We start from the raw sequence: 249,784 nt of genomic DNA on the forward strand, positions 1-249,784 counted from the left end.
TGTGTGTGTGTATCTGTGGATGTGTATATGGGTACAATGTTATTGTGTTGTGTGATTATTGTGCATGTACCCAACAAAAGTTACATAATTGTTAACTTTAATGTCTGTGTTTGCCAATATAAACTGGTGCCATGTCACATGAAATGCACTGTATCCAGTGTACATACGCTGTAATCAGTAGGTATACCATAGCATTAGAAAACATAATATGTTTTAATGGCATATTGAAGTATTACTTCAACATGTCATTATTACTTTATCATGCCATTAACTCAGACTCAGACATTAACTCTTTTTTGTTGACAAGTGTGCGAAATGAACCTCCAGACTTGGTCCACGTCAAAGTCCAAGACCGAGAACAGTTGAGTCGAAATGGTACCATGACAAAGTGAAGTCTCTGTCTGTTTCTTGGTTTCTTAGTTTCTTAGTTTTTTTTCATTTGGCCTGATTCAAACTATTAAAATAACCCAGATCATTCAGGGCAATCCTTCGGAGCTAAACATTTGATAGAAGGTATATAATGAGTGGTATAATCATTGCTGTAATGGCATATGACTATAAATTGAAATTTCAACACAAATCCTGGTCATCCTCTAAGTCAAGGTGAGCACATGTCTGTTCTCAGGTTGTTTACACCCCTAGAGATAACAGCTCATGACAACTTAACGATTGGTTGCATTGGTTTATGTTATATTTCACAGACTGGACTAGAGCATAAAAATGTTGTTGTCAGTGTTTGGGACCAACCATACTTAGTATAAGCACATAGTGAAGAATCTGTCAAAGAATTAAAACAGCAAAAACTCATGAGTGCTCTGATGATAACTAGAGGGTTCAAAATGTCTCCGTTTACACAATGCAATTAATATTCTTTATTGTAATTGCCAATTGCTACTCCTTTTTGATGCAATATTGTAAAACACAAAAATATCAAAAGTAAAAGATACTCATTATGCAGAATATATGTATGTGTATATATATACTGTATATCATTTTGTTTTAAATGCTCATCATAGGCTTTTAAAAATCTTAATCTTTTTATGAAAACCAATTAGTAACTAGCTGTCAAATAATGGAATAAAAGGTGCAATGTAGCATACCATTGAACAACTAAAGTAAACCCTCAGAACTGTAGTGTGTGATAGAGGTCTCCATTCACCAAAAAAAAGAAGTCATGCATAGACATGCAGCCATATTCACAAATTAGTTAAATCCAGAAATTGGTTACTTTCCACCACAGGCATTCTGTAATTAGAGGAAATAGACTACTCCTTTCTGGCCTTTTTGCTATCGCAGGTGTGCCCAGAAAGCAGTAATGTTACCATTTGATTCTCACAAAAATCTGAGATATTTGAGAGTTGTGAGTTCTGCCTGGGGAACCATAATGTGTTTATCATCCTCTACTGTTTTGTTTGATTTACATTCTGTTACCTTCAAGGGAAAAGATACGGGGATGAGCAGGAAAAACTAGGCCACCAAAAAAAAATTGACTCAGTGCTTAGTCAAGACCTGCGATTGTAATATGTGAGACAAGACCAGAGTTAGTTTTGATTCAGACCCAAGGTCTTGATGAGAAACATGAAAAATATAATAGCCAGAGCGAAATGTTTAAACCATGCCCACCTGCTTTTATGGGAAATGATTTGTTTTTACAACAAGTTCAGAAAACCCATCTACCAAACAAGTCAAAATATTGCAAAACTATGTGAAACTATGAGAGTTTCACTGAGACCCTCAAGGGATTACTATTGGTCCCAGAGCTTTCAGCCACAGGTTTACAGAGCAAATATGTGTCAATTGGGACCAAACCAATAAAAACAGCTGTTTGGGAAAAAGCTAATTCCAAAAGAAAATGAAACATGTAGCTTTAGGTCCTTCCACAATTCCTGAACATGGTATGAGAAGCAGAAAACGTTGTAATTCACCAGGATGGCCAACTGTAGTAAACAACTCTGTGAAGTAAATACACACCAAGTCAAGATGTCACAAGTTCTCAATGAAACACTGTCAATAACAGCACTGAAGCACCAGTGAGCACGAGACAACATCAGTACTGTGACCGTTGGATTATGGTTAAATAGGATGATGGTAAAATACTCTCACACTGAAATAGATATAGAGGATAGCTGTGAATGTGTATTCTACAGCTACACTGTGGAGCTTTACTTATCGCTCTGTGGATCGGTATCCGATGTATGAACGCCGATCCATTTCTGGTTCTTTATTTATTGTTATAACATATTTCTGTTACACAAGTGTGGAGCGGCAAGAACAAATATATAGGAGCCACCAATTTTGCAAACTGAAATTAAATAGATTATGTTAATTAGGTGATGCTGCTGCCTGAAACATACATTTAGCATTTATCTGTGATGGAGATGAAGAGAGGCTTGTCCAGACTTTGAACAGGTTCTGACTGTAACTCCGCTTTCAAGGGATATTGTGCAAAAACAATACATGAAACCGTCAAAGGAAAGCTGTGATGGAGTTCATGTTGTTATTAAAGAAAAAGCTATAGTTCATTACAACCTGGATTTAGTTTTTGGCATAACAATGTAGCCCACTCACCAAAGTAATTGCTGAGATCTTGAAACATGGCGACATCGCTGACAATAGGTCCAACATGGCAATGAAGTAGGATTGGGCATCAAGAACCGGTTGCAACTTGAAATCATTTCAGAAATTACGATTCCAAAGGAATGTTTTTTTTCGAACGGAAAATTTGGTTTTGAATCTTATTTTCAGTTACAAATTTATGTGCAATTTTTGGCTTCCGTAGCGGCCACCGTACTTCCAGGCACCTGTTGTGTTGCAGCTATGGAGCACAGTATGTAAAGTGTGGCTTTATTTTACATTGAAAAAGCCCAGTAAAACTGTAAATCACACTAGTGTTGTTTTCGTCAACAAAAATTATGACTAAATATCATTGACATTAGCTTTAGACTTTAGCTTTAAACGTTAGCCACTGTAGCTGAAAATGACTGAGAGAAACGTGTGTGACTAGCGTGTGTGAATATTTGTTTGTGAGAGAGTGTAAAGTGGGTTAACATGTGTGTGTGTGTGTGTGTGTGTGTGTGTGTGTGTGTGTGTTTGTTTGTGTGAGAGAGTGTAAAGTGGGTTCTTAGTTCCTACCTGACTGACTCCATGTGTACTAAGCATCCCTTGGCCAAATAATGTAGCTAGTTTTGTCATTCACATAGCAATCACACTGACAACTGAATTTGGCATCAACAACGTGACTTTGAATACCTTATTCTAGACCAATACATACATTTAAACAAATGGTATTGGCATTAACATGCCTCCCGAGACTACTGTAGACTTTTTTTTTTCTTTTACAGACAATCAGGTCACTCACTCAAAGGTTGATTTACTATGGTAAAAATCATAGCAAGGATTTATGCTACCTAATATTTACAACAGTTAGATTTTCCAGAGGCTGCATCTGTCCTGACATTGTATCTTTGTGTGCTAGATTCCAGAAATAGCACCAGTGAAGCAAGTCCCACCCAAGAAGATGGACAAGCCAACTAGTGGTCAGGATTTTTTGGGTGAGGCTATTTGCACCCCTGGTACAATTAGCAGTGTATGCTATTCGTACCCTGGTGCAATTAGAAATAAATGCTATTCGTACCCCGCCGGTGCACACAGCAATGTGTTCTATTAATACCTTATCTGGTACAAATATCAATGTATGCTATTTGCATCCCTGTGCATTTACAGTACCTTGGCATATATTTGCACACAGTTATCCATACTACTCATGTATTACACCTTTTTGGAATATTATCGCCCTGACATTCTTACCCTAACCATAACCAATCCCACTTCTCTTGCCTAAACCTAACCAACCCCACCAGAGCAAGCATATTCATGAGTCTTCCCCTACCACCCTGCAAAAAATATTTTGCGTTCCCCACTAACACAGAACGTTTAGGGAACGTTTAGGGAACGTTGGGGAACATTAGTTTTTGGTTTTCTAAAGGTTAGTTTGAACCAAACCAAAAACTAATTTGCAGGCCCTGACTTGCGCAATTGCATGCAAATTATCTAATCCAAAATGAAAAAAACAAGATCGCCTCACTGGGGAATAACCTATGGTACTAACTAACAAACTAACGGTTGTATGCTTTCACTGAAGACAGAAAGCACAACTGTAGTATCCATTTTCCGCTAGAAATTCAATTGTTATAAACTTTAGAGACAAAACTTTCCTAATATGCCAGTTTCTGCAGTCATGGAAGATGAACTTCCGCCATGATTTCGGTGCACGCAAGCAACGTTTTTGTTGTTGTTATGTCACAGCATGTGAATAGCTCAGCTGTGTGGCCGAGGCTATTCGTACCAGGGGTGCAAATAGACACTCCGGGATTTTTTTGCCACAAGGTGGTACAACTTAAATGTATATATTTTTTCTGGCATTATCATGTGATGCTATTTTATTTATTATTTAATTTATTGTTTTTATTTAAATTTGTGTGTGTACTTCTAACATGTTTGGTTGGTAAAATAAATATGTTGTAAATTCAAATCAGAGCATCTTCCGTGTCTGGAATGGATGTATTCTTGAGTCTATAAGGTAACAATAATATAATAAGATAACCTTGTTTGAAATGGGTTTGGCTAAACATTTTTGGTTTTGTCTATACTACTAGGTACGTATACTATATTGACTGGGTTAAATAGAATTGCAAAAAGACTAAAATACAATTTTCATTGACTAAAACTAGACTAAATGTCATCAGTTTTAGTTGACTAAAACTAGACAAAAATGACTAAAATGCTCAGACTTTTATTGACTGAAACTTGACTAGACTAAAAAGAGTATGAACATGACTAAAACTAATAAAAACTAAAATGACAGCTTGACACTAAAAGTAAAATTAAAACAGGCCGCCAAAAACAACACTAAATCACACTTGAATCAAAATGGTCCTGTTTCAACTCCACCCCACAAAGAATCGTAATCGTAAAAGAAGAATCGGAATTGTAATCAGAATTGTTCAAATCAAAATGATGCCCAACCTTAATGAGCAGTCAGATAATCATGCAGGTTGTAAACAGGCCGGTAGTTTGCCATATTGGCTAAAAGAAAATTGGTAAATGCACACCAATTAACCTGTCAAACATATTTTTTTCTAATTGTTTAAACAGTATCAACATCTTTTCATGTTGGCCCTTTATCCTCAGCTTGAACTATGCAGCACTTTTGTTTAAAAAGAACATTACTAATCAGGTTGTGACTTGTGTCTGCAGGATACAGATCAGGATTGACAGCAGAGAGAATCTGCACATGCTAGATCAATTGATTATGCAACATCACATTTTTCTGCAAATATAACTGTCAAAGTGTGTCTGAATAGACCATACCATCAATTCATTTGTTACTCCTATAGAATGTCACAGAGTGACGTAACGCTGACACTATTTGTGCCTCCCACGAAAGTACAACAATAAGTTAATTATACACATGTCACTCCTAACCCACTCACATGTTGTGTTTTGAATGTTTGCTGTCATCACATATAATATAATTGCTCACAATAAGTTCAGAAAAGTATGGACCAAAATTGACAGTGAGTCACAATGATGATGAGAAGACTGGGACATATTTACAACAGAACAGGGAGGTCTGACCAGAACCTGCTGAGCGTAACAAACAACAGATCAATCTATGAGCAACTTTATCACACGCTTGAGTGCTTTTGCAGAAATTTGCATTGTGTGTGTATGTATATGTGAGAGATCAAGATTTCAACAAGTCCTCCAAATTAAACAATAACATTATTCATTTTGTCGTATAGACTGACACATGTGATCATTTTCCGATCTGACGCCCCCACAGACAGGATGACAGTGTTTGTTTGTGCCTTCCAAAAGAAATACAAATCACTATTGATCACTATTGGGAAAATACAGTTGTTTGATCATCTTGAGTCAATTAGGTTGTAGGGAGACCTCACCCCAAAATCAAAAATCACATATTTTTCCTCCTACCTGAAGTGCTACTTATCAGTCTAGATTATGTTGGTGTAAGTTGCCCAGTGTTGGAGATATCGTCTATAGAGATACAGTATATGCCTTTTCTCGAATATAATGGAACTAGATGGCACTCGGCTTGTGGTGCTCAAAGCGCTAAAAAAATAAATTTGAAACACTCTTTCCAGAAATTATGACCTGGTTACTCATAATAATCCACAAGCCTGGTTGAGGGAACTATTTTTCGTTTTACCACACTACACCCACCGGCCGTCTCAACGCGCAGAAGGAAGCTTACTCATGGACGAGAGGCTCGTGCTTATTAGTAAGTTGAATAGATCGATACTACTAGCTCACCTGAGTTATAGCTAACGCTACAGCTCAGTCGAGGAGGACGCCATTAACCTTTAAATCTCACGCTGACTCAAGCACGAGCCTCTCCTCCATGAGTACGCTTCCTTCTGTGGGGTAATACGGTTGGAGGGTGTATTTTGGTAGAAAGAAAATAGTTACTACATGAAACTGCTCACAGCCAGGTCTGTGGATTATTTTAACAACTTAAGTAAGCAGGTCATGATTTCTGGAAAAAGACATTGCATCGTTGAGTTTTTCAACTCATATTTCAACAATATTTTGGTGCTTTGAGCACAAGAAGCCATGTGCCATCTAGTTTAATTATATTGAGAGAAGGCAGACATCTCTGTCGCCATGGTTACAGGTATAAACACTTGGTTATGGTTCGGGAACGAACACGCTATGGTTAAAGGAAGCTAACAATGAGTTTAAGGGTTACAATACAAAGGTTTACATTTCTATTTTTTTGGCTTTGTCACCTGAAAGTAAAAATGTTGTTTTGAGGGATTTCCTGAAACAACAGATACAGTCTTTTTTTCTTGCACACTTAAAAATGATGGGTTAAAAATAACCCAACTTGGGTTGTTTTATAACCCAACCGCTGGATCACTATTGCACCGGACCAACAGTAGTTAATTTGACCCAGCAAGATGGGTTGCTGATTTTTAACCCAACAGATGAGTTAAATATTCTACCCAAATGCTGGGTCAAATTAATTACAATTCTGGGTTGATTCAACTACATATTTGTTATATAGTGTACCCAAATGCTGGGCAAAATTTATTATAATTTTGGGTTGATTCAACTACATATTTGTTATATAGTGTACCCAAATGCTGGGTCAAATTAATTACAATTCTGGGTTGATTCAACTACATATTTGTTATATAGTGTACCCGAATGCTGGGCAAAATTAACCTATATGCCAGATTAATTCTAACACATTACAGTACAATTTAAGAAAATAAATTGCAATAAAACTGTTAAACTACAAACCTAGAACAGAATACATGCTAGATGTATGCATATATTATTTAATAAACACTTAAACAATACAAAAACAAAACAACATAATGGAATCTTTGAAAAAAAATTATTATATCAACAATATAGTGGAACTGGTGCAGTTCATATCACTCAGGTAGGAAAAAATTCAGAGCAAAACAACAATTACGAATGAACTGGCTGAACATTCAACAGGTCTATAGTGAACAAATTCAAATTCCTATTAAAAAGCTGCTATTAAGAGCCATTAGCTCTACTTGCAAGCAAGTATTCTACTTTGAATAAACTTTACCATTTTAGACTCCCCTCCTGGCATTTCACGTGACCAAGTTTCAAACAACTTTGATGCAGCATCCCCATGCAGGACATGCCTGTGCAATCTATAAAATGGAAAACACATTTTTAAAACCAATTCAATGTGGCACACTAATAAAACATTATAAACAATGCATCCTTATATGTAAGATCATATTTCCCTATAACTACCATGCCTTTGGTCATTAGGTGAGGGAACTCTTCGAGGATCTGATCGATGGTCCAATTGTTGTCCCTAATCCACTTGGCCCTGTAGACTGCTGTGTTCGGCATGTAGGTCTCTATCTGGCTGAGGGGCTGAGAATTATTTCTCAACCATTCTTTAAGCTGTGACCCATGTTCGTCTGATATGGTACAGTCTGTAAAAAAGAACAAGAAAGTTGTCATTCACTGAAATATGCATGTTTTGCTTCATCAAATCATTTTTCAGTTTAATAATTACCTGGTATGAGAGCCCTTGCTAGAGCGCCATCATCTGGTGTTTGTGGTGGTGTCTGTGCCGTGCTCTGCGACCTGCTGGTTGATCTCAGCCGCTTCCTGACGTTCCGCAGCCTTTCCTCCAGGAATCCAGTGGCGGCTCTATTCATCTATTGAGTCACTTTGACATATTACGTGGAAGCTATTGAAAAAAAGAGGAAATTATATTTCATAAGAATTCATGTCTGAAAAGGGCTTTAGTAGCAATGCAGACTTGATATGCTGTGGATGGGAAAACATATTTCTTACCTTTTAAATCTTTCGACAAGGTCTGGCACTCTGTCATAGTGTTAATGACAAAGCTATCCGTTGATCTGAAACAAACACAAAAAGAGCTTAAGCAAAGATACAATTGCTGTTGTATTAACTATTCAGATATCACCATGTAAAAGCAATGCAGACTAATAGCAGAATGTAATCCAATGTGAAGATAACAGCCATTTTATTTAGCATCACAATCCTCCCTCTCTACCAATTCATATGACAAATTGCATGCATGTAAATTGTTTTTACCTTTTTACAAGAATATTTGTGGCTGCTCAAAGCATAGCCTTCAGGGCACAAGTGTCAGTATAACAGTACAGCAGTGGTTCCCAAACTTTTTATTATATATTTCTTAACCCTTAACTCAAGTGGCCCTTGTCGTTTGCCAGGCCGCCATTTTAAATAAGCATTTGTTCTTATCTATTGTGGGTCACCACATTACTTAAATAAATGCACATAAATGCATTTAGTCAGACATATCAGGTTATCTCACTGTTTTAACATACTTTAATCAGTCATACACTGTTATGCCTTCACATTTCACATTAAAAGCTTCAAGGAAAAACAAGCGCGTTCATTTACAGCCAGTTAAAATAATATAGCTAGCAAAGCAACTAACTGACAGCCAGTTGGCTAGTAAACTATCTAGTATATCTATATAGTTTGTTAACTGCCGAATTACCTGGCTAGCTTGAAACTAGCTGGCAAATTAGCCTGGTGAACTCAATAAACATGACCATATGCCCATGGGCATTATGAATTTGTTTCATTAATTCATTAATATAATTCAGACCAAACGGATAAGCTGTAGGCTATACATGCTTCCATGATAACGGCTAAATGGCTAACGTTAGCTAGCTACGTTGTTAGCCTAACTAACCAACTAGCCTCACAATATAAAGATAGTACTTTAATAGGTAACGCAACACAGACAATGTGAATTAGACATGTAGCTAGTGTACACAAACCTTTTATTATGTATTTGCCTCGTTGGATGACCAGACTGGTTCTCTGCTGTGACAAGCGCTCGGTGTGTGGACTCTGGTGATGATCTGATGACGTTCGAAGCACAAACAACCCAAGTGCTGGGTCAACCGATGTATGTTGGGTTGATGGATTTTGACTCAACACATGAGTTGCACAAAATAACCCAACTTCCATATAAATAACCCATAATGGGTAAAACATTTCATAACCCAGCGGTTGGGTAGATGAAATAACCCAGCATTTTTTAGGGTGTGGGAAGTCTCTGAGATATAAGAGTAGACTTATTTTGAGGCAACGTTGTTTGGGCTGGCAGTGTCTTCGTGTAGAGCATCCCTCGTTAATAGTGATTCATAAATGGAAAAAGACGGCAATTACTTCATCTGGTTTTGACCTGTTCAAACATTGGAGCCCACATTAACTAACATTAAGAGCTTAGAAATAAAAACAAAGGCATCTGTATTGTACAAGTTCATCATTTATTTGGAGAAAGAAAAATAATTATCATTAAGCTTATAAATAACAAATGGAGCATGGCAAACACACAGGATCTAAAATTCTTCATTTGTCAAGTCCTTTTGAGAATTTAGCACTGATGATATCTCAAACTCAATAGGTTCAGCCCAGAAAATACCTCCAGCACTGTTCACACTGGACTGTGGGTGGATGTCTTGCAGAAAATGGACAGAAAAGAGCAAAAAAGTCCCTTTTTCTTTCAAGTATTCTTTTCTGCTCTCTCCTCCTTGTCGAGCTCTAGCCAGAGGGGGAAAGTGGCTAGTGCACACAGGAGGGCTATAATGTGGTTTCAGTGTCTGGGCCCCTGTGGTATGGTATAGGTGGAAAACCTCTCAGACTGTGTTGGCACATCACTACTCCAATTATCAACAGCAGGAGTGCCCTTTCATTTCTATTACATCTTTCTTCCGTTCTTCTTGCATCCTTTTTCTGCTATGCCTGCGCTCTCATCTCTGCCCCGGACTCCTTCACCCTCAACATTTTTTTTTTTTCTAATCTTCTGCCTCAACAATCATACTTTCTTTCTGCATTACTTTACTCGGCCCGGCCAGGATTCGGCCAGGAAACACCACTATAAATGGACGCATATTGGACTCTGGAGATGATAAGACAGGAGAGGATGTGATGATTCAACTCATCTGTCGCAGAGTATCACTAAAGCACTGCAATCCACAGGAGAACTATACTACCACATTCAAGTTGGGAGTCTCTAATCAGAAGACCAGTCGTATTGATTTCCTTCTTCCTACTTTCACATCACAGGTCTCTTCCTCTTCTATTCCCTTCCCTTTTTATTGATTAATCTATTTGTTTCTTTCGTCTTTCATTCCAGTTACTTTTTATCTGATCCAACAACCATCTTCAAGTTTTTCTCATTTCTCTTTGCCCTTCATCTGTGCTGCAACTTTCTATCTTATATGTATTTAATTTAACATTTTATAACATGTCTGTAAATTGATTAGTGGAAGATAGTAAAGTAATGGCTGATCCTGAATCACCATTGTTAGATTATTACCTAAATCATAGATAGTTGTAGACACTATTCATCTATTACATTTACCTTATATTAAAGATTCCATCATATGAAGTGTGGAATTTCAAGACACTTGCATTGACGATTTCATACGTAGGCGAGTAAGATTTTGCACTGATATGAGTGGGACATTTTTTCCTGGGTGGCAAGGTAATGCACTGTTTGGCAAGTATACAAATCAGGTATCTAGTTCACATTTTCTGCTTCACCAAATCAGATAGAATGATCACCAGTCATATTTGTTGGAAATACTTGCAGATTCTAGTGAGTGATTTATTAAAGCATCCCTTGGTGTGACGAGAGCCACCATCCCTAGAATTACCTCGTGATACCTGAGACATTTGCTTCTATAACCACAATTTCAATGAACACAGCCAAGCTCCTTGGGTGGATTGTGAGGTCCTTAGAGGATGAACTTTACACTTCATGTTTTTGATAAAGTCATCAAGACGGAGTAATGCTATAATGATTAAAAAAGCTCATATGAGAATATGATGTCATCGAACAAATAGTTTGACACTTTGCTCATTTGCTTTTTTGCAGAGAGTTTAATGAGAAGATCAATACCACTCTCATGTCTGGACAGTACAGAGCTAGAGCCAGGCGTGGTTAGCTTAGCTTAGCATAAAGACTGGAAGCAGGGGGAAACAGCTAGCCCGAGTCTATCTATTCAAAAATACAATTAACTTGTATCTTGTTGGTCTAATTTGTGCACAGAGAGATATAGATTTTGAATAGTAATGGTTCAGCCTTTTTTAATAAGGGCATAATTCCATAATTAGTGAATACAACTTTGTGAACACATCAAAGTCGTGCGAAGTAAACATTGGTAGAAAGAAAATGACAAATGAATGAAAAAATATTTCTGGAGGATACATAGTTTACTACTTTCTCCTTTCTTGTATAAACATTTCATCACTTTCAAGTGTAGTTTGGTACATGACAAAACTACAAATTATTTAACGTTCAGAAAACATGCTGGGAATTCCAATTCACAGTCTTCACTGTGATTCAACATATGTTGGTGTAACCGGACAAGTGAGGGGTGTCAGCTAAATTGTATTACAGGTAAAAATGTCGATGCCACCTTGGGACTTTCACCCAAGGAATATCCAAAGCTTGGGATTCAAACCCAACTCCCTACTTTTAACTACTCATTAGTTTTTATACAGTGGTTCCCTCGAACACAGGCAAGTCCACAATTAAAACTTAAAAGACGTACATTCAAAAAACAATAAATAAAAATAAATAAAATAAAAAATATATATATATATATATATATATATATATATATATATATATACATATTGAATTCAAATAATCAGTAAAAATATGTATATTTTCCCAATAGTGATCAATAGTGATTTGTATCACTATCGGGATTAATAAAGTTTTTTCAATTCAATTCAATTCAATTCAATATATACATACGTGATCGCGGTTCTCTGTTCCTCTTTTAAAATTAATGCGCTGTCGATAGCTTCTATACCAGACACGATGGCAGCCATCTTTGTTGTAACAAATTCAACACAAGCACTCTTTGGTGACGTGGTTGATTACATTACTATTGATCATCTGTCCACCATCGTATAAAGCCCGTCCTGACAATTTGATTGGTCCGAACAGCTCTGGTTTGAGCCTAGTTGCTCCACAATGGATCAAGTCCAGACCGGACTTCCCAACCTCAAATGTTGGTGGGGTTAAATTTGGCTGGCATCCAGGCTAGTAATACAAGGGACCTCAGTCTGGAATACATTTTACGAGTTTAAATTACATATTTAAACAAAACAAACAACGTCATCACAACCTGACCGGAGTATGCTACATTGCCTACCTCACAGGGATAAACAGGAAATGGTGCAGAGTAAACTTATGGGGTTTACTCATTGACATATATAAAATGGACCAACAGATCCCATTGCTCTGGACAAAGACCAGTGAAGCCTATTAGAAGCACTTTTCCGGTGATAGCTGAGCGTTGTAAGTCTTCTGGTAGCTGTGCCAAGAGAAATCTCAATAATTCCCAATCTTGCAGAGACAGACATAGGTATGTAAGGAGATAACATAGGCACAGGCTAATTATTGCTAACTAAAATGCTAGTTAACATTAGTAATTAAACTTAAACAGCTAATGTGAGTCAACACTGTCTGCAAGCTTCTCCTGTAATGTACGGTAATTTCTCTACTGTGCGACAGTAATTTGCATGGTTATGACACAATCGTTAGCCTATTATTACAAAAACGTTTTCTACGGAGCCATAACGTGAGGTACAAGGTAATGGAGCCTTTTATACATTGTGATGTTTCTTTAGAAATAAACAATGGACAAATAGAGTCTTTAAACGCTTCAGATGTAAAGTTATTTGCTGTCAAAGTAACGCCAAAAAGAATGGCAGTCAATGGAATGCTAACAGGAGGTGATGGCTTGTTAGCATCAAAATGGTGCAATAGGAGCTACACGTTCCGAGGAGAAGCTTACCCCCTTGGGTTTACTACCGGTCTTTATTACAGAGGGACTGATCTGGAGACTCACAACATTGGTTTGTTGTAAGGGAACAGGTGACCGAGTTAGCTTGACAAGGTGGAATTTACCTGCTGGTTACATTTGCAATACAAATATGTCCAAGTGTGTCTGCTCCAGTGCTCCAGTCCCAGTCATAATCCAACAAAACACACTTTGTCCTCTGCCCTAAAGGAAACAATATCAAGTGCTCGAGTTGGTATTGTTAAACAAACACAATTCATAATTTTACCAATGACTGCATGCTCTGAGCAGTGAGTGATAAAATAATAAACTCCTTAAAGCTGCGGAACTAAAAGACATGATTCATCATTTTGTTGATCCTGCTATATTTCTCTTTACTTGCCCGCTGGAGAGACTTTGTCTTCCCATTATAATTAGCATCAAGGCTCCCTCTGTCTAGAAGCCAGCCAGCAAGGGCACTCAGGGATGTTTGAGTCAATATCTCTTCTCTGCACTTTTTAATACAGAAGTGTAGACTGACTGACAAGTCATTTCAACAAGGCTTGGTTCCCAGATCCCTGCACACAGTGGAGTCTCTTTTGGAGGTAACTGACACAAAGCAGCTGCTTCAACTTACCTTCAACACATTTTCAAGGACTGACAGAAACTTTCAAAACCTGAAGAGTAAAAAAACATGCACCCATTGACAGCTAATATAGTTTAAAATAGCTGTAAATGGATGTAGATGTGGAATATTATAGATTGCAATTTTGTACAAATTGTAAAAAAATAAAACAAATCTTTGGGAACTCTGACAGGTGGAACTTGACTGTCTTGCCATTCAATTTAAGCTATGAGTAAAATAGTTTGAAAATGCTGAACAAAGAAATAAAATATATGATGACTGAACAAAAAAAAACTTTCCAGACAGCTTCAGCTGATGCTTGACCAAAGGTAAAAATGTATTCTGCACTGTTCTTTGTTTCATACACAAAATGAGTGTACAATAGCACATAACTAAAAAATAATATTGCAAAGGTCTGTGAATTGCAGCGGTACAACCGTATCTCCTACAAAAATACTTTATGTAGCCTTGTTTTGCCATATACCTTTGGAGGAATTAGAATAATGTAATTCCTGCCTGGATTATGTTCAGTAACAATGTTTTATCCAGTAGGTGCAACATTCCGATACAGAATAGAAGGAGGAATTTTGAGACAGGATTAGCTTGTAGCTCAAAGCACAGCCTCACAGAGCTGCTGGCACAGCTGTGTAGTCTTTTCTTCTTAATTTTGTATTTAATTCAATCTAAAGGTTTCCTTGTTGTTACATTACTATATTTATTTAGCTAACGTGTTTGTTTGTAAGTGACTTACAATCAGGGCATTCAACAATGTAAATATGACCCAAAAATCGTAAAGAATCATGCAAGTACATCAACTTCATCATATAATAAAGTGCTACATTCCTCCTAAATTGACAAAACTGCTGCAAAACATATTTGCTATTGCAAATTTAGAAACTTAGGTTGTTCAGCAAGTACAGTGTAAAACTGTAACTATAGTAACCAGATATAATGGAGACAGTATCTATCGTATCTAAATGGTCATTTCAAAAATAAAGACATCTTAGCGTCTGGTCCATCAATAGTGAGATAATCTTTAACTTATGCAATTTTGTGTGTTTTTTTGTTTCCTGTATGGAATCAGTAAGGAAAACCGTTATCACTACTGAAATACAGGTAAGATACAAAAACAAGACCTACGATCATATTTATCATAACACCTGAAGCAGAATCCATCCTTTATCATCAACAGAACTTTCACAGATTTAAAAAGCGTGTCTGTGATGTCACAGTAGCCAAGCAAAAATGGCTCCACCCCAGTGATATGAAATTCTCAACCAGTACCCAAGCCCTGTTTCTCCGCCGCCTCTACAAAGATGAGGGTTCAGATAATCACTCAAAAAGTTAGAAGCGAAATGTTCAAAGTGATTGAAACTGAACACTTTGCCCTTTAGGAGACGAATGAGCCCAAATCACACGGGAAAAAGTAGCTCACGTTTTTTTTCAGAATTATTTTGTAGAAGCGTTGCCATTAATGTTGCCACACCCTGCATATTTCAGCTATCCATGCATGCAGTCTGTGCACTCCTGATGCTGTGATGGGACTCCTCATGCAGCTATGGTCTTCTTTGTTTTTGTCCATCCTGCCACTATAATGTATCTGAGAGTATAATAAAAATAAATAACACAAACATGCGACTTCACAGAGTTGTAGTTGTTCAAAGGTAGCCCCAGGTGGAGCAGCCCTCCCCTCCGAAGGTTACAGAACAACAAGATTAAAGAAGCATCAGTTTGCAGCCTTAAATGTTTGGCATCTCTGCGGAGAAAATGAGGGAGTGACCGGGAGAGAAAACGGGAGCATTTGTGAGGGATAGTTGAAGAGGAGGAACAATGGAGTGAAACGTGAGAGAGATATTGGGAGAGTTTGGTGAGACATTTAGGAGGAGACGACAGTGTGATGATGGGTGAAGAGGCAAGTGATGGATGAGACAGTGAGAGAGAGGGGGAAGCAAAAAGGACGGGGGAGAGCAATTGTGCTGTTCTTGACACCTCCACAGAAAACACCTTGGCAAGCTGTCAATCAGACAGACTCGCTTGATTGATTTTCTCCACTTTTCAATCAGCATTTCACTTTACGTCCCTCTCTTCCTGCCGAATGCCAACGTTCTGCTTCTGTTACGTCCTTTATGCTGCACGCTAGTGCCAAATGGTGACTGTCGCGTCAGTTGTCCTGAAGCAGCAACATAAATTAGGTTAGAAATGAGAAATATGGTCTTGTTAATGTCACCTCTGAAAAACTAATCAGGGCAAATTTACTGTTTTAACATGGGGGTATGTTCAATCTGGGAAATACTGTAATGGGACATTCGAACTCCCCTGCAGCAGCTTAATAGCAGGAGGGTCTTCAGAGCATTTGGTGATAACTATATTCAGAATTATTACACCGCTTGGCTCAATACTTGATTCTGATAAGTCAATCACGGCATTCTGCGGTCTGCTATTTCTGTATAACAGACCCTTGCTAAGTATAACAGCCTAATGCCATGGACGGAGTTCTGATCATAGACACTGGCGAACCATTTTTAAATGCACCCTCAGGGTGGAGGAAACAGGGATCACTCGCAGCACTATTGGCAACAGTGCAAACAGAGTATTAGTTAGCTTCATCTCAACAGGGCGACCTGGATTCCTCCATAAAGCGGTGCTCATCAGCGGTAAAGGTTGACCATTCCGACTGGGACGCAGGCGTTATCAGCGGGTAACCTCTGTATGAGTAGCCATGTGATAAACGAGATAACGTAGAGCGAGTCGATCATTATCGCGAATTGAACCCTTTCAGACTGATTCAAGACATCATCACCCTGTTGGGGTTCTTATTTGCAGTAATGGCTCACTCTTCATTATCCCTTACATAAGATATAAAATGACTCAGGAAAAATTCCAAGGAACAATTAAGGAACAAATTAGGAACTGCCGGATAATTAATGTACCACTAATATATAGTTGCTAAATGTGAACGCTTGTGTTTGGTATCATTACCTTTCCAACAGCTAAACAGGTGAATCTAGATTAAAAAAAATGTACCCTGGTCCGTACTATATTTACTTAATGCTGTGTGTATGCTTTTAGCTCTGTTTTGGTCTCGACAGACTTCTGAGGGAAATATCTGATTCTTTAGCAGTTTAATGCTTAGCTATGTTCGACAGCTAGTTGCTAAATTTGTCTGTTAGGCGTTTGGTACTGGTAGTGGCTTTATCCGAGGTTGTTTGGATCAACACAAGATCAGAGTCGTGAACCAAAACATTAAAGTTACAGTCAGTAAAATCAAACTGAAAGACGCAAACCTCTGAGACGTAGAGTTGAGGGGAACTGCAGAATCAAGCTACTTTTTACTTAGGTGGTTACATAAATAATCACTATGATCTACTATCATCATCAAAATAGTGATTTATTTATATATAATAAGTAATTAACATGTAGTATTAGTTCTGTGCCACTTGGCCTAACCAGACTTCACTTGTTCAGAAAGTGGTCAATATATAAAGTCATACATAATTAAGAATCATTACATATTGTGTCATTTACAAAGTATCTTGAAGTTTGATCTCAATTAACCTGCTGCACTGCATCAAGAGTGCAAATACAACCAAACTAGCCCCATAATACCAGAAAATCATTTTTGCATAATATATCTGTCACAATATCATGCACAAAATATACTGCTGAGCAACACCACGGCATGTATTGCTATGACAAAATGACAGTCACCTCCTTTTGATAGCTTATAGAACAAGCAGATTGTACAGTAAGTGCACCTGCTTCGCCTCTGCAAATAAACATACAGGAGAGCAAACTTATAAATCAGAGTGCACAAAAACAATTTGCAGAGCAACCTTTACGTTTCTATCTAAAAGGTTAACAAGCAGGCAATAAAGCCTGGGGCAAAGCCGCTAGGCTCATTTGGAGAGCAACGAAAGCATGCGGTGTGTTGCAGTGACACACCTGCTATACTGTATATCTAAAAAAAGCTCTGCAAAACTTCACCGTCTTCTTCAGTCTATGTCTCAGACTGGGGATTTTCTAAGGAACAATAGTCTTTAATCTTTAAATGTGTCATTTCATTTGAATTTATGCAGATGAATTGCAGCAGTGGGACTCAACGCCCCTGTCAGTGTCCACTTTACATTTGAGCATGCTGACTCAGATGGTGTGCAGATCTCTGGAGATAAAAAAAAAAAAAAAAAAAAGTGACCGTGGACACTGGAGGTGTGTCTGAAAGACAGAGCCTATTGATTCCATGTGGATGGATGAATAGATCAAACGCTTTTGCTTTTCCTCATCTATTCCCCCAGCATCCGTGAAGGGCAAGGCCAATCAAAAAGTCACCGATTGTTTTGGTTTTCCAGTGAAATAGTGGGGCAAGTGGACGCAGGTTTTATATTAATCAGAGAGACAAATGGGAGAGGGCATGTGGGAGGCGTCTTGGGAGAGAAATTCTGCCGTTATAAAGAGCGAGTGGAAGTAAAAGCAGGCTAAGAAATAAGAAACAAAGAGGAGCAAATATGAAATAACTGTAAAGCACATGACATGGCGCAGTTTTTAATGTAAAGGACAACCCCCCACATGAATATCAGCTTGCACTGCTTGAAAAAAAAAAGAAGAGTGATGGATAGAGAAAACTGAGAAAATGCATGCGTGCATTGAAAAAAAGGAAACAGAAAACAGAGAAGGTGCGAGCAGAGAATGCGGGAAATTACTCGAGAGAGATGTGAAATTTGCCCCTCCACCAGCCGCAACAACATAATAAGGTGATAAAATCCGACAGCTTTGCTTGTTACTTTAGCTATGACATCTATCATTCAGCATGCATCTTCACAGCTTAGCGACGTGTCAATCACGCTATCCTTCTCACATCCCACCAGTTCCAAGACTGTCCAGAAAGTGAAATCAATTATCTTACCAGCCCTTTTCTTTCCCCCGAGCTCTTGACCCTGTTTTTTTATTTTTATTTTTTTTAACATTTACCATGAATATGAATTTGATGTAGATTACATTCCTGATTACAGAAATGGCGTCTTCCTTTTGCAATGTGAATAGTAGGTAGATGTAATCGGCGCCCGGTGGATAAGGGGTCCTTATTTAGTTTGTGAGTGAAGATAGCAACAGGGAAATGAAAAACCCTGTCTCATTTCCTGTCTGCTACAGCCGCTATGAGGTTTCAAAGCTTGAGGTTTCATGTTACTCTGGTGATACATATCGCTCAGCCCTTAGACTTCAACCGTAAACCAAACATAAAATTGCTTTTTTCAATTTCTCTATAGGCCACAGTGAAGGCCTGTGCTAAAGAGGGCTGGTGAAGGGGGCCCATTATGCAAGGAGCATTGCATTTCACAATTTCCTTTTGTCCTTAGCGTGGTGGCCAGGCCTGGAAGTCTCATACACCAGGGTCACACTGATAGCCATGACTCCAGGCCTAATTAGTCCAGAGGAAATATAGTAGCATTTATTGCATTTTATATCCTGTCTGCAACAGATACAGGCTTCATAAATATTGTAAGTTCCAGATAGCCAGACGGTTATTAAAAATGAAAGGAATGGTTGACCTCCAAACACACCATACATTTCCTCTTGTTGTGCCTTGCACTGCGCCTGCATGTGGCCTCCCAGAGAAGAGAGGGATGAGTGTACCTAGAGGAGCTTCAGCATCATGTCAAGGATCCTTCGCTTGACATGATGCTGAGTGGCTTGCAATGACTTTGCCTCCTTCTTCACAGACAAAATTCAGAAAATTAGACAAACAGTCAGTGCTTCCATATCAAGTACAGGATATGTGTTGTCACAATGTGCACGCAAAACAAATTCCAACATGACACAATTTCATACGATCAACCTTAAAAACCTGGAGGACATTATACAACATCTGAAAACCTCCTCCTGTTGCCTTGATATTCTACCAACGGGTGTTTTCAAAAATGTTTAGAATTGTTTGGCTTCTGATCTTCTACAGATTGTAAACACATCTCTGCTCTCAGGTATCTTCCCACAGGCCCTGAAAACTGCAGTCATCAAGCCACTCCTAAAAAAGAACAATCTAGACACGACACTAATGAGCAACTACAGGCCAATATCAAACCTTCCATTTTTAAGTAAAATCATAGAAAAAGTGGTTTTTCAACAACTCAACCTTTTCTTATCGCTAAACAACAGTTTTGATGCCTTCCAGTCAGGTTTTTGACCACACCACAGCACTGAGATGGCTCTTGTTAAAGTCTTTAATGACATCCACTTAAACACAGACAGTGGCAAAATTTCAATCTTAGTATTACTTGATCTCAGTGCAGCATTTGATACGGTAGACCATGACATATTGCTTGACCGATTGGAAAACTGGGTTGGTCTTTCTGGCTCAGTACTAAAGTGGTTTGAATCCTATTTAAAGAATAGGGACTACTTTGTGTCTATAGATAATTATACATCTGAGCATACAAATATGACGTGCGGAGTTCCCCAAGGCTCAATTCTGGGGCCTCTTCTGTTCAACATCTACATGCTTCCACTGGCTCAGATTATGGAAAACAACAAAATAAGTTACCATAGTTATGCGGATGACACACAAATTTACATAACCTTATCGCCAGGGAACTATAGCCCAATACAACAATTAATTATGTGCATTGAACAGATTAATGATTGGATGTGCCAGAACTTTCTTAAATTAAATGAAGAAAAAACGGAGGTGGTCGTTTTTGGAGCAAAAGAGGAACAATTGAAAGTCAGCGCTCAGCTTCAAACGACAATGTTAAAAACAACAAACAAAGCAAAAAATCTTGGTGTAGTCATGGACTCAGACCTAAATTTTAAAAGCCACATTAACATAATTAAAAAATCAGCCTATTATCACCTTAAAAATATATCAAGGTTTAAAGGGCTTATGTCTCAGCAGGATCTGGAAAAACTTGTCCATGCTTTTATCTTCAGTAGACTTGACTACTGTAACGGTGTCTTTACATGTCTCCCTAAAAAATCAATCAGACAGCTGCAGCTGATTCAGAACGCTGCTGCTCGAGTCCTCACTAAAACCAAGAAATTGGATCACATCACTCCAGTACTGAAGTCTCTACACTGGCTTCCAGTGCCTCAAAGAATTGATTTCAAAATACTTTTACTGGTTTATAAATCATTAAACGGTTTAGGGCCAAAATACATTTCTGATCTGCTACTACATTATGACCCATCCAGACCTCTCAGGTCGTCTGGGACAGGTCTACTTGTTGTCCCCAGAGTCAGAACTAAACAGGGGGAAGCAGCGTTCAGTTTTTATGCTCCACATATCTGGAACAAACTCCCAGAAACCTGTAGGTCCGCTGCAACTCTCAGTTTTTTTAAATCTAAGCTAAAGACCTATCTTTTTGATGTTGCTTTTCTTTAAATAATCTATTTTATTAACTTTAATTTCTTATACTGCACTGTAACTTTTATTCTTATACTGCACTATCAATTTTATTCTTGTCTTTTAATGTTTTGAATTTGTTTATTATTGTTTTTTAATTGTTTTCTAACTGCTCTTTAATGTTTTATGTAAAGCACTTTGAATTGCCCTGTTGCTGAAATGTGCTATACAAATAAAGTTGCCTTGCCTTGCCTTGCCTTGCTTCTTTCATTTTGCTCCAACAGAACTAAAGCTTGTTTTTACAGTAACCTCAGCCCAGCTGGTGCGCGTGTATGTATGAAATCGCCTTAACTATTTATACCCGCTGGTGGTCACGACACTAGTTGCAGTCTTTTCCTAAACAGCGGTAGCTCTAATGAGCAAAGACTACCGACATTGCTCTTTCTACGGATTAGAAGAAGAAAAAGGTTAACAATGGCAGAACTGGCAGCAGCATTGCCGTCATTGCTTTGATTTGATTCGATGACCTACTTCGTTGAATCAAGCCTTTCATTCACCATAAAAGAGCTCATCTTAACCCAGTAAGTTTACCATAGAGACTTGCAGTCACTCTGAGATTCCTGGCATCCGGTTGTCGGCAAACTTGTTCAGGCCTCCTGTTTCGGCTTTGATCGCACGGCATAAATCCAGCAGGATATTATGTAATTTTGACGTCACGATTGCCTGCGCCAGTCGTACAATCAGAACAACCAGATTGCGGAGAGCTGTTGAACCGAAGTACTCACCTACCCAAGAACATTTAAAAAAAAAGAAGTTGGTATAATGGGCTCAAAGAAGATTTCATACTGCTAAGCATTGGCTGCCTACCAGGCGCCAAGTCTTTCTGTAGGAGATTGAGAACGAGAGGGAGGTGGATCAGGCGAGCGACAACGGTTCAGAAACTGTTTCAGTAGAACTGCTAGCTGAAACATCGAATTCTGCTGCCCAAAACAACGAAAATCCTTGGCCAATAGTATCATCATGCAATGCCAGATGTGCCAAAGGTGACTGAACTGGCAGCATTCAATAACTCCACATCTAATCTGCGGAAGCATGTTTTGTTAAGTATTTGTGCATTTGTACTTCAAACAAAGTTTTCATGGCTAATAGCAAATTGCCAATTAGCAAAACAACATGTTTCGTGGCATTGCAAATTTTTGTCTAGCACTAGCAACCCGAAGGACAACGTATGTAGGACACTGTGGCTAAATTAATTCACATACATCTAATTAGCTCATACGGGCTACTTAGGTGTGTAGAAGCTAGCTGCTAGTCTGGGCTGTGAACTAGTCTCGGTTGAACAAATAGGCTATGCCCCACCAAAATTGCACATCAAATCACATCACATGTACCAGCAGTGTGAATGGTAAAGTGGTAATTTCACTTGTACTTGAGTAATATTTCATCAAAGTATTTTACTTGAGTACAATATGTTAGTACTTCTTCCACCTCTGTTTAGGTCTACCACTGTACTAAGTACAATACCCAATAGCATGACTGTAGACTCTTAAGCCTCTTTCCTTCTGGACAAAAACCCACTAACATCTGTCTTTTGTCTATAGTTGGAAAGGTATTCGGCATTCATTTCCAAACAAATGATTCTGCTGTAATCATTTGTGACATTGAACGTGACACACCAGAAAAAACTAACAGAAAGGCATACTCATCTACAGGCAATGAAAAAGGAGTCTGTTGCCTATAAATGCATATAGTAATTGGGTGGGAAAAGGGTATAGGCCTAGGTCTTGTTTTACCCACTTGTTTTTGTCTTGTTTTGCAGATAGTGGTTGTAGATTTGCCTCCCATCACTGATATCAAGTGTACTGTCCTGAAAAATACAGTCATGCATGGCTGCACAAGGTCAAGAAAAGGTTGTGTTATATGTCAGTGCAACAACTGCTGTCTAATCTCCGTTGATCCACGTTAATGACCAAACCTTATGCTTATGCAAAGGTCAAGTTCATTACAGTTAATGCAAACTGCAAAAGAAAAAATCAAAAAGTTCATATCTCATTAAAATCCTACCATATAAATCATCTGGCAATAGCAACAAAAAAAAACATTTTGGTTTTTTTTTACCACCTGAAATGTGCTGAATAAATAACTACAGCCTGAACTTGAAATACCCTCCCTCTGTTGCTTTTCTGCCATCTCCCTACTGTCCCTGTCCTCGTCAGGATTTAAGCAGGTAAAGTAGAGATGTGGAGCAGTACAACCAAATTGAGTTTCCGGCAGCATACATGGAAGTGTACAGCGGCAGTCTGTTTGTCCCCTTAAATCCCACTGATCCGCCACAAAATCTAGCCTCGAACACAGAGGGCTCTGTCTGGGGCCCAAGGCAAGCCCTGACAGGTGGTTCCGTCCTGAGTATTGGCAAGGTGACTGTCTGCCACAAAGGGACAGTGAGGGTATCTACTAAAAATATTTCTCTACAGATCCACACATTTCTCTTTCTCTCTCTGTGTATTCATAGGATGACATGATGCATTATTATCATACATTTTCGTAACAGCGTCATTGAGTTCCAACATAAATTAGAGCTGCCTGCTCCAAAATATGTAAATGTGTTTTGAGGGAGAGCTAGTGGAGAGTATATCAAATGGCACAAACCTTCTATGTTCACATACATATCAACAAGAGTTAAATGACGTATCCGTGAATCACAGCCACCACAGTCCATTTATTTAAAGCTTTTGAGTGACATGACAGGCCAGAAAGGTCCATTATGACAATAATGCAAAGCTCACTTACACCAGCAGGGCTTCTCCTCTATCTTTAAAGCTATGAAATGTACTTACAATTGCAGCTTTTTAGACTAATTGCTTGGTTGTCTTCCTCTATTTGTCTAATAAGTGGAAGCAAAGTCGAAGTTCCGCCTTATCAGGCTTTCATACACTGAGTGTAGAGCTCCCTGCACACTGAGAGTGTGTATGCTCACACATGTATAGGGAGCGTATATGTGTGTGTCCAGGCCATGTGCCTGAATGTGTGCGGGTGTTCAGTGTTGCAGAAATTTGGTGGTCTGTGTGCAGTCGCCACCATAACTCATTAGTGCAGTGGGACCATTGGATGAGGCTCAGTGCCTCAGATGTGGTAACAGTGACACCCACAGGAGGAGAAATATACCTTCCTGCCAGAGGGAAACAAATTCCAACTACCTCCACTGATTATACCCTGGGTGCAAGCAGTCCATGGAGACATATTGGGCAAGGGTAAAACAACAAAATATTAATGGCACCAATTTTTTATCCCTATCTTAAATAGGCCAGGAGAAAACTTTCTCAGCAAGAGTATTACAAATGGCATGCTTTGACTGTGCACTCCACAGTTCTGTGTACTGTACCTTACAGTACACAGAACTGTGTGTCTCTCTCTGCACAAAGCAAATATGTTCTTTCATTTGGCATCAGGGTATCTCTAGAAGAGAAAATTGCCACAGGATGATTCTTGTGATATCTGTCATCGTTTTACATTATCTTGGGAACTATAAAAATGATCATCATCCATAAAATATTTTGGCTTACAGGGGACAAGTGGGACTGCAGTATATTGGAAGTGTGTTTGCTAACGTAAGCTGGAGCTCAAGGCTGTAAACATGGTAAGCCAGACCCTGAGCTCTGTCTCTGGCCCAAAGTAGGAAAATAAATGTTCCTCTAAAATTGTGGTTTCTGTGTGCTCTACACTCATGAAATATAAGTTGTTTAATCATTTTAATGTACACAACAGACCTAATTAAATGAGACATGCAACTAATTTAATTATTATTATTTTTGTACTTGAGTTATTTTATTCCCTATAGAAGGCAGCAGATCAGTTCTGGAGCCAGAAATATATTTATATTATACACATGTAAGCTTATAATCAATCAGGTTTATCTAAAGTGGGGGAAAGTTAACCTGACTCCGCCAGATGGATTGCTTCGCATTTGCTCGGCATATCCATCTGGAAACTTTCCGTTGGAGAACTTTTGGGAGATACTGGTTAGCTGATTGGATAAACCATCTGTCCATTACCACCTATGTTGGTGATAGACGGGCCAAATCAACCAATCAGATCAAACTCTTGCCAAAGGGTTGTCGGGAGAGGAGCAAAAACATCTTTTCCTCCGAGAAAAGCCTCCAGTGCCATTTTTTGCTCTTCTTTCAATGAAGGAATACTTTCTAATTCGGATAAAACTTGCGCGATAGCTACGCTCATCTCATCCGTGGAAGCTGCTATGTTGATTAGACTAACAGTCGCTTCTCGTTGCGTCACACCTAAACCCGCCTCAAAACCAACGCTGATTGGTCGGTCGCTTGGCGAACGGCTCCAAATTTTGTCTATCTCAAGATGCCAGACTGATCTGCGAGTAGAAAACTGGAGCTTGCGAGATCAGGACGGTCTCACGAGGCTAGGGGAAAGTAGCGGTACATACTCAAATGGTATACTTTAGGTACAATTCTTAGGTAGTTGTACGACATAAGTATTCATCTTTTATGCTACTTTATAAGTCATTACATTTCAGTGGGAAATAATTTCCTTTTTACACCATCATGTTTATTTGATGATTTAACATTAAGATTTTGAAAAACTATAAGCATATGAAACGGGATGCATTGCTTGACACTGGAATACTAGAATATTAATAATAACCCTAACCTCAAACAGGTACACTGTTAAAATGCCTATTGCACAATACATCAGTAACAATATAATAATGTAACATTAAGTTTGAGTACTTGTGATATTTTAGGCACATTTAGCTGAAGATATGTGTGTATTTTTACCTAAGTAAAATTCTGAGTGCAAGAATTCTGTAATGGACTCATTACAGTTGTCATTTTCATTGTGGTATTGCTATTTTTGCTTAAGTTAAAGGGCTGAATTTTCATCATCCCGGATGCACCATTCAGTATTTGTACTTGTTTGTTTGTGTTATTTTGTGTTATTACATACATCAACAAAGGATCTGGGATAGCATTAGGCACATAACAGTAGAGAGAAGATGAAGTAAAGTGAATCATCTGTCACTCTGGTTTCCATCTGCCCATGAAATAGACAAATTATTCTGTCTTGCGTCCAGGCCTGAAATCCCACCTGACAGGTAACTTACAGTCACCTCTTCTGTCCTCAGTCTACATGTTTAGGTTCTGTATGTCATCAGAAACATCACTTTCTTACCTATTACCATGTTCCTCATCTATTACCCATCTGGCTAAGTGAAAAAAAAGATATTATGTTGTCAATTTCCTGTGAATGCCAAATGTTGCCTGTACAATTTCAGCTGCGTACTCTCCAGCTGCTGTCTGCTTGGCAGTACATCGAGCTTAATATAACTGGCTAAATGGCCGTGTTGCTTGTTGGATCAGGGTGGAAAATATAGTATTGTGATAGTCCAAGGCCTAGTGTTTCTCAGTGGTAGGAAATGTAGAAAAACATCCCAGCAATTTCAGCCCATCATGGAAACGGTGCTAATTATAACCAAACCCTGCTACTGCATTGCCAGAAAATGAAAAACTGAAAAGACATTTGATTATTTTTCATTTTATTATATGTTTTTGGCATTCAACACAGTTTCACAGTTCAAAATATTGTTTGTGTGAGTATGGGTCAATCATTATCTTGACAGTGGTCCAGAGGGACCAATATACATAATTAAAATATTAAGTAAGTTTGGTTCTGAACAGTAAAGGAACAAAGAGTGTTAAACTATGAGCAGCTGTGCCAGATGGAGGCCTTATGTCTGTCTTCTGTTTGATTTGCTCTCTCTCAGCCTTATCACCTGGGTGTTACTGTTGGTGCCCCACTAACAGTGCACCTGCAAACAGCAGAGAGGGCAGACAGGGGCTGGGGGTGCCCCTTTTATCTCAATCCTCATCGCTCCTGTCGGGGTAGCACCAACTGAAAGCTGTGGTCATGGCCCTTACTTCTCTACCACCACAGGCAGCGGCACCACCTGGGGGGAGAATGAGCCTGTGCTTTAGGACCCCTACAGCACTAAAGCCTATTTATCTATGTGAGTCACTTTCTCACCTATATAAACAAAAACAGTTGTAAGCTAATGCACGTCAGAGCAACACTGGGAGAATATCTTAATATTAGTATAATAATAGTATATTAAATAGACAATCAGTGGCATAGTCTTCAATAAAATGGGCTGCTTTCATTAGTAGCATGAATTTATAATGTCAGATACACAGATGACCTTCAGCAAGTGTCTTTGTGCAATTCAGATGTAAGTCATACAGGGATATTATACTCAATCATAATACAAAATGTTGCCAAAGAAACGCGTCAATGAGGTGTGATTTTCTAACTGCTTTGAAGGTTTAACATAACCCTGAAAAGGTCTTGTCCTTTTGGTCTTGCTCCACAGTGCCATCCACCAATTAAATGTGAGGTGACAGGAGCAGATATTAAATATGCATCACTTCAGACTGAGTACGCAAATGTGAACACATTCTTCTTAATATTTTAAAGCAAAGTAAACCAACCATTTTCTGGATTGTGAACTCTTGCCGAATCCTGTCACGCAAGCTTAGTTTTTCTTTTTAGCACAAACACTCCATTTATTTTTCCTTCCTCTCCACTCAACAACACAAATACATACTGTATACAGGCAAGCACACTTCCAGGCCCATAAGACAACAGCATCAGAGAGTGAGACGTGAAACTGATGACACATAACAGAGAGCTTTTGCAACCTATAGCCATCTAAGGGAACAAAACTAAATAAGGCTAATAAGAGTGGTAAAAGTCACTGCAGGGTCATTATTATTAAAGAGGCACTAACACACAGATCTAATCTACATTGCATTAGCTAACACATACAATGTGACATCACCTCCCAGGTTTACAGCCTTTGTAAGCCATTTGTTTCTCCAGAAAAGCACAGAGACACAGACTGTAGCGACATGAAATTGATTACAGTGCTGCATTTTCACCCAGTGGGCTACAAAAACCGAAAAGCTGACAATTGTGCCCTGCTAACACCTTCCCCCCAGACCAAACACAAAACACACACACACACATGCATACATTTTAATTGTTACTTTATTAAAGACCTTTTCCCTAGATGTCTAATGAATTTATAGTCCCCACCCAGATTCACTGACCTAAAATCAATTAATTTAGCATACATCCATAAAATTTAGCAATAAATGGTTGTTCACAAAATGTTTGCATATCTCACATGGAAGGGTAGTGCCATTTATTTTATTCAAAACAGTCATGCATCTATCTGTCTGTCCTGCGGCACTGTCCTGCCTCAAGGGACATAAACATCTTCTTTTTTTTCCCTCTTTTTTTTTTTTACTTCTCTTTCCTAAATTCCAAATTTCTGTTTCACATAAACGTAGATCACTGTGAGGTACCTACTTACTCATTCTTACTTGTTTTCCAGAAAGTGGCAAAGCGAAATGTATCTAGTTTTCACAAAATATATGGTTTGAGACTTTCTAATCTCATGATTTCAACATAAGCTTTTGTGACTGCCAGGTTTCATTATTGCCATCAGTTGTGCTGTGACATTTTGTCTCTGTCCTCGGCCTCTGGCAGTGAGGGTCACTTACAGCTGCGTCAGGTGAGTCGGTGCATCATCATCCTCACCTCCCTGGTAGGACACCCCCAACTACAACATAATAGAATGACAAAGAAAGGACAAGTCATCCTGTTTTCTTCTTCTCTTGCCTGTCAGGACACATGAAAGCATTATGTGTGCACAGAAATGTAAATGTTTTCACCTTAAATCACTCCAGGTACATCGGCATAGTAACAAATACCGCCAGAAGACACTTAATTGCATTTAGACAGGCACATGGTGAAATGTGGAAAGACAAAACCATTAAGTCCTTTTCCAGCTTTTCCCATCCTTGTGTTGGATGCTCCACTGGCTCGGCCTGATTTGGAATGACAGCTTCTCTTACCTGCATGCCAAATTCGTTGTTTTCCTTAAGATTAAAATAAGTACAGCATTATACTGCAAATGATTATCTTATTGGTTTTGTTTTGTGAGATCATCAAACGCAATTCAGGAGTGTGACAATCAAATTAGTGGAAATGAGGGCTGACTCGCTGTTCAATTAAAATCAGGCTCCAGTTGCTTCTGAAAGGGTTGCTTGTCAGTGTAATTGAATTGTATCACCAGGAAATCATGCATGGAAATGATAATTTCACAAAGTAATTATTGTACCTTCTTAAATTCTCAACCAGTGCCGGTGGACATTGCAAGCAGTACATTTTATAACCTTTAGGAATGGAAAGTGGCTGAGAGTGCCCGGAGAGCCTGCCAAACACAGCACTTTTGTTTGACACAATCTGTCTCTCAGCTCCACCCACAGCCCAAGCAAACAGATCTGTCTCACTAAGAGACAGCAGGCTTCAGCCAGTACGGCTGCTCTGAGAGAGAATTCCATCCAAATGAAAGGCCTTATTAGTTGTGTCAAATACAGATATTCACCGTGGCAAAGTGCACAGAATACAGATGCAGTAGCAATACAGGAGAATACAGCAGGCCATATCAACAGCTCAAGGAAAATGGCCCCAGACAATAACTTCAGGGATGGCGTGATGGCAGGCATATGAAAGGCATCACAGATGACGTCTAATCTGTATTAAAAGACCTGGGCTGGCTGTAATCACCTCTCTGTCACTGTGCTAATGGAATACAAAGGCAGATAACAGACAGAAGAGAGCAAAGGGGGGTAAAAAACAGCGCAATGCACAAAAAGCACCCAAAAAAAGACATGTCCACAAAAAAAAAAAAAAACTGATAATAGCAGGCAGACAAAAACATCACAGCAATTGCAAAGGCCAAGGCGGAGCAGGCTGAAAGGAGAGCAGAAGACAGGTATATGATTATGTTCTCCCCTGTGTTCATAATAGGGAATTTCAATCAATTTGAAGGAGCCAACACTATTAAATATTGACACTCTCCGCCTTCTGCCTCCCTGCTAACCCTTCCTCCTCCTGGTTTGGCAATCACAGACATGATGTTGGTCATAATTAAACAGCCAGCCCCCCTTTCTTGTTAGACTACTTTGTGCCATTAATTAGGCTGCTAAGATTTCCCTACCCGACGCTGCTGCTGAAAGATCACCACTAGCTCACAAGCTAACGCTACAACATTATGTGACCTTAACATTAGTGAACCTTCATTCAAAAAGCTTAATCAACACCCTGTTTGAAAATTCTTGTTGTTTCAATCTGAAAAAGGTGCCTACAGGACTAAAAGGGTCCTTGTGAGAACATTTCCTTTTTAATGGGCCATCAGGAGTGGAGGTCCCCCATTTTAAGTGGCACTTGAGCGGCTTAACACCTTGCCATGATACAAATAATATATTAAACATAACCAGTTCTACTAATGAGGTCATTAAAAAATCTAATTAGCAAGTACACAACACAGTATAGACTGCAGATATTATATTATCGTATATGTTTGATGGCAGGTGTAAAACACCACTTTGCCATTAGTTGTGATCAGTAACAGACATGTGGGCAGGACGTGTTGGACATTTTCAACTTTCATAATTTTAGGAATGTTCCAATCTGTAGTGTGTATTTGCTCTCTTGAAGAAGGTATTGCCTAGAAATCTAAAGAAACTATTTTTCCAAAGCACTTGTGTTGTGTGTGTAGAGGGGATCAATCGATTGACCACCAGTTAGGTTTCAGCAGCTGAGCTGTTTGGAGAGAGAGTTGAACAACAAAGTACAGTTCTCTCATCAGCACTGCTCACCTGTGAATGACAACAAGCAGCTGAAATATGGTTGCTTTGCAAGGTGGCCTGCCTTAGTGATTTGTGACAGACTGAGGATCTCACTGAAAGGGGGGGGGGGGGACCAGAGAATGCTTTCTGGCAGTTCATCTCCCTGCTACAACATGGAGATCCCCAGAAAGCATTGGGGGACATTAGCAGGGAAAAGGACATTTGGGCTGCTGTGCTTAGATTGATGGATAGATATATGCAACGGTGGATTGTGTCATGGTATCCTCAGAGTATATGTGCCTTTTCACCTTGAAGTATGAAGTGTATTGTTACTTTTCCTTGTCACTCCTCTTGATGAACTGTCTTCCTTAAAAATGGCTTCCATGCTGCTGCATCCACAGAGCCGAAGCAAACACAGAGAGAAGCAGAGACGAGCACAGACACATACACTACAATAACTAATTCTGATGCCAAACTCAGCCAGACTAGACAATCAGCTCCTGACATGTTCTAGTACAGTTATCTGCACTACATGTTTGGCACCCACAACCACAGATGGGGAGGTGGGAAATTGAGGGGGGAGGAATTGATAGGAATTAACAGTGTCAGGGGGGAGGGAAAAGTGTCTAACTGTGACATGTTGCAGTATCATGGGGTGTCCCTCATTTAGCGCTGGTTGTCGTCCAACATGTCACACTAAATGGAATATCCTTGTTCTGGAAGCTAATTTTAGTTTCCTACATGTCATCCATGTAACAACACATCCATGCTTGTCAGCAGTATAGCCTAGATCCTAAGAAATCTACAAACAGATTCATAACTTGAATGTATATTTATTTATTTGTTGTTTCAATGTCAAAACATTGCTAAAGTTTTGGCTTTAAAAATGTCTGTGTCTTAAGGAATTGTCCAGGTGTAATTGCTCTTTATAAGTTATGGAAACAAACCTCCTAAAACTTGGCATGAGTCTCCCCGAATAATCCCTGACAGGCTGACAAATGCTGAGCACTCATTGATCGTGTGGTAGAGGCAATTACAGGCTGCTTCAGTGTCAAAGAGTGCAGCCGTTTTCCAGAACGCCTCCTTTCACTCTGATTTTTACGCTTATAGCAGCATATTTATAATTACACATGCTAATCAAGGTGGGAGTTCACAGTAAGCCATTCCATTATGTCAGCATCTCTGAGTGGCAACAGAGTCAATAGCCAAATCACTTCTGCACCATTTGGCAGAGATTACGGAGACAACCCCCACCACTCCACAATCCTTACCTGCCACTCCGCTGTGTCACGTAGTCAACATCAAATCAAACACGTTGATTGAGCAGGTCTCGATTACGCAAAAGAGCTATGCAACATGCATGTTGATTATGCATAAAAATGGTAACACAGACTATTTAAAAGGAAATGGCTTCCTTAATCACACATATAATACGCATTTAATATTATCTATACCCTACTAAATTAAAAGTTGACACATAAATGCCTTTTGAAAGCACACTGAGGAAATGTTCTGATACTTTAATGGATTATGAAATATTTAACTTTTATTGAGTTTTCCTTTCTTTGAATTTACAAACTGTTAAAACTCAGTGAATGTAATTTACTGTCGGAGCCTCGATTAAAAGAACCATTCTCCGTGAAATAGCATTGTGACCGTCTCAAAGCCTCATATCAATACAGCATGGCAAAATTCTACCTCTCTAATTCCAGCATAATCGGAAAGAAATGAGGATAAATGGATTGTAATAAAGATCCATACGCACAATTAAACAACCTTATTTTCAAATAACAAGAACGTCATTAATATGCTTTAGCCCACACTGATATTAGCTCTGTCAGGTTTACAAACGACTGTGGAGACATTGGCGCTCCTGTTTGTATATTACAGGTGAAGGTTGCTGACCTTTTATTAATTTATATGAATTGTACTATATATTTATTGCTATATTTTGTTAATATTGTCTATTTATTTTACTGTAGGACCTTCCATTGTGTCCTGAATAAAGTCATCATTATGCTATCCTCAAAGACTACCTCGCTTAATCTGCCAATCTCATTTATGACAAAACAGAGAAAAAGGTTTTGAGTGCAAACATTAAAAAGTAAATTCCTCAAAGGTGAGTTAAAAGCTGACATCAATAACTGTTTGGTTCCTGAAGACAAACTCTGTTATTGACAAAACTATACCAAGAATAAGGTTGTGTTCGATTCACTATTTTAACCATCTCCCTTGCAGTCTGCCATTAGACATTAGACATTAGCATTTTGGGACGTTTGAGCATGTCCAGTAAACTTATGTCACATACTTAGATATTCTTCCTAATCTCATATAAATGCTAGCATTTCTCACTTACACAAAATCCACCTACTATGCAGTTGGAACCCCCTACATACTCAATTTTTCGTCATACTTAGTACACATATGAATGGTATGTTAGTTAGCGATTTTGACCAGAGCGTGTCTTCAATCACACTAGCAGCTCTGTTAGGCTGTACACAGGCACAGCTGTGCTTTGAGCTAAATTCTAACATCAGCATGCTGACCAACCAACGCTTGCAATGACAATGATGACACGCTGAGGTTTAGCAGGTACAATATGTAAATGTACTTAATTATTATAAGTAAAAGTAAAAGTAACAAAAACTTTTATTATAAACTTTATTGTGGCTTTGTTATAGTAAAGAATGATATTCATGGTTTACACACCTTCTTAAAGATCAAATTCAAAGTCTGACATCAACAAAGAAAAAACTGAAAAAGATTTTTTTTTTTTTAAGGAAGAATCTTTCACTCCAACGTGTGAAAACATTTCTTGCAAATACAGCCACAGGTATGTAAAATTATCTTCATCACAACGCCATTCACAGAGTTCATCACTGTTGTTGGGGTGGTCATCATCTGTTAAAAGCCTGCAGCTATCAATTATTACGCTTCTTCTTCTTCTTCTTTAGTTTTGCACTATGGTTTTGGAGCATGGCAACAAACATGCGTTATGTCACCAACTGGAACGGAGCTTGCATTAACTTGATTTTATTTATAGTATCAAATCATAACAAGAGTTATCTCGAGACACTTTACTAGACCACACTCTAGAATTTACAAAGCCCCAACAATTCCAGTAATTCCCCCAAGAGCAAGCATTATCAGTGGCTATTGCGACAGTGGCGAGGAAAAACTCCCTTTTAGGAAGAAACCTTGGCAGACCCAGACTCTTGGTAGGCGGTGTCTGACGGGGCCGGTTGGGGGTGTGATGAACAGTGGCAATAATACTCATAATAAAGATAATGGAACAGTGACTACAATGGTAGTCGTAGTAGTTCATGTCATAGCAGGGCACAGCAGGGCGTTACGGGATGTAGCGTGGCACAGCAGACGCAGCAGGATGCAGCCGGACACTGCAGGGCATCGCAGAGCGTAGCAGGGTGTAGCAGGACCACAGCGACAGCTGCACCCAGGACCCAGATGTTGGTTCCACCCTAATCCGAGGCAATATTCTGGGCGAAAAAGAAACATAAGGACTCTGGGGAGTAAACTCCTCAGAGCTAGGTTAGTAACAAGCATTTCTGGGACAAGGATGCACACACAAGGAAACAAATGAAAAGAGAGAGGAGAGAGCAGCTTAGTGTGTCATAGGAAGGAAGGAACTTCCCCGGCAGTCTAGAATTATAACAACATAACGGAGAGAGGTAGGTTAAGGAGAGGTGCCTGGTCGGGCTAGAACTCTCCGCAACTGGATCGGGCTGTACTGGCCTGCCTCCCTCTACTCGTATTATATTATTGATTATATGATAGATGGATCTGGTGACTATGGAGAGAAGCAGAGAAAAGCAGGGGTGCTGTGTCTGCAGCTCTACACCCTGCCCCGCCGCTCTAGGCGTACGCTGCACCACCTCACTCCTTAACTATAAGCTTTATCAAAGAGGAGGGTTTTCAGTTTATTCTTAAATGTGGTGACAGTTTCTGCCCTCCGAACCCAGACTGGGAGCTGGTTCCACAGGAGAGGAACCTGGTAGCTGAAGGCTCTGGCTCCCATTCTACTTTTAGAGACTCTAGGAACCACAAGTAGCTCTGAATTCTGGGAGCGCAGTGCTCTAGTGGGACAATAAGGTACTAAGAGCTCTTCTAGATATGATGGTGCCATCATTTAGAGCTTTGTAGGTCAGGAGAAGGATTTTAAATTCAATCCTGGATTTTACAGGAAGCCAATGCAGAGAAGCTAATACAGGAGAAATATGATCTCTTTTCTTAGTTCTTGTCAGAACACGCGCTGCAGCATTTTGGATCAGATGGAGAGTCTTAAGGGATTTATTTGATCAACCTCATAGTAAGGAATTACAGTAATCCAGCATGGAAGTAACTAATGCATGGACTAGTTTTTCAGCATCGTTCTGCGACAGGATGCTCCTAATTTTGGCAATGTTACGAAGATGGAAAAAGGCTGTTCTTGAGGTTTGTTTTAGGTGGGCGTTAAAGGATATATCCTGATCAAAAACAACTCCTAGATTGCTGACCTAAGTAGTGTTGGCAACCAGGGCAATACCATCCAGGGTAACTATATCTTTAGATAATGAAATTCGGAGGTGCTTGGGGCCCAGCACAATAACTTCAATTCTGTTTAAAGTACAGATACGTGAAAATTCTACTTAAGTACAGTAACAAAGTATTTGTACTTTGTTACATTACAACACTGTCAAGGTTAGCATGCAAACATTAGCATCACAACATCCAGCTGGTGTTGATAGGACTGTCATCAGCTTTGCATTGGTCTGTTTACTTCTGATTAAAATGTCGGCCTAAAGGTGGCGCTAGATGAAATGTTGATTTATTCTGTGGGGACCATGAAACAAAATGTATGGCAATGCATCCATTTGTAGTTGTATCTCTGGAGAATGTAGGTCCAATATTATTATGGCATCAAAGTCGATGAGAGTGGTGGGACTGCGGTGACGCTGAAATGCTCCGTAGAGCTGAGGGTAACTGCAAAGTCAGGTGATAATTGCCTGTGCGTCTGTCACTATCAGGGACACTTTCCACATTACCCCTAATAATTTGATCCATTGCAAATATGAAAACATTGATTTGTGCAGCTTTGAAATAATACACTGTAACTATAAAATAGGCCAGTTTTCAAATAGAAAAGCTTCATGCATTTAATGTTAGACTGCCCCTATTCCCAAACATTTGACAAAGAAAGAAAAAAAAAAAAAAAACTGTTACCACATATTTTCAATGCATCTAATCAATTATGTTGAAATGATTTACCTAATAAACAGCAACTATATTAAACCCTGTAAATAATAACAGGAAAATAATATAACAGGAATCAATCAGGACCTCCAGCCCCTCCAGCGCTGTAGCATTCATTCCCACAGCTGCCATCAGTCAAACCAGGAGCACCATCATTCATTACACTAAGATAATAAGACACTCAGTAAATGAGAGCAGTGTGAGAGGAATATCTTTCATCATTACTCTTATCGCACAGTGTACAATGTCTAGCAGCCTATAAAATGTAATCATTGTGATCAAGTGGTGTTATTGACTGTAGTTGTAACATCCATTGTCCGATGTGTTTGGACAGTCGAGAGCCTCTCATGCTTAACAGTTTTTTATGTTAAGGGATCTTGTGCTCACTCAACTGCCTTTTTAATCTTAAAAAATAATCAACAGCGTGATTAATTGCAAACCAAATATGGGATCCTATCTGGGAACATCAGTTTCACTGTGCAGTTCACTGATGTATGGTATTGATTGCAACAGGGAGCCCTCTAATCAGAATCATGGTAAAATCAATAGCTGGCATTGCCTGAGGTCCTGTTCATGCTTCAGTGTACATATCTGAAGTAAACTCCCCTGCGCTGAAACAGTCAGGCCATTTGCTTAAAGAAAATCGAGACTCGCTGCAATAGGGAGGACTGCGGAGATAAACTGGAGGAGACAGACACATATAAAGGAGGAAAGCACTGGGACAGGTAAAGGAGAGGAGGGGTTATTCAACGAGGGGATTCAGTTTGATTGACTTTTATGCAGGTTTTTATATTCAAAGCTTTAATCCATCAGGCTTACAGGGTGCAGCGGGGAATCAACAAGCCACTGACCCTGACCTGATCCACAGGTGAGATCCAGCCGGCGAGCTGTCCTGCTGTTGTCACATCTCGCTCCCTCTGCGCTCTGACCGCTCTTTTCCTCCACTGTCTCTTGATCCCTCCATCTCCCTCGGGAGCCGGTTAAGTTGCAGGGCCGCCGTCGTGTGTCTACTCACCGCATTCCCCGTTTTTGAGAAGGGAGCGGTAGGGTGAGGACAGATCTAAGCTTATCAGCTTAAAACATAGCATTAGGTTGCCTGCTCAACATGTAACAGTCACAACCCATGAACTGTGACACCGTCCTGAAGACAGCTACAGTAAATGAAGCCGACCATAGAAGAGCTCCAAAGAGCCGCAGAAAGGCTCCATGGTTTCCACCAGCATCTGGTCTGGTGCCAGGGTATCCGAGGCAGTGACTGCATCCCTGGCATTCTGCCACAACACGGCAGCCAAACATTGCTGCTTACCTACAGAGAGATAGGACAACAGAGGAGAAAACACATTAAGTGGAGCAGGGAATCCAAGAACAATAGGAACGAGATGAAAGAAGAGGGATTTGAAGCAGAAGAACATTGAGCATGGAAGGGACGCTGTGTATTCAACAACCCTGTTTCTTACAAAATTTCCTTATTGTTTTGCCAAATGTGTTTTTGAGGAAACATATACTACACGGATTGCGTTAATTGGCGGCACTTTTTTCCAATTCAGGAAGTCAGACAGAAGTTATAGAATGAGAACAGTATGTGTGCTTACAATGCACGTTCAAGAGCTCGTATAGGGCACGGGACTTTAATGTAAGAGCTTGGGATTTGTGTACTGTGTCCCACACACTAGCTTTAGGCTACTAAAACACTTAAGTCAGGCTTATATATAAAAAAAAATCAATATGTCCCGTGTCATGCTTCGAGTCAGCCCTGACTTTTCTTTTTCAAAATGTAAACCTGCATAAATTGATTTATTGGATTTGGGGGCAGCACAATAACCTGCATACACAATACTAAGACAGTGTCACCTTATAACGGTGTTATAGATATAACATGTAAGCAAGCAGTTGCTTATTAACACATTCAGCAAACACAGAGCAAAATTACAATGAATTGGAGTCGTGTTTCTGGTCACCTGATGAATATTCACTCTTCTTTTAACTCTGTTTTGGTCATTTTTTTTTAACTGCTAAATGCTTCACCAGCTAGTCACGAAACTGTGTCTGTCTGTTGTTTGGTGGTGCAGGGCAGTTGGCGCACGTTTGCTTTATCAGAACCTTTTCATTGGAAACAGCTGCCTGCTGTGCCTGGAAACATGAGAGAGAACTAAAACATTAAAGTTGCAACAGGCCATGAAACCAGAACAACAAGCTGAAAGATGCCAAAATGCTCCATGGAGCTCAGGGAGCTGTAGAGTCCATTGCTAATACAGTAGCATTGTAAACATTTAGGAGACAGGGTTGATATTCATATGAGTGTTGCAGAGTGAAAACAATGATTCTGAATGTAAAAACTGAACTGTGAGCTAACAGGTCACCTCTCACCATATGATAACCACCATGCAGCAGCAAAAATCAACCAGAGCGAGGTGGAAGTGCAACACCAGCACTCAGTACCAATCACCACAAGGGGAGCAATTACCGTAACATTAAATAGAGATAAACACCACTGCACAATGATCGTCAGAACATCAGAGCTGTCACCGCGCCATCCGTCAAAACCAGGCTTCAGGGTAGCAACAGTCAGGTAGTGATACATTACAAGGGACAGAAACAGGTGCTACCATAGATTCTAATTACTTTGTTCTATCAATTATGTATAAATCCTTGCATGGCCTGGGGTTTGCCACACACTGCTGTGCCTCCTACTCACTCTCTGCACCATCCCAGCTGTGGCTACATAGCAGGCAGTACTTTTCAACTGCGCTTTGTGCCCATGCCTTGAGGTGACTAGAGAGGTTTATTTTTCCAAGGCCGAATTCATAAGGATGGAACAGTTCTAAAAAAAAATAAAATAAAAAAAAAAACAGAAAAATAAAAATCCATTCTGCATATCCCGCTGACATCTGAATTCATGTGTTATATCCTCTCTAGTAAATTCTTTTTCTCTTCCACACAGCTCTGTAAGCATCACTTTAGACACACAGGTGCTCTGCTGTTTTGTGTTTTCATGCTGTAACGGTCTTCCAGGCACTTGTGGTTTCTGCCTTTGTTTTGCACACTCCTCAAGTTTTCTCTCAGCCGCTCAGTGCACAAAAACATTATGCTAATAAGTGGGTAGACATCTGCTTCCAGCTCAGTTTTTTCTCTCAGTGTTTAGGCATGTGTTTGTCACTCACATAGGGGATCTGCTTTTACCTACAGTAGGTCGAATCTTTAAAGCGGAGGCATACACAGAGGAATTTCAGACTTAACCAGCTGCTAGAATGTATTCATCACTGTTGAAGAATGATGTTTCTTTTACCCTCCCCTCACGAAACAGCATCATAGTATGATAATGCATTAGGTTCAGTGTACTGTGTGAAAAAATTACTCACACTCCCTGCGTACAGCATGTCATTCAGTGTTGAAGGAGTGTGTTTATGTATAAGGTCTCTAACTAATAGCCATATTTGTTAAAATGTGTATTGGGCTTTTTTTCTGCAAGCTATAAGATCAGTCTGACAGTGTTTAAAAGATCAGATAATTTTTGATGCCAAAAAGAATAAGCATAAGGAAAAAGGAAGATGCTTAATCTGAAGGCAAAGCACAAGGAAAATAAATGGAAAGGAAACATGTATCCAAAAACAAAGATTTTAATTAACGCTACAGTAGCAAAGCTCAAAATGTGAAGGCTGTATATAAAACAAGCACTATGTTTAAAAGGACACATTCTCATGAAGCAGTGCTTCAATAAATACTTCTGTTTTCCCATTTGAAATGGTTGCCCTTGACTTATTTTTCTCATAATGCTACATAGCATATTTATCATAGTTAACAAAAAAAAGAAGTGATTATGTCATGTAGTCAGCTTCAGAATGATTGTGTGAATTAACAGCCCTAGCCTTGGTGAATAAACTAGGAAAATAATTCCAATCCTTTACACAAAGTTAATTATCTGAGAATCACAGCTATTAGAAAATGGTTTGGCCACAGGTCATAAATTATGAGATTTAAAGGAATTTCAAATGCTCAATTCCCAAAATAATGTTGGAAGCATATCAGTAAACTAAATGCAATTAAAATGCTTTTTGCATCTGCATCAGTTAATAAAATAAGCAAGACAAAATATGAATAAGGGTATTTTCCCCAAACATTGCAATTATAGAGTATTTTCTTCCAGAAATAACTATAACAACTATAACAATTTAAAGTTTGTCTGATAGACTTAATTTCACAGAGAACACATACACACACACACACACACACACACACACACACACACACACACACACACACACACACACACACACACACACACACACACACACACACAGTGGTTTTCTATCCATCTGTATTGTCTGCTTCCAACCTCTTGACAAAAGATTCACATCAGAGGTGTGTCTTGTTACGGCAATAAAAAGAAGTAACAGTACAATGTTGGACTACTTCAAAACATTTTGTCATCATGCATTTCCTCCACAATGTAGGTCACGTTTCCAGCATGATTTGTTTATGAACATCAGTTCCAATCATTTATTTAGGTACTGTATCACATAATTGAAGCCAGGTTTGGATGTGTGTAACACAATTTATTCATTTATTGTAAAAATGCAATTTCTTAAAATGTGAGAGCAAAGCAGCATGTCCTATTTTCTTTTGGATTTGACATTTAAACGTTTTAAAGTACTGGAGAGAAAGATAACCTACACTATATTTTTCTTAAGGAATTATAGCGGTTAGGTTTGTTCAAACAGACAAGAGCCTGTTGTACCTTCTCTGGTATAACTGATATCCAGTGATACCTTTGAAGTGATACACTAAATGCGTTCAGGCAGCACACCTGCCAGCGAGCAGCAGTCACAGACTGTTAACCTCAAGATCTGGAAGTGTTTGTGAGTCAACGAAGCTTCACAAACTCCTCTCTCTCTCTCGCCGTCTGCCTTTGTCAAAGTTTGGCTACATAAAGAGCCTTTTAGGTTTATCTTCAGACTCACGCTAAAGTGAGCTCGACATCCTGGCCCTGGCCATAAGGTAAGCAAACTAAAAAAATATGATTCTAAAAAAGTTCTCAGGCTTTTTAAATCAATATCATGCTACTGTTACTCTTGTACAGTGACACTGTCTGTCTTGAAGTCCACAGCAGTATTAATATTGCTGTTAACGCTACTAAAATGATTGTTATACAAGTCATTTGAAGTAATGATGGATAAATAACTTATCTTAACTCTAAAATGTAATTCATTATTAAGAGATAGTATGTCATTCATTAAAATGGAAAATAAATTCAGCAATTTTGTTTTTATTTATCTTCATTTAAAAGGTAGAATCCACATTAATCCAATAATTTTGTAATAGCACTGACACCAGAAAATGTGTAGTAATGAGTACTGTGACATTCCCAGAACGTGATAGACAGTGTTTGTTTGTGTCTCATGCTGCATTAAAGTACACCCTGTGAGGTTCTGATTCAAAGATCGAAAGTTTAAATATGAGGTTTTGTGTGTGGTTGAAAATAATAAACTGAACCCATGAAGAGGTAATCTTTCCTTACTTATGGACATACGACTGTTGCTGATGTTTGACTTTAAGACAGCAGTGTATTTCAGTCAGTTCACAGATGTAAAACTCCATTCTAGCCTCTGTAACTCTGTGTCAGTAAGGCCTAGAATCACCCTGACACTTGTAACACAAACTTGAGAGTGGTACCTTTCCAATGATATAAGGCACAAAGTATCAAAGTATATGGGATCTGTACCACTTTTAATTTGGGTATGCCGTTTAGACCAAAAAGCATAGTCATTTTATAACAGGTTAAGACTCAGTCATGTTTTGCTACTTTGTGTTGCCAAACAACAGCAACAGCAGCATCATACAGCACACAGCATATAGTAACAGAAGCAGTATGTTAACCTCAGCATTGGTAGTGTTGGTAGGTGTGTCACAGTTGTTGTGCTCTCCATCCCCAAAATGTCACATCCTGGCCAAATGAGTCTTAGAAAAGTCTAGTTTAAAATCTACATTTTTAATTGTAACTCTTTTTTTTAAATATTACAATAATAATAAGTAGTAGTATTAGTCGTGGTAGTCTTTTTATTAGTTTTTGTTATTTTTACTGTTACTGTTATGTTTACTGTTCCTTTATTTATTATATTATATCATTATGTATTCCATCTTTCAGCAATTTAAAAAGAGAGTGTCTTGCAGAGAGGGTGAATGACTGTATGCCCCTGTTTATACATGTTTGGGGTCTGCATTATGTGGATTATGATTCTCCAGGTGTTACTGTATAAACAGGAAGCAAAAACACTGCATCCCTGAATGAAAACAATCAACAGCTGACTGACATATTTTTGTGTTTCTGTGTTTGTGTGCTGTTTTGACGCAGACAGCTGCCGGAAAATGACCCTGCAACCATTAACTGCAGTGAACTGTGCAGGCCTCATACAGCCCGGCTTCTCTCTGCTGCAGCTCGATGGGGAAGTTCTCCTGTTTGGCCAGAAAGGTTGGCCAAAGCGCTCATGTCCTACGGGAGTGTTTGGTGTTCGCATTAAAAGTGGTGAGATGAAGTTGAGGGCCATCTCTTTCTCCAATGACTCATGCTACCTTCCTCCATTACGTTGCCCAGCTGTTTGCCGCCTCGACCCCTATGATGGGCTTCCGGAGAGTTATCTCATCCACGGTGGCCGCACCCCAAATAACGAGATCTCATCGAGCCTGTACCTGTTGACCATGGATAGCCGTGGCTGCAATCGTAAACTGACCCTGTGCTGCAAAGAGAAAGAACTAGTGGGAGAAGTGCCAGGGGCCAGATACGGCCACACCATGAGCATAGTTCAAAGCCATGGGAAGACAGCTTGTGTATTGTTTGGTGGTAGATCCTACATGCCTGCGGGAGAGCGGACCACGGAGAGCTGGAATAGCGTGGTCGACTGTCCCCCCCAGGTGTTCCTGTTTGACTTGGAGTTTGGTTGCTCCTCTGCTCACACTTTACCTGAGCTCAGCGACGGACAGTCTTTCCATTTGGCCTTTGCCAGAGAGGACTGTGTCTACTTCCTCGGGGGTCACTCGCTCACCTCTGACTCCCGCCTCCCTCGACTCTTCCGCCTCCGTGTGGAGCTTCTGCAGGGCAGCCCCTTGCTTTCCTGTGAGACTCTTGAAACTGGCATATCCATCTCTAGTGCCATAATCAGCCGTACAGGTCCTACCCCGAGATATATCATCTTAGGTGGGTATCAGTCAAACTCTCAGAAGAGGATGGAGTGCAGCACTGTGATTCTGAATGAGAAAGGGATCCACTTTGAGCCCTTAGAAGCACCTAAGTGGATCCCAGATATCATCCATAGTCGCACTTGGTTTGGCGGCAGTGCCGGGGAGGGAAGCATCCTACTTGCTGTACCTACTGAGGGGAGGCCGTCCCAAGCAGATATGCATTACTTCTATCAGGTGAGCTTCCAGGCAGAGGGAGACGCCAAAGAGAAGGAAGTAACCCAGGGCTGCAGCCAGGAGTCGACAGAATTCGACGACTCCACTCCTCTCGAAGACTCTGAGGAGCTCTACTTTGGTCGTGAGCCGCATGAGCTGGAGGACAGTAGTGATGGAGAAGGGGGTAATTACAATGAGGAGGATGAGGAGGACGAATCACAAACAGGCTACTGGATCAAATGCTGCCTGGGCTGTCAGGTGGACCCCAACACGTGGGAGCCATACTACTCCACTGAGCTCCACCGGCCAGCCATGATCTTCTGTTCCAGAGGGGAAGAGGGACACTGGGTCCATGCCCAGTGCATGGAGCTGTCTGAGACCCTGCTGCTCAGGCTCTCTCAGGGCAGCAAAAGGTACTTCTGCCACGACCACGGAGGCCTGCCCTACCAGGAGATGACCCCACCTCGACAGGTCATGTCCCCGAAGCGTATCCCCATGAAAGTTAAGGACAGGAAAACTCCTCCGACAATCAAGATGTCCCCTGCCAAAAAAAGCTTTTTTAGGAGGCTTTTCGACTGAATCCGGTTTATGAGGCGTGTCGATCACTGTTAAGAATGATGTGTGTATTCAGCATGTTTCTTGTTTATATTCAGTCAAACATTTTGTGAAGAAAATAAACAATAGAATTGCAACCTTTCCATTTTGATTGTACCTTGTCATGGAATATTTTAGCAAGTCTGTCTGCAATGTTTCTAGTTTGTGTTTTGCCAGCTGTATAACAGTTTATTGTAATTTTGTATTCATCTTTATTTCTTAACACTTCCTTCCATGGCCAGATGGAGCTGAATGCTTGCTGCATTTCTTTTTACCATTCAAATGATGACTACTGAATGAAAAATACCCAATATGCTGATCTGTTCTAAATTAAAACAACAATAAACAACATTCTGTCCTCATATTTCTAATGTGTTTTTTAAAACTTTTTATGTGACAGAAAATCTTGATAGATCAATGTTTCTAGTTTTTAAGTTTGCAGTAGTATTCCATCATGGACCAAAGTGAAAATAATGGGATTAAATTAACACTTCCTAACATTGGCTCCCAAAGCCAAATCTATTATATTTTTGTATTATAATTAATAAATAAATAATAATAAAATACCGTATGTACAAATCTGTAGTCAGTTACATCAGTAATTAATTAAAAGGCAACCTGAATGAAAAACCTGAACCTAAAGGTCTTTATAGCTCCATATCATTTTAAAGAGCTTTCACAATCTCAATGTTTTAGCATATCTCCATGCAGTGTTTCTAGTGTGTGTTTTCATTCGCTGTATGACAGGTCATTGTTATTTTGTATTTTTTTTACGCAGTGAAAATTACGAGTGCTTTCTTTCAGGATCAAACTCTGAATTCTTTAATATTAAAACAATTTTTTATTTTTGTTAAATAAGAAACAACCAGAAGATCAAGTCAGATTATGTCTTTATTTATTCTTTGGAGGAAACAAGGTAAAAAAAGTACAAACTGAGGTAACTCGTCAAAAAGATGGTAAGTTGTTGAAATAAATCACCACTGAAAGTCTTCAGCAACCCCAATAAACAGTTTACCAGATATTTAGTGTAATATGGAAACAGAAAATGAGGAAATCCATGGTAAAAAACAAAACAAAAGTGGAATTCTGTGAGTCATCCATCATCCATTACTTTAGAAATGCAATTCATTATGGCAACAAAACAAATAAGAGACTAGTTTCACTCTAAGACATGATGGTATTGTAGGAAAGACAACTATGGAATGAAATGTGAATATTTCACAGCTGTCACTTGGTTAAACCTATGACAGTAAAATAAAATCAAACTTTCAATCAAACAGGAAAACAAAATTGCCTGTCACAATTCAAAATGGTGAGGGCACAAATAAAGATAATATAATCAATCAATCAAACAAATAAAGTTGCCAACAAATCAGTTTCTAGCTCCCGCTCATCCCTCTCTTCTGTCAACCCGTGGCAATGAAGAAATATCAGCAGAAAAAGACATTAGGCTTCGTAATGGACCATACTGTATTTTTATGATATCAACAAAAAGGTCAGTATATGCTTTATTTTATGTGAAGAATTCGAATTTGAATCATCTATCCTCCTGTGCAAAAACTAAAAGAGACAAAAATTGGTTCAAAGTGACCTGGCATCCATTCTGCCCCTCAGGGATCCCACGATAAAACACTAAAGTAATCTTTTTCAGAGGGCACTCATGAAACAAAAAACATTTGGGTCTCTGTGATTGCATTTTGTTTCAGCTCAAATGATATATTAATACAGTGGCCACAAATGTGGTCTTTTTAACACAATTTCACTCCATGACTTACAGCACTTTCATCTGTTTCCATAAATATCTTCTCTACATAAATTCATAAATGTGTCATATCCTTGCAATACAATAAACTGCGCCATATTTCACAGACGGTGAAGATAAAAAAAGAACTTTCCTGCAAAGAGCAGGAGAAAAAGAAGCCTGTGTGTCACTTCTATGTTCCTCTGTGTCCCCATCTTTGCACTGTGGTAAATAACAGCTAACAAAGCAAAGTAAATATATATGTATTACAAGGCAGCACAAACACAAGTAAAAATGTGGTGTGAGAATAAAATTATTGTCCATCAACTTTTAGAATTTAGTCTGTTTGAGGGCAAGAAATTGGTTATTTAATGGGAAATGTATTTTGTAAAAATACAACAATAAAAGATGATGGTTTAAATTTGCAAAGATACTTCAATTGCAACAAAATATAAAACAAAAATGTAGAAAATCTTGGCTTTAAGTCCATAAGCTGCATTCCCCATTATTTTAAATATCAATGAATGAATATAGAAAGTACATCTGTAAACAAGTCCATATTTCTGATGGAGGCAATTCAAATGTTATACAACTATCTTGAAAGCAGTGAAATGTTACTTAAGGTTCACATTGCTGTAAAATAAAAAATCAAAAGTCATCAATTTCCAGAGACATTTCCTCATAATCCTGGCTCTGGACTGGGTCAATGGTAGCTTGCAGAGCTTTGGCAGAGTCCTTGTGAGCTTGCATAAACTTCTGCAAGAGCTTGGAAGTGTAGAGCCAGTGATGTTTCAACACATCCTCTAGCTCAAAGGCCTTTGACTGACGAGCGTTCATCTTCCGGAAACGCCTGAACAGTTTGTTTGCTGACTCGTTCCCTTCGCTGGCCCAAGCTCCTATGGAGCCATCTCTCTCTATGATTTCAGGCACGTGGGCCAGGGTCTTGTGCAGGTAATTGGTTATCTTTCCATCGTACCTATATTTAAATGTAGAGGAGAGAATGTCAGCAAAGCGCTGGGAGTTAAAGCTGTAGCGGCACAGCTGGTCGGGGCACTCCTTGGCAGGGCAGGAGGCGCGCCACACAGGCTTCATCTGGAGGTAGATCCTTATAAGCTCCCTCAGGGCCTCCCTCCTCTCCTCTGAAGGCACCAGCTCACACACCACCTCCACAGCCTCTTGGGTCATTAGCCTCCGGGCATAGTTCCCATTCATCCTCATCACCGGTCTCAGCTTCAACTTCTTCCTCAGCTGTTTATCCAGGGCCGCCCTCCAGCTGCGCCGTTCCTCCCGACTGGGGTTGACCTTTTTGTACACCTCTCCGATCTCATCCTGGAAGATTTTGTAGAACTCAGTGGCATTGCCGATGTCGCAGTGCAATGCGTCCAGCGTTAAATGGGTCTCCATGAAGGGCTTGGCAGAGACCCCCTTGACTCTGTCTCGCAGCTCATCTACAGACTCAGAAAAGGGGTTGGTTCTCCATATTTCGTACCGATCTAGGTTCTCTTCATGACTGCGGGTGACGGAATGTAGCACCATGTTTTGAGAGGCCTCTGCCCGAGTGGAGTCACAAAGAGTGCACACGTAGGTGGACCCTGAGGCCTCGAGGCCCTCCATCTCACGCACCATCTTCTCATCATATCCCGTGCCTCTGAAGTGAAAGCGAAAGGAGCGAGGTAGTCCACCCATGGATACGATGAGCCTGCTCTCTTTCATTGCATTACGCTCTGCAACTATAGGCCCCAGGACGGCTGTGAGCGTCTCATGGTCTGACTCATCCACAAACATCAGGCAAAGGGGCTTACAGGACAGTTCTGAGTTTGGCTTTGGCTCAGTGAAGATGGTAACCTCTTTCTCCTCCTCGTCTGCCAGGACGGAGATAGACATAATAGTGAAAGAAAAACGTACAGCCTTCTCAGGAACAGCTGGTCCTCCACCGTGCTTCTCGCTGACATCGCCCATGCCATCACAGGATTCCTTGATCATGACACTGAAGCCTGAGGTGCAAGCGCTGTCTTCCATCCCACTCTCGCTCAGCCCCTCCATGATGTCCTCCTCCAGATCTTTTAATGCTGACACCAGTGCCACATCATAGCGAAACCGCCGAGTGATGGTGTCAGCTGGGAAGTCATCCACCGAGGAAGCCCATCCAGAGACTCCATTAATAATGCCAACACTGCAAGATGTAGACACATTCTTGAGAGCGGGCTGCCATTCAAACTCGTGAAAGCCAGGGAGAAGCTCCTTCTCTGCAGCTCGCAGGGAGTGCAGGGGCTGAAAGATCTGGCGGCCACTGGTGGCTTTGACAGTCCGGTACATCTTGTGATACTGGCTGCAGCTCAGGAAAGTGTTGACCCGAATGGCCAGGCACACAGCAGGATGCAACCCAAAGCCTCTGCCTGCAGAGAGAGAGAGAAAAAGAAAAGAGAGAAAGTTTCAGAGAGAGACAGAAGGAGACAAAGTATAAAAAAGAAGAAAAAAAAAGAAGGGGAGAGGAAAGGATTTAGACATGGAAAGAATTACTTAACACCAAACTGGAAGCCCATTTCTAGTGCTTGAAAAGAACTGCAGTATCCAACATTTCCTCATTTGATATCCCGCATTTAGAGTCATTTATACTATGAGACAGTGAAAATTGCAAATTTACCACCCAAATGTGAATGTATCATTGTCAAAAGCCCACAAGCCCATGATTACAGAATCCAATATTTCCTAATTTCCAAATGTTATAAGGGGACAGAGGGTGAGTCAGTGAAGCTGGCAAAAGTGATGTATTGGCTGCAGATGAAAACAGACACCAGCTGGCTTCTATTCCCCAGAGAGGAGGATGGTGCTGTCTGTGTAATTTGCAGATACAAGAGCTGCTGATGTTGTTTTGATTCTAACAGCCCCTTCACAAGAGCTGTTATTGTGCATTAAAGGGAGTGTGAGACTGAGAGACTGACGGACAAGCAGGCAGGGAATGTGTGTGGGAGAGAATCAGGGAGGGTTTGAGCGTGCAACAGCGGTGGTTCAATAAACAGAGATGGACAAAAATGAAATGCTTTTCAATCAAAATCAGAGAAAACTTCTCCCTCGTCAATAGTGAACTTTTCAATTCATTGCTATTTATGAGATGACTGTATTCACTCAGAGACAGGCAGAAATATTAATGAGCCAACACTATCATAATTGTCATTTGTTTGTGTCCCTTTGTCTTGGCTACGGAGGGTTATACGTTGATTAAACAAAAAAACATTTGAATAGCTTATTACCTTGCATCATGGCCTCTAGCTCATCTGCTTGCCGGTGTTCATTCGCAGACCTCAGTGCAAGCAGAAACAGAGCCTGACACACAGACTTCAGGTCGCCACCTTCCTCTTTGTCTGCAAACGCCCTCACCTGGTTCTTCATTTCCCTCAGCCGATGCTTCTGGGCACGACGGGTAAGCGACAGCAGGTGCTGACGGGGTCTTCCCCCTTTATTGGCTTGCAGGGAGTTGTCGATTTCTGATGACTGCTGCTTTGGGTCCCGTCCATCCAGCTCATGGCCCAGACAATGAGCTTTGAACGAGTCTAACCTTACTTGCTTGCCGCAGCCGCTCCTAGGGCAGAGCAGAGGTAGGGAATGTAGGGCTGATAAGAAGGTTTTGGTGGGTGGGCTGAGATCATCAGGGGCGCAGGACAAGTTGCAGGCCGGGCAGTGAGGTCCCAGAACGTGGTTATATTTTAAAATACAGCTGCGGCAGAAGAGGTGTCCACAGGGGGACTGGACTGGATCAGAGAGCAGGTGGTCACACACCAGGCAGGTGAAAGAAAAGAGGAAGTCCACAGGGAGCTTCTCAGAGATCAGCTTGGTATTCACATGGTCTTTCTGGCAGTGGGTGATGTTCCTCACCCATTGCTCTCTCTGGATGCTGGTTTTCCTACACGCCCGGAGCACAGGAGCATGATGATGGTCTCCGAACGGTCTCAGAGCCCTCCTCTCACCCACGGCAATGCTGTCGCTGTAGTCCCACCTGGTCCTTTTTGCCAGGCTCTGGGCTTTGGGAATGGCTTTTCGCCTCTTCCTTCCAGTCCGCTGGAATGAAGGTTTCCTGGGGGAGCAAAGATGGCAGGGGGAAGAGTGGGGTTTCCATTCCGGGACTTTGGTTCTGGAGAAGCTGCAGACTCCGCCGCCGCGTATGGCAACCACCCAGCAGCGATGGCAGAAGAGAAGAGGTTGGACAGACTCTATGTCTTCTGTCACATCCACTTTGAAGACTTTGAGGATGACCTCTGGCCAGCTTGTAAACTTGCAGCCCATTTTACGCAGGGCAGCTCTGCTGATCTCATCCAGATCCCCGTTAACGTCGTGCACCGGTCCTTTGACTTTTCTCAGGGTCATTCCACAGAGACGGCACAAGCACCTTCATAGAGGAAAACAATGTTGTCAAATTATTTTAAAGAATTGCATATTATATAGGGAAGTTAACATAGTATAGTGACATGTTATCACCTGAGTTGGTTCATGTGGGTGTCCATCTCCTGTAGCTTCATATCTACCCTCCAGCCAGGGCCCTCCACATTTTCCTTGCTTTTTCCCCCGAGGCACAATTTCATAACACTCCCTGGACTCACAGCATTATCTAACTCTATATTTGGAGCTGCATGATGTGAGATCTCTAACAAAGCTCCTTTCTCAGGCTGTGTTTCACTGGGCAGAGGGGCCTTCTCCATGGACTTCACCCGAAACAGTTTAAACTTCCACTGAGAGTACTCAGAGTGGGGATGGTGGAGCTCAGCCGGCATGGAGGATCTGGGGCCATCTGTCTCCTGGCTCTCCTCCGCCATTATGCGACTTAGGAGAGGAGAGGAGAGGAGAGGAGAGGACAGGACAGGAGAGGAGAGGAGAGGAGACAAGAGGTTAGTTTGATGCATCACAAAAGTGAGAAAATAATTTCAGCTGTCCGTGAGATACATGGCTGTGGATAGGGGAAGGATAGGAGAAAAGATTTGAAGGTTCAAACGCTTAGATATCCCCAGTGCCTTCTCAAGGTTGAGCCCATGACACAATCTAAAAGCTTTACTTGATTCCTGTTGAATTAATGCACCAAGTTCCCTGAAATCCCACTGAACAGAGAGTAGTGAGCCCCATCCCAGAGAGCTGTATTATAACACAAGTGGCATTTTGATCTTGTGTAAAATGCATGAGACAAGCATTGGGGGATCGATACAGCACAAAAATCTTCAATTCTCTCATCTCCAATCCCATCGTTCAGGGACCCATTGTGGATTTTTTTCCTTTGAAACAGCGAGTTTGCTAAATGGGCAACCTCTGCAATGCTGTCAATCATTTATATTAGTCATTTTCTTGGCTGGAGAGAGAATTGGAGCCCCGGGAGCCTCTGACTGGCATTTTAAATGCTTGGGGAAAAAATCTAAAATACAGGAAGCTTACTATTATTAATATTGCATATTGACCAAACAGGAGAGAAAAGAAAACAAGAAACCATCATATTGAATAAAGATCATAAAGAATTATTCCAAACACAACATTGTTACATCGAAGAGTCGTATTTCAACAGGCAAGTGCTCTTGATACCATAGCACAGGTAAGATCAGTGATACTGCTGCATTGACACACCATATTTCATTTCCTCCCCTATTATCTAGGTTCCATTACAAGTTCTGACAATAAATCAGTCAAACAAGCTTACCATTGCACAACTATGGTGCACACACTCTGGTCTCTTTCGTCTATCCATCTTTCGGTCTTCTCGCTACCGTTTTCTCCCTGGGAGGCTCAAATCTGGCAGTACTCCTTCATTTCCTAGCTCTGTGTGCACTTGACATGCTGAACTCTCCTTTGAGACAAACAGCTGAGCCTGTATGCATGTGTGTCAGCTGGGCTCTTACCTTGTTTTTCAGTCTCAGCTGGCGTCAGCTCCCCTGGGGGTCCTCTTCGCATGGGAGCACAAGGGAAGCCCTGGAGCCAGGCCCTATACACACTACGTATACTGTGTATGCAAGAGTCTGTCAGAGCTTGGAGCATCTGTGACCAGGAGTTGTGGCTCCATACAGTGGGATTGCTCCTGTCTGTCTCATCATGTCTTGTATTTATACCCTTCCTTTGGTGGGATCCCAACAGTCAACTCCTGACACCTGATGCAGGCAGCTGATTTTTGGAGAAAAAAAAAACATACAAAAAAAACAAGGTCGACCCCCAAAGCACAGTTGCAAACATGTACAGTATATGTACAGAATCCAACAGCCTACCTCAAACAAGCATTTTTTTTTTTTACCACAATACATTGATCCTCAGCTGGAAACACTTCTATGTCACCTTTATCTCCCTCACATGAATCTGCTGGCTTACCTCAGCCAGGTGGCCTCTCTCTGACAGAAAGATAGATACTGTTAAACTTGTGAAAAAGGCTACCAGTGCAGAGACACAACAGAATAAATGCATTTCCTAGTCCCACTGACAAATAAAAAGTCTGAAGTCTTTTATAACGAAAGAATTTTAATAGTGACATTTCAAATTTAGAATCGGATCGATGAATAAAGGATCTGGTTACAAGTCAGTGCATTGCAACTTGTTAAAGCTGGAGAGAATCTTTGTTGATTTGTTTGTGTGTGTGACTGTCAGAAGTGTTGAGGTGTTCAATGCAAAGGTCACCAATGGGCCCATATTTTTTTAGGGCGATATCTTGTTATGGTACTGTAATTGTCTTTCATCTTCTTCTTACATTGTGATCGTTCAAAAAGGGTCTTATTTATTCCAAGGCAGATGCATTGTGTTGTGTGTATTGTTAGACTTGTCATTTTATCCACCCCGTGTGTTTTTTATCTGCAATTCTTCCCTCTACTGTATATATTGTGAGCACATTTCATTAATTTCTCCAAATGCCGTCTCTCTGTCGCTTTTCAGAATTATTTTTAATCAGACATCATTGTTTGATGTAATGTCTCAGTAGGTATGGGGAGTATTTGCCCAAGATCATTCTTGTTTGTAATTATCCAGGGGATTAATCTGGTGTATTCGCCACAGGAGCCTGCTGCTGTTGCGTTGAATTTGCCAGCCAAGTCATTAGATACACAGTCAGTGGGAACCAAACAACAGTTGGGTCTCTCCCACTCTTGTCTAACAGGGGAGCAAGATGAATACTGGCAGGCTTATATTTGGTGCATATGGTCAAATGTAGTCTTTGGAAGGTCTGGCTAGTCTATACAACATTTGGGTATCAGAGAAAAACGTGCTCTGGTTTATTGGCATTTCTTTAAACCAATCACAATCGTCTTGGGTGGCACTAAGCGCTGGACGGAGCAATGGTGCCTCTGCAATATAGCCTCGGGAAGGTTCAAAGTCAACGTTCAACGGTTGTTATAGTCGTGCAACAGAAAACTCAGACTGGACAGATAGTCTAGCTAGCTGTCTGGATTTACCCTGCAGAGATCTGAGGAGCAGTTAACCACAGTCCTCAGAAATCGACCGGAGTTTAGAATGCCAACACGAAGACAGCAAATATATGAGGGACATCTGGCCGAAAATGAGGCACATCCGGCGGAACATCCAGCGGAACATCCGGCGGAACATCCAGCGGTACCGGAACAATCCCGTAAATGAAACGTCATCGATATAGACTAAGTCAAGTGTGACCTTAGACAGGAATGGTAGTTTTTTGGTTTGTTGGTTTCTTTATGACAAGTATAGTTGATCATAACAAGAAACGCTGAAGCGCTAATACACAGCAAAGTTAGTGGGTTGGGGGGTGCGGTTTTTCTAGGCCTACCAAAATCCATCAGACACAGCTGGGAGATTTGAAGTACACAATGCTTGATACATTACATATCCAAGAACAAGCAAATGATGGATTGTAGCAAGATGTTCCAAGCCTATTTATAGCTGATATTTAGATTTATGGTAGCCAAGTAGCCACGCGTTTCCAAGGTAAACGACATACCTAGCTGCAGATGTCTGCCTGACAAACAAGCGGTGACCCCCTGAGAACCTCATCTCTCTGCGCCCGCTAATTGACTTGTTATTGATCAACTCAAAGACAGTCTGATTTATGGGGAAGAGGACTTGTGGAGACAGCCACCTGGCATGGAGCGGAGTGTTATGAATGTGAGGAGCAAATCCTGGGGGACTAGAGGCTGCAGTTTAGGAGGACATACAGGAGTTTGCAATGCACCAGTGAACTGACACCTTGCACTATGGAGGTTTTTTTTTTTCTAATGTGATGAATCCAAACAACAGCAGTGAGCAGCAATGTTTGTGTGTGTGTGTGTGTGTGTGTGTGTGTGTGTGTGTGTGTGTGTGTGTGTGTGTGTGTGTGTGTGTGTGTGTGTGTGTGTGTGTGTGTGTGTGTGCGCATTGGCAGGGATGAGAAGGAATATGGCAGGGGCAGAACATGTGTTAGGGGGAAGGGGGGGTTGGGAGGGGCTTTGTGTCTGTTTTTGTGAGTCCATGCTGGTGTGTTGGTGACACCCAGGAGCTAGACCAAATAAATTTAAAGTCATCCTACATATCCATCCTCGAGAAACTTCAGAATCATTACTTTTGGGTATGTGTGTGTAGAACAAAGAGACAGGCAGAGAAAGGGAACAAGAGGGAAGGCATAAGAGGGGGAAAAACAGAGAAGGGATGTATAGTAGTGATCTTGTGTAAAGGAGTTGCACAGGATAACAGGCTTAGCTCAGAGCGGAGAAGACAAAAGAGCTTACGGCTGATTGCAGGCTGTGACAAGGAAAGGGGCAAAGGATCAAGCCTTCCAGGCAGAACTATGTAAGCCAACGGTCTCAAACAGACCCCCTGGCAGTTCAAGTCACCTGGCAGCTTAAAGAAAAGTGTCAATAGCAGAGATGGACATTGAATGAATTCCACAGAAGCATTGGTATCTTCCTCACAGGGAATAAAATGTCAGCATTCTCCACATTTGAATAGGCCAGACTGAAATTGCAGCATGATATTTCTAAATGTCATAAAGAATGTAGGCATCTTTGTGATTGTATTCAGGGTAAAGAGGGCATTTCAATCTCATATTTCCGCTGAGTGTTATGCAATATACTGAGCATTCGGTATGCAAATCTGTAATTGCATTTTCATAGCATGTTCAACAACTTCTTCAGCCATTTCTTAGTGAGCCGCCTCCCACTGTCCACCTCTTCCATCCCTCATCCGGAGACATGATTTGGCAGATTAATGCTCAAAGAGGCAGACTTCAATGCAGAGCTATTCGTCAAGCTACCTGCCAGAACGAACCCCTTACCCCACTACTCAAATCCCCCCTAATTCATCTCCCCCTGTCTCTCCCTCTCAAAGTCTTGTTTCCCTCGTCTCGCCCCTCTCCTCTCACCCTCACCTCAGCTTTTGTTAATAATCAATTATGTGATTATTCCAATAAGATGATTAATTACTGGCTCTCCCTCCCCCTGTACCACAGGTTAGCGTGCCTATAATCACACAGTGACAGCCAGGGGACAGCTGAGTTGAGTGATGCTGTCTTGAGGCCTTGCGTGACCCTGTATGACTCGGCTGCGTTTGTTGTCGGCTCATCCTGACGGAGCTTTAATAGAGAGTAGAGACGCGCCACAACATCACATCTTCTACAAATAAGATCCCCCACAAGCCCCCGACAGCCTGACACCACAATATCTTCCATGTCCAGCTATCCAAATATTCATTTTATTGGAAGGTCTAGTCTTGGGACCCTGAGGGGCCGCTGAGTTATTTTGGTTTTGGACAGGTTCCATTCATCTCCTCTGTTCTGGTGAGTTAGACAATGTGCAGAACATCTTAAGCTCCAGCAACTGTGAACCTTTAAAAAAAAAAAGAAAAAAGAAAAATCCTGTTACCATAGCAAGCTAGGTCACATAGAGGTCAATACACATGCAGAGATTGCAGTGAATAAATAGTGTGATTGTGCTTGAGTTTACAGTATGGCCCTCTGAAAAGCGAGACTTGAGCAGTACAGATGGATGTTGATCCACTCGCAGTAAACCAAATGAAATTAAACCCTAAGCGGGATTCAGGAACACAAGAGTAGAGTGGGGAATCAAGACCAGTGTCTTTAATCAAAATAACAATGCTCTTTAATTCTGTGTTAATTAAATGTAGATTTCCCAAATTGAGGAGCAGTCCCTTTGATGCCAGGGGACCTCTAGTCAAATAAACATCCACTCACTGGATTTGTCTGGTGTTTAACCATGTTTTAGTCCTTTTTTTCCTAAACTGGCTGGTGCTAGTTTACACAGAAGGTGTGTCAGCTGAGGGATAGTAGCTTGCAAACAACTCCTCAGGATTTCAAACATTGTGCATCCACAAAGGGAGGGGTTCTTGGCAAGTTGTTAAAACACCTTAATAAGTGGCCTACAACCGTACAGTTCTCACATGAAATGAGACTAATAGTGAATTCTCTGCACTAAATTTCGCACCATTTGTCTCTTGATTGGTTATTCTCCCACTTCCACTTCCCCACTCCCTCCCTCAGTCCTCCTCTATCAATGTAATGAGCAAATCATGGCCACTAGGGAGAGATGTAGGGAGAAAAATTGGTCCCATTATGTGTCAAGGAGTGTGAAAAGAGTAGCGGTGTGTCTGTCAACTCTAACCCCCAACTGTCTGTGGTCGTAACTTCCCACCAAACACAATGAGCTCTTTGCCCGCACGTAGATCTGCTTATTATTTCCCTGTCTTTTAACTACAAAGTCCATTATTGGAAATGCCAGGACAGCCGTGCCCTTTTCTGCACTAGCTCTGCCACAGCTCAGACAAGGTTACAATGGACACAGTAACACACAGTGATTCAAGGCTGATTTAGAGTGACTGGTCTTAAAGCCGACTTATACAGTACAGCAATTATAGGAGATGAAGGAGGAGGAGCTGTGAAGGATGCTGTGGCTAGGTGGGGGCTTTGGGGAGGCAGGTTGTTGTCATTTGGCAGCCAGTCCAGTTGGAGAGAGAAATTACAAATGGAGCCAGAGCCTGGGTGGTGGAGCATTTATCAGCCAGTCCTCGCAATAATTCACACGATCCAGCGGGGAGCCATTATTTTACCACCCCGCTCTCTCACGGCAACCTGCTGGTGGCGAGGATGATGATAGCTACAGGCTTTATGAGCACATGAGCAGACATATACAGTTATTGTTTGAGAACAATAGTTTGGAAAGTCCCATCTCTTTTCAGTATTCACAATCATATGTAGTCCGTGGATTGGACTGTGCTGAGAAATAATCAAGCAGTTGAGCCTAACTCAGGGGCATATGGCGTTTGTTCAATGCAGCAGAACAACAGAGATGCCTCAGGAAGGGACTGACAAACACGTGGTCCCTGTAGTTGGAGGGGAGAGTAACTGGCACGGAATACATAAAGATCACAAATAAATACACCATCCACCTGCTCGGCGAGTGCTTTGGGACCGGGTAGATCCGAAGGCATTGATACAGTTTTGCATTTGCTGGTCTGCCTGTAAAAGCAAGTATAACAGTCTCTGCATAAACAAATACATTCCTGCCTGAATAGGGAATAGGCACGGGAGGCCTGTGATGGCCTTCTCATAATAACAATGATAAAAATGCTATTATTCTATTCATACTCCCCTCACTCTTTACCAACTTTCCCTTTCGGCTCCCATGGGAGACACATCATTCTAATATACCCAAGTTTTCATCCCTTCCCATCCCTTTCTGTGAAAGACCTGCAGGAGAGACAGAGACAGGGGGAGAGAGAGAGAGAGAGAGAGAGAGAGAGAGAGAGAGAGAGAGAGAGAGAGAGAGGGACTGTTTATCCTGTCAGATGATCTAACGTGTGTGGAATAGAGTTGAGCTTTAGAGGAAGCTGTCTACACAATGACAGTTGGCATCAGTGAGTGAGTGAATGATGGCGCATCTGAAATCACTCCCTCGTTGACTCATTGACTTTGTTCTATAGTGAAATACTAAATTGAGATTGTAGACACTTTTTTGACTTATCTATTAAGGGAAAACATTGCATTATGCAGTATATTTAGCAACAAGACTCTACAGCCACACCAGCGGCTCTGTAAGGTAGCACTTAAGTATAGCTGATGTTTAGCATTATTTATCACAATCTTAGTTTTGTGTGTTATCATACTAACATTTGCTAATTAGCACTAAAAACAAAGTACAGCTGAGGCTAGTTAGTTATTAGTTTTGCAGGTATTTAGTCACTAAACTAAATTCTGCAAATGATGGTGGTGCTGAAAAGGCACCAGATATTAAGCAAAGATATTAGTTTATTTAGACATACATGTCTGGATCAAATTTCACAGCAATCCATTAAATAGTGGGATGGAACCATGGATGTCTTTGTTCAAAATGTGATACCAATCTAACCAGTATATCGAGATATTTCACAGGAGTGAACTTTGACCTAATGACGTTATTGATGAAAAGTCAGGGGATGTGCGGAGCATGAATGTCGGTACAAATTTTCCTGGCAATCCTTTTAGTAGTTGTTGAGATAATTCAGTCCGAACCAAAGTGGTGGACCGACCAGCTGACAGGCGAACATTTCCAAAGAGCCACATCGTTAGCGTGCCTAAAAAGTAGTGTACATGCTATGAGAAAAAGCCTATATAATGCATACGTATTTGTCTACTCATTTTAACAGGTGTCCTCATCACCCATGCCAAACTCTTTTACCAAGGTGGCTGCAACGATGTCTTCATGTCTGTCTTTAATACTCTTTTTTTTATTCCCTCAGCCTGCTCTCGCTTCACTTCCTCGTGCCATTCACTGTCATTGTGGAAAGGTGTATGTGACTCCACTAGTAGAGCAGAGCCCATTATTGTAAATAGGCCAATAAGTAACATCACACGTGTCCCCAAAGCAAGCACACTCTATATGCAAAGCAGAGGTACACTGCTAAAGAAACTGGCGCCAAGTGATTATATTTGTAATTTAATTTCCTTGGTCACACAGAGATAAGAGAAGGGAGCGGCTACAGTTGGCCGGGGATGAATAGAGTGACGAGAATGGGACTACGGCTTCATTGTCTGGACTGAGATGTCCGAGACGACACCACTTACGAACAACGGTACCGGCGGCGGGCAGATATGGTATATACACAGGGATTCGAACTCAAAGACACGAAAACAATGTTAGTAACAGAGACAGCAGAGAGAGTTCCACTATACAAGAACACATGCACTCTCAAATCAAATAAATGAATGTAGGTGCAGGATAATCAAGAAACTCTTTTCCCCCCCGAAGCAAGCTCTGCCTCTCCTCTTTCTGTCTGTCTTCGTCGCACTCAGTTTTGCTGAACAAATGTAATCAGCAGCGTGGTCTGGGTGGGATGTCGGTCACAAAGAGCAACAGCTCATTGCTGATTCTACAGGCAAAATGAACCGGGTCCCTGCAAGAGAGACGACTGAAGGACACAAGGTGTACTCTCCCGACAGCCTCTCTATGTCTCCCTCCTTCTGTCTGCTTTTTCTGAGATTGTAGAACTGCAGATATCAAATTTCCTGACTTTTCCATTTTCAAAGAGTGTCCACTTATACTGATGACAATGCAGTGGAGGCCACAATACTGCAGTGGTCAAACTCTGATTTTGACTACATCAGAACATTCAGGGCTGGAGCTGATGGTGAGCGAAAGGTACAAAGTTATACTCAAAATCTCACAGCACAAAAACAGAATTCCGGGTCAGCGCAAAACTGCTTTGTGACATCTCTCTCCCTTTGTTCTCTTCTCCTCTCATCTTTATGTCTACTTCTCCCCTGCTGTCTATTCTTTCAGCGTATTTCCTCAGCGTCTTGACTTTGAACCCAACAGCATTAACCTGTCAGGAAAGTTACAAATGTTTTGACTGAATTATGTAAACCATGGAGAGATAAAACTGCAAAAAGCATGCAGTTCTCGCTTTATTTCATAATTCATCATGCTCCCAGATCGAGCCAAATAAAACTTGACTTATTAGGTAGTCCGGCGCATTCTGGCTCAAAATCCTCTGAAATAAGCTTGAGAATATTAATCACACTTTGTCTACCTCGCAACTAACAATCAAACACACACACACACACACACACACATACGTGCACAGGTTTTTTGTGTGATTTCATTACTCATCATATGGGAACAGTGTCTCCCACATTCCAAGGGAGGCAACGCAATCAGTGTTACACCAGCACCACCAAAAGGTGAAGCTGAAAACAACAGCTTGCTTTCTTTACCTCTAAAATACAAACTTACAGCACTGGAAAGAAGATGCTTCGCCCAGGCAGCCAGCAGGTTTATTTATTTATCTCAAAGAACACAACCACAAACACACAGGAGCAAAGAGAAACACACAGTTTATACTAGGGGGATGGGGTAGTGGCGGTGCAGCATAATTAGTAGGACACGGCTGTATAATTGGTCTCTAATTGATATGAAGAGCAGTGGTTTATCCCAGGTTGTGTTGTACACATTCTGCCGGCCCCAGGTAGGAAACGCTGGCGGCCTGCTCAATCTTCTGATTGATGTCTTTGTAGCAAATGCCCTTCAACAATCAGTAGCCACAATCTCTCTGTGTCTATCAGGCCACCTGTCTATCTGTGCGTAACATCTTCTACCATTCATCTGTCATTTCATCCTTTGTGCCTAAACGCCGCACTATCTCTTTCTTTCTATCTCCGCATTGATTCGGGCCTGTCGTTCTCTGAAGGCATTCTCAACCTTTGGTCTGTTATTCTCGGGAAGGTGAAAGAGCAGCGTTTGCGGTGGTGGAAGGTGAATAGTGGTGGGTTTGTTTATGAGACACCAGCAGCCATAAAAGACATGTGCATTCAATGGCCCAGACAGCACTCAACAGGGGGGAAATAAAGACAACTTTAGATGAAAAGGAAATCAAAAGTACTTTTATTTACGAAAGAAAGGGGCGTGCTCTCTCGATTTAGCAAACGAGGGTTGAATTGTTTGGTGGACACAATGAATTGAATGGATTTGAAGTTAGGATGGGGAAGCTCTTTAGAACAGTTCTGTCCATGGATCGCGTGCTGATGCAAGACGACCTTCAAGGACATTTACCTCATTTACACAGCAATTAAGAACTAGCCTGTTGGTAAATTGAAAAAGAGACAAAAATCCTCTGTGGATTTAATAACAAACTCATTACCAGGGCCCAACAGGGCGGAACTGCCTTTTAATTAGAGCAACACCTGATTAACGCCCAATTAACAGAGCCAGAGACACTTAATTCTCCCCCACTTTGGCAGGTTGAGAACATAAACATAGGCAGTCCAGCATGGGAGTGCTTCCTCTCCCCCTGGGAATGTGTGAGAGAAAAGTAAATAACGACTTTGGATGCAGTCTGTTGTCGGGTGGTCCAAATGATCCGCAGAGCTAGGAACTGTATGCTGGGAAATGCATGACGTTAAGTGTTTCAACAAACGAGACAGATGTATAGGACTGGCTGGCAAAAACTCTGCTTCGCTCCACATGCAGCTCCTGGTGGGCTGATGTACAGTAGGACAACCGTCCAAGCAGTTAACCCTCATGTTCAGCCATATGTTCCTCCCACTCTCAGATCATACTTTAAAACAGACACATAATAAACTTTTTTTTTTATAATTATTTTTATTATTTCCATCAATAAGTAATACATATACCAGCATACTGTGCATTTCCATACTCCAATCAGAGTACAACTCCTAGTAGTGACAGTATTCCTCTACTCCACAGGATCTTAAACTACACTCAAGCATGCTCACTCATACTTTTACATACACACCTCCCCAACCATACACTCTCCATGCTTCCACTCATCCACATACACCATTCATTCCCACTCATCCACATATATCTTTCACATTTTTGACACACAAACCCAAACACACACCAACCACACCTAATCAACTTTTTAAACCTTTTATTTAGGTTTGTGGAAAGGTGTGGACATCACATCAAAGCATATTCAAACTAAGCCTTGTTGAACATACTATTTATCATACCATATGACAACTAATTAGTAATAAAAATAAGGGACCATTGAAATAGGGTATGACCACAGATGCGTGTGCTGTGTATTACTCATCATCAGCAAACAGGAAACATTTCGTAGGAAAACAACAAAGAAACACAATGTTTACTTGACATAATTTAAATATAACCTATTTTGCTGTTGTTGGTTGAGGACTGTCGAAAGTGTCAGATGACAAGATGGCGCTATTTTAACTTTCGGCAACTACAGTACATCGCAGGTCCTACTGAAACTTTCAGTTAAAGTTACTAGTTGAATGTTGTAGTGAGTGTCTTGTTTACATGAATTCAACTGAAAACCCTCCACAACGGGACCTGGACATAGACTAATGAAATTCACAACTTTTCAAACACCAGTCTACACATGCACTTTGTCAGAGAACTCTCATCTTACATTTGGTGCCCAGTTTCCCAGCCAGTATTGTCGGTCTTTAGTGTGTTTTTATTTCATTTCAGAGCCTTTAGTCCCACTGACTTCCAGGACTCAGACTTTTAATTCCTCTGGCAAACACTTTACTCCCAGCGCAGTTAATCAATATTCAGTCTGGTTGTATAGATCTATAAAGCAACTAGAAATTGCTAGTTTCTCATTCAGTCTGTGTGCTTTAATGTGCAACTTACACATTCAAATCCATTTCCTCTGTCATGTCCCTATTTCTGAAATCCACTTAAGGCTCTTGGGAGCCATGTTGCTTTTCTTGTTACCAGGGTAATTAGTATCGCTGAAAGAGCGTTTAGCGGCCATAACTTGAGATGAAATTCGCCACGCCTCCACAGACGTCTCTAAGTCTGGCAGGATGTCAGGCACGACAGCTCGCTCAGCTAGAAAGACTATCATCTCCACCACCAACAGCAGGACCCAACCTAAAGCCCCTAGCCAATAGGAGGAGCCGAGGCTGGAGAAGTCTTGACGGATTTCTTCCCGGTGCTGATGGGTGAAAAGAGACCAGCTGAGGAGGAAGAAAAAACCTGTAGATAGAAGAAGAACAAAAAAAACCGGGTCGAAATAAGTATCATTGCGAGGAAAAGAAAAAAAGTCATTAAGTTCAATTATTACGTGCCTGGAGCTTTAGAAAAGAGTTTGTATGATAATGAACTGCAATTCCAAGGAAAAAAAAAAAAAAAAAAAAAAAAAAAAAAAAAAGTCTCTTTAAAAACCGCTGCCGTGCAGGGTATGTAAATGACTAGTACATAAAAGAATTTATGGAAGTGTGGGATTTGACATGAACTACACAAACCAAAAGGCTATTTGGAGGTTAATTAGAAATGGGGCCATTTTTACCACTTTACTTGGATGAAAAACAAAAACAACACCAGTCTAATTATTAATAAAGTGAAACACATAAACATGCTGTGTGGTTTACGTAAGTGTTGTGAGCAGTGCAGTGGGGTTACCTGTAGAGGCCATAGTGAGCAGCAGCAGTGTGGATGGGTAGAGGGCCTGTCCTGCCATGAGGAGAGAGCGAGTGTTTGAGTAGGAGCGCACCGTCCGAGGCGTCCAGCAGAGGGCAAACACCAGACTCAAAGCACCAGTGCTCACAGCCATGAGGAAGGAAACAACTCCAAAGACTCTCTCTGCTTCCAGGGCTGAAAGACACAACAGCATGCACACAGTTCAAAGTGGGAAAGGTAAACTAGTCTGATTGATATTAACTTTAATTTGCCAGAGTTACTTTCTACTTTCTACTAGGGCTGAGCGATTTGAGGAAAAAAAATCAAATTGGGATTTTTCTGCAAACTTTTTTTGCAAACTTTTACAAATACACTACCAGTCAAAAGTTTGGGGTCACTAAGAAATGTCCATTCCAGTCCATTACAGACAGAATACCAGCTGAGATCAGTTACATTGTTTTTTTAACCAGGGCAGCAGTTTTCAGATTACTTTATGTGCTTACATAATTGCAAAAGGGTTCTCCAATGTTTCCTCAGTCAGCCTTTTAAAATGATATCAGATTAGTAAACAGAATGTGCCTTCGGAACATTGGTTGCTGATAATGGGCAATGTAGATATTGCATTAAAGCTCAGCCACCCACTCAGATTAGCTGGTATTATGTCTGTAATCGAGTGTTTGAACAATTCGGCATCGTACTTACGAAAACATAACAAAAAGATATTCATTCCCATCCAAAGAACATTACAACCTTACTTAAAAAAAAAAAAACTCAAGAAGAAAGGCACTTCATACATAAAGAGAAAAAAATAAGTTAAAAAAGAAATCTGTACAAAATACAGAAAATACAATACAAAGAAAAGGTGAAATGGAATGTAGGCTATGTAATCACATTTCCTTGAAAAAAACCTTGCAGTACATCAGCTATATAAATTATTTTCTTATTATTAATAATTTGGATAGACTCAAAAAAAAATTCGAAATTCAATTCTGAAGTGAGTAAAAGCTGGGCGAGATTTAGAAAATTTCGCTTTATGGATATGAAATTTCCCTTGTAGACCTGAAGGCAACATGATGAAGTGAAACATGTTGAGGCAATGACACATTCCCTGAAATGATAATGATCACATGTCCCTGCCTACAACTGAAACCAAAAACGTAAAATCAAGAGTTCATGGACTTTTAGGTAATTTTCCTGTATATTGAGCTCCCACTACATTATATTTATTCTGAAAATGACACGTTGGAATACAACAAACTGACATATGGTGGGATATTTTTAATATCAAAAAAAAAAAAAATCTTAATCATTTATTAAAAAAATATATATTTCCTTAGTTTTTTATTTTTTATAATCACTATAATTAAATCTGTTATTAAATAAGGTTTTTATAATTTGACAATCGCTTCAAATGAAAACTTGCAGCGGTCTTTAGCCTTTTTGGGAAGTGGATTAGCTGGCAGCATACCTGTGCCTACACATAGTGAGGTGTGTAGTGAACAAACTGACAGGGGACCTCATTTCTTTGACAAAAATAAATAAATCAGTCAGCTACAACAAGATGTAGCTGACAAAGACCAGCTGACCAAGATTTCAGCTCATTTGCCTCCAGCCAAATGTGAAAACTTCAGCAGACGCAAAGAATGCATTCCTCTGGTACAGGAGCGAGCTCAAACTTGTTTACTACTGCTACTGCTACTGCTCCTCCTGATGTTGAGCCCCTCTAGAGATTCAGTGGTGGGATATTTTAGCAAAATCAGTACCTTATTAACACAGCACAGCAAACACAAGTTTATGCCTCATTCAATATGAATGCAATACACGTTATTTCACGTTATACTGTACGACAGTCCCACCTTTTTTTAACCTTGAACCTTAATGAATGAACCTTAAAATGTAAGTCATGTAAATGCGGCTTGTTGCTCACCGTTGAAGACGATGCCACCTGTAGGATTTGTCTGGTCACTTTTAGTGTTGTTCCACTCTGTCCAGAGTCCCCTCTCCTTCAGCCAGAATGGTGTACAGATTGCATAGCACACACACAGGCAACCCGCCAATCCCACACAGGACTGAGAAAACCTGAAGCGACTTACAGAGTCCTCCAGCTCCAGAAACTTCATATTTACACACCACTGAGAGAGAGAGAGAGAGAGAGAGAGAGAGAGAGAGAAAACAGAAGGCAGAGAAAATAGAAGACAGGAAGAAAAATTATGTGTAATTAGTGTATTAAAGTTGAGCAACAGTAGGAAAATCTCTTAGAACTAACCTTGCCATTTAGTTCAACGTGTTATTGTAATTAAAGTACTGTCTTACCTTTGTTGTAGAAAAATAAAAGGTGTCAGGAACAAAGGTGTGAAATTAGTGTGTGTACAGGTAAAACAAAGTGTATACTACAGAAACGACTTATGGTTACTGCTGTACTAACACTACTGTACAAACGCTGCTTGTACTGCTCAGGACCACAAGCCCTCACTCGCAAGTCAAACCCTTGTTACTCCACCCCCACCCGCTGCAATGGAAACTCCCCCAGTCCCCCAAGCTAAATTTCCCTGTGAATTCTCCACTGTGACCCACCAACTCTCACTGTAGAGAAAGTGAAAGCACCAACAATGGCCATTCAGTATTTGAGGAAGCAGAAGTGTATGTAGCTAACATAAAGCCGCAAGGAAATAAAGAATAAGTGGACATTAAATCTAGAATCCCCTTAATATTTGAGATATACTCTGTAACAGAAATAAACCACACAGACGTGTTTATGTCAAAAGCAGAAACGTGTGGGGGGGTGTCAACGGGCGATTATGCATGACTACACATTTGAGGAAAACCCACTCTCGTTTTCTAACAGCAGGGGCACGTGATGTGGTTGATGGCGTCTTGAAACTCTCCTCTTCGTCATACCACCCCCTTCGCCTTCCACTGTAGCAACGGAACAGCCCCACAGCCCACCCAAAAGGAAAGGTTAAAAAAATAAAATGCCTTTAGAGTGTGTTTTGTACAAAATAATATAGTAGATCTCTTCAAATAAAAACCTAAACATTTGAAAGTCAAGATATTTATCACTGGCCCGTTCAGATCTCACTCTAAATGACAGATTATAGTCAAATAAAGAATAAATGAATTCCTTTATTCACAGATCATTAACTTTACAGAAAGTGCAATACATTCTGATACAATAAAGTGCATATGAGCAAATAATAAAGATGTACAATTCAGATTAGAATATTCAAGAGAAGAATAGAACGTGACTTTTGGTTGATTATATTTGGCATTCACTTAGAGTTGCAGTAAATAAACATACATATTTTCAGTCTGGATAACAAAAAAAATAAAAATAAAACAAGGCCATCTCCCTTAGCAGATTGAAAATAAGGCCTAGAGATGCAGAAAGAAAAGTGCTCCTGTCCTTCCATCATGGCCTTGCCTGCTCTACTTTTCTTCTTCTCTCCTCTTTAGCCTTCTCACAGCAAATATTTCCTGGTTACTCAAAAATAGGCATCAGATTTGACCTTGTGTCAGGTGTTTGTGTCAAGCTTTAACCGTAAACACAGGGACTAAGAAGGATGCTGAAGTACTTCCTCTTGACAGCTACAATGTGGGCCCCTTTATCCTAAGCTTACTTTCTGGCTCTTTGCAGCAGGGCCTTGAATACATCAAGAATCTGTGGGTCCTCCCCAGCAGACAGCTCTGGAGTGTTTTTCTCCAGCCAATCGGAGGAGTGGATCTGGTTCCTTAGCGTGCCAATCAGAGAATCCAGACTGTCGGGCTTCGATGCATGGCGGTCCAGCAACACTAAGTCCCCAGTGTCCAGCGGGCCTGTGTCAGGAACAGGGCAATCCTTCTCCATCATCTGGTCGGATGACTTACTCTCGGGTGATGACGTTGAATTGACAAGCGAAGCATTGTCTGAATTGTCACTGTCCTCTTTCTCTGATTTTTCGCTCTCATCGCTGGCTTCTTTGATAGAGTGCGAATCGGGGCTTCCTTCAATTTCTTTCAAGGCCTCCCTAATCCGCTTTAGGCCTGAAATAACACAAAACATGAACAGAATAAGTCAGTAACTAGTATCCAATCATTACTTAGCTTAAGACACAAAGCAAGAGATAAACTGGAAGAAAATAAAACCACTGACTGAACAAATGAAATAATAAATATGATCTAATCAATGTGTAGTTTAAGGCAGAAAATGGGAATTAGAGGGGGAAAAAACATAACTCACTATTTAATAACTTGAAGAATAGATATGAACTTGTCAATATATATAAAATAAGACAGGGAGTAGCTGAACAATTGAGTGGGCATATTAGACTAGAGACTGACCGAGCTGAAGGTGGTGCTGTTGGTCTGCGAAGACAATGCGGAACCAGCCGGGCGTGGAGCAGCAGAAGGCCTGACCGCAGCTCACCACCACCTTGTGTCTGAGGAAACCCTTCCACAGAGACAACTCCTCCTCAAACGACGGCTCTCGGAGAAACTACCAAAACGCAGAGACGGAAGTGACACATTAAGCCCACAGGGACACAATCTTTTCCAGACATAGCCACGTGTGGTTATTTTGCATTTGAAATTAGTGAGAGAGGGAAACGGAAATATTAGCCCCAAACGTCTTAGCGTGACTTTGATCTTGGTACCTTTCGGAGGTCCGCCCAGACGTACAGCGCAGCATGTCTGTCCAGGAAGGGGATGCCCATACTCTGCAGCTCTCCTGTCAGGTAACTGTGAGCAGCTTTCAGTCTGCGCCTGTTCTCAGGCAAAAATTCCTTGCTGATCCACTCTGGAACACGAGAGTGCAAAGTGACAATAGGTAAATCAGTCCTTCCAGAAAACTGCAGAGTTTTTTTGTGATTGTTACGGGCAAAAATCTTTGATTATGCGGCAGGTTTTCTTAAAAAATGCGATGGAATATGCGGGATATTTATGCAATGAAATTGCGGGAACTTGCAAAGACTTTGATGAGGTTTGATGAAAAAGAGAAGAAAAAAAACCGATTCCCCCAACACCCTGCTTTTTGATGAGGTTCACGTCGCGTAATTACGTCACTTCATAACGTTCCCATGGCAACAAGGGAAAATGACTGCTCTTGTGTGAAGTAAACGCAACATTTTTCAACTTTCTGCTAAGATATATGTGACTTTTTTGCAACAAAAATGCGGGGATTATGAAATCATATTTTGCGCGGAAATCGACAACTTATACGCCGAAAGTGCGACGTATTTGAAAAAAAATGCAGCCCCTGCATAAATATGCAGACTTTGGCTGATTATGCATTGAATTATGCGATCGCATAATCGCGTTTTTCTGGAGGGACTGGTAAATGAAATGTTACAAGTCATATCCGAGAAATTGCTACAAAGCAAAAATGTTTGAATTGCTGAAAAGCTTACATCCAAAATCATTTGAATTTATGCATTTAATCTTGACTGGTCTTTTACCAAAAGGGGTTTGATTGTGAGGATTGTTCTCTCAATGCATTGTGTTCGCAAAAGCACATGTGAAGCTTGGATCCGTACCTCTGTCCTGAAGCATTTGTGCTACCTGGTGCTGGCTGTTTCCAGAGACGCCGTGGAATGCGCCCAGCTGGGCCAACGCCTCCACAAGGTCTCTGTTCTCGGTATACAGAGTGCCTATTCTGATTCCTGCCATTGCAAAGTCCTGGAAACGACAAGAGGAAGTAAATGAAGAAGAACGGTGAAAGCAAACGCCCACTTAGGAATAGCTGAGATTTCACGGTTCTGTGAGCAGTGATGTAAAAAGTCTCCGGTCTTCACACTATCATACAGCGCAGCACAGTACGTACCTTGCTCATCCCCCACATTACATGCGTCCTCTGTGGGTCAGGCAAACTGAAAATAAGAGCACATCGTTAGCAGCTAAGATGCTGCCTTCAGCCTCAGTTGTTATGATTAAAGGTCCAAATCTAAGGTCTAAAATCAAGCAGAGGCTGGGTTCATGCAGTACCTGTCTATACCGAGGACACTGTTAAAGGCGACAGATTCATTAAAGACCGTCAGCATGTACACTTCATCAACGATACAGTGGAGCTCATTTCTAAAGCAGGAAATCGTGGAGAGAAAGAGAACATAAATATATACAGTGTAGCATTAATAAAACATGGTTTTATATTGTCAATGGTTGTTAATGACAAAGGAAATGCAACATAAATATAAATTGGTCCCTTCAACGCCCTACGTCAGTGTAAAAGCACTGTGGTTTATGGTTACAACACCTCTGTGGAGGGAGTTACTCTGGCAGGATCATTTAGAAAACAATAGGTGATGCAGGAGACTCCTTGGCACATGGCTGCACTTGACAATATGCTAATGGTTAAGAGAGGTGATAAAACTTAATCAAGAGCGCTTGATATTCCACACACGGGACAGAGCTCTCGGGCCGTAAAATAAGAGAGATCACACTAGGAACTGTATGCAGTGCTTTGGCAATGTGCTTAAAGGAGCCACAGGACTGCTGGGAGGATTACAGTGTTAGGCCACAGCGTGAGATAATAGTGGGGCAAACATACCTTTTGGCAAACTCCAAGAAGGCAATCATCTCATCCGCCGTGTAGATCTCAGCCAGGGGGTTGTGGGGGTTCATCAGTATAACCGCTCGGATGATCAAACCCTAAAAAGAGATGGCCAGTTTCTAAATAACTAAACATGTGTCTTCACAGTCTTTAGAAATAAAGCTGAAAAACAAATCACTGAGAAAAAGAGAGCATCCAAGACGTTTATCTAAACTAAGAACATTATCCAAGCACTTTTGGAGTGGTTCTGTCTTTCTTACAATATTCATTAAGATCAAGTGCTTAAGAATAAATGCATTCATGAAGTACCTCTTGTTTAGCCCTTTTCAGACCTTCTTCTAGTTTGCCTTCAGTAAGGTGGAAGGGCCGACTGTCTTTGCCATCAGCCTTAAAATAAAAACACGAAACAACAACATCCAAATTGGGCAACTGACAATGCTGCGTGAGATCACATGATGCATTTAAAAAGGTGAATGCATTGTCTATATATATATATATATATATATATATATATATATATATATATATATATATATATATATATATATATATATATATATATATATATTGAATGTTTACAATCAGCAAGGCACAACAAGTACGTATAGAATTACAGTTTTAAACACAAGCACATAAGCTCTTCAAGTCAACCAGGCTCTGTATTCCTACCTCACAGTCCAGAGGAACATGGAAGAGTTTTACATCACTATACAATTGTAGATCCTCAGTGATAACGCCGTAGAAAGGAGTCGGAATGAGAATGGCATCTACAACGTGAAAAACACAACGACCACGTGAAATTGACACAAACAGCAAGCTAACCCATATAAGCTACTATTTAGGTTTTACTACTTTTGCGGTATCTTATGGCTGGTCAGTGCCATGTCTTTCAGTTTTTTTTAAAGATGATTTTTTTGGGGCTTTTCCATTTATTCGATAGTGACAGTGGCTAGACAGGAAATGGGGAGAGAAAGAGAGGGGATGACATGCAGCGAACCCGGGCCACTGCAAAGGACTCGGCCTACATACTCTTACATGCTCTTACTGGGTGAGCTAAAGGCCGACCCGTCTGAATTTCTTTAGGAAGGGTTTTACAACAGCTGTTGTTGAAGGGATCTGGGAAGATGCCTGTTTGAAGACATGGATTTATAATCTTTAGGACATGACTTGAAACACTGTCAAACACCCGCTTAAGAAATGCTGTAGGTACAGGGTCGTTGGGGAGGGGACTTGCAAAGCTCAATTCATGTAATACAGGTAACTTTTCCCACGGTTACATCTTTTTGTAACAGGATTTTGCTGAAGTTGTTCCGTTTCTGAAGAACAATGCAAGTTCTTCACAATTTGATGCAGAGAAGGTGGGGGCAGTGTTGAGTAGCTGGTCAATAGTGGTAGAATAATATTCTAGAATTTCCAGCACTCTCCTTAATAATATTGTATAAGTAATCCTTCCTTGCCAGATGTATTGCATTGTTATAAGCAGTTGATGCTCAGAAATAGGTAAGTCAGATACGGAGACATTGTCCATGTTTAACCCTGTTGTTATTACTAAGTCTTGAATGTTTACCAGGCTGATAGGTGCCTTTATTACATGTTGGGTAAGTCCAAAGCTGTCCAGTAAATTCACACGCTCCATAGCTTTGGAGGCGTTCTTTTTATTGATAAGAATACTCAGGTCTGCGGTCAGGATTGATCGATCATATCTTGTGAATATTGAGATCAGCTCTGAGGAAAGACCAACATGGGCTGCTTTTCAGGCTTTTCTGGCAAAGCACTTATTGAGCTAAATAAATATATTACATTACCTAAAATGAGGCCTTGCTTGTAGTAGCACTAAAGAAGCAATTTATGCAGCTGCCCAGATCAAATAAATAAAAAACGTGTAACGTTTAAACAATTATGCTACAATTTCCCCATTCTGTTATATTTTATTCGATGATCATTTTTAATACAAAACAGGCAGGAAAAAAAGAAATTCCTGTTGTTACTGTGCGCATGTTTGTATTCATACACTAGAGATATGGCTGTATTGTGTGTGTGTGTGTGTGTGTGTGTGTGTGTGTGTGTGTGTGTGTGTGTGTGTGTGTGTGTGTGTGTGTGTGTGTGTGTGTGTGTGTGTGTGTGTGTGTGTGTGTGTGTGTGTGTGTGTGTGTGTCAGAGAATTCTAAACCTACCTTTAGGGTCACAAATGACTGCTGCAATACACGAGAAGAGGGAGCCACAGCCGTTCATCACCACAACCTGAACAAAGACACACATCCACCGTGTTATGAAAGACCCAATTAAGGCACAGAAGGAGGCCTGATAAATATGCTACAAATTCATCCAATTCATCCATTTCTAAAACCGACATTCATTACATCTGAATTTAAGTTGGTTACCCGCAACAACAAAAAAGCTCTGTTAGTTCAGTTGCAGCATTTAGCATCTTCATAATCATTACGGAGTTAATCAGATAAATTAATTGAATCCACTGCTATATTTTTTGAGAATGAATGGCTGTTATCCAGTCCATCTTCTGCAGCAGCAGCAGAAAACAAAAACAAAACAAAAAAAGACATATTTGTCAGCAATTACATAATTTGCTGGAAATCTGTATCAGGAAGGGAGCCTTCTTTACAAAAATCACAGAAATGCAGATGGAGTAGTTACACAAGAACAAATCAAATGTAGTTATCAGTTTCAGGAGCAGGGCCACGCCTCAACCGCACCTCTAATCACCCGTCAATACTTACCTAATCAACCCATCCATCCAAATCTGGTTGTCTCAGATTTCTCTACCCACCCTTCCTTTCCCTTTCGTCCATTCTCCTTCCTAACTCCTCCCTATCCACATCCCTTCTCCCCTCATTCCTTCCTACACAATCTGGTGCATACCTCTCCCATGTCTCATTCTACTGTATGTACCGTCCGGGTGGGCTTGTAATCAGCGAGCAGAACCCCCACACTGAGTCTGCCTCCGCCCGGTCTTCAGTACGTCCTTCTTCTACCTTCACCTCTCCCCTTTACATCCATTCATCTGTCCTCAACATCCGATACCTCCTGAATTTCCATTAAACCTCTAAATGGCATACGGTTGTGGCGTGGTTCAAAAATGAATTTATTCCAACCTGTTCTTCGTTGACCACATTTGTGTTTGCCTTTTGTCTATGTCCCTTCTAAATCAGAAAGACAGCAGTATCAAAAAAATTGAAAGTGTTTGCAAAAATGAAAAGCTGCAAGTCAATCGGTGTGCTCCAGTCCCTTTCTTTTCCCTTGATGCTTTATGTATTGTGGTGATTTAAATTGTAAGAATATAATTATAAAAATATATAATTAGGAAGACCACAATGTTACAATACTTAATTAAAAGACCTACAGTCTGTGCTGTTTGTCAGTCCAATGGAAAATAAAACATTTTTTAAAATAAAAAAAATAACTCCTGCAGTCAATTTGTACCTATGTAAAAGCAAATAATTATTGTGTAAAATTATTATTGTGTGTGAAGTGTAATTTAGAGTTGACAGTGCAACTTGTCATTCTGAAGAATAGTTCCTTTTAGAATTCCAAATTATTAATAATAGATTAATGTATAGGTAGAACTGTAGTGCTGTTCAGGTGGCACTACAGTAGATGTTATAGTGTTCCGGAGTTTAAACTCTAGAGAGAATAATATATTTACCTTTTGTACAGTGGGCTGGGTGTAAAATCTTATTATGTAAGTGCCCACTATCTACAGTCATAGTATAAATGTTGTACAATATTTCCCTCTCATATATTGTGGAAAGAATGTAAATATGATAAAGCACCTCAGAACTGTTTATAGGGTGTGAGTAACTATACAGTATGTTGTTACATTTTCCACGTCTGCCATTTACAGTATGTGCTTTCCACAAACTCCATTGGTTTTTAACACGATACAAGGCAGAATATATTGTTATTCCCTTAAAATACAATATTTAGTATGGAATACTATATTATATAGTATATTCAATTGACTACCGTAGTTGTCTTAGACGGTTCAAATTGCTTGTGTTACATCCCTTCCAGCAACAAAAGCAATAATCTTTACTCACATTGTTAGCTTTCAATGGCTTTGGAGAACAGCAGTAGTGAGTCAGGAACTTTGCAACCTCCTCTCTCAGGCTGAAAGAGAGCAAGATGGAAAGGTTAGAACAGGGTTTTACTACTACTTACTTGTTAAAATGTAACGTTACTACGAGCCGGTCATCTTGATCAAAATAAAGGTCCACTTGAATCCCTTACAATGTGTGTCCCTTCCAGTCTGAATACTGCAACAAGGATGGGTCAAAATGTGGCATGTCAGGCTTGGTCAGCTGTAGCAGAAAGGAAAAGGAAATGCATTTGTGAATGCAGGCAGAATAATTTAGATTACCAGGATGTGAGTGCACGGCTAATCTTACCCGTTTACCAAGAACATCATAGCATAGTTTGTTCTCACTGGTACCCATGTTGATTATGCCCTGGAAGAAAGAAAAACAACTTAGAAGTAATTGTAATGGTATCATTTTGTTTGCCACGTCAGAGCTGTCTGACAGCTGCATTTATTCATGACACAGACTCACATCAGGGTTCTTTGTGTCATGGTGTTTGTCCATTAAATATTGGGCATAGCCCTCCTGGAGAATGCCTTGAGTCTGTCGGATGCTGTTACCACGGTTGGACAGGTACACGCTGGGGCCGAGAGTGGCTGCACCTCTCAGTGCTGCCGAAACACTCGGAGACATTTTGAAGGCTTTGACAGATGCAGGCGGCGTTGACTCTATTGTCTCCTGAGTGGAAACGGCCTGTGTAGCGGGAGCCTCGGAAGGCGGCTGAGATAAAGAGGACGAGACAGAGGGGGCGGCCGTGGTCATCAGAGATGCTGACAGATGAGCTAGGGGTGAGACGGAGGGGTCAGTCGGTGTCGTCGCGGCGGTCGGAGCGCCCTGTCTGACAGCGACCAACACCCCTGTCAGCATGCTGAACAGGCGGAGCTCATGCTGGCGCTCCTGCTCCGCCCTCCTCTCCTCCCGCTGTTCCCAGCGCTCCTCAGCCTGCAGCTCTCTCTCCAGCCGCGCCTCCTCCAGGGAGAGGAGGCGCTCCTCCGCTGACTGCTGCCATTTCAGGAAGCTGGCCAAGGCTTTATCCAGGCTTCTTTGGCCAACGCATCTAGCACCCCCATAGCTCCACGATGTCTTGCCGCCCAGGCGACGCTTCCTCTGTCTCACAGAGGTTGGGGGACGAGAAACCTTCTTACCGGGCCCCTCTGATGTGTCCTGTGGCCCAGGACTACCAAAAGCCTGGCTGACAGCTGTGGCTGAACCGGCAATGTTCAGGTCACTAAAGCCTGGGGATGTGAAAAAGAGAAATAACAATGTCAATAATCATTTTCTAAACGCACGTTAATGACAGTGACAGTGATGATAATGATTCTAGTATTTGGATTGACAACCTGAAGGTGAGATTCTCGCATTTGTTGAGCTCTGTCCATGACCCAGAGGGTCGTCTGGCCCCGGTAGAGACTGGCCATCAGTTTCCTGGTCATCTTCAGATCCATAGTACATCTCGGGGGGAGCGACACCTGAATTCAGCAGGCTCTCCTCAACATGTTCACATTTAATATCCAGTGAATCTCCAGGTTTTGGAGGCTGACCAAACAGAAACCCACCTGAGGAGGCAGGACCAAAGGTGCCGGCTGGAACTCCTTGCAGGTATGCCTCAGGCCCACCTGGGCACTGAAACACCTGTTGAGCTATGACAGCTCCGCCCAAGGAGGAGTAGGTGATAGCCGGCCGGTTGGCCAGCACCCTGTCCATCACATCATAGAACTTCCAAGACCTCATTTTGTGATTGTCCTTAATGCGGCGGTACTCCAGCTTCATCTTTTTGATTTTCTCCCTGCACTGGTCACCGGTACGGTAAATGCCCTTTTCGCGCAAGATGTGGGCTATGCGGTCAAATACACGCTGGTTGCGCAATGAGCTCTCCAATTCAATTTGGACCGACTCATCGGACCACAGCTGGAGCAGCTCCACTATCTCCGGGTCAGTCCAGTTGCTGCCTCGCTCATGCCTCCTGCCGCGAAAGTCCATCCTGCAAGTTACAGGAGGTGTTCTGCAACGCAAGATGACGGGGCGATATGAAGACACATTGGTAGCCTAGCCTACAGTACCTCTGCCATCCTGACTTCAGGAGCACCCAACGTCAAACAATGGAGCTTTAAGTGGACACATGTATTCTTAACGTTAATGTTTAAACAGTACTACTATACACGTCATTTTACCCACTTATCTCACCGTAAAACAAAAGTACACCTCTTCGGAAACAGATTGTTGTGGAGCTTTTACTCAGATGTGACATCAACGTAGGTCGACACTGTCACGGCTGGTTAACCCGATTTGGTTAACTGGTTTGGACTGGCAAAGCTTTGTTCAGCCGGTGCTAAAAGATAGAATTCATTATTAGAGGATATTTGTCACATCTTGGCGAGATGGGGAATAGGAGAATAGGAATAGGACGCGTACAAAAATATCTACATCCGGGTTGATGGCACATGCGTGCTGTCCTTACTCCGGGATAACTTTGGTCCGTGCTAAAGGAGGAGCTGCTGAAAGCGAGCTGGGTTTTATGCCAGGCTGTAACGGGTAGACACAACCACACAGAGTAACTAGAGCTATGTGTCATGGCCCCCTCTACCGTACAGTGTGCTTTTCATTCATGTGTGTAAGTTGAGTAGATATCCAGAAGATGGCGGTCACACACAGTGGTACATATACCCTTAGCATACAAGTTATCTGGAGAACAAGGACGTGTGTTTTGGCTACAAGCGTAGGCCAGAAATCCTATTTAACTATAAAATAACCATGACAGCGGTTGGAATCAACGCAAACAACAATAATTCTTACAAAAAAAGGCTTTGACTTACCGTTATACAAACATTAATCGAGGCTTTGTCGTTAAATATAATTTCCTTGTATAAAAGTATACTTTTTACTGTTATAAATCATGGATTTATATTTAATATCATACCACGTATTCATGTATTCTACCTGCTTTAGAAGGTAAACCGTTAATGTCGAATAAAAAGCGGATAAACGTGACCTTAGGTAAATGTATTCCTGCTTCGGGCTACATAATACAGTCACCCCGCCCCTTTCAACGACCACGGTGTAACAAATCAAGCATACGCGTCAGTCCAGTCGGCTCTAAACGTGACGTATTTCCTGGAGAAAGGATTTTTGAGGCAGTTTGTTGTTATCTCCATCCAGTAGTGAACCGTTATATTGTATTGGCACGTATAGCACCTTATACTCCTTTTTTTCTATCCGTGTATTTACTTTGCGTTTGTAAATGAATGCCAACAAAATAAGCCATGTGAAATAACTCAACCCGTTAGAAGAAACCGTTACAAAAAAATAACTGGGTGCGACGGTTGAAGTTAACGTTAAACTGGCAAAATATAACCATTGTGGTGGTGGCAAGTTGTTGGCGGATAACGTCAAGGCTGCATAGTTGAATTCAGCACTTTTTGGAGGAGGATGGGCGTGTTCGGATCGCATTATTATTCATCTCCTGGACCAAGTGGTGGACGTACATCCTTAGGTTAGGTGTAAAGTTGAAAGTCAAGCCTCAGGAGAAAGGACAGTCTCCGCCCGGAGGAAGAAGAAGAGAAGGAGGAGGCATGACGTCTCGTTTCTTCTTAGTTTTTGTAAAAGCCACGAGTTAGATGTGTTCAACGCAGGGAGGGGAGCTGTGGCAGAGTGGGTGGGAACAATGGGAGTATTTGCAGAAACTATAGAGGCGATTTTAGCATAAAGTCTCTGCCAGCGCTGTCGACATCTCTTACCAGTCCTCCCAGTCAGGTGAATCCTTCCCCGGTGAGGTAACAGGCTTAATCCAGTATAGCTGAGTGAAGGAGACATGACTTGACCAGCTTTGGTGCGCAGCGCTTCCTGTCTGAAGTTTATTTTTGGTAAGATTACGGCATGTTTGTTGTTCTCATGTATTCACTGTGTAGTTTTCTGCAGCATGTCTCATTTGACTCTTAATTCAGATTTATGTTCTGCTTTCCTCCCTCCTCTCTGTCTCTCTTGCGCACACACTCAGTACATTTCCTTTTTGTCTTACTTATTCACCCTGGAGCCTTAGGCTAAACCAGAGACGGTTTAGAGATCTTTGGCTAAACCCCCTCATCAAGTAGTTTTAGGCTATCTGTGTATTGTGTGCATTGTTGTGATATATTTCAGTTAGTCCTGCTTGGCAAGGCATAGATTGTTCAGACACGTTTTACGCACTATTCCTCTTCACACAGGCATCAGATATGTGTGCCTATTTTGAGAATATCAAAGTGAGCTCAGTTTGAACCAACCAGCTGAAAAACTCAACTTAAAGTTATCTAACTCATCCTATCTTGTCCTCTGGTTATCAGTGTTATTTCATATCTCAAGTGCAAAAAAAAACAACAAAACAGATATCTGGGATCTCAGCAAGTGAGGAAGTCAGGGCCACCAGCTTTTGAAAGAAACAGCACGGCTCCAAGCTCCCCCCTGAATTGGATTACATTACCTAACTGCATCAAAGATGACCTTTTTATAAAACTAATCTTTTGTGCCTCCCTTTGTTTTGCCTAAATCTCACCAAGGCCGGTTAAGAGATCAAAGCTATTAAAAGGGTTGGTCCTGGCTCCATTATGTTTATTTTTGCTAGAGGAAGTCAAACTGAGTGGTTCACATGTACACACTTTGCCCATTAACACCACCGCTCCAGATCTGTGGATTCATCACCAGCGCTGGGTTTAACAATACTGGTAATTCTTCAGGTGTGAACTGAGCTCTTAGGAGCACACATTTTATAAGAAGCATAAAACAGGAATGCAGTGGAGGAGAAAGAAGTAGGAAGACAAACTTGTCAACAGTATAACTCCTCTATAAACTAGGGCAGCGTGTTGTGGATGAGAGGAAGTTTGACACAGGGAACAATGCCAAGATTCAGATGGCTGTTAAAAGTTGGGTTGGATGTCTCTGTGGGACATTACTTACAGAATTGATTCTTTCTCCTGGACACATTGCTCCTGCCCTCGACAACATTTTATCAGGCTTTTTCATCTCCGTAGCTCGTAGGCAGTGGCAGCGAAGATGGATCAGGGTTTAGTGTTACTCAGTCATCACTGCGTTCTCACTCACTTCAAAGTGTGTCTCAGATTATCGTTGCACAGCTCACTTCCAGCTGCGTCCCGCTGTCCTGACAGAGCACACCATGCCTGTGCAATGCCCGTGGCTTTTCCAATCGCACTCTTAACGTGGAGCAATTTTCCCTCTCAGGAGGGACTGCTCGGCTGTCAGGGGTACTTCACAAATGCTGCAGTTCTCTTCTGTGCGTTGGTTTTCTGTGAGAGGGCAGCCCAGAGCACATGGTGGGTGTTGATTTGGCGGGTGGGCAGCCTGAAATAGAGCTGGAGTGCTGCATATGGTCTGTCACAGGCTTAGTGTGCTTGTCATTACCAATGGAAAACACCTGTTCATCCCCATCAAGAGTAGATGTGTTATCTTGTCACGTTCTTTTTATTGCGTTGTGTCCGGAGTGATTCTAATGTAGTGGAAGTTACCTGGATGCATATGCTGTATGTTCATTCAACCGTAGGCTTCTGCTGCTGTTTACTAAGCAGTTTCTCTGGTACAGAGAGTCCCTCAAGTGTTTTCCTGGTCAAACCCATTTTCCAGATGGGTAGGAAAATCTAGTTGACAACTTTCCAGTCTCAATCCCAGTTCTCTTAATTCCAACGCTTCACTTTGTAAGAGGTAGATCTAGATGTGGGCTATACTTACAAAAATCAAATAATACAGTGTGTTGGACTCAGTGCCATAATACTGATAATGTGGTGAAATTATCGGTTACTGTTGGTATTTTAATCAACAGTGGAAATGATGGCCAAGCAGATAGTCATTCATTAATCATTTCACTCTGCTACAACTGACCAATGCTTTGATTTCTGGGGCCAACACCAAGATGGATGTTTGAGAGTGTTACAAGAGCTGGCTGGTGTACATTGTTTGTTTTTTTGTCAAGGATCCCTCAAATTTGGCTAATAAAGAGTTGTGACAAAGATGTTCCATGAGGCCAGATATTTTACAGTTGAGCAATAAGCATACGCTGGAAATACAAGATATGAAGGTAATGAACAGTAAACTTGAAATGCAATTATAAAATTATTATAAATAGCTTTAAATGCAAACCTAAATACCAAACCTGCTAAAATATACCAGAACTGCCATCCTAAATAATCTGTGATAAGCGAGTATTGGCCTGTAATATAGATCCTACTGATGTGTGTGTCAGGCTGTAGCTCACAATACCATTTAGGCCATTGTATACTATAGCTATAACACAGCCTGAAAGATCAGCAAAAGACAACATACTGTTAACTATATTGGCAACATATTGATACAGTATTAATTTTACCATACTGATATTATTGTCTATCAAAATCCTCCCCCAGATCTTGCTGGATTTTTGCAAAATCAGTTTACAGCAGACTGGCTTATAACCTAGCTATACAATAATGAATGCACAGTGTTGATGCACTGCTGATCCATCTCCCTCTCTTTCTCAGTACAGTTGAATAGTAAGGAGGCACCACAGGACAGGAATCCCTCTGTCGTTCGTTTGTACACCCCAGTCGTGTTCTGATGGCCACTGAGCAGTCGGGGGCGGAAGTGCACCTCAGCTGTCAATGCTGAGGCAGAGGAGTGGATTGCTCATTATGAATTTTCTTGACAGAACGTCTAAGCAAAGTGTTTTGATAGGAACTACCTGTTGTTGCTGCTGCTGTTCTGTTCCATAATAGGACCAATTGAGCAAAATGTCTCGCCGATCCTCCTCGCCACGAGATACTGAACTAAATTTGAAGGAGTGTCAAACGCTTGAAACGGACGGTGCTGAATTAATGATTCAGAGCTGTTGTGTTATTTTAGCATACCACAGGCCACTTATCCACCTCCTGCATGTCCATTGGCGCACGTACACAAGTGTGGTACTTCTATTTTCATTCTAGTTTAGATCCTAAAGTCTTAGGTTCTCCTGTGGTTTGAAGGTTGAAGTTTCATCTCAGTTTAAGGCCTTTGATGTATATTGTAAGAGTAAGCAGCCTCTTGTTAACTCCTCCAGGCTGTGTTTTGAGAGAAGGTGTTTTGGGCGTGTTGTTGTTGTTTTTTTTTCTGCAATGCTGTGTGGTGGGAGGAATATCCCCTTCTCTCTCCTCCTCTCTCTCTCCCCCCCATATTCTCCTCCCTCTCCCAGCCCTCTCAGTGACAGCAGACCCCCTGCTCCTGTTTTTGTGACTCCAGCATAGCATCTAATGAGCTCAGAAGAATTGCACCACAGGAAGAATGACAGCCCCTGGTCATGTTTTCATCACCAATCCTGCTGCTCTCCAATCACACCCACTCCTAAATGTATCTGTGAAGCCATACATGTATTCAGTGAGCTTCTTCTATTTGAATAGTTTGGATATGCGTAGCTAATGGATTTACGGGGGATCTTAGGCAATAACAACAGCTTACCTGCAAACCAACAACCTTGTTACATTTTAAAATTGCCCACTGCCAAGCATTAGGCATTCTTTCAATTAGAGTTAGGTTTTATTTTCCAAGTCCTCGAGAAAGAGACAGTAATTTGACAGGACCCATATTCACTGTGGGAAATCAATATGGAAGCACTTTTATGTTTGACATCAGCTTTAGCCCCTCACCCCTGTTTCCTGAGAGTATCAAAAGGCTAAGATGTCTTTAGTCCTATTGTATGATTGTTAGCTAGTTTCATTTTAAGAGATAATTGGACAGTAACACGTCACCATATTCCTGAACTGTTCCCCAGTATGGCTGGACTGTCTGTGCTGCCAAGTGCTGTTTTTTTGTTGTTTTCAACTGTTGTTATATTGCTATATTAACAGTGCTGTCGGTAGGTGAACAGACTTGGTGACGAGGTGAACTGCCACCTACTGCCAAAATAGTCACCACTTAATTGGAATGCACTGTGAAAATATTCAATTTTTTTTTCTTTTTTTTTTAATGCCTATGAGTCTAAACACACTCCACACGGTCAGTACAGTCTGCTCTGCTGCAGGTTTGCCTTACCTCGCAGAAAATATAGGCTCCTATTGTTTTTAAGAAATCCATTAACAAGACTGAAAGTCTAAAGCCCCATAGCAGCCCCTTAAAGCCTGCAATGTTCATCACACTCGCACTATAATTTGAAACCGTTTGACAGAATGAACACACCATGGATAATTCTGCTAGATCCTTAAGGGAGTAATAAAAATGTTCATTTTTCCTGAGGGCAGCCATAGAGGAAAGACCATGGGGTCATTAGATTCAAAAAGGTTTATCTCCTTGGAAGCCACAAACTGCTGAGCAAAGATCATGACAGTCTGCCTACCAGTCCATGACATACCTTGTGAGCACAAATGACCGTAAGGTGGAAACAAATACAAATCTCATTGATTGCTCAAAATAAAGAGATCATCTTTCAGGGAGTACGAATGCCATTTTTATTGCCCATTGGTACTGAAATATTCAGACCTAACGTTGGCATCAAAACATCCTGCCATGGCGACGAGCTGAACAATCAGTCCATGTGCTGCTCAGCTGTTTTCCCCCATCCGACTTCCCCTTTGTACCTGCTAAGGTTTGTATTATAACATTCAATTTCTTTGAATTTTTAAACCTCCTAGAATACCCAGCAGAAAGTCATACGTGAACCCAACAGATTTCAGACATCAGCGTAGCAGGGATTGACTCACTGAATGGCCTTTTTGATCCAGCATTGGTGGGATCATCTGTTGTACTGTACAGACATTTAAATCTGCATCACTTCCCACCTCTCCATCTTTCTTCTCACTCAGAGCCCGTTAACTTACCACACAGCTTTTCCCTTTTTTATTTGCGACGTACAGGCTTCTCTCCTCTATTCAAAGAACCACAAATCAAAAGCCAGCACACTACCCCAGCCTGAAAATCTTTTTTCCTTTGAACACATGCTCAAATGATGGTTACCATGCTTGCTATTATACTTTTCAATTAAAATGAGTACAGTACCTTTCCCGGATGTAATAAGTGGTTGGTTGAATTAAAATTTGGGAATATCCTAAAACTAAGAGCGGTTTCTGGGCGAGCGTTGAAAAGTCCTCTGTCTAGCAGCCACAACTAGCTGCTGGTTTGCTTGGAGCTCGTCCTGTATTGCAGCAACATGCCTACTGTATATCATTATCATACATTACCATTTCAGGTCTGAAAAAGATGAGGCAGGATTGAAGAATGATTCTGTTTTTCCGGCAGAACCCTTGTCTGTTTTGACCTAATATTTATCTGTCGCACATTTATGAAAATGTTTTTTTCTCCCTCTCTCTGAGTTTGACAATGGACTGTGAGTTGTATGCTGGATGATAAGGTCTGTGGGTGGGCTGTTTATTTTTGCTGCAGTTCTGGTTTTCTTTTCTGAATGGTATCTGCAGTAGGTAATTCAGGCCCGAGAGTGACCCAGTTAAGAAGGCCATGTTTGTGTTCATAGCTGGCTCTGTCCTCTCATCTCTAGGACACTGTTCGACTTTGCTGCTGTAAGGTAGAGCAGCCCCACTCTGCCTGGGAAGCAGTGACAGACGGACGGATAGACTGCCCTGTGAAGTGTTCTCCTTTTCATGGATGCCAGGGTGGTCCTGCTCCACTTATGGACAGTCCTTGTCCTCCTGATAGCAGAACTGAAGTGGATTGAAGCTGCAGAGGTCTACACCAACACCTGGGCTGTCCAGATCAATGGGGGGCCGGAGGAAGCCGACCGCATCGCCAGGCAACACGGTTTTGTCAACCACGGCAATGTAAGTCCTACTTGCAGTATGTGTGTGCGTGAATGAGTTTGTACACGTGGAAGAGGCGTCTCTCTAGTTAACTATATCACTGCATGTGAGACTGTGTCCAAACACAGCTATGGCTCGTAGGTGAACACTAATGCTACAAAAACCGTTGTACATCAAAGCCGAGCATCAGAGAGCCAGACATGACCCCTCCAGGCAATCCTGTTTTTGCAGCAGACTGCGAAAGAGTGTGGCCTCCTCCACTTCTTGTAGTTTAAGTGGGGCATCCGAGACTTCCGCACACACTGGCAGACTGGTTGTGTTTACGGCAGGAGCGTCAGGAATAGACAGGAATAACAAGGCTGTTATTTCAGGGTCTCAAGGAAGGTTGTTCTATCTATTTAATTATGATGTAGGTCATTTGGTTTTATTGCCACCGCTATAGCTTCTGTTTTTGGTATCGCCGAGTCATTTTCATTAAATGAGCCGCTGTGTCATACAATTTGCAGATAGGCCAAAGAAAAATAACAATAATAATAATGTCAGAAAGAAGAGGAAGGAGAGGGGGAAGTAGTAGTGACGTATTGTTCTTTCAGTGGTGTGTTAAGTCCCTTGAATATCAAAATGCTTCCAATTAGGGCTGGGCAATAGATCGATATTTTATCGATATCGTGATATGAGACTAAATATTGTCTTAGATTTTGGATATCGTAATATCGTGATATGACCTAAGTGTCTATCCTGATTTTAAAGGCTGCATTGCAGTAGAGTGATGTCATTTTCTGAACTTACCAGACTGTTCTAGCTGTTGTATTATTTGCCTTTTCCCCCACTTAGACATTATATCCACATTACTGATGATTATTTATCTAAAATCTTACGTGTGAGGATATTTTGTTAAAGCCCCAATTGTCAACCCTAGAACACCGCCACAATATCGATATCGAGGTATTTGGTCAAGAATATCGTGATATTTGATTTTCTCCATATCGCCCAGCCCTACTTCCAATGCTAAGCTTTTCCATACTTGTACTCAGCAGATGACAGTGAGTCGCTATTTGGTCCCCTCTACCCCTGTTACTCCACTTGAGACTTTACTTCATTTGCATGCGTCTTTGTGGAGCTGCCTGAGTGCTACACACGCCAGTGAACAGCCTTCTGGATTACTTCTGAGGAATATGCGTAGGTGGTTCTGCATGTTGCCACCCCACTTCTCCCCCACCTCATAAAGGGGATTTTCTGGAAGAGGTTTTGCAAAATCAATTCAGGCTTATCTTTGCTTTCTTTATTACTTTGTCTGGAGTGCAAGTCCAGATGTTTTTAGTCCACCTGATGTCATCATAGAGAACAGTTGTCACATGGGTTTACAGCAATCCGGACAATATTTGATGTGTGTCATTTTATAATGCTCTTTATTGTCCACTGCATTATATCAAATTATATCCACGCGACTTAACATTGAGCTTGTCTGACTTACATTCTGCTTGGATCGGGAGTTCATTTAGTATTGATCTGGATAGTTGCGGTTGTTCCTATCTTCTAAAAGTCTAAATGCATTGAACTGTGCATTGAAAGGAAGTGTGCATTGGGTGTAATGGCCCCCTATCAGACTTTTACTCTTAATTGCGTCTGAGAATTCTAGATGGAGAATCAATCTCTAGTATTAGTGAATTGGGTAAAATGGATTGTTAAATATTCTGCTCACAGAGCACACATACATATTCTAGACAATCACCCAGGGACACAATGCTGTAGAGCAAAAAAAAAAAAAAGATCTCTCTTCCTCTGAATGAGGCACTTCTTCTTTTTCATATTGCCCTTATGTGATCATTTTCCTAAAAAAAAAAAAAAAAAAAAAACTTTTATGGCTTTCTTTCTCCTGTTTATCTCTCCTTCCCTCATTTCACCCAAACCGCGAAGACCTCTCCCGACTCTGTTCTGTCCGTTAAACCACTGCATTAATGTGGAGATGTATAGTTTTGTTTTTCTCTTCTGTTTCATTTGTGATTGAGTCAAAGGAGTAGAGCCAGAAGCAGTCACAGGAACGAGTCTTTTAAGACAGCTGTCACTGAATCTTTAATGCCAGATGGCAGCTTGTCATTTTAGTGCATCTGACATTAAGCCGCTCAGGTCCCCAAATGGGAGTAAAGCCCCAAAGTGGGTCCTAAAAAAACCTAATCACCTCATTCCAGCCAACCAACAGTACCTTTCTGTGATTCTGGGTGCATGACCCCACAGCCCACAAGATGCCTGTCTCCTTTACAGGTGTGTTTTTTTTTTTTTTTTTTTTTTTTTTTTTGCAGTTTTGATGTGAGAAGCAAATATTCCAACAGAAGATATAGAAGTTTAAAGAGGGTGAAAATAGGAGAGTAGAAAAGAGGATAGAAAGAATTGAGATAATTGACAATTTCCCATTGGAAAAATATGAAGAGTAAAAGTAAGACTTTTAATAATAGCAGGATGGCTGTGAGTGTGTGTGTGGGAGACACTAGCACAAAAAGGAAGATAGCTAAGAGAGTATGGTATTACGAACCCGAAAAAGCATCAGTGCAAGATGACTGAAAGTAAAATTTAGTGATGATCCACTGTCTGAAATTAGATTTTGTGTGAGTACATCTTCAGTCATTGTTTCCCAGAGGCACCCAAATACGTTTTATTTTAGTCTCCAGTCCCTGAGTGGGTGCTATGAGAGAAGGATGATATATGCACAGTGTCCATGCTGTGACAGTACAGTGTGGGTCATGTGAGGGGTATGGGTTAAACATGGCTTTGTATGGCTGGGGGCCTATAGGGGAAACGGCTTTGTCATTTTTCCATCATCTTTGGTGGTTGTTCTACAGAGCAGGAGGTAATGGAATTTTTTTTAATCACTAATGTGATTACAGGATCATTACGTAACTGTTGATTTGTTCGCTGCAGTGCTCAGAAATGCCTTTATTGTCTTGGTGCGTCTTTATGTATTTGCAGGTTCACTCATAACATTTCAGCTTAATTTTATTTGAGTGGGCGTGTGGGGAAGAAAGCTTGTGCGTCTGAGTGGGTGTGTGTTTGCACGTGTTCAACACCAGGGTTTAAGTGTAAATGTCATCGAGACTTCCCAGTGTGCATTAGCATTATACATGTTGACACGGAGGGTGGTTCGGTCTGTTTTTCTGTAATACGTTCAATAGTGTGTGCTCTTTTTTTCCAATAATGCTTTTGTGTCTGCGTGGGAGTTCCAGGCCATGGTTTGGAGCTAAATGTCACGTTGTGTTCTTAGTGAGCCGAGTCAGAATCATTGTTTTTATGAGGATGGGCAGGCTCTGTGGGTGTTGACAGACTGAATCACCCCGCTCTGTGGAGTAAACATCTAATGCCAGAGTCTCTCTCTCTCTCTCTCTCTCTCTCTCTCTCTCTCTCTCTCTCTCTCTCTCTCTCTCTCTCTCTCTCTCTCTCTCTCTACATCTCTCTACATCTCTCCATCTGGGTCTCTTTCTATTTATAGCTAACTAACTAAAAAAAAATGGCTATAGTGTAATCTGAAAGAAACGATACACAAGTTATCCGACTTCCCACCGTCTGTTCCAGCGGTCGTGACCCTTTTCAAAAGTTGCCGGAAAACACTCCACGGGCTCTTGTGTTGCAGAGGTGACAGGAAATTTCCAACTGGTGAGCAAATGTTTGATTGCAGTCACCCTGGGTTGGCTGATTGTTCTAAAACATTCCTTAGAAATTCAGTAGTCCTGCTGCAATTTCTCTCTTTTTCAGACCAGTCTTCCAGTGTCATACTATCACAGCCCCAAACACATACCCGCTCTGTGCTAGGTAGAATGTAATGCGCTCCGATGCCATTGTCCATTACTCTGCACATGATACCTTGCCAACTGTGTGATGCACCAGCCAGCCTACTAGCCAATTCTCTCTCGCGCACGCTCTTTGTTGATTTAATTCAATTCAAATGAGGTGTTTTGGCATGAAATGTAACAAAATAAACACATGAAATACATCTCTCTCTCTCTCTCTCTCTCTCTCTCTCTCTCTCTCTCTCTCTCTCTCTCTCTCTCTCTCTCTCTCTCTCTCTCTCTCTCTCTTTGTCTCTCTGGCTGTGTGAGCTGGTCACAGCATGTCAGGATTGAGTTCACGTTGCACAAGGGCAGTTTGCTCTCCGGGCAAGGAGAGATTAATTATTTTATATTGAAGTTTTATTCGTAAAGCGAGCTCCGTCGGGCTGATTGTATCAGATAGTGTCATTGCTTTTTGTTTGGCTTGAGTGTAATTGTGTGTTTTTCTGTATATGTGGCAGTTCATTTGTTTGGCTTGCTGATGTTTTTGTCCGCATTTTAAGGAAATAGTTTATTTAAAGTGCTCATATTGTGCTTTTTGGCTTTTCCCCCTTTCCTTTATTGTGTTATATATCTTTTTTTTGTGCACATTATAGGTTTACGAAGTGAAAAAGCCCAAAGTCCAGCCCAAAGGGACTTACCATCTCCAACAGAAAACACTGTTCACAAACTGCTCCAAACAGCTCTATTGTAGTCCAGCCTTTACTTCCGTGACGAACGTGCGTCACTTTGTAACACACGTTATAATGCTCGCCTAGCTGCTAGCGTGGCACTCCCTCATACTCTGCTTCTGACTGGCTTGTCGTGCTGACCTAGCTACTGCGCATGTGTGACTCCCAACAAAGATGGAAATGAAGTGCGATGTATCACTCTGTATCTAAAACGGAGAGCTCAACACACAGGGTGAAAAGAGGAGCTGCAGCAATGTGCAGTACAACAAAAATCATGGTGTTTTTTGAAAATTACACAATGTAAACATATTCTGATATAACCTCTAAATACAATTATGAACCTGAAAATGAGCATAATATGAGCACTTTAAAGGAAGATAAAAAAAGTATCTCTCTTTCTCTGGTTCTCTATCTCCGTCTCTGCCTGTTGTTTTCCCTATACCTGTTCTGAGATGTTTATATCCTCACTCACCATTCTAGTTTCACTCACAAACCCATACTACACTGTTCTGCAGCAATGCCTGCACCTGCAGTATTTGCTGTCTTCTATTCCCCCAAGACTTTGAGGGAAAAATAAGGAGTGCCTCTCTGAATAAAATCTGTGAAGTCTTGCCGTTGGCACTAACAAAATCCCAATAGAAAGAGTCTCCAGAGGTGCTAATACTTCATAATGGTACCAGGAGATTATTTTAAGAAAGAGAAGATTCTTTCTCATTTTTAGTTTTTTGCTCTGTCACACTAATGTCCCAAGGCATTTTCAGAATGTTTTCTTTGTCCTTTTCCCTTTTTGTTCATTATTTATTTTTTCATAAGTAAACATTTTGTCACTGCAATAAATGTTCATGTTGGAGGATTGAAATGTATCTTTTTAGATAAAGCAGAAGTGACTAATCTCACATTGTTTGTTCCCCAATGTAAACAAGCGCCCATTTTCATATTTTGAATTGAATGGCTAAGCAAGCCACTGGATATCGGTACTTGACCGAAACAACCCAGTACTAAGCAGTATCGGAAATTGTCTGGTCAAACGATACCTGAATTCGGTCCTTTTTGTTCCCAGATCGCATTGTACGCAACTGAATGCTTCGATTCACATGAGAGAGACGTATTCTATTTGTTCAGTATCACAAGGTTACTGGTATTGGTACTGGCATCGTCATTTTCTTCAATGTGTGAAAACTTTTAAAATTTCACATGAACTTGAATGGTCATTTTAGTCAGAGCTTTTGTATTTTTGTAATTTCAGTCTCATTCGGTGTGTTGAAATACAGCTCAGCTGCAGGGCCCTTGTTGATATCTGTATCCCTCTGTTTTCTGTAATAGTCTGATTACTTTTGCAAGCCACAACTTTTGAGACCCAGACACTGCCTCATTCTGAATCGACTAGAGCAGGGGTCTTCAGCGTTTTTTAAGCCAAGGACCCCTTAACTTAAAGAGAGACAGAGCAGGGACCCCCTACTACATATTGTATAAAACAAAGTTGCATATTAAACTGGGCCTACAATAACCTGTAGAGCATCCTAACGACTTCATACACACCTTTTTAGTGCATTGAGTGTTCACAAAATGTGAAGCTGATTTATATTTGCTAATCATTTTTGCAAATAAAATGCTGGATTCATATCAAGATATTTAAATTTTCTTGGAAACCTTCAAAAAAATCGACAATAATTTGACGGCCCCCCTGCAGTAACTCTGAGGACCCCCTAGGGGTCCCTGACCCCCTGTTGTAGGTCTCTGGACTAGAAGTTACAACTCTCTTGTTATTTCCTTCTTCCAAAACAGCCTGGAGTTGAGTTTTCATTAAAACAAAATTATGACTGATGTGTTAACTGCATGCCAAATTAATCAGAGCACACAAGGCCATGCGACCGGTTGTCAACCAAGCATTTAAAAAGCTACTTTTCAAACGGAGTCCGACCATAGAGTGTAAATAAAGAGGTTACTGCTGCATCGCTTCCTGAGTTCCCAAACTGTAGATACCCAAGGCCCAAATCACACAACGCTTGTGCATTAATTGCGCGTCAAAAAGATTAGTGGCGTTAAAAGGAATTTGCTTTAACTCGTGTGTGTGTGTCTGTTGTGTGTCTGTGTGTGTCTGTGTGTGTCTGTGTGTGATCTTAGGGTTTAGTTTAACCTTCTGCTCCTGCTTACCAGGGTTATTATAGTTTTGCATTTTTCATTAGTTTTTATTTTGTTTTGACTTTGTTTTCAAATTCAGTTTAGTTTTAATTAGTTTTTAAAGCGGGTTTGCTAGTTTAGTTTTTATTTTTTTGAAAATGCTTAGTTTGAGTTTTTATTTGTGTTAGTGTTAGTTTTAGTCTTTTTTTTTGTAATATGGGTTATTTGTCAGGGGCAAGATTCAAAAAGGTCAGAAAAAGTATTGTGTAAACAACTCAACAAAAACATCATACAATTTTAGAAGTACATATGAGAAGGAGCACAAATATGTAAACAGTCTACACAAGACGCCGCAGTAAGTGCAAGACAGACATGAACAGGTGTTTTGAACTTTGGTTTGAGTAAAGTGATGAACTTTTTGAAGTCAAGCGACTCCCACAGTTGTGTAGACATCCCCGTATCAATATGCATATTAACCCACGCTTCCTCCTGCTTTTAATGTTCCTGCGTATTTACTAACCAGCAGCTATCGGGTCGCCGGTGAAAGCCCTCCTGTAGTGTTCTCTGTCCTGCGGTTGTCTCCGTCATGCTGCCTGGCCCTGTACCCATACATCCATGCCCTGTACCGGGGTTAGCTTCTGTTTCGGGGAAAGGGGGCTTTGCGTTCTCCTTTACCTTGTTAAGGTAAGTTAGGTTAGCCTCCTTGTGTGCATTTCTCAAATGTACTTTCCAATTTGTGGGATTTTTCCCTTTTAATTAATTTTCCACATATTTTACCACCTTCCACTGCAAGGCACTTGCTTTTATCTGACTCAGTCCTAATCAAATAGGACTCTGCCGCTTTCTTCTGGGTTCCCTAGTCGGAAACTACATATGTCTACGGCATAGACTGTATAAAACAGGTCTATGGTCGGAAATGTCAACTCTGAAAGCTATGTTTGCTCTGTGAAAGACATTGACAAAGATGAAAACTAAAGACCTTTACTCAATCATTTTATTTTAGTTTAGTTAGTTTTGCAAACAGACATTACAGTTTTAGTTCATTATCATTTTTTTGTAATGCCTCGTTTTTATTTTTATTTCAGTTAACGACAATGTTTTTTTTCCCCTCCTAGTTTTCTTTATTTTGTTCGTTTTTGTTAACGATTATAAACTTGCTGCTTACTGCCTTAGAGTCAAACTGTAAAACCTTTGTGACTGTCTGCCCGCTGGCACACCAATCTACAGCCTGTTCTGGCATTAGGTTGCCATGGAGAAATTAGCATATTATTTGCAGTAGATTGACTCAGTGTTGGGAGATTGCGGTGTCATTTCTGTTGGCAATACATTACTACACACATAGTTCTCAAGGCCACTTGGCATTCCAAAAAGGTAATCCTCTTTCTATTGGTATTTGTACTTAATTATGACCTATCCTGTTTTTATTATTACCCTTTTCTCTTTAAATATGTGCCATTCAGTTAATACTTTTAAGTATGTCAAATCAATTTGGACACAGCTTAGTCTTTTTTTGTTTGTTACAGGTATATGTGGTGTTTTATACCTGCATCCCTACTTTCTTTCCTTTATGCTCTCTGTCCCCCCTCTTTCTGTTGTCCTCTCCCTTTCTTCACCCTCCACTTTATTTCAGTGTTTGCTGATCTGAGTGAAGTGTGCCTCCTCGTCCCAGAGCTGTCTCTCATTTAAATGCACCACTTCATTATATGGAGCTTGCAGTCACAGACCTTTTAGTTGTTTCCAAAAATGTCTCGTAGAAATGGATTGGTGCGGTGCCAGAGATTTGCAGAAAGCATTACTCAAAACGTGTTCAAAAGGCTGGTTTAATGAATCTTTGACCAATAAAATTCTAGTTACGGCCTCTACTAACAGTGCATTGTAACAGGTTATCAGTCAGGTTTTGGACTGGAAGAGAAGGAAGGTTAGAAAGAGGGTTGTTGTTTTTGTGGTAACGATGGTTGGATGACTCTAAGAGCAGACAGTATAGATCAAGTCTGTGGAAAAGGATAAAGTCTATCAGGCTGCTCTCTGTTCCTCTGAGATATGGAGCCAGCCATGCGTGTGCATTGTCTGCCTCCATTCAGGTCTCTTTTCTTTAGGGAGGTCTTTTTTAAGACTACTCACATTTATAATCTGCCCATTATTGACTTAGGATGGCTTTGAGTAAATTGAAGATGGAACTTTCCTTTTTATAAGGCTTTAACTTTTGTACACAGGGAATAATGTCACGCCAGTGTAATTTAATCCTCTACTGCAGATACAATAGCCACCACTTTGCAAGTTTGTGTTCTTCTTTGGCTGCAATATTTCTGATTGTACCCATTAAATATTAATTTTTACATTACAACTGATCCAGATCCGGAGTGGCTCCGTAAGAAGCATCTCAAGGTCCTGGAGTGGCCTAGCCAGTCTCCAGACCTGAACCCAATAGAAAATCTTTGGAGGGAGCTGAAAGTCCATATTGCCCAGCGACAGCCCAAAACCTGAAGGTCTGTATGGAGGAGTGGGCCAAAATCCCTGCTGCAGTGTGTGCAAACCTGGTCAAGAACTACAGGAAACGTATGATCTCTGTAATTGCAAACAAAGGTTTCTGTACCAAATATTAAGTTCTGCTAGCCAGACAAGCCAGACCCACATCAAGATGTTGGGTCTGGGAACTCACCAATGACAGGGCTCAATCCGAGGGGCAGGATAAACGGTTGTCTTTCAAATTCCCTCTGCACGTAATAGGATAGCGCTACAACCAGGCAGAGCAACGAAGAAGGAAGCGGAGCTAGTTGATAGATTAAACTTTCGCCGTATCCGGGCGGCAAAACTCCGAACACATCTTCCTTTTTTAAGAATGATTTCTGTGCCGTTCTTTGTTCTTTTCTCAAAGAAAAGCTGAACTCCAAGTCTTCCAGAAGACCGCTGTTCCCAGCAGCAGCAACTATAAGCCCGCTCACCGACTCTATACACGATGTGATTGGCCTGACCAAAATTTGGTTTTTACAGCTCGCAAGCCAACGGAGAGTGCCTAGACTGACCCTGGCTGCAAAATAAATTTGCTGCCACTAGGGTGCGTCTAGATTTCTAGGCTAAAGTTCTGCTTTTCTGATGTATCAAATACTTATGTCATGCAATAAAATGCAAATGAATTACTTAAAAATCATACAATGTGATTTTTCTGGATTTTTGTTTTAGATTCCATCACTCACAGTTGAAGACTACCTACGATAAAAATTACAGACTTCTACATGCTTTGTAAGTGGGAAAACCTGCAAAATCAGCAGTATATCAAATACTTGTTCTCCCCACTGTATATGCTCATTCATGTGTAATTACTTCCACCAACTGATCAAAGTATTCTCGTACGCGTAGAATGTGCCATTCAGAATTATTCAGAATACATACGAGCGACTCGCTGGAATGACGGCCGCCATGTTGCGCCTCCATCTTTAAAATACATTAGCCAAAGAGGGACATACCTCCGCCTTTCGCGCTTTTAAACTCAGTGGCACCGTGACGAATGCCAGTGAGGGGGTGAAGATAACGGGGTCGCCAAGGAAGTTAAAAAGAGAATTAAAACGACAAAGCGACAGGCAAAGCAACAAGACCAAAGTTAATGTTGGAGTGGCTTTTCCAAGATGGAAAGCGCTCATAAGGAGCAAGGATTTTAAAAAGGGACACTGAAGTTGCCTGCTTTCTTCTCAAAAGGTAAGTCTGCCTATTTGTGTATATTCAAAGTTTTATAGTTGCTTGATTAACTATAGCATGGTTGTGCATGACGCTAGAACGACATCTATGATACTTTTCCTCGCATCAATGATGAAAAAGGATTGTCTACCTTGTAACATAAACGTAATCCTATGTGTCGTGATTTCCCTGGCAGACAACTTGTGTAATGGAGTTGTAACACAGACTAGCTACAGCTAGAACATCTACAAACAAACAAATGGAGATACTAAGAGCTCATTTCGGTTTCATTGACACGATTGTTCATACTGCTCAGAGAAATATATTAAAAACACAAACCTCCGTTGCTTCTCTCCTACGCTGTAAACATTGCCTTGCAGTATTAATCTCGTACAAAATACAGAATAACGATAGCACTGATACTTTACTAACATTAGCTTGCATATGTTTGGGAACCTGATAGCTGATGTTAGTAAAACTAGTATTACACTTGGAAGGAACGCTCGCGGGCAAAGTCGTACTTCTTGGAATAATACGGCCACCGTAGGAGTTAAAATGCGCTCGGAATGGGGGGGGCTAGAAAGTAATATTCAGTTGGTTGTCCTATACAATTTCACCGCTAGATTGGAGAAATTCTTAAACAATGTAGCTTTAACAAATGTTTCTTTATGTCTACGTGTGCATCACTGCATATGTATTATTCACCTCATTGAAAAAAATGCTAATGTAATGCAATTCAATAAAAGAGCCTGATAACAAATGGCATCTTTAATGCTTATAAGCCTAGTGTTTTGTGACGGTTAGAATGGTGTTTTTTCATCTGTATGATAAGTTAAGAGGTTTTAGTTTGTGCTGTTGATTTGAAGAGGTAGGGTTAGACTAGAGTAATTAGAGTTACCTTTAGATGGTCTGGATCAACTGCAGTACATTTCCAGGATAAAGCCTGACATCCACACGCCAGATGTCAGGCTTTGCCCCCCCGCTCTCTTAGTGTTGCCGTTCTCAAAATCCCTTCGATACGGGAAACAACATCCTTTGAGCTAGCAACCTACATGCTGAAAATGGCAAGTTTTAAAGACAATTTGGATTGTGCAGTAAGGCAGGCCTGCTTGGTTCTTTAGGTGGAATGATTGTAAAGATTTACAAAGAATATGTTTATGGCATTTACTCTCTAACTGGGACATTTTGGGACCGTTTGGCGGGAATTGCTACGGCCGAAGTACGTACGGCGATAACATTACACTGGTATGAGCAAATTACGTTTAACCATGTATCAGCTAATTTAAATATATCGCGTTACTGTATTGTATGAACAGTTAACTTCATTTAATATTTTATATGGGGTTTTTCTTTTGCGGGGGGTGCAAATGTTCCACCAAAACAAGTTCCTTCCCAACACTATTTTGCAAAGCCACTGTTGCTGCATCTGGAGACAATTGTGGTTGGTTTAAAGAAATGCAAAAAAAAAACAGAGCGTTTTTTTTCCTCCTATCCCAGAATGTATGTGTGGTATAACCAGAGCTATCTCCACAGCGCTGTATAGATAGGTCTGGCAATGTGAGACTACTTTTGGAAAATAGGTTATCAAAATGCATGTTTTGAATCAACGCTTTTCTGGCATCATCTTTTCACAATTTAAGTTTCAGAAAGGTAGTACTACTATTTTATTACATACAGCTTATTATGATATTATTCCTTGTTGGTTCTCCTCACTGAATGTTCCTGAAAGATCCTTTTTAATGGAGAGGGGCTATATGTATGTGAGCAGACTATTAGAAGTATAAATCCCATCTAATCTATGCGTGTGCAGGTCCTGAATGTGACATTCACACAAATCATTGGCTGTTGCATATTTTTTACTCCGAGCAAATGCAACTGTCAGGCTGTATGCCTGTACCGGGCATGCAGCATTCAGCCACAAATTACAGAATAGTCAAACAGTTTAAAAGTCGGCTGCACAACATTTGTTTTGGTTCAGTGGTTCAGGTTTGTGAACTCCATCATGTCAGTGTCTACAGACAATATCACTGTAAACACTTTGAGAAGCACTGCCTCTGAATTGCTCTGGATGCTCACTGCATCGAAGCTTTAATTATAAATGATGTCAATTTAATGCATTGATCTGCTAAAAGAAATAATCAAATTACTCTGGCTTTAGCAACAATCAGTATGAAACACTTTGAATTGCAAAGATCAAAATAAAATGAAACTACTCACTCCTTTGCCATATAAAATATAAATGCTAAAACTCTAATCATAATAATATAACTACTACTAAGGTTGCTGCTGCCGCCGCTGTCACGGTGCAAGTCATATTACTTGAAATACATGTGTGTGATTTGTAATCAGTGTAGAAGAAACTATTTTGTTTTATTGTTACTGAATCAATTTGTGTTTCCCAAAATTTAACTCGATCACGTCAAGAAGAAAAATAAGAATAAGCCCTCTTAAAGCAAATTGCCAGCTTGAGTGATTTAAATTAAATCAATGTCGAGCCAGCAATCTACACACTGGGGCTGCACGATATGAGGAAAATATGAGGTATGTCATAATGATTGTGAATGTCGCGATAACAATATTACTTGCAATAAATAAACAGATATTAAAGTGTACTCAGCTCTGCTGCTTTCATTATTCTGCTAAAATATAACAAATTACTTGTTGAATTTAAAACAAATGAAGGGAAATCATTTCCAACATTCTTTTAGTGAACACATTGAACACTGAATTGAATATAAAAGGCACCACTAAAAAAAAACAATAACAGTTACATTTCAAAGTGCAGTTTTTTTACTGATTTTTTTCTTTCAACTAACACAAAAAAATCTCTTGAGTGTCTTTAGCAATATGTTGCAGCCTTTCGCAATGTGTTTATTTCGGCAGTTAATATTGCGATGACGAAAAAAAAAAAAAAAAAAACTATAAATTTGTGCAGCCCACACATACTAAGCATTTTTTTTAATGTCTTATCTACTGTAGTCCTGGGAGCTCATCCCTTATTCTGCCCACAGGTTAAAAAAAGACCAATTCAAAGACCTTGAGTCAGCCTTGGGCTCTCCACATTGGGAATAACCTAGGCATACTGCGTACCAAACAACAGGACTGTTCAAGCAATGCAAGCAAAGAGTTACTCACTGCTCAGTACAGACTGTACTAACATAGTACAGTCAGATGACATTTCTCTTCCCTGATCCTGGCTTTGAGAATATTATTAGAAATGTAATATGAGGGTGATTCGAGAAGGGCATAAATGAAAATAACAACTGGTGGTGATGGCGCAGTGGATATGACACATGCCTTTTGGTGTGGGAGATCTGGGTTCAATTCCCACTGATACATCAACCAATGTGTCCCTGAGCAAGACACAAACCCCTAGTTGCTCCAGAGGCCTCTGACATGTATAACAATTGTAAGTCGCGTTGGATAAAAGTGTCAGCTAAATTACATGTAATGTAATATAACAATTAGAAATGAAACAATACAGTTGTAGGTGCGGGGGGGGATTATTACCGAGAGGGGCGAGTGAGGGATCAGGTTAGTGCTCAGCCAGTATTACATTCTGCTGGGAGAATCTCTGAACACCTCCTTTTTTTTTTTTTTTTTTTTTTTTTTTTTTATCCCAGCTCCACTACACAAAGCCTACAAGTGTACCAACAATAATTTCATCTGACTTGACATTTTAGCATTTCATTTTTACATTTCATATCCTGTTTGGATGCCTGTATAATGCCTTGGATTTTTCTTTTTTGTATGTGCAATCAGTCAATTTGGCATGAATATTTTAAGACCACATGAAATGTAAATCAGAGCTCAGTACACAGAGTTCATTTTGATGAAAGGGAGTTATGGGCAGAGGTTCAGCTGTGGTTGAATGTTTGCATTGCATTCATAACGCTTAGTTTTCTTTTAATTTGTGGATATATTGATACCACATCAGTAGTAATGAAATACTGGAGTTAAATGTATTTTGCCCGTAGTTCAGAAACATACTGGGTGTGAGTTGAAGCATATCCTATATACTTACACACATATTGCCCTAAACCCTTCTATGTTACATGCACATCCCTCTCACTACATAACACAAGATCTCAAGTGCCAAATGAGGCATCTCACTGCATGTCAGCGCATTTCAATTATGGATTTCCAATGCACGTGCTATTTCTGGATTTTGACATCCAGGAAGTTCCACAAGAGACTGTGCAGCAATCAAGAACCAGCATGCCATTTTTTTCATTTTCACAGAAGGTCTTTAATGTAAGAGAAGGGGTGAAAAAAGTATTACATTTCTTTTGGATCATACAGATGACTTTCCCTGTTGTGTTTCAGGGATTCTGTGGGAAGGAAAAATAATGCATTCATTACTCATTAATAAGTAAAAGACAAATCAAGTCAAACTTTTGTCAACCGGCACATCGAAATCTACAATGATGTATTGTCTTACACAGGCCAAGCCCAAGACCATGGTCTATGAGCTTTTTCCCTCTCTTTTTTTTCTCTTCATCCTAAAGAAAAGTCTGACAAGACTGATATGATAACAGAAAAAGTTGTGCAGAGCAAAGTGTACTTTGTGCTGCTGTAAAAGTAAAAAATGTGACCTTTTGAGGAAAGCAGAATGGAGAAGTAAAAGGTCTCCGAGACTGGAGATATCAGGCTCGCCTCTGAAGCGTGACTCTTGGTCAATTGCGGGCTGATGCGATTTAGCTGAGACAAGACAGAGAGTGATGGTGAAATAACAAGGCAGCTGGGCCTCCCAGACTCAGGCACCGTTTGAAAAAAACTCCAGGAAGAAGCTACCTGAATCACAGTCAATCATACATTATTTAATTACAAGATAAAAGCAAACAGTCCAAAGAATAGATCTTTATATTTCATTCATGAATAGCGTCCTGATTTATATACATATAGATTAAAATTACTCTCTAATCCAGTATATGGGTTTTAAGTCAAACTATGAACATTTGTGTAATTAGTGGCTAACGATCCATGTGCAGCCGTTAGAGAGTTCTTCTGTATGAGTGCATGGGTGCTGTCAAGCAGCTCCTTACCCAGAGATTGGAAGATGTGTGTGGTAGTTACAGGATAAGACTGTCAGATCATTCTCAGCCTGAATAATGAAGAACGAGTGTCTCGAAGAATGACTACTCAAGGCAGAAGATGAATGCAGAATCCTTTTGCAGTGTTCCTCTCCATTTTCATTCTCTTTTCCAATCCTTTGTGGGCAAAGACAGAGCGCCAAGCCGCATGAGCAGTTCTGTCTCAAATTTAAACGATGCAGAGGTTCTTCAAATTGTATTCGCAAAAATAAAACTGACATGAAAGAATGGAGCAGCTGACCCAGAACATACCAGGGGCTTTTTGTTCAAATGGCACTTACAACCTTCTGGCTCTTAGCTCTTGATAAAGAGTTTGTCTCAGATATACAGTGATTTAAGCTGTGGAAAATGGGTTCCATAGGGTAATAGTTTATTCAGTGCAGCACCTTCTCTCACTGCCGTTAGCCCATGATAAACCTAGCTCTTGTAACTCCAAATCTACTTTCTCTCCTGCGCGCAGAGGTCTGCGCTAACTTAAACATATTTTTATTATGTTTTCATTAACCGATAAAAGAAATACAATTTCCACACATCTTGATTTACGCTTTTATTCCAGAGACTGGACAAGCATTTATTTATGTATACTTCATGGTCATAATAAGGAGTAATGCACCAACTACCTAAATCTCCCCATTAAGAGGTTGGATAGAATAGGGAGCACTATACATTATACGTATGTAATGGGAAAGATGACCACAATATTTATGATTGTTTTTTTTTGTATGCACTTGTAGCTGTTGTAAAGCTGTACCCCCATCATACATCTGTCCTCCATCTGTGCTGCATTAGCTTTGCAATGGAGGCTGCAGGCTATTCAATCTCACATGTACAAATGAGCGATTTGGGAGTGTTGTAATACCGAAACATTGTAGCAGTGGAGTAGTTCCACTTAGCCAGACACTAGTACATACATGAATGCCATAACAATGTAGAGTAATGGCACGGAGCCCTGAACCCATATTTAAGCTTGCACGATGCACGTTTATTAATCAGGCAAACAGTCACTATAATCATAGCAGGCTTATCATGATGTGTCCACCCTTCTAAAGCAGTGTAGCGGTGGAGTAAATTTTGTTGAGGGATGACAATTGAGAAGATTCCTCATCAAGCTATTAATTTTAAGGCACCATAGAGGCTGTAAAAGAATGACTGAAACTATTTTTCCTCCGGTTCCTCATATTGTAGGCCTAATGGCATACTTCTGCCAGCTCAATTGTTGTTTTGTGTTATTGGAGGATTGAAAAATAAACAGCGCAACACACCAGGCTGCCTCGATCCAGCCTTTAGAAAATGTCTGTGTCTCTAGTGTTACAGATGCATGGCAGGAAATTGGAAAACAAAATGAGGTTAAAAAATATATTAAGGTTCCCAGGATGTTAATCCGTTGTTCTGTTTTGCAGAAAGCCTTTCTCACTATGCTCCCGTCCTACGCGTAATAGAAAAAGTCCTAAAAGTGGTAGTTGCATGATGTAGCTTACCTGAATGCTTCAGCCATTTATCATTGTTATGAAGGCTATCATGGGACCTTGCACAAGAGTCCTTTATAATAAGTGCTGTGTTCTCTCATATTTTCAGCGCTGCCACACAAATGCATAGCCTACATCCCACACTGCATTAGATTTATATAAGCCTGCTACAATATGATGTCTTTAAACCCTTACATCATAAATAAAAACGTCCCATGGCTGAACTCTATTTTCTCCTCTCACAAATAATTGTTTTCTAAATCATCTTCCAATTATTTTTATCTTCTCGCCTCTTGTTTGGGTTTTCTTGTAATATGATTATAGATGCTTGGTCTGTAAATCCTCGCTTCTACTGATCACACTGTGTTGTGTTGAGATGAAATGGTTGTAAATGCCATGCCCTTTGCAGCGAAGGGATGTTTTGCCTTGAATAGCACCATACCAACGCTTTCCCATGCTTGGCTGAATGTCATGGGGGAAAAGCCCACTTTAATAGCTTAATTTATGCTTAGTCATTAAATAAGCTGACCATTGTCTCAACAACACCGTCACGCCCCGTGTTAGCCCCTGCTGACAAAAAAAACAAAAAAAACAGTGAAATTATTAAATGAAGTGATCAAATAATTAGGGCTGCTCCCTCTTAGTCGACTAATCGGTCGTTTTGGTCTTAGTCAACTTACATTTCTTTAGTCGATTAGTCATGTTTTATGCTTATTTCATGCTGACTGACTTATTTCCAAGAAATGTACGAGCCCATCTCTGTTAAACACAAGAATTAAAGTGGTGCTTTTGCATGACTCTTTGCGGAGAAACTCGGATTTACAGATCTGTCGATTAATTCAACTAATCGATACAATTGAATGAGTGTTAGTCGACTAAGAATTTCCTCAATTGAGCACAGCCCTACAAATAATCAACTCTGGAGTGGAACGTGGGTGGAAGTCACGAGTTCACTAATGCATAAGCGTAGCTATAAATTATATAAGATATACACTACCAGTCAAAAGTTTAGGATCACTTAGACATTTCCATTCCACTCCATTATAGACAGAATACCGGCTGAGATCAGTTGCATTGCTTCTTTAACCAGGGCAGCAGTTTTCAGATTACATTATCTGCTTACATAATTGCAAAGGGTTGTCGACTGTTGTAGAAAGAAGTGGCTGATCTTTAATGCAATATTGACATTGCCCATTATCAGCAACCATTCATCCAATGTTCCAAAGGCACATTCTGTTCACTAATCTGATATCATTTTAAAAGGCTGACTGAGAAAACATTGGAGAACCCTTTTGCAATTATGTAAGCACATAATGTAATCTGAAAACTGCTGCCCTGGTTAAAAAAACAATGTAACTGATCTGTCTGTAATGGAGTGGAGTGGAAATTTTTAAGTGACCCCAAACTTTTGACCGATAGTGTATGTCTATGTAACACTCGTACATATGAGTATTTTCTTACTTTCTTGCCTGCCTTTAAGTAAGTGGCAGCGAACCTTCAATCCCACTGCACAGCAGTCCTTAATTGTTACCTCTTTACTAGATTCTGTGTGCACACAGCAGTGATCGGTTTTCCCTGTAACACTTTTTTGTTTGTTTGAAATGTGCCTTTTTTAATGGCAGAAGGGATGAGAGTGTTAAGTGACCACTTTTAGTTTGGTGTTATTAATAAGTCATAGGACGAGTACACATGCTTACACAGATGATATGATTCTGTATTTGTCTTGCCTTTTGTTTCTGAAGCATTTGTGCAGTGACTCATAGTAGTCCAGCGCTTTGAACTGCTTCACCATCACATCAGGTTTGGGCACCAAGCCAGCTCCCTTACAGAGGTTATTTCAGGCGCTCATGAATCTATGCAAAGCTCACACTCCCATTCTCAATACAAAGAGACCCTGATTCTTATGTTTCAATGTCCTTAACTGTCTGTGCTTCTTAAGTTCAAGGAAAGGGCTTAATGTGCCATGAATTGGAATAAAGGTCTCCTCCACTCTTGTAGTTGGCTTGCTCCTCTAGTTCCATGGTTGCTCCACGTTCTGGGCCCCCCTCGGCAAACGGATAGAGGCAGCTTGAGTCTTTCTTTTTGATCTATGAGGCAACCGTGAATGAGCTACCTTTTTTTTTCTGGTGTACGCAAGCAGTGTAAGAATAGGTTGTTATTAGACTGTATCACATAATACAATTCTTTTCATTCAAACCACAATATAATTGAAATACTATGTAGTCTGAGATCTGTGGAATTAGATACTACTTTGATCTTGTTTTCCTCACATCTAGATACAGAGAAATCACTTTATATGGTTCAGGCAAAATTCACTTGTTTTTGCCCAAAGTCTTAAATATTAGATTTAACATTTTAATAAATAAATAAAGATAAACATCAGACTGAAATATAAATATAAATGTGATATATATATATTCTCTTAACAAATTAATTAAACTGTGAATGTTCTTAAGTATTATACCGCTAGCGTGCACAGTTGTGTGCATGTATAGTATGTATAAATCTATGGTAGCACACAGACATCATTACTCACTCCCTCAGTGTACTCATTAATAAGGCTGTACTTTTTGAGGGCTGACTGAATTGTGTGCATAGCGCTTGGCATCAAAACTGAAAAGCTGAAGGTTGGTGCTGAATGCTAGGTCAAGATAGATCTCCTATGTAGTTGTTCTTTGATCACATATATATTATATATTTAGACAGAAATTCTTGTTCACCGGTTAATTTAATCATTAAACACTGATACCCTTGAGGAAACTTTGCTGGTCTGGTCCACTCAACTCTAGAGAATGTAAGTAAAAAAATATATAAATATAAAATTGTGTTTTGCTGGTTGTGTGTACTTTTTGAAGAAGAACCTGAATAAAACAGTATATTTTCTTAGATGAAGGCTGAAGAATGTATTCTCAAAGAAAAAATGGGTTCGGTGTGGTTTTTGGAGGCATTTATGTGGTATGGGCCTCCATCTAATAAAATGACAAAAAGACTAATAATAGAATAATAGAGGTGTGCCTTGCACATAGGGCTGTTGACCCTATCTGGGCAGACAGCTCAATCCTGACACCAAAATTGCATTGCGTCGCTGGATTGCCAGTGACACATCTAACCTACTGCCCCTTTCGACCCACTGCAGCGAATGGTGAATCACCAAAACGCTGAACTGGTGCAGGCAAAGGAAAAAACATCACAGCACCTCAGAAAAATGCTACAAACGGAATTCACAATGTCCAGAAATGTAGCACAAAAGCACAGTATACTGTAGATAAATCTGATCATTTGTAATACGTTCACATACAGCCTGAGTCTGTCAGTTTTTTCCCCCCTGCATTTATACTGAGCAGATAGGAAGACATGAATGATTTTAATAAGGCTCTTAACATGAGGAGAGGGATAAAATGTAAGTACTGAACGTGTCAGTTTTATTAGATGGAACCAGAGGAAGCCTCGCTGGGTGGGGTGGGCGAGTAAAAGACACATAGAAGAAAGGAACTAAACTGACGAGTGCTGCATGGAAATGGAAGTGAAACCTATTTACTTAAGTTGTTGAAAACTAGGGTGATGAAGCCTGACAGAGGCTGTTCTGGCACCAGGGAATTCAGCATAGGTGATGTGGAAAAGAGCAGTGGTCTGAGTTACACTCTGCAAATGAATAATCCAGCAGCCTCACAGAATCCCGGCGCTCTTAAACAGGCCACCGTCAAAGGAAGGAGCCTGAGGGGACAGCTGGAGCCTGAAGTTGTCTTTTTTTATTGACCTCGTCGCACACCGAGGCAGCAGAAGACCGAGATATAGAGGTGTGAGTGAGTCTGTGTGTGTGTGTGGTGAGTGCATGTGCGCACAGGTGTTTCTTCATTGCTCTGTGATGTTTAAGTGAGAGTGTGGGGGAGCTCTAAAATGTTTTTTGTTTTTTTAATGCAGTATTGTTGCATCTTCTTGCTGTATGTCTGAAGGTGCTGACAGTTTCCGACTCTCCTTAGCTGAGCCCTTGACTTGAAGGGCTCATACTCCACATTTCCCTTTTAGCAGTCCATCACTGCAGCTGAACACCCACGGCGCCTCTCTCAGTGCTCCTGCCTCCCCGCTTGCAGCCATTGATAGATTGACTGATCTGAGTCTATGAAAAATCAATAGGACAGCACATCGAGTGCTCTTCGCATCGGTTTTTCATGGACCGTAGTTTCAAGTAGCAGGCTTTTCATTCCTTGTGCCCTTTCATGAATCACTGACAACAGGTGGAAACAAAGTCCTGTAGAAGCACAAGCGTGCTATTAACATAAATGAGTGGAGTAGGAGGAAGAGAGAGACTTTGTTTTTTGCATAACAGAGTCAAGTGCATGTTGTGTGTGCTATTCGCTTCAGCTCAGAATTGCTTTAAAAAATTGATGGCATAGCAATCAAGGCGACATGCCGCCTCCAGGCATAAACTAAAGGCCAACAGCGCTCAGGTTGTGTTTAACCAGCACGACACCTTAGAATATTAAACACTGTGACATACTCAATCTTTCACAAAATTTCCGGTTGAAATGAGGTTTTTTTCTATTTTTAAATTCACTCTCCCGCAATTTTTTTGTTGTTGTCTTTCTCCTCATTTGCATAATGCCATGCTTCATTGCCTAAGCTCTTTGTCAGACGCACTCACCATGGTGGCACGTTGCTCCTTTAGATGTCTGTTTACTCTACCCGTCTCCCGACGGCTTGGAAATTAACCCAGTTTGATCTCAGTCCTTTGCTTTCTGCTGAAGTTGTTTTCATACATCATCAAGTCTTCTCCTGCTTTTCCTCATGGCAAGAGGAAGAGGCCCCTTGTGGTCCCAGTTTTAGCAAACACTCTGTTTACCAATGCATCTAAATCTGTGTTCGTCTATTCATCATCCTCTCTCTTCTTTTTTTCTCCTCTCAGTCGCTCGCTCGCTCTCTTTATTTCTTGCTCAACGAATAGAAAAAGCAGCATTACATGGAGAGATGCCTAGCTTCTCTCACCAGTCTGTAATCTCAGAGCGGGTTAACCGCATGGTTACTAATATCACCAATCAAAGGAGAAACCAGCCCCACTGCTGTGCTGGATCACTGCTAAAAGCAATGGATTCAACTCTCCCTTGACTCCATGAATATGCATTGCTCCGGTGAAGCATAGTTATTGTTGGGTGTTTACTAATTTGGTCAGCACATTTCTCCAACCAAGAGAGGGGTAGAGACTGAAGAATCAGCCCAGTGGGATACATCTTAAATTAAAAAGGCATGAAGTAATCTGAAAAATGTAAAAGTTCTTTCTCACACACACTCTCCCTCACATGCAAGGTCTTTTTTTTTTTTTTTTTTTTTATCTGTCCCAGTCTCCAGAATCTTTGGTGTGTGTGTGTGTGTGTGTGTGTGTGTGTGTGTGTGTGTGTGTGTGTGGTTTTTGATAAGCCTGCTCTGTCCCTTATCTTTTCTCTGAAAAATCACACCACAGAGATAAATTATATCAGGAATGCTGCTTTGTCCACATTTTTTCTGTCCACGGCAAATTTCTAGTCTAATCTGACTCTAGACCCATTGCATCAATGCATAAGATATACAGTGTAGATCCACCATGTTTTATTCAGGCATAGAATCACATAGGATGATACCATCATTGATTAGAATTACAAGGCAGTAGTCATTTACTGTGACAGAACTGTTTGAATTTAGTTTTATGTTAATTTTAGCCAAAGGTCATGCATCAGTAGGGGCTCCCTTTGTGTCTGGTGTGACGCATGCCTTTTGTAGCCATTCCCGACTTTGTTTTTCCACCTTCTTCACTCATGTATTCTCTTTTTTCTCTCCTGCCTCACTTATATTTCCCTCCTATCTTTCATATTCCATGTGTTCTACTCTCCCGGAATAGGAATAGGTCTGGCACAACACGATTCAGACTAAGGTCTTTGTGCTTTCCCCGCAACTGCTATAAGAACTCTTATTTATGTTTATTCAAGAACATTTATTCAATGGCCCAAATTGGTTTTCACACCTTTCATGCTCCCTCTGTCTTGTTACTTTACCACTACCGGAGGGATGGTCGTCATAGGCATTTTGTTAAAGAGTTGCTATTCAGCCACATAATTAGCAAAAACAGTTTTGTGGCTCGGCTTTCCCCAAGACAACAAATCCCCTGAGGTGGGTAATGCAGACGAGGCGGGCAACACACAGGATCGGCGCTAAGATGCAAACCAATAATTACCCTTCGTTTGAAAACACTCAATTAGCCTCTATTTCAGAGTAAAATAATGACTTTCTCCCACTAAGCGGAACCCCAGAGTTTCAGCTGTAATTAGTCCAAAATATGGCAGCCCAGTGGCTCAGTGGAGACACAACGGTTTTAATAACTTCACAGCAAATACCGCACCATACCAACGCACAACAACACATTTGCTGTGTATATAAACTGTAAGAGGAATCACCCATTGCTATAGGGATTTTGCACTATGTGTGTTGTGTGAATAAGCAAGATAAATGAAAGTAAAGGGAACATATAAAAGAAAAGGGGCAGAGGAGAAAGGCTCGGTGGGCTGTGTGGCAATCAATGAGCTCTGCTGTGCCTCTGACATTTCTATCTCAGATGTACAACAGAAGCTGCCTCTGAGTGCCTCTCTACTGTACGGAGGAGCAGGAGAGCATTGTGTGCATTGCTCTGTGTGTGTGTGTGTCTCACAGATTTATGTGCCCACGAGCATCCTCCATCCAGACTGATCTCATTAAGTGGCGTATGTATGACACGCCAATTCGTATGGCATTTTGGCGTGTTATCAAGACGCCTAATCGCTTTTTAGCATGTTTATCAACGCAGTTTGGCCTCCATTGACCTACATTACGTGTGAATTATCGCCGTAGCGAGTAGTATGAAAAGACGCAGAGGGGGGTTGGCTGGGCTGTTGGATGGGTAAAAACACAGGACTCTACCCAGGAGAGCAGGGATCGCGTCTCACGTGTGGCCTTTATGAACCTTTTTTATTTTTGTTTATTTTTTTTAAGCCCTCCCCAATGTTCTTTTCCTAAACCCAAAGCGTGTAAAATTGGTCAAAGTCGTGTTTTTTGTCTTTTTTTGTGTTACTAAAGCCTTTCCCAACTTTAAAAAAATAATTGTTGTCGTTGTTCTCACGATAACACGACACGTGGTGGGTATGTTTACATCTGCTGTATACAGCGTAGACATACATGTGGATAGCTCAAAATGCGTACAGATAGCACGCCTTTTGGCTTTAGGAAAGTTGCGTGTATGTTTACGCAAAGTCATCATGCCATGTTGCCTCCATCAAGGTTAGTGGAATCATACATCACAGGCAGTGAATAAAGGTGCTAATCTGTACGGGGGAGTGCACACGCTTGTAAATTCAAAGTTTTTCAAATTACAAGCTGGAAATTCTTGACATTTACATCTGATGAACCCCATTTAGACAGTTCTCAGTTCATACGTTATTTTATTTTAAAAGCGGTCAAAGAATTTAAGTTCCGCGCACGGCTGTATCGGGGATTCCAAGAAGGAGCACACGGAGAGGAATATTTTTCCATGCTAAATACTAAATACCATAATAACACAGATTAGGGGGACCAGATGAGAATGGATGAAATTCGCAACAGGGGAGTTGGGGTTAATAAAGCAGCGCCCGTTAGCTGTGATATAATCACAACATACCACGGGCTGTTGAGTTATTGCTTAACAAAACTTTAAAATGAAACTTTATTCTTAATTCGTCACACAATTTAGAGTGAATTACTATTATTGCTGTGTCTCTAACTAACTAGTTAGTGTTTTATCCCTGAAAGATGGGGCTGATTGACGGCAGTTCCAATAAGGTGGATTTGCCTCTGTGCACTTTTCTCAAGCTTAGGGGAATACATTTAATGTGAAAGTCTGTCACAGTCAATATCAGTGTAGTGGACCTTTAAGCTCCCATGCTGAATACTGAATATTTGTATTCAGTACCCATGCTGAATGCACACACACACACACACACACACACACACACACTTGATAAAGTGCATTAGTCTGCTTGAATCCACACATACTCTCATTCTCTGCTGCCTCTACACCACCACATTTCTGAACATTGGAATTATTTTGAGTCTCTGTGCAGAATTTCAGTGCGGTGATAAGAAAAATTATATTTTACTATGTACCTTTTCCATCGCCTATCACTTGTGACAACCACAGCGCGTCTGGCACAGAACAAATTCTCAGGCACATTTCTCAACAAGTGCGGTTCGTAATTTTATCTTCACTAGTCTGATGAGAATGAAAAGAAAACTTTCCCTCATTTCAAGTCAGTATGTGACATTGGAGAGTTGCCTAAACACATGTATGCACACACACTGCATTGTGAAATAACATCAGGTTACAGCCCAGTGAAAGCTTGCTACATTTTTGTTTTCGGCACCACTGATCTGAAGCCAATCCCCCGTGGCCAATATTGACTTAACAACTGCGGCGGGTGGGGTGGCTAGAGACCAAGGCAGTCACCATAGAAGAGCCCAGGACAGGACACAGCAGAATATGGGATGTAGGAGACACACCATGACATTGCTTTCAGTCACCTTGAAGTGTAAAAGCCACTCTGACTGATAATGTCGTCAGCAGATGGCTTGAATTCCCAGGTTGAGTGTAGCAAAATGTACTGTGACCTTTTCTGTGGAAGATGCTGTTGTAAACTGTGTCTTTTAACTTTAAGTGCCCAACAGTGAGTGGTAGGTAGAGAAAATAGGCTAGGTAAAGGATTATTAGTGGGAAAATAAGTGTGCTGAAGAAATGTTGATGCCTCTTTGATGCTTCACACAGCTCTCGGACTGATGAAAATCTTTTGATAAGCGATCTTACCGTCAGTTGCATTCGGTCTCTCAGCCAACACGTAGACTCCCACATCTGTGGAGAGAGTGCACTGTGCACTCGCACTTGTAAGTTCAAAGTTGTTCAAATTACAACCTTGAAGTTCTTGGCATTTACATCAGATTAACCCAATTTAGACAGTTCTCAATTGATAAATTATTTTATTTTAAAAACAGTCAGAGAATTCAAGTTCCTCTCATGGCCCTACACAGGATTCCAACTAAGAGCAGACAGAGAGGAGAATTTTCCATGCTAAATACTAAATACCATAATAACACAGATTAGGGGGACCAAATTCTTTCCTGCAGACTTTGGAAAAGGCTTTGTTTGGATCTCGTAAGACAGCAATGGTCCATGGTTATTTCCCAACCCACTCCTCCCGGTACCTGGAGTTAATGTTTTTGCTTTTTGGCTGGATGTTCACCAGGTCCTGGGACACCGGCTCCATGTCAGCAACGGATGGTTTCATTTCCCCCTGTATATGTTCTAATTCAACAACAACATAGCTACGTGTCGCCGCTAATGCATAGTTATGCGGCACTATGGGTAATGGACACAGCTAAAAGAATCTACAACAGGCATAGTTCATGTAGGCTATGGATATAGCAGTGCCAGTCTGTGGGCAACACCAACTAAATGTTTCACAACAATCAGTATTTAAAGTTTTATTAGGCTATGACTAATCAATGCTCTGCCCCGGAATAAAATAAGAAACACAGATTAAAGAGGGTGCAGTCTTGGAGTCCATGCCTGCAGACTCAGAGAGGGCTGTCCCATTGTGGAAGCTATAGCTGCATCAGGGGCTTTTGTGAAGTATTGTAGTCTTTTAGTGCTGCATTTCAGTGGCCAGTTTCTGAGTGAATTCACCGAAAATGAATTAGTGCTTTACTGGTGATCAGCTAGGAAATGATTAAATATTTAATAATATAATATTATTATAGAACGCGGTCTCTGTAGGCAGCCCAGGCTCCACCAACGCCAACAAAAACAAACTGTGCCAACCTGCACCACCAAACGTAACAGTCTTCCAGCGTTCCAGCCAATAACCGACCAGAAGGATTTGGGGGTTGGGGTTGGGGGGATTAGTGCGCGGAAGCACGGAAGGGAGGGAGAGGGGACGGGATGAGGAGGAGGGAGGGGCGAGCTAGCCTCGTTTTGTTTGAAAATACTTTGAACGTCAACAAGAGGTGCCATCACCCAACATCGCTTAGAGCACCTTTAAAAGCTTAAAGAAAAGGGTAACAAAAATATGTACTTCTTATGTGTTGTCAGGGCTTTGAATCGGTGAAAAACAGTTCAACAAAATGTCATAACTCATGCTGCTGATATCTGGTTTAACAAGTTCATGAAAATGATTTATTCTCCGTCAAATTCTGATTCTCAGCAAAAAAAAAAAACAGACCTCAGCAGCATCTCACTCACGTATGGCTTTGGAGCTCAGGTATTTCAAAGAGGGGGCAAAAAAGGATTTTACTATTACTATTATATCTTTAAAAAAAAAACATTACAAGGGCTACTTTCACTGGATTTTACAAGGACATTTTACTGTCCTATCACGATCTACTGTTTTCACTATCTAAGAAACATAAACTTTAGTGAAATACTTCAGCATTCAGTTTGCAAAGCCATTCATAAATGACCATCTTACTCGTAAGAGGTTATCAGCTTTTTTTGGCTTGTCCTTGATTTATGACATGTTGTTAACAGACCCAAATGGAATCTGCAGATTTTTTATTTTTTAAAGCTTTTCAGCTGTGGTCCAGAATGAAAAATCTGCTAAATTTAGCAGACAGTTTTCTCTGCTTGGGGTGGAGATGTGTTATCATTCAGAGTTTTATTTTGTTCATTTATTTAAATTTGTTTAAAATCTACAGAAAATCTGCGTCTGCAGATTCCGTGTGGCCCTGGTTATATGTTATGAACGAAAACCTTTGGGAAAGTCTTATAAACACAACACAGTTTTCTCATATGGTTGACGTTCATTTTCATAAATATAACGTGTAGATATTTAGAGATCACAGCGAGAGCTGTACTGTATAATATAAGTACATACTAAACCCTTTGCAAGTGGAATAAGCTTATATTAATTAATTTAGATTTACAGGACTTTGAGCTGAAACAATTAGTCGATTTATTCATATCCTCGTATACTGAATATCTTTTGGACTGTTGGTCAGACAATTTAAGCAATGTAAAGACGACACCTTGGGCATTCTTCAATATTTTCTGACTATATAGGCTAGACTTACCAATTAATCGACAAACAGTCGGTAGGTTAATTGATAATGATTAGAATTGTTCGTTGCAGCCATACTTTCCTAGATTACAAGTTTTATCGATGAGCTTTTAGTCCTATACAGCACACGTCTGTTAAAAGATTTATCTCAAGGCTACAGAAAGGTATAAAATGGAGATGAGTGCAAAACAATGTAACACATGAGATGTGAGTGTAAAGGGCAGTATTCCTCCAAAGCAGACTCGGAGCATCGTGGCAAGGTGACTAATGACCCACAGTGCTCTCAATTATTACAGCTGGCACACACACACACACACACACACACACACACACACACCATACGATTCGTTCGGGTTCAGACTGTAGATGGGCATGACTCAGGCGCACTCGTGGCCAGTTACACCAACTTTCCTATCTCAATTTCCCAAGACCCATAGACTCTTGGTCTAAATGAGGACATCAGTACTCTAGGAAATAGGTTTGTCGCAAAGAAAAGCCACCCCGGTGCAGCACAAATTAGCTTTCTGCCCTGCCGCAATCAATGTGAAACTGGGTCTCATTAATTCCTCGGGTCACATCCCTCATCACACCTCAATCTTGCATCGTTCAGAAGCTATTTCCTTTTACATGGCTTTGAAGTTATTTTCGAGACGGGGTGTCTGTAAGGTCAGCATCAATCGAGGATCTTTCACATGAGTGTGTCCAAGGATAGTATCCATGAATTCGTTGTTAGCTCCACGTGTAAGCTATATTACTTACCTTTACTTTATTACTTAACTATACTACTATATTGTCTATTTGGCATATTTATCTGCTAGATATCTGGTAGCTTTGTAATAATGCTGGGTTTGAACACATGGCTTTCCATTTTTTCCCTGCTCTTGCCACATTTTTAATCATTTAAGGATTGTCCTTCTGCAGAGCTGTCTCCTAAAAAAAAAAATCAGCCTTATTTCTCTTTCCTATACATAATTGTGTGCAAGCTGACCTCCTAGGGAAAACAGATAATTTTTGTACAACGCTAAGTCATTTAAGATGGATGGTCACTCAGTGTATGTGGAAATTATCACAGCAAGTGAATTCAAATCAAGTCTTAATTACAAATATTTGACAAATGAAGTCAAATTGGCCAGCACTAGGTTGGCAGCTTTCTATCAGTGCTGCCATACTAGTCCTCTGAGCTCCAGCCTCCAGTCTGGTCGGCTCGCAGACAGCCAGCCTGCAGAATCAGCCTGCACCCCCAGGAGAGCCTTCCATCCTGCTGCGTCTGCTCTTCTCCCTCCTCACACACATCCATCCTGCCTGGTCGGCCTGTCAAACCCTGCTTCTCCCTGCCCGCCTTGCCTCCCTCCATCATCCACCCCTCCTCCTCCTCCTCTCCCCTCTCTCTTCCTCCGCTCCACTGGGCTTGTGAAGGTGAGCCAGTCCCCAGTGGCCCTACTGTACAGATTGCGTTGCTTCCTCTTTGAATGGAGGTTTCTCACTTGTGAATACCGGTGTAAAGAGTGGCCGGGCTGCTCCTCGTCTCCCTCCACCTTTTTTGTTTGGTTATTTTTGTCTTTTTACCGCACGCCTATCTCTGGATGTCTGTATTATTTAGTCTCTATCTTGCTCTCAGGTCAGCTGTCCTTGACCATGACTCAGGGAGGCGCAGGCTGCTGTGTCACTTAAAAGCAAGGGTGACCAAAAAAAGCACTTTAGGCCAGTTTTGGTGACAGCTGTCACCCAATCACTTGTCCTTAAAAGCTCTTTTATGAGCAGGTTGTGTGACGGAACAATGACAGCGGCACAAGGAATGCTTCTGTCTAGCTCTGAAGTGACACTACGTCTAATGGATGCGGCTAATCATTTTTGATAGATAGTGTCCATCTGCAGTTGTGTAATGGATGTCTTTCTGTTGGTGCACTTCCAGCTTACCTCCTCTGGTTATGTTGCTCTGTGGAATAGAGAGCTTATTTTATTTTATCAATGCTTAAACATGATTCTGTGCTTTATTCAAATCCTAAACTGAATAAGTATCTAACACAGCACTGGCTAGAGAAAAATGTAACACCTTATTTAAATAATAATTTTAAAAAGTGTTCAACAACTCTCATGTAGCATTTACAGCACTTTCACAGCGGCTAAGAATAAAATAATGGTGTCTAATGGTTTCTACTAGCCAGTGCAGTAATATATTTTTCTTTTTTTTTTTTTTTTTTTTTTAGTTTTGAATATGGACAGAACATGCTAGACTTCAATGTCCAAATGGATGTGTCCCTATTCAGCTCTTTCCAAAGTGAACACTGTCTGCACATTTGCTTGTGTGCTCATGAGAGTGTTATCCAGACCATCCCTTGTTGCAGGTGAACTCATTGCCTTTACCTTTATGTTTGCGCAGGTTTTTGGAGATTATTATCACTTCAGGCATCATGCCGTGGAGAAGAGGGCTTTGTCTGGCCACAGGGGGATGCACATCAGACTGCAAGAAGAACCACAGGTAAGGCAGTTGTTAACTCTCACACAGCTTGTTGCAGCACTCTATGTTGGCAACAAAAGGCCAAAGGACAGATTGGATTACACACAGAGAGAAAAGGATGCCAGCATCAATGACAGCTGATCAAACTCTGTATTCTTTTCAGTCCTCACCGGTCTATCCATCTGTCTCCCTGACCCAATCCGAGGCACCACATAGCTCTAAATTTGCTAAATAAACCCACCATAACAATACAACAGCTGGGCGTGTCTCTGTGTTTAGCCTTGCTTTTTCTCCTGTCTTGTAAAATCATTATTTGCACCTAAATGTTAACTAGAGAGGGAAAGTGGCTTTCATCAGGCTATCCAAAAACAAGAACATTTTCCATCCTAAATGCCATCTTCATTTGGACATCAGGTTCTGAATTTGCATACAGCACAACCTAGGCCTGTCATGATAACACATTTTGCTGGATGATATATTGTCCCAGAAATTATTGCGATAAACGATAATATTGTCGTTGAGAGACCATTTTCATCTAATATAATGATAATGGCATAATAATGCAGGTACACCTTTTCAAAGATCAATAAACTTTTATTTCTAAAGAATATTTAACACTGGGACTGGAAGACATTTTAAATATCAACAATATGTCTTTGATCTCCTTTTAGTATGTCGTCTTTCACGCTGATGTACAGTTGTGGAATTGCCGTTTGTGACACGTATGTTCTCCCAGGCAATTCATAGGCTACTGGCTGTCAAATGTTTGCTGCATTCCTCGAGTGTTTGTGTGATAGACTACAGACTCTGTACTACATTTAACAATTATTTAACACTAAATATTAAATTTAAATAAAATATAATTAATAAATAAAATCTATCTATATGGCTATGTGCCACATGGCGAGTAAAAGTTTGTACCAAAATAGTTCTGTTTTTCAATCTTCATTTTGGCGAAGGTGCAGCTTCTGCTCCTCTGCAGGTTGGAGCTTCGTGGGGGCTGCTCCAACTCTCAACTAGCATTTTCTGTCTCTCTCTCTCTCCGCCGGGAGTCCCGCCCACACAAAGATCATGCGATTGACAAGAGGGTTTACTCCTCGTTACGCTAAGGAACCGAGAGTGGTCATCCAGTCTCTTTGGTAGAGAGAGAGAGAGAGAGAGAGACAAGGAAAACAAACAAGCATGCCCATAGAAATGATCGCGGCCCGAAGAATTATCGAGCAAATTTTTTTTTTTATCGTGCGATTAATTGATTTATTGACTATCGTGACAGGCCTAGCACAACCACCAATTTATACCTGGCATACTAGCGAATATTTTTTATAACTACTTGCACATGTGCGACCTGCAAATATGACATTTTTATTTTTTTATTTCATGTTGAAAAAGGAGGAGAGAGCAAATCTGCCAGAGATGGCCAATGTGTGTGATCCGCGAGTGATTAGTCAACTACGTGGTTAACGTTATCTACACTCGTTGGTCTCACTCATCGTCCGCACATGCTGTTGTTACCACGTTTCCGTGATAACCATGATGTTGCCATCCATAATACATTTACGAGTGGCGATCCGCAGCCGAAGATCATCAATTTGTTTGCTAAAGACATTGAGACGTACATTGGCGAAGACAAGGCTGCGTAGTAATAGCCGATAAGGAGTTAGTCTTAGCCTACCGTTAGCCCTCCTCTCTTTCCCTCACTTTGTTTACGTCTCAACCCGGCTTGCGTGCACTTCCGGTCGGTCGGAGCTGTGTTGATAGACCTCGGCAGTGCTGTAGTGCATTCACTGATTTATTTGCATTTTTAAACATCAACTCCGAAAATTGCCACACGCTGCTGTACTGTTCCCTCGCTTGGTTGAGAGAGGTAGAAATGTGACAGCAGAGAGCGAGACCGCTTCTATGGAAAAAAAAAAATACACATAGGATGCTAAATATATTTTATTTACCTTGTAAAAACAAATAGTGCTTGTGTGAGTGTTGTGAGCTTCTCTCTCTCTGGCTCCCTCATTACTCTGTATTTCCCACACTGGGTGTTAGATACTTAGTTAGCCTAGATACTCCTCCCGTTCACAGGAAGTTTAAACACCTTCGATATGATTATTTCAGTGTGAACTAAAAAAAGAGACGGAGAGGAGAGAGGGAGAGCCTGTATGAGGCAATAATACAGTGACGATAATAATACTTTGTTTACATTTCTGAATGTGCATTTGTTGCACCATTCAATTCAAATGTGACTGTGAACTAAACTAAAACAGCACATTGTAGTTTCTGTATTTATTACCAAAGCATTTATCAGTAAAACAGTTAACATAGGGGAAATGTGCGTTGAAGGTCGATTTAAGTTGTGCGCCCCTAAATGTTCTGCCTCTGCCCCTAACATTGTTTAGTTAGGGGCTACAATGCTCCTAGTAAAAAAAGTTAGTCTGGAGCCCTGCTCTGCAAAATCTCAGCTTCTGTGTATACCAGATGTAGTTGAGTCAGCATTTAAATGCCAACATATTGGAAGGAAGTATTTTTTTTGTTGTTTTTGTGATGCTTTGTGCTAAGTCTTGTTTTGCTTGTGTTGTTTTTTTGTTTCTTTGTATTTAAAAAAAAGAAGCCTTTTTTAACATCGAAGGCAGGGTACTACAGATGAAAAATAGCCGTTTGGCTAATTCTGGCTTTTTTAACCCATGGGAAATCATGTTTTTTATTAATTTGCGCTGTCCCCTTTCATAAATTAAACTAAACTTAAACTCAAACTGAAGAGATTAGCAGTTTCATATTGCCAGGCCAATATCCATACTATGTTTGCACTGTTCCTACGCTGAGATTGTCTGGCAGTATCCATTGTCTTTCTATTGTAGGTTTAAAAAAAAATTACATTTATTAAACTCTTGTCAAATATGGGAAATGCTATTTTAGACAGAATTTTTTTTGACAGTGGAAACCAGAAGAGAGAGTGGAGTAGGACCAAAAGAACATATTCTGTCCTGTTGTAAATCAGTCTTCATGAAAGGTAACCCTAACTCTAACTCTAACCCGTGAAACAATCGGTTGGTTCATTTTGGTTAACATTCTTTACACTGATTAAATTCACATGAAACACGTTACACTTCGTTACAACTGAACATACACAATCAAATCCAGCAGACTTCAGATCATAGCACATCAACCTTACACTACAGGGAAATTAATAATAAAAATAATCCTTTTTTTTATGAACTTTATACTTCTTCAGTTTGTACGTGGTGTGCAATAATTTGACAAACATAAAGGTTAATATGGTACATTGTTTAGTCTAAGAATGTCATAACCTTTTGCAAGCTGTGTTCATGGGCTTGGCTGCTTTTATTTACACCTGAACTGTTGAGGGAGGAAATTTTGTTTGGACCTGAGTGGGCAAAATGCCACACAGGTCCTAGTTACGAAAATAGTGATACTCCACAAACCTCACTGTGAATGGTTTTATTTGTTTTCTAGAAAATAATGTAGAAAACGGTTATGTTGAAAGTGAGAACTGTAGCAAGACATTATTGTTGTGTTACTAGTGTAATGTTTTATTGCTTTGAGTGCCACAAACAAAATGCTCTTCACCTCAGTTGCATGCTATTTCTCAGTGGCAAAAATCTCAAAACTTGAAACCAAACGATCTCTTTGCATGGCAAGATCCAGTACAACTTGAGGTAAAAGGGAAACTTTGGATGAGCTGATCCTTTCAATCTGCCATCCATAATGTTGATAGGGTGTTTGATCATTGTAACTATCCTGCAGTCAGTCAGTTAAAATCATCACTAAAAATCAAGCCTTTACCCTAAACATTTTCCGTCAGAAAAAAGATGAATACCTGTCAACCCAGGCAACAGCAGTAAATAACTACAGGTATTATGTATTGTGTGCACACAAATGCGGCAGAAACCTCTATTTTTTTATTGCTGCTTCCACCTTGCTCGGCAACACGCCGCTGTCATGTTTACATTGCAAGCACTTGAGGAAGAAGTGAAAATTGCTTCTATTTAAAAGCATCTTGAGAGGTACCCGACTGGTGCTAAAAAGGGGGCAGTTACGAAGTGAGAACAGACTGGGGCCATCTGTAGGAAGGTAGACCTGCCAAGTAGAGCCCAAGGACTACTCTACTAGCTTTTCCCGAGCCCAAGTCAAGCTGGCTGAGGAAGGGGCTGATGTGGTCTGACAAGTGAAGCCCCAAGGCATCATTAGTGAGATATGGTGACATTCAGTGAGGCCAGTGGTGTCAGGGGTCAGGCTAAGTGAACGTTAAGAAGGCTCTGAGAGCATATGGCTACCCAAGGGTCTGCTTGGGAGCTAGGAGACTACTGTGGCGCTCAAAGAAGATTTGCTTTGAGATGTCCAAAATCAGTAACAGTGACAGAGGCAAAGATTTTGTTATTGTTACGAAGATTTAATGATGTACTATACTGGATTTTCCAGTTGTATGCAATGGTGAGGGATAAAATGCAGAATGGACTGCTGGCAAAACCGCAGGACTGATAAGAAACAGTCAATGGAAAGTTGATGTCCTCTTTAATAAGTGGCTGGCAAGGAGCAAAATGAATCTGTTAGATGGAAAGTGAGTTCTTCCGTGAGTGTGCCTTTTATAATGTCTATGCCATTTAGCAATACCAAATGAGAGAGCAGGCATCTTGAATTTAAACCTGGAGCCCTAACAACAGAGCCAGTGAGATGAAGCCATTTTTGACAGAAGAGTTCATCTCTGCCAGTGGTTCAAGTTAACATCTATTCAGGGAGTCAAGTTTCTGGCTAAGGAGCAACAGTTTTTCCCTAGCTTACCTATCCACCCGCACAACCAAAAACAGACCAAACCTCAGGCAAAGCATGACCACTGCCAAAAAAAAAACCACAGCACAAGTGAGTGGGTTTGTGTAATGTGTATTTGTATATTCATGTGTGTGCGTGTGACTATGTGATCCCTCAAAAAGGGGAAAGAAAAGGTTCTGCTTCACCTGGTTCAAAGAAAACATTTAAAAGAAAGTGAAAACATAATGGTTGGATTTAGATTAGTCAATGCTTAGCTTTGAGCTTGTTACAGTGTTTCCTCTCTGTAATCCGGCTGCCGTCTCTCACATTGCCTCCTTTGTCTCTTTTCCTCTGCTCCGTGGTGCTAACATGCCGCTTATCACCATCCCCTTTGAATAATCACACAGTGGCAAGATGACATTGGCAGCTGCATAAGCTTTTACCATTATGCTTGCGAGGGTTGTTTTGTCATCTCCCTTCCACGTCCCACACCTTCTCTATGAGGGAAATAATTGATTAGTTTTGGGCTGGCTGCTGTTGGTTTTGTACAAACCGCAGTGCAACGCAGCTTACTGCATGCTGTTCAGAATACTTTTCACTGCTGGGGCCTTACTGTTAAAGGATAAGGCTATTCTATATTCTTGTTATTGTCAACAAATCCAATGAAAAGACCAAAACCAACAGTGCGTTAGTTTGTCTCACAATACCCAGCCCAGTCTGTGGGACTCAGCCACAAGCCCACTGGTTCCTACTGAAGATGGAAATGTTTCAGTATGAGTCACAGGAGGGACAGAAGGACTATGGGGACTATTTCCAGCAGCGGATTTGCTGCAATAGTGAGTGTTTAAGGCAGTGGCCCTCTTCACAGGTTGCACATGTCCAAGGGTTTTGAGCAGTTTAACTGAAATCTGCAAGAGTGATATGTCTCTCTCAGATTGTTTTATTTGCATTATTTAAGAGGCCCAAAAAAATAACATTACTCAGTAATTACATTTCTTGTGATTGACATACAGTGCCCATGTTCATCATAATGTGTGGCTCACTGATGTCTGTGTCAGTTTTTAATAGTCTAGAAAACAATGGAGATGTAGGCCTATGGCACATAAGCTATATCAGGCTTTGGATACAGTGTCTGTTGCATCAACTCATTGTTGGTTTCGGTCTTTTCATGGGATGTATTGTTAATTACACAAAAAAATGATATCACCAGACTTATCCTTTAACATATCCTCTTTCTCCATAAACTGTAGAAGCACAGATTTATAGATCAAAGCACAGGCTGCCTCTCCATCAGTCTCTCTGCATTACAAACAATAACAGCATGACTTCTCCTTAGTCATCAGACAGTAAAGCCCTCAGGACACTTTGCGAGCGATGGAGCAAATAGTTTATTGCTCAAGCGGATCACAGACCTAGAGCACGTTGGGACCTATTTCTTGTCTCTCGTCTCTTTGTGTGGTTGTGTTTGGCTATTCTTTGTCCTTGTTCCAGATCTCGGGGTGGTGCTTATACTGTGTCTCTGTATTCTAAATTAGCTCTCTATCACCGGCTTGGTCTTCAGGGAGATATCAATTCATCCTTGTTTTTCTCAGTCATTGTTTTTCAGAGTCACATATACACAAAAATTAAAAAGATCGGATTACATTACATCCAATACACTGAATGTCAGTTTTCCTAAGGTGATGTTGTATAAGTAAGCTGTGAGTTGAATTTGCTAACATTTGAATTAATGTGCTACAGAAATAAAACTATATATATCCTACAGTAGATGGCTGCTGTATCCAGATCATCTGATTTGTCTATCGTTTGTAATTTAACTCTATTTAACTCTAACTGATAGTAATTTGGTGTGCAGTGGGCAGCAGTGCAACGAGGTCAGCCGAGGACCGTCCTAAATGTAATGAAATGGGATAAGTGTTAATTATTCCAGGGTCAGTTGAATAAGGTTAATGGCTTCATTCTTTGAGGCAAGGTTTTCAACTAGGTTAGGCGCTACACCACCCTAAGTAGCTGCACTGAACATGTTCTCATTCAGACCACATGCTTTAGGAGCATGAAATCAAGCAAGTAGCGAAGCCTCACTACTCAAAACAACTCTGACAGCAACAAGCAAAAAGGAAAAAACGATTTAAAATCATTTAAATGCTTGAATAACAAGTTGGACAGTCAGAATCTGCAGAGCATTGTACAGGAAATGCATAAATTTAGACACGCTTCACTTGAGTGCTCTTGACACAAATGTGGAATCAGTTATAGCTTTGTCACCTTCGGCATAAATCAGCAAAGCATGCATTTATCACTGACAATAACAATGCACAGCAGCATTTGCTTGCATTGCACAGCATTGCATTTCTCATTGTTTTTCTCCATCTATGCAAATTCCTTCTACTGCAGCAGTAGCAGTCCAAGTTAACTTTCAATTATTATTTGAATGTGCTGCTCCTTAATTTACAACTTATAGCTGCCTGCCACAACAAAGTGGGAAGTTTGTTAAAGCAATGCCACAGGTCTTTCACACTAGATGGTTCTTTGGAGCACACACTTCTGTAACTGACTTAATGTTAAAGCTCACAGCTTGGATATGAAATGCTCAGTTATCAATGCACATCGTGAAATGTGCAACTTATACATCTGCAATACTCTGAATAAATATCTAATTTTATGGTTATCTCATATCATTCTTACTACTGTCAGTCATGCTCACAAAGAAACATACCTGTCAAAATATATAGAGACATGAAAGAAGAACACTAACACGCTGAGTGGACCAGTAATTTCAACTGGCAAGTGGACAGACATTAAATGATTTGCTATTGTATGGCTTTTGGTAAGGATGTTTAGAACTATGTTTTCAGACCCTGAACAATAACATGACTTATATAAATGATCTATCTATCTATCTATCTATCTATCTATCTATCTATCTATCTATCTATCTATCTATCTATCTATCTATCTATCTATCTATCTATCTGTCTATCTATCTATTTGTCTGTCTGTCTGTCTGTCTGTCTGTCTGTCTGTCTGTCTGTCTGTTATTTAATTTTTGTGGAATTATCCTTTACTGTCAACCAACCCTACCAATCCTGTGCATATCCCAGCAGCCTCTAGGACTTCAAAAGCCCTTCTCTAGCACACTACAGCGGCCACTTTTCCTCCTCATCTCAGGAATGAAATGAATTAGATTTGCTTCACATCTCTGCTTCTGTTTCTAGTTATTACTTTTGGAACACAGCTGGGACCATGTTTTTCCGTGTCTACAATCTGTGGGATATTGCAACAATTTCTAAAATTAGAATGTAAAGTGTAGTAATGACACAATAGCATAAGAAGATAACTGTGTAAACTATGATTTCTCTCTGTCTGTGTGTGTGTGTGTGTGTGTGTGTGTGTGTGTGTGTGTGTGTGTGTGTGTGTGTGTGTGTGTGTGTGTGTGTGTGTGTGTGTGTGTGTGTGTGTGTGTGTGTGCGTGCGCCCCAGGTCCTGTGGGCGGAGCAGCAAGTGGTGAAAAAAAGGAAGAAAAGGGATATCTATGAAGACCCAACAGACCCTGATTTCCCCAAGCAGTGGTACCTGGTGTGTGATGGTTTCTTATCTTTATAGCCCTAATCTAATTAGTCTGGCATTATGGCATAAATGACATTGAAACATTTGTATGTTTTGTTCATAAAATGGCGTACATAGTGTAATTTGCAGTAGCATTTTAGAGCAGCATCAGTGTTATGCTACATAACAAATAAATGAGTAGGTACTGTAGGTGCACAGTAGAATATGTAATAATTTTTCATGTTTTTGTATTCCATTTGGAATGCATTTATATTATTTTGAAGCCTATGGAGGAAATATTTATTCATAATTCAAATTGAAAGTCCAAAGAGAAATTGAAAATCCAAAAGGAAAACAAAGCGAGATCAAATTAAAAATATTATTATTATTTTTAAAATTTTCCATTTGGCTTTGGCTTTTGAATTTAATATTTGGCTTTTGAATTTCAATTTAACATTGGATTTTAATTTTCATTTAATATTTGGCTTTTGAATTTTAATTTAACATTGGATTTTAATTTTCATTTGGCTTTTGAATTTCAATTTATCATTGGCTTTTAATTTTCATTTAATATTTGGCTTTTGAATTTCAATATAACATTGGATTTTAATTTTCATTTAATATTTGGCTTTTGAATTTCAATTTAACATTGGATTTTAATTTTCATTTAATATTTTGCTTTTGAATTTCAATTTAACATTGGATTTTAATTTTCATTTGGCTTTTGAATTTCAATTTAACATTGGATTTTAATTTTCATTTAATATTTGGCTTTTGAATTTCAATTTAACATTGGATTTTAATTTTCATTTAATATTTGGCTTTTGAATTTCAATTTAACATTGGATTTTAATTTTCATTTGGCTTTTGAATTTCAATTTAACATTGGATTTTAATTTTCATTTAATATTTGCTTTTGAATTTCCATTTAACCTTGCCTTTTCATTTGGAATTGACACGTGTCAATGTAAATGAGGAGGCGTGGCCCAAAGGCTGGTGGGAGGGTCTGAAACCAAAGGTATGCAAAGGCACCTTATGAGCAGCAGGGGGAGCTTACTGCTGAGGAGCACACTGTTAAGCATCTGTCTGCAGATTCACCACTAGGCTGGGTCTTCTTTCACATGATAGAAAATGATGATGTAAGCTAAACACAAACGACATTTCATGCAACAACCGTGAAGTTTTCATGTAGTTACTATAATTGGGCCCGTGTTAGTGAGGACTAGATTAGGACTGGATTTAAAGCTGATTCTGGTTCCCAACTTTGCCCCAGGTGTGTCTGTTTAAAACACGACTCAGACAACTTCTCTCTTTTGATGTTATATTTAATTAAGCAACAGTAGAAACATGGGTGTGGGTAGCTCTGCTTACGTGTGTTTGTGTGTGGTCAGATTTTGAGGACGCACACACACACACACAATCTCAACCGGATAGTCATCGTCCGAACTGCGACCTCTCCTTTTTCTTTCTCTTACTTTTTTCTCCGGGTGGTGCGCGCGGTGTGAGGTGCGTGTCCATCGTTACTCGTTACTGTTGTGAATTCCTCACGCTACGGAGACTGTGTAGGTTACAGTGTGTGTGTAGTTATGGCTATGTTAGTTACATACGATAATCGTGTAAGTTACGTAAGAAATCCCCGAGATCGCGTTGTGTTTCTTTTCATCACGGCGATTGCCTGTACAGAAGTCAGAGACGATTTAAGTTTGTACTCTTTCCATTTAGCTATTGTTGCAGCAGAGTAATCTATTCCTGAGTAGTTTGAGTCTGCAGTGAGTCCTGAATGTTAACCGTTTGACCCTGTGATGTGAAGCTGCTAATTTATCTGTATTTTGCTAGCTTGCTAACTTTCCACTACATCACACATTTTATTTCAGTATGTGTTAATAAGTGATTAATAACCCACTGTTGTAGCAGATAATAGTAGTTATAACAGCTGTGACATTAATGTACCTTTTGGGGTTTATTTCAGAAACTTCCTTCATATCCAGCCATGTACAGCTTGTGACTGGCTGTAATTCTCCGTCTTAATACCAAGTAAAAAGTTGAACTCCAACAATATGATATTCAACATTTGACTGCTTTTTAACTACATAACACAATACTTGTACTTTTACTTTTAGTACTTGATTAGTATATTTTAAAATAAACTACTTGCAATACTTAAGTACAAAAAATGTTGAATACTTTAGTACTTCCACTTAAGTGTTGTGCTTAAAGAGCACTTCTACTTCTACTCAAGTCACTTTTTTGATAGAGCACTTGTACTTTTACTCAAGTCTGTGTCTTTAGTACTTTATACACCTCTGCCGCTGAGGCACGCACAGACAGTGCCTTGTGTCATAGACAGGCTTGTGTGTGCCTCCGGCACGAACCATTATGCGTATGCGCAAGATGTTCGCGCGGTGCAAAGGTGGACACAAAGAAAAAAAAATTATTTTGCTGTTAATGATGATTTAATTTATAATACTCTGTCATCTTCATTTTACAATATACTGTATGAATCAATACACAGCAATATATGGTCCATCCATATGGCTATATAATGTAAATTTCATGCAAAAAATGTGATTTGGACTATTGTTGATCAAGCTCAATGCCCTATAATGGATGAGGTTAATTGCTTAACACATAATTTTTTTTTTTCAATACACATACATGCAATAATGTAATACAGTTTTGTTTGCACATCAATGCATTTTAAAAATATATTAATCAATATATAGAAATAGTTTTCCATTCATATATTGCTATATATTTTCAAATATATGAGGAAGTGTCTCATATATTGAAATATATTTTCTAATGTATTGCCATATAAATTCTAGTATAATGCAATATACGTTTGTTTTGTAAGGGAGGAGAAGGTTGCATTCAGATTTAATAGCAAAGTTTTAATTAAACCTTGAAAGACTCCTTATTCAGCCCTGTCTAAACAGCAGTCAATAGTTTCAGCTCTGCAGAAGCGTGTGAGTATACCTGATTTAAGATGTATTCATTAGTGCAGTGGCAGAAGTTATTAATTCCCTCATGGTCAATCTGATCAGTGGAATTGCTGTATTTTAGACTAACCCTGTAGCCATTTATTTACAGTACATCAGCTTCACCTCCAACACAGGGTTTCCACGGTAAAAAGGTATAATACAATGCCTCTCCGTGAACCATCACCTTATCGTGGTGGAGAGGTTTGTGTGTCTCTGTGAACCTGAGGGCTGTGTTGTCTGGAGCTTTGTGCTCCTGGTAGGGTCTCCCAAGGCAAAGTGGTCTCAGGTGAGGGGCCAGACAAAGAATGGTTCAAAAACCCCAATGAAAAAGCTAAGCAGAGATGGAGTGACCCTGCCCGGAGGAAGCCCGGGGCCCCCGTCTGGAGCCAGGCCGGGTTTGCCACGGAGCCCGGCCGGGCACAGCCCGAACAAGCTACGTGGCAACTCCCTCTCCATCCCATGGGCCCACCACCTGTGGGAGGAACCGTTGGGGTCGGGTGCGATGCCACATGGGTGGCAGTGAAGGTCAGGGGCCTCGACGGACCAGACCCGGGCAGCAGACGCTGGCTCTGGGGACGTGGGAACGTCACCTCTCTGTGGGGAAGGAGCCGGAACTGGTGCGGGAGGTGGAGCGCTACCGGTTAGATCTGGTGGGGCTTACCTCTACGCACAGTCTTGGTTCTGGAACCATACTCCTGGATAGGGGTTGGACTCTTTTCTTCTCCGGAGTTGCCCAGGGTGTGAGGCGCCGGGCGGGTGTGGGGATACTCACAAGTCCCCGGCTGAGCGCCGCTGTGTTGAGTTTACCCCAGTGGACGAGAGGGTCGCCTCCCACGCCTGCGGGTTGGGGGGAAAACTCTGACTGTTGTTTGTGCATATGCACCAAACAGGAGTTCGGAGTATTCGGCCTTCTTGGAGACCTTGACTGGAGTCCTGCATGGGGCTCCAGTGGGGACTCCATTGTTCTGCTGGGGACTTCAACGCACACGTGGGCAATGATGGAGACACCTGGAGGCGTGATTGGGAGGAACGGCCTCCCTGATCTAAACCAGAGTGGTTGTTTGTTGTTGGACTTCTGTGCTAGTCATGGATTGTCTATAACGAACACCATGTTCGAACATAGGGATGCTCATAAGTGTACCTGGTACCAGAGCACCCTAGGCCGAAGGTCAATGATCGATTTTATAATCGTTTCATCTGATCTGAGGCCGTATGTTTTGGACACTCGGGTGAAGAGAGGGGCAGAGCTGTCAACCGATCACCATCTGGTGGTGAGTTGGGTCAGAGGGTGGGGAAGACTCTGGACAGACCTGGTAAGCCCAAACGTGTAGTGCGGGTAAATTGGGAACGTCTGGAGGAGGCCCCTGTCCAACAGACTTTCAACTCACACCTCCGGCGGAGCTTTTTCGTGCATCCCTGTGGAGGCTGGGGGCATTGAACCCGAGTGGACAATGTTCAAAGTTTCCATTGCTGAAGCTGCAGCGAGGAGCTGTGGTCTTAGGGTCTTAGGTGCCTCAAGGGGCGGTAACCCACGAACACCGTGGTGGACAACGGTGGTCAGGGAAGCCGTCCGACTGAAGAAGGAGTCTTTCCGGGATATGTTATCCCGGAGGACTCGGAGGCAGTTGCAGGGTACCGAAGGGCCGAAGGGCTGCAGCCTCTGCCGTGAAAGAGGCAAAGCAGCGGGTGTGGGAGAAGTTTGGAGAAGACATGGAGAAGGACTTTCGGGTCGGCACCAAAGTGCTTCTGGAAAACTGTTCGCCACCTCAGGAGGGGGCGGGGAACCATCCAAGCTGTGTACAGTAAGGATGGGACACTGTTGACCTCAACTGAGGAGGTAATAGGGGCGGTGGAAGGAGCACTTTGCAGAACTCCTGAATCCGACTAATACGCCCTCTATGTTAGAGGCAGAGCTGGAGGATAATGGGGGATTGTCGTCGATTTCCCAGGCGGAAGTCACTGATGTAGTCAAACAACTACACAGTGGCAAAGCCCCGGGATTGATGAGATCCGTCCAGAAATGCTCAAGGCTCTGGGTGTGGAGGGGCTGTCCTGGTTGACACGCCTTTTCAACATTGCGTGGAAGTCTGGGGACGGTGCCAAAGGAGTGGCAGACTGGGGTGGTGGTTCCCCTTTTTAAAAAGGGGACCAGAGGGTGTGTGCCAATTATAGGGGTATCACACTTCTCAGCCTCCCTGGTAAAGTCTACTCCAAGGTGCTGGAAAGGAGGGTTCGGCCAATAGTCGAACCTCGGGTTGAGGAGGAACAATGCGGATTCCGCCCTGGTCGTGGAACAACGGACCAGCTCTTCACTCGCAAGGATCCTGGAGGGAGCCTGGGAGTATGCCCAACCGGTCTACATGTGTTTTGTGGATTTGGAGAAGGCGTATGACCGGGTCCCCCGGGAGATACTGTGGGAGGTGCTGCGGGAGTATGGGGTGAGGGGGTCTCTTCTCAGGGCCATCCAATCTCTGTACAACCAAAGCGAGAGCTGTGTCCGGGTTCTCGGTAGTAAGTCGGACTCTTTTCAGGTGAGGGTTGGCCTCCGCCAGGGCTGCGCTTTGTCACCAATCCTGTTTGTAGTATTTATGGACAGGATATCGAGGCGAGTCGGGGTGGGGAGGGGTTGCAGTTTGGTGGGCTGGGGATCTCATCGCTGCTCTTTGCAGATGATGTGGTCCTGATGGCATCATCGGCCTGCGACCTTCAGCACTCACTGGATCGGTTCGCAAACCGAGTGTGAAGCGGTTGGGATGAGGATCAGCACCTCTAAATCTGAGGCCATGGTTCTCAGCAGGAAACCGATGGAATGCCTTCTCCAGGTAGGGAATGAGTCCTTACCCCAAGTGAAGGAGTTCAAGTATCTTGGGGTTGTGTTCGCGAGTGAGGGGACAATGGGCGGGAGATTGGTCGGAGAATCGGGCGCAGCGGGTGCGGTATTGCATTCAATCTATCGCACCGTTGTAGACGAAAAAGAGAGCTTAGCCAGAAGGCAAAGCTCTCGATCTACCGGTCAGTTTTCGTTCCTACCCTCACCTATGGTCATGAAGGCTGGGTCATGACCGAAAGAACGAGATCCAGGGTACAAGCGGCTGAAATGGGTTTCCTCAGGAGGGTGGCTGGCGTCTCCCTTAGAGATAGGGTGAGAAGCTCACTCATCCGTGAGGAGCTCGGAGAGAGCCGCTGCTCGCTGCGTCGAAAGGAGCCAGTTGAGGTGGTTCGGGCATCTGGTAAGGATGCCCCCTGGGCGCCTCCCTAGGGAGGTGTTCCAGGCACGTCCAGCTGGGAGGAGGCCTCGGGGAAGACCCAGGACTAGGTGGAGGGATTATATCTCCAACCTGGCCTGGGAACGCCTCGGGATCCCCCAGTCGGAGCTGGTTAATGTTGCTCGGGAAAGGGAAGTTTGGGGTCCCCTGCTGGAGCTGCTCCCCCCGCGACCCGACACCGGATAAGCGGACGAAGATGGATGGATGGATGGACAATGCATCCCAGGATGCTGGGTTGAATGGAAAATGAAATGTCGGGACAGATCAACTACTAAACTGCATCCCCTGTGAAACATTGATAGCAAACGGTTCTGGCTCTGTCTATTTCGTTATTCACAGCTTTTTCTCAGAGATGCTTCAATTTACCCTAATCTCCCCTTTTTGTCCTTTTTATATGCACAAAACCTCTGTCACTGCAATGGATTAATGACAACATTGACTATCCCAGACATAAATCACCAGTCAATAGAAGTTGTGAAACCACCTCTGCCATTCAGCATTAGACCTCTAATCTTTTAGAGGACTTTTCCCCCCTATATAAAGTATTCTAGGTCGCTCCGAGTTTAAAACCAAGCAAAAAAGCTTTTGCTTAACGCATATGCCACCGATGCTGAAGTTTTGTCTTCAACATTTACTGTAGAGGGCTTTTATATTGGTTTATTCTAGTACATGGGCCTCATTAGTTTGTAGCAAACCTTTACTTAAAATATGTTTTGAACAGTGTCTGTGCAAGTTCAAAGCCTACATCCAGGAATTTAACTGTACTTCCCAAAGCGTCTAGGCATCGTCGCAGAATTGCACATGCAGGAGTCGTCCCCTGTGGAGAAAAATGAGCAGGAAACCGAAAAATGGGGCAGCGAAGGTTGTCTGTGATATCTTTTCCATTCCTACCCACGTTTATCTTTAACCATCTCTTTCATCTCTAGAGCTCACTTCTCTTTATACTTCTCACTGTACCAATTTTATTCATCCAAATCACACCATATCCCCCTATTCGTCCCCCTCCCCGTCCTCTCATATCTCACAGACTAACTCTTCTGCGAGAGAAGCAAATGCCCTCACCAAGATTTCTGACTTGCAACAGGTTGTCTGTCTTTTTTTCTTTTCTTTTTTTTTCTGAAAGCTTAACTACAGTAGGATGCTCACACTGAGAAACTCAGCCCGAGGAGGCAGACATGTCGCGGAGATGCATTGAAAATTGGATTTTAAGCGTCCATGAACCACCTCTGATCTTCCCTTTTAATGTCTCGGTGCTTATTTTTGCATTGAGCATTTCTGTTTTTAACATAACGTTCTGCGGCGAGCAAGGGTCTTTGCATTTGATTTAAGCTGTTCTCACAAACGCACACACATTTTCTGTTGGTTTGTCTGGAAAAGTGTCAGTCACAGCAGATTGATAGCTGAACAAAACCCTTGTGTCTCTTTCAGTCCACCCCGACACATCAAGACCTGAATACCAAAGTAGCCTGGGCTCAAGGCTACACAGGAAGAGGTGTAGTGGTGACTATCCTGGACGATGGCATTGAGAAAGACCACCCAGATCTCGTCAGCAATTACGTAAGTCAAAAATACAAAGTATGACGCAGCCTCCCCATTTGTAAACAACGTTCAGAGATCATTTTCAGAGAAAAATGAAACGATGTTAAATGAGATCTTGAAGTTCAAATGACATGATTGATGTCCTAACTGTTTTCCCATCTGTCTTAGGACCCTGAGGCCAGCTATGACGTAAACGATGGAGATGCTGACCCCCAACCAAGATACACTCAGCGGAACGAGAACAGGTAATTTGGCAAAAGTCGCAATCTGGCAACACCACAACTAGTATTAGAGCTGGGTCTTTATGGAAATTTGGTGAGAATGCGCAGACTTGATCAATTTCAGTTGGGAGAGTGAGCAAGTGCATTCCATTCCTAAACCAAGAAATAACTTTTTTTTTTTTTTTTTTTACAAAACAACCTTTGTTGTTTTTGACTCGGCACTAGTCTCCTCTAAATGTTAGTGGACAGGGAATGACATGGTGAGAAAGCACCAAGTCTACACAGCTTTTGGTCCAGTGCTTTTGGCTGAAGAATTTACATTTAGAAACCAATTATATAAAGTGAAATCACTGGTGCAGTCATTCTGCAAAGTCTTGAAAGATTGTTCCCTTTTTTTTTTTTTTTTGTTGTTGTCTTGCTTCAGTACACGAGCCGAGCTGCCGGAGCTGCATTTCAAGGTCCCGCCCGTACAGCTCTACGCAGCCACTTATTTGTTGCTAATACAAGACTTGTGCAGTTGCCTTCAGTGATTCATGCTCTCCCCTTCCAGCCTTTGGTGATCACAGTGAAACATGTTTGCCCCAGTTTAGTGATGAAACATTAAAGCTCCAGCAAAGGCGAACCCTAAACCTTTATCTCCTCCCTTCTCCCCGTTTCTCCGAACACCATGGTCTTCTGCCTTAGTCCAATCCCAGATGAGAAGCTACATCCAGCCTCTGAAAGCACAGCAGGATTTGTTTCAAATCTCTCTCTCTCTCTCTCTCTCTCTCTCTCTCTCTCTCTCTCTCTCTCTCTCTCTCTCTCTCTCTTTATCTCTCTCTCGCTCTCTCTTTTTTCTGGGATGACTGCCACAAAGTCTTTTTGTAGTAGTTTGTTGTTGTTTTTTGTTCTTTAGTTGGGGGTTTCAGAGCACAGCACAGTTGGTCCGAGGGAGAAGCCAAATCAGCTTTAACGAGTTTTCATGAGATTATAGAAACTCTATCTATCTCGCTTTCTTTCTGTCGTCATTCTACAAGTATTTATTAATCTTAAAAGAGGCTACAGTAGCATCAGCAGTTTTTTTGAGCATAGGCCTTGTTTCTTGTCCTTGCCAACAGCTGGAGCAGCCATGCAGAGCGACCCCAGCCCTTTCTGTCAGTGTAAAGTAGATCCCACTCTGTCCAGCTGATGAAACAAAGCACTACTAGAGGGAATTACTCCCTGCCTGCACCACCATGCCATTACTTCAGAAGGACTCACACATATACACACACATAAAAACACAGATTTGCACTCACACACACTCTACTACTCATGTCAGTGGAATTGCTAAAGTAATTATCTCGGACTGGATCAATTTATGGGCATGGAATGAAAAGCAAGGGTGTGTCTGTGTGTCTACAAGCGTGGAGCTGCAGTGTTTGGATTGTGGACAAATTATATCCAATGAGTTATGTAAATCACCATAGAGTAATACATGCCGACAGAGAATAACGCCCACAACCCCCTCACAATGAGATTATATGAATATATTCATAGGACAACAAAAAGCAAAGGAAAGTCAGAGGCGGGCATTTTTCATAGCCATGAAGGCCAGTTCATTTGTACTGATGACACGCAAGGCTGATTTTTGAATTTTCATCTCTGGGTTTATCCTTTTTAGATGCTCTGTAGTCTTGCATTGGCAGCTCTGGCAGATATTGTTGAAAGGAGTGCAGGCTAAGTTGAAGGCTGGTTGAAGTCTAGCCAAGCAGGTAATCCGTTTGTGCTTCATCATGTCAATGTTTTCCGTTTTTTTCTCTACTTTCCTCCACTTTTCCTCCCATTATGTCAGTGTGATGTGGGCGTAAAGGGTGAGGTCATTTAATCAGAACGCTATATATTTCTAAAGCCGCCACCAAGAGGGCTATGCAGTATCTGGTCAATATCATTATCAGAGATGTGCTTTTAGCCTGCGGCGTAAGATGTGTAGGCATTCGGCCGTCCTGATGTCAATGGGGAGCTCATTCCACCATTTAGAGCCAGGACAGCAAACAGTCGGGATTTCGTTAAGTGATTAGTTGTCCCTCGCTGTGAGGGGGCAGCAAGCAGGTTGGCTGATGGAGAGCGGAGTGGGTGGACAGGGGTGTAGGGTTTAACCATGTCCTGGATGTAAGCTGGGCCTGATCTGTTCGTGTAGTTCTAGTGTCTTGAACCGGATGCGGGCAGCAACTGGTAACCAGTGAAGAGAGCGGAGGAGCGGTGTAGTGTGAGAGAACTTGGGGAGGGTGAAGCATCGTTCTGAATGAGCTGCAGGGACCGGATGACACTTGCAGGCAGGCCAGCCAGGAGGGAGTTTCAGTAGTCTAGACGTGAGATGACTAGAGCCTGAACCAGAACCTGAGCCGCCTTCTGCGTTAGAAGGGGACGTATCCTTCTGATGTTATGCAGCATGTATCTACACGATCGGGTAGTCGCAGCAATGTTGCCAGTAAAGGAGAGTTGGTCGTCAAGGGGCACACCCAGGTTCCTAGCAGTCTTGGTGGGGACTACCACAGAGTTGTCAGTTGTTATAGGCAGGCCTTGGTTAGGAGAGACCCTCCCTGGAAGTAAGAGGAGCTCGGCCTTGTCAAGGTTGAGTTTCAGCTGGTGTGTGGCCATCCAAGAAGAAAAGTCAGTTAGGCAGACCGAGATAATGTCTTCATCCTGTATTCTTTTGTGTGTATTTAAATAAATACAATTCAATCACTGATCTAAACGATGTAATACTACACATTTTTTAACTTGCCGATCATTATAAATCAATCAAATAAAACCGTAAATGTTTTGTTTAAGTAATACTCAATTATATTCCTTATTTCTTGAGACCTCTGGGGTCCTGGCTGTGTCAAACTGATCATCAAAAGATGATAAAGACCATTACCTTGCTGTGCTATGTCTATAACTGCTGCCATATTCACATCAGATCATATCCATGCCACATCAGAACGGCACACTACTGTGCAGATTTTCAGTTGACTTATTTTAATTTGGGTGTGATCTTTAATGTGGTGATTACAATATTTCTTTCCGGTTGTTATACTGTCTCTGTTCCTCTTACTTCCCTGTGGAGAGCTATTAGCTTCTGTGAAGAACTTTTCACTCCAGATTGTGCAGTGACAGCCTTTACTGGAAAATGATTGGCATGCTACGCATCCTTGTGTGCCCTTCAGTCCAAACCAACCCATCAGCACCGAATCGAATGCTAAAGTGACTTAAACTCAAGGCTGGGAAGATGAAGCAAGAGGTGTGGTGGCTAATCTGGTGGGTGGCATTGAGAAAGACCAAGAGATGTGTTTGCACGCTGCTCTTGCCTTATCAAATTGCTTTGTCCTTGGTGGTGCATGGTTATTTGTTTCTCTGGCCATGAAAGTTCTGCTTCTTCAGCAGAAATACACTGGATGAGAAAAAATGCTAAATGCACCAGCCGCTACAGAAGAGACACATCTTTTTCATTATTTCATTGCATTCAATTATTGATTTCTCATGACATTAGTCAAGGTTGGACAAGCATCCCCTGCAATCGTTAAGAGGTAAAGAGGGTGGTGACTTTTAGTAGGGTACGTTTTAATTTAATCAAATTTAAATGTTTTTGTAAAGTTTTTCTATTTGAAATGTTAGCGTTGCTAATCACTCAAATTAGTAAACATGTTTATGGATGTATAAGCAAGAAAATTATGTTTTGACCTATTTTGGAAATATGAGAGTTCTCTGGAGCGTCTCTGAAGAATAAATTAAACAGATGTTAGTGATATTAACAAATTATTCCAGAAACTGTACTTAGTACAATTATTTTTTTTTTTTAAGATCTTCATCCTTCATCAGTGATGTCTGGCCAATTAGGCAGATAACACAGGTTGCCGTTTATCTAATAATGGATAATTGTGTTTTGTTATTTAAACAAATGATTGAGAAAATAAAATTGTCCATGAGTCTATTGAGAGACTTCCAGCTGACAGCGGGGTCTGTGAGCATCACTGGTCGGCCGGCGAGCGAGCGATCCCGGGCCGCCACCAGCTGGCTGTCACGTCAGAACGGAGCTTCTCAAGTCCGACAACATCGGAGCAAATGTGCAATTGGCCATCCATTTTCGTAAAACTGCCCATATTCAAACTCTACACAGTTGATTTCTCGCATAAAAAATTTTGTGAAATCGAAGTGAATTTAGTGATGAAATAGCAGAAAGAATTGTTGTTTGCTGCAGCTACTATGGCAAACTACCGATTCTGGAATCAGTTGCTTTTCCTTGGGTTCCTGGATGTTAACACTACATTTTAAACATTACATTTTGCAGCTGAATTTGGCCCGTCGAATTTGAAAATATATTAGTTGAATTTGGTATTTTTATGTTGAATTTTGAATTCTGAATTTATGAACTTGAGTAAAATTTAGATGCAAAAAAAATTCAGATACATAATTTCAATGCATAAATATTCAGTGCTAGAAATTCAAGTGATTTTTACTTTCATAATCCGATGAAACAGATTTACTTCCATACTTACTTATCCAACCATATTGTTTAAATCAAAAAGTGACAGCTACAGACTCTGCAGGTTAAATGTTTATGTGCCTCACTATAAACACAACATTTAAAATGTGTTATTGAGCAGTATTTTGTGTATTTAGTTGATAGAAAATAAGTCTCAATCTTTGAATTCAGGCTGCAACACCAGAAAATGGCAATGGGGTTAAATATTACTGTATCTGCGGGCACTGTGTCCTTGGCCAAACGCTGGCAGACAAGTGGCTTCTAAGGTCTGAGACGTTCGCTATTTAAGTATGTTAATGCAAATGAAAACGCCTGTCCTGTGCTCTGCAAATCCACAGCCCTTCTGTACACATGCTGCATGAAATAAACCTGAGTCGTCAAGGGTGTGATACAGGACAAATCAGACGGAAGGAGAGCACAAATCAAAGAAGACGGCTTCCTCCTGCGTCGTCTGCCTAGGTGCCTCTGTTACAGTGTTTGACACAGCAGGTCGCACCGCGCTGCGCTGACTTTGCTGCTGACATATATCAGAACACAACATCGCGTGTAATTGGCATTCCTCAAGCAACAGCATTCAGTATGTGTTTTTCGACAAAAGAGCTATAGTTTGTCCTTGGTGGTTTAAGAAGCAGAAGACATTTTTAAATAGACATACTTTAGTGTGTGAAGTACTTGTGTTGCTGAATAGAGGCAGTTGTTTCTCAATCCACTAATGCATGCAGAAGATGCACTCTACCCAGTAGATAACACAAGTAAACAGTAAAGAGTGAGCGTACCTTGGTAAAAAGTAAACTTTTGTAAGCCTTATTATGAGACTTCATTTGTCATTTTGAGCCTTGTCAACTTGACATACGTTTCCTCAGACTGTTGCCGGCGTGAATGGAGAAAGAACAATAGGAAAACAAAATATATATATTTTCTCTATTTACTCTGGCCATCACACACTGCAGATAAATGCCCTCCACTGTTTACACTGGGTTTATCAATTATTGTTTACAAAGCTGCCAGCCTTTGTCAGGCCTGAATAATGTAATTCTGCTTCCCCTCGTCTTGTTTATTCTGCCGGGGACAGCGTGTTTATTTTCCAGACAGCCAGGCAGACGTTTTTTTTGGAGGTGATGTTGGCAGAGACCTCACTCTTAAACCTGTCTGCTTTCCTACTAAAATCTTTGTTTAAGAAAAGGATTGGGTGTCATTGAAAGCTGCTATTTGCTAAACTTTTGGACAAGGTCTAGCCCATGGTGATTGGAGGTGGCAGTCTGACCACCTGGAGTCAGTCGGTATTACCCTGCTCAGCTGACTGGATACTGTTGAATAGGATGGTAAAGCAGGAGTGTCTGTGTGAAGATAGTCCAGTTCAGACATGCTATAATGTTGAGCAATTAGTTTCTTTTTCATTTAGGTTACTGTTTGATCACTTTTAAGCCATCTGGAATACTTTTAACATCCTGCAATGCTTGACAGACTGCATTTAGTTTGTTTTCAGTAACCAACACTGTACATCTCTCTTCTTGTGGTCATTTATGTCCTTTTTAGATACTTTTATCATTGGGCAATGGTCTTCTATCCACAATAGCCCCGTTAAAATTGTTTATTTCCTTTCCTACCACAGTGCTCCATATAGCAGAGTAATGAATTTTATTAAGAGTAGCACAGCTGTTGCCTTACAGTAAAAAAAATGCATTTCGATTTCCGGCCCCTTCGTTGTAGAGTTAGATTTTTTTCCTTCCATGTCCCCATGAGTTTACTCCCACATGGATTTAAAACTCTAGATTGCCTATAGGCATGAATGGTTATGACAGTTACCGTGTCTATCTACATTTTCCGGAAGATGGACTGACAACTTTTCCAAAGTGTTTCTTTGCCATGGCTCATTAGAGGTGTTGAAATTAATCAAATAATCGATGCATCGAAACGTGGACATGGACAATGCTGCATCGATAATCGGCAGGCTCGTAATCGATTATTTCTGTTTACAATTTAATGTAGGCCTAACAACATTTCTGTTTACATATTATGTTATGTTTTGCACATTCAGGAAGTGTCATGTGCTCAGTACTGTAGTTTTATGTATCCAATTTATTTAGTATTAGAGCACTGCAGAATGTTTTGTTTTTGAAGCTTGAAAAGCTATGAATTTAATATCCTATATGGCTTTAATAGTAAAAATGTATTTGACGCATCGTGATGCATCGAGATATTGAATCGCTGACATGATAATCGTAATCGAATCGGGAGATCAGTGAAGATTCACACCTCTACTGCTCATTATTATTATAAGGAATTGCAAAATTAAGAAAAGGGGTCATCACTGTAAGTAGCCAGAAATGAAAATGATTTAATATATGTGGTTTTCTCAAACCCAATACATGAAAATCTGGAATTTTAAACAAAGTGATTATCTCCTCTGTTAGCTCGTCTGTGTTTGAGCACACAATGAAGAGATCTCCACTTCACACTCCAGTGTAACCATTTGAACAGACCTGCTTGAGGCCACAGCTGAGCAGAACATAGCCTAATCCTTTTGGCAGGTCCAATAAATGGACCCTATTTAGTCCCTCTAAAAACAAATATAAACCAGCCAACAGAGCAGTGCTAAGAGACAGATCGTACAGTTTAGTGATGCATATTCAACACACATGCTCTATACAACACAACCCAAATACTACATGTGTACGTGTGATCATAATAATCTATCACCTTTTAACATAAATTTTCAGTGCTTGAATACACGTCTCTCTGTTGTGCTAAATGAGGATGTATGCCCTGTCAGCTTCGAGAAACAATGTGCTTTTCTCACTCATTTGCTGGTAGTAACACCTACACACCTACAGAACTGTGAAACTTTTGTTGAATCGTTTGGGTCCACTCATTTAGCTCAAATGGGCACTCCACCGATTTTATCTGAGTTCAGTTAATTCATCACAGTGACTACTACTACTCAGCCTGTTAAAATAAATGTGTGCGTTTTCGTGGCTCTGGAGGAGCTTTCTAAAAGTTATAAACTGGAGGTTTTGCGTTTGAAAGAAGCGGGCCTATATGAGGCAGGGAGAGTCTAATGAAAGAGGCGGTCAAGCTGCATTATGGGAAATTTAAGTTTTGGAGCTTGACCCACACTTGGGACCAAAAGTCAGGGTACTTAGTTTTCCTGATCAAAATAATATACATTAAGAAGAGGCTGTTTTTGCATTGTACAATTCTGAGTATATACGTAATTGATGGCTTTGTCTGCATACTGTACATTAATAAACTGCACTGTACAGTATATTGACTCTGTATGATTACTGGTTGCATTGCATCATGTCAAGAGATATTGTGTTGGGTGACATGTCAGCATCCTCCAGTAAATGGCAGGGCAATGACTTGACCGAATATGGTGCCTTGTCCTGAGGAGGAGAGATAAAAGCATTACCTCACTCTCTGTCCCTTTGCTCCTTCTGATAAGATAAGGCAGGTCACTTTGCCTGTGTGAATAGAAAGTCTCTAGTTCAGCTGCCTTTTATTTTGTTGGGTCTTTTCTCCACAGCCTGTCTTTTAGACAAAGAATGCCGTTTTTGCCATCCTCCGGCTCACCCTTTAATGATTTATTCACTGTGATTGTCGTTCTCCGACACAGGGCTGCGCTATTTTTAAAGTGTTTTGTTTTTTTCCCCCCACATCTTTTGTATAAACTTTTCAAACTACACTCACGCATGACCCGGGGAGTCGTGGTGTCTGATACCTCTTCCAATCTATTTTAAATGGATAAAGAATGGAGGCGTTCAGCAAAGTGTCTCGGAAATCATTTCATTTCATGGACATTTGGCAGATAGAACTGTGGCTTTGCCTCAAACCCTTTTGTCTGTTCTGGAACGCCTGAGCCTCCCTGGATATATTAAGCTGTCTGGCTGGTTTAGTGGGATTCAATCCGGGCCAATCATTCGCACACACATACGCATGTGCACATGCAGATAGTATTCAAAACAGCTGCATATTGGTGTGTACGGCTTCTCTATAAACGTCTTTCCAGGTCCCTGGCTCTGTGTTGACTCCATCCATCTTGGCTGAATCCCCTGCCTGGCATCACATCTGTGGTCGCAGCTCCTTGGTCTGAGGATATGTGCTGTCTGGAGCACAGAAGCCTTTTTTTACGATGTTGTGAATGAAACAAAAACTGTACGTGCAGTTAGTTGCAGGTAAATGCATTGCAGACCTCATGTCAAAGTATTAACCGTCATGGGCTTTCATTTGAATTGTAAATACAACACACCCCTTTGTTTTCAGCTTGAGCTGGGATTGTTTGGGTTTTGGTCGCTAATCAGATATTTAGAAAAAGACAATTTATTTCCCAGACACATATTCAGAGCATCTTTGTTTTAAAAGGCAATGCTGTGAGCCAAGCTTTTTTTCTGTTCCTTTTTTTTTTTTCTTCAAACAACATTGAGAGTTGACATTTGAAGCTACTATTTGAAATTTGATTCAACCGCAAATGCCTGCACATTGCAAGCATGTAGTATTTTGGACTAAGCCATCTGGCTGTCCATGGTGCTGACTGTGTGTGTTTCTGGCCGGTGTGGATGGTCACAGTCTCCCTGGCCTGTGTATTAACATACAGTGAAAGAAAGTGTTCCCATTAGAAATCATTTTCCTCTGTTTACTCAGTAGTGTTCCACCGCAAGAAAATTAACAACACTGCAAAAGCAAATGTGACATGAAAATTGCTTTACAATGTAGCTAAACTTACAAGTGCTAACCTAAAAGGGGTATTTATCATTTTTAAGGTAGAATTTCCAAGAAAAATAGCTCATAAGTTGGAACCTGCACTGGATCGTGACACATTAAAATGGAGAATGGTGTGCAGCAGTGATCCACTGCTACATACAATTACAGAGGAAGCACTTAGTGTCTTGTATGTCTTCAAATATAGATCTCTCCTATTTTGTGTTTTTATGTTTTATGTTAAGCAGGCACATTCAAATATAAAAATGCAGTGGGTGAAATTGTGCTATGTCCTGAGTAATACTGATGCCGAGCTTTCTCGATGTCATTAAACAGTCTTCTCACTAGTCACTCGCACGCATTTTGTTTTTCTAGCTGGAAATGACTGGCAGGCACCATTCAGCACCCACTCTGTAGTGTTTTGCCACATAATAACGGGATTGACTTGTGTGGACGAGCTTGTAGAGCCAGTCAGTCAGACATTGTTAGGCGCGCAGTGGTGAGCTAAGATGTGATGAGGAGGCAGGTCTGTGCCTCTAATAGCGCTCTGATTAAACAATAGATTCTCCCTTTAAGGTCTGCTCGCCACTTCACATGCAGACAGAGATGTCCTGCTGTACAGAGATCAGCGTACCTGGGAGCTGAATGTCTTAAGACTGTGGACTACCTCTCCAGCTTTTTAATTTCTCATTAATACGCTAGATGGTTCTTTGATAATCAGACAAATGGATTGATTTGTGCCTGTGAATTACAATGATTCTCTGATGCTTAATAGGCCATTATGGTGTTTTGATGGATTTTTCACAAAAACAACTGCTGCTGCTGCTGCTGCTGCTGCTGCTGCTGCTACATACCGCTGCTAAGAAATGGCCTCCCCACGTAATAAGTTCCAATTTAACCCCTGAGTACATATATTGTTCTTGAGGGAGCCGTCAATTCTCAATCGACTGCTGCCATTTATACAAGCTAGTTAGCAGTAAAGCAATGTAGTTTAACCTCTTGATAGCAGTGATGATAATTTAATTGCATTTGTGATGTATTACACCCTGCCATATGTTGGGCCAAGGTCCTTGTGTAAGGGCGTATCCGTCAATGAAAAATATGCCCTGTCAGGCCAGTTGATTACTTGTTTAAAAATCACTTTAATACTTGTAGTTGTTGACAGGTCATTTAATAAATGACTTGTTAGGAGGCAACATTGTTTATTCCATATCGTCTTTTTTTTTTCTTTTCTTTTTTTTTTTTTTTCTTTTCTTGTTTGATGTTGTAAATCCTGAACTAGTAAAAAAAAAAAAAAAAAAAAAAAGAGAGACAGAAGAAGAAGAAGAAGAGGGAAGAAAACCGCAGCAATCATCTGCTAAAATGTTTTAAAGCGAACAAAACTGAGAATTAGCGGGTGTGTAATATATCACAGAGCACACAGTCTAATCAGGATCCCAGCTGGAGGCGTAGCCGTGCTCTGACCCTGTGAAATGACTTTGTCCTCTGCCTCATCGTTGGGGGAGGTTGGGAGATCAAAAAGGAAGTCATTTTTTGGCTCTTCCAAAAAAAAAAGAAGAAGCTGTGGCTGTAATTAGCTTTGTTCTGATAACATTCAACAGCACATCCCAGAAATGGGTGCGAAACTGTACTGTACACCTCCTGATCAGATAGCTGCGCTGTAATCAGGAGACAATCTTAATGACCTGTGTTAAATGCCAAATGCTCATTCTGCTCCATCCATTTGCAGTCTGAGCACACCGCTTCAACCCCTGAAGTCAATGAAACAAATTAAATCCATTTCACTAACGATTTTTTTTTTTTTTTTTTTTTTTTTTTTGCCTAGAATGATGCAAAGCTGTAAAGGTTTCAATTTAGACTTATTGTCTTTTATAAGACCGGATCTGTAGTTGATAAAGCATGTTTTTTTAATTTTTTTTGGCGTGAGGAGGGGTTGGAGTGTTTTTTGTTTGTGCAGTGTTGGTGTATTCAACATCTAGACAACGCTCCATGGGGAACCTGTCTATTTTCTGAAACTCAAGACTGGTTGAAGGTATTAATGAGGGACTCATTGAATAATTCATGTACATCGATAACATCTCATATCTCATTTGGAAGGTCAGGAAGTTAGTTTTAGACAGGTGTTTGTTTCACTTCAGTTACTTTTGATTGAAAAGCGACCGTGTCCTGTAACCGTGTAGCGCGTACAACAGGAGAAAAGATTTCCAATATTTCTTTCTGAGACATTGAGTAGGCCTAGAGGTGAAATAAGGGGCTCTCTGAAGTGTCTGTAGAAGAGGATTATGGAAGTATATTTACTATTGTACTCTCAGGTTCATTGATCTCAAGCTTTGTGCTATATAGAACATTCGTCCTTGAGAATATTAGTTAGAAAAACACAGTTTTTCTTTACATAAAACTTGGTTTAAAATTAAACTATTTTTTATAGGAAAAAAAAAAAGTAGGATATTCACAACACAATAAGCAACAATCAAAGTCCCTAATATTATTCATTGAGAATTGAATCTGCTTCATTGGGGCTGTGGGTCCTATGTGGGTGTCCATGACACAAATGTTACTAAAACCTGATTGGTGCACGGAAGTACGCAACATCACCTTTTTTTTCCCCCAACTGTAACTGAATCTCTCATGTGAAACAACCCAAACTGTTCAGACTCTGGCAGAAGATAGTGTGTTATTGAAGGGCCCTGTCGCTCATCGTAAGAAGCCGATTATGAAAATATCTTTTCATTGTAGGCGTAGGAAAAAATACAGAAACCAAACAATTTTTCTTGTCTTATCATCAAGTGACAATTTCACTCAGTGAATACACACTGCACCTGCACAGACAGTGAGGTTTTTATACCGGCATTTGCTTGTTGGTGCTTTTTTTTGCTGTTTGAAAAAGAAATCTAGTGTGTCCCATGATACTTTTTATTGTAAGTCATGTTCACCATGAAGGTTGTTGCTCCCTGCTTTGGTATAAGTACGTCTTGAATTCTAAAAGTACTCTAATGAATAGATCTTTCGTTCAGAAAGGCACATCAGGCTTTCTGGTTCCTATTGTTAAAACTCTGACACGAGTATGCTGCAGTAAGAAAAGGGCCACTGGGTTTATGCTTCTCTTCTGACTGTGGTGTATTTTTTAGCACCACTTCAGCTACAGTGTTGTTTGAAGGCCCAGCTCAGTTCAGGATGTTACAGTACAAACAGTTGCTGCTTTTCTGCTGTCAGTATTTGGTAGAGTTATTGTGATGCTTGATGTGTAAATTGTTTCTCTGTAATCTTCCTCTCTCCTTTTGTGACGTTGTCTTTTTTTTTTCCCCAGACATGGAACTCGATGTGCAGGAGAAGTTGCAGCAGCGGCCGACAACGGTGTGTGCGGTGTAGGTGTGGCCTATAATGCCAAAATTGGAGGTGAGTGAAGCAGACCATTCAGATTTTCAATTGGGAACAATGTTTCATTAGAGATAATATTCATTTAAATGAGTTGAATATTATTTTTAATTAGAAATAATATGAACGATTATATATTCACATTCAAACTAATTAACTTGGAAGTGAATTTGTTTCAGCTAGGCTCTTATTTAGTCCGAGGCCTGAATGTGAATCACAGATTTAGCTGCGTCTTCACATTTTGTTATAGACCCAGTAATACACTGTAAATCCATAATGTTTTTTCTTTTCTTTTTCTGGACCATTGACTATCTTTTACCGACTGATTGGCTGCCTGTTGTTTAGATGCACAAGTGAAAGTGTGCTGCACTGAGCGTGCAGTGAATTGTGCTTGATCTAATGCTACTGAGAACAATAGCTTCAGCTTTTTCTTCTGGAAATAAGTGGCTTTGTTTAAAGCAATGCATATAAACTTTCAGATTTAAGTTATGTTTTTTTTGTCTCCCAAAAATGTTTGCACTTGATATAGTATTCCAAGGAGGCTTTTAGTAACTTTTGTCACCAAACAATCTGTCATTGACATGATGGCAGCCAACAAGACTCAGCGGAGCCCTGAGCTGTCCTGTTCACAGATGTTACTCATAACTCTACTTCTTTGTCTTCATTACCATTCATCTCCCGACGGAGCCGCGTGTTGGCCCTGTTCTCATCAATTACTCCTTTGTGAATCTGTTCACGTCACCGGGGTCAGTGGATTGTTTACAAACAGCTGGGATTTGCATTGTGTGTGTGTGTGTGTGTGTGTGTGTGTGTGTGTGTGTGTGTGTGTGTGTGTGTGTGTGTGTGTGTGTGTGTGTGTGTGTGTGTGTGTGTGTGTGTGTGTGTGTGTGTGTGTGTGTGTGTCTCTTTCTGGGCACCCCAGGTGTTAAATGTGTGTATCCTTACTGAGCAATGATTAGTGATTACCTGTAATTGACCCTGCTTGGCTAACTCTGCGTTTCCTTCCTCCTACTGTATCTGTTTTCCCTCCATATACACACACACACACACACACACACACACACACACACACTCATGGCTGCATTCCTACCTGCTGCCTGGAACTTGCTGGAGCAGCAGGAAACTCGCACAGCGCTGTCTTAATAAGGAATCGTCGAGCCGCGGGAAGTTGATGAGAATTGTTACGACAGTGATTATCATTACCGCTGCAATACAGCCCATGTATAATGATCAACCGAGCAAATATTGTGCTTTATGTCGCATGTTTAGCCCAGTAAAGCATTTTTTCCACGCTCCTCGGTATTCAAACTTGTGGTACACCAAATCCCCATGCCAACAAAGTAATTACTGCTTTGGCTACATCCCTTCTGGCATGTGTTTGTGCCTTCAGGGCCAGGCAGGTTGTCTAGTATGGATTATTGAGGTCTTAATGTGGATGTCGTCGCGTTGCCTCTGAGGTCCGGGGGTCCTATCCCAGTAATGGACCTTATTTGAGGGTGGTTCATTTCACGCCTCTCTACAGCCATTAATGTTCAGAGGAGTGATCTGAGGCTGCTCACTTCAAAGGCTCAGACAGAGTTGCGTTCAGGTATGATGAAAGGTGACATTCAGTGCTACCCTGTGGATACCCTAGTCTGTTGAAGGTTCTGTAAACTCTGAGCTCATTTATACCTGTGTGTATGTGCACCTCTCTCTCTCTCTCTCTCTCTCTCTCTCTCTCTCCTGCAGTCTGTCAGGTTTGTCAACATGTCCCTTCTGTGTGTTTGGTGGGGGTTAGGAAGCTAGCCTTTTCCTGGTTCAGCAAACAGCTGGGTTTCTGTTTATGTGACGGTAAAATAATGTAGTATCCATCGGAGCAGCATCTGCGGGTGAAGCTCTGTACGCTCGCTCATTAAAACTGCAACTCTGTGGACGCGTTGGTTTTTTCTTTGAAGTCTTTTTGTTTCACCTGTTTTTCTTTTTCTAGTTTTGTTTTCTTTGTGGCAGAAGATGAAATGGGAATCTGCGGTCCGACCGATTTCTTTTGTTGTCACCTCATGCTGTGTATTTTTTTTTTCTTCAGGTTTTGACACCTCTCCACTCATCTAAAGCGAAAATGAATACGCTCACTATCTCTTTTCCATCTGTCATTCTGTCACTCTTTCCCCAACCACTTTTCACCTCTCTAGTGCGGTAACCTAATCTGCACTGTCTGCGCTGCCTGTTCATTTGATAGGAGTTCGTATGTTGGATGGGGAGGTGACAGACGTGGTGGAGGCCCACTCTCTGAGCCTCAACCCGCAGCACATCCACATCTATAGTGCCAGCTGGGGCCCAGAGGACGATGGCAAGTCACTGGACGGCCCTGCCAAGCTGGCTAAGGAGGCTTTCCTCCAGGGAATCACCAAGGTCAGTCAGCCTGACTTTTAATCTACTAATATCTTCCCTGTTTCCTGCTTCTAGCATCCCCATCAAACTCTCATCAGTTCTTTAAAGGTTTGACATAGGTTTGTACTTGTATTTTTGGGAATTTGAGGAAATACACTTACTTTTCCTTTCTTGCATAAAAATGGATGAAAAGGTGGCCAGGTTGGGCTCAGTGGGTAGAGCAGGCGCACATATACTGAGAGGTTTATGCCTCGACGCAGGGTTCGAATCCGACCTGTGACGATTTCCTGCACGTCTTCCCCCTCTCTCTCCCCTTTCTCATCTAGCTGTCCTGTCAAATTAAAGGCGGAAAAGCCCCCCCAAAAAAGAAAGCAATGGATGAAAAGATTGATACAACTCTCATGCCTGTATGGTAAAAATAACACTGAAGCCAGCCGAGCTTTGTTTAGAAAGCTCACTAATTAACATGTTATATCTTGTTTGTCTAATCCGCACAAAAACCAAAGTGTAAAAATAACAATTTGCCATTTAATTATGTGCTGGACTATTTCCTCGCCATTTGAATATCAAAGTTAGTTTCTCATTGAAACAGTGTTTCTCACACCATTGCCCTCCACAGTTGGGGTTAGGACGCAGGATAAATGATGGTTAGGCATCACAGAGATAACTGCCTAGGGTTAAAGTAAGGTTGAGTTGAGGTTAAGCATAGCAGAAAAGGACTCGTTAGAGTTAGCGATATGTTTGAGCTCAGGCTAAAGTAGGGAAAAAACACAAATCGATTAGGAAGCAGACTTTAAGCCCGAGACACACCAAGCCGATAATCGGCGGTTGGACAGTCTGGCGAGGTCAGCGACTCAAGTCTGTTCGGTGTGTTCCGTTCCGTCGTCCGTCTGAGGAGCCGTCGTCCTTCATTTTGGCCGATTTGACATGTATAATCGACGGGGCCGGCACTGCCGGCAGTCGGACTCAAATGACCCATCTGATTGGTAGAATGCTAACCCGGAAACGGGGAGCCGAATGAGCGTGACTAGAGTCTCTCAAAATCTGACGAAAATCTTTTAAACCGACCTTTATTGATCTGAAATGAAGACAGATTCAGCAACTGCCTGGCCTATTTCTCGCTTAAAATGTTTTCACAAACACGTTTCGGTGAACTATAGTACAATATGAGATCGTATTCTGTTTTTGAATTTCCGGAGAAACAAGGCCCATGTGACGCGTTCGTCCAATCAGCTGCCGGTTTTCATTTTTGGGCGAGAATACAGCCTGCTGTTGTGGAGACGCATTACGTCTCGTCGCTTTGGTGTGTTCCGAGGCACTTTTTTGACCAACTCGGGGAGACTGATCAGTCCAACTGCCTTTTCTGCCGAGGTTCGGCCGTCTGGTCGGTGGGTCTGCAGCTTTAGACACAACACCAGGACCAGGAACCTCCTGATGGTAGCCTGGTCCTCTGGTCCTAGCCAAGAATACTCTGACTCATAACCCTTAGTAAAATGGCAAATTTTCATTTTTATAATTCATTTTTTTGTACAGATTAAACAAACCTTAAAGATAGTGATACAAGCGCTAAGCTAACCCAGCTGCTGGCTCATATTTACTGTACAGATGTGAGAGTGGTATTGGTCTTCTCATCTAACCCTTGGCAACGACGCAAGTACTGTAAGCGTATTTCGCAACACTTTGAACCTTTTATGCTACACATGGAGCAATTTCTCTCATGCCAAAAAAAATACGCTTTTGGAAATCTGAGGTGTAACAACCTGAAACAGAATTCCGTGAAATGAACGCAGCCCCTTAACTCAAAATCTGAGTCTGTTTCATGGAATCGCAAAACATTCCGCGATGGTCCCACGGAAGAATTCTGTTAAATAAACACGGCCCCTTAAGTTAAGGAAAAGGTCATGGGTGGGCTTACGGTTCCGTACGGGACACGAACCCCGGCCCCCTGGGTGAAAGTCCTGTGTTTGACCCATCCACCACCCCAACCAACCTCATTACGCGTAATTTCGGCCTTACATACTACTCACTACCGTAGTGGCTCTTAGTTACGTCATCTTCTCATTGACTTTACATTGGAATTGTTTTCTGTGGTGGCCACGCAGAATTTTCACGCGTTCCGTGCAACCACCACGTAATGACCTGTTAACAGCTTGGGATCATTTCACGGAATTCTGTGAGACCAGGCTGGGTGTAAACATGTTTCTACCTATACAATCATATTGTATCAATATTTAATGGAGGATATCTTTCGGAGATGTACTGTAGATAAGGACAACCTCAAGGTGAGTTTGGTAATTGCCCTCCAACTAGCCCTTTAAGGTTGGATAGAGTAAGACATTAAAGAGTATGACAATTATCTAAGGCTTAATGTTATCATTTCTCATGTGTCAGCAAGCTGCATGAGACGGGGTTAGCGGAACAGCCGAATGATAAATGTGAGATGGGAGAAATAGAATCAGAGCAGCAGTCACTGATGCAAACAATAGTGAATAGTTAATAGATACAAAGACCTCAGTAATTGGCATATACAGTAAATGAATGAAACTGCACATTTTCTGTGGAATAGAATGAGTCATACTTGACATCCCAAAATGTGAAATGTTCCACCAATCAAGGTGTGTTAGTAAGGAGAAATAGCCTGACAGCAGCACAACAGGACCATTCTGGTTCAGCGTGTGTTCTCCTGGCAGTGACAGAAGCCCTGGCACCGAAGTCTTATCGTCTAGCCTCTTTTTAACCTGCAGCAAAGGCAGCCTTGGGTCATAAATTGGGCTGGAAGGATTCAGAGCATTACCTAGAGCTGCTTTAAGACTCCTGTGTTATGATACTGTATGATTCAGACAGCATCATCACACATACAGTAGAAGGAATTTTGTGGTAAATTTGTGAGATGGAGATGTAGGAATCCATTAAGAAAATTAAATAGATAATCCTATTAAAAACCAGCTCATTTGAAGTCTGTGTTCAGATAAAACTGAGGTCCCTTTGTACACTTGTAAGCTTACAATGTGATTAACGGAGCCAGAGAAAATAGTGTTGCGGCATCAGTGATAAGGAAACCAAAATTCCAGTATCTTTTATATTTGTCGGGGTGGTGGAGCCAAAATACTGAAACTGATGATGTGACAAGACTTTTATTTTGTTTAAAAGCCAGGCCAAACTCAAGCAGCCAGAGAGCAGAACACACAGACAAAGTCTTTAACAACAGGGCTGGCAAAACATTCATGCATCTTTTTCTTTTTTTATGTTCCTTTTTGTTTAGTTTTGTGTATCTGGGGGTGACCGAGAGGGATGGAAGAAGAAATTGTATACTTCTGTTTTATCTCACCTTATTAAATCTTGCTTTGCCATCAGCTGTTTCATTATTCTGTATGTGAAATTTAAAAGAAATCTTTTTTTTTCTGTTTCTACACCTAACAGTATTTGTTTCTTGGTTTATTGTTTTGTCGCCCACTTGGTTCAAACTGAATGTGGAAGAAGACACGTTTTAATCATTCCATTTTATATTTAGCTGCTGCTTTCACACTTTGATGAAAAATTGCTTTTGAATTTTTTTAATTAACGTGACAGGGTGTAATGAATCCTAAATAGAAATGCGAGTTGTGAGTAATTTATGATGATAATGATACGTTTTTTCCTCTCTGCACTTTTCAAAACCACTTAAAAAGTGCCTTGAGGAAAAACAAAGTCAGAGCGATAATAATGTCTAACATAGAAGGAAAGGTACCTTCTGAATATATTGTTTAGAAGTAGAAAGGCATAATAAAACATGACAGCAAAAAGAAAACTAATTAAAAACCAACTCAAAATGTGTGTCTGTACAACTTTAACACTGACTTAAAAAAGGACCCTGAGGTTGTTCTCCATCCAGAGGCTATTTCAGAGCATCGGAGCCCCGACTGCAGATGCCCTGCTGCCCTCTGTCTCCAGCCCGATGCCGGCAACAACAGCTGGTCTGCAGACGTCAGGCTACTATATGTATTGAGAGAAAGAAGGTCAGCAGTATAGGAAGAGGGCAGACCAACTAGTACATTTAAAAATAAGCAGTAAAACTGAGAAAGAAAAGTAGATTCTAAAGGCCATAGGTTAGTACAAGGAGGCTAAAATTGAGAAAATCTTCTACAACTTGTGAACACCCTGGCAGCTGTATTTTATACGAGCTGAATGCGGCCCATCGATTTCTGGGGCATTTCAGCGATTAAGGAGTTGCAGTAATCTAATCAGCTGGAGACAAATGCGTGGAAAAAAGGATTTGTTTGTCTTGGAACAAAAAGAACATTCTAATATTCGCGATGTTCCTGGGTTGAAAAACGACACCCTTTGTTTCTCTGCTTAAATATTTCTAGCCTCCTGTTGGCAAGTCCAAACTGGACTATAAATGTACGTCTCATACAGAGTGTGTATTTTAGGAGCATACAGTCTCACCGCCAGATATCATGTTGTCATTTATCATGCCCCTGAATTATATTCAGCTTGAGTAGATTTTGTAATTACATTTCTTGTGTTTGTTATCGGATGTTCTGCCGCAGTAAGTCACCTGACATTATGATGTATTAATAAGAGATGTGCCTACAGCGGTTCACTGCTTCTGAACGAAAGCACATAAGTGACAAGGCGTTTAAGCAGTGAGACAAACGTCTTTTGTCAAAGCCAATGTTTCACACTTCGACCAGCTCTTGTTAGTCTCTTTCTCTAAACCCATCCTGTGCGTGTCTATATAAAGGTACACTGTATGTGTTTCTATACCACAGGGACGTGACGGACAGGGCTCCATCTTTGTGTGGGCTTCGGGTAATGGTGGCCGGGAGCAGGACAGCTGCAACTGTGACGGCTACACCAACAGCATTTACACCCTTTCCATCAGCAGCACCACGCAGTCCGGCAACGTGCCGTGGTACAGCGAGCCCTGCTCTTCCACCCTCGCTACCACCTTCAGCTCTGGAAACCCGGGGGAGAAACAGATAGTAGGTGTACACGCACACTCAAACTTTGAACATCTCAGATTTTGTGTAGGATTGTCTTTATACTTTAAATTGCGGGCACACTGTAAATGTCACTAATGCAAAAATAAACATACACCTCAATACTTTGCGTTTGCCAAAAGTTGATGCTGGCACATCCAAATGTAACCCTTTTCGAATGTACATTTACATGTATCTCGTCTCTCGCAAATCAATAATAGGCATCGAAATCAGAGTGACTGATGCGTAACGTACAGTGAGCAAAGCTGACAAACACTGAGAGGTGCCTCATGCTTCCTTCAAGATGCTTGTTAGCGGAAGGAAGACTTGCCTCAGGGACAAAAAACAACAATAAATCTGCCATTCCCTCCAAAATACATCCGAGGCATGCTGCAGGCGAGCAAACCCACATCGTCAGATTGATGAAATTGAAGTCATTTTAATATTTACAGCAGCTTTTGTATTGTTGCTTTAGCAGTCAGAAGATGCCATTTGTCGTATCAGTGAGTTCACACAGCTTTCGTTTATCCAAAACTAGTATTTATGTTGACTTTGTCAGATTTTGTGTTTGGTACATTTGTATCTAGACTGTCGAATCACAAGCAGACCAGGACCAGGCTTTTAAACAGATCTAACGTGAACTCATTTACTGTTGAGGCGCTGGGAATGTGTTACTGGGTATTTAGAAAATGCTAGGTTTATAACTTGTTTGGAAAAATAAAAAAAATCAGTGTAGGGCTGCAACCAGCTATTATTTTCATCATTGGTTAATTAGGGCCCGAGCGCCGACAGCGGCGAAGGCCCTCTTGAAACTGAAGGAATTATTATTATTTTCCCGTCAAATGAATTGGCTTTTTGAGGGGCTTAATATATTCAAAAACTCACCAAATTTGGCGGTCGCATCAAGTCTGGTGAAAAGTTACGTATTTTAAGGGTTTCGGGAATAGGCGCACAAAAATGGCTTGCTAGCGCCCCCTAGAAAGTTAAGAAAATTGAGCCCCTGCAGTGCGTTTAACGTAGACTCACGAAACTTGGTACACATATGTAACATGTCAAGATGTACAAAAAACTTCATTAGAGCCATACCCTAAACCCAACAAGAAGTCCGCCATTTTGAATTAAATGTTCGAAATTTGCGATTTTGGCCATTTCCACATGTCGTACTTTAACGAACTCCTCCTAGAGATTTCATCTGATCAACTTCAAACCCGGTCTGTGCCATCGTAAGAAGTTAAAGATGAAAAGTTGTTAAAAGAAAAACGTTTCGTCATAGGGCGTGGCCGTGGCAGGGCGGCCATTTTGTGCGTTTCGCCGCCGAAACAGGAAGTGGGTGTAACTCAAGTGTACGTTGTCCGATTACCTCGAAACTTTTCAGGATTCATAAGAGTCCAACCCTGAGGACAAATAAAGGCCGATATTTACTTAAAGTAAAAAAAAGATCTTTTTTAGATCCAGTTCTGATATCTATCTTGTTTAATCCTCTGACATGTAGACTTCTTTCCACAGTTAATGGCCAGTTAGTGCCACAGTCTTTCAGGCCCATAGGCTGTAATCATTGGTCAGGTCAGAGCTTGCAAACCAAGAATCAGTCCCTGACCTTCATAGCTCGCCTTGCCCTCTGGCTTCTTGTCATTTCCGACGTGTCGCCATGGTGACCCAGACAGGCCTCATTAGCGTTCTGCCATTGGCAGAGTTTGAGAGCAGAGGTGTACCCGGAGTGCTAAGATACTTTGTCTCACCACCACCTGACCTAACTGCACTGATTTGGCTGACATTCCCTGCCCCGGCTGTGACCCTTTGGCAGGGATCCACAGACCTGAGACTGAACCTACCAGCTCATTCTCTCCTCCTCCTCCTCCTCCTCCGATTGCTGCAGGCAGAGCTCCCATTGTCCCTAGCTCTCCCCTGCCTAACCTCGCTCACCATGAACTTCACTCATGCTGGAGTGGGAAACTCAATGTGTCATATTAACTGTGTCTAACCTTCTGTATTTCTGTGCACTCTCACTTCTCCTGTCTCCAAGGTGACCACCGACCTGAGGCAAAAATGCACAGACTCTCACACGGGGACGTCTGCCTCGGCCCCACTGGCTGCTGGGATCATCGCTCTGGCTCTGGAGGCCAAGTGAGTTGAGAACGACACAACCTCCTCCTGTAACCATATAGCTGTTTTTGAAGTCAACCCTGTAGCCAATACACTTTTACAGTAAACACTTTTTAAATTACATTTTAATGAAAACTTCATTTGTTACCATCTACTGTGCGCTCGTGATGTGTGTGTGTGTGTGTGTGTGTGTGTGTGTGTGTGTGTGTGTGTGTGTGTGTGTGTGTGTGTGTGTGTGTGTGTGTGTGTGTGTGTGTGTGTGTGTGCGCCTGCGTCTGGGAGTCGGCGTTAGCCTAAATCCCAGCCCAGAAATTCTTGCCTCAGCAAATTAAGCTTTTGATAATCAGTTAATTAGCAGACAAATCAGCAGCTGAAGCCCACACAGACATCTGAATACCTGTAGGGCCGTCAGTGAAGATTTCAAACTGGAGAATGTCTCTCATTATCGCTCACTCAGTGACTCCAGGTGTCCAAATCCAAGTTTCTGTCAGCAGCGATAATGTGTTCTCCGTTATGTTCGTATCTTCAGTCATATCTTGCGGTGTGTTAAGTCCTCTTATCAGTCAGCCGTCCTCCACCCTGCGTAATTCACTTCATTTCCACATTAGCGTGTAGCTGACAGGTGACGAAATCAAATCCAGTATTACCTCACTGCCCGGGTTTCAGTTGAGGTGTACATGCTCGGAGTCCCTGGTTTATCTCAGCACTGTTGCCTCTGATATCATAAGAGAAGGGGCCCTGAATGACAGACCCCTAAAGTTTTACACCACAAAGACTATCTCTCACTTTTAACACCCCTCCTGACAGGCAGCAGTAATAACAGGGTAGCTAGTTTATCAGACTGGGACGATACTGGAATTCACAGAGATGGAATCATTTAATAGGCAGAGGCTTTCTGGTGTTTGTTATTTTATTTATTTATTTATTTTCCCCTTCATACTTGGCTGAGGTGACATTGGGAGTGGGGGGGATCTTGTCCATTAATAACACATGAGAGGATGTGAGATGTGAATGCTGATGCTGAGTGATGCGCGGCAGTGCAATTCTGTGTTTCTATATCTGTCTACCGTGGTGTTGCACTCAGTAAGCAGTGTGATTCATGGCTTGATTATATTAAACCACGGAGCAGTTTTTTCCACATTGGTGACTCAAAGGCTTTTCCTCTGAATGCTTCCCTGCTGTACCTCCTTAATAAATCACTTTTTTTTTTTTTGCGCATTTTTATTGGGCTTCTACTGTGATAGAAGGTGACTTCATCCCCGAATCCCTAGTCTCGCACTGCCAGAACTATCTCCACAGAGCCGAATCCCTGACCTCATTAGAAACTATCATTACAGAGAAGTCTAGACACAGTCCTCCACAGTGTTGTAGCCTCTCTTTTATTGTGTTCCCTGACCTTTCATCACAATAGGTTATGACGTACCTTTAATATTGGTGCTTTACACCGGTGTTAAGACTATAATGTGAGCCCATACCTTTGTTATATTAACTGACATCTCCCTTAGGGCCTCCTCTACGTCTCAGTATACTATTTTAGAAATGTATGGCTGTCCTCACTGTATATGCTCAGGTGGATCATATTTCAGGTGTGACTACACACTCCTGACCTTTTCCATATCCCACAGCTCCTCACATTTCCTCTGCTGTACTGTTGTACAGTTGAGGTCAGCGAAACCTGGCTTTTCTCATAATGTGCATAATGCAGAAACTAATACCTTCGGCTATTACACGACAGAAAGTCAATGCGGTTACTCTGCTTTCCTTCCTCTATCTCTGCAGTATGAACCTGACCTGGAGGGACATGCAGCACCTGGTGGTGAGAACGTCCCGGCCGGGACACCTCAGCGCCGGAGACTGGAAGACCAACGGAGTGGGACGCAGAGGTAGAGGCTGGCTTGTCCAACTCAATCACAGATGGTATTATATGGTGTGATATTTGTCCCTCTATCCTGAGCGCACAATGGGACATTTTAAGATTTTTTTTTTTTTTTTTTTTTTTTGTAAGCACATGCATTATATAATATATACAGTATAATAAAAATGAATAATAACACAAAATCAAAACCTCTCACTCAGTTTCAAACTCCCTGCTCTGTGTGAGATCTCAGCATCTCCGCTCTGTGCACTCTGAGGTCTGCATGTTCGACCAACTTGACATTATGTCACAAATACAGGCAACCCAAATAAATTGGGCTAATTTTGGTCATTTTGTCTCCATTCCAGGATTATAGATTTTTTTTGGTCTGCTACAGCATACATATATTTTCTGTAAATCACTCGTCCTGTCTTATTCTTTGAGAAAAGATAAGAAAGAAATTTTAAATGTTATGGTTTTTATGATGGCTTAATTTTTTCAAGTCAACTTTATTGTCAATTCTGCAATATGTGCCAGACATAGAGAGCAATTGAAAATACGTTTCTCTCCAACTCACGGTGCAATAAAGACACGTACAGCAAGTATAATATAAAAGATAAGAAATATATACAAATAAAGATAAAAAGATATATAGTGATCTAAAGGAAGAGCCTTCGTTCCTTCTATAGGCAGAGCAGACGGTCACACTGAGCCAGACAGCAGCTACACAACACAAGATCCACAGACTGTGAACAGCAACCCACATCAGCTATCCTGCTGAAGTCTCCTGCTTATCTAACTTACAAACATGAACGCACATCTTGTCCTTGGCGACCAAACAAAGTGCTCTACTAACGTCATTTTTCCAGACTGAATAACTAGATGGTAGGCTGCAGCACGTTAAACCACATGTGAACCTACCTGCAAATATCTCTATGGTCAGTTTAGATGCTAGTGTGGTCCTTTCTCTTTAATATCTCTGCTGATAACACTCTGTCTGCCCATGACGTGTAGGCTACAGTGCTAGACCCTCCAGCCAGTTTATCCAAAACTAGTATTTATGTTGACTTTGTCAGATTTTGTGTTTGGTACATTTGTATCTAGACTGTTGAATCACAAGCAGACCACGACCAGGCTTTTAAACAGATCTAACGTGAACTCATTTACTGTTGAGGCGCTGGGAATGTGTTACTGGGTATTTAGAAAATGCTAGGTTTATAACTTGTTTGGAAAAGTAAAAAAAAAAAAAAAAAAAAAACAGCTATTATTTTCATCATTGGTTAATTGGTTGATTATTTTTTTTAAAAATGCCCATCACAAGTTCCTAGGTACATTTGATGATTGCGGACTCAGGATTTAGGAACAAGTATAATGCCATAGTATTACAGTCAAGAGTGGAATGTTGACTGACAGTAATTTCTCTTTCTGTGGTGTTATCTCACCGCCACCACCCACCAACCTGCCATTTCTTTCCTCCACAGTGAGTCATTCGTACGGTTATGGGCTTCTGGATGCAGGTGGCATGGTGGTTTTGGCACAGAACTGGACCACAGTGGGACCACAGCATCAGTGTGTTCACACCATGCTCACGGAACCAAGGTTAGAAGGGTGTGTGTCCGTGTGTGTGGGTGGGTGGGTGTGTGTGTGTGTGTGTGTGGGTGGGTGGGTGGGTGTGTGTGTGTGTGTGTGTGTGTGTGTGTACTACAGTGAGATTTAGTCTCATTACGAGCACATGCTGTTCTTTCACCCAGCTCAGCCTGATAGATGTTCCTGTATTCTCCTCGGAGCTGGGACGGTTGCGTAGATTTGTAGCACAGCGCTATCTGTGTCCATTTCTGCAGCCACACATTAACCACCCTCCCCTCCACTCGTCAAATCTGCAGAGACATCGGGAACAAGCTGGTGTTCAGCAAGAGCGTGGATGCCTGCTGGGGACGACCCGAGTATGTCAGCTCTCTGGAACACGTTCAGGCTCGCCTCACTCTCTCCCACAACCAGAGAGGAAAATTGGGCATTCATCTCATCAGCCCGCTGGGCACACGCTCCACCCTGCTGTTCCCCAGGTACACAGTAAAACACACCACTGTACACAAAGGACAGCCGAGCCATGTTATGAATCTCTCTTTGCCTGTGTCTCTTTAACACACACACACACATCCACCCACCCCCACACACAAACACACTAGAGCCCGACCAATAAAGGATTTTTAAGGCCGATATTGATACAAATATTTAGTGGTATATCGGCCGATATATATATATATATATATATATATATATATATATATATATATATTTTTTTTTAAATCCAGAAATGCGTAACAAAACAAACGGATTTCCCTAACATTTTTATTTAGTTTTTATATAGTTATTTGTAGTTATTTATGAGTCCTCACTAAAATAATATGATAATACAGTTTAAAAATAAACTTGTTTGTTTTATTGTCACAACAGAACAGAGGAACATCAAAATATATTAAAGTTCTGATAAATAAAATGTATAAAAATTAAGGTTGGGTATCGTTTTTTTTTTTTTTCGATTCCGGTGCTAAATCGATACTTTTAAAACGGTGCCGGTGCCTAAATGATGCCTGAACCGGTACTTTTCAATAAAGTTAAAAAAAAAAAAAAAAAAAATAAGGGTAGTAAACAACAGTCAGTGACTTGTTTATTGCTAAGGCCATGGTCAAAATTAAAGATTTAATAATAACGTAATAACTATAACAATAACAATAACTTATTTCACCAGTAAATTGCTGTTGAACCCCAGATGGGAAAAGGGTATTTTACAATTACTGTCAATGCACCACAAGGCTACCTGTTTTAAGTGAATCTGTGTTGTTTAATTCCGACAATGGCAGCTGCAAGTGAACGCACCGTCTGTGTTGTTTAATTTCCGACAACGGCAGCTGCAAGTGAACGCACCGTCTGTGTTGTTTAATTCCGACCATATAAACATACTGTATATCTATGAATTGCAACAACGGCAGCTGCTGCGCTGCAGAGCAGACTGTTACATCCCGCTGTTGAAGTCCTCCACAGTGAAATACAGTCACACTTTACACTGTTTAACGTTAGCTGTCAGCATTTTAACCGTGATTAATCCAGCTGCTAGCTAAAGGTGGGCTAACGTTACGTGCTGTCAGGTGTAGTGTAAAGTCAGGCACCGAAATGAGGCACCGAAACTTTCGTTCTTATTCGGTCTCGTTACTCCCGTTTACGTCGGCACCGGTTTCCTATTGGCACCGAGTTTCGGTACCCAACCCTAATAAAAATACAAACTTAAGATAGGAAACGTAAAGGGTTAAACACGAGTGTTGCCAACAGGAACGTTGTAGAGCGCCCTCTGGTGGACAAACTGTGCAACGGCAACACTCAGAACCTGGTTGAAGGGTGTTTCGTCCGTTTTTATTTTATTTTTTAAATATTCATTTATCGACCATTATAAATGCTGATACCGATAGTTTGGATAATCTAAAATTATCGGGTGATAATATCGGGCGATAATATTGGCCCGCCGATATATCGGTCGGGCTCTAACACACACACACACTCACACAAACACGCACACACAATCTATCTGTGCATAGATACTCCCACAAGTATACTCCTTGGGAAAAATCCCACTTTCTGCATTTTACCACCAAAAAACACAAACCCCTCGTCTGTCCCCTTTTCTTTCAGGCCCAATGACTTCTCCTCAGAGGGATTCAACGACTGGGCCTTCATGACCACCCACTCATGGGATGAGGATCCTCAAGGGGAATGGACACTGGAAATAGAAAACGTGGCAGCTAATGGACGTGACTATGGTAAGCCCACTCATCACCATTAATTGTTCAGTCTGGTCACTTCACATCTAACCTACAGTCATGCCAGCATTTACTGCCCCCTCATTAACTCAAGTCCTTTTTGCATATTTCCATGCTCGCCTAAATAGCCTCTGCTCAGTTCCCCTGTTCTGTCTCTCTCTACTGATTCAGTTTATTTTACCATTTTTGTGGTACCAGGGGGAGCGGCTCTCAAAAATCTATTTGGTTACACTTTACTTTAAGGTATCTACATAAGAGTGACATGACACTGGGGCGGCCTCTAGCTCACCCAGTAAGAGTGTTCGCCCCATGTTGGCTGAGTCCTGCAGCGGCCCGGGTTCGAATCCAACCTGTGGCCCTTTGCTGCGTGTCATCCCCCATCTCTCTCCCCCCTTTCATGTCTATCCGCTGTCACTATAATAAAGGGAAAAGCCTCAAAAAAAAAAAAAAAGAGTGACATGAGACTGTCATGAATGTGTCCTAAACATTATAAACAAGTCATAAACGTTAATGACATAACGCTTCTTTTAGTAAGTGATATTCGGTTTTTTGTCATGACAAGTTAGGGTTAGGGTTAGAGTTAGGGTTCATGTGTCATGACAGATACCTGTAGATACCTTCAAGTAAAGTGTTACCATATCTTTGGATCAAAACTTTGCAGAGAAATCTTCCTCTGCAAAAATAAAAATAAAAGTGGATGGCAACTTTTTAATGATCAACTTTTTATTCTCCAAATCGGGCTGCATTTTCCTTCAAAAGGCGAACGGCAGCATATTGCCAAGAAGAGTTCACTCGTACGTTCCTGAGCTCTCTCGTGGCTTTGTTTACTCTGAGCAGTCGGGGAAATGAGAGAGGAAGGCATCTCTTCCTCTGCTGGTGTTGATTCTCCGCCAGCGATGCGTTTGGTCCACACTCATCACTTGTTTCCTTTTCTTCCACCCCCATATCCTCTTCTCAGCCAGTTCACACCACCAGTTCCATTTCTGAGAGGTGCTATATTGATATTCTCTTGCACATCTTAATATCCCTCTTCCTCTCTCTCTCTCTCTCTCAGCTGTGTTAAGTCAGTTCACCCTCATCCTGTGGGGCACTGGACCCAGCGTCCTCAGCCCCTCGTCATCTGACTTCCCTCGGCCGTCCAACAACAGCTGCAAGACCTTTGACGCCCAGCAGATCTGTATCGGTGAGATCATTCAGACTTCACATCAACTTTAAACAGGAGCCATTTATGTGGAATGGGCTCATTTGTGTTGGCGCTGGCACACAGTCATTGTTAGAAAACAGGCTTTGGGTCAGACTGTGTTGGCTATTTCAACTTGTGAAAAGTGAATGCTGTGAATACAGATGATCCATTTACAAGCCTCGTTTGCATTTGTTTACCCGCGCACTATGAATATGCACGTTGCCATATGTCATCTTAGTTTGAATCAGAGTGTTGGACGTATGGAGGAGCAGCAGGGGAGATTAAAAACCGCGAGAGGTGCTACGTTGTCAGCAACTGTTGAGGAGGATGACTCCCTCATTGAAAGGCAGATGAGATCGGTAGCTTCGTTCTGCTTCCAAGCGTTCAGACGCTTTTATTCTTCATCATTCCAGACTCCATAATAAAGTTAAAATCTACATTTCAGGAGTTAGTGGCGACACTTTGTTTTACAGGGCCCCAGAACTGGAAGGTTCCTGGAAAGGACTTTGTAATGTTTGTGATTGTAACAACGTCCGTTTTGTGGTTGTGGCCTTCTGTTAACAAATGAACCATTTTTTAGGCAGTTCACAGGAGATACGTTGGTTGTGTGCTTGTAAATTGAATAGAATTCAACACAGATATAAAGAATATGGTTTCTAACAAATACATGAATAGTGACATGGGTTTAACATGATCACAGTTTTCCGGTCATTAAAATCTTTCAAGGAAATTTCTTTGGAAATCAACAACTGCTTATAGACCGTGCCCGACTGCTATGTACAGTAACTATTAAACACTTGAGTTAAATTATTATCTGTACTCTTTATTTCCATATAATAAGAATTAAATAAATAATTGATTAAGTTATTTTTTTTCATGCAAAATGATGATGATGGGTCCAGCTTTTCAAATATGAGATTGTGCTGGTTTTCCTTGTCTTACACTATTGTGAACAAAAGTTTTTGGGATTTTGGACTGAAGCAAAAAAGCAATTTGAAGAACCAATTGCAGTGGCTATTTTATTACTATTTTTTCTGAGATTTTACAGACAAAATAAGGAATCAGTGAATCAAGAAAATAATCAGCAGGTTGATCGTAGCTCTAAATGATACACTGTAGTTCTTTCCAGGACACTTCCAAGGAAATTGTAAATCCATTTTTGGACTTGTGAAGCCAGTTGTGTGTGGATGCATGAGACTTAACTTCCCTTATGCTTTCCTCCTCCCACGGTCCGTCCAGAGTGCAGCCCCGGCTTCTCCCTCTTCCTCCAGGGCTGTGTGAAGTTCTGTCCGCCCGGCTTCACCTCGGGGCCGCAGCTCCTCAACCTCTCGCTGGAGAACTGGGTGGACCTGTCTTCGGTCCAGGCCTGCCTGCCCTGCAACCCCGCCTGCCTCACCTGCTCAGGCAGCGGGCCTACAGACTGCCTGTCCTGCCCGCCTCACAGCCACCTGGTCCTCACCTCCTGCCTGCACCAGAACCAGGTCCAGCGCAAATCCCCGTTAGCTGGGGTAGTCCAGGGTGAGCGAGCGCAGCCAGAGGGGGAGATCCCAGCAGCAGCAGACGACGGCGGAGAAGGCGAGGGACCTCCGGGGCCCGGCGTAGCCCCGTCCAGTCAGCTGCCCGTCGTCATGGCCGTGCTGGGCTGTGCCTTCATCCTGGCCGCCTTCGTCGGGGTCTTCCTCTTGCTGCAGATGCGCTCAGGTGGCGCTTTCTGGGGCCGGAGGACCAAACTGCCCTCTGTGTACTCACAGACGAGGGGGGTGCGGGTGGGCTTCGGTTTTGGCTTTGGCCAAGGACAGGAGAGGAAGGCACGGATATGCTACAAGGGGATCCCCACTGTGTGGGGGGAGGAGGACGGGACGGCCTACCAGTCTGAATCAGACAGCGAGGAAGTGGACGGTCACGGCGAGAGGACAGCTTTCATCAAGACACAGAGCTCCATCTAGCTGAATCTGCAGAATGTCTGACACCACGTCTCCCCGGGTCTCATCAGCATTTTAGATCTGACTGGATGGAGCTGATACACGATGGAGAATCACACAAAAAACACAGGCCTTACTGTCCCATCAGCACCCCATCTCAATGCATTAAAGGAACACGCCGACTTATTGGGACTTTATCTTATTCACCGTATCCCCCAGAGTTAGACCAAGTCCATACATACCCTTCTCACGTCCGTGCGTGCTGTGACGCTGTCTGACGGCTTTAGCATTAGCTTAGCCTAGCACAGATCTTGCAGGTGACAGGTTCCATCCAGCCTACTGCTCCCAATAAGTGACAAAGTAACGCCAACATGTTCCTATTTACATGTTTTGATTTGTATAGTCACAGGGTGTACAAATAACAAGGTCACATGAGACACAGCCATATTCTAACCATATACTAAGTGGGAACTATATTCTTAGAAAGGCCAAGCTCTGCAACTTCTGCTACTTGGGTGGAGTGATTTGCTTTGCTGCAAGCCTGTCTGAGAATATAGTTCCCAGTTTGTTTACGGTTAGAATATGGCTGTGTCTCATGTTACGTTGTTTTTTGTACACGCTGTGACTCTACAAATCACAACATGTAAACAGGAACATGTTGGCATTATTTTGTCACTTATTCGGAGCAGTAGGCTAGTTGGAACCAGTCACCTGCTTGTTCTTTGCGGGTTCGCTACCGCTCAAGCCGTCACACAAGGGTGAGAAGGGTATGGACTTATCTAACTCTGGGGGTTACGGTGAATAAGCTAAAGTCCCAATAAGTTGGCGTGTTCCTTTTAAGAGTCAATCATTAGTTTTTTTCATGTATTTATTTGCATTTAATTTATCTTATTTGATACAATATTTTGATGTCAGATGTATTCATTATGCATTTGACTCTTTGTCGCCAATTTCAGGTGTTATTGTTTTTACTTCAATGACCTTGCTTGACATTTTTTTTTTTTTTTCTAGTTTGTTAAAGAGGTATTTACAAGACAAATCAGTCAAAACCAAAGCAGCAGAGACAGAGACATCCTGGCTTTTAGTGCCAAGTATAGGTCAAAAAACCCCAAAACCTGAATACCTACATTTCCCATAATGCAAATCCATAGCCTCTTACGTTAGAGCCCCTCTGCCCGGTAAATGGCCATGTCTTTCAAACTCCACACCCCCAGCTTCTGAAAAAGAAATTTCAAGCCCAATAATTCAATTCAATTCAATTCAATTTTATTTATAGTATCAAATCATAACATAGGTTATCTCGAGACACTTTACAGATAGAGTAGGTCTAGACCACACTCTATAATTTACAAAGCCCCAACAATTCCAACAATTCCAGTAATTCCCTCAAGAGCGAGCAGTGCGACAGTGGCGAGGAAAAACTCCCTCTTGGGAAGAAACCTCGGACAGACCCAGGCTCTTGGTAGGTGGTGTCTGACGGGCCGGTTGGGGGTGTGATGAACAGTGGCAATACTAGTCACATTAATAATGGAACAGTGACTGGATGTAGCGGGAAGCTGCAGGGTTCAGCAGGAAGCAGCATGACATTGCAGGGCACCGCTGAGCTCGGCAGGGAGTGCAGCAGGACCACGGAGACAGCTGGAACCAGGATCTTGGTGCCAACGTTCTCCAAGGAAATACGCTGGGGGAAAAAAACATAAGGACTCCGGGGAGTAAACTCCCCAGAAGCTAGGATTAGTAACAAGCATTTCTGGGACGGGATACACACAAATAGTAATAGTAATAGTAATAGAAAGGGAGAGGAGAGAGCAGCTCAGTGTGTCAAAGGAAGGAAGGAAGTCCCCCGGCAGTCTAGAACTATAACAGCGTAACTATAACAGCGTAACTAAGAGAGACAGGTCATAAGGAGAGGTAGCTTTTTCGGGCTTAGAACTCTCCCCCTGCCGGATCAGGCTTGGCTGGCCTGCCTCCCTCTACTTTGTTATGTATTATTAATCTAACAATTATGAAGAGAAGCAGGTGGACCAGTCAGTTTAACAAAAAAATGATGACGTCGTCATGGTTATTGCTTCAGACTTCTCAGAGCTCCTCCAGAACTACAGAGGAACATTACACAACCGGCTGAGACGAGTTAACAGAACTCCATGTGTAAAATGGGTGGAGTGGTCCTCTAAGCCAGTAGCATTGATTTGTCCCCCAACACAAACAGCTGGCCATCAGCACAAGCAGACGTCCAATAAATTGTCGTTATATTTGATCAGACTCCCGGCAGATTGTGGGCCAGGGGTTGTGAAGGAGTTCATTGCTAGTAAGAAAACTTTAAATTGAGGATTTCTGCAGCGTACTGGGACGGCATAATAAAACATCCGGCTGGCTGTTTGACAAGCAGGAAACTTGTGGAGGACGCGTTGTTTTCAATCAAGGAACAGCGGGTATTACCACCCTAGCATAGACACATCTGATATATCAGTCATAAAATCTCATTGACTTGTAGTAGAGTAACACTGTTTGAATGAAATAAAAAAAAAAAATAATAATTAAAAAAAAAGCTGCTTGGCTGACCTTTACAATATATTTTCCTCCTGGTTGCTGCTGGTAAGAAATGAGATCATTTTCTCTTCATTTTCCCCATAGAGTATATATTGATTTTGGGGCTTCTCTCCCGGAACATCTTCATCAGGGTAACGCTCTCCCTTTCTATTGTGAGCGCCATACATTGAAAAACAAACGCCATGCTTTATTTTTCATCTCTAACCGTGTGGACTACTACACTGCTACACAAGTTGAATCAAAGCCTCTGGATGTAAAGGCCAGAATTGTGACAGTGATTGAGTGATGAAGAGATCTTGTATCACATTTTCTATGTTTGTTTTATATCCTTTTTTATTTAACTGACAATGGATGTTAATGTTGTGGAAATCAGTTTCATGCTGGAATAAAAAAAAAATGATTTTGGCTGTTGCATCGATGGACCGTTTGCTGTCTTAAATGCCAGATTTGAAAACTTTTAGGGTTTTATGCATCTTAAAGTCAGCCTGACATACAAACCCCACCCGAGGGAGCAGATGGTTCATCACTTCTTCATGGCTGTTTATCATTGTAGCGAGTGTGTTCCCTTCACTCGGGGCGTTTGGCTTTAACAGAGTGCCAGCATTCTCCTTACTATCCAGTAGCGTGTTGCCAAAAACATTTAAAGAAAGTGTTTTCTCAAGCTTCAAAGTGGTGGCCCTTTTTTAAAGTTTAAATTCATATAAATGCAGGGAGAACAATGGCAGCTGGTAGCAGCTTTGTCCATTAGCAGCCCTCTGTAACACCTTCTACAGAGACAGGTCATGGGTTCATTCATTCTGTGGCCCATAATTAGATCTGCCGGGAGAACTGGCTGCACAATTCAGTGTCCCTCGGATACATCATTATAAATGCAGTATACATACTGAGCCGATGTGTGAATCGTTAATGTAGTTTGATATATATATACTGTATATTCTCATTCCTGTCTTTATTACATGTTTCTGTGAGCTGATTTCCATTGTGTTTTTTAATGTATGCCATTTTAGCCTGTATTAATTAGCTGTCATGTTCTATGCAATGCTGCCCACTAACGAGGCTTGGCAACAAGAAATATTAGATTAATTAAAACAACACCAACAACTCAAACCCCCCATTAGCTGATTTCACATTCAGATCAATGGGACACTGAGGCTCCGGCCGCATTACTCCAGCTGGTCAAACATTATTTGTCTGTTTGTGCTGTTCGAATCTGACGCTCGGCGATATCGCCGACTGTTGGTTCTCCCTTCCTTTCCACACAGAAAGGTCGGCACCAGCAGAGTAAAAATACAGTGTGTCCCCAGGGTGCCTCCACAGGCATCACTTCCCCCTGCGTGCACACACACACAGCAGCTTCCTTTCTCCCCCACACATGCAGTGATCACTCTAGGCGTGCGTCCCTGACAACACACTTGTTTTCTTCCTCTGGGTCCCTGATCCATTTTTATGAACCGTGACCAAAGAAACATTTCTTATCATATTCACCTCCTGCTCAACGCTGTCACCTTCCCCTTCACCGAGGTGTACACATGGCTGAAAACTACTGTTACCTGCTACGTGGGATTTTTAAAGCGTGAGCTTTTACGCTGACACTGGCACTCACAACACCTTGCTTAGTTTATGTATAAGTGTAGCACTGGACAGTCTAAAAGTGATACTTATCTGATACGCATCTGTAGGCATGGACTGTTACTGCTGTAGCCTACTGGCTCAATGTTGCCCCCTACTGATACAGGGTCAATCCATTTCTTTTGACCAAAGAACAGCATCAAACTACAGCAGTTTCACCAGTGCATTAAGAGAAGGAGGAGAAATCGAATTCATTTCAGAAAGAGAAACTGTGGAGAAAGAATCTTTGTATTTTGAGCTTTATTCAATTCCCATCTCCTCTGTTCTACATCAGCTTTAAATCCATCGTGAATAAGCAAATACAGAAGAGAGCTTGCCTTCATATATTACCTCTGCACAAACCAAAACAGCGCTACAACTGAGATCACATACTTAAAAAAAGAAAAGAAAAAATACATTTATACAGAGACTCAGACACACGCCAAAAACAGCAGGAGGGAAGGTTATGACAAGGTTAGACAACAGGAGAAAGTGCATTTTAAGATGCAGTGAAGTCTGGTCTTACAGCAGCTGGAGGAGGGAGAGAGAGAGAGAGAGAGAGAGAGAGAGAGGGGGGGGATCTGCAGTGCTCACAGTAGCGGGAGAAAGCGGAATGAATTGAGCTATGGCAGACCAGACATCAGGCCAGAGGAGAGCAACAAAGCAGCAGAACCTCCTGTGGAAAAATCCAGACGAGCGGTTCAGGGGGTGAGGGGGTGAGGGGGTGGCGCGGTACAAAGTGTGACACAGGTGGGCCGCCTGTGGGATGTCTGGCCCTAGCTTTGGACACGGTTGACAACATCATCCACGGCTGCTCTGGAGGCAGATACGCACCAGGAAAAAAAAGGCCCAGTGCCTCAAGATGGCCTCGGGACCAGAAGCACTGTGGAGCTGAATTTTTATTTTAAAAACTGCAGCTCGTTTGAGGAAACTTATTTCTTCCGTGTTGATTATCTATGTGTACGGTTTCATACGACTTCTTCATAAAGGATCAGCACACACACATTACAAATATTTCCTCACCTTGGTCTTAGTCAGTGATTCCTAAATGGTATCTTGACAAGCAGACAGTTTTGGTGTGATGTGGCGTGGTTATGAGATTTCTATGCTCACAACAAATACTAAAAAAAAAAAAAAGAATTCAACAGCATCTCCTTCCAGAAACATTGTCCCGCCTTCAGTTTTCACACCGACTACTGCTGTGTCCCAATTCCATACTATTTAGTAAGATGTGCTATATACCAATCTTTATAGTATTCTTTACTGTTTTATACAAACAGGAAATGATGCAATACGTACATCATGCACAGGCAATCAACCTGTGACATTAGAATGATATTGCCAATTACACAAAAAGAGAGAGCACCTTCATTTTCCTGTGAAATGCATTGTCATACATCAACACGCTCAAACATCAAGCACTTGTTAGTATGCATACGGTCTGTTTTTGTATACTTGTCACTTTTCCAGTGTGAACACACTGCATACTCGAAACCTGCTTAGAATAAGTACCGGTACATAGTATGGAATTGGTACTTTAGTTTTAGTAGAAAGTAGTTCCAGTAAATTGCTTCACAGCAATGTCTGTTCATCAAGAGGGACATGGACACTTTGTTTCTGGAAAGGCCAGGTGCTAAAAATGTTTTACTGCTGGAAGCAACAACAAAAAAAATGTAATTCCATTCTGCTTCAATGTATTGGTGTGGTGGAAGAAATCTCAGAGACAGATAGCGCCTAAACGTGCTGAAAAAAAGCCAAATATTCTCAGATTTCAGCTTCTGAAATAACAGTTTTTCTTTTTTTATTTGATGGGTTTAAAATGTTTTTGGAATAGTTTGTTCAAAACAAGTGATTAAATAGACACAAGCTTGGGCAGTTTTCACCATTTTCTGACATTTTTATAGACTTAATGAAAATGATCATTAGTGGCAACTCTAGATAGAGATCTCAAAACCAAAGCTGTGTAGCCAGATACCACTTTTTGTAATTTGGGTGAACTAACCCTTCAATACTGTTCCTATCTTCAGTGGGAAGCTCCCAACAGCATTATGAATGGTCCCTGATAGTGTGCACTGTAACCTCAATACACACACACACACACACACACACACACACACACACACACACACACACACACACACACACACACACACACACACACACACACACACACACACACACACACACACACACACACACACACACACACACACACACACACACACACACACACACACACACACACACACACACACACACACACACACACACACACACACACACACACACACACACACACACACACACACACACACACACACTTCTACTGCATACAGTATGGTACAAAAAACAATGCTCTCAGCAGTGAAGTACAAGCACAGGAATGACAGACAGGGGCTTTGAAATGCAAATCTCATCAGCAAGGAGGAAAAAGTAGTGAAGGAAAGTCTTCCGACTATCTACAAGCAAAACCAGCGAACAGAAGGTAAACAGTCCTCCGAAATGAATAATGATCCCATTGTTGGCATAGTGACCGACATGGGACTCTTGGACTCAGACATACGATAGCTTAAAGAGCGGCAGCTTGGGTCTCCTGGCGAGCGGAGATGAAGAGACCACACATTCTCGTTGCTGCATTTGAGTCTGTCGAATGAATTATAATTTGACTGACAATTACAAAAAAACAAATCGCTATGATGCATCTTCTTCATTGCATACATAAAAAAAAAAATACCCATACACCATACACCAAATAAAGCTTTGTAAATTGCACTCTGATGTGGATATGTCCCAGCCCCCCTCCCCTCCCCTCCCGTCCCGTCATTTGGGATATTTACATTCAGTAGTTCAGTCCAGGATGGAGCAAAGATAGAAAAAAAGACACAAGTTCTTACAAAGCAGAACTTAATGAGATTTCATTTTCGGTTACAGAGACAAACAGACGCGGGGGGTTGGATCTGATGAGCGATTCTGGCAGTCTCTTGTTTTCAAACAGCTGCAAGTTCACCCGGGTTCTGCTGCTCTGGGAGCCGTCCAGAGTAACAGCTATCTCCTGCCCCCTGCTGTGCAGTCGGTCCGGTTACAGTGGCACTTGTCCTATCCGAGCTGTAGTGTTTGTGGTTCTGCTTGACAAAACAGAAGAGTACCAGACCCCACCCCTCCCCCCCTCTGTTGTCAGGTGTGAGCCTGCTTCTTGGTCCAAGGAGTCTGTTCAGTTTTTATTGCGTCTTTTAGTCTGGACGGCTCTTAGCGCAGTTTGAGCTTGAAGGCGGAGATCTCCATGGGATCCAGGCTGATGGAGGAGTCGTTGGCGAGAGGTGCGCTGGAGTGCATCAGAGTCAGGGACATGGGCTGGAGCAGCTGCAGGTCCAGGCTCTTGAACAGTCCTGACACACTCAGCTGCAGACAGACAGACAGACAGACAGACAGACAGACAGACAGACAGACAGACAGACAGACAGACAGACAGACAGACAGACAGACAGACAGAGACACAGGGCGTTAGAAACTAAACAAGCTGGTGCAAGTGGGATAAGGAAACTTCCATAACAAATCCATAAGTGGAATATGTATTCAGATCATTTACATAAGCAAAAGTAGCAATAACACACTTTAAAATACTCCATTACAAGTACAAATCCTGCATTCAAAATTTCACTTAAGTAAAAGTACAGAAGCATTAGCAACAAAATGCCCTCAAGTAATTCAGTAAAAGTACTCCTAATGAAGATTGGCTGCTGGCAGTGTTACACTATTACTAGTGCATTGCCCGTTGAAAACGTGCCTGTTTGGAACGGGCTGATTGCTTGGCCTGTGGTATTGCTGCTTGTAGTGCAAGTGCTGTGTCTGCCTGGTTCAGCTCTGAGATTTTCTCGCATTGCACAGCGCTGTGAAGGAATAATCTCCGAGATTACTTTATATTCTGCCTCTGGTTAGAAGCTCACAGCAACTTAATACTATATAGTGTCTGGCTTTTGTTTGATATTTAGTGTTGGCAAATGGCTTTTTGTTGAGTTTCCTCTTCGTGAAAAAATAGACACAGAAAAGCGTAGCGCCTTTATTTTGCCATCCTTATTCCATACAACAGTCGCGATGTTCCTTTCAGCTATCCGCTCGTGCTCCAGGAAAGTGAAGAAAAGTAAGTTTGGTGTATCCAGCAATCATGTAGCTAAAGTTGGAAGCAGGAAAAGAGCCAAAGGCAGTAACACCCCTCCCCCGCTGTTGTAAAGTGTTCTGCATGTGGCGTGCAGGTTACCTTCCCACCAAACACCCCCTCCCCCCCAAACACGGACAACGATGGGACTCAAAAATAGTGTCTGGTAGCCTGCCTATAAGTGGCATCACGCGCCGTCTGCCGCAAAAAACTCTGTAGCTGGTTGTGCTTTGCACGTGTGGGATTTTGAAACATCCTTTAATTTGGGAATTGTCGTTTGTTTATTCAAAGTCAAAGTCCTAAAAGTAGTGCTACTTTGCACATTTTTGTGGGTCTGAAGTGTATGTCACAATTTAGCTGCCAAAGCTCACTCAGTGTGCAGTGTGAGAGGGGGAGTGGCCGGGAACTAGAGCAGCAAAGGCCAATGTGTGCTTCTTTTACCGATACATATTTACCGATATCTTTTGTATTTTTAATCCAAATGACGTCAAACTTGGCACCGCACTTACTCGTGCCCGTAGCAAGACACCTGTCAAATGTGAAATCCATCGGACTAACGGTTCTAGATATGTGCAGAACACCCACACACCCACAGACAGACGTTCCTGCAATTTATAGATACACATTATTGGATTATTAATATTGGTGCATTTATATTTAAGCCACACTTTAACGTTCAAGGTAGAGCTAACTGCTTTATATACTGTTAGTTTAACTAGGAAAAAGGCATCATATTTTTTAAACTGATCATATATTTTGGATGTAAAATATCACTCTGAAAATGGCTACAGCTGTCAGATAAACGTAGTGGAGTAGAAGTATATCAAGTAGGATAGAACAGTATCCAAGTTAAGTACTTAGTTACCATTTCACAAGCAAACAAAAAGGATTAAAGTGATGATTCGGAGTAATTTCACCCTACGGTCCTTTGCACCATGACCTCGAGCCAAACACCCCCCCAGAAGCTTTTTTCACCTGGGTTGAACTTTTGGAGAGTTAGCGTAGAGTAGCGTTATCAGCTGAATAGCTTAGCGCTGGGGCTAATGGATCCACGTTTGTATCTCGTAAGTTACCCCACTAATAATGCCCAAAATGATACCAAACTTGTACACTAGTACAAATAGGTTATGCATTCATAAAACAATGGATTGGAAAGTTTGTAAGTACACCAGAAGTTTATGTAAATAACACTTGCCTGTTGGCTTCTGCTCTCTGCTGCTGCTGTTGCTACTACTGAGTGCTTAGGGCCGTCTACAAATTACAACACCGAAAAGAGATACAACAAAAATATTTATTAATTTAATGATTAAATAAGGTAATGTCTCCAAACTTACCTCAATTATAACTTGTCTCCTGCTAGTTATACTACAGCACTTACTTAAAAAAAAAAGTTAAATTAATAAATATTTTTGTTGTATCTCTTTTCGGTGTTGTAATTTGTAGACGGCCCTAAGCACTCAGCAGCAGCAGCAACAACAGCAGCAGCAGAGAGCAGAAGCAAACAGGCACGTGTTATTTACATAAACTTCTGGTGTACTTACAAACTTTCCAATCCATCGTTTTATGAATCCATAACCTATTTGTACTAGTGTAGAAGTTTGGTATCATTTCCAGACATGAAAATCACTCACCTTTTGTCAAAATTCGCCATTTTGAAACCAAAATAGGTGACCTACGTGAATCGTGTAGATTCGATGAGAAAATGTTTAAGGTGGCGGTGGTGGTGGGGGGGGGCGGTGTAAATACTCGGGCATGGTGCCCGATTTCTGGTGTATGACTATTTTAGAAAAATAAATAAATTAAAAAGTCCACATGGGATTTGTTTTGATGCGTTGGATTTAACCATACTGTCTATGGATTTAACCAATCATCAAACTTCCACCAACAATGAAATGAGTTCTAGCCAATCAGATGCAAAGTAGGGCGGGTCTTTGCCAAAATGTCAGTGCGGTGCCGGTGTGGTCTCCGTGGTAACGTGGCTAAAAAAAATGGAGGCAAAGTTTATCAAACTTGGAGCATGTAGATACTGTCTATGGTAGACACTAGAGATGGCCCGATACCATTTTTTGCTTCCCGATAACGATTCCGATACCTGAACTTGCGTATCGGCGAGTACCGATCCAATACCAGTGCGTCCTATATTTTATTATTTTTTAACAACTGTATACTACTATCCCTGTATGGATGTGATATTATTTCTATTTTTGTTGTCGGTCTGGCTCAGGTTAAACTCTGTGAAACATGAACAAACACTAACAATGAATGCCGTAGACTCTGTCAAGTCAGTTATAACGGAAAAAGAACATAAATAAACTACTTTAACGTAGATTTTCTTTAGGGCTTTATTACATGGTATCGGATCGTTGCATAATCTCCAGTACTTCCCGATACCAGCGTTTTAGGCAGTATCTCTAGTAGATACAGGCAGCTTTAGTTGAGAAAGTAGTTAAAACAAATGGCGCTGGGCATGATTGGAGGACAAGAAGAAAAGGGTGGAGACGGGAAGCCGTTTAGCACTTGGTGCCTCAAATTGAGGGAGCCGGGTGCTGCTTCTGCAGCGCATGTTTTGGACGGCAGCAGCAGTAAGACAGGGCTGGCTAGTCATTAGATGCTAGTCACAAAGCTTCGGTCCGTGCACTCTGTCATACGAGTACGTTACCGGCAACGACCGCTACCATTAAGACTGCGACTGTTCCTTTACTGACCGACCGTGACACAAACAATACGTGTGTGCACGTTCATAGCGGAACACGATTTGTAAAAGCTATCTGAACCCCAAACAACCTTGACAAAGCTGTTGGTTTGGAATCAGCATGGCAGGTATTTAAACATAACGGCCTTGTCCCAGAGTTTAAACGTCTAGCTATATGAAAAGATAAACAACACGACGTTTTTAATAAATGTAAATAAAGCAGCTAATATCAACATGGACAAAATCTTGAATGTACTAATTTGCTTTTTTGATGATGACCTGGCCAAAGTAGTAAAGTTTAGTTTTCACAATGATTCATTTTAGGATTATGATATTATTGCAATATGTAAAGGACCCTAAGGTGAAATTACTCCGAACCATCACTTTAAGAGCCGAGTGGAAAATACAGCACACTGGTTTCTTCTGGGTTTTTTAGTGTGAGTGTATGTGTGTTTCTACCCTGACCTGTCCTTGAGTGGTGGTGCAGTTGAAGCCCAGGTTCTGAGCCTCCAGGCCACAGTCCAGCGCCAGACGGTGAAGAATCATGGCTGTGTACGAAGACGGAGAGTTGGGGTGCTGCTGCTCACACGGAGGGGGGGAAAAGAGAACACACGTGTCAATTTCAAAGTCAATGCAACAACAAAAATACCCAAATGATTTTGTGGTTGTCATGTCACCTGGCTCTGGATGCTGCGCAGGTTGAGCAGGTGGAAGTCGCAGGGGAGGATGGACTTGAGAGGGGCGAAGGTTTGCAGAGGAGGGATGCCGCGTCTTTTGGGCAGGACGGGCAGCGCCAAGACCTCGTGGTTCAGGAAGGAGTTGGTCATGTGACTGAGTATAGATGGGAAGCTGGTTGTTGCGCTGTCCATCATCTGGAGAAGGGGAGGAGACAGATTTGAGCCACAGGGGTTAAGTGACAGCGTAACAATAACAACATCAATGACTCACCTCTAGAGTCATCGTTTTTTGCCATTACTGCACTATAGGCCTCATCTACTTTGTCAGAGTACGAGGTAGATTTCTAACTCTAGTCCAGCGATCTATAGTAGGTTTGTTACACTGTGGTGTCATTTTAAATTAAGAGCATTACAGCGTTTCAAACGATGAGGTTTAATGTTTCGGGAAAAGCCAGAGCAACTTCGTCCCAAGTACCATCGGGATCAGAATGAGATTTATTGCCAAAGTAACCCGCAATTTCCACCAACTGCGGAACGGCTGCGGATCGGCTCCGCTGCGTGTCGGCTCCGCTGCGTGTCGGCTCCGTGCTCCGCCCTCCTTCGATATCGACCAGGTCCGGATTTGTTGCGGAACGGCTGCGGCCATGACCGACAGTTTGTGTCCATCCAGAGGAGTAGAGGGGAAACAACTCTGTGCTGACCTGCTGATCTCCCCTTTTTTGTGGAGATTATTGTGATTCTACCATGGGTAAGTACAATATTTATAATTATATAATCAACTTATAAAACTCTAAATGTTTATTTTGGGTTACTTTTTGAATGTATTGGGAAAATAGTAGGCTGTGTAAATAAAGCTAGCTATTGTTCTTGTTGGAAACGGAAAAAATATATATATAAAAAAAAAAAAAAGAAATGATGTTTTCAAGGTATAGTGCAGGGAAATATGATCCGCTGTGAGCACTCTGTATTTTATTTTGGGAAATTAACCGGATGTTTTATTTTGTTTCTGTGCTCGACTTCCTGTCCCGCACTATCTGCCCCCCTGCTAAATTGCTGCGGAGCTCTCCGGCGTCCGGCAAAAATAGAAGCTCTGCGTATCTGCTCCGGAGGGCTGCGGATCGCCGGAGCTGGGACGGAGTCGGAACGCAGCCGTTCTGCAGTCGGTGGAAATACACACGTTGACTTTAATGGAAACCTAATGACTCCGCCACCGTTTCGAGGCGGAATTGCGTTTTCACTTGTACGGAATTTGCCTTGGTGCGTTTGGTGCATACAATAAACATATGTAAATTGAATAAGCAATGAACAATAGAGCTAATTACTGCAACAGTTAAGAACATAAATATAGGATAGAAATATTACAATAAAAAAAAATATGTAAAAGACACTTTAACAAATATACACAATTTTAACACAATATAACAATACAACTGTTTGAAGGAAGACGTTTTGCCAGAGGGCTGGATTATAAAACTGCTACCAATGCTTTCCATTCTCTGCCAATGTGCAGTCGTTTACTTGATGAATGAGTTCATTTGTTACTTTCAATGGCGCCGTCGTAAAGATGGACCGGTTTGGCTACGGCTACAAGGTGGACAGGGAAAAGCAAAAAAAAATAAAAAATAGGAACTGGAGCTACAGCAAAGACAATGATGTGGGCTAACAAACATTCTCACTGTTACCAAGGCAACATTACCTCTTGAACTCCATCACTTGAGATTTGGGAGAGGAAAGAATGAAACAAGGACGAGAATTTGGCAAAGAAGCCATCATGCTGAAGGTAATGGAGTGGAAAAAACACAAGGAAAACAAAGTTAGAGAGTGGAGAGGAAAACAAAAAGACAGACGGGGTGGGAATGAGTACTGACAAAAGATATGAACAATAAGGGTTAATGAACTCTCATGTTGCACAGTTTTGCACAGAGCTTATTGAGAGTCCTTCAGCATCAGAGTCATATGTGGTCTGCTGGAATTTCAAGAACGCTCACCCAGCTGCAATAACCCCCTTCGCTGTCATCTTACTGACCTTGTTGCCCATGGATCTCCTCTCCAGCAGCAGTCGGAAGCGGTTGGACGTCTTCTTGTTGTCCTTCAGGCCCTGGCCCAGCCCACGGTTATCATCCTGCATCAGCCGCCGGTCCATGATCACTTCAAGCTGGCCTGAGGGAGGAGGAGCACAGACGGCATCTATTACACACAGCCTGTGTATTGAACCTTCAGCTATCAGTCACGGACTACGTTCACATGCACATAATATTCCAGTTTTTGTCCTTCTTCCGAAAAAGACGATATTTCGACTAAGCTGTTTACATTGCTAATGAAAGTGAATATTCCACTAATATTACCGTTCACATGTAACGTTAGGTTAGCTGTACAAAATATGATTTTTTCAAAGTTTGCCAGCGGTGGCGGACATGTTGGACTGTGCTAACCATAAGCCGTAAACAGGCAAGAGGCCGTAAACTGTGGTAAAAACCCCCGTTTGAGAGGCATATTCCGAATGCGCTGTATTACATGTACAAAGAATGCCTCTAAAACCAGAATAATACCAGAATATCCCACGTCTTAATGGGAAAATGCTATATTCGGATCAAATTATATATTAGTGGAAAATTAGTGTGCATGAAAACATACTCAATGAAGACAAACACTTTGAGCTATTCGTCATTTACAAACATCTCCATTATCTACCTAACGATGATAAAAGGATTAGCTCGTTACATTGTTGTGAGAGAATGCACTGTTTTGCTATGTGAAAACCTCTCGAGGGACAAGAGGGAAAGAGAAGAGCTTCAATGCTATTCCATACAGGGTTAGAGACGGTAAACAAAGACAGAGAAGAATGCACTTCAGAGATAACTTTCATTAGAGATGAAATGTGGAAAAATGACACAACATTACATAAAATGTAATCAAATACAGACCACTCTCCAGGCTGGTGACACCCAGGGACTGAGCAGTGTGTAGCGTGAGGCGGTGATTGCTGTCCTGGATGTACGCCTGGCTGGACATGGGATAAAAGTTGCCCTGCAGGGGAAGCTTTAGGTGGTGGTGGCGAGGCTGTATCTACAAGAAGAGGTCAAACACTGGATGACTCAATATGTCAAACTTACAGCAATAGGGAAGTTTTCAGGCCAGGGATAGCTCTCGAGAGGAAATTTCAAGAAGGTTATCAACTAATACACGCATACATATTGTTATTCTGACAGTGTACAAAGAAATAAAAGTTATTCCTCTCTAATGCCGAGGGTGGGACTGACCTGGAAGCCATTGAGATCTGTGTAGAAGACGTCTCCACTCTGGATGTCAGTGACCAGTCGCATTGCCAGCTCCTTATTGGTCTGGTCTCTGATGTCTACCAGCGTAGTGATGTCTATAGATAACCCATCCACCCCTGAGAATACAAAAACCAAACCAAAGATCAGGCCGCAGAAGGAAGTGAATGGAAAAATGTGATCTAAAAAAAGACAAAGAAAATATGACAAATGCTACTTCCAAATAGTATTTTGCATTTGCCTGCTTAAAGTCAAAAATAGGTACCTTACAGGACAGAAGTACCTAACTGAATTATAAATTGTCAAACGATATATTGTACCATCTGGAGCATTTTAAGTAAGGATAAAAAGCTTTTGCAAAGGCCATTTGAACGGATTCCGTTGTGCAGTTATGTTTCATTTATACCTGGCACATTGTGTATGCGAATGGTCTGCTGAAAATGCTGGTAGTGTGCCACCACCTCCGAGAAGAGAGGCCCCTCCACGACGCGCACAACGGGTGGCTCTTTCTGGTTGTAGGGCTGCAAGCAGGAAGTGAGAGAATGGAATCATGAACAGAATTTGTGCTAAAAACGAGACAGGAAGAACGACGGAGAGAGAAGTTGAAGGAGAAAAAGTGAGTAAATACAGTATGGCGGCTAAGCTCTTACACTCTGTCTTTAAGAAGAAGTCTGCCTGCCTTCCTGCCCCGGGCACCCCAGCATGATACAAAGACACAATACACAAGGGGGACTCTACCAAAGCCTTTTAAGAGGCGAGGGAACATCTGAAAAACAACCACTGAGAGAATACCTTGGCTTTTCCATCAGGCAGGAAGAGGTAAGCTCCACTTTTGTCTTTCGAGGGACGGGTACCGTAGACCACGAACTGCATCTGTACCTTCACTTCCTGAGGATCATCCTTGTGCTTGATACTCTGCAGATGAAAAAGCCATAAATAATCTTTTTTTTTTTTCTTTTTTTTTTATTAAAAGAACTAGAAAAGAGATGAAAGGATGTTTGTGTAGCAACCAAGACATGCTATGTTCACTTTGATCAAACAGCCAGGGATTGTTGAGAAATCAAGCTCATGGTTGTTTTCTGCAAAATGATCAAAGTTCAAAACAGATGAGCAAATCCTTATATAAAAGTCAACTGATGTAAGAGCTGATAAAACTCAAACCTCCAGCAGGCCGGTGGTTCCAGAGAAGCCCAGAGTGAGAGCCTGGCTGCTGATGTAGAAGGTCTGTGGGTCCGACTGCTGAGAGCGGACAGGAAGCGGGTCCGCGGCACGAGCAGCGACGCCCCGATCAGACAGCCGGAGGAGGGTGTCAGAGCGGAGCGTCATGGGCGAGTCAGGAGAGTCGTAAAGATGGAACACAGCCAGGCCCAGTGGCGGCAGACGGACCATGAACGTTGCCTGGATGGAGGGTGGAACAACAGTTAATAAATGAAGCATTCATACACACAAAAAGGTTGTTTTAGAGTGCTGGCTTCATTTCCCTTGTTAATCTGAACGGGGAGTGTTGACCACAAGACATTCATTAAAAGTTAAAAGCATTTCGACATTAGCAACAGTGTGCTGTAATTAAAATGTGATGAGAGGTGGTGTTCATGAGACGGTTTGTATTTCTCTGCTACATTTAAATGCATTGCTTTCTGTGGGTGGAGAGAATTATGTTTGGGTACAATAAATGAATCTATAGAGATGTGTGTGAAGAAAATGGGATGCTTTATTTTACTAATGCAGATTCAATATACAATATGAGCTGATTAAATGGGTGTGAGAACTGAAAGAAGACATCTGTTATAGTGCTAGCATTCAGGTAGATATCAAATGAAAAAGGTAAAAACTACACATTCCTAAGTCTGAGGCTTTTTTTATTCAAAAAAAATCTACTCTGTTTTGAATACTTTGAATTTTATTTCTACATCGTGTTCACATTCATCAAACGCCAGAGTCCAGATACAAGGACACAAATATTAAAAGGTGCCGTAGAATTCATTCACAAAATCATGGACCATGTGTCCAGTGTGGACAATGACGGAGAACTGTGCAGACACTGCTGCTGCGCTCGTGCCGAATGAATTTGTCTTGTGTCTTACCTCAAACACCTCTGCACTCATTTGACTGGCAGAGCCCCACTGAGCACTCAGCTGCACAGGGAGGGTCTGTCCATCCTCAGTGAGCACCCGCACCCTGACGGTGTTGACCAACACAGTCACCACACACAGACGCTCGTGCTCAATGGGGTTAAACAGAACCAGGTACCTGGTAGAGAGAAGGAAAAAGCAATCAGAATCACAGTATGTGCGAGGAGTGGCAGAGGAGATGAAAGACGCCAGGGGATGCAGATTATACCTCGGTCCTGCTGGGTCCAGCTCGATTAGAGTGCGCTGAGGCAGAGAGTCTTGAGTGGCACGCCTGTCATCCTACAAAAGGAAGTATATAACGCAGGAAACACACTGAGAAAACCCCTTTTTTGTACGTTGTGTAAGTATTCAAACAGTTTATAATACAGTGGTGAAAGTGTCCCTCCATGTTTCCTCTTACTGTCTCCAGGAAGGGCTCTGTCTGGTAAAAGCGATAAATATCCTTGTTTTTCATCACCAGGAAATGAGCAGCATTGATGATTACTCTCTTCAGACCGATGAGTGAACGCAGTAATCTAAGGAGGAGGAGGAGGAGGACGAATCAATGGCTGACTGCGGCAGTCACAGCAGATGGGTTGTTATTTTTGCTATAAAAGTATTGAACGGTCTAAGTTTAAAACACCAAGCGGATTACCTTCGAGGAGGCACAGATTTGAAAAGAAAAGAAAGAATTTTAAATCTATGCAATCCATACTGTCAATTCTTTCAAAAACCCTCAGATCCTTACCTGGTGCCATAGTCAACGACAACATTCTCCTTTGCAGTGCCAGTGATGGCATCATGATGTTGGAAGAGGCCAACAGACCGTCTCGCATCGACTAGCAGGGCATAATCGGAGACCGGGTAGCGCCCTTCCATGCCTGCATGCCGAGCATTCGCAACCGCCAGGCTGTAGAGGATCTCTGCCCCCCTGATGGACAAACAGACAAACAGTCAGCAACGAGAAACCTCTAAATTTAAGACTGCTGAGCATTTTTATTTTAAAACTTAAAAGAGTTTACATATAATTTGAACCACTGAAATCTAATTCTGGAATTCATGCAACTTGCATATATAGATACACTTGTTTGTTATACCCAGACGCATTTTAGAATTTTGCTGTTTTTAATCGCTTCATTTTGACACAATAGAGAAAAACAGGAGAGAAGGCCCAATCAATAAATTGTACCATATGGTAAGGTATGTTCACACATCTAACTAAAAGGTTTGACATACACTATAAATGAACAAACTGATATGTTTGAAAAAAACTACAGATATCAAAATCTTACTAGATTTAGGTGTGGTTTAGCATTAGTTCATATCATAAGGCTATGCATTTGGGAGTGATACCAGGTTCGAATCCTGTGTCTGGATTTGGATTACGCCTTTAATTTGTATACAGGACACATGTATGCTCTTTCACCTAGTATGCCACACCTACATTTTGTCTGCAATGCAAAAAAGAAACAAAGTGCCTGTTGTAGAACTCATTTACATAAACATCTACAGTACAGCATCATGAATACACGGCAGGTTGTTGGTGTTAGGTGTGACTAAATCCATCCCACCTGAGATGTGACTCTATCACACGGTCCAGGCTCTTGTAAAAGGGCCGAGAGGTGAAATAGCCAGTCCAGTAGTGGTCTTCCCGGTCTGCATAAGCAAAGAAATCTCCACTAAGCACTGGGTAGTCTGCGGGTCTGGACCCCTGGGCCACGCCGTGTGCTTTGTATACAGCATTGAAGTAGTCTGTGAGAGTCCCAAACTGAGCCTGGAGGAGCAGCCAGAGAGATGACACATTGTTTAATTAAATAAATAAATAAATAAATAAATAAATATATATATATAAAATAAAATATATATAAAAAAATAAAATAAAAAAAACATTTCTCATTAGAATGCTCAATTAGAGTGCCTTTCTTCTTACATGGCATCTTCTGAACCAAACATTGAGTCGTGACAGATTCTTTGTTCTGTCAGCAAGTTAAGATACCACTGCATGATTCATTATCACAAGAATGGTTGTACAGTGAGATACTTGGTACAGCGCACGCTGAGAATCACAAAAACAATGAAAAAGACGCACCCAAAAAAACATTTGGAAACACTGTTTTTGACAGTTGACAAGTCATTTTCTCACTTGTGCGTGCATCTCTGGGTGAGAATTCATGTAGTCAAACAGCTTCTGGTAATTGGTATACTGCTGATCCCACTCCAGCGCCTTGTCGTAGCGGAAGTCATCTCCCAGCGGGACAAGAAGCACCTTGCTGCGGAAGAGTTTGGACTTTTTACGGTACTGATCCAGGAGCAGGTGTGCCCTGATTGAGAAAGAGGGAGAGAGAGAGGGGGTGGAAAAAGGAAAAACTGAGGGGACACATTTCTTGGCATCCAAACTGCCCTGCATCGCATGCGCCAGTTTTGTAGGAATACACTATGACCTTGGAAAGTGGAGGATAAAATTAGCCCTGGGGTATTTTCCATTAGCCACAGAGAACATGTTTGTCTTTTGAGGTCCTCAAAGCTGCAAGACTATCTGCAGTCCATGTCGGTCGTCCCCCCCCGCCCCCCGTTCATTCACCCTCTCTGGCTGTTGTTATTGGCTAAAGTTCCAGTTTAGTGTATTTGTATGGGACTAGCACAGATAATATTGAGAGTTTTTGCAAGTGTGTGTGTGTGGTAAGAAATGTTTAGCATGTAGACATCATAGCCCGACTAATGCTTGACATTAGAGGCTGATAGCTTTTTTATGTTTTACATACACATGTAGCAAACAAACATTTTTGACTAGGCACCCCTAACTTTGGTTATTTAAGACTAGACCAAGATACAGCCTTAGCAGGACCTTTTAAGTTGAAAAATTACTTTGTAAGTGCTCTTTAGTAGACAAACAATGTAATGGAAACCCTGTTTCTAAATTATAAAGATTAAACATGTTTTGCATTTGACTGAATTGATTGATTAGTCTTTAAAATGTCAACCTGACATCTTCAAATGTCATAATATTCCATAAGACAAAGAAAACCAGCAATTTCCTACCTTTAAAAGGACAATTCCGGTGCAAAACGAACCTTGGTGTTATTAACTAATGTGTACCTACTCTGTCGCTCTCTGGGACATGTTTCCATGCTAATCGAATGAGTTTGGAGCTTTGACGAGGCTACCGCGGACCCCTGGTTAGCTTACAATGCTAGTATATGGGGCATAGGGACACTCAAATTAAATCGTTATTTAGTACCACTAAAAAGGCTCGAAATATCACCACACTTTAAAGTTAGCATAATTAGGGTCCCTAAATGTGAACCAAAGCATTGACAACGTTGTAAGTGTACAGATAGTTTATTAAAAAGATAGATTATAAAGACAGTTGCGTTCATGTTTACTTGCGGGAGCCATCTTGGAAACCAGTCATGACTAGTCGAACGCCGTGCAACGTGGAATCTCCATAGACCGTATGGGAATCTCAGACTCATTTGCACGGCGCTTGTTTTTCGACTCGTCATGACTGGTTTCCAAGGCTTGTTTGTATTTCTTTAAACAATCACAACCGTCCTGGGCAGCGCTAAATGCAGCAACGGTGCCCTTGCACAATAGATAGAAAAGTAGGTGCTGTATGTCAGGCTTTATTCCAGCACTGTACATCCATTGAACCTGAATAAGCTCTAATAGGTCTCCTTAAGTTTGTTCTCTGAGACAAACCAGAGATAAACCTACTTAATGTACCCAAAGTGAGAGACTTAACCCCCACATTTCTCACCTCTCTGCTACATTGGCCTCCACCACAACTTTTGGTGGCACTTTCCAGGGACAGTTTATCCGACCACCTGGTAACCTCTTGAAATCGAACTGGCAGCAGATCTTGGGGTCGGGCCCGCATGTGTGAGGCACGTCGTAGCTGTAGAACGGCATCATGTGGCAAAAGATATCTGTGTTCGATCCAGTGTCTGTCAAAGCAGTAAAGTAAAAATCAAAACACCAGCTTGAGAGACATCCATTGTTGACAGCAGCCTCAAAAGACCAGAATGAAATACACTTATAAGGCATGTTCTCCTCTGAGTAAAGGTGGTATTTGTGATTCACAGACACACCAGTGCTCATAAACTTGTTGGCAATTGAAGTTCCCACCACCTACAGCGTTCTCTGGGGACTGTCAAAAGTCATTCTGGATAAAGCAGCAAAAAGTGAATGACATCCCCAAATTGAGAATATCTAAGTGTAATATCAGAGGATCTTTCCATTAGGTACAAACGGACAGTAAATTGTCAGCAGATGTCCAATTCACTGAGAAATAATAGCAAAGACAGCGCTTCTGAGGCTTTTAGGCACTGGTTGTTCTTCCACAAAGTCCTTCAAAAGCCATGACAATTGGCATGACTCATTCTGCAATGAGCTTAGCAAAGATAAGCACATGAATCAGAGGACATCGCTGGCTCTGGTCCACTCACCCCAGGCCTGCCTCCACATAAACTCCAGGCTGCGGGTGGAGGCAAAGTGTTTTTTGATGGAGTAGTGGACCCTCTGGATGAGCATGCTGGTCACGTTGGCCCTCTTCAGTAGATAGGACATGGTAGCACTGTGACCGAAAGGGTCTACCGCCCACCCGCTGCGAGGAGTTATACCTGTGACAGCGAGCAGAAAGAAAGTCGCTCAGGTTTATGCTCTGATAAAGGAAGGAATGCATCTTTTAGAAAAATCTGTCCCCTCAGCAGGGAGCAGTAAGAGTAGCACAAAGTATTTATTTATTTATTATTTTTGGGGGGTATTTCAGCCTTTAATGGAAAGAACAGATAGATATGAAAGGGGAGAGAGAGGGGGATGACATGCAGGAAATCGTCTCAGGTCGGACTTGAACAGCACAAAGTATTTTATCACCCACTGAGTGAGGGGCCACACCTGCTGCATGTGGGATGACAAGCTCAGATTTCACCATCAAACCTTGAGGAGGACTGCTATAATTTAATTGAACCGCTTTTAAAAGTAGTGAAAATAATTGGGGTGTTGACAAAAGGCCTAACATTTCACAGAGAGAAGAAGAGCATCTGAAACTTTTAAGCATAATTTGTCTAAATATAACCAAAAGAGGCAAAGAGTAAGGAATCATTTCTGATGGTGTACCTAGATTTCTCTCCAGCCACTGATGTCCTTCAATGAGCTGGTCTATCATGGCAAAGTAGTGGGCGCTGGCTTCATCCGTCATAACCCAGCCTCCTGTGACAATCTCTAGCTGCCCCCCAAGGATCAGTCTGTTGAACAGAGAGGATTAAGAAAGCAAGGTCACAATAATCTGACCCTTACGAAGGAGTCACATTAACCAGACAACAAGCTATTTTTAGAGCAACCACAATCTGCCAGTGGATACTATCCATTGTGTAAAATACTGTGCTCAGGAAATCTCCACTAATTGTCAATAGTTAGGTGGCTAAATTAACGGAAAAACTGTGCGCTTCTCTAAGCTGTGACTCACTTTCGCATAGCCTCCTGCTTGTGTATGTCTGCGGTCTCCCACCACTTGGAGAAGTATGAAATCTCAGACCAGATGAACTTCCTGCGAGGATCCTCCGCCAGCTTCACCACCATGTTGTTCAAAATATGCTGTGTCTGGTCTGTGAAGTACTTGTCAAAAGTCTTGATCCAACCTAACAAGACAAAGAGATAAATTAGAGCAATTTGCACAACAGTTGGCAAAACAGATGGTTGCTACAAATAGAACTAGCCATCCCTTTATGTGGCTGGCTGATACAAAGGCAAGAAGACAGGGCAGGTAAAGGACTCAAAAATAAAACTCATATTTTATTTAAGTTGAGCTGGTCCCCTTAGAAAGCTATTTAGCAGAGGGGTTTCAAAGAAAGTGACTAAAAAGCACTTTCTATGCGCCTTTAGTGTGTAACAGTGTAGAAATCCACAGTCTCCTGTGAAAAATCCTTTGAAATATTTATCTCAAATGTTGTAGTCGAATATATTTTATACAGATCAAAGTTCCACATTCTGATGCTGCAGTTATGCAGAATCATAAGCAATGCCACAGCAATGGTGATAGTTAAGTGCTCATAGTCACTTGGGAGGGACACGACTATTTACTGCAGTCTTAGTGTTAGGGTTACTTATTGTTTGAGCTACTAACCTGCAGTTGACTAAAGCTCTTAAAAACCCTTCTTTGCATTTAGTGAATTGAGCCTATTACCAGTAAACCTGCTTCCCCCTGCCTTCAGTGTGAGCTGACAACATGCTGGACACTGAATGCTGCATACAAAGACACTAAAGAAAACTGCAGCAGAGCATAATCAAATGCAGCTCCAAATGAGGGCGACTCCCATTGTAGGCTGTCAACATATCAATAACTGTCAAGTTAGCAAGCAGGTGACAGGCTGGTAAACAAGTTTAATGGAAATGTCAGTCTGAAATAAAATCTCTGCCAATCCAAACTATATACAGCTAGAGCTTTCCATTGCCAATATCCTTCTAATTCCATTGTTTGTGACTAAACCGTCAATCATGTCAGCATTATGCTAATAATAATGAGAACGAATGAGTCAAGTTTTGAATGATTTCTGCATCCTTATCATGAGCATCCCACTCACGTAAGGCCTCACAGTAGCTGAGCTTGTCTTTTGCTCTCAACTCACCCGGATCATTGTGGGAGTGGGGGACCACGAACACTTGCAGCGGTTCATTGTCCCACTCATCAGGTTCATAAGTAATGTCAAAGCCCTGTTTCCATACGCCGCCATCAGGGTTGTCAAACTTGAGAATGGAGTACACATCCAGCATCTAAAATGAAATACAAAGTCATTGTTTGCTCACCAGACATACTCCAGAAATAAGTAATGATGCAATAACATCTCAAATATAGCAGCGATAACAACGTTTGGGGCCAATTAGCTGCTTAGCATTTCATCTACAGGGGGGGGGGGGACTAGTAGTATAGCAAGCTCACCTGAACGTCTGCTTGACCATGGCTGCCTAAAGCAGCTTGGCAATCCTGGGGCTTGACAGCAAGGAAAGTGGGACGGCCGTCGAAGGGTAGGACCCAGGAACCATTGGCACTTCTGAATGGCAGGTGGCCGCTGGGAGACACAGCTCCTGTGTCTGTGAGCTCCATCACAGAGTCCTTTATGTGGCTAATGATTTGGTGGTTTTCCTCCAGGAGCTGCTCCAACTGCTCTATCCGGTTTTGCAAAACTGAGATTTGGCTCTACAATACACACAAAAAATCATCGATCACACATCTGTATTACATCATAAAACATCTTTTAACCAAACCCAGATTCTTCTTCCCTGTTACAGTGAACAAACTTCAGTTTTAAGACAAGAAATTAGATGATCTGGAATGAAAAATCTTCTGATTCAAACAAGGTAACAAAAAGCAGAATGAGATTAATCAGCTCTAAAGATATCTACACATCAACATTTGAATATTTTTTCAAAGAATAAATATTAAGCCTCGTCTTACAGGATATGGAAGTGTAGAATAATATATTTATGTTTATTTCTCCTTTTATCTAACTTCTGGTGTATCACAAAATATGATCCAAAAATAAGGGTAACTGAAATAACTGCAGAAAGTGGTTTTCACACATGATATGATGCATCACCATTACAGCAATTATTCTTACCCGTGGAAAATTCCCGCCATTCTGTCGCCTTGCAGGGTCATGTTGGACTCGATCCAACATCAGATACAGTGAGAATACAGCCACACAGAATATGGCCCCTCCACACACTGTCACCTGTTTCCTCAACTTCATCCTCCTCTGGAGCGGTTGTCTTTCCGGGGTTTGAATTAAAAAAAATGACCTTGACTGGGTTTTTTCCAGCACAGAGAAAAAAGTCCTTAAACACTGGAATGGAATCCTTCAGAGTGCAGGAAAAAAAGGAAAATAACCAGCTATACCAGTATTAATAGTTCAGTTCCACTCCTGCGATGCCTCCAGCCTCCACTCACCATACTGAAGACCACAACCAAGGGGGCTACAGCAAGTGGCAGCAGTGGACAAGGGTACTAAATCAGCAATAGCTGGCAAGCAGTCGGTCAGCTTTGGCTAAACCACAGCCACCGGTGGGCTCCTTCAAAGTAGCCCTTGTGCTCAACCATCCAAACCGATGAGACTGCAGGAAAAGAAAAAAACAAATGCTACACAGAAGGGGCTCAAACAGGGATCCTAGTGTTGTGTGTGTGTGTGTGTGTGTGTGTAACTGTGGGCCTGGTTTCCTGGTCCAGTCCCTACTTCCACAGCACAGTATGATCCTCCAGTACAACCAGAGTCCCCTTTTGCTCAGTTGGCCTCAGGTGCCATAACAGTTTGCCCTCTAGGCTGCGGCAGTGCAAAGAAGTAGGCTGAGAAAAAGACCTACTTGGCTTAGAGCAGCAGCTTTTTTTTTTAATTAAGCCTCAACTCTGTCCGAGGCAGCTCCAGGAATTAAAATGAGACAAATGTCATTCTTCTCTCAGTAGCATAGTTACAGCATATCTACTGTGGCAGCATGGGCAGTGTGTCTGTCCTCGATCACAAGTGCCAAGTTGAAATAACATCAAAGGGTCTTCTTCAGCTGTTAGGAAAATTTTAGATTAATGGAGCATGCAAAAAAATATGTATTCATGCCTCCCAGAGAGGAGCTGTCACTGAAAAAAAGCACAAGTGAAAGGAACTGTGTGGGAGAGTGAGAGATACTTTTTTTGATCCGACAAGTAAAGTCAACAGGGGAGGGGGAAATCAAGCTGAGCACAGTGGCCTGCGTTTCCTCACAGCACTAATAGGTGGTCTTGTTTACCTCGGAGTGCAAATCCAACACGATCATAATCCGCTCACTTTTCAGGCTGGGACTATCTACGATTTACCACAGGGAGAGGGGATAATAGCCTGGCATTTACATTTGCTAAATCTGACTGAAAAATAGCCACACTGTCAGAAGGAAGACGAATATTTCTTACATCATATGTGCCGCATATATCTAACAAGAAAGGCTTTGTAAGCTGGGGTGCCTGACGGAAGACTACAGCTCTATATGTATGTGACAAAATGTAAATGAACCAGATCTCAAGCTGCTCAAAGGATGGCATAGTAGCATCATGGGAAATATTTATCAATATTCATATTCCCCTGTGTAAACTACCAAATATCCCTTAACAGTATTCTTTGGGTTATTGACACCTCTGTCAAGGGTTCACTTGGACGACTTTTATTCAGCTATCGATGGGCAGCTAGCCAGCAATATTGCGGTGCATCAAACTTAGGAGCACTAAAATACCTGAATTTGGACATTTTCCTGTGTAAACTCAAGATACACGGCAGCTAGTAATACATGCAGCTTGTTAACCCTTTAGCCACACTAACGTACTCTGCCAAACTTTAATAACCCATTTAACATTAACTAACGTTAGATATCACGAATATGCAGCTAAACAAGCTAGCGCTTTAGCCACTGGATGTTCGTTTATCAAGTTACCACATCAGCTCGACTGGTTTACGAGCTAGCTTTAAGAGTCGGACAACGTCAATATAAGAGCTGTCATTTAAAGATAAATCGATGTGAACAGCAGTCACAGCTGTCCTTTGACATCCGTGAGAAGCGTGTGCTGCACGGCATTTATCGTTAACGTTACAGAGGGCTGCAAGTATTGGCTTGATACTATTAAGACAATACGTGGCTGATATTTCCTGTCTAACCATTGAACGTCCATCTCAACCTCGTCCTCGGCTAACACCCATGTTACGTTACGACCTTGGGACCCTGTCTCTTTGTGAACAAAATACAAAAATCTGACGTTACCCATCAAAGGAGTGTAATCCGGAAGAGCGTAGAGCCCAGCAGTGTGTATGCTTTTAGCTGCAGGCTGACAGATCACCAACTGAACCAGTTAGCCTAGCACCTAGCACCACTGAGCTGCTGCAAAGGCTTCTGGGAAGAGAAGAACAGCACATCAATCGGTGATTGGCCAATAGCTACAGCAGATTGTAAAATAAATGCACCAACCTTTCATTTTTATTTGGAGTATGAGGGTCTGCAATACAACATAGGTTTATAAATTACTGAATTATTATTATATGAATATATTGACAAAGCCAATAGTGATTGTGTGATGTGTTGAAGTGTGTATTAGATGACAGCATAATGACAAAAACACAGTAGCCTAGGCTAAATATAAAAATAGATTAGACCACAGTAGGCTAGATATACCAGGAGTGGACACAACATTTGTAAAGCTCCGTGTTCAACCTATTTACAACACCCAGTTATATAAATAATAGTCATTGCTAATTAATTTATTTTTGTAGTTTAGTAAGTTTAGAACAATCAACCACTCAGCAGTTCAGAGACAGAATAGTGTGATGATATCTATATTAATGTTACTGTAATACAAGGGCTATGAATCTACAAAAGAACTGTTTACAGTGAGCTCTCAACCTGAATAACAGACAAGTTGTGTCTGGAAAGACATGCTAAAAACAAAAACAAAATTTGTATGTGGGTGGTTGTTTCCAGAACAGAATTATAAGTCTATCGGCGTGAAGAATCACATAGCCTATTACTGTGTGGGCTGTAGCCTACCTGTGAAAATAGGCCACAACTGCATTTGGTTGTATCACTGCTCTGACACACGAGACAGAGTCCAAAATACAGAAGTGCAAAAATAAGATAATTTGAGATATGACAAAATGTGTCCTATAAACACTACTCTTCTTTTTCTTGTTACTAGGCTAAAAGCAAAAACGTGTGTGTGTGTGTGTGTGTGTGTGTCATAAATACAATCTGCTTACTACTCTTATTCTAAATTTTGAAATAAAGAAGTTTCGTATTGATGTTTTCATGTTTGGAGTGTGTAGGTAACTGAAGAATCCAGAAAATAATAGGATCACACTCAGCGTGCTCTTATGCACGGTATACTGAAGATGTCCAGTAGTAAAAGATGAATAGGATAATAACTTGTTTGAACCATGATGGACTTCCTTTGCATTCTTTAATTCTTTTCCATTCTTTTTTTAGTGTTTGGTATGCTACAGTTCTTTATAAATTGGGAGTAGAGGGGGCTTTTTACCTTAGTGTAAAGCTGTACAGCATGCATCTTTACAACATTATTGGAGAGGGACTATGTAACCCCTAAAGTGGCTACCTCCCTGCCTGAGACACTTGCCTTGTGACAGAGGGGCTCAAGCGGTGGTGCCTATTTTGTCACTATAATCACCAAAGCTAATTAAGACCAGCCTTGACTGCTGCAGAGAAGTCAACACCACTGTGCAGGTAAACGACACCTGAGAAGACCAGTGTGGAAAACGTAATGATCCTTTGCAGGCAGTCACAACTGCAACAACTCTTATGTGTTTATGGAAACAGGAGCTTAGCTGACACCTAAATAAATAATAAGCAGATTGTGTGGGACATGAGGAACATATGGTATTGTTTTGGTTTTGCAGTGTTTCAGTTATAAGATACTAACTTGTCATGGGGTCTACAAAACTATTCAAAATTCTGTGTGTGATTGAACTGTATTAATAGTGTTATTTCCAGACTTAAAAAAAGGGTTTGGTACCACAAAGTTCACCAGAATCTTGTACTGAAAGCATAATCTCTCACAAAACAAAATTGTTATTAGAAACAAATGTTTACACAGCTGGTTTGGATTTTGATTTCAGATTGGAACTCTTCTCTTTGGGTCCCTGGTGCTGTCGCTGCGCCTCGTGGATCTCCTGTGGGTCTCACAACAAGCCAAGCCCTTAGGACATATAGACCAACTGCCCTTGCTGGATGTTCTTCTAAAGACACAAAGCTGCCATGGTAATATGAGAGTCTTAACAGGTCTATCTGAGAACAAAGCACAAAGGGAACCACCTTGTCTCCATAGCAACAGAGGAAACACAACAATGGTGCCTGGCTGTCCTGGTAAATGAGAGTCCCTCAGGTGAATAAAATATCATACCAGGACATTTTCTTTGTGGTTTTGACCTAAAGGGAGACACTGTTGTGAATGCACTGTTACACACACTCAGGAGCAGCACAACTCATTTCACACACATAAAGAAGGTTCAATTCAATTTAGCTAATGAATTCCTAATTGAGGAGAGAATTAAGCAGACAGTACAGTTTAACCACAATGTGTTATCATGGCCTGGCGTCCCAACTCTCTGAATTTTCTGTCTTCCTGAAGGTGTATCTAAAGTCATGCTGGCGTTAAGTTTAGCTGAACCTTCAAAGTCAACAAAGATACTCTGGGCACCCAAATATCTCAGAACAGACCAAATACACTGTCTCAATTTACATAGCATAAGTTCGTAAGCTGGAAATTCCACCACAAATCTGTCATTTTTTTCTTTTACTCAAAAAAGTGACAGAAATGATTTTCTTATTGGTCACCGACTAAAAAAAAAAGAATATATCCCGCCCACAAGAAACAAACTGAAGTGTACATTAGTGTGATTTTGATGTATAAGCATTTTATTTGAGTTTTTCCATTTTGTGCGACTGTACATTCACTATATCAGACAGTTAGATAATAGTTAACTTATTGTATAGAGTTAAACAATGTGTAAGATGTGCCATATCTGTCCCATTGGTTTGTATTAAACGTATGTGGAATGGTGGATTGTGTTTTGTTGTATTGGTGTTGTATGTTTGTAGTACTGTATGATTGTACATTGTATCCAGTGTAATCTAGTCTTCTGTAGCCTATGTATCTAGTCTATTTGGTTTCTTAATTAAACTATCAATTTAAACAGACGGTGTCATGGTGTCATGCTCTTACATGAGGGATATAGGGCTTTATTAATGGTTAGTAAATAATTTATAATTTTGCATAGATCTGTTATAAACCATTGATTAGAACAACTGTTGCCAGGTTGTGAAAAAAATCCTCCTGACAGGTGTTTAGGCTATTCTATCTGTTTGTAGTGCAGGTATAAATGTTGATAATCCAGATGCTCATAAGTTTCTCACTTTCTACTGCAGCTATACATTGACATAACTGTTTTAAATCCATCAAGTCTGAAGTTGTACATGTTAAATAGGTTGTTTATGAATGGATTTGGCCAACCAGCCAAAGCGATATTTCACAATATCACTTAGCTTAGTCAGCTGCTGATCTGTAAAGCTTTACTAAATTATTTATTAACTGTTAATAAAGCAGTTAGTTACACATTGTAAACCCTTTCACGAAGCATGGCTTATTAGAAAATATTACCATAAACATTCATAAAATATATGCTTGTAAAATATCATGCATGGCTGAGGTTTAACCATCTATCAATATGAGCATTTAGACCACTAACAACAATAAACTACTTCCTACAGCTGAATGCATCAATTGCTGGCTTTCGTCTTTTATCATAAGGAGCTTGTTAAAACCATCTGTGTCTGTGTGGACTAAAGCAAAGAGCCTAAATTGCATCTGACTGAAGGAAGCCACAGAACAAAATTGTAACCAAATGAGGCAGAGATGAATAGAGACTCCGTTCCTTTTATGGTAATAGTGCGTGAGGGGAGGGGCGGGGCTATTACCTAAACGTCATCAACGTGCTCCGAACACCCGGAAGCGTAGCAAAGATGTGAAAATGTTATTCTGAAGTTAGTAGTGTTTTGGGACCAGTTAGAGTTAAAAAAAAAGCAACAACTACATATTCTCCATATTTAGTAAGCTGTATTGTGTATTATATCTTGAAGATGAGTGTGAGAGAAGAAAAAAAGGTACGGCAGTTAGCTACGTAGGCTTTTTTGCTTAGATTTCATCCAGATAACATTTACTCGAAGCATTTCTGTCATATTTTTCTCTTTAACCCAGGACCCCATATCCCTGAAGGAGGAGGGGAACACCCTTTTCAAGGCAGGAGACATACACGGCGCTGTCTGCTGCTACACCAAAGCATTAAAGCTGAGTGACAGCAAAGCAGAGAGTGCTGTTCTGTACCGCAACCGCTCTGCCTGCTACCTGAAACAGGAGGAGTACAGCAAGGCTGAGGCTGATGCCTCCAAAGGTGAGCTAAATTACAGCCAAGGATGCTGTAGAGTTCATAGATCAGTACAAAGGCACGTTTTAAATTAAGAGACACTTTACTAAGATACATGTCACCTGAATACACTATATATATATATATATATATATATATATATATATATATATATATATATATATATATATATATATATATATAGTGGGGGAAATAAGTATTTGACCCCTTGCTGATTTTGCAGGTTTGCCCACTTACAAAGAATGCAAAAATCTACAATTTTAATCATATGTACATTCTAACAGTGAAAGACAGAATCCCAAAGAAAATTCCAGAAAATCACATCATATGAATTTATTAAAATTGATAACCATCTGATGAGGAAAAACAAGTATTTGACCCCCTGGACAAACAGCATGTTAATATTTTGTAGAAAAGCCATTATTGGCCAGCACAGATGTCAAACGGTTTTTATAGTTGGTGACAAGGTTTGTGCACATTTCGGCAGGGATGTTGGCCCCTCCTCCTGCAGACAGCCTCCAAATCATTCAAGTTCCGAGGTTGTCGCCTGGCAACTCGAATTTTAAGCTCCCTCCAAAGATTTTCAATCGGATTCAGGTCTGGAGACTGGCTAGACCACTCCAGAACCTTGATGTGCTTCTTCTTCAGCCACTCTTTTGTTGCTTTGGCGGTGTGCTTAGGGTCGTTGTCGTGCTGAAACACCCATCCTCGACCCATCTTCAGCTCTCTCACTGAGGGAAGGAGATGTCGGTCCAGAATTCCACGATACATGGCCCCGTCCATCCTCCCCTCAATACGATGGAGTTGTCCCGTCCCCTTGGCTGAAAAGCACCCCCAAAGCATGATGTTGCCACCACCATGCTTGACGGTGGGGATGGTGTTCTTTGGGTTGTACTCGGTGTTCTTTGCCCTCCAAACACGACGAGTTGAGTTGAGGCCAAAAAGTTCTATTTTGGTCTCATCTGACCACATCACCTTCTTCCAGGCCTCTTCTGAGTCGTCCAGGTGGTGAATGGCGAACTTCATGCGGGCCTGTACATGTTTCTTCTTGAGCAGGGGGACCTTGCGTGCGCTGCAGGATTTCAATCCATGACGGCGTAGTGTGTTACCAACCGTTTCTTTTGTAACTGTGGTCCCAGCTGCCTTCAGTTAATTCATCAGTTCCCCCCTTGTGGTTTTGGGATGATTCCTCACCGTTCGCATGATCAGGGACACCCCACGAGGCAAGATCTTGTGTGGAGGCCCAGACCGAGGGAGGTTGGCGGTGGTGTGGTGCTTCTTCCATTTCCTGATAACTGCACCGACAGTTGATCTTTTCTCTCCAAGTTGCTTTCCGATTCTCTTGTAGCCCATCCCAGCCTTGTGCAGATCAACAATCTTGTCCCTGATGTCCGAGAAAGCTCTTTGGTCTTGCCCATGGTGGTGATGTTGGATGCTGGTTGTTTGGGTGTTGACAGGTGTCTTTTATACAGGTAACGAGGTGAGGCAGGTGTATTTGATGTAGATAATTGGTTCGGATTGGGGCTGTGTCTTAAAGAAAGACTAAGTGGCTTGTAGGAGCCAGAATACTTGCTGTTTGTCCAGGGGGTCAAATACTTGTTTTTCCTCATCAGATGGTTATCAATTTTAATAAATTCATATGATGTGATTTTCTGGAATTTTCTTTGGGATTCTGTCTTTCACTGTTAGAATGTACATATGATTAAAATTGTAGATTTTTGCATTCTTTGTAAGTGGGCAAACCTGCAAAATCAGCAAGGGGTCAAATACTTATTTCCCCCACTGTATATTATTTTTTTTTTTTTACTTTATCCTTTCACAGCTATATAGTTTTTATATTACTATGTCTACATTATTCTCTTATATTGTCCATATTTAATGCTGGTCTCTAGACTTTATCCTTGCACTATTGGACTTATTTGCACTACCACCATGACACACTCTCATAGAGCACCATACCATGCATACTGAATCACAGGGTCAGTCACTGCAAGCGTCTCATGCTTATACATCCTTTAGTACATTCATTTTTTTATTCAGTATCTTTCCTTTTCTTGTCCATATTATTCATGTGGATTTGTTATTTTATGATCCTGTTTATGATGTATGTGTATGTTGTGTGTGATGTCTTATTTAACTTTCAACACACACCAACTGTCTTATCTTTGGTAGAAGGAACTACTTAACAGCTGCTAAGTAGCCTACACTAAGTGTGTATGGTTCACATTTCAGGTAAAAGTAAAAATGATTTACTGTACTGTTGCATGAACTGTCACTCTAACTGGATTAAGATGTACAGTATGTACTAAGTTATATTGAATGTCATGTCGGTCACTCTTTTCAGCTCTCGATACTGACCCAGGTGATGTGAAAGCCAGGTTCCGGAGAGCTCAGGCTTTCCAGAAACTCTGTCGGCTTGATCAGGCTTTTCTGGATGCTCAGAGGTGTGCCCAGCTGGAGCCCAAAAACAAAGCCTTCCAGGATCTGCTCAGACAGCTTGGAGCACAGATCCAGCAGAAGGTGATGTGTTTTTTTTTTTTTTAAAAGTGGATAAAGGGTCAGGGAGATTTGTCTTGTATTTTAACAGTACCCTGAAGAAACTGTTGCTAATTAGGATTTTTTTCTCCTAACCGTATAGTCGGTGCAACAAAACTCCACAGATGCTCGTGTGCAGCAAATGTTCTCCCTCCTCTTAGATGCATCCGCAAAAGACTCAGATCGACAAAAGGTAAGGGCAGCTCATAAGTCAGGAACATTACAAACTGCTGTAATTCACTTTTTTTTTATGTGTTTGATTTTTGATCTGTCTGTAAAGTTGTAATGCACCAACATAATGTGATCCATTATTCAATTTCAGGCTGCTCAGAATCTTGTGGTATTATCTCGAGAAGATGCAGGAGCTGAGCAGATCTTCCGTAACGATGGAGTGAAGCTGATTCAGAAACTGCTTCAGTCAAAGCAGGAGGATGTTGTCCTATCTGCCCTGAGGACCCTGGTTGGGTTATGCACAGGGCATCAGTCCAGAGTAAGTGTGACAATTCCCTCTAAAGTTATTCATTACACCATCTTTAAAGTCCCTCTTTTTTAACAGGCTACAAACTTATTTTCTTACCATCTTATTTGTATTTTGTTGCTTTAATTTTAATGCATTTCTGTTTCCATTCATTGTTAAGTCTGCTGTAGCACACTTTATCAGTAGATGTTGCAATATATATCAACATCCATGTTTGTCAGAGACTATATTTACCATGCTATTAACACTTGTGAATTGCTTTACCGCTTTTAACTGCTGACATCCACTGTTTTGTTCCCAGACTATGGCTATAGTGAATGAGTTGGGAATGGAGCAGCTGTGTGCAGTAATGGGATCAGGAGCCTCCACTGTGTCTCTGGCTGCCTGCCACCTGCTGCAAGTGATGTTTGAGGCTCTGACGGAGGGCATGAAAAAAGAGATCAGAGGGAAAGATGAAGCTATACTCCCTGGTGAGTTTGGCCTCTGGTCATGTTTATATTTGGAGTTGGCCACAAATCTTTTATTTTATTTTTATTTTTTCAAACACGGCACGTATAACAGCGTATATCAGCTTTTTGTCCTGTTCTTTTAATGGTAACTGACTCTGTGAATTTACCACAGAACCCTCCAAGGAGCTACGCTCAATGTTACGCCACCTCTTGGAAATGATGCCAGCATCTAAGGTGTCAGGGCCGGGCAGAGACAGCGCCATCAACCTCCTGGTCAAACAAGTTCCCCGCAAGTCCTTGAAAAACCCAGATAACTCACTCACGTTATGGGTGATAGACCAGGGTATGAAACAAACCTGCAAATCATGTAGAATTCGTCACATTTGTATTCTACGATGGATACAAAACAAACATAAAATTTCAGTATTTCCAGTACAGTTTCACTACCATGGGAAGGGGGGAAGGAAGTGTTCACTTTATGTTTTCAAATGTCAAACGAAATTTTTTTTTGGCATTGCTGTAGCCAAATTAATGAACTCCTTGTTCTCGTGCAGGACTGAAGAAAATCCTGGAGGTGGCCGGGACAGTGCCTGAGCTCTCAGAAGGACCACCTCTAACAGACAACTCCCACATGAGCTGCTCTGTCTTGCTTAGCAAACTCTACGATGACCTAAGGTGTGACACAGAGAGGGAGACCTTCAACAAGCTATGTGAAGAATATGTACAGTGAGTTGACCACCAAAACATGTTACTAATGTCCAATGCTTAGTAGTGAAATGACTTATGAACATGGAAAAAAATCCTTATTACAAGCCATAAGCCCAAAAGTGGTATTTTCCTTGTTTGTTTTTTTTCTCTGATGTTTTTCTGGGTAGACAACATTTTAGCCGACATGGCATAACAGGCAAGCTGCGAGCCATCCAGACAGTGTCGGTGCTCCTCCAAGGGCCGAGCGACGTGGGTAACAGAACTCTGGAGATGTCAGGAATGATGGATGCAGTGATCTCTCTGTGTGCTTCCGAAGATGTAACTCACCAGCAGGTAGCGGTGGAGACTCTTATCCATGCGGCAGGTAAGGCAAAGAGAGCCTCCTTCATCACAGCCAACGGCGTGGCACTCCTGAAGGACCTTTACAAGAAGAGCGAGAATGACAGGATACGTGTGAGAGCCCTGGTGGTAAGTGTTGCAGCAAAGCAAAAACAGTGTATCTATTTCAGTTAAAGAAAATAACCTCTCTAAATAAATGATCCATGGTGCTCTTATGGTTATTCCACAGGGTTTGTGCAAGCTCGGATCGGCAGGAGGGACGGACTTCAGCATGAAGCAGTTTGCAGAGGGATCCACGCTAAAGCTCGCCAAGCAGTGCAGGAAGTATGTTTGCCTGTGTTGAAACTTGAGCCTGAGAAATTTGTTTACGGCTCATCCACATTGATGCATAACCTGATTTTAAAAACAACAGATAATGAGTGGTTCCTTGGATTTAAAATAAGAAGCAAGCTGTTTTCTTTTTTCTCTTTTTAGGTGGCTGTGTAATGAGTCTCTGCCCCAGACCTCCCGCCGGTGGTCCGTGGAAGGCCTCGCCTACCTCACTTTTGATGCCGATGTGAAGGAGGACTTAGTTGAAGACAAGAACGCTCTCCTGGCCATGTTTGAGCTAGCAAAGGTTTGACCGATGATTGTAATCGGAGGTTTTAATGACGCATGGAAAATACTGGGCATTTATGAAGTCAGATTCCTCTCAGAAGAGCATCTTAGTGATCTTTTTTTATTTATTTTTGTGTAGTATTTGAAACCACCACTGTAAGAATACACACAACCATTTCTATAGTGTTGACTAGGATCGCCTCGACAGCCTAGTTATTCTTTGTGTTCCTGCAGTCTGAGGATAAGACGGTGCTCTTTGCTGTGGGTTCCACATTAGTGAACTGCACCAACAGCTATGAAGTGGAGAAGCCAGACCCTCAGATGGTGGAGTTGGCCAAGTATGCAAAGCAGCATGTGCCTGAGGAGCACCCCAAGGTACCATTTAAAATTGTTCTGTTTCCATGTAGAGCTACAGTACATTTACTGCACACAAACATTACACAATATTACTTTAATATTGCACATCAACTCTACTGCTCTCCTGTTTCTTTATGTGTTCTTTGAAATAATTTGAAATGATGAAATTTTTCTTGAGATTTATACATATATCTGTCTGTCTTTCCATGTGTCAGGATGCACCTTCCTATGTGGAGAAAAGACTGATGAAGCTGCTGGAGGCTGGTGTGGTGTCTGCGTTGGTGTGTATGGTCAAACAGGAGAGTCCTGCCCTCACGGACGCGTGTAGGGACTGTATCGCCAGGTAGGAAAATGGCAGCAAGTCTTTTTCACTCACTGTTCTCTCTGTAGATTTTCTGTTAATGCCATTTCTCACGGCAGGGTTTTCTTGGCTTTGGTGGAACGACAGGAAGACAGAGGCACAGTGGTGGCACAGGGTGGAGGAAAGGTAGAGCACCCTGATAAATATACTTAGTTTAACCTGCACACTGATCTAAACACCTTGCTTTAGGGGGATTTACATGATTTATGTTGACTGTTTTTCTCCATAGGCTTTGATCCCACTGGCATCTGACAACACAGATGGAGGTAAAATCAAAGCAGCACAAGCTCTGGCAAAAATAACCATCACATCTAACCCAGAGATTGCCTTTCCAGGAGAAAGGGTGAGAATTGCATGCTGTAAAAAGCCACTTTAGTTAAAAAAAAACAACAACTAAAGAACTTATCCTAATTAACCATGTCTTGCTTTCTGTTGTCAGATCTATGAGATGGTGCGCCCCCTTGTCAGTCTTCTGAGTCTTGAATGCACCCTGCTGCAGAACTTCGAGGCACTCATGGCTCTCACCAACCTGGCCGGCATCAGTGAAAGACTCAGGTTGGCCACTAGGGGGAGTCTCTCCTAAGAATACATGTACAAAACACAGTCAATTGTACAGAGGCATGAGCTATATACAAGTATGCAGAAACCAATAGTTCAAGTTTAATTCTGTAGTTTTACTTTTTTACACATGGCAAATCTACTTTCCTTATAGAAGGGAACATAAATGTAGTTACAGATTAATGTGTCATTTGTATGGTTAAACATGGAGGATCCTTGTTTGCTTCCTAGAAATTGAAAAAAAAAAAAAAAAAACTGTGAAAATGTGTTTTACTAGAGCTTGTTTTAGGACTTGGGGGCAAGTCCAAGTCATGTCTCAAGTCATTTTGCAGGTCAAGATGCAAGTATTTCAAGTCTGAGAATCAAAGAATGCTGACCCTAAAGCTGTGTTAACAGTTTGACAGTGTTAATACAGAGCTAGAAAGCTGAGGCCACGTCTTTTCATTTTCGACATCGAGACATATGTAACCATTAAGACGTACAACTATGCCTGCCTGGTGCTGTCTTTATTTTTCTTGGATTTTCTCAGGTCTTAGATTCCCAATTGAATAGTTTGGCTTTCAAGTCTCAAGTTTTTACTTCCTTTAATAATATATCTTTTTTTATTATGACAGTCTAGTTTTGTATCAGTGTTTAGAGTATCTGCTTGTATGTGTGTTTGTTTCACAGACAAAAGATCATAAAGGAGAAGGCAGTCCCAAAAATTGAAGGCTACATGTTTGAGGAGCACGACCTGGTCCGAGCATCTGCCACAGAGTGCATGTGTAATCTGGTTTTAAGCCCAGAGGTAAGACACATATTCATAGATTATTGTAGTTTAGTTAATTTGTTTCACAGAACTTAAAAAACAAATGACATTGAAGAAATACAAAAATGCATGTGAGGGTGTGGTACAAACCTATAACGGCTTATATAAAACCTCAACCAAAGTACATGCACAAATGTAGACAGACAAAATCCAAAACACATTTTAAGTGTTAGTTTTCAAAAAATACATCAATATATGATTAAATAAAAGAAATAATTGCCAGTAAAAACAACAGTTTCTAAGAGTTATCTTTTTTTCTCCCAAATCACACAGTTTAGACAGCAGGGCATTTCTATGTATTTTTATACATAGAAAATGACATACATACATAGAAAATGACATAATGACACATTGTATGGCACACATGTTGAAAAGTACAAGTAAAAGTGGGTGTTTGCTGCGTCCTCAGGTGCAAACGTTGTACCTGGCCACAGGGAACGATCGTCTGAAGCTGCTCGTGCTCTACAGCGGAGAGGAGGACGAGAGGCTGCGGAAAGCTGCTGCAGGAACTCTGGCCATGCTGACCGCTGAGCAGCCGGAGCTCTGCGCCCGCATCCCAGGAACGGTAAGCACAGCACTGCAGGACTTCACTGTCCCCACACATCCATCAACTTAGCACTGTGGCATAATACAATGATTCATTATTCCATTTTAGCTGACATTACTTCCTGTTGTCCTCTCTTCGCAGACGACCCACTGGCTAGAGATTATACAGTCGCTTTTGCTCTGTGAAATATCCGACCTGCGCCACCGGGGAGTGGTCATAGTTCAAAACATGATGCAGGCGGAGAAGAGTCTGGCCGAGACGCTCATGGAGAGCGAAGCTCTGGAGATCCTTTCTGTGTTGGCGAAGGGAGGAGAGGGCACGCCGGAGCCTGTTTCAAAGATAGCTCAAAACTGTCTAGACAAGGCCGTGGAGTACAACATCATCATGAACAGGGAAGGGAAGGAAAAGGGCAAAGGAACTGAACCCTGAAAACACAGCTGCAGCGTGTGAATGTGCCTTCTGGTAATGTTAAAGCGCTTTGAGTATTATGTTGGACCAGTGAAGTCATTTCACTTTTTGCAGGAAATCGGTTTTGATCTGGATGGGTACAAGCCGATCGTGAAATGTGTCTTAACTGTGCAAGGCAATAAAAACTAAAGAAAATAAAGAGAAAAGGTAGTACATGAAAGCCAGCAGATACTCACAGAAGTGGTTTGCTGTTTCACATTGCTTTTGCACTCATTGTATTTATCTTTATAATTATAATGTATGTACATGGACCACCACCAAAAGTGTATGTGTATGTCCAATCATGCTACTTTATATATCTCTTACTAAAGATTGCCATTCATTGATAATTGCAATTTTTTTTATTTTTGTCAATATCATGCTCCAAAATGCACTGTCTCAATTTCCATTACTTCCACTACTATATATTTAGTGTGAAAGTGTGTCTGTTTATCACTATTATTATTATCACTCCACAACATTCCCAGTGTCTTAATTGTACGTTGGTCGTTTTCTAGTTTTGACTGAACACATGGGCAAAGAAATAAACCCTATGTACCTGCACTATTGTCACGTCTCTGCTGAGTTCACCCATCTTCACTGTCAAGTTGCAACTATACTGCAGCGCATGCGCAGTACATCCTGGTGCTACATACACCAGCGTTGGAGCTAATGCTACGCTAGCTACTTTCCTTGGAAAAGATATGGCAACACTGGTTCAAACAGTTTATGGTTCAAACACAACAGCATTTTCACGTTAAACCAAACAGAGGTAAAGGCGTTTCCGATGCGGTGGTTCGGGTTTGGCTTTAACGCATTTGGACAAATATATGTCCACGAGAAATTAATTAAAGGAGTGTGTAGCGACGCTGTAAATGAAGTCAAAGTGAGTAGTCCGACAGAGCTTGCTAGTCAGGTAGACAGAAGTGACTGCCGCTTGACGACTGATTATCAAATTAGAGCAAGTTGGAGTAGAAGAGCATCATTGCATTTGGATGGTAAGTCTAACTGAGATAAAACACATCTGGTTGGACACTCTTATTGTAACATAAATAGAAGGCGTCTATAATATCACACTATATGAATATTACTCATGTATTCACCTCGCTCTCTGTCTGTTATTAGGTGACAGCTGTGCGTGCCTTGCAGGTTTCGTCTCCAATGAGTCCTGTGGCAGGCCTATGAAAGAGAGCCGTGGCTGTAAAGATGCCATCATCACTGAATCGTACATGACTCTCGCTTTCTCAGACAGACTTGAGTCCTGGGATCTGCAGAAGCAAGAGAAGACTCCATCATGGAGCATGGAAATAAAACCACACCCAGAGAGCTCTGGTAATGTATATCTTTATCTGCTTTGACAGCTACACAAGTATAATGTAAGTATATAATAATTGGCTAAACAGTAGGCCTACACTTGTTGCTGCTTTCCAGGACCCCCTGTCAATCTCCCATTAGTCCATGGGGGTTACATAGCCACGAAACCGCCCCTCTACCGCTCCTTATCACCACACCTGAGAGCCAAGAGTCTGGCACTGAGTGCCGAGCATGTCATCCTTCTCACTGCGTCCGGAGCTGTGTACACCTGGGGACTGGGCAGGTAGACCTACTACTCACACATCTGTCTTCATTGGTAATCTGAGCATTAACATCCTCATGCATATCTTGACCTTTTCGTGTATGTGTGTGTGTGTGTGTGTGTGTCAGCCATGGTCAGCTGGGACACGGAGGCCTCTCCTCTGAGGAGGAGCCCAGGGCAGTGGAGGCACTCTGGGGGATGCCCATGAGCTGTATAGCTTCAGGAGGCTGGCACTCTGTCTGTATTAGTGGTAAGTGTCCTACAAGATGTTGGCAGTGAATAAAAAAATAGGTTGGCAGTGGATACAAATAGTTATGCCCTCAGTCAGGTGTAAATGAAGTGACCTGAAATAACCCTTTTCTTCAGATGGGGGAGACCTTTATGTGTGGGGCTGGAATAAAAGTGGCCAGCTCGGACTTCCATCACAAGGTCTGAGGAAAACACTGCAGCAGCAAAGTAGCCAACAAGCAGGTATGGGAAATTGAATCTACAAACACAATCATACTCCTATTTCTTTTTACCCACAGTGCTATCTATCTATGCAAATACTTTTCTGTTAGCTTAGGTGCACCTCACCCCAACACACTGCAATCAACTGCATTGTTTTTTGGTGTGGCATGTATGATCGTTACAATACTCCACGCTTCAATATGAGCATTTCCACGGCATCTATAAAGGATGCCAAACGATTAACTCTGAACAGGGGAAAAAATGTTCACCATTAGGTCTGGGGATTCCCTGTTAATGTATTTTTTCAAATGTATTTAGGCACTTTAAGCACCATAAACTAAAGGCCATCGAGCTACATTTTACTTGGTGAGCTACAGTTAATATCTTGAAATGCAAATTCACAAACAATTTAAAGGTCCAGTGTGTAACGTGTTTAGTTGTTCATTATCAAAATCTGTGATGCCCGTTCACAAATTTGTCCTTTTTCATGAATATTTACCACCACCATCCATTCCAAGTATTCATTTTGGCTTGAAATTTTACGTTTGCATTCGTATGAAGTCATGGGGGACCAAACATATTCAAAATCCAAATTTCAGGAACAGTACAGGAGTCTTCTTCTTCGCCCAGAAAAAGAAAAAGGATATTGAAAAGAGCAAGAGACCGGCTTTTGGAAGCGTGAAGGCTACCATAGTTGTAATACGTACTTTGAACTGCGTGGTGCGAGAGAGTTAATTGATATATATATATATATATATATATATATATATATATATGATCTCAGCGCTAGATGGGAGAAATTCCTACACATTGGACCTTTAAATATATAGCACTTGAAGCGTGGGAAATGCTTTTATATTGGACATCAATGAACCACCCCCTTAACTGTAAGTAGCAAGTACTGCAACATTAACTGTATTGAACAGGCGCACCATGCCAAGATGCCAGCACATATCCCACTGAAGAGCCAAAGGAGGAAGAGAAACACGAAGAGGTATTCATATCGATCCAAGCATTCCCAGCTCTGCTGGATATCACTCCATCATGTGAAATCAGGACAGTCAGCTGTGGCTGCCGCCACACAGCTGCAGTAACAAGTAAGGAACAGCACTTGACAATAGGTATATATTGATGCACATTTTCTTGGCAAATCTATCCTCTTATCATATTTTGTCATTTCAGCCACAGGTGACCTCTACACTTGGGGCTGGGGTAAGTTTAAATTTGGAGATAAACTGAGACCTAAACAGATTTTGCATCTGTTGCAAATGTGTTACATTTCTGTAGCATGTTCCTAGTACCAATTTAATGAATCAGTGTGCTAGGAGCACACCTTATATGTTGTATGTGATGTTGAACTTACCCTGTCCATCATTTCTTCTATTACCTGAATTTCAGGTGACTATGGCCAACTTGGACACCAGACTTTTATCAGTTCAGATGAGCCACAGCGCGTGGAGTTCTTCAGGGAGCAGCAGATGCGTGTGGTTGATGTAGTGTGCGGGGCATGGAACACTTTTGCTGCTGCCGTCAAGGAGGAAGTAGCTTAGTCTTAAAAATACTATGGAATCCCCTTGATAAATGGCAATACTGAACTTTGGACAACTTACCAGGAAGTGTAAATTATCACAACAAATACAAGACTTTGAATTGAATGTATTTTGTAATATACAAGTTACTGTAATTTGTCTGTGTAACAAAAAGAAACTTTATAAATGAGCAGTTTTTGGAAATATTTTTTAATTTTCTTAATAGAAATTTTAAAAAATCACAGGTTTTATATTTCACAAACAATGCATAAAATAGTTAAGGCAGTAAAATCCACAGGTTAATATAATTTAAGGCAAATATCTAAAATTATTTTAATTGAAAATTAACATAAAAGAGAGAGAGAGTTAAAGGGTGATGCATTTGAACAGCCTGGTAGAGGTCTTCACAGCACAATCTTGAAAGAACTGTGGACAAATCAAAGAATAGAGGAAGCAGTTAGGAGTGAACAAAACTGTGATGAGTAAAGTGCATATCCGTGATAATTAGATTTTTAGTCACCTGACAAAATCTGGGGACCTTGAAATGACATGCTGAAACTCTGAGAGGTTCACGGTTCCATCCTTGTCAATGTCTGACTCTTCAAGAATCTGAAAAACATACACAGGAAAACTACTGTTACACTGACACGTGTGTACCAAGCTGTTTTAAACATCTAGTGTAAATCTCCAAAGGGAGAAGCCTCCGTGAACTCACATTGTCGATGAGCTGTCTCATTTCGTCGCGGGTTAGTCTTGTCTCATCTGTCTCACCGGTCAGGCAGTTTACCAGTTTCTCCAGATCACCACGATCAAGAGTTCCATCATCGTCAAAGTCTGAAAATGCCAATATGCTTATTACACATTGATAGCCTTCCCTTTATGATCAATAACCAGCTCACTTTTTTTTAACAACTTATTTACCAAATATACGGAAAGCATAGTGGGATTTGATTTCCAGAGTAGCAGAGTCGCTGAAGGCACTCAAGAGATCCAGAAAGTCCTCAAATGTGAGGCTTCCATCTTTCTGTTCAGATGTTGAGAATACATGGCATATTCTTTTCCTGAAAGGGTTGGACTGTGACAGTAACAAGTACAAGGGTCAGTACAGTTTTGCACCAGACGATGCTAGTCATGCTATGAGAACGAGTCCTAAGCAGCCCACATAACACGCCTTTTTACCTTGAGCTCTGGCAGAGTGAGAATCCTCTCCGTGGGTACTCTGGTATTTTGAAGTTCTTTCTCATCCTTTGTGAGCAGTTCAGTGAATCTCTTGTGAGCACTAAACATGTAAAAAAAAAAAGCTTAACGTTAATTCACGACAGCAGTGATAGTTTTATTGCAATGCTTTTACCGGTAACACATTTGTAATGTGACATACATCTGATCACTTACAGAAGAATTTCTTGTTTTGTCAAGAATGTCAGCTCCTAAAAGTAAAAGTGAGCATTGTGAGAATGACAAGTCAACGATTAACATGAAACAGTTACTTTTTTTCTGACTTCCTATAACGTTAATACATCTAGCTATGGTCTGACAAGTGATATTAGCAATTCCGTTAGCTTTCACTATAGCTATATATTAGCGCGATGACGTGTTTACAGTTTAATATAGCTGCCATTCGCGGTGTGTTTAGTTAACCTGCGTTGTAGGAAATGCTACAACTAACGTTACAGACCGAAAGTTAATTATACTGTACTGATGACAAGGCTTTAATAGTTTTCTTGTGCCTTAAAACCTTTGGCTGCGATAGCTACCTTACGTTTTGCTTGGTTACTGACGCCACCCAGTTAACATTAAAACCATTACGAAATATTTGCTTTTGGAGACTTTGCTTTGGGCACTTACTTGATATTCTGAGAGCAAGTCCTTGCCAAGTTGACTTGCCGTAGTTCCCATTTTGAAAATTTCGACTCGAAAATGTACTTCTGTAGTTGTAAGAGTTACACACCGAACTATTGGACAACAAGTGGTTGGTTTTGTTTTACATGGCTTACTTCCGGTTCCTTCTCTTTCCTGTATTAGCTACGAAACGGTTTCCATAGTGACGCACTTGCAAACATCTCATATCGTGACAAAAGGGCGACAGCAGGACAGGTAACATCAAGCATCTATGGACATCAAGGACTAACCTGTATGTGTACGCCAAGTCCTTACGACGACTCCTTATTTTTGTTTTTTGTTTCCAGTTTTAGTGCCACTGATTTTTGACTTTTAAAAAGTATTTCGGGCCCTTTATTTAACAGAGAGGTGACAGAAAACAAGGAGAGATATTCAGGGGGAATGACCAAAAGTGCCACCACCCCTTCCTATAACTACCATAGTATAGCAACAATATAAAAAGGTTCCATAAAAGATTTTCTTAAAAAATTACTAAAAGTAAAACTTATAATGGGCAGTTTTATATATATATATATATATTTATATATATATATATATATATATATATATATATATATATATATATAGTATCGGAGGTACTCTAACTCTATTCCAGGAGGGTTCTTTTGCTGGATATCCAGGTAGTGTGTAACACTTAGGATATTGCTAAACACACAGTAATGATGTCACTGGGCTTGTAGGCCTATCAGCTATACAAATGGGAATAAGTGAAGTTGCCGTCATCTTCCTCAAATTTTACTGTAGCCTACAACAGTAAATCTTTCTATATCTGCTTTTCTGCTTTTATATTTTCCTATTATTTTGTGAAGTCTTGATGCTGTGTTAGGATACCCTTTATCTTCCCATGACAAGTCCAAATTAAGACTCTAATAATTGCTCCAAATATCCTTATTTTATTATAGAATTGCAAAACACAGCATATACATATATATATTCTTTTGTTTTAACCACAAAAAGCAAAATCAGGAAATTTATGTATTATTTTCTATAAATAGGCTAAAATCCATAGCTATAGAACATAACATAACATGTTCTATATCTATGCTAAATCTATAATTAATATGGCTTGTTAGTAAACAAACCTGATACAAACATTTTTAAAAGATTCTGTATGTAATATATCTACAAAACTGCAACTTCTTGTAATGCATTAATTCATAGAGCATTTGCTAACTGTTTTTTTCTGAACAACATTGGTTGAATGTGAGAAATAGAGACAAGGATCTTGACAGATGATCAGGAGATGGCTACTTCGACCCTGGTAAAGAGACAAGCTAAGCTTCTGGAGTTGTCTCCCAATCGGTTGTATCTGGAAAAAAAATCAAAAGAATTACTCTTCATGCAGGAAATAGAATAATGTACGAAAAGTGAAAGAACCTTATAACTGCTTAATATATCTAACTGCTCTCTAAAATCATTTACATATTAGGCTCTAATCCCATCACAATAATAAGCCTACAGCTTTATATACTAAATATAACAACTCTCATCTTACTGCATTTGTTTAGTCTTTACAGATTGTACCTGTCATTTTCGTTCCCTCCTTGGTCTCAGCTGGAACACCGATCCCGTACTCGTTTTCACCGGTGACTCGGAAGAAGTAGATTCCTCCCTCCTCCAGGTCAGACACCTTGTAGGACAGTCGGTGGCATTTGTCCGTGAGTTTTGTCCAACCTTTCCTGCTGATGTCCCTTATATCTACAAGGTAGTTCTTTACAGGGGCTCCTCCCTCATTCTCAGGGATGTCCCAGGTAACAGTGGCAGAGTTCTTGGTCACATCTTTAACTGCTATGTGAGTTGGCTGACCAGGTGAATCCAAAACCCTCACATTCAGCGTCAATGAAGCAGATCCAGCAACGTTTTGCAGTTTGACTATGTATTTGCCAGAGTCATCGCGTGTTGCTCCTTCCACTGTGATAGAGGTGACAGAGCTGCTGGTGTTGATCATTCCTCTGACTCTCAGATCTACATCTGCTTTGTCCCAAGTTACGCTAGGAACAGGCTTGCCTGTGAAAGGCACAGTCAAAGTGAAGGAGTTGCCATCTTTAACAAGCAGGGTCTTCCTAATATCTGTGCTAACATCAAACCTGGGCTCCTCCTCTCGCTCCATAGCCACTTCAGGATCTGTTTCAGGACTGGGCTCGCTGATGCCAATCTTGTTTATGGATCTGACCATAAAAACATATTCCGTCCCTGATGTGAGTCCAGTTACTGTAAACTCTGTTTTATCTGTGTTATGAACACCAACAGTCCAGTCTTCTTCTGCTGATTTTCTGAATTCAACATTGTACCCTGTTACTGGTGCTCCACCATCAAACAGCGGCTTGTTCCATGACAGAGTGATGGAGGACCTGGATGAATCGATTATGATTGGTTTTGCAGGAGGGCAAGGGAGAAACTTTGGATCCTCGGCCAGTGTGAGTGGGCACGGGAGACTGGGTTCACTTAGCCCAGCAGCATTCTCAGCAAAGACTCTGAATTCATACTCACATCCCTCGTGCAGCCCAGAGGCTTTGACTCGTAGGTCATAGACAGGCTTCTTGTTAAAACGAACCCAACGGACACCCTGCTTCTCTCTCTTCTCAATGATGTAACCGCTGATGCGGCTACCGCCATCAGAGGCAGGTCTCTTCCAGCAGATAGTCATAGCCTCGCTGGTTGCACTGGTGACCTCAACATCAGTCGGAGCAGATGGGATAGTAAAGGGATCCATGGCCTTGATGGGCTCACTTTCCAAAGTCTCACCTTCCCCGTATTTGTTCACTGCTCTCACCCTAAACAGGTATTCATTCCCTTTGAGTAGCTTGGTTATTTTGCAGGTAGTTGCCATCATGTCATCGTACACCAGGGTCCAGGCTACACGGCTGGTTTCACACTTTTCAACAATGTAGCGCATAATCTCAGCACCGCCAGTCTCATTAGGGGGTCCCCATGACAGGGTGCATTTCTCTGCTGAGAGTCCAGACACTGCTAGAGGTCCAGCAGGTGGGCCAGGCCTGTCCAGGACCTTGCAGGTAATAGCCTTAGATGTGGAACCACCTGCACTCTGTAGGGTCAGAATATACTGTCCAGAGTCTTTCCTAACACATTCTCTGATAAGTAGAGAGGTATGCATCTTTGTTGCAGTTATCTCAACCCGTCCCTTTGTGCCGATATTTCTACCATTCTTTGACCAAAACACTGTAGGGTTGGGACGGCCAGAGATGTCAGCATCTATTTTTAGGAGGTCTCCTGCTTTGACAACCACCACCTGTCTAAATTTGTCCTCCAAGATAATTTTGGGTGGCTCCACATCATGCTTTACTGTAACTGGTCCGGTGGTTTCAGAGGGCACACTCAAGAGCTCAGCTGCATTCTTTGCAATCACGCGAAATTCATACTGTTCACCCTCTGTTAGGCCTGTCACTTCCAAGAAGGTGTCCAGTAAGTTGGTGAAGTTGCACTTAAGCCAGCAACTATTTGGCAGCTCTATACGCTCAACAATGTACCCTGTTATTTTAGCCCCACCATCATATTCTGGTTTGTCCCAGGAGAGGGAAACTGAGCTGTTAGTTATATTGGTGACTGTGAGGTTGTATGGGGGATCACACTGGTCTCTTGCTGCTACAGGCTCAGATGCCTTACTGCATGGTCCAACACCAGCCATGTTCTCAGCACAGACCCGGAACTCATACATCAGACCTTCTTCAACACTTGTTACCTTGAATTGGATGTCAGTCACCGGGTTTCTGTTTAACTTTGTCCACAAAATACTGCTTTGATCTTTGCATTCAATATGATAACCAATAATAGGGCTGCCACCGTCACTGTCTGGCTTGATCCATGCAACCACCATGACAGACTTTGAGGCACTAACAACACAGAGATTGGTCGGTGGACCAGGGGGCTTAAAGGGATACTGTGCAACAACAGGTTCAGACTCAACAAAGTGGCTTTTGCCGTAGCGATTCTCTGCAGCAATACGAAACTGATATTCAGCGCCCTGTGTCAGACGGGAAATCTTGATAGATGTTCTGGCAACTGTCGCTGACACATTCTGCCATATTGTGCTGCCTGTATCTCTCTTCTCAACCACATAATTACTGATTTGACATCCGCCAGTATAATGTGGGGGCTGCCACAACAAACAGATAAAGTCAGCACTCACTTCAGCCACACTGAGGTCACTTGGTGGTCCAGGTCTTTCAAAAACATTAACAAATATTTCAGCAGATGCGGTTCCAGTCAAGTTGGTCAGGGTCACCTCATAAACGCCAACATCTATTCTGCTTGCATCTTTGATAATGATCTGAGATGATGCGTCCGATGTGTGCACATTTACCCTGCTTATTTCTTTCAGCAAGTTGCCATCTTTCTTCCATGCTACTGTTGGTGGTGGTACACCCTTGAATGGAACGTCAATCTTTAAATCATGTCCTGCCTTCACACTGAATGCATCGGAAAGCAAGTTAATAATGGGCTCAACACTAGTATCCTTTACTGTAACGGGTGCCAAAAGGAACTTTGGCTCACTTTTCCCCTTTTCATTCACAGCACTCACTCTAAAGAAATACTCCTTTCCCTTTGCCAGCCCGTTAATAGTTACTTCCAGTGCTTTACTCTCTGAACACATTATCCACGTGTCATCTCCGTTAGCCTGCATTTCTATGATATAACGTGTGATTTTGCTTCCTCCATCATTGTCAGGCTTCTCCCAAGAGAGTCTTGCACTATTGCAAGTAACATCACTGAGTGTGATTTTGCCAGGAGGCAGAGGAGCCTCAGACACTTTAACAGCCTCAGTGGTCTCTACTGGTAGTCCAGTGCCAAACTCGTTCACAGCCAGAACACGGAAATAATAGAAGCTCCCTTCCTGGAGATTGTCAATCTTGTATGAGTTTCTCACACAGTTGCTGCAGACACTTGTGAATGCCTTCCTGGCCTCCTCTCGCTTTTCTATGATGTAATGCAAAATCTTTGCTCCTCCGTCAATGAGAGGTGCCTCCCAGGAGATGGACACAGAGTTCCTTTTTGCATCATTTACCTTTAAGTTGGTAGGCGCACTGGGAGAGTCCAAAACTCTGACACTGATGAATGCTGATTTAGAGCCATTGCAGTTCTCGGCCATCAACACATACTTTCCTGTGTCATTTCTGTTGACATTCTCAATCACTAACTCTGTGTAGGAGCTTGTGGACTCAATTAGAGCACGCTCACTGACAGTGCCACCTTCCTTTGACCATTTAACCTCAGGGTCTGGCCTTCCTCTGATGGTGACACGGAGACGTAATGTGGAACAGGTTCGAACACTGACAATCTTCCTCAAAGTAGTGTCCAACTCAATCTCAGGGGCCTCCAGTTTTTCAGCAGCTACCACAGACCCAGGTAGATCCACATGATCTCCAACTCCAGCGGCATTCATCGCACGTATACGGAAATTGTACTCTGCATTTTCTCTCAGTCTCTTCACAGTGTAGGTTGTACCCTCTACACCTGTGCTTGGTGTACATGTGATCCACTCATCTTCTGCTGCTTCCTTCATCTCAATTACAAATCCACTGATGTCTGCTCCACCGTCATAGATGGGCTTTGACCAGATCAGAGACACAGTACTACTGCAATAGTCTGTCACTTTAGGGTTGGTTGGTGGACCAGGTGGGTAAGTTGCTTCACATACTTTTATATACTCACTTGGTTCACTGGGTGGACCCACACCAGCAGCATTCTCTGCTAATACTCTAAACTGATAGCAATGTCCCTCAGTGAGCCCTGTGCATCTGAAACGCAAGTCATTTAGTCTTCTCTTGTTGCATTTAGTCCACCTGATGCCCTCTTTGTCACATTTCTCCAGGATGTAGCCATCAATCTCTGAGCCTCCATCAGTCTCTGGCCTTTCCCATGATAGCACTATACAGTCACCAGTCACAGCGCTGGCTGTAGGGGTAGAAGGTGCACTAGGTGTTGTAAAAGGGTTTTGTGCAATGAAGGGGTCTGATTCCAGAAATTCACCCACCCCAAATTTATTTACAGCAGCAATTCTAAATATATACTCTTTACCAGGCACCAGTTTTGTCACTTTGTAACTGACAGCTTCAACCTGAGGGTCAACCCCTGTCCATGTAACACGGCTAGTCTCCCTTTTTTCAATGATGTAGTGGGATACACTGGCACCACCATCATTTAAAGGTGGGTTCCAGTGAAGATTACATTTCTCTGCACTGACAACTTTCACCTTCAGAGGTCCACTTGGAGGACCAGGTCTGTCCAGGACCTTCACATGAACTGGGATAGATGTAGTTCCACCAATATTACTGAGGCTCAAGACAAAGTGTCCCCCATCTACTCGTGCACAGTCCCTGACGGTCAGAGTTGTGTGAGTGAGGGTGTTTTTGACCTCCATTCTCTGTGTAGCTTTTTCAATTTCTTTTCCATCCTTCAGCCATGTTACTGACGGGAGGGGCTTCCCAAAGTAATCAGCATCAATAACAAATGTCTCACCAGCCTGAACAACAGTAGTACTCTTGTACTTAGGATCAATGAAAGCTGTGGGTCCTTCAATAACGTCCTGAGCGATGATGGTTACACTTTCTGAAGGTGTGCTCCAAACTCCAGCACCATTCTTAGCAGTTACTCTAAACTCATAATTTTGGCCTCCTGTCAGACCTGTGATTGTGAACTGATTCTCAATAACATTGGTGAAGTTTGCCTTCATCCATCTGCCATCTGGGAGCTCCCTCTTTTCAACAATATATCCTGTAATGGTGCTTCCTCCATCATACCTGGGTTTTTCCCACTGAAGTGTGATGTTCTCTCGAGTAATTACAACAGCTTCAGGTTTACCAGGTGGACCACAGGGATCTCTTGCCACATAGCATTCAGATATCCTGCTAGATGGGCTGAGTCCAGCAATGTTCTCAGCAAAGACTCTGAATTCATACTCAATGCCTTCCTCCAGTCCACTTGTTTTGAAGCGAGCATCAGGTATAACAAGTTTGTTCAGCTTGGTCCATAAAATGCTGTTCTTCTCTTTGCGTTCGAGATGATAGCCAATAATGGGGCTGCCTCCATCTTTGGCTGGAGGCTCCCATTCAACCACCATGCTGTACTTTGTCACTGTGGACACAAATGGGGTGCCAGGAGCAGTGGGCACACTAAAAGGATATTGTGCAATTACAATAGGAGAGGTGATTGCAGTACTCTTTCCATACCTATTTTCTGCAAATACTCTGAATTGGTATTCGCTTCCCGTCTTCAGTTTGGTGACTTTAATAGTGGTTCTTACTGTCGTTGCTGACACAGTCTGCCAATCTGTACTTAGAGTTTCCCGTTTCTCCACTACGTAGTTGTCTAGCTGGCAGCCTCCCGTGTATTCTGGCGGCTCCCAGGAAATGGTAACGTAGTCAGAACTAATCTCATCAATCCTCATCGGCCCTGTGGGTGGGTCTGGCTTTTCAAGAACAACCACAGTGATTTCTCCTGTATATTTTCCAGCACTGTTGCTTGCTGTGATAGAGTATTGACCAGAGTGCTCCTTGGCAGCATGTCTGATATGAAGAACTGTTAATGATGATGTAGTTGAGATCTCTAGCCTTGATGTCTCTTTGACTGCATGACCATCTCTTTTCCATTCAATCTTTGGTGCTGGGTGCCCAACCACTGGGATCTCTACTTTCAGATCTTCACCGTTCTTGACAGTAAATGTGCCAAAAGTTATCTGGAGTTTTGGCTTAATAGCATTTTCCTTATCTGTGACAGTGCCAGATTGGTCCTCAAGGTTGGGTTCTCTGTTCTCTGCAGAAGTGGTAGGCTGACCTAATGTGAAGGGGGGGCATCAAATATTTAGAACATCATCTGTGATCTGTGATCATCTGGGATCACTGTGCAAAGTCAGACTAATTATAAAAAAGCCATATGTCATGTAATATGACAACTTAATCTATGTTACTTTTTAAATGCATTTGAGTTATTAATACACAATCTGTTGAGTGAACCCATGTTTAAATATGAATAACGTTTTTCAGCACTTCCAGCTGTATCTCACAATAATAACACCATCAGGAGAGGTTTAAAGCCTCAAAAAAGTAAAAAGTAATTGGAACTTAGATACACTTTAATGATGAGTTGTATACAAGATAGGTATGTTTATTGCATCTAACTGTAATTGTTATTCATTTAAACATGATTTAAAACCATTCAAATAATTTAAAAATATAAAAGTAAAAGTATTAATATCTAGACAACACAGTGATCAGATGAATACATGACATACCTTGGACAATGACTGTGAGGTGTGACTTGGAATCCTTTGGTGTTAGCGCTGCATTAGTATCTGCTGTCATATTTATATTTAGAGTGTGAGCTTTATCTTCTGCTTTCTTTCCCGCCTACAAAAGAGAACAGTGCAAAACTGTCAGAGAAGATGAAATTAAAGACTAGCTAAAACAACCAGGGCAACATGTTTCCTTTTTTATAAGACTGTTATGTCTTTTAGAGTCATGTTTTTATACTGGTTTCTATTTTTACTTTTATTTTACTCTATTGTTTGTTAATTCTGAGCTGGCCCAAAATGAACTTCCCTTTGTGGACAATAAATAATATAGTCTATCTTAGTAAGAGTGAAGTGTTGGTAACAGAAACTGTTGATGGTGTTAAAAATAACTAGAGGCATGGCAGACCAGACTGCCATCTGTTCTACCAAACAGATACAACTCTATTATTAACTAGTAAAACTCTCATAAAGTTGAAACCATTTCACTTCAGTAAGAAATCAAATCAAATAGTTCTTAGATGCCCCCTAATCTTTCTTTATATTTCAATAACTTAAGACATCATTGTTTACAATAGTATTACATTTTCAAACACAGCTCTACTTACTTCATTGTTGCTGCATTCCATCGTTTCTCTCACTTGATGAAAATAATTCAGCTATTTCAGTTTACCGGTTGGTAAAGATGTATCAACTGCGATGAGCCCCCAAACTCTGTGGCAGACATTCACAACTCTGCCAATCACTGCCTTCTTTATCGCCAAAAGTCTGCAGAGACTAAAATAACCATGATGTCTGATTGGTCAGCTGCTCATTCTTTCAAAGTTAGTTGAGCCTCCATGGATCAGCTAGGAAAAACTGGAAAGTTGCCTTACAGTGAAAAATTGCATGCATACTATTCCAGTTACAGGGGGATTTACCATGGCTTTACCGTTTAGATATTCTAGCTATGTGTGCCTGTTCATGGGGGGTTGGTTGGGTTATATGTGAACACTTACTCCTAAAACAAATGATCAGCAACAGTGGTGGATAATTTACACATGCACACATTTACTTGAGTATTTTTTTTTCATTTTATGCTTAAAGGCAAATATTGTACTCTACTACATGTAGACAGAAAAGTTTGTAGAAAAGAAAGTTTGTAATTGTAAATTATTACAACCCATGTAAGAGACTGGAATTAAATAGACTGTTAGCTGAATGGATAGCTGGATGGTCAGCTGCCGAATCTGTGCTTGCGAGCCTGGATAGGATTTAGGCTCGGGCTTTGAGAATGTTTCTGGGGGCAGTTTGAACATCACCAGTGTGCGCCTTGCAAGTTGAGGCAGGAGAAATGCCATTAGAGCTCTGTCAACGTCAACTGAGGGCAAATTACTGGATACATTTGAGGGGACATGAAGAGGCTCAGCCAACAAAAAGTGTAATTAAATAAATGTAAATATTCATATACAAATGAATGAATTAGTTAAATAAATATATTAAAAGTTTTACTTTTACTTATTTCGTGGTACTTTTATTTCATAAATCCACATTTATTTATTTCCGTTGAATTTTATTTCCTAATGCCACATTTATTGATTTCCCTCTCTATTTCCAGTTCTTATATGCAAATCAGGGGGCGGGGCAACCCCTCACATTCAGAACTTCCAAGAAGTCAACGTTATCGCTGCATATGCATATTTATTTATTCATGTATTTATTCATGTATTTATTCATTTATTTATTCATTTATTTAATATTGAATAAAACGACATTCCATAGGAAAGAGCATTGTGTGGAAGTAAGTAAAAAGGCAACAAAAGGGAAGACATTTATATAACATCCAAATAGTGTTGGTAATGTAAGGAGAGGAGGAGGACATAGGAATTATTATTCATTCAATCATTATTACCAGACTGAGAATTGGGCATACTTATTTAAAGGGGAACTATGCAGGGTTTTTTTTAGCTTAATTTACCTTAACTGAACAGCTTCGGAGTCATTGGAATGGTTATATGACTTTTTTCGAGTTGAGTGGAGGTTGTCTTGCTTCCCCCTAGGGCCCATGGATGTAGGCCTATTAAGAGAACTGGATACAGGACCTTGGGAGAACAGTCATAAGAGCATGCGCAGTGCCAATTGCTCATGTCCATTATGCACGTTCATCATGCCTAGTTTAATAACTCTGGATTCGGAGACAAGTAAATGTTAAAAATGTTAAAAACATGACGTTTTAAACAAGGACCCTTTAAGTGTTCAGGCTGGTAAGTTGATGTACCCCAGAAAAAATTATCCACTGAAATATAGAAGTTTCTTTTGCAATGCAAAGCCTATGTGAAAAGTATTTCTTGGCCATGGGGTGCAGTTCCACCCTTATCCGCTAAGCCCATGGTGGCTTTAAGACATGGCGCTCTTCCTGGGGGCTTGCTAACGCCTGTGAGCGGAAAAACCACCCTTGCTACGGCACTGCACACATACGCCCATTCAGGAACTGGCTAACAAGGTAGTGATGCAGTTTTTGACACTATCGTCATGGCTGAGCGGGCAAAAAAGGAACAGAAAGCTAGGAAAGCATTGTCGGGGGAACAGAGAAAGAGACAGACTGACCGAGCCAGGACTCAGACACAAGCAAACATAGGAGCTGCCAAATATTTATTCCGAAGCTGTAGGGGGAGCGCTATAGAGAAACCTGCGAGAAAAAACAGTGAATAAATGGCCAAAACTGCATAGCGCCCCTTTAAATAGTAGCCTACGCCTTTCATCATGGGGAAACATCCAACAGGGTTGTGTAGGCCTAATAGATGTCAAAAACAAGAAACTGTGCAATATGTTTTAATTAAATATAGGAAATACAGTATATGTTAGAGAGAAGGACAATGATGGAGGGAATGAGAAGAGCAGGACTGAGGGTAAATGGATTAGGAAACATACTGGAATGTGGAGGAGGTGAACAAGGCAGGAGGTATCTGATTAGTTTTTTTATCGGTAGCTGGGTTGTTGAACAGAATCTGAGTAAGCTGGCAACTGTAGGTGAAATGTGACACCAGTAGTTGGCGGTAGTGAAACACAATGGATGCAAACCGCCGTTAAAATACACAGAGGAAGAAGACACCAATAAACACCGACGAAGGAGAACACGTGCAACTGAGGAAACTAGCTAGCAAACCGGTGCTAATCGTTCTCGTAATTCATTCATGGTGCCAGAGATCCTTTATCTCTGATGGTGCTAATACACCCATGGAGAAAACGGATTAAAAAAAAAAAAAAATTATGCGAATGTTAATAATTTAGTTGTTCCTTTTAAAAGGCGTTAAATCTGTGTTGACATCTTTGTTTCAAGACGCTGACTTTATGCTGTCAAAATAAAAACAAGGTGAGTAACGTTACATTCGTAACTCATGCTTGTGTTATGGGCAAACGAACAACGAAACAAGCTGCAGCTTAGACTACTTGCTTGTTTTGTATTATGTAACGTTACAGTTGACTTACGCTATTAGTTTCTGTCACAACTATGTCAGTAACTAGCTACATCTACTGTAGGATACTGTACCTAAGTAATTTGACGTAACGTTATCGGTGCTTAAGTATTTATACTGTATGCTGCTTTATAGGCCCAACTTGTACTACTCTACAATGCAGGGAGGAATGTTATACTTTTTCTTCCACCACATTAGTTTTACAGCTATAGTTACTAGTTACTTTACATAAAATATATTGAAACACAGTCTATGTCCAGCCAGAGCTTTGGGAAGTTTTACTGACTACATAATTAATTGATTTATAATCATGGGTGGACTGAACATTAAGTCAGTAATCGTTATTTGCAGCCATATCCAGACTACTCATGTGACCTTTCTGTCTAATGATTCAGCAGAATGACACCTAAAAGACCTACTATAGTGAACCCTATTGTCGAATCTCATGCCTTTCTGCCTCACTGTTCAACTGCAGATCCAACCATGCTGCTCCAGTTTGTGTATAGCACCCGGGACTTTGTCAGAGATGTGCATCGGAGCAGTGGAAACAGACTTGGGATTGGATCACTACCAGCAAAGTTTGACACGACCATCCATGCCGGCTGGACAGACAGAATGAACAGGGGACTCTTCCGCTACCATCTGGGTGATTTACAAACGCGTATCCTGTCGGGCCCGCATGGCTACGTGGCCCAGCTTAATATTCAAAGAGGAATAGAGAGAAGAAAGCCACAGGAGATACTTAGCGTTCAGCAGGAGTTCAATGCCAAGCAGTTTAATTTTAACAAAATCAATCCAGAAGAAATCATTTTTGAGATGATAAAGGATGTTGAGGGAGGCAAAGAAAAGGGACAGTTGCATGAACCCTGCAGGATGGTCGTGCTGGTCAATGTCAGCCCTTTGGAGTTCGGACATTGTCTCTTTGTTCCAGATCCTTTACGCTGTTTGCCACAGGTCCTGACATGCTTCACCATTCAGGTTGGTATTGAATCTGTGCTCCTGAGCTCCGATCCTGGCTTCCGTGTGGGGTTCAATAGTCTTGGAGCATTTGCGTCCGTCAATCATTTACACCTACATGGGTATTACCTGGATCATGAGCTCAAGATAGAATCTATGCCAGTGAAGCCTCTGGTTCCTGAAAAGGGGTTTTATCGCTTGTTGGACTTTCCTGCAGGCTTTTTGTTTTACACAGAATCAGAGTGGGTGGAGAAAGTTGCCGGAGCCATCTGTCAAGTCACAGACTTTCTTGTGGACGCTAATATTGCTCACAACCTGTTCTTGACTAGAGGATGTCCACCCTGTGATCGCACACAGAACCAAAAGGATCACTGTTCAAGAAAAGGTGTTCGTATTGCTGTATGGCCCAGAACATCATGCTTCGGTGCCAAGGAGGAATCTGCCTTCAATGTTGCTCTCTGTGAGCTGGCTGGACATTTACCATTTAAGAATAAGGAGGACTATGAGCTCACAACTGAGAAAGATGTAATGGATGTCATCCAGAGGTATCTTCTGCCTGATGCAGAGTTTCAAACATTGGAACAGCAGCTTACTCGTCATTTGATGGATGTATAATGTATGGACATTAAAGCCTTTTTACATCCTGTGCTGGAGTTCAAATGAACTAGGTTAGAAGCTTCAGAATCCGTTTAATATAACATTGGATGTGCACAATACCTTCTTATATATTTTAGAATATATATTTAATGGATGTACTGTATTCAAATTTCAAATAAAATGCCATAACCATAATAAGTTGTGTATATGAAGCAAGTCATTCAACACCATTGGGCTTGTCAAAGCAGGTGTGATCAATAACATAATTAATGGCTGCGTTCCGGTGATGCGCCTTAAGGGATTTGGTTTTTCATGCTGGCTTGCTGGCGTCGTTAAACCTGTGCTTTCCCTGTTTTACAGGATGACCCTGTTGACTTGGAGTTGAGTCTTAAAGCTGCGTTTCATTAATGTTTCAACATGCCACTTGGAGAGCAGAGAGAGGAAGTGGGCGGGGCAGGAGTGAAGTGGAACACACCCAGCGCCGCCGCTCCCACCCTATGCTCCTATCACGCGCTGTGCGTAGGGCACCAAGTGCTGAGGGGGCACCAAAAAAATCTAATAATTATAATGCCAATATTATTTCAGTATAGAAATATTAGGCACTTTTTAGGCATGTATATCACAAAACAGACAGAACAAGAGATAGATTTAATTGCTCAAGAAAGTAACGATGGTGCCGCCCCAGTCAGTGCACAAAGTAGGCTAACAATTCCTCTTGCTTCAGACCATTTATTACCGTATAGCGTGCGAATAATAGTCTTTAGCCAGGCATTTAGCAAAGTTTACCTAGCATAGTGTCGTTTGAGAACGCATACTTTGGCGTTTGCAATGCATAATAAACCCAAGACCATGTGTTGAGCGTAGTCGCTCTTAATGCTACGTCATCTTCTCATTGACTTTACATTGGCATTGTTTTCCGTGGTGGCCACACAGATTTTTCACACATTCCGTGCCGCCACCATGTAATGCGCTGTTAACAATTGTGATTATTTCACGGAATTCTGTGCGACCAGGCTGGTTGCTTTCAGGTTGTTCTCTTGTTGCATAGGTGAAACCGTCACAAGAGTGGGATCATTCAACGAAAGAGTCGTGTTGCCTTTAGGTTGTTCTCTTATTGCATAGGTGAAACCGTCACAATAATGTGATCATTCAATCAAAGAGTCATGTTGCCTATGGGTTGTTCTCCTATTGCATAGGTGAAACCGTCAAAAAAGTCTGATCATTCAACAAGAGTCGTGTTGCATTTAGGTTGTTCTCTTATTGCATAGGTCAAACCGTCACAGGAGTGTGAACATTCAACAAAAGAGTCATGTTCCCTTTAGGTTGTTCTCTTATTACATAAGGGAAACCATCACAAGAGTGTGATCATTCAACAGTTGTTGTGTAAACTGTAAATCACTGATGATGCTGACAATAGTGTGTCTCCTTGGTGTGAAAAGAAAAAAAAAAATCAAGGTATTTGTTCTAGTGTCCAAGTTCACTTCCAATTTGTGCACTTCTGTTTTTTAAATCTCCACCTAAATATTTGTCAGAATTCTTAGTCCATTGCATGTGTGTTACTTTTTGCTAACAAAATCCCCCCCCAAGTCATGCGACACAGCAGCTCAGTCAATCAAGCACACGGCCCTCAGTAGAGGTTTAATCAGCTACAATAATTGAAAACTCCTGTGTGGGTTGGTGTACTATGGTTGTGTCAAGCAAGACGTTCTAGAAGTGCATTAGAGCTGCATTACATTAGATCTCTCAAGGGAAACATTTTGACATTTTACAGTAGGAAAGGCACAGGTGTTAATAATAAAATTAACACTGCTAATACTTAATAGACTGCTGATTTCCATTTAGCTGTTTCATGATCCTGGTATTGTGCATGTTGACTCACACATGACTTGCTGAGATTAGTACTAACACCTGCGCTTTTCCTTCTTTGATGAGTGAAAAAGGCCTATAAACCAGGGGTGTTTACACTAAGTACATTAACTCAATCACTGGATGCATATTACGGGAATTCACTGGTAGTTCCTGTTGGGATGTGTAGTCCACACATTTCTTAACTAACTCTACAGTATGTCTATTGAGTGGTGGCCCAAAGGTTAGAGAAGTGGACCTGTGATTGGAAGGTCGTGGATGATCGTCACCGGACCTGCAGGGTAAATCTGAGAGAGGACGTTACACCCGCCCTTCCCTCATTACCACCAGCGAGTCACCCTTGAGCAAGGCCCTTATCCCCAACTGTCTGAGTGGAGCTGCTCAGGGATCAGCTGGGCAGCTTCCAGGTGTCAATCTGTGCTAACGCTCTCAGTGAAACTTTACTAAATAAAGATTAAAAAATGTTTTATTTGTTTAACACTTTGTGGCAAAAATTTAATCCAGGTCTTTTCCTTTTTTATTCTTAAGAAAATACAAGATAGCTGCTTTAATAAGCCTGAGAGGGGTGCTCAGATCAAGGGGGATTAATGCTACACATCATCCCCTAAGAGCACATCATCTGCCAGAATTGCATCACCAAGGTAGCAGTGCTAAGCCGAGCGGTAAGATCAATGAGCATACTGCTCACTCATTTTAATGAGGTTCCACATTGTTGAGCGCACAACCAGTGCTTTGGTCTATGTTTTTTTTTTTTTTATAGGTGAGATAATGATTCAGCAAGACATTTTCTTTTGCAGTTATTTTGTACTGCCTCGCTTGTTGAAGAAGTCCCGCAGACAGTGTGTGCGACTTCTTCAACAAAAGTGACTGGTAGGGCTGTGTATTGGCAAGAATCTGGCGATACGATACATATCACGATACATGGGTCACGATTCAATATATTGAAATATATTTCGATACTGTGTGTAAGGCGATATATTAGGATTGTTTTTAAGTATAATTTTAGAAAAACTAATATTTAAAAAAAGACATGATGTGCATACAAGTCAAAGAAGTGTACTTTTCTCCTGCTAAGTTTCTGGAAGAGTGTTTGGTATAGGGAGCTAAAGAACCCAGCTGGGGTTTGAGCATTTGAGTTGCACAGTGTGGACCGATCAATAAAACCTCTGTTTTGGTATTAGAGCTGTAGGTAATTTTGATGCATCCACTTTTTGATTTGGTTTAGCCAATTATGCAGGGAAATTAGACTATTTGGGTCATAAGGAATAATGAATATACAGCTGAGTGCCATCTACATAACAGTGATAGGACACATTGTTTTTGCATTATGTGACCCAGTGAAGTAAAGTGAGAAAGAGGACTGGATCCAGAATAGAACCTTATGGCACTCCCCATTCCCAAGTGATATGAGTCAAGGAGAATGAGGAGCTGCTTAGCAGTACTGAGAAGGTTGTTAGACAAATAAGATTTGAAGCAGTTAAAAGCAGGACTGAGATTTAAACCCAACCCCTTAGACAGTTTAAAATGTAATGATCAATTGTATCAAAGGCTGCATTGATATCAAGAAGAACTAAACTAGAACAGAGCCCTGCATCAGCATTCAAAAGGTCATTAGGCACTTGAAGGAGAGCTGTCTCTGTACTGTTTAAAATAGAAGCCTGATTGAAATGTGTCTAAGTTTCTATTATCATTATTATTATTTAAAATGACAATTTAGAGATAGGGGTCAACAGGGTCAGGTAAAGCAGTTGTATAAGACGGCATGTTTATAACTTGACGGAAGGTTTCCGCTGAGCTATTTATAATAGAAACATTGGCGGCACCCACAGTGGCAATGACCTCTTTGAAAATATGTGTTGGGATTGTATCTAGAGCACAAGTAATTTCATGCCTCGTTTTTTTTTCTTCTTACCCTTCATACTGTTGATCTCAATCCTTTCATCTAACTTTCTATGAAACGCAGAGGTTTGCATGATTATATCCGGCTTAGTATCTCAATCTGCCGAATCACATAGTTACGTCCAAAACAGAATCTGTTGAGTTGAAGTTACAACACATTTACAGCAAGGCCTTCAACAACTTCCATTTATAATGTAAATACTTTACAGTCTATGGTAAATACTTAAGGGAGAGTGTATTTTAATATTTTTGGTGAACCATACAGGTTGAATTACTCCAGTTTAATTATTCCAGTTGTTAATACTAAATACTTTTCTATTTTACGCAAATGTCATGTTTTGTCAATTTTTTGAGCAAACAAAAGAAAAGGCTTAAATGTCAGAGTAAAAAACAGTGCAGAAACAACTAGGCTTTAGTGAATTAAAAAAATGGAAACTTCACCCTGCATCCGGATGGTTGACTGAGTAAAACCTGACGTGCATCTTTCTAATGTGGCCCAGCATGGATACACATTATTTACAGTCAATGCTTCACAGGATCAGCCCTGTACAGAGGAGATGAGAACGTCCCCACCTTCTGACTAGTAATAAGAAAAGGAACATTGTATGCACTGTAGAAGCCTTTGCTATAGAGACAAGCTTCACTTGTACAAAAATGACAATGCAAAGCATGTTTGTGTTAGGTAGGTGGTTTGGTAACACTTTACTTGAAGGTATCGACATAATTGTGACATGACACTGTCATGAACGTGTCATAAACATTATAAACAAGTCATAAACATGTATGACTTCTGTCATTAAGTGTCATTCGGTTTTTGTCATGACACGTTGACATTGTTTGGGTTGTCTTGATAATGACAACTTGATATTAATCAATGTGACATTACCAGAAGTTGTCTTGGTCACGACAAGTTGACATTAAATTTGTTTGGAATGTCTTTGTCATGACAACTTGACATTACATTTATTTGGAGTGTCCTTATTAAGACAACTTGACATTAAACAGGATGACATTATGTCAAGTTGTCATGACAAAGACATCTTCTGGTAATGTCATCCTGGTTAATGTCAATTTGTCATGACCAAGACAACTTCTGGTAATGTCACTTTGATTAATGTCAAGTTGTCATAATCAAGACAACCCAAACAATGTCAACTTGTGATGCCAAATCCGAATGACACTTAATGACAGAAGTCATAAATGTTTATGACTTGTTTAAAACGTTTATGACATGTTTATGACAGTGACATGTCATAGTTCTGACAGTGTCATGTCACAATTATGTTGATACCTTCAAGTAAAGTGTTACCGGTGGGTCCAACAAATTGTCAAAACTATGTAATCGCTATATCTGTTGCCTGGATTACAACCTTTTATAAGTCATTTAGATGCATCTCAAACTTAACCCTTCAGTTAACCTCTGATCAAATGTAACAATTTTTATAGATTCTATATCAGAAATATGGTTCATTGCACTCACAAGTATTACATTAGCCCACAACAAAATTTCTCTCAACATCTGTTGTACTAAGAGTTAAAAAGCAAAGTATGACAGTATGTACAGAACAATGGTACCTCTAGCAAAGTTATGATATGAATAAATACAAAAATAAATAAGAATTGCACCTTTGCTATCATCCTCCCAGATATACCTCAGTCCTTTCCCCCTCTAGGGTTCACCACTTTCTTTTTTCCCTCTCTAAAAGCTCCCCTATGTCTCCTTTTTTAAATAAATTGGTTAAATTGCATCCATATTTTCTCTTACGCCCCCAATTATTTCCTTGATCCTTGATCCAAGCAGCAATTGTAGTTGCCTCCATTTTATTCCAGATGAGAGCTATAGTCCTTTTTGCCTGTAGTATAGCAAAATCTACAGTATATTCTTGGGGTTTCAGATTTAGATTAGCTGGATACAGGTGCAGCAATATCATCTTAGGGTCAAGTGGAAAGTTCACAGTCATGATAAACAGAAATATATTGTTCACCTCCCTCCAAAATTGTAGAATAGAGCCATACTATTCAGTGACCCTCCGCCCACTTTCATGGCACGGATCCATTCATTTTCACCTGACTTCACTCACTCCTAATCATGGCCTACTCTAGAAGTCCCACCCGTTAGGGCTGGCAGCAACATGAAGCACCATGTTAGGGCCCTCTGTCCCCATGATTCTGTGACAAAAACCTATGGTTGTGCGTGATAAAGTGAGTTTACTGCTTTCTTTATGTGTTGTGTTACTTTAATGGTTATTTGTAAATTGGATGTGATTACATGCTTAACCAGTATATTGGTAAATGCTATTATTGTCGTCCTGCCTGTTTGCCTTGAGGCTACAGAAATAATATTGTGTAAGTGTGCAGAGCACATGATTTGTTTGATGTAGTTTTTTAGGAGATACAAGTATCCTTATAACCTAATTTAGAATTGTTTAATTTCTTATGTTATTGTCAAATGGATGTTTATCTGTTATTCTGTTATGTAGTACTCTACAATTTCAGCAGTGGTAGGCCTCCCCCTCACCCCCTCAAGTAAGGGTACTAATGTGTTGTTTGTTAGGTACTTAATTGTTACGTTTGTTATTTATTGGTTAACTGTATTATTTGTGTTTTTGTGTTTATCATTTATAGAAAACCATAATTGTCAAGCCTCACCCTCTGCCTTTGTCCTAAAATGTGTGCAAAGTAAAAATAAATGGCTTAAACGGAAACATCAGTTGTCCCTACATTCTAACCGTTGTACCATGGTGATGCTCAAACTCCTGTGAACCAATCCTAGAGGAGAGCATAGACTGTGTCTTGTATGGTATGTCTTGCTGAGACAGTCCAGATCAAATTGAAGTCCATTTTTGGCAACAACTACTAATGTAAAAAAAAATATCTGTTTTAATAAACTGCTAAGGCAGCTGTCCAAGTATGAAGGAACTCTTTCTGCTTTTCAAACATGTTATATCTATATAATAAACATTAATTGGCACTACAGAGAGTATTATAATTCTCAATGTATATATATTCTACCAATCCCCCTTAAAAGATTGTGAACAGGAGATTGTTTTCTGTTGGAAAAAAAATCCATTGTGTTGGGGTAAGTAAGAAAATGTTTTGGGTGAACTAACATTTTACAAGTTTAAAGCGACAAGAGGGAAAAGAACGTGTCACAACCTAAAACAGTAGCTTGAGGTTCTGACATGCCAAATTAAGAAGAGTCTGTGGTTGTGTGCCCACCATTGTTTGTACCACAAGGAAGGTTACACAGCAGTAATATAATATAGCCTGTGTGTAAACGGTACAGGAGCAGCACAAAGCAGTATTTTATCCATATGTTGAAGTTGTGTAGCAATGCAAATCATACATTAGCCACAGCTCACATATAGACCTCACTGGCACTCTTCCATCTGCCTCCTCTTAACTTGGATAAATGAGTAACATCTGAGATGAGAAAAAAGAATATTTGCAAGAATATAATTACAAAGATTATGTCTAGGTTTATTGTGACAATGACCCCATGGTGGTTTTTCACCTCGGGAGAAATCATTGTATTGGTTCTCGGAAAGCTAAGTTCTCTTTGGACCAGAAACCGTAAAACTGAGATTTTAAACATCGATCGTCCAGCGCTCTTAGCCTGGTAAATGGAAATGTTTTTACAGTTTACGGTGAACTAGTATTTTGGAAGGGAGAGTTCATTTACCCAAAGGCACACCTATAGACATTTTTCAGTTTCTGACATGCTCCATCTGTTTAGGATGACTCTTGTAACTCCAGCCTGACCAATTTAAATACCACAAGTACAGTTAGCCGGAAACAGCAGAGGGTCAAACGGAACGGGTTGGCTACACATGTAGAGACATTTAGCTTGAGTTAAAGATTAACTAAATTGATGTTTTTCGCAGAATGTTATCTTTTCCCATCAAATCCAGGAAGTTGAAATGTCTATCAAGTGTAAATAGGAATAAGTAACCATGAGACATAATGGGAGAGATCTGTTTTGAACATTACTGGGCCATTTTTAAAAAGCTACTGTTGCAGTTTTACTGCTTGATGATTGCAGAGCAGCCAAGTGGAAAATCATGACCTTGTTAAAGAATCTCAAGAACGTTTAAGGCTCCCATTGCTGCCTTATTATTTCATGGGAAAAGTTCTCTAGTGTTGCTTTAAGAGAAAGTCTTGAAAACTCTGACTAGCTGCAAAGGCAACGAAAGGTGGGAATTTACGAGCTAAAGGTTATACTTTCTTCAGTATCAGTTGCTGACAGGAAACAATGTTTTGTTGAACATGTCCGACAGATTGTAAGCTTTTTTGTGCTCTGACCAGTGTAAATCTGATTCTGCGTTGTAACGAATAAAAATCCCACACAAGATGATCATGGCAGTTTGCAACACAAAGCACACTGCTGGAAAACTGATATGAACATTAGTATTCTTTGGATAGTCACACAATTGCACGAAGCTTTGAATACACCCCCATTGTTTTGGTTAGTTTTAATCTTTTATATGCTTTTTGTTTCAAAAAGGACAACAATAATGCTGTATCTTAAGATTCATGAAATGGTCAACAAGACTAGGGATGGCTAGAAGAGTGTGCTGTGCTCTGACGAGTCCACATTTCAAAGTTTTTTGGAAATCATGAACGTCATGTCCTCCGGGCCAAATAGGAAAAGGACCATCCAGATTGTTATCAGCGCAAAGCCATCTCGCCATGGGGGTGTGGTAGTGTCAATGGCATGGGTAACTTGCACATCTGTGAAGGTACCATTAATGCTAAAAGGTACATACATAGGCTGCCATCCAAGCAACATCTTTTTCAGGGACCTCTCTGCTTTTTTCAGCAAGACAATACCAAGCTGCATTCTGCACGTGTTACAACAGCGTGGCTTCCTAGTAAAAGAGTGCGGATACTAGACTGGCCTGCCTGTCCAGACTTATCTCCTATTGAGAATGTGTGGCCAGTATGATGCGCAAAATACAACAACGGAGACCCCGGACTGTTAAGCAACTGAAGTCGTACATCAAGCAAAAATGGGAAAGAATTCCACCTACAAAGCTTCAACAATTAGCATCCTCAGTTCCAAAATGCTTATTGAGTGTTGTTAAAAGAAAAGGTGATGTAACACAGTGGTAAACATGCCCCTGTCCCAGCTTTTTTGGAACGTGTTTCAGACCTTAAATTAAAAAAAAATGTATATATTGCAAAAAAAATAAGTTTATCAGTTTGAACATTAAATATCTTATCTTTGTAGTGTATGCAATTGAATATAGGTTGAAAAGGATTTGCAAATCATTGTATTCTGTTTTTATTTACGTTTTATGCAACGTTCCAACTTCAGGTGTCATTATGTGCTGCTATTAAGACATTTGAAATGGTTTCAAAACAGTATCCTGACTAAACTTTGATATACCAGTCTGTGATAATCCATCAACATTAGTCAAAATAATTCATAATTTTTGCGTTTACTCAAAAATTAAGTATAATTTTATGGTTTATTGACCATGAATTTCAAAATGTAAATGTGATGACATGTAAAAAGTAGTGGTAATGAGAAACAAAGATGGCAAAATACATAATTGGCTGATAATTTATACTGCATGCTTTGTAAACAATTAAACCCAGAGGACAAAAGTTGCATGGTTGATGGGTAGACAGAACACGATGAGGGTTATGATTCGTCACCTAAACAGTGTCTAGTGCATATCAAGTGCCATAGTAGAGGGAGTGACTGTGGGCGTGTCCTCATATTAAAGCAAACACCCATCTTTTCTCCTCTTCACATTTGCTTAAGATGCTCAGGGTACTTTTACAGAGGACGGCTCACATGAATATTTCAGTTGCGCGTCTTATTACTTTAAAAAGAAACAAAAAATATACAAAAGATTAAAACTAACCAAAACAATGGGCTGTATTCAAAGCTTCAGGCAATTGTGCGACTATCCAAAGAATACTAATGTTCATATCAGTTTTCCAGCAGTGTGCTTTGTGTGGCAAACTGCCATGATCATATTGTTTGGGATTTTTGTTCGTTACAATGAAGAATCAGATTCACACTGGTCAGAATACAAAAAAGCTAAAAATCTATCGGACATTGACAATGACTTCTACTTCAGATATCCAAGTAAGTGACCCAATTTTGTGTTTTTATTTCTTCCTTCTCTAATATAATCTCTTTTTCAAATGTGTAATATCTCAATCATCTCTTTTATTTCCTAATTTGATAATCTAGTAACCCTTAAATCTTTACACACCTGCCTTTGTACTATAAACTAACTCTTTATGCATGCACATTTCTGCACATTTACCTTTTTGTTTTATCATTTTATTTATATTTTTCTGTACTTCTATCGGCCTTTAATATTATTCCTATGTTGCTGACAAGGCTTTGACACCCTCAGGTGCACATTTCCCCTGGGGGCTTGACTCTGCTCAGGGTTTCTTTTCAGTTTAACTGTAGCTGACAAGTCAACACTTACCTCTTTGTACTTTATTATCATTAAATTATATATATATATATATATATATATATATATATATATATATATATATATATATTGGGCTGTACGTTTGAGTTTATTGTATGTGTGTGGTTGTATTCTACGGTGTCAGTGTCAGGCTAACAAGAAGCCATCTCAGAAATGGTGTTGGATGTCAGATGATAAATGAACATCCTGACACAGTTTGTTGTCAGGGCACTAAGTATCATTCTAAAGTCAAGGGGCCTTCTTTTCCAACACTATGCTACTGCTAGTGTTGATTTTAGGATCCTGAAAAATGCTCAAAATATTTGTTGTTTGTTAGGCTGTAAAAAAACAAATAAACATCCAATCTGATGTGACCCAGGGTTTGGGCTGTAAATGTTTCTGTAGGAACTACAATGTTTCATAGTAGAGTGGACAACCATTGTATCCTGAGGTGTGTCATCCAGTCTGATGTGACCCAGGGTTTGGGCTGTAAATGTATCTATAGAAACTATAATATTTCATTGTACAGTGGAAACCCATTGTATCCTGAGGTGTGTCATATGAACTGTCTCACAAAGAAAAGCCCCCTGTTTCTGAGGCATTCTACTTATTTCGTTTTATTTTGTTTCTTTTCCTTCTAGTATTTTAGTTGTGCATTAAGTCTTTATTCATTCAACCTTTATTTAAACTTGAAAAATCATTGAGGGCCAACCCTCATTTGAGTCATTGAGTAATTATAAAGACGACAACAAAACACACAGAAAAGAATACACCATCATAAGAAAGATAACAAGACAACGATTTCATAAATAATTTAGGATGATACAGATACAAAAGAAAGTACGATTATGTAAAGCAAGTAGAAGTTTGCAGGTTTAAAACCAGATTTCTAAATTGTCCTAAAGGCACAAGTGAGTTAAGTGCTGTAATTTGTTCCAGGAGTCAGGGGCACTAAAGTTAAAAGCAGTTTTTCCAAGTTTAGACTGAGCTTGTGGAACATGAAGCAAAAGCCAGTCAGTAGAGTGAGTCTGAAATGTCCCTCTGAGTAACAGAGAAGTTCTGAAAGGTAAGATGGCAGTTTTTCAACAAAGGCCTTATAGATAGATTATAGTCTCTATTGGAGAAAAGAAACCCAAAACTTTCATATAAAATACAACGGTGTGTACCAAAGACATGACCGGTTATGAATTTCAAGGCAGAGCGATAGGCTGAGTCCAAAGATTTAAAAGTTGAAGAGGATGCATGTCTATAACTCACATCACCGTAGTCCAAGACTGACATGAAAACTGCTTCAACGACTCTTTTTCTACAAAACATGGGGAAGATACTTTTATTTCTGTAGAAATAGCCAACGTTTTGCCTTAGTCGGCACACAAGATTATTAATGTGAAATGTGAAAGAGCTTTTTATCAATCCAGATGCCAAGATATTTATATTCTGTGACTCTCTCAATTGTGAGTCCATTCATAGTGGATATATTAAAGTTAGTAAAATCTATAGCTCTGGCTCTGGAAAAAAGCAATCTAATTTAGCAATTTAATTAATCAATAACAAAGGAACACTGTAAGTTTTTAATTGCAAGATGAACATAATCAGCAACATAATACAGCACTCATCATCTTACAGATGGGCATGACAGTTTAACAAAAATTAAATTATATTATTGAAATAGATGGTGAAAATAACTGGACCTAATTTAAGCCCTGTGGAACAACTTTTGTTACTGTCAGAAATTCTGAATTGTAGCTTCCCAATTTAACAGATTGTTGTCTCTCTGATAGACATAGTTCTTAAAGCAATAACAAGCATTAATATCAAAGCCAATATTATGTAACCTTTGTAAGAGCAGGCAATTATCTACTGTGTCAAAAGCTTAGAAAAGAGCAACAAATAGTGTGGCACAATGCTTATTTTTTAATCTAAGGCCAGAGTTGGGAGTAACGCATTACTATTACAATTTCGGTAATATTATACCCGTTACAATCTCAGAAACGCGAGTTACAATGCATTTAACCCGAAATTAATTTTTTTTTTTTTTAAGAATTCACCAACACATTTCGGCACAGAAAAGAAAGTCCGCGAGTATAAGTGTAACGTTTCCTGTTGCTGGAATGCGATGGTTGAGATGACTGCAGACATCTTCTACATTTGCGAGATGGTAATACGTAGGCCTACATGGAATTTTACGCTGCGTTGAAACGAGGTGCTGCCTGTCCCTGTTGCCGTGGTCAGAGCCAGAGATGGGACGGACAACATCTCCCGACAGGTAACGGTAGGCTACATCAGCGCGGACGGACAGCCGTGTGTCCGAGCAACTGACAGATATTCAGGAATTATTGTCTGGCTTGCTACACGTAAATATTAGCATTACATAGGCTAAATCAGCGGTGGAAATTCTATACCGTAGGCTACTTTAATAGCCTACACTAATGTAGGCTAGATACTTTTAACTGAGTAGGCCGATTTTTATTTTTTCTCCTAGCCTACTTTATACTTCTACAATTCTGAGTCAAGTAGGTCTATTGTACGTTTTACTTCACTATTTATTTTTTAGCTTACTTTGCAGATTCAGATTAATAATACAAAATATGAATAAATAAATTATGATGTAGGCTATTAAAGTGGACAAAGATGTTGATCCGGTGGTGAAAATTCACAGGCTACCTTCCAAGTCATAGCCTATTATTTTGGTGAACGTAACTCAAAGTAACGCAAAAGTAGTGTAAGTAAAGCATTACAATTCAGAGACAGTAATATATATATTACAGCTATATTATAGCTAATTACTCACAAATGACAGAACGTATTACATTTTGGAAGTAGCCTAACTTGCCCAACACTGTCTAAGGCTGATACAATGTCATTTACGACCAAAGTAACAGCAGCCTACTGTGCCCTGCTTTAAAGCTGGACTAAAATTGGCTCAAAATGGAGGCTCTTGGCAGAAACACCTTAAATTGATTAGTCACTATATTCCAGGATCTTTGACAGACATGGCAGTTTGGATAGTGGTCTATAGTTGTTGAGATTGTTTTTATCACCTCCCTAACCTAATTAGGGATACAACATGAGCCATTTTCTACTGGTGGGAACTATAGGCTATACCTGAGGAAATTGAAGGATTGAAAAGTTATTTGCTCTGTGATAATATGGGCTGGGAGCCTAAGAAAACAGGGGTCTAAATTGTCCTCTCAAGTACATTTCCTGTGATCGATGGTAAGGAAAGAATTTTTAACTACACTTGAACATACAGTATCAAGGGTAAATGTATGCCTGCGATCAATAGTGAATACGTTGTCATCAGTTGGAAGGCGATCTAATCCCCCATTCTCAAAAAGGTGACCGGCAGCTACAAAATGTTTATTGAAGGCTAAATGAATCTCTTCATAGTCAGACACTAGACAGTCCTCGACCTTGATCTGAGTAGGAATAGAGGAGAAGTTGTTATTTTTATTCAATTGTACAGCCTTACAAAGATATGCAGGGTTTGAATATGAACTAGAGACTAAGTCCAGAAGTACTCAGATTGGGCTTTCCTCGGCGGCGTAGATGTGCATCTGTTTCTGAGTTGTCTAAAAGCAATCCAATCGGAATTACTTCCAGAGCCTCTAGCAAGGGACCAGGCTTTGTTTCTTTTCATGAAGAAATTTGGCACAGGTTTGTGCCTAGATTTTAGTCCATGTGTCAGTGTGGGACTCACTGTACAAACGCTGTCACATTATAATGACAAATAGGTATATAAATGTATATAAATTGACCAAAAAGCACAAAAATGGTTCATATATAATTTCATTAATAAGTAGGAACTAATCATTTACATTAAAATGATTGGCTAAATAATACATATTCCTGAAATAACAATGTCCTGATGACAGCATTGGATGTAATTATGATTTAATGATATATGAAATGATATATTTTTATGTTTATTTTTTGGCATTATATAATGTGTCTTTCCTTTTGGAAAACATATTCCAGAGAGCACAGAGATATACTATACCTGCAATAAGCCGAGAATATATGGCAATATTGATCGTCAAATGGAGGACGTATATATAAAATATCACTAACCTTGACAACTTATTTAGCAGAATCCTTGTTTCATTTCTTTATTTTAATAATGCATTGACTCCAATTTGTTCTGTATGTGCAACCCTTTCCTCCTCATTTCTATTCATTGTGCCAATTCCTATCATCCGATCATCCTCATCTCTCCCTTCTTCTGTCTTTGACCTAGGTTTCCAGGATGTCCATGTAATGATCTTTATTGGATTTGGCTTCCTGATGACATTTCTTAAGCGCTACAGCTTCGGCGCGGTGGGTTTTAACTTCCTCATCGCAGCCTTCGGCATCCAATGGGCACTGCTAATGCAAGGCTGGTTCCACTCCATGGATGCAGAGGGAAAAATCAGAATTGGAGTTGAAAAGTAATTGTTTGGTTTTATTCTCAATGAGTCAAAAGCATCCCTTCTTCTTATTCTATTTAATTGTGATGAATGTTTACAACTAACAACAGTAACTTGTGGCTCAATGATAATACAGTGCATAAAAGGCCACAACTGTGACCATCTCAAAGATTGTGATGTTATTCAGCTCTGGCTCTTTTGTTTAATTACTCAGAAATGCAGATTCCATTTGCATTGTTTTCATAGAACAAAACACAGGGAGGGATACACTGTGAGGTGGACAAACCAGTCTGACTGACAGGATCCCATAATGATATGTCTAGGCACGATAGTGTTTGTGGACTCAATAGCTTGGAGGTAAACAGAAACCGATGATACTGCTGAAGTGCCACCATAAGTTGCTCTGTTTCAATTTATGCTCACCGGCCACTTTATGAGGTACACTTGTTCAACGTCTCGTTAACACAGACATCTAATCAGACAATCATGTGGCAGCAACACAATGCATTTAGGCATGTAGACATGGTCAAGGTGATCTGCTGACGTTCAAACCAAGCATCAGAATGGGGAAGAAAAGTGACTTTGAACTTGGCGCGGTTGTTGGTGCGGGCTGGTTTGAGCATTTCAGAAACTGCTGATCTGCTGGGATTTTCATGCACAACCATCTCTAGGGTTTACAGAGATGGTCCGAAAAAAAGAAATGCCTTGTTGATGGCTGAGATTAGACGAGAATGGCTGCACATGTCAGCAAAAGGAATCTGAGGCTGCAATTGGCACAGGTTCTCCAAACTTGGAATATAGAAGATTGGAAATACAGATGATGTACCTATCTTCTAATGGTACTAGCAAGGGGTGCCTAATAAAGTGGCCGGTGAGTGTATTTGATGGCTGTATTCCTGTAAGAGAGAAAGACAGTGAAAGAGTAGGATAACTAAATAAGTGCTCAAAATGACCTAGTTGTTCTTGAATGGTTGTATTCTTTATTTGGTTTACTGTTGTTGTTGAAAAGGTGCATCCCTTTTGTCCAGTACAGATTACAAATTATGTCATATTTCCTTGTTTGTCCACTACATTTTGACGTTGTTTCCTTCCCTAGCATGATCAATGCAGACTTCTGTGTGGCGAGCTGCTTAATAGCCTACGGGGCGGTGCTTGGTAAAGTCAGTGCTGTCCAGCTGCTGGTTCTGACTCTGTTTGGCGTCACATTGTTTGCTGTGGATGAATATATTATCATTAGTCTCATACATGTAAGTTGAAACAATCATTTATTTTATTTTTTTATATCATTCAGCTGAACATCCCATTGTGTACAGTAGCTGATGTTTTTACAACTCACCAAACACACCAACTGTAGGTTGGATGTCGTTCTCAGATCTGTGTATTTATGGTTCAGTTGCCCTCTGATGCTGAAACTGAGCATATGTCCAAATCCTGTGAAACACATATGGGTCCATAGTAGAACACATCATAGCATTCTTATAGCTGTTAATTACTGTATCTGCTGCTAATATCGTCTTTCCTGTAGGCCAAAGATGCTGGGGGCTCCATGTCGATCCACACATTTGGAGCTTATTATGGTCTTTGCATCTCGTGGATGCTCTATCGGCCAAACCTGAACCAGAGCAGTCGTCTGCAGGGCTCCGTCTACCACTCAGATGTCTTTGCTATGATTGGTGGGCATGATTTTAATTACATACTGAATTGTATTTACTTTCACAATACTTCCCATTGTTCTAGAGGTACTTTGGATCGTTTGGTACGTTTTTTTATCCAGCCTGCTTTCTGTGTATAGGCACCCTCTTCCTGTGGATGTTTTGGCCCAGCTTCAACTCAGCCATTGCAAACCATGGGGACGGGCAGCACAGAGCAGTCATCAACACCTACCTGTCTTTGGCCTCAACTGTGCTCACTTGTATGGCCATCTCGAGTCTCTTCAACAAGCATGGAAAACTAGACATGGTAATGACCAGCACTGTTTTTTTTTTTAGTCACGAAGACTCATAAAGTTAAGCTAATATATGTATTTGTCAAGCTGACAGTACTTGTGCTGAAATAGATCACCTTGTTGACTTTTGCGGCCCCTGAACAACTGAACAAGTGATTGGATGCATCAGTTTCAACTGATGCAGTGAACTCATTCAGTAAAGAGATCAAACTGATAACACCATGTCTTCTGTGACTAACAGATGCACATATTTTCCAGGTTCACATCCAGAACTCCACTCTTGCTGGAGGTGTTGCAGTGGGGACTGCAGCAGAGTTCATGCTGACGCCCTATGGTGCTCTGATCGTAGGATTCTGCTGCGGTATAATCTCCACACTGGGATATATCTACCTCACGGTATGGTATTTATCTGGTTTATTGTGTTAGAACTATTATGAGATAGGCCTCAGTTTAGTTTTTGAAAGTGGTCATCAATCCAGGCAGTTAGCTACAGAAATGCTCCAATATAAATGAAAATACGAAGATGAGTTAAGATTTTTAAGTAAGCATAACTAATACTAACGGATATGTCTCTTTCAGCCTTTCATGGAGAAGCATTTGAAGATCCAGGACACATGTGGAATCCATAACCTGCATGCCATGCCAGGACTAATAGGTGGCATTGTGGGAGCCATTACTGCTGCATCTGCATCAAAGTCCGTTTATGGCGAGGAAGGGTGAGTGGCCCTGCTTACAAATAGAGAGGTCATGGTAACTTTTTGAAATAAATGGATAGAAGCTTAAAAACCCAGTAAAAGAATACTTTGGGTCTTTGTTCTGAAAGAAAAACATTGTTGTGAGTTCCTCTCTTTTTCTGTGTTAAAGGCTGATTAACACCTTTGACTTTGTGGGTAAATACAAAGACGTGGTACCCACACAGCAGGGTGGGTTACAGGCTGCAGGCCTCAGTGTGGCTCTCTGCTTTGGTGTGGGCGGAGGTGTCCTTGTCGGTAAGGAATAAGCTATTCAACCACCCTTCAGTTTGACCATATAACCGAAAATATACAGTATGCAAATAACTGTGACATTACTGTGTTTGAACAAGATGGATGTGTTTGCAGGCAGCGGATGACGGATTGTGTGTGTGTGTTGGGATAATTACTTGTTTGTATTATTTTCAGGTTTTATTTTAAGATTACCTATCTGGGGAGATCCCGCAGATGACAATTGTTTTGATGATGAGCCCTACTGGGAGGTAAGAGTATTCTTTACAACCATAAAGAGTTTTTTACAGTTTGAATGTCAATATCAAACCACAATGCATTCAGTAGTTCATTCAATTCATCTACAGAAGTTGTAAGTTATAAATATAGAATGAATAAATCAATGAATTTTTGCTATTCTTGATCAGAAACATTTGACTGTTTTGTGTCCCATACCATGTTTTTCCACTCATTGTGTACATTATTGAATGGGCTACTGTCATTCTGCCACCACTGTTTACAGAGAAAGGGTTCATAAATTCCATTTGATGACATCCAAGTGAACATAGCATCATACATTTACCGGTAGTTTTAGTGGCCAACTATTATTCTCCCCCTGAGTCATCTTGTTGTTCACAGCTTCCTGAGGATGAAGAGGTCGTCACACCAGTCCTTCAGTACAACAACCACATGCAGAACAAAGATGTGTAAGTGTCCTTTTTTAGTTCATCTGACAACAGTGTTCTGGTCATGGAGTTATGCTAATCTGAGGAAGTGCTTGTTGTTGTAGACTGTGTTGCATTCAGTATCCTCTTGGTGGCAGCAGATCCACATTTGCGGAGACTACACGTGACGCTTTGTAATTCTGACCCTTTGTTAGGAAAACTGCCTATTCATACTGTTGAATACAGTGTGAACACAAAATCTGGATCGGTATCGTACAAAGGGGAGACAAAAATGCCCCATGAAATCTCAGAATGCCCTTAAGAATGTTTTTGAGAGTCTGTCCCTGTCATTCAGTGTGCACTAGATTATGTAATGCTGACGTGGACCCTGTGCTCTGTGTGCTGTGCAGTGAAGCTCACCTGTACGGTTTGTTGTGGGGGGGGGTTCACAGCACAGCTCTGCAGCTCTTCAAAGTGACCTTGAAGTCATGTGTACGGAGGAAATTAAAATTATACGATTATAATGAGTCGGTGTAATCTACCCAGTAGAGTGAAAAGAGTGTACAGGTTTATCTTCAGGCCAAATCTCAGGCCATAGAAGAAAATACATTTATCAAAATCTTGGCACCACACGCTGTGAGCTAGAACTTTTCTGAGGTTTCCTTGTTTTTTACACATTAAATGTTGCTCTTTTCTTTCAGAGCGGAGTCACATTTCACCATGGAACAGACCTGACGCTAGGCCTTGAACCGGATGGATCTCTGTCTCTGTCGCACTGCCCCTTTGTTCCTTTTTTATTCTCCTGCTTGACAGAAATATTATCAATTATTCCCCTTCAATCCAATTAAAACCAGTTTTTTGTCAGTGAATATATGTCTAACAGGTTTTTGTTTGTTTGAAGTGAAAAAATCTGCCAGTGGAATAAGATTGTTTTTGTTTTATAAGGTATATATATTTTAGTTGAAATCAATTAATATTAAATCTAATGTATTAAATATTCTATTAGATGAGTGGCATTCTTTGTGATTTGTGGAATGATTTGCCTCATTTTAACATTGAGAGGTAGATTTACTCACTTAAACTGCAGAATTTCGCTCTTGTGTCACATAAAACCAGATGTAAAGGCTCAGACTAAAACCAACTTAAACATGTCCATGAGAACATAACCAATGTTACTTTAAGTGGTTGTAAGAGAAATATTTGAATCATATTTTGTATTACGTTTTTCTTCAAATCCACCTGAGTGGCACTTTTCCTAATATCAAATTTTTATTTTTCTTCTGTCTGTGTGACATAAAAGACCGCAGTGAACAGTAACATTTATTAAAGAGAATACACAGACTTTTTGGCAACTTTATGCTGTCAGCTTCATTTGTTATGTTTAGTTGAGTTTCCATATATTACAATTAGATGCATTCAAAACAGAATGTCTTCATGAACACGATTTACATTGAGAGGTATGGATCATGTTACTGATTATGGATTTTAAAAATAAAAGCTGTGATATTAATTTTGAAAAAACTATTTAACACTGGAAGCTGACATTTTAGCATTTATAAGCACTATATAAGCACTTAATAAATGGCTTATAAGACACTATAATGTAGATGTTAGCTCTGGAAAAAGTTTTTTTTTTTTATAATATTGTCATTTATTATGTGTTTTTACACCAGCATCTACCTATGGGTGCCCACAGGAGTAGTTGCTGAGAAATACATTAATACAAAATGATATGCTCACAACTAGCCTACAGTACAGTGTATTATAAACCATTTATTAAATGCTTATAAATGCTAAAAAGAAAGTAAGTGGATATTTTTATCCACGTTATCGATCTGAAAATTAATGATTTTGTCAAAACCTGCTGTTTGTACATTTAAACATACACAGTAGAATATTTGTTATGCTGTTTTGAAAAGTAACACGTTTTTTTTATTGGTAATGTAATTTTGAAAATGAATAAAGAATTAATACAGCATCATAATTGCATAAAGTAAGTATAATTCATAAATTCATTTTAGTAATTGAATAACTTTTAGCCACTTTAAAAAGTCTATTTTGTAGGAAATAATGGATTCAATAGATCCAAATTTACCAATTTAAAGAGGAGGAAATCAGTTGTTTCCCTCAATTAAGGGCCCTTCAGCGTCCCCTCTCTAGTGGAGTTAGACACAGGGTAAAGATCACACCCTTATTGCTCTCTCGGGACACTCTGGTGACCAAAAACAAACTAGAGACCAGCCTCATCATCATGACCTTAGGTCAAAGGGTAGAAAAAGGGCACGATCACTGACAGGGCTACACACATGCTGGAGGAGTCTATCATTTGATTGATAGAGCTCATTCCTTTGGATTTATACTCTGAATATTGGTGCCATTTTTTGCACATTGCTGGGTAGAAATGTGGAGTAGATTTATGATTTTTTTAAAAGTCAATAAATTGACCATGATGTCTATACTGAAATACTGAATGTCATTTTACTGTGCAGTTTATTTCTGTATCTGATTAACAGCCCTTTTTTAAATTTCCTGATGACAGCTGTAATTTCCATGTGCTCTGTCTGTCCACCCACCTGGCTGCAGTGTTACAATGATCGAAGGCAGGCAGCAGCTCATGGTGGGAGTGCGGATGATTCCCACACATGAGTAGCAGCGAGGAATCCATCACCTCGTCCAGCCTCCTCGCTAACAAAGGCAGGCTTAGTGCTGTTTTCTTTTGTCATCAGTAACGTGTTTGAGTAAAGGAGGAAATGGTGCCACAAGTGCTCCAATTAAACGAGATGCAGCCCTGCTGGGAAGAAAGGCTCCCCTATTGCCCCCGATACTCCCCAAATACATACACACACAGGCACACAAACTCGGCCTCTTCTCATCCTACCCCTAGTTCCTGCCACAACTTTACTCATGTTCATTCATCAGCCACGTACAGGGCAAATGCGAGGGCCTGTTAAAACTAAATCAGACTTATTTATAAATGATACCAGGCCTTCCCCTCTGAGGTTGAGGGAGCTAAGCCTCATGGCATCATGACAGCCAAGTTTGAAGAAGTTTACCCTCCTTTGGACAGACACTGGCCACAGATGTGACTTCCACAGGGGGGAAACACAAAGTGTGCAGGGGAGCAGGGGAGCAGGGGAGGGACCGAGAGGCCACAGAGAAGGTGAGATGGAAAAACTTGAGGAGGCAAGGGGGCATGAAAAGGGGGAGGGACAGACGGAGAACGAGGCCTCACTTTCAGTGCTGATGACTGACGGCCTGCCATCCGGGCTCAATCATGATCTTTGATTGACAGGTCGGGGGGGAGGAGACGGTGGGAAAGAGGGTGCAGGACAAGAGCTTAGAATGGGAGGTTCACAAAACATACTCCCATACAGGGGGCCGTGGAGACGCTCATTAATGATAAAGAACATACCAGGAAAAGCATGATTTCTCTGCATGCAAGTAATGTTGTTTGTAGGCTGAGATTATTTTGTAATCTTCTATACAATGTTAAATATACGGAGCACTACAGGGCTAAATACAACGTGGGAGGTCGTGTTAGAACACCTGGCTGTGGCTATTCAGCTTTGTTTTCTTATTTTCAGTATTATTCTAAGAAAATGAAATGGCATAATATGTCTAATGGTTATTATGTTGGCAGCAAAAATCATCTGCTGTTTTGTCACTCTGCAGTAAAACTCCCCTAAATTCACTTCACAGTTACGAGGATCTACAGTGGTTAGAGAAGCATTCAGGGGATCCATGTTCACTCCCTTATAAAGAGAGCCGTAAAAGCTCCTATTGAAAGAAACCACAAGTCCATAGAACTGTTCATAAACTATACAAGACCTTACTTTTTTCTCTTTATACTTAATCTGCTCATGTTTTGTGCAGCTTCAGTGTCCCCCAAAGGTAACTTCTCAGCAGCTACATCTGACTTCCAAAACCTTTTTACCATTTATATCTGGACTGTCTTTCTTGATGCCTAATACTGGGGTTGTATTGAGTGTTATAATTTCCCAACATCAGTCCTGTCCTCATCACCAGTGCTGGAAAGTAACCAAGTTAATTTATTCAGGTTTCTTAGTACAATTCTGAGATCCTTGTATTTAAAAGAGAGAATTTTACTTGAAAGATATAGTTGCAGCATAACATTAACATTTTTTTTTTGATAAGCTTATAAAATCGTGGTATTGGCTCCCGACCTTTTGGGCTTGTGGCCCTTTACAGAAAAAGCAGTGTCCAGTTGGGGCCCCTCCTCACGTTTTAGATGTCCATGAGTTGTTAGCAGTTTCCCCAGAGTGATTTCACTTATAAACTTCTTAGATAGTTTCAATTGCAAAAAATGTTTAAGGCCCAAAGAGGTAAAATCTTCAATAATTTGACAAACAAAAGCAAAGATTTGAGAAAAATCCCCAAAAATTATACAAATTTGTGCAGCAAAAAAAAATTTTTTTCTTTTCGAACCCTTTAATGATCTAAATGTATTGTGTGACACGCTCAGTGTTGGAAAGTACGTATATTTAGCCTACTCAAATTTGAGATACTTTTCTATGCATTTGAGACGAAAGCATCCTTTTTACTCAACGTTTATTAGACAGCTATAGTGAATTACTTTACAAGTAAGAAGGTTTAACTGCACGGTTAAAAAGCTTTACCTTAATCAGCTAAAACATTGAAATCATGCGTACATGTTAATGCATTAATGATAATGCAATACATGTGACAAAGTTACACACTGAAAGGGGCAATTCTGTAAAATATGCACTTATATTTTAGATATTATTTTTCTCATAATACTTGTGTACTCTCAAGTAACATTTTGAAAGCAGGACTTTTACTTTAAGTATTTTTACACTGTGGTATTGATCTCTTAGTGAAGTAAAGCCTCTGAATATACGTCTTCCACTACTGGACACACTGGAGGGGACTCAACCCTTAAGTTGGTAACAACTGGACTAAAATACTTAACTGTACGCCACTATAAAATAAAATCAGCTCCACCTTGACCAGCTACACCAACAAAATGCTGCTTACACACCAATGCACTGTCACATCTGTAGAACCAGTAGGCTACTGCTGATAATACTTCTTTACTTTTACTTATAGGCTTTTGAATAAAATACTTTTACTTGTGATGGAGTATTTATATTGTTGTACTGGTAGCCTACATTTAGGGCCTGAATGATCTGAGTACTTCTTCAGACACTGTCCATCACTTTTTTCCCCTTCTGTTTGCAACCTGCTGATGAACCTCCCTGCTCTGGCCTCCCCAGGTATCCACAGGCCTCGCCACACCACTGACTGTCCACAGAGGCTGCTTAAGTGTCCCTATCGGACCACAGTGGAGAGGAACAGCAGATTAACCATGATCCTATCCGCTCACTGCTAGCCCCTTCATACGCTCCGTTACACCAGCATTTAAAAGGAGGAGGGGACGCCATTCAGGCCCCTGATATGAATCCCAGACGAAGGGACAAGAACAGAGCTTTCACTCCCCCGTTTCACAGAAAAAGACCCCTTTCTGGCACCCTCTAATTCTGGTTGTTACGGGCTCCTGGGTTCAATGGTGGACTCCCGTTGTGATGGGACAAAGCCTCTTAGTCATCCGGCTATGGTTGCTAAGGGAGGCAGAATGTATGGGGAGGGACGGGCTGCCGTTGTCCCAGACGAAATGTCTCTCTTAAGGCGGCTGAGATCTGGTGATTGACAGGTGGCTACACGCTCCACTGCGGATCACCCGGGAGGTCTGGGGGGCCTTATATCTGTGACCGTGTGTGTATTTATGTGTGTGTGTGTGTATGGCAGGTTATGTTAGTTGGCATAGTGAACAGGGGGGTTGGGGGGCATATAGTAGTATGTTTCTGCTGCTATTAAAAGTGGCACTGTTTATTTCCTGTAGAGGGAGCTGCTCCTGCTTCAAATAGATGTTCAATCACTCTGTAATAATCTACTGTGCTGGTGTCTTTGCCTGTGAGCCTGGCAGCAGTCATGGTAAAAGCACCTTAGAACAATGAGGAAATAATCTGATAAGATTTTGCATTCAAAGCTCTTCTTAAAGCCCCCCTCCAGTCCAAAAAATTGTTTTATTATTGTTGCTTGATTTCAATGTTTGAGCTTCACTGTGCCGAATGATTTAATGTGCTGTATTTGACACTAGAAGACTGTTTTCACATTCAGCTGCTGAAGAGGACACCAAATATTGGTCCAGTATGCCTGTAATTGAATTTTCGTGGAAAAGCCACATTATTTGAGACACAAATTATAAATCCAAGCAGAGTACTGTTATGTCCAAAAACATCTGGAGGGGATCTTTGAGTAAATGTAAAAAGAGCCTACTATCAGAAAAATAGGCTTCAAAAATAAAAGTACCTCTGCAGAAAAATGGCCTGTATGACTGATCATAAGATGGTCACAATGTGATTAACATGGTAGGGTTACACATCTCTATTAATGTCTTCACTTTTCTCTAATCTTTGTTTTTTGTATGTAAAAATTGGCAATTTTACCTCCAAACTGTTATTTAGGCTAAATAAAACCTGAGGATTTCAGAGTGGAAATTACTCTTTGGTGTAGCTGATAACAACATATCTATGAATTGATGTCTGAAATATGAGAGGGGGTCTTTAGTGGACACCTTTTTTCTGTAAGGGGTCACAATCCCCCATCCTAACCCAGTGTCCCTTCAAATGCCTATGTTCACACATAAAAATTACAATATTTTCTAAATAACGTAGTGGATTACAGATTATGCTGGACATTTAAAAATTTGAAATGAATATCAGTATATAAATGAAAACTAAAAACTGAATTAACACAAAAACCATTAGGATCATACTCCAACTATAAATGTAAACAATTACAGAGTCTGGTAATATGCTGGAAATGTTAGTGCGAGTCTATGTTGTTTTGTATTGTATGCATATACACACAATATACACAGTTATGTATGTGCAAGTATGGTATATACAGGTAAGTACAATACAGAGATAAATAGTAAGATATTGGATAATAAGAATAGAAAGGAAACTAAAATTCACAGTTGTGGTTATGGTTTGAAAGTGCAAGTGGACAATAAGCATTATTGAATGAACAGAGACTAACAACCTGTGTCCTAGTTTAGTTAAAGAGAGCTTCACTGGCAGATGTGAAGATAAAAGCATATGTGTAAGTGAGACCGAAGAGAGCACATTGTAAATTAAAAGGGTAAATTAAGGCTGTGGGTTTGTGTTGATCTGCATCAAAAGGATTAGTGAAATTCAGATTGGTGTTTCTCCCCGGCATGGGAAACAAGTCCCCGCCGGCCTCTAGACACCAGCGGGCGTTTCCCCCTCCAGGGCCACGGAGGTGAGAGGGAACAGACAGGGTAGGATGTGGGGATCTAAAGGGGTTCACACACGACACCGTCTCCCCTCAGATAGACGTCTGGGACTGTCTGGGTTCTGCACTCCCAGACAGGGAGCCCTTCCACCCGTCAGATGCTGCCCACGCCCATCCCCCTCCCCTTCCCCTTGACCTTGACTCTCTGTCACCGTGCCCCCCCAGACAGTCTGGGGTCAAAGGCTTACACAGCAGCCACACATCAGACACGGTTCAAGTCCCCTGTGTCAATATGAATGCTGAATGGTAAATCACCCTAAAATCAGCCTGTTGGAATGTGGCTTTGAATTCCTGCAGAGATGGACCCAAAGACCTCAGGGAGACAAGGATTGTCGCAAGATATGAAGACCGTGAAAATAAATGTTTATCTTTTATTGCATTTAAAGCATCTCTCTGTCTCGTCCTGCAGGAACACGGATTTAAACTAAACTCAATTATGTTTGTGGTCAAAATTATATTTTTTGCACATCTATCATTTGTTTTTATTTTTATTCAGCCGCAGTAAGTAGCATTTCCAAGCAGCCATGCTACATTTTTACCTTTCACCTTTGGCTGGTTAACATTGTCTTTAGCCAATCACAGCCGAGCTAACCAGCATGTCATGACAGATTTGTGAAAGAAGGGAACGGCTGCATCCTCACGTGGCTTTTTGAAAAATGCCAACCTGCACAGTGTGAAGCTCTGATGAGCCTCATGTGAGCATGCGCACACTGCTGATTGTGTCTCAATGTGGGCTCATCTCTCTTTTTCTCACATACTGTCACTCTCTTTATTCACTCCTGTCCCTAAACCCTTTTTTCTTCTTGACTCAGTAGACGTGCATTTATGTTTTTGTTAACAAAACAATATATCCTTATTGTCTTATTGAGATCCCCTATCCTACTCCCTCTGGTCAGATGTAAATTTGTATTTACTTATGCTTATTTCTTTGGGGGAAATTTTACATTTTAACAAGCCAATTAATGTAGTGTGTCCTATGACAGTCTGGATGTAAACCACAATCTGAGGAGTGGAGTGTGAGACCACGAGACAAGACAAAACCAGTGGTCATAACAGAGGGTTTGTCTCTCACTGAATGTTGTCCCCACATATACAGTAGACACTGATGTGCAGATATGCAAACATAAGCATGGTGACAAAAAAGGACATAAAGAATCAGACACTTCCTCTCCTCACTCACACACTCAGGAGGACATCCGGTTGGTTTGGACACAAACAAACAGGTAAATGCTTTTTGTAGTTTAGATACCAAGTTTCTTTGTTTCTTTGCTTGTGCAGCACCAAACACTCTTTAGTTTTTCCACAAAACCTTTTCATCAACTGATTTTTAACCCTCATATTAAGAGTGGAAAGCCTCTTAGAAGGCTAGATTTGGGTGTGTAGATGACATCTTGAATGTAAATTGTTTTTCCTGAGTTCACTTTAAATTAGCAATAAATGAAATAGATATCAAGATAGAGCACAAAACGTTCGTAAAGATAATACAAATTATAAAATAAGGTAGGCCTATTGGTTACTTGTATTTTAATCGTTAATTAGGCGGCGACCTTTTTATTTTTATTTTTTTATTTTAGAGTTAATTGACTTGCCGTTGTCCTTTATGTAAATTTTCCATTTGCATTATCTTGAATAATCGTGACAGCATGTTTGCACTTCCCATAGCTACATGTGATTAAAGTTCATTTTCGTTTGAAGAACTTGTAAAACCAATTCAGGAAATATCGTAAATAAAAATAGATCTTTTTTTAAATTTCTCATAAAACGGTGATAACGGAAATGAAAGGGCTGTAAACTGCAAGCGGCATGTTGCATAATAAACGCGACTTTACTTTTTTGTCTCCTCGACAAATGTCATGATGCAAAAGTGGCATTCGCATTATTTTGGAATTATTAGTTATTAACAACCCAATTGTAGCCCAACTTAATCGCATGGCGAGCCGTCATTTTTACATGTGTCTCTTTATTTTGAATTCATGTTATCACCTGCCATTTAAAACCCCAACCAAATAATCATGTATGTGCCATGTGGCCTTTAATAGAAGACTGAGTGTGTACACCGAGCCTGTGCAGGCTGTCTCTCAGAGGAACTACTACATTACACCGGCTGTCCATTAACTGTATTACAGGCCGGGAATGAGCTGCAACAAGAGGCGGTGCACACTGCACTGATGGTGTTACGCATCAATTAAGGGAGGCACGTTGGCTGTAAACACTCATGTAGGAAGTCGTAAATGAAAAGGTGTAAATTAACATCCAGGCAACTAAAACAAGAACGAAAAAAAAAATACATGACTGTATTTGATCATTGGAATATACTTTTTAAACATGACTTAATAATTATTAATTTGCAAATTTGTAAACTGGCTATACCTACCTAAATCTTTTTGTAGGAATATCATAGAAGTACACGTAGTTTCTTCAAATTATATTTACATAGGCTAAACCCCAAACCAGAGAATTACTTAAACTTTATGAGATCATTTTTTGAAAATTAACCCGTTTTTTTTTTAAAGACCTTATTTCACTTTGACACTAGGTAGCCTTCCGTGGTGATTTTTTAGCTTTCATTTTGCGATGATGGTGTGCAAACTTTTTGTCGACTATGTGTATTCATCTGTTCCAGGATCAGTTTCTACTTGGCGCTGTCCTTTCAGCACTACACCCTTTTTCCTACAGAGAATTCCTAATAGGTCTCTAACCTTACATGCTCCAAAATTACGTATTACATTAGAAATAAATGTAAACAATTAGCTAAATGTAGAGCTTTATTTGTCTTCGTATTTCTTTCTCAATTCATATTTGATTGTTGCTTCCACAATCAATTTCAGCTGACTGCATTCTACTGGACCCTTTCAAAAAAAAAGTTTGGTTTTTACATATTATCATTCTTAAACTATTTGAGAAATCCAATGTAGTTTGGATTAAGCATCAGCTCCTTAGAGAAGGAACCAATTGATTATAAAGAGAGCCAGACTCTGCAAGGAGAAAGGGCCCCCTGTTGTTTCAAACCAGCTCCTCTAACTTTCCAAAGTGCAGGGGCCCAGAGGCAGGAGTGTAAAGAGTGTGTGCCTCCAGTAAATGGCTACAGAGCAACTCATCTGAAGCAGCAGTGGGGTGGGTGGTGAGGAAGGACTTGTAGGATACATTAAATCAGCCTGATTAGGAGTTTTAGGCGAGGGCAAGGCTCAGGTCTGACTGAAAGGCTGCCGGGCAGCCCTTGAGTGATACTATTCACATCCTGGGAGAAAGGTCAGTGTCAGAGGAGTTCACAGGCCCCATCTCCATTCTTATGCTAAAGGATCATACACATAGGCTCATTCAGTGGCTGGAAAGGCATAAACAGCTCCTACCGACTTTCCCTCCAAAATGTTTGGATTCTTCAACTTGAGCTCTGAAGTCCTGCCTCCATGATTCTCTCTCGTGTTGCTTCTTAATCGGTTTTCATGTGAGATTATTGAGTTGAAAACATCAATGTTTATTTGCATCTATACTCTATAGTGCTATACTTGTATGAAAGTCTAAATTATGTTAAACATATCAAACGTTTATTCTATTTTTGAGCTAAACAGGCTGAATGTTACGGGTTTTCTTTTTATTTCCCTCTGTAAAAAGCTCCTCAGAGTTGAACCTGCTATTGTGTCCCCCCTTATATTATCTGTTGTTCCAGTCCCTATTTGTTTTCTAGTAACCAGGTTTAATGAACTTCCGGTAAATCGACTTCTTCAGGCATTTTCCTGTCTGTCTATGTGTGGTCAATGGGGAATAGCAGGAAATGGCCACTTAATTAGCGGCCCTTGACCTTTGGCTCTGGCTCAGACGGCTCCTGACCTCGGCATCTCTACAGCCTGTTTTTAATGTCCTCTGGGGGACTGTCCAGATCATGACCCCTGACCCCCTGCTGACCTGTAGGGACTTCACCAACAGGTCCCTGGCCAGGCGCCTGGCCTCACAAGACATGCCTCAAAAAGCAATATTTAACCCAAGTAGCCGATTCAAGCAATTATTTCTGCAGAAGGATGACAGGACATGGAATCACCAAAACACGACTAATCACCAAAATCAGCCACTGTAGTGTTTGGATGGATTAATAAAACATGCTGACTCCGGCACAACCCTCCATGGGTGAGATCTCCACTGCTATATGAGTATAATTTTAAATTTAAGCAGATGTAAAACACAGTGGTTTTACACTCTTTTCACCCTAATTATTTAATTAAATTCTTACTGCAACTCCCTTCTGACCTCTCTTTATTTGTGACTATTTTTATTCAGTTAATATTTGTGGTTGGTATATTCAATAGCCTATCTTTATTTTGTTTTCTGTATGTTCCATTTAGTATATTATGCTCACAATGTATTTTAGTATTCTCAAACGTATGCCGCTGTGATTACTTTATTTTATTTTATTTTTAAATTTCTCTCACATAATGAGATGGTGGTACTTTTACTCTTTATTCATTACAAATGCAAAAGTGAAAAAAAGGTTGCTGTAAATTTCATCACTGATTTAAAATTCAAATAAATGTTGGCATATCTACAGTATGAAGATCAAACTCAGCTACCATGCACTTTACTATTATAATATCCTGCTGCTTTTAAAGGTAAATGCGTTTTATATACTATTTTACGTTTTAATCAAATTTTATCATTGAATAAAATAATACCATATATTTTCATTGCTTGAAAAAAAACAACTCTAAAATATAAGAAATAAAAAAATTTTAAATGTTGAATTGAAAACACAAGGCTGTCACCGAGAGGAAATGACTAAACTCTGGACTCAGTTGTAACTAATGGACATTGGTCTATATTAAGCGTTTGTTTCCACATAGCCTGAAGGGACTGAAATAATCCCCTGTTGACCCTACGCGTGTCCATCTGTTGTTTGACTCCGGACACAGATCAGTGGGACACTGATTGAGGCCCGACTGACACCAGGAAGGCCTGTAATCCCAAAACCTGATTAATCATCCAAACTGGGCCCTGGTGGGCAATCGATTTGGATTTAAAGGAAACAACACATTTTTATCCAGATTTTCAAATACAACACACTCTTTATAAGTCATTAGTTTAGGACTTACATTTTTTTGCAGTAAAAATAATCTGCACAATGTGATTGTACCATGCTACAAAAAAAAAAAAAAAAAAAACGGTTT

The 249,784-nt window shown here is 41.0% G+C and overlaps 12 protein-coding genes across 25 annotated transcripts; 6 read left to right on the forward strand and 6 right to left on the reverse strand.

Moving 5' to 3' along the window:
* The first annotated feature begins 41,228 nt into the window (after positions 1 to 41,228).
* Positions 41,229 to 44,283, forward strand: rag2 (recombination activating gene 2). The gene is made up of 2 exons (XM_028586014.1): positions 41,229 to 41,313; positions 42,668 to 44,283. Exon 2 carries the CDS (start codon positions 42,682 to 42,684, stop codon positions 44,281 to 44,283), a length of 1,602 nt encoding a protein of 533 aa, XP_028441815.1. The 5' UTR covers positions 41,229 to 41,313; positions 42,668 to 42,681.
* A 2,404-nt stretch (positions 44,284 to 46,687) lies between these two features.
* On the reverse strand, positions 46,688 to 50,847 carry rag1 (recombination activating 1). The gene is made up of 3 exons (XM_028586206.1): positions 50,513 to 50,847; positions 49,291 to 50,423; positions 46,688 to 48,435 (listed from the first exon to the last, which is right to left on the reverse strand). Exons 1-3 carry the CDS (start codon positions 50,845 to 50,847, stop codon positions 46,688 to 46,690), a joined length of 3,216 nt encoding a protein of 1,071 aa, XP_028442007.1.
* A 10,757-nt stretch (positions 50,848 to 61,604) lies between these two features.
* Positions 61,605 to 65,849, reverse strand: si:ch211-256a21.4 (uncharacterized). The gene is made up of 4 exons (XM_028586125.1): positions 65,689 to 65,849; positions 65,303 to 65,507; positions 63,379 to 63,570; positions 61,605 to 62,952 (listed from the first exon to the last, which is right to left on the reverse strand). The coding sequence occupies exons 2-4, from the start codon at positions 65,493 to 65,495 to the stop codon at positions 62,627 to 62,629; spliced, it is 711 nt and encodes a 236-aa protein (XP_028441926.1). The 5' UTR covers positions 65,496 to 65,507; positions 65,689 to 65,849; the 3' UTR covers positions 61,605 to 62,626.
* Positions 65,850 to 66,478: 629 nt separating this feature from the next.
* accs (1-aminocyclopropane-1-carboxylate synthase homolog (Arabidopsis)(non-functional)) lies at positions 66,479 to 79,248 on the reverse strand. Of its 3 annotated transcripts, none has more exons than XM_028584426.1 (16): positions 76,803 to 79,248; positions 75,330 to 76,318; positions 74,461 to 75,224; positions 74,299 to 74,358; positions 74,141 to 74,211; positions 73,951 to 74,020; positions 72,070 to 72,136; positions 70,565 to 70,662; positions 70,205 to 70,282; positions 69,893 to 69,993; positions 69,331 to 69,420; positions 69,170 to 69,215; positions 68,883 to 69,024; positions 68,004 to 68,146; positions 67,693 to 67,846; positions 66,479 to 67,395 (listed from the first exon to the last, which is right to left on the reverse strand). In XM_028584426.1, exons 2-16 carry the CDS (start codon positions 75,967 to 75,969, stop codon positions 66,989 to 66,991), a joined length of 2,931 nt encoding a protein of 976 aa, XP_028440227.1. In that variant the 5' UTR covers positions 75,970 to 76,318; positions 76,803 to 79,248; the 3' UTR covers positions 66,479 to 66,988. The 3 variants fall into 3 exon arrangements, with proteins under 3 accessions (XP_028440227.1, XP_028440226.1, XP_028440225.1); XM_028584425.1 differs by lacking the exon at positions 76,803 to 79,248 and adding an exon at positions 76,402 to 76,790; XM_028584424.1 differs by lacking the exon at positions 76,803 to 79,248 and having other exon boundaries at positions 75,330 to 75,991; positions 76,174 to 76,790.
* furinb (furin (paired basic amino acid cleaving enzyme) b) lies at positions 76,921 to 161,401 on the forward strand. Of its 2 annotated transcripts, XM_028584427.1 has the most exons (16): positions 76,921 to 77,849; positions 83,465 to 83,744; positions 114,023 to 114,121; positions 122,336 to 122,431; positions 130,077 to 130,205; positions 130,356 to 130,432; positions 142,900 to 142,988; positions 145,183 to 145,355; positions 150,086 to 150,298; positions 152,319 to 152,419; positions 154,178 to 154,281; positions 155,735 to 155,852; positions 156,137 to 156,316; positions 157,938 to 158,065; positions 159,120 to 159,248; positions 160,488 to 161,401. In XM_028584427.1, exons 2-16 carry the CDS (start codon positions 83,568 to 83,570, stop codon positions 161,192 to 161,194), a joined length of 2,520 nt encoding a protein of 839 aa, XP_028440228.1. In that variant the 5' UTR covers positions 76,921 to 77,849; positions 83,465 to 83,567; the 3' UTR covers positions 161,195 to 161,401. The 2 variants fall into 2 exon arrangements, with proteins under 2 accessions (XP_028440228.1, XP_028440229.1); XM_028584428.1 differs by lacking the exons at positions 76,921 to 77,849; positions 83,465 to 83,744 and adding an exon at positions 93,523 to 93,573.
* A 6,563-nt stretch (positions 161,402 to 167,964) lies between these two features.
* Positions 167,965 to 188,145, reverse strand: man2a2 (mannosidase, alpha, class 2A, member 2). Of its 3 annotated transcripts, none has more exons than XM_028585305.1 (24): positions 188,005 to 188,145; positions 186,128 to 186,342; positions 185,850 to 186,035; positions 185,171 to 185,428; positions 184,860 to 185,004; positions 183,701 to 183,872; positions 183,352 to 183,479; positions 182,682 to 182,855; positions 181,994 to 182,180; positions 180,380 to 180,557; positions 179,808 to 180,010; positions 178,985 to 179,167; positions 178,658 to 178,772; positions 178,466 to 178,536; positions 178,210 to 178,375; positions 177,287 to 177,523; positions 176,918 to 177,040; positions 176,532 to 176,646; positions 176,111 to 176,244; positions 175,775 to 175,916; positions 174,877 to 175,010; positions 172,851 to 173,045; positions 172,639 to 172,752; positions 167,965 to 168,727 (listed from the first exon to the last, which is right to left on the reverse strand). In XM_028585305.1, the coding sequence occupies exons 2-24, from the start codon at positions 186,179 to 186,181 to the stop codon at positions 168,575 to 168,577; spliced, it is 3,567 nt and encodes a 1,188-aa protein (XP_028441106.1). In that variant the 5' UTR covers positions 186,182 to 186,342; positions 188,005 to 188,145; the 3' UTR covers positions 167,965 to 168,574. The 3 variants fall into 3 exon arrangements, with proteins under 3 accessions (XP_028441106.1, XP_028441105.1, XP_028441107.1); XM_028585304.1 differs by having other exon boundaries at positions 186,128 to 186,783; XM_028585306.1 differs by having other exon boundaries at positions 185,850 to 186,783.
* A 3,591-nt stretch (positions 188,146 to 191,736) lies between these two features.
* unc45a (unc-45 myosin chaperone A) lies at positions 191,737 to 200,939 on the forward strand. Of its 2 annotated transcripts, XM_028584845.1 has the most exons (19): positions 191,737 to 191,910; positions 192,005 to 192,197; positions 194,536 to 194,711; positions 194,830 to 194,919; positions 195,049 to 195,216; positions 195,506 to 195,674; positions 195,826 to 195,996; positions 196,208 to 196,379; positions 196,529 to 196,829; positions 196,930 to 197,024; positions 197,175 to 197,316; positions 197,532 to 197,672; positions 197,870 to 197,997; positions 198,075 to 198,141; positions 198,245 to 198,358; positions 198,455 to 198,570; positions 199,243 to 199,360; positions 199,791 to 199,946; positions 200,070 to 200,939. In XM_028584845.1, exons 1-19 carry the CDS (start codon positions 191,887 to 191,889, stop codon positions 200,355 to 200,357), a joined length of 2,829 nt encoding a protein of 942 aa, XP_028440646.1. In that variant the 5' UTR covers positions 191,737 to 191,886; the 3' UTR covers positions 200,358 to 200,939. The 2 variants fall into 2 exon arrangements, with proteins under 2 accessions (XP_028440646.1, XP_028440647.1); XM_028584846.1 differs by lacking the exons at positions 191,737 to 191,910; positions 192,005 to 192,197 and having other exon boundaries at positions 194,621 to 194,711; positions 194,830 to 194,908; positions 195,100 to 195,216.
* A 16-nt stretch (positions 200,940 to 200,955) lies between these two features.
* rccd1 (RCC1 domain containing 1) lies at positions 200,956 to 204,134 on the forward strand. 2 transcript variants are annotated; one of them, XM_028584848.1, is made up of 8 exons: positions 200,956 to 201,373; positions 201,525 to 201,707; positions 201,807 to 201,972; positions 202,080 to 202,201; positions 202,318 to 202,422; positions 203,328 to 203,498; positions 203,584 to 203,613; positions 203,800 to 204,134. In XM_028584848.1, the coding sequence occupies exons 1-8, from the start codon at positions 201,163 to 201,165 to the stop codon at positions 203,949 to 203,951; spliced, it is 1,140 nt and encodes a 379-aa protein (XP_028440649.1). In that variant the 5' UTR covers positions 200,956 to 201,162; the 3' UTR covers positions 203,952 to 204,134. The 2 variants fall into 2 exon arrangements, with proteins under 2 accessions (XP_028440649.1, XP_028440648.1); XM_028584847.1 differs by having other exon boundaries at positions 200,957 to 201,373; positions 201,501 to 201,707.
* Positions 204,122 to 206,019, reverse strand: cib1 (calcium and integrin binding 1 (calmyrin)). Its single transcript, XM_028584849.1, has 7 exons — positions 205,776 to 206,019; positions 205,323 to 205,357; positions 205,110 to 205,209; positions 204,852 to 205,005; positions 204,646 to 204,764; positions 204,451 to 204,539; positions 204,122 to 204,356 (listed from the first exon to the last, which is right to left on the reverse strand). Exons 1-7 carry the CDS (start codon positions 205,824 to 205,826, stop codon positions 204,335 to 204,337), a joined length of 570 nt encoding a protein of 189 aa, XP_028440650.1. The 5' UTR covers positions 205,827 to 206,019; the 3' UTR covers positions 204,122 to 204,334.
* A 680-nt stretch (positions 206,020 to 206,699) lies between these two features.
* Positions 206,700 to 214,802, reverse strand: LOC114560312 (titin). The gene is made up of 4 exons (XM_028585609.1): positions 214,683 to 214,802; positions 214,078 to 214,192; positions 207,354 to 213,620; positions 206,700 to 207,138 (listed from the first exon to the last, which is right to left on the reverse strand). Exons 1-4 carry the CDS (start codon positions 214,701 to 214,703, stop codon positions 207,104 to 207,106), a joined length of 6,438 nt encoding a protein of 2,145 aa, XP_028441410.1. The 5' UTR covers positions 214,704 to 214,802; the 3' UTR covers positions 206,700 to 207,103.
* A 1,663-nt stretch (positions 214,803 to 216,465) lies between these two features.
* Positions 216,466 to 219,281, forward strand: gdpgp1 (GDP-D-glucose phosphorylase 1). 4 transcript variants are annotated; one of them, XM_028585900.1, is made up of 2 exons: positions 216,466 to 216,556; positions 218,005 to 219,281. In XM_028585900.1, the coding sequence occupies exon 2, from the start codon at positions 218,013 to 218,015 to the stop codon at positions 219,099 to 219,101; it is 1,089 nt and encodes a 362-aa protein (XP_028441701.1). In that variant the 5' UTR covers positions 216,466 to 216,556; positions 218,005 to 218,012; the 3' UTR covers positions 219,102 to 219,281. The 4 variants fall into 4 exon arrangements, with proteins under 4 accessions (XP_028441701.1, XP_028441700.1, XP_028441702.1 ...); XM_028585899.1 differs by lacking the exon at positions 216,466 to 216,556 and adding an exon at positions 216,589 to 217,015; XM_028585901.1 differs by lacking the exon at positions 216,466 to 216,556 and adding an exon at positions 216,589 to 216,962.
* Positions 219,282 to 228,630: 9,349 nt separating this feature from the next.
* Positions 228,631 to 238,626, forward strand: rhcgb (Rh family, C glycoprotein b). 4 transcript variants are annotated; one of them, XM_028585526.1, is made up of 11 exons: positions 228,631 to 228,948; positions 233,529 to 233,718; positions 234,794 to 234,944; positions 235,223 to 235,370; positions 235,490 to 235,656; positions 235,901 to 236,038; positions 236,222 to 236,358; positions 236,507 to 236,631; positions 236,803 to 236,876; positions 237,244 to 237,311; positions 237,971 to 238,626. In XM_028585526.1, exons 1-11 carry the CDS (start codon positions 228,729 to 228,731, stop codon positions 238,002 to 238,004), a joined length of 1,452 nt encoding a protein of 483 aa, XP_028441327.1. In that variant the 5' UTR covers positions 228,631 to 228,728; the 3' UTR covers positions 238,005 to 238,626. The 4 variants fall into 4 exon arrangements, with proteins under 4 accessions (XP_028441327.1, XP_028441328.1, XP_028441330.1 ...); XM_028585527.1 differs by lacking the exon at positions 228,631 to 228,948 and adding an exon at positions 231,375 to 231,563; XM_028585529.1 differs by lacking the exon at positions 228,631 to 228,948 and adding an exon at positions 231,375 to 231,557.
* The last annotated feature ends 11,158 nt before the right edge of the window (positions 238,627 to 249,784 follow it).

This window comes from Perca flavescens, chromosome 8 (genome assembly GCF_004354835.1).
Source record: "Perca flavescens isolate YP-PL-M2 chromosome 8, PFLA_1.0, whole genome shotgun sequence".
NCBI classification, from domain to species: Eukaryota; Metazoa; Chordata; class Actinopteri; order Perciformes; family Percidae; genus Perca; species Perca flavescens.

What these genes read in the sequence shown, in the direction of transcription:
- rag2 (XM_028586014.1), top strand. Translation starts at nt 42,682, where the DNA reads ATGACCCTGCAACCATTAACTGCAGTGAACTGTGCAGGCCTCATACAG.
- rag1 (XM_028586206.1), bottom strand. Translation starts at nt 50,847, where the DNA reads ATGGCGGAGGAGAGCCAGGAGACAGATGGCCCCAGATCCTCCATGCCG. An exon ending in ACCCACATGAACCAACTCAG is followed by an intron (nt 50,424 to 50,512) that starts GTGATAACATGT and finishes TCCTCTATGAAG; the next exon opens with GTGCTTGTGCCGTCTCTGTG. An exon ending in GCTAGAGGCCATGATGCAAG is followed by an intron (nt 48,436 to 49,290) that starts GTAATAAGCTAT and finishes CTCTCTCTGCAG; the next exon opens with GCAGAGGCTTTGGGTTGCAT.
- si:ch211-256a21.4 (XM_028586125.1), bottom strand. Translation starts at nt 65,495, where the DNA reads ATGAAGTTTCTGGAGCTGGAGGACTCTGTAAGTCGCTTCAGGTTTTCT. An exon ending in AGGTGGCATCGTCTTCAACG is followed by an intron (nt 63,571 to 65,302) that starts GTGAGCAACAAG and finishes TGTGTCTTTCAG; the next exon opens with CCCTGGAAGCAGAGAGAGTC. An exon ending in GCTCACTATGGCCTCTACAG is followed by an intron (nt 62,953 to 63,378) that starts GTAACCCCACTG and finishes TTCTATCTACAG; the next exon opens with GTTTTTTCTTCCTCCTCAGC.
- accs (XM_028584426.1), bottom strand. Translation starts at nt 75,969, where the DNA reads ATGGACTTTCGCGGCAGGAGGCATGAGCGAGGCAGCAACTGGACTGAC. An exon ending in TGAAAAGGGCTAAACAAGAG is followed by an intron (nt 69,994 to 70,204) that starts GTACTTCATGAA and finishes ATCTCTTTTTAG; the next exon opens with GGTTTGATCATCCGAGCGGT. An exon ending in ACAGCACCACCTTCAGCTCG is followed by an intron (nt 67,396 to 67,692) that starts GTCAGTCTCTAG and finishes GTGTTATTTCAG; the next exon opens with GCCTAAAGCGGATTAGGGAG.
- furinb (XM_028584427.1), top strand. Translation starts at nt 83,568, where the DNA reads ATGGATGCCAGGGTGGTCCTGCTCCACTTATGGACAGTCCTTGTCCTC. An exon ending in TCCTCCAGGGAATCACCAAG is followed by an intron (nt 145,356 to 150,085) that starts GTCAGTCAGCCT and finishes TCTATACCACAG; the next exon opens with GGACGTGACGGACAGGGCTC. An exon ending in ACCATGCTCACGGAACCAAG is followed by an intron (nt 155,853 to 156,136) that starts GTTAGAAGGGTG and finishes TCAAATCTGCAG; the next exon opens with AGACATCGGGAACAAGCTGG.
- man2a2 (XM_028585305.1), bottom strand. Translation starts at nt 186,181, where the DNA reads ATGGTGAGTGGAGGCTGGAGGCATCGCAGGAGTGGAACTGAACTATTA. An exon ending in GTGGCTGGAGAGAAATCTAG is followed by an intron (nt 182,856 to 183,351) that starts GTACACCATCAG and finishes TCGCTGTCACAG; the next exon opens with GTATAACTCCTCGCAGCGGG. An exon ending in GTGATAGAGTCACATCTCAG is followed by an intron (nt 179,168 to 179,807) that starts GTGGGATGGATT and finishes TTTGTCCATCAG; the next exon opens with GGGGGCAGAGATCCTCTACA.
- unc45a (XM_028584845.1), top strand. Translation starts at nt 191,887, where the DNA reads ATGAGTGTGAGAGAAGAAAAAAAG. An exon ending in CTCGCCAAGCAGTGCAGGAA is followed by an intron (nt 197,025 to 197,174) that starts GTATGTTTGCCT and finishes TTCTCTTTTTAG; the next exon opens with GTGGCTGTGTAATGAGTCTC. An exon ending in TGTAGGGACTGTATCGCCAG is followed by an intron (nt 197,998 to 198,074) that starts GTAGGAAAATGG and finishes TTCTCACGGCAG; the next exon opens with GGTTTTCTTGGCTTTGGTGG.
- rccd1 (XM_028584847.1), top strand. Translation starts at nt 201,163, where the DNA reads ATGCGGTGGTTCGGGTTTGGCTTTAACGCATTTGGACAAATATATGTC. An exon ending in AGCATCATTGCATTTGGATG is followed by an intron (nt 201,374 to 201,500) that starts GTAAGTCTAACT and finishes GTCTGTTATTAG; the next exon opens with GTGACAGCTGTGCGTGCCTT. An exon ending in GCAAAGTAGCCAACAAGCAG is followed by an intron (nt 202,423 to 203,327) that starts GTATGGGAAATT and finishes TGTATTGAACAG; the next exon opens with GCGCACCATGCCAAGATGCC.
- cib1 (XM_028584849.1), bottom strand. Translation starts at nt 205,826, where the DNA reads ATGGGAACTACGGCAAGTCAACTTGGCAAGGACTTGCTCTCAGAATAT. An exon ending in ACTTGCTCTCAGAATATCAA is followed by an intron (nt 205,358 to 205,775) that starts GTAAGTGCCCAA and finishes TTTTACTTTTAG; the next exon opens with GAGCTGACATTCTTGACAAA. An exon ending in TCACTCTGCCAGAGCTCAAG is followed by an intron (nt 205,006 to 205,109) that starts GTAAAAAGGCGT and finishes TTACTGTCACAG; the next exon opens with TCCAACCCTTTCAGGAAAAG.
- LOC114560312 (XM_028585609.1), bottom strand. Translation starts at nt 214,703, where the DNA reads ATGGAATGCAGCAACAATGAA. An exon ending in TGGAATGCAGCAACAATGAA is followed by an intron (nt 214,193 to 214,682) that starts GTAAGTAGAGCT and finishes TCTCTTTTGTAG; the next exon opens with GCGGGAAAGAAAGCAGAAGA. An exon ending in CCTCACAGTCATTGTCCAAG is followed by an intron (nt 213,621 to 214,077) that starts GTATGTCATGTA and finishes CCTTCACATTAG; the next exon opens with GTCAGCCTACCACTTCTGCA.
- gdpgp1 (XM_028585900.1), top strand. Translation starts at nt 218,013, where the DNA reads ATGCTGCTCCAGTTTGTGTATAGCACCCGGGACTTTGTCAGAGATGTG.
- rhcgb (XM_028585526.1), top strand. Translation starts at nt 228,729, where the DNA reads ATGGGCTGTATTCAAAGCTTCAGGCAATTGTGCGACTATCCAAAGAAT. An exon ending in TTATCATTAGTCTCATACAT is followed by an intron (nt 234,945 to 235,222) that starts GTAAGTTGAAAC and finishes TCTTTCCTGTAG; the next exon opens with GCCAAAGATGCTGGGGGCTC. An exon ending in CACATGCAGAACAAAGATGT is followed by an intron (nt 237,312 to 237,970) that starts GTAAGTGTCCTT and finishes CTTTTCTTTCAG; the next exon opens with AGCGGAGTCACATTTCACCA.